This window comes from Agelaius phoeniceus, chromosome 1 (assembly GCF_051311805.1).
Source record: "Agelaius phoeniceus isolate bAgePho1 chromosome 1, bAgePho1.hap1, whole genome shotgun sequence".
Classification (NCBI taxonomy): Eukaryota; Metazoa; Chordata; class Aves; order Passeriformes; family Icteridae; genus Agelaius; species Agelaius phoeniceus.
This window is the reverse complement of record NC_135265.1, coordinates 61,618,322-61,906,679: the sequence shown is the minus strand read 5'-3', so window position 1 is coordinate 61,906,679 and position 288,358 is coordinate 61,618,322. Positions and strand designations below refer to the sequence as shown.

General features: G+C 39.9%; 2 protein-coding genes across 16 annotated transcripts; one reads left to right on the top strand and one right to left on the bottom strand.

Moving 5' to 3' along the window:
- Positions 1-112,586: 112,586 nt before the first annotated feature.
- LOC129129144 (uncharacterized) lies at positions 112,587-246,916 on the bottom strand. Of its 15 annotated transcripts, none has more exons than XR_013182768.1 (9): positions 246,778-246,916; positions 245,924-246,013; positions 167,205-167,268; positions 148,340-148,405; positions 147,747-147,810; positions 140,405-141,020; positions 128,759-137,384; positions 120,739-120,894; positions 112,587-120,325 (listed from the first exon to the last, which is right to left on the bottom strand). XR_013182768.1 is itself a non-coding variant. In XM_077180086.1 (9 exons), exons 5-8 carry the CDS (start codon positions 186,822-186,824, stop codon positions 140,897-140,899), a joined length of 345 nt encoding a protein of 114 aa, XP_077036201.1. In that variant the 5' UTR covers positions 186,825-186,837; positions 221,369-221,472; positions 224,590-224,769; positions 245,924-246,013; positions 246,778-246,916; the 3' UTR covers positions 131,026-137,384; positions 140,405-140,896. The 15 variants fall into 15 exon arrangements, 14 of the variants coding, with proteins under 14 accessions (XP_077036201.1, XP_077036211.1, XP_077036260.1 ...); XM_077180086.1 differs by lacking the exons at positions 112,587-120,325; positions 120,739-120,894; positions 147,747-147,810 and adding exons at positions 186,734-186,837; positions 221,369-221,472; positions 224,590-224,769 and having other exon boundaries at positions 131,026-137,384; XM_077180096.1 differs by lacking the exons at positions 112,587-120,325; positions 120,739-120,894; positions 147,747-147,810 and adding exons at positions 186,734-186,837; positions 199,660-199,737; positions 224,590-224,769 and having other exon boundaries at positions 131,026-137,384.
- Positions 246,917-278,398: 31,482 nt separating this feature from the next.
- Positions 278,399-286,844, top strand: NRSN1 (neurensin 1). Its single transcript, XM_054634845.2, has 3 exons — positions 278,399-278,633; positions 284,029-284,226; positions 285,248-286,844. The coding sequence occupies exons 2-3, from the start codon at positions 284,038-284,040 to the stop codon at positions 285,644-285,646; spliced, it is 588 nt and encodes a 195-aa protein (XP_054490820.1). The 5' UTR covers positions 278,399-278,633; positions 284,029-284,037; the 3' UTR covers positions 285,647-286,844.
- The last annotated feature ends 1,514 nt before the right edge of the window (positions 286,845-288,358 follow it).

The window sequence follows — 288,358 nt, the reverse complement described above, 5'->3', positions numbered from 1 at the left end:
TAAAGGGAGCTGAAACATTTCTCTTTGACATTTAAAGTAAAATGTCTGTGACTTGTTTGCAAATGCCTTGATTTTTAAATTTAAAAGAGTAATTCATTTGAACAGGATCTGTATAAATAAAGCAAAACGTTACCAAAAATTGGAAGAAAACAATTTTCTTTTAATTCAGGTTGAATTTTACTTATTGAAAACTTTTATTTTCATTTTACTCAAAACACTCCAAAAATTCTTGGTTTTTTTTCTGAACTTATCCCAAATATTTTCTTGAAATTTTTCTCCACTATTTACCAAGTTTCATATATAAAGATTTTGATTTATATATTTGAACTGTGTACTATGTTGTACATGACAAAGTTTTTAAGAAGACACATAACATCTTATTATCATATTAACATCTTATTATCAGACTGAGGGAGAAGCTGACATACACCCAGGATTTTTCTCAGACCATGTTTCGGGCAGCAGCTGGATCAGAAAGATCACCTATTTTTCCCCACCACATATGCAATCTGATTCAGTAACAGGGATTTTACTATATAATGAACCCCTTTGTTTCAGGTATTTTCTTATTTTTCTTCTTTTATAACATGATTGTAGGACTACAAAAACTATTTGCAAGCTGAGGCTGAATTAGGTAAATAGTTTTTACCCCCTACATTTACTTCCTTTTCTTTTGTTCATAGCAGTTGTAGATATCAAACACTGATAAATTTTACAAAAAACTATTACTATGCTTTGTTCTATTTCCCTTTGGAAAGGATATTTTTGGTTATTTTTAATTGAATAAAAAGAAAGTCATAATGTTAACAATAACAAAACAATTTTATTTCAAGGTCAACTCTTTGTCTCTGCATGACCTTACAAGTAGTGGTCAATCCTTTGCTGCCATTGACATGAGCTTAGAATTTGGAGGATGAGTGGTAATGTCTCAGCCAGGAAAACTTCTTGTTTTCCATTAAATGGAAATGTATCATTTAAAACCAATTTTTTTCCTAAGAGTATTTTGTATCTATTTCTGTGCTGTACATATATTCCTATGCATTAGCTGTCTCTTCTACTGGGACAAAATAACCACACTGCCAAAACCAGTCAGCAACAGTCATAAAGAAAAAAACAGGAAAAAAAAAGGTTTGCTTTTGCCTTGAAATTAATTGCAAGTGTAAAAAGAAGAGTAATCACACTTAGAGATGCAAACATTCTTCTATGTGGCAGAGTCGATGGGGTGCTTGCAATCAGAAAAGAGAAATCAGAAATCTTTGTGTGTCAGCTGGTTTTTCATAGGCAGAGGGAATCATCTGCAATTGTTCTGCAGCAGTGACAGTCTGTGGGGCCTTGGGGTCCTACACAGCACTGCCAGGGAGGAAGGCAAAGCCTGCTGTCATGTCTTCAGTGTTTCAGAGTAGTACAGGAAACTGAATAATGAACTGGGAACTTCAGGACATTTTTCTCTCTCCTCTCTTGCTGCCATCCCTTGTCCTGGTCATATTTGTTCCTACCCAGATAACTCCAAAAACAAGGGAAAAGAAAAAAAAGGCCCAAACCCCACTTATCCAATCTGTGCTTGCATTCAACATTTTATAAAACTCTGCTGTCCACATGGCTCAATATCTGATTGAGCTTGTGTTTCAGATGGTGCCTCCTATTGTTTCAGATATCTTACTCCAAAAGGGGCTTAATTGCTTCTTCTGTTTATTTGAACAAAAAAGTAGCATCCCATCTGCATACCAGATGCAACAGGACTGAACCCAACTTTTCAACAGTATTTTAAATGAAGTGCTTGTTTGCTGGTAGCTGACAGCCTGTAGCAGCAGACTCAGATTCTGGGAAGATAAATGAAATAATGAAATAACTCAATTGCCCCCTTCCAATTACCCTGCAAAAGGGCACACAAAAGGGAGAACAACTAGCCCAATCCATCCTTAAACTGCATGCAAATTCAAGATCTAATTAAGCTCATCAGTTTCCTGGTGTGGGTGTTTCCTTCATGTTCTTATCTTGATTCTAAGCTAAACAACATTTCTAAATAGTCATTGCAACTGCATTGGTTTGCTTTTGCAGCAGATAGTTTTGGAGTAACTATTCTTAGGAAAGTAGTCTGTCTTTTCCTCTATATTTGTGTGCATAGATTGCATTATTAAAGAGACTGGCCAGTCTTTTGGGAGTGAATCTGAGTAGAAGAAAATATCTCCCTCCTGCAGCTTGATCATAAAGTATGCATTTTCTGTGTCAATTTATAATCAAAATCAAATACATTAGTGAAATGTAACTAGTCACCTTTGCACATGAGGCTTCCCCTGCGAAAAATTCAAAACTAAAACCAGGATTCTAGTGAAGCAACTGATTTTTACCAAGCAGAAAAAATCCAGAGCTTTCCAGATAAAAATTATAACAAACCCGAGGAGGTTATGATGGCGTTTTCATTTATAGACAGTCATTTTCTAGGGAAAATTTCATCTTAAAACTTTCTGTTTGGGGTTTCATGGCTCTTACAGCTCAAACTGCAAGGTTACTTGCTATAAAACTGAACTTATAGTATATACTCAGAAGTGTGTGTGTGGGTGTTCCATGAATGTAGTCACACTGATGGCTACAAATAAATAAGAGCATTAGGAGCTGACCTGTTCTTGCAATACAAGAAAAAACACCACCCTAACTGTCCCAATAGATAGACTTGTGTATCATTTAGATTGCTATTTCAGGACTCAATTACAACAAATAACATTAGTATATGCTTTGTTAAGCAATTTCTGTTTTAATAAGCTAACCAGAGCAGCCTCTCCTAAGAGGCATGAAAGTCAAGGTTTTGAGTAGTCCAGGCTACTAAATGGAAACACATATTGAAACCTTTTTATGCTTTGTCAACTAAAAAGAATTCGAAAGGAAATATAAATAAAGCATCATGTCAAACACTCATGACAACTACAGTAAGCCAAAATCACATTAGTCCTGCCACAAGGATAAAATCTCCCCTAGTCCTACATTAGTGCTGCTAGGTAGACTCTGCAGTGTTTGTACATACCTCCTAAATGCAAGTCCTGCTGCTCAGGTGGCAGGAATGCTGTTAATCAAATTTTACTCTCTACTTACAATGCAGAGAGGAGAACATTTTTGAGGACGAACTCTGCCCCATTCAGGAGCACTTTGCAAATACCTCTACTTTCCATCAAATTTCACCTTTTTTATATTTCCAACATTTCTGGTCACAATCCCCTTGCACACAGGAATTCCTCAAACCAAGAAAGTCTAGAGTTCTATAGACAGAATCTGTAGCACCAACAGAGTGTATTTTGCTCCATTACTTTTGATTTAAAGTGATTTCCTAAAAATGGTCTAACTCCTGTAATGCTGAATCAATCAGCCTTAAGGATTGACAGGATTCCTCTGCTTAGCATGTAATTCTGCTGCTGGAGATGCTGCACCCTTTATGACAGAGGTCCTTCACCATGAAAATATCAGATTATTTTGATTGTGGTTGGAAAGAAAGAAAAGAAGCAGCTATTAACAATAAACTTTCATACAGAAAGAAGGAGAAAGGAAAGCCAGAGGAAGATGTACACTACTCACTTTGGGGGGCAGAAGATGCTCACAAGGCCCCATCTCCCAAGTCCCTTATAATCACATGGAAGAGACCAGTTCTTTAATTGGTTGCTCCAGAAGCCACAACCAAGGTACAGTCACTTTAGCTCCTGTTACATGCCTGCAGTCCAAGGCTCCAAATATCCACAGCACTGTCCCTGGAGTTTCAGCCCAGAATTTTCAGTCCTGTTTTCCAAAGCACTGAACACCCTAAGAATTGTGGTATTTGCTATTCTAACAGCACAGAAGAAAATAAAAGTAGGAATTTCTCATTCTAGCAAGAAGTCAGCTTCATGCCTACATTTTATTACTTTCCAGCTTCAGGTTTTATGCTTTCAAGTAACAAAGACACTCAGGAAAATTATGTTGTCTGAAATACTAGGGACTCTCTGAAGCTTGGTTTTGGGCCTGTATCTTCATTGCTTTTACAAAACATGAGATCTAATTGCAAGAATATGGAGTGGCTTCCTGTTATAGCACACATCAGAGCTTTTGTTGTAATTTTATGGTAGCAAATTGCCTCTACTCTCACCCTGAAGGATACTAAAAGCAGCAGAGAGGTAGGATATTCAGCATAGCAGTGACTCTTACTCAGTGAAGCCAGACACATACTCTTAAAAAAGTGCTCACAGTGATGGGAGAAGGCTGTGTGAGGAGGACTTAATCATTGCTTCTGGACATGATGCTATTTCTCCTCTTCCCACTACAATTAAGTCTTTCCATACAGCAGGTGCTCAGGCCCATTTCTGGTTTTAAAATGTGAATGTTTCCAAGGCCACAGAGGTGCAAAATATTTGGAAAAGGAGGTAAATAGAGATTAGATTTACACCTGTATGTAAATTAAGGAACAGGTTTGCAACATGAATCAACATCTGCTGGGTGAACTATTTATTTTTGCTGTGCAACAGCATTAGATCTGTCTGGACAAGCACATAACCTCTCTCACCACTCTGATCAGGTTGCACTGTGGTTGTACCCAAACTAGGAAAACAATTGTTAATTAAATTAAAGAGATCACGTGGTGTCAGAGTATGTGGTACACTCGTTCATCATGCAAACTCTGGACAAAAGTGCTCCAAAGTGTTATGAAACTTGTTGCAAACCAGTGATTTACTCCCTTGTCAGGACCTTGGGAGAAGTTTTTTGAACACCTGATCTGGAGGAAGCAGCAATCATCTGCTGGCACTTCAAATCCTGTCCCTTGCCTTCCTTGGAAGGCCTATTAAAAATTTATTTCTAAATTAACAATGCTTCATTATTATTTTCTTTTTTTTTTTTTAAACGTAAATCTATATGGAGCAGTGTGGGTTACTGCTTTGTTTTTCTGCAGTGTTCAGCAGGGTTCTTCAAGTTTCATTACATATTTTGAATAGTTATATTTGGCTATCTGATTGCATGTTCTGAATACATAACGGCTGCAAAGTAATTTTTCACTGCAATATTAGATTCATCAAGAACTCAATCACCAGCTGGATAGGATGCCTTATGCACATGGAGAAGACAATGCAGATTTGCAATTTCATTTAAGAAGTGTTAACAGAGAAACTATGAAAAAAATAGTGACCCCTATGTTAGCAGTAATTAGTCAGTGAAAAAATACCAGGGACATGGAAGACATTCCATTTCCATATGACTTTATCACCTTGTAAATCTCATTTTGCAGTGCCAGGACAAAGGGAGCTTGTAGCTTGCCTTTGTACAACAGCTCCAATACTTCCTTGTTAAGGTTCCATCATTTTGAATACAATTATAGAAGAAGAGAAACAGACCTAGCAGCTCCATTTATTCTTCTCCCCCTTCTCTGTGCTCAGAAGTAATTTGCCTTTTATTTGCCTTTCCCCCCCAGTGTTGGCCTCTAAGACAACCCCCATAAACCTTCATTGCAGGGGAAAAAAAAAAAAAGTGCTGTTTTTTTTTTCCTTTAATTGATACACTGTTTCTGATACAAGTGCCCCAAACAGAGCATCTGAATTTGAATAAAATCATATCATGGTAAATGATAGCTAGATACTGCCTGTTACTATTAATAATAAAAATTAGCAAGCTCTTCTGAAGATACTAAATGGAATAAGGAAAAGAAAATACTTCACCCTGTATCTTGAACAAAATCTTACAGGATCTAGCTAAATAATCTCAAAATATATGGTACCTACACAATCACAATATAAAGACAGCAACTGGATATGGTTTTAAAAGTAAAAAATACTACACAATTAAAAAAAAATCAGTATTTGAATTGTGAGACATTGATTAACACAATAACATGGAAAAAAAAAGGTTGGTTTTTTTAACCATCAAGTCAATCCTGAGGAAAAGTCTCATATTTGAGTCTAACAGGACTTTCTAAAATGTATGTAGGTGCCAAAGTTTAAATAAACTTCTCTGTGTGTAAATAATTTAAAATTCCAAGTTATGTTATTACACCTTTTATACAGCCCAGAATAATTGCACTAATTTGCAGAAGAACTTTTAAATCCAACTGGATAAACGTATGTGCAATGCACCATTAAAATACACTCCATCACATAATAGCATAATGCAGTTTCTGAAATGGATCTGTAGAAATAGGATTCATTAAGATAAAGTCCCAGCATTCCACCTGAGGCCAATAAAAATTCTGTGCAAACCTCTTCAAATTAAATTTTCTTCTTGAACATATCCTGTCTAATTATGTTTAGTATTATCCTCCTTTAGGAATTCTGATTCATCAGTGCTATTAAGGGAGGGAAAAGGAAAACCAGATGCTGTGGACCGGATACCCAGCTGGTAAGAAATCACTATAGTTTCACAGAAGCCAAAAGAACTACAGTGATTTATATCAGCTATGGGTTTGTTATATACATAGGAACACACATATGGACAGATGTACAGAGAATTATATTTATATGTAAAGTTACACCAGCAGAGAGTAAGTCTGTGGAGTTGCACCACCAGAGAATTTGACCCAGAAGCTCTAATAAGCTGAAGTTTATAAAAGAGCCACAGCTGTGTTGAGATTTCTTGTCTTTCACTCTCTAGAACTGAAAATAAATGTAAGAAACAGAAGTGCTCTAATTAGACATTTGGCTTTAAAAATCAGGAAGATAGCCAGCTAATGTCTAAGCACTTTTTTGTTCTGGGGAGTTAGGCTAACAAAGATTTCATAATTACAATCATACTACATACAGATGAAGTGCACAGAATATATTGGTAAACCAAGTTGAGGGACTGAATTAGATTCCAGCTAAGTTGTTTCAGTTTCAGTCTTTAATGAATACCATTTTTGTTGTTCTTGTAGTCCATACAGTAAGCACAAATTTAGAGTGAGATTTCCAAGTGCATCTAACCATACTGTGACCTGAAAAAAACAAAATTTCTGGGTAGCACCTGTGTTCTTCTATTCCACGGGCATTTCTACATCTACAGCTCCAGACTTGCCTGCACCACTGACCAAAAAGGTACTGCTCAGGACACTTAGTGCCTGCCTCAGTTTCCATGAGCCACCCAACTCATGTTGTAAGCTCTTGCTCTGCCTTTGGCTTTGCTTACCCTGACATTTGTGCCCCAAACACCCCTGCACCTCCCATTTGTGAGACCTTTCTGACTTAAAGGCCGGAAGAGGAAAGAGAAGAGCCCACTGCTTTGCCTTTACCAAATAACATTATATGTGAAAGTCTAGCATAAAATTTACTCGACACCTATTCTTCCCAGCACCTGCTCAGTGTTTGAAGAGGACTTCATCCTTCCTCAGGCTTTAAATCTGGGACTGCAGTGAGCCTTTGAAAGCTGAATAATCTTCAAAGAGTAATGCCTAGATATCATAGTCTGAAGTCTACTCTGTTATACAGAGGGCACCTTAAAAGAAAACTGAGTTGGAACCAGGTTGTTTCCTCTTTCAGTTTTCCAATATTTTATCCAGCAGCCCAGTGCTAGATAACACAGACATGAGACACAGCAAACCCAGGTTGCATTTCCATTCCTTGGAGGGAAAGCAATTAGCTGTCCCACTGCTGGCCACTGCGTGCTGCCTCTGTGCTGATGGCTGTGGCCCCATTGCACAGAGCACCTCAAGGCTTGCTGGTCAGGAGAGAAACAGCCCCAAGCCACCAAAACCACTGTACCAGGAGGCACATGGCTGCACTTCCATTCCTCTGTCAGGGACTGTTTTCCTTACAGGAATCAATCCTTGAATGAAACAGCTAATTAAGCCTCAGGATAAGGACCTCAGGCTGCTCAAATCTTTCACACTTAGAAGCACATAACAGCAGGAATAGAGAGACTTTCTATTTCACTGACCTTTTTATCCAAATAATTAGGCCATTTATTACAAGATATACAGATTTGACCTCCTGCTGCATAAGTGCCAAATCCCCAGTTCCCACGTTCTAGACATGTGCTCTAAATACTTTTTTCAGACAGGCAGAGAAGGCAGCAATACCAGCTCCTCTACATCAGGGTTTGAAAATGAGATAGACAGATGCCAAGACTCTGACTGAGAGCTCACTACAGTGGAAGCATCCAGAAAACATTCAGTATACTGAACTGGTGTCACAGAACAGCCCATTTTGTGGATTCCTGCAGTACTTAATGCTGAATTATATTTATGCCTACCAAAAGCAGGCAACTTCTGTGGTTACTAAGAAGCAGAATGTAATGTACCTCAAATCTCTGTTGACACAATCTTCTTCCTGATGTAGGGCATTGTAGAGTTAAATGGCAGCTGGGAAAATTTTGAGGTCTCAACTTCAGATGCCTAAGCCCTCCCCTCAGTCCAGCTGTTTTCACATCTTATGCTGCACCTTCACATGTACTATTATTTTCTAGGTGTATCTCATATGTGCAATAGAAATTTGAACCTATAAATGACTTCACATTCAGATCCAAATTCTCCTCAAGAGCTTCTAAATGTTCTGCAGATAGCTTTTAACCTCCAAGGTACTTATAATTATTATTATTATTATAGTAAAAATAATTTGAAAAGAAAGACCCAGAGTAAATAGTGCTCACTTTCCAAGAAACATAATTTTACTTGGAGGTAGGAATTGGAACTATTTGATAAGTGCATTAAAACAATTATAATTCTTCTCCTTGGCTCTGAGATACTCCCATAGTTACTACTAAAGCTTTATTGGAAGGTCACAGTCAGCATCTTTATATATCTCATAGGAGTTATCCTTGAAGGATAATTTATGCTCCCTTTCTGGTGGCAAAAGCATTTCTTTGCATGGTAGGATGTGTCATTTGCTATTTGAGTTGACTACACGAATATTCAAGAAATATATGCCTTCAAATACAAGTGTAATTTGCTGTAGTAATGTCTACAGGGAAAATTCACACCATACCTTGTTCCATACCATACCATAAATTACATTGATTGAGGTACAAAAACATATTAGGTCTCTTTCAGTTGTTCACTTCTCCTTAAAATAAGTCCATCCACGACTATGTCCTGGGATCATGCTGAAAACACAGCACATTTCTGAAAGATAATAGTAGCAGTCTTAATGGACATTAAAGTGGAGATGTTTCTGGGGTATTTTGGAGGGAGATAATATTGCTGTGCCTTCAAAGGGAAAGAATACAGCAGGAGCTCCAGAGTATCAAATGCAAATGTTTAGGACCAGAAGCAATTCTGCCACCTCTGTGTTTTTCTTCGCCCTCACCTGTTTCCTCATTTGTCTGGAAAACTGGCTGGAAAACTGCCTCTAACTGGACCTGTCCTTTTCTCTAACACCCTGGAGTGGTTAACTATAAGCAGTTAGGTTTTTGGATGAGATGGTCTTTTCTCACCCCTGCCCCCATAGCCATGGGATACCTGAAATGGGACACCCATGGCAGGACCCAAGCAATTGATGCCTCACATGCCCCTGGCAGAGAAGATTTAATTTCAGAGTTTTTTCCAGAACAGCTTGTACAACAAATAGCTTTTAGCATATACAATTTGCAAAGTTGCCAGTTTATCATGAATAGAGCTATTTGTAGTCTAGTCATATCATAAAATCTTGTTAAAAGAAACAACACAAAGAGACTGCTCACTTTTCAGTTATGGCGCTTTTGAATTAATTTGAATCCAGATTGCCTCATGAGTATTGTTTGTTCCAATATGAAACAGTTTATGGTGATAAATTGCAGCAGCATCACTTGAGAGCTGCCTGGTACAGTGTACTGCAGCAGAAGTTGAGTCAGCTTTCATACTGAGTACACACTGTAGCTACAGCACACCCAAGTTTTTTGGTTTGGGGGAAACCTAACTGAGAAAGTCAGCAAAGCCAGAGTATTTTGTGGCATGTGCAGGTATTGGGCAAAGTCAGGGGTTGTAGGGGCATAAACAACTAAAGCAAGCAGTGAAAATCTAGTAACCTACCTCCTATCTGAGCCCTCCTGTCCCACTCAGCTAGGTATTTACTCAGCATTCAGAAGTACCATCTATAGAGACTGACATTGGGCTGTTTCAGACATACTTCCAATACTAAGCCATTGAAGGTATAAGAATTTTTCATCTAGCTCTAAATTTACTATTACAACAGATGTTAGAGTCAAATCTCATTAGCTAAGGTTTCAGTAATCTGCAGAGTAATGACAAAAGATTTCTGCATCCTCTCAGTTATAACCTTAATTAAGACTAAGCAGGGTATGTTGTGTAACATAGTGCCTGTGAATGCTCACTCTCATGTAAACCATCATGGGCCTGATTCGGAGAGGGAGCAAGCATTTGTCCTTCCCACCAAAATCATTAAAGATTCAGGAAGTCAGTACTCCTCCATTGGACCAGTTCCTTACTACCTCATGATTCAGTATCTTAAAGATTTTCTGTAGCCACTCAGAGGAAGAGACAGCAGTTCCCTAACTCAGCCAAACATACTGATATCTATAGCCTTATGACAAGTATTTAAGGTCTTGCCCAGTGCTGCTAGATCTTGTCATAAGGCAGAAGAGTCACAGCTGTCACCTCACACTTGAAATATTTTTTCACATTTAATGAAATTAATGAATTTGATCAGGCAGTATGCCAAATTAATCTCTAGTGCCCTTCCATCACACGCAACTGAGTTAAACAGGGATTAATTGAGGCCCATGCAATTACCTCTTAATTAACCTTGAAGGATTGGGATTAACCCTGCTGTTCAGGGTTAGATATGAATGTGTTTGTCACGGGAACTCCTATATCATGGGTATCACAAAGTCAGCAACATTGACCAAAATGTCTGTGCCAAAACACATTTGGGGAATGAAGCAGATTGCTCTTGCTTTCCTGGCCTCAGCATGTTGTAGGATTCTGGGGGCTGCTCTTACTAGAAGGAAAAATCAAGGGTCCAACCAGTTCCTCCAAACTCATCTATTAACATAATGCATGCACAGCAGGAAGGCAGACAGCAGGAAACAGTCCTTTCCCTTCTGCTTCCAAGCATCTTTTCAAACACTGTCCTCCTCAGAATCTTGCTGTAGGATCTTAAAATTTGCAAGAATGTTTTATTCCCGGGCTTGGTTTCCTAGCTGCATTTTCTCTCTGAGTATGCCTACATATTATTTTGAGTATGCCTACATTGCAGTCTGGAGTGGGAAGCAGAAAGTGCTGGAATTAGCAAGGATACTGAACAGAAGCAGTATTCAGCAGAACCTTATCTACATTTCCACCTGCTTGCAGGAGTTACTATTTGCAAAGATCAAAACTGATCAACTGCTGCAACATAATTCAGTGCCATGCAGATCATGGATATCTGCAGGGACTCCAACACATATCCACATTTCTACTACTCTTCCCTCCTCCTACATACATAAAGAAATTGTTCATTCACCCATTTGATGTGTATTCAGGTACTCAAGAAAAAGCCTGCAGCCTAACTAGGCCATTCCTGCATTACACACAGTCAGATTTCCAAGTAATGCCCTTCTCTTTGCCTGCTGATTGTGAAGCTGGAAGATATGTGTGTATCATTTGGTCTGAATGAAAAAAGCTGTTGTAGCAAAGAGTTTCAGTAAAGCAATAGAACCAGCCAGTATCCAGCATAACTCTGCACAAAGATTGCCACAGGATGCTGTGTATGTCATTCCTACATGTTTCATACTGATTATGACTACAACAGTGGCTTACAAACAACATTTAATGAAACAGAAGTTTAAACCAAACTACTGTACTAAACAAGTACACATCATGGCTATCCTGCAATTGGTACTGTAAGGCTCTGCAAATGAAAAAAACATGGATTTTATCCATGTGAAGAAGAAACAGAAGAAAATTGAACCTCTCACCCTCTTTTGTGGAGATCTCATCTTTTGGCCAGCATCTTGAAACAAGTAGAAAAGCAGACTCTGGAGCGCAAATGCATCTTCTTAGAGAACCAAGACTGAGAAGTGAAAAACAAATAAGGGCTCCTACAAGAGCTTATCTAGCAAACAGCTCTTTAACCAAACATCACTCCCTTTCAAACCTTCAACCCACACTAAAATAAACCACAAAATGGTTTATTTTTGTGAAATAATTTAGTGGGACTGCAGGAATTTCTTTAATGTAGAGTCAGAGGAACTGACTCTGTCTCCCTGACAGAGAACTGCCGGTTTGCATTTGTCTTTAAATTATGAAGACACCCAGGAAAATAGAATTTGTGTTAAATTATGTTAAAACAGACCAAGAAAAAATTTTGGTAAGGATTTGACTCAACAGACAAGGGGAAGGAAGCAGGGGACAAATAAGTTCTTCTAGGCTTCCCTGTCTCTATTTCAAGTTTTAAAGTAATAGCAATATCAACTTAACATATTCCTATCTTTTCCCAAGATGAAGATAAGTAGCTACAGCATGCCTCTTATTAAATTACAACACTCAGCACACAGGAACACAGTTTAACTCAAAGGCTTGCTACAGCATCCTGCAACAGTTGGCAAAATTGCTCAATTTAGAGTTGAGGACCCAAATTCAACACTAATTTAAGAGTAACAATTTGAATTCTCGTTGCCAAATATATTAACAACCATAGAAAATGAACACAACTTGACAAAATGCTTTGGTACAGCTGAACTGTTATCAGCATGTAAAAGATATCAAGAATATATTATCATAGTGACTCTGGGTCATGCCAGACTCGTTGCAGACTTCAACAGAAATAGTTTTGCATGATACAAAGGCACTGAAATATGATTAAAATGCACTACACATCTCACTGTCTTAGAGATCAGTGCATACATGAAGTCTGAAATATGCTAAGGAGGTTTTTCCTCAACAATTTTAATCATCCATAGTAACTGCTTATACATGGTAATTCCAAATCATAGTGACAAACATTTAAAAAACTCTCCATTTATAATGAATGTAAAGTATCACAAAGAAAAATAAGTGTATTGTGCATTACCTTGCAGAACAACTTATAAACCATATCCATATGAGCAGTAAATAGTAAATGAATATCCTCTTTTGCCAACACAAATTTTGTACCTTCTACCCACATTTCAGTTGGCAGAATTTTTGCTGTTGAAACCAGTGAAAACTATGTGCTCAACAGCAGGGAGTTGAAAACTTGCAGTGTCTTTTTACTACAGTATTTTACTAGCTCCATTGTCTTATATTGCAAAGTGTTGATAGTAAAGCTGTTATATTTTCTATTTTAGACTACAAAACAACCCCTGAAAATGGCATGGTTGGGGGGACAACAGATATATATACATACACACCACACAGAGAGACAAGCTTCATATCCTTCATTCAGTGTAGAGAACTATAGCTTCTTTTCTGAAATTGTTTCTAGGAAGGAAGAAATTGATTCACTTCACTGAAGGATTTAAAGATGCAGGTGAACACCAACGGTCCCTGTGCTCTTGACATAGTTTATTAGGTTTTCTAAAGCTCTTTAGGTCCTAATATATACTTTTTTTTTTCCAAAGAAAAACTCAAACAGCTTATCCCAGCAAACATGAATAATACAGACCACAAATTAAACACCTTTCTTTGGCAATAAAGTCTCAGCCATTCCTAAGCCCTCAACTTAGCTCTGCACATCTCTGCCAATGCATTCCTTCCTTCTTGCAAAAGATACTGAAGAACTGAGAAATATTTCTAAAAATTGCAAATCAATAATCACTATATGTAATTGCCTGTAGTCACACCTACCCATTTTTCCCCATGAATCCCATTTCTAAGACAGTTCCACAAAGCAACTGGTAAGGAACTCAAGCTTTAGACCCAGAACTTGTCAGCTTCCTTCACTGCTGAATGCAAACACAGGGACTCTCTTACTCAAGAAATAGGGAAAGCTTTAAAATAATGGAGACAACTTACTTCTTAGAGTTACCAAGTTACACTGGAAGGTGAGGAAAGCTTGATCAGTGTCGTGGTTTGACACTGGTCCAACACCAGGTACCTACAAGAGTCGCTTGCTCACCCTCCCCTGCCACAGGTGGGCAAAGGAGGGAAAAGGGAAAAAAAGTTAATGAAGGGTTCACGACTGAGATGAGGACCAGGAGAAATATTTCAAAGGCAAAACTGGCTCAACTTTAGACGCAAAGTGAGTTTATTACTAACAGGATCAGAGGAGGATAATGAGAAGTAAAATAAGTCCTTTAAACATCATTTCCCCCCCCAGGCCCTCCCTCCTTCCCACCAACAGCACAGGGAGACAGGGAATGGGGGTTTTGGTCAGTTCATCACTGAGATTTTTTTTCCACTGCCCCAGAAGAGGAGTCCTTCCCCTGTGAGACTGTGGGGAACTTCCCACAGGAGATAGCTCTCTTCCCCAGGAAAAGAACTTCTTCAGTGAACTTCCCTGGCATGGATCCAGTCTCACAAGCAGCAGCCAAACCCCATCTGCTCCAATGTGAACTCCCTCCACGGGCAGACAGTCCTCCCAAAACTGCTGCCACGTGGGTCTCTCTTTCCATGGGATGCAGTCCTCCAAGGATAGGCTGCTCCAGCCTGGAAGCAGGGACTCCCTCTCTCCATTGGGTCTCCCACTGGATCACAGCCTCTTCCAGGTATCCACCTCTCTGGCATGGGCACCTCCCCTCAGGCTGTGGGTGGATCTCTGCATGCCCTGTGGATCCCCATGGGCTGCAGGGGCACAGCTGCTTCACCATGGTCTCATCACAGCCTGCAGAGGAATCTCAGCTCCAGCACCTGGAGCATCTCCTCCCTCTCCTTCTCCACTGACCTTGCTGTCTCACATGTTCTCACCTCCTCCTCTTCTCTGACTAGAAGCAACACCCATGACTTGGTTTTGATTTTCTTCTACAATATGTTATCACAGAGGCATTACCAGCCTCCCTCAGTAGCCCAGTTTTGGCCAGCAGCATGTCCATCTTCAGAGCCATCAGGAATTGGCTCTGCTGGTCATGGTGGGAAGCTTCCAGCAGCTTGTCAAAGGAGTAATTTTTGTGGCTCCCCTGCTACCAAAAACCAGGCCGGACCAAACCAATGTAATCAGGAACACCCAAGTGCTGTTTACAGTATTGTAATTGAAATAAGAGGGGAAAAAACACCACAAACCTAGAAGAAAAAAACCAAGTAATTAAATAGGAACTGTTAAGCTGTATCAGTCCATCAATCTATCTGGTCAGGTAACCCACCTTTTCCCGGTTGTATTGGTCAATAAGAGTGTTCTATCAGAAAATAACAGTGGCTTACACATTTAAAGAAGTGATATTGATATATAGCCAAATACAAAATAGCTACTTCATGGCTAGTGTTATGTGGTTTTATAAAATGGAAAGAATTAGACCAGAAGAGGTGTATTAGAGTGAAAAAAATCCACTATAAACCAAAATCAGGTTTCAAAATTATTTTCTCTGACTTGAACCAGCCCTTTCTATTGCACGGTTACTGTACTCACCATTCAACAAACACTGTTGATTGAGTAGTAGTGTCTAGAGCAGAAATATGAACACAGAATTTATTACTGAAAAATGAACCATACTGCCTAAGTAGATCTCATGGTCACAGCACCAGTCAAAGGAGCCTTGAGACCAAGCTTACATTGCCCTTCACCAATCCTGGTAGAGACAGAGACAAGAAATGCTTAGGCTACACTATGTACTTCCCAGCACAAGTGTTAGAGAGACAGCTTCAGATGAAAAGCTGACTTTGTTTTGTTCCCCCAAAGCCCCAGGGATGGTGCATTTACAATCACTTTCTCCTAAACTGTTCTTTGCTCAAAACCATCCTTTTAATTTTTAGTTACCTTGCTATCCTGTTCACTCACAATACCCACATAATTACCAGCAGCCATATCACCATCATACTGTAAGATGGACACTCAATAAGAGCTGCATGAAGTACTAACACATAAATGAGGAAGAAATTCAAACTAAATGGGTGGGGGAAGAGGCAGAAGGGAGAAGCTAGCAGCTCTGAGGTAAGAAACAAATTTAGTCCTGTAAATCCCATATTCAGTTATTAAGCTTCTCATTTGAGTCCTGTGGCAAAAGCTTATAGACATCATCATTTAAATTAAAATGCACAAATTATATGACTGTGAAATAATAAAAATAATAAAGCAAGAGGCATAAACTGCCATATCCAGGGGCTTTGGATTACATTTTATTGTAATTTTTACTAAGGACGATCCATTTGCAAAGTGATTGAACAACTCTTGTACCTTCTGCAAACACATAGACCATAAGAGAAGAGAGTAGCTTTTAAAAACCTTACTCTGTACTTTCAGGAAAAAAATTTGGCAACAGAACTTCAAATGTTTTGTATGGTCCTTGCAACCCATCTGTCCAAATTGATGCTCTCAGTCAAGAGAGCATCCATCCATGCTCACCATCCTGAAACTTTCCCACCAGCTTTACCACTACAGGAGTGAACAAGGGGCCTAAAGCTGCACCACTAAAAACTACAGTTTGAGAGGAAGTAGTGGTCCCAAGTACATTTCCAAGCCACTTGGTTCTCTCTTGGCATGTTGGGTAACCTCAGGGAAGACCTACTTGATCGACAAACACATCCAAGAACACACAGAGAAGTCACTTTGCCTTCTCCCCCTTAATGAGTCTCACTGTGAGGACACTGAACTGTGGTGTTAGTGAGGGTCCCTAGGACAAGGTGAGAGTTGAGAATTTGACTCCATGTTCTCAGAAGGCTGATTTATTATTTTATTATATTATATTAAAAGAATGCTATACTAAAATGATACGTAAGAAAGAGAAAGGATACATCAGAAGGCTTAACAAGAATGAATAGTAAAAACCTGTGACTGACTCAGAGACTCTGACACAGCTGGCCGTGATTGGCCATTAAGACAAAACAATTCACATGGAACCAATCAAACATTCACCTGTTGGTAAACAATGTCCAAGTCACATTCCAAAGCTGCAAACACAGGAGCAGCAATCAGATAATTATTGTTTTCATTCCTCTCTGAGGCTTCTCACTTACCACGAGAAAATTCTGGGCAAAGAGGATTTTTCAGAATATATCATGGTGACACTGAACCACTTAGTCCTGGTCTGGACTGAGGTATTCCACTGCACTTGGAGAAGCACAGCTCCATGCTTCAGACATGCCTCTGTAATCACAATGAATTAAGTCAACAGTACCTTCACAAGAGAGCAGTAGCTGACTAGGGGCTGTTAGAAACACCCCTTCAGGATTCAGACAACTCAAGCTAGAAATAATTCTCCAGATGGAAAACAAAAAAATCACATAGAAAAGCACATGTATAATCAAACTACTAAGAAAATCCTCTACTTCTGCATTTGACCAAGGTAACAGCAGATTTCCCTGTACCAGTCCAAGCATACCTGCTATTTCCAGGAGATGGAAAGCAAGTGTGACTCCAGATTAACCAATTAATGAATTACTGCATTTTTGCTCTTTTCATTTGCTTTCTGCTAACAAAGTTGGAACGAGTGTCCCAACTCCACAGTCAGATGCTGTAGAGATGTGTTAAATCACAGCAAAATCTGAAGCTCACAAAAAGTGGGCCATACTAATTGAATCAAAAGAAACAACAACTGAGGAAAACAAAGTCCTGTGTGATAAATGTTGGTCCTTTGATCTTGTAGTTTCTGTAATGGATGAAAATTAGGATGGACTGTTTAGCTAGATTTCAGCTAAACATATTAAAGGATCTGTCAAATCTTTCAATTTCTGAGTAAGAATAGCCTCACAAGCCTACAGGGTCTATCAAATACAAGTGAAAATGATTGGCTGTGAATGCATTTAATGCCTCTCTTGACCTGCTGTGGGCTGGTGGTAACTGTATAGGAAATCACAGAAGAGAAAGCAGGAAGACAGAAAAGGTATCAGACCTGTAGGGCTATGGAAGAACAAGAAGGGAGAAATGACAAAAAATGCATCCCACAGAATGAAAAAAATATTGTTAATGTTGTATATGCATCTCCTCGCGTATTTCAAAACACATGAAAAGTTATACCAATATCAACAAGTTTGTGAAGGAAGCTGAAAGGGAGGCAAACATTATATTCATTTGCAAGCAGTTATCAGGGAACAGAGCAAAAGCCCACACAGACACAGACTGGCCAAGGTACTCTGATTTTTGAAGTGAGAAAGGAGGAGTTTGGATTGTTCATGAGCCTTTCTTTTTTAAATTGAAAAACAGAGATAATGAGGAAAAGGCAGAACAATACAGTAGCGGCTATCTTATTCTTGCTGTTTGACTTTACTGTATTGAATTCAGACTGGGCAAATAAAGTCCATCTAAAAATAATAAGAGACATTCCTTGACACTAAGCCCAGTTAGAACTGTCCCTCCCATAGCCCAGGGAGGAAAACAACCTGTTTACAATTGAGGTACTCCAATAGCCAAGCCCTTTACTGTACTTGTAGCTCATCAACATCATACTACCTTTCTAATGTCCTTCACAATTAAACAGCATAAATCCACCCCTTATTCTGGCATCTGCATGACAAACCAGAGGCTGCAGTGCCTTCTTAGCCAATTCCGTCTTCCATCTGAGGCAGCTCCTGTGCAGTCATTCAATTCCAGCCTTATCTGTTCCCAATTACACATGGATTAAACTCAATGTAGCAGGTTTATCACACGTGCAAATCCACTGCTGTTTAATCTTGCCAGTGCTGTGTTTGGTTTTGATATATTCTGACTGGCTTGCCTCTCAGCAGCAGGCTGAAGAATATTAAATAGTTTGATACACAGTAACTCACACACACTTTCATGTGTGTTATTTAATTGTGCTGTGTGACTTCTATTAAATCAAGCCTTTCCAAATCACGCAGCATGGACAAAAACACAGCAAGAAGGTGCTTCAAGAAGGTGATCAAAAATGCTGCAGAAATATGAGGTGATTCAGGCTTGCAGTGTTGGAAAACATCAGCCCAAGGAGACATCAGACCAGAGGAAAAACAAGCAAGAAAACCTTCAGACTCTCACCTTTCAAGCTGTTTGCTCAAACACTAATACAGCTCTCAGCAATGTTACTCACTAACACCCAAGCACTGATGCAGTACATGTAACAAAGCAGAACAAGGACAGGAGAGATCCAGAGACTCTTTGTAATGCTCTCTTAGGCCATGGGGGTTGCAATCCCACATAGTTAGCTACTGAGGGAAGACCTTACTAACATCCTCTACCCAGAATCAGCTGATGAACTGACTCTTCTTCATGCCTTACACACACAGCAGGGGTGAGGGCCAAAATCTGTGCTCGCATGCTGGACCAGACCTACCTCCCTTCTAGTTCCTGTAGCTTTGGGCAGGTCAATATCAAATTCAAAGGTTCATCGCTCTTCCCTTCTGCCAGAGAAGAGTCTCAAGTACCCTTTGGAAATTTCTGCCAAGTGGAGAATGGGTGTCTCATATCTCCTTCAACCATCTCACCTCTACTGCAAAAGAAAAGTCATCATAGAATTCAACAAACATTATTTCCTTAGGCAAGGTTGTAAAATGCATTACAAAATCTGATGTCAAATTTGATCTTTCACCTTCCTCATTTCCCCGCAAAGGGGTCTTTCTCCTACTGATGTCAGGCTCTGACTCTCCAAACATATATTCTGCACATGCAGAGTGCTGCTGGCATTACCTAGAGGCATGCATTAGAATAAATACAAACAACAACAGGCAGAGACCATTGGGACAACACTAGCAAGATAAAGTGTCTAGTGAAAAGTATATCTTCTTTAAAACAATTAGAACATGCTAGTGGTCTTCTGCCTGTATTTGTTTTTTATAGCTCTTGTGTTAGAACATTGTTTTAAATATTTTTTAATAGTTGAGGGTGGGGGAACAGATGACATTTATGCTTTCAAGACCTATATAGATTCCTATTTCACTGTAAAACTTTCAAAAAGGCTTTGGCAGGCCTCCAGCAGCTGCCTAAGGTGCTGCATGGACTCATTTCTTCACATTTAACAGAGGGATGTACAAAAGTATTTGTATATATAAAATAAAACATATTTATTGTTGGCTTTAATAATTTTGGGGCAGGGACTCAATTTTGCTCTGGACTGGTGCATGGCCAAGCAGAAGATAGCTATAGGGAACACAAAGGATGGATTTTGGTGTCAGGTAAGGATTAATAATGAGATAATTGAGAACATAGCAAACCTGGATGTCTCCTGGGAGAATATGCTTCATTGACTGATGAAACCACAAGAACAACTTCATAATAAAGTTGGTTCCATTTTCTGAAACTACCCATTCTTAGTTTGCTAAGGTTTTCCCCAAAACTATTAGCTTCCCTGTGAGCTGGCTAAGTGTAATTTGCAGATCTACCTAGCCTCTCTGAGATGTCTCATATCTATTAACACCCCACTTTTCTTTCCTCAGTATCACAGCACATATATGTGTCTATGTATATTCTATATATATATAAAACACATGTATAACCCTTCAGAATCCCAAACAGGTAAGAGAACTGGAAAGGACCACCCAGTCACAAAATTCAACTCCTTGCAACTACATCATAAACACTTTTCTCAGGAAAACCCACAAAACACACACTTCATACATGCCCTCATATAAAGCAAGCTGGGCACAGCTCAAGAACTCAAGCACCTCTGTCACCCTCCCAGTTCCAGGACTCTGGCCCAAGGCACCCTGATCACACAGTCATGCAGACCCCTAAGCAAAAGCACTTTCCACCAACAGATCCATGATCTATCAGCACAGTCCACCCCCACACCTAAATATCAGCTTTGCCTGCATTTCCACTTGTCCCTTGCTCACTAGACCTCATTTAGAAAGTTGAAGAATTTTATCTCTCTGGCTTCAGCTTCTGGTACTTTATCCAAGTTCCCATCCCTGTTCAGAGAAGTCAGCTGGTGAATCCCTCAGCTCCTTTCCCCAGCCTCAGCCAGGAGACCAAACACCTCTGTCATTCCCTCAACCCTTCCAGCAGGTTCTCCAGCTTCCTCTTCCTTCATTGCTTTCATATGCTGCCCTGCCCTCTTAATTTGACTCAGCTGGGAAGAGTTGAACTTTCCTCTCCTGGTACTCCCAGAACCACATACACAATTCCACCCACCAACACATCTTCTGCCAGGCTTGTGTGTTTACTTTTCTAGAGTTTCACAGTCAGTGTCAGTACAGCAAGGGAGGGCCTACAGTTCAGATGTCTGTGAGCCAAATCAGACGTACAAATGTTACAAACCTATCTGGAAAAAGCTAATGAAGAAAAAAAGACAATGGTGGAGAATCCCATTATAGCAGCACAAAATTACTTCTTTTTGCTAAATATATTCCAGAGGGTTTTTTTTTTTTACTTTTTTTAAACATTTATTTATTCTATATTACTATTTTTTCATTCATTGATTACCTACTTTTTCCATTCATAAGTCAATGGTCCAGGTTCTCAACTGCCATTACTGCTCCTCAATTTTCTGGAACTGTAACTGTGTGCATAAGCTGACTAACTGGTGATTCATCTCCCAAAGCTGCTTTTAGGATCATAAACAAATGTCCTCACTGGACTGCTCAGAAACATAGTTCTTGTTATAGCAAAGCCTAAACTCTCTCTTCTAAGATGTGAGTTTATTAATAACAAGGGGGAAGCAGGAAAGCAATAGGCTAGCTCAAATATTTCCAGGTTTTACTACTTATAAAATTTATTTCCCCAAGTTTTCTTGATCTAAGTGATTGTCCTTAGACAGTTTCTCCTACCACACTTATAATCATGTGAAGGCTGAGTCCCCTGTATTACTGAATCTATAGAACCTCCACAGATATTAGAATAACTGATATCTGTTTGCAGGATGGAAAGATCTATTATTGTCTTTGAAATAGAGTTTCTGTTTCTCCCAGAAACATTGTTTTATGAATTACTGAAGACAACCTGTTTATCTGAGAATGATCTAGGGAAGTGACTGACTCCTTAATTAAGATGCTGGAAGGAAGAGAAAATGCTTCTCTGACCCACACTGACCTTCTCTTTCCAAGAAAGATGTGAGTGAGACTATTCTAATAAAGTCACTAGGACCAGGTGGCCTAGGTGGGCTACTGCAACCACGCTGCTTTTGCTTTGCTTTGGCATTACCTAATAATCCTTGGCCAAAAACTGCTGCCTTCTGCACAGAAGAATCACCATGCCAGTCATTGGGTACAATAATTGTTAACCTACAGCAGAATTTGAGCCTGGGCTACGATATTCATCATTAGCAGGTTTGTCATATATTCCCTGGGCCAATTTGCTCTGTGTGTGTATAATAATTTTTTTAAAGCCCACACACAATGGAGTTTTGGCTGCTGGAAAGAATTCCATAATTTGGTGGGTTTTTTTCCTGAACTTTATTTTACTCAGTCTTGCATTTCCTATTAAATATATCAAGAGTTCCAGAGTTTGTTTGAACAGTAAAAGAGCTTTGCAAACTAAGCTTCATTTCAGCATTGATCAGGCCAAGGACATAACCTGGCAGAGGTATAAAATCTTGGCCTTAGAGGAATTCAATGGAAGCTTTGAAGTAGATTTTTTCTGTAGTATTTCATTTCACCTTGAATTCCCCTACTACCCTTTTAGAAGTTTGTTACTGAAGAAGCCACTGCATTTCCTTACCCTGCAGGTCTATATTGAGAGGTCTTTGCATGGCATCCACACAAACTGCCAGAGATGGGTCTGTTACAGAAAAAAGAAAAAAAAAACCCAAGAGATTTCTTTCACTTTTAAGAAAGTGAAAGGGAGACGGTTGAATGAAAAAAGCCCACTTAAATCCATGGCACACTAAAAGATGCCTGGAGATTTTAATTATTTTTGTAAAGAACTGCCTTGAAAACATGAAATGTTGAAATAGCATTAACCATTTTTAATTAAAAGGGGCTGATTTTCCTTATTCTAGTCCACCAATTTTAAATATTGAATAGTACTAAAATACCCAAATAGACTAACTGAATATTTTCTGTGCTATGGAAGATCAGATAATACTTTATGGTGTTTCAGTACAGTGGAGTGTTGAAATATTACTGTGGCCTTTCTCTCAGCATGATTTCATTTGGTTTTGTTTGAAATTGATTTTGAATTGAAACAAGAACCTGAAGGTCTGATGTAACTTAAGCTGACCTTTGTTCCATCACACTGTTTTCATCATGTAATTCTGAAACAATTTTTCCCCGCTCTTTAATAACTCATTTGCATATATCTTCACTTCTCCATAGTAATTTTTTTGAAGTATGTATTTCAGGCTAACAGCACTCATAGCATAAATTTCAAGGTGAATTCTCTAGAACAATTTTGTTATAAAGAAGGCATATGAACTTTTTCTTCTCTTCCCAATAAAAATTCTTGTAATATTTGAATAGTTGCCCTCTTTGAACCATGGCTTTCATATTTAAGAAATTTCAACTTAGTTTGCACTAAGACCAGTGCCCACTGCTCTGTACTGGGCCCTTGCCTTTGCACTATGGTGGATTCTTACAGCCCTCACAGAGGGAGGACAGCTTCTCCTAAACTCAAGGATCTACCTTCATGCCACTGTTGACTGGCTAGCCTCTGTAGACAAGCACTACAGAGAAATAGTCTTCTCTGAATAGTACTTCAAAGTAGAATCTTAACCTGAGGGAACAAAACTTTTCAAAGAGCCTTTTCTATTCAGTATCTATTATAACATAAACACAAAACTAAGGTTTATAAATTGTGACTGTACCTGGCACATCGTCTCCACTTCCTGGAAAATATATGAATATATAAAAATACTGCATGGTTTGCAACTGAAATTTGAGTTAATTTTAAACAAGATATAGTTGTGTAAGTTGTATGAAAACTGGATGAGGCTTTAATGATAACTCAGGTAGGTCAGCATCTATGAGGGAAAACAAACAGGTACTAAATCAAAAGCATTAATAGCCAAAAAAAAGTATACTGTTAAAACTACAACACTTGAAACTTTAGGGGCATTTTAATGTCTTTCACCTACACCTAGAGCTGAGGGAATAATATCTTGACAAAAATCAGCCAACTGCTGAGACACCAAAGTAGGAGACACCAAAGTTCTGTGGCCTAAAGAGATCTTGAAGGGAATGGTTATCACTGATCCGGTGGGAAGGTGGCACCTCTGAACTGCCTTCAGAAGATGAAGGGCCTCATTCAAATCCAGTACTTGACTGTGTGGTATCTAATTTTAGCATGTCCTTTAGCAACTTCCTTCAATTTTGCATTAAAGATGGAGAGCAGAATGATCCACCACATAAAATATTATAAAATAATTTCCCAGATTCTTCAAATTCCCCTTTACTCTTAGCTTTTTGGTTTTTTTTTTTTGTTTTGGTTTTGTATTTTTAGTTTTTGGGGTTTGTTGATGGTTGGTTGGTTGATTGGTTGGTTGTTTGGGGTTTTTTTGTTCTTGTACTAATGCCACTTCTGGTGCAGCTGGTGAAAATGTCTCAGCCCCCAAGCAGACTTGGGTGACATAGTATTTGGACCACATATACTTTTTACACCCATCACAGCATCCTGCCTTAAGTCTGGTCTTTGCCTTCTAAAGTGATTTCAGTTGCATCATTGTTAATTGCCAGCATGCTAAGCTGTGTCTGGGATCCTGATAGCCTTCTGATTCATGGCCTAATTTATCTCCTTCTATCGGGGAATATTTCCAATGAAGAGGAAGAACTGAGTCAGGCACTGATTTCTCTGTCCCCCATTTCAAAGAAGCAATCTCTAGTATTTACACAGAACAAGTGTTCAGAGATTTTTAAGAAAAGAGGATCTTTTTCTTAAACGCATGGTGTTAGGGGACTAAAATAAAAAATGAAACAATCTGTTTTGAACAACTTATTGTTTATTAATCTTAACAAAAGAAGTCAAAGAAAAGGGTTTATCAAACCACATACAGCTCCTACATAGGTGAATTCACATCAGGTCTATTACTCTGAGCAAAAACTCTTCCTGGTCTAACATTACAGAGATGATTAATTAAATAATGCATTCTGTCACAGCATCAAAATGTGGCAATATAGTAAATGGACAGTATTCAATCAGTTCCAGTAAACACCAGTTAAAATACTCTGGGAAATGAAGAACTCTTGCCAGAATTCTATTTAACAGAAAATTATTCACAGACAATTTGACTGGCCCCATACAGATGAATTATTTCATGCTCAACTAGGAATTAGAGGGGAAAAAAATACTGGACACTATAAGATTCTCTATTCCTTGGTAATCTAAGTCAGAAATTATATTCTAAATCACATTATATTCTAAATAATTGGGACATGCTATCAGAAGTCAAAAATATTGGAAGATATTTATAATAAAAAATATATATGTGATTGAAAATTGCATACCATTTTGCATATACTCACAGTCTTTTCATCCTAACTATTTGGACACAAATAAGGAATCCTTAAGTGCATTTTAAATTCTACACTACCTTGAAAAATAGAGAATTTTAAAGATATATTTATTATTCTGTAGGAAAGGTAGCAGCAATATGAACCAAATAATTACTTTGTTTGAATAGTGATAAGATTTATTTGTAACAAAATCCTCTTATAAATATAAAGAAGGGGCACTGGACATTATGGAGCTTGACAAGAAAAATAACAGAAAATGTCATCAAGAAAATGTGCATTCATAGGTGAAAGACTTTCAGTACATTACTTTTGAATATATCTCTACTACTAATGTCAAAGTAACATGTCATATGCCATGTTTGTCAGGCAGAAATAAAATGTAGATTGACCAAAAAAAAAAAAAAAAAAGAAGCCAGAAGTGTCTGAACTTCTTGCACTTTGGAGGATTTTCTTGTGAAACAGTTTTTTTTAAGTTGCTGAACCAATGTTTTAATTTAGTAAAGATAAATATAATTTCCTGTGTGTGACCTTGAATTTTAAGTCTTAGCCCAGAGGGAATATTAACAACTTGTAAACAGACTCTGATAATGGAAATTCTGACAAATCTCACTATTATAATGCTAGTTACATTTATCCTCCATTTTTTTCCCTTCTCTCCCCCCTCTCTAAAACATAAATATCCATAGCTGACTAAAATCCTTGTCTTAGGTGTCTATCAGAACATGTCAGACCTTTATAGTATAAAGGTATAAAGCCACTTTGTATTCAGGCCTGTATTCCATTTTGGAGCCTTTCACAAAGTAACTCAGATTGGCAAAATTTAAGCACATGATTATTTTCATTTTCACAAAGACTGTAGCAATAAAAAAGTGCTTTTTTTGTGTGTTCAAACTGGCTTTCCTATCTCCTACTGCCACTGTAAAGCAGGAGGTTTCTCTCCCACTGCCTTTCAGAGTCCATCCATCCCCCACCTGGTGCAACAATACAGGCAATATAGGCACTTTTTGGAGACAAAAAGTGGTGTGTCTAGGTTCTTATGAACACATATTGTGAATCCTCACAAGCAGTGCTGCTCTCAGGTTACACAAAGTCCCTTTATTTTTTTTGTGGGGAGAATGAGGCGGTGAAGGACCTACACAACTACTGCTGCTGACAAATCTCAGTGGTCACTTTTTCATACTGCAGCAGGGTTTTGCTCAGCTCAACAGGGACCATGGAAACACCCTCACCAGCAATGATTTCCAAGAGAGGACTTGCATATACCCTAAAACTTCCATGTGCTATCCAGGTGCTGTCTCTCTGTATTATGAGTGCTCTGTCTCTAGCCTGACAGTCAATGTTTTCTGCTCCAGCCCTTCCCATCATCATGTGGCACACACCAAGTACAAATCCTGATCAGGTCATGCAGACCAGACATGCTTTGACCAACTACCAGCTACCATCAGCTGCTGTGTAACGTAGAGGGGTGGGTTGGAGAAAGAGAGGACACACACCCAAAGTCCATGTAGCAACAGAGAGCTTTATTCTTTGAACCCAGCCTTATATAGTAATAAAGCCTCTGATTTGGCCTTATCATAAAGCAGAGCACTAGGGCTCAGGAGCTCAGTCCCTGAGTAGGGACCGGGTGCCCTAGGCTAGCTCACTCATGCCAAGGCCGCAGGGCTACCATCTAGCAAGCATGGTGATTATCAGCTCTATAGTGATTGCAAGCTCTCAGGATTTCAGCTCTGCTTGCTAGGTAGTGGTGCCCTGGGCTTGAGGCTGCAGCAGACGGAGAGAGAGGAGAAGGAAAAGGCGCAGGCTGTTCCACGGAGATGGCTTTATTTGGGGAGGTCCGTGAAGGGTCTCTGCTCTTCTTCTTTCTCAACTAATGGGGTACAGTATGCTTCTTTTATAGGGTTGGAAAGGATACAAGCTTGACCAATGGGTAAGGGGTTAACATGACATTGCCTTATAGGGTTACAGAGGTAGGTTAAGGGGTGGAGGACAGAAAAACAGGAATTTTCTTTTGCTGTTTCAGCATTCCTATTGTTCATATCCTCCATGGTGCTTTTCCTAAATCTATGGGGTTTACTACAATATAGGGGGTTTGAAACATCCCAGTCTAAAATGGTCATTGGTCTGCTCTTAACACCTCCCATTTCTCTGACCAGTGAGATGTCTGCAGCTTAGGATGGAACGTGAGTGGTTGAGGTTCTTGTGTGTCATCCATGGGTCCGGTTTATAGAACCGGGCTGGGTTTCTTATTGATAACTCAATTAATTGCTCAGTTACAGACTGGCTGTGACACTGTTCCTTATTCCAGTGGTAAACCTGGTTGGAGATTGGGCTTTATACAGCCAGGCTTATAAACTGTCCCTTGCTGATCATCTTAACTCTTGTGCTAAGAACATCATTAGCCTGTGCTTTTTCTTACTTATTGTACAGTTCATTTTCAGCATGGCTGCAACTCGTCTTCAGAAGAAAAGGATGCCCAGATCTTAAGTTCTTCTCAACCACTTCTTCTGGTGGGAAGAAAAATATTTTACTAAGCCAGTACACTTCACACATTGTAGCGTTCTTTGGGTTTTAGGATTCACAGTTATTCATGTCTACTACTGTTATTTCAGTATCTGGGGAATGAGAAAAGAAAATAAAATCTTCTCTAGAATCTGTCTCCTGCAAATATATTCATTAAATGGGAAGTCTGTGAGAGGCCTGATGCCAGCTCTCTTGTTGACTTGGAACTGTACCACTACAGGTTGTAACAAGTGTCTTTGTAGAAGTCCTTTCCTATGTGGCATCACAAGCTGATTATACCTCCTTATACTCTGGAAAAGATGTTCAGATGTTAATTTGGAGAAAGCAGTCAGCAATGTGCTGACTGAAATTCCTGCCTTATTGCATCAGATAGGTCTAAGGAGGGGGCAAACTTTCCAGCAAGTGAAACACCATGTTGTATGCTTTTCAAAACCTAGAGGAAAGATTTGTCCCTTGTTCAAGAAGAAAATGCTAAGTGCTCTCAAAATAAGCCAAAACCTCCAGCACCACAAGCATTTTATCTTTTGATCTTCCATATATTAGCTTATGATAACATGCTTCAGAACTACAATACTGTACATCCGTTTTTTGTTTGTTTGTTTGTTTGTTTTGCTTCCTAAAGCTACAATTCTGCTAGGAATAGTCTGGCTTAAACTGCTATTCAAGCTCCAGAATCATACTGAAAAAGTAAAATTCAGTGCAGCTATTTGTGCAGATATGTTCAGTAAGTGTGATGGAAAAAGAAAATTACCCCAAAGCAGAAACCAGCTGTATCCAAGCATGTATACCAGCATGTATAATTTTCCATAGCCTTGGGCAAGAAATCTACCCATAGAAAAATTTCTAAGGTGTCAGAGTAACCAGAAATGCATTAACAAGTAGATAATTAGGGACTGATTATGAAGACTTACCAGATGGGTATAAAATAAAAGTTTGGGTTTTTTTTTAGTTTTGAGCTTTTATATAATACCCAAGTAACCTTTACTTAACTGCAGTCCACATTTATTCTTCCCATTACCCAGTATAGCCAAGAAGTTATTTAACAGTTGTTACTGGAATTTCACTCACACATTCTTCCTAATTTGATTCAAAATGCTTCATCTGGTACCCAGTTCATGCCTTTTTTCACTAGGCTGTCAAAAGGTTAAAAATAATCAGTAAATAAGCAAAAGTATTTTTCATTTTGAAGCAGTTGTATAAGGAATTGCCTTTTCAATAATATTTACATTACAAGCAGCTAGTTTTCTTTCAAAAAGTACTTTTCTTCAGAAAAAGGGTATCCTATATGCTGTCTAACATCCATAAAAATTACTTAAGTGAGGTACTGTGTTTAGGAGTCTAGGTATATAAAGTTCACTGTCCAAGCTTCCTAGCTAATTTGATCTCATTTACACACGGTAAAAACTTCTTTCATGGCTGTATACAGTAAACAATGCCCATACCTGTGATATCTAAGTTTAAATTGATTAGAGTAGCAAGAGAGAAGGAAAAGCCAAAGTTGCTATCAACAGGTAGACTGAAAGTGTCTAAATTTCATCACAAGATGACAGGTTCATCGTTAATCAACCATAAGTCATACAGGGATAAAGTTTTCTATTAACAAAGCATGTGACTGTGTAACTAAAATACAAGCAGTGCAAGTTTTCCAAAATGTCCTTTTGCTGTGTCACAAACCATTATTGGCAGGGCAGCTCCTGAAAACTGTACTGTCTGTTCATTGCTGCCTCACTGAGATTGCAAGTGTGAGTGTTAATAAATGCTTCAAAAAAAAAAAAAAGCTTCACCACTAAAAAATGAGTTCATTTAACATAATTTTCTAAACAGCTGTAAAATGGTAACAGCCTTTGTTTATTGCTACCAAAGTCAAATCATTGCTCTGGATTCAAAATCTCCAGGTTTGAATTATCAATTCCCCAGCCTCTTCAATCTCTCCAATTGTCCGTTCACAAGTCAGCTTTAAGGGCTCTTGCTTTATGAGAGAGCTGTGACAAATACATGCATTATGCAAAAAATATTTACCACTCAAAGTGATCTATGCATGAGCACACCCTAAACTCACAGCAGTGCTCTGAATATCATCTTGATGATTTCATTAGATTTTAAGTCTCAGGAATGCAGAGATCCCGGATAGCTCTCCTAAGTCCATCCTCACCCTGCATCCCCAAAACAAAGAGAACTTGATGCATGAACAAAGAGAAGGAGACAGAGAGAGAAATTTTTGTGTGCTCTCACTAAATAAGTTGTCTGACAGGGAACAAGGAGAGTTGTACTGCGCATATGTACTATTGTGGGAAAACCTATTTGGGTCTATTACAATAAAGAAACAGATGAAGAAAAGTCCATCTGTGCACAAATATGACCCCTGTGATGCTGCCAACGTCGCAGTGATCTGCCAAATGATACCATCTGCACAAATGGAAATTCTTCCATGGGCAGATTGAGCTCACGTGCAGATTTAGTAAAACTCTTAAAGGAGCACTGTATCCAAGGGGACTGTCCACTTTGGAGGTGGAGGAGCCTTGCTATCTGCTAATGCTTGTCTGCAGCCAGGCACACTGGGGGTCTGAAGGATGTTGTCCTTCCCAGAAGTGGGGAGGAGGGGGTAAAGAGAGTAGGGCAATGAACTTCTCCATCTCCTGTGATCCTTGAGCAGGATAAGTGCATCTTGTTTTCCAGTCAGAAGGAACTAGCTCCTTCCCTTGCACTCCTCTAGAATAATTCCTCCTTGTCACCTCAGTGAGAGCAACGGGAAGATCCTTGTTCAGGGCTGCATTATTACTTCATTACAAGGACCTCATGGCACAATGGTTTGGGATTCCTGATTTTGAGTGGAACACCTCATCTAACAGAGCTCCTAACCTGCAGAAAAGGAACTTAACCCTCTGGCACAGCACCTCAAGTGATTTTCAATTGTGACTCTGTTTCTGTGTGCAATCTGTCATCCCAAAGAGTAGCATAGGTGGTTGAATCCATGTGGGCCTTAAACACTGCCTTGAGAACATACCCTAGAAAGAGGACATCTGTACCCTGGAGCACAAAGAAATTGCCTAATTTCACTGACACTTTCACAGTTCACCTTATCTGAGGTACATTGCCAAAAAAAGCCACCAGAATCACCTGGCAGGGAGAGAAGCTATCTGCTCTGGAAGTAAATTGGGTCCCATGGCTTGAGAAAGTGTGTTGATGACATTATGTAAATATTCATGCATAGGTACAATCATCTTTGAAAGAGACTGTGTAGGAAATTAAGATAGTGAGGCAAGGATCTGCCCATAGATGAAGTTGAAAAAGAATCTGATCTAAAACAGAAAGTTAAAATTAGTTTGGAAGTTTTACCTCTTGCTGAGTCCCCTTGACAATTTCTCTGGGTTCATAATCACATTTTAAAACCCTCATGTGTTCCCTTGTTGCTTTTTGAAAGACCAGTACATAAATGGATAGATCAGGAAACTGACTTTGAAGTGAAAACTAAATCTGACCATGCACAAAGCACTGCAAAGAGACAATTGCCAAATTAGAAAGGACAAAAATATATATTTTCTTTATTCCTCTTTTTGGAAGACATTGTAAGTGCTACTTATAACAAGAAACAATAATAAAATCAGAAATAACATATGTTAATGGTATCCCTGGAGGAATACACAGAACATGAACTTCACTCATGATAGGCCTTATGACACTTTTAGTCAGTACTATTTCTGCTGATAAAAGTTTGGTTATTTTAGCAAAAATGGTGTTATCTTTACATATCTTTCTTTACATATCTTTCTGGATGTCCTTCTAACACAGGGAGATATCTTCATTTTTCTTATCCAGAAGCAAAAAATTTATAACCACTATTTGCTGTTCCTGATCTGAGATACAGGCCTTATATCCACAGGTATTTATTAAATAAAGCCCAGTTCCAAAACTGGCCTTAGTCTGCAATGATGATCACTGAAATAATGAGCTTGAGGCGTTGAAGTTCTGGAAGAGGAATTGTATTGCTGTGGCAGGTACCTGGGGATCTCCCCTGGGCATCCCAGAGGTGGGTGTCCAGTGCAGCAGGACTGCTGTGGGCAGGCACATGTGTGAAACACTGTGCTTTGCCAGGTGTCCCTGCCCCATGCAGTCCAAACTAAAGAAGCCCTGCTCTCTCCAAAGTCTTCCTTCCCCAGAAAAAATCAACTTGCCTTTTTCTTCCCTTCAAGAGCAGAATTACTGTAGGACATGGCCTCACCCTTTTACATAAATAAATCACCTTTCAAAAATGCAGAAGAGCCATTTTAACTGTATTCCTCAGCCTGGAGGGATTCACAGCTACACCTCTCCCAAGAGCATGTTAAAGCTACCAACTGTTCAGGAAAGAAGGTATTCTTCTATCCTGTGGCAAAAATAAGATAGTAAAAGTGCCTTGACAAGTAGGTACCAGCTAGGGAGGTTAACCATCAGTGATTTTTCACATGAAACTGAAACAGCCTGTGGAGCACAGGACTTCTTCATCTCCTTCAAGTACCCTGATTACTAATTTATAACCAAAATCAGTTGTAATTTATTTAAAAAAAAAAAAAGAAAAAAAGTCTGTATTCTGTTTAATGAGAGATGCTACCCCCCAAAATGTCCATGCTGAATTTAGTCTGTTTTTGTCTTTTTTTTTCGGGGAAAGTATTAAGATATTCAAACATGTTTAAAAAAAATAAAAAAGAAACAAAGGAAAAAAGTTTCTATACACTTGTGAGAGACGACTGATTGATACATGCTGTCAATCGACCAGTTTCCAAGCTGATGGTGACAGCTCTTCCAATACCGCTTTAGAACTAGGTTTTGAGGGTGCAGGGAAATATGTATAAATATAGGTATAACAGAATGCCTTCTGTTCAAAATTATTTTTCTTCTTCCAAGAAATGTTTTAAATGTTGACAACCAAGCTGTATCAGAAAACTAATCAGCACATCGACACCTCAGAGTCAAAACGAAATGCAGACTCCACTTAACTTGAATGGCAGTTGCATAGTGACACTTGTCTTCTGTGAAAATTATTATGGAACAGAACCAAGACCTGAAACATTTGGGTTCTTTGTTTTGCCAGTCTTCCTGTGAGATACTAACCACGATACAAGACTTATTTTTGTGTCGGTATTTTGTGGGAGGTTTTTTGTTGGTTTTGGTTTTGGATTTTTGTTTTGTTTTTTTTGGTTGTTGTTGTTGGGGATTTTTTGTTGGGTTTTTTTTTTTTTTTTAGTTATGCATTAGCTTACTCCTCAGTTATGTGAGTAGTTTAGTTCAGAAAGGGATAAAAAATTTTTGGATGATTAGCATCAGCCCGCTGTGTACAATTTGCAGTCATACTAATCACTTAGGGACACATCTGAGGTTAGGCACTAAAGAAAATGGCAATATACCTAGAGGGAAGGTCCAGTGTTTTCTTCTTCAGGAGCAAGAAGTTGTCTGAATAAAAAAATCTTCTTCAGGAGATATCTGTTCACATAATTTCAACATGAATTTTTTTTTGCTTCCAGTTTGCTGCATCATTTTATTATAACAGAATTCAGACAAATATGGACAATCTTGGATCAATTTCCTTAATTTTTCTCTTAAACAACTTAACTTTAAAAAAAAAAACTATATACAGTAATGTAATAATATATTACTGTAAGAATACTAGACATATATAAACCACTCAGTAAATTCCGACTTAATTTTTTTTTCTTGTCAGCATAGGATATCTTGTTTCATCCATCTTCGCTCTGCCTTAAACACTTAGGAAAACAAAAATAAGGATAGATCCTTACAAAAATCTGATGCATTAGAGCAGAGCAATGTATATCAAAGACAAAATCATAAAAATGAGACTAATGTTAATGAATGTTAATTTTAACCTAATTTTAGAATTCCTGCTGATAATAAAGCTCTTGATGTGATTCTTTTTCAAGAAAAAACAAATAGATAAAAGTAGGAGTAATTGTTTGTTTTATGCAAGATGATAATTTAGCTAGGTATTTTCTACTTTTGTTCCAGCTGAGAAGTCTTTCAATTAAGGCTGCATAGGTTGTGTTTTCAGCAAGATACTGCCTTTCTCTCAGTATTTTGCACATTGGGGAATATCCCAAGGACAACTTTTGTTCCTGTCTTGTCAAGATATTCTATAAACTGTCAGTTCACTACTTATTCCACCGAGCTGAAGGTCTGTCTTGAAGGATATGTGATTATGTTCATCTGATCAAGACAGAGATCTTGCATTACCACAAGGATAGTAATTTCTATTGCCAAGTTAAATGTTCAGAGGTATATGCATTTAACAGAGTTCTGTCTCCTATTTCAGAGCCATTGTAGATTAAGTCTCTTCACTGGTAAGACATCGATCTTATTGCAAGTTCAAGACCGCACTGCAATCAACTGCAAGTTCAATCTCATCTGACAGCACTATCTTTTATGCCATATTACAAGATTAATTTACTCTGCTTCATAAACAATAAACTCGGTTCTAAAACTTAGCTATTTCTCTGATTTAAAAATCATTATGAGTAAAAGTATTTAAAACTGTGTGGCCCAAAACGTGAAGAAGAAATGGCCATGAGCTGACTTCACACCTCAAACAGTTATTCTCCTTAGATTTTGAGCAACCATATCCTATATAGTTTAAATAATTTAGTAATTTTTTTTTAATAGAAAAGGAAAAGCTTATGCAGGTATTATCAAAAGCTCTCCACCAAGCATACAAAATTTAAAAGATTAATCGACCACCAGGAAAGAGATGGATGACCATCGATTACCATGCACACATGTCCAAGATAATAGATGAGTGCTGCTGGACCATTGATCTTTGTGAATGAGCCTGCCTTTGGTCAACTTATCACTCGTCTTTGGGAGTCCTTCCATTAGCAACTAACCTTAAGCAAAGAAAAACAAACAAAAACCAGCACATTCTTCTGTGTTCTAAGCCACTACTTTGAACACAGTCTCATCAATACAACCATAGCTCATCAAAATGCTGTTCTGCAAAAAGAGAAGAGATGGTTTAATTTTTCCAAATTTCTGTAAAAAGATCCACAAGATTTTTTGTGGTTTTCTGCCAGGACCTACGTCCAATATCTTGCTCAGGTCATTTTTCCTGTTAAAGTTTACATTTACATTTTGAGAACAGGTTGAAAATGTGATAAACCATTCCGTAAAGAAAGAAATGTTTATCAAAGCTTTCCCCTGGCTCTCATTCTGATTTTGTACTTTTATACTTACACAGTGTCAGATGAGTTTTAAACAAATGTTTCTGCTATTCACCAATAGAAGCAAGATCTGGAGCAGCCTATTGAAAATAGGTATTAATGTCCTGCTGACCTTTGCTGTGCTGTAGAAGGTCTGGCCCAAATAGCCAAGGTTTCCTTTATATCATCTGTTGGAGGATGTCAAGCAATCCAAATTCTACCACAGCAGGAGACAAAGGAGATGAAATAGATAAATTTTTGAATCACATTCCTATTCCCTATTCTTTTTCTGAGATTCCACTCTGAAGATCAGCTGTAATTGCTACATGCAGCACCAAATTCAAAATCTGATCTGTGTATGTAGACACAACATCTTTTGAAATTAAACAGCTATATGAGGAAATTAAACATGCCTATTTTGCCACCAACTGTGCACAGGCTTCTTGGAACACAGCTATTGATCATGTTTAGGCTTGTCATTATTCCCAGCAAGATCCTCAGCTTCAATTATCAGAGTTCATTGACACTCACATGTATACAAACTCACAAGTAACAGATGATTTTTAAGCTTGATGTGAACTTCCAAGAATGACTGTGTCTGTATGCTGTTATTAATGTCAAGGGAACTTAGCCTGGGCACACACTGGCCTCCTGCCCAGTGAAGATTATAGAAACTGCTGGCCAGGTTTCTAAGGATATATATTCCTGACAACCCAGGAAACATTTCAGCATGTGTTCTGCCTGTTTTTCTGCCTGAGATTTTAATGCTGATAATTAAGAGAGAAAAGTCTAATAGGCAGGAAAAAGTCTCATTAAACATGATCATTTCATCCACGATTCCTTCCTTGCCCCCAGAGAAGGTCTGGTCTGACAGCAAAGTAAGAAATCACTCTAGAAAAGGGGTTGAAACCAAGAAAAGTGAAGAATGGATTAATTTCATAATGTGCTCTGGATAAGTATTTAAATGCACTTGCCTTAGCAACAGATAAAGCAGTCTATATGCAAACCTTACTCTTAATGTTACGTAAATCATGATCTGAGGTCTAAAAACTACACATTATTAACAACTGTGCTTCACAGCTCCTAATAAGCAAGATCAAATAGGTTTCTACAAGGGAAAGAAAGCTAAAGTTGTCAATGTTACACAAGGCCATTGCAGTTCAGGATTAAAGAAATTAATTATTTTACCATACTCAAGGTAGAAGTGAGAAAGAAAAAATATTTGGCATATCTCAGGAAGTTGGTGAATTGTTAAAATCCATTCAGTGCCTAAACTGATTACAGAACAGTGTTGGCCAAAATCAGTTTCCACCACATGGATAATTCAAATATTTCAGTGTTTGTTTGCATCCAGAATTTAAATGAAAAATCTATGCTTTCAAATTATTCATGGAAGGGTTCAGTTTCATAGAAATGCCTCAGAAATGTCAAAATGAAATTTGACATTGCCAAGAGAGTCAAAATATTTTGTCATTTGCAAACTTCTCTCATTTCACTTAACAGCACGAGAACTTTTGGGAGGGATGAAGGTATGTTCAGCACATCCATTTTCCCCAGCAGTGCTGCAGAACTCTGCAAATCATAGCCTACACTGCCAGGTCCACACAATCCTTGGTGGATGGGATCCTATCCTGAAAACAGGTGTGAGGATGCTCTGTGCCCAACTGACTTAAAAGGTGCCTCTTGAGTTCAATCAAGTGAGCAAACTTCCTCTGTCATTTTCTGAATCATTTAGGGAAAATTTCCACTTTATGAATACTGTGTCTGTTATATAAAGCAATAAAATACTAAAATTCACAGAGTTTTAAAAGACTTAGCTTAAGTTCTAGTGTTGTTGGAAGAACAGCAGGGTTCAAATTATAAGGTTCTTAAGCACCTTTTCTAATACAATTGTAGAACAAGTTGCTTCAAGATCAACTCAAACCCTGTGATTGATCTCTTGTACTGAAACCAAACTAAAATATTCCATTTCTTTTCTTTCTTCTGTGTAGCTGCTCTCAGTTCAGTCTGCTACCAGATGCCTATTTTCTGTCAGACTGTCATATTCTTTTAGGAAGCATTTTGCTCGCTTTAAAAATGTTTCCACTTAATCATTTCACTTGACCAAGGTGACTTTTTAACATTAGTTCATTCTGACTAAACTTGTGAAGTTCTAATCAATGCAAGTTCTGAGCCTGTTTCTCATTCAAATCCCTTCTGTTTTCACTGATCTCTTGCTGAGAGAGCAATTTAACCTCCTTTGGTTATCCTTCATATATCATATATAACGGCTGTTGTACAAATATTTGTCTGTGCCTTCCACACCACCATCTTTCTAGTTAGCAAGAGAGGGGTGCTGTATTAAATAAAAGCCACTTTATACTTGTGCGGTTTTTTGGTTGGATTTTGTTTGTTTTAGGTTGGTGTTGTTGCTGGTTTTTTGGTTTTTTGCTGTTGTAGAGCTTTTTTAGCAACATCTATGAACCTGTGCCATCCATGTTTATTATCACAAGATAAATCAGTCGGAAGAAGGACACCCAGCCCTCCACTCTGCTCTAAGACTGCACAACATCTCTGTGATCCTGCTTGACTACCCCCATGGGGAATCTGAGCCTCTCTCATTTCAGATTGTTCCTATTTTCCCTTGTGCTCCTGAGCTACCAATAGCATTTGTAAATTTTAGGGAAGCTCTCTTGCTCTTTTTTCTTTAACTTCTGGCCAGGTTGGTGGTCACTTTTCATCTGCACTGCACAAGCTCTGTGTAAAGCATGCTCAGGATACCTGTGTTTGCTCAGGTGTCTCCAGCTGCCACTGTTAGGGTTAGCAAGGGCATCTCATTTTGGGTGCTGGAGGTGTATTATTTAGCCCAGAATTCCATCCCAGAAGGAAGTGACAAAGTCCTGATACATTCCTCTGCAGGAACATCAAGGCCTGAAGCCTTGTGTTAATGCTTAAAAATGCTGATCTTTAGTTATATTATATTTCTCTAATCCATGTAAAATACTAATTTTTAAGAAAATAACCCACTGAATTGAAAGTTCCACTGTTTCTGAAGAAACTGCAAGGAAAGTTATGAAAGTTTCCAACTATAAAAAATAGGAAAGATTTCTCATAGTAAAGAAGTAATATTTGTAGTACCTCTTGGATCATCCTGTAAAATTACATACCTGTCCTCCCACAGTCATTTCACTTCCCTTATTCTTCTCTCAATCAGGCTGGCATAATTCCAGAAGGTTCAATCATCCCAAAGTCATCTGCAGCCAGTGACACTGCTTCTCTTCAAACCATGGTGGAGGTATCTGCTCTTCTGCCTGTCAGAAATGGTCCCAGAAACACTGAAAACGCACCTAATAAACATTCTGAATAGTAAAGTATGAAATTATATGCAACACCATTGTTTTCTTTTCACAATCATTTTCATAATCTCTCATTATCATCCTCCAAACACACTCTAAATCCAGTACAACTTTCCACGTTTTTATCATACCCAGTAAAAGTATTGACACTTGTTCTTAGCCTTGGCTGTAAGTCAGGACTGAATACTCTGAGTGCCTCCTCTCAACCTGTCAGTCTAAGAATCTATGATACATGTGAAAAAATACCCATTTTAAATACATATATGTTTACCAGTTAAAAATTCAGAAGTAATCCTTAATCTTGTTTGAAGAGGAACTCTGCTGCAACTGAGCTTCCACAGCACAGTCCCTGTGTTTCTCCAAACTCCTCTTAGGAATGACATGATCTGTGGTTACTTTGAAACCCATTCGTAACCAGGACAGATAATAATCAAATTCAAGGCATATTATCTCTTTATTTTGCATGCATAATTTCTTTGACCCAATCACATGTTGCACTGTAATTAAACCAGACAGCCATACAGTTACATGTCCTCTTGAGTTAAAAGATGTGAATGGTTCTTAAAGTCTCCTCATTAATCAGAAGAGCAGGTTAAGCACCTTGCACATCTCACAGTATTCCATACCATGGCATATACACCTACTCTTGAGTTGGCAGCATTAGGCACTTAGGTTTGAAGTTAGAGGTGCACTCAGGCCTCTGCTTTGCCTTTAGCTTTACTTGAGTCATGGGACAATTCCTGTGCCCCCCTTTCTGCTAGGAAGTAGATTTTCATTGTCTGAACTTGTTCCACATTTTCAAGATGTTCAATGGTATAATCATTATTTTCTGCACCTGTTTCCTCACCTATGTTGTCCCCCGTGTATCATCACTAAAGTTTTGTGCAAAGAGAATTTTCTGAATTCATCCTAAATTTGTGAATAGTTTTGGTCATATACAGTTTTACTCTTCAGACAATTAGGTTTTTTATGTGGAATATTACCATTCCTCTAATTAAAAGAACAAGACTACCTCCAGTTTTAGAAGACCTAACTTCTGTAATGCTTTGTGCCAAAATATTTCTAGAAGGTAAGTTTAAGGAGTAATTGTCCCAGATGTCAGCATGAAAGCAGTTCTTGGAGCCTTAAGAAGTGCTTTGACAACTCCATATGAAAGATGTAGGTAAGACCTAAGGGAATTCTCTGTATTTCTGGCAATGTATTTAATTTGCTGCACGATTAAACTTCTGCATCTTTTAAGTTTCTTCAGCAAGTGCAAGCATTTCCTTTTATTCTTCTCTGTAAACTCATACGAATGAAAACTCTGGGCACTCCCTTTCTTATGGCCAGTTGTTATGCTCATTCTTCTGAATTTTTAAAGGAAAACACTTGTTGTTTTGCAACTTCATCTCCTTTCTGATTTTTATTTGAAAAATATATTTTTCAAATGGCACATGCTATGGATAGGAGTAATTATGGTTGAAAATAGGGTACATTGACTTTGGACCTTTTTTAACACATGTGGCCCTATTTGGAAAAATTCCCATTAACATTATGTCTGTGAAGAAGAAAAAGAGAAGAGGGATGGGGAATTTTAATCCTTTTTGTTTAATACAGGAATATTTTACAGAATATTTTCCTTTCAACCAAATGGGAAAAAAAGACCAGAAAATGAAAAAATTTCTTTCAGGTCCCCTCAGGGTTTCTCAACCTGGTTAATTGCCCTACCATGAGCTTTTTAGTTTACAAGACTGTGGTCCATCCAGAGCGATACAGCTTTACTAAAGACCCTGTCAAAGAGCAAGAGCATGAAGCATTGAAACAACTGTTCCTTGGCTCTTGGCCACATCTTGGAGTGTGTTTATTATCCAGCCTTGTATAAGATCTCTGAGTACCACTGAAGTCAAAACAGCTTTAAATGAAAATGAACATGTTCAGATTGTAGCAGCCATATACTGTCCTGGAAATTTGATGGAGTTGAAATGGTAAATTATGATTCCTTTGAGATGACCAACACGCTGAGAAGTAGAATTCCAATAGTACTGTGGGCTTGCTGTGTAGAAAAAAATAATTATTATTCTGACATTATTGTGATCATAATCAGAAGGAAAGCTTTCATTTCTCTTGGCCAAGACAGTCAGAGGTGGCTTGATGACCTGTTTGATGTTTGCTGATAATTATTTATTTCACCAGAAATTAATCTGCTAAGGTGTTTCACGTAGGCATGTAGCCATCAAATTTTTTAAAACAAGATGCTGCCTAAAATGTATTTTTGTGTATGTCCCTCTCAGTCAGATCTACTGAAAACAAATACAATTACAAGACAAGCACAATTTTAAATATGTCCCTACACATCCAAAGAAATATCAACCTAATTCTTGTCCCATGTTCTTTAATATGATCCAGAAGTAGTCCACCTTTGAAGGCACTGGCCATGAAGAGGGTATATGTTGATTGGTGCATGCTGATTAAGCATGTGCGTGTCTGAACCTCAAGGCAAGGGGTACATCTGTTAAACATGAAAAAGAAATCTATTTACCAGCCATGCACATTGTTGCAACTTGTTTTCTATGTTGGAGTTGCACAGTCTTCTGCCACAATTGAGGTGGTTTTCCATTCTAAAAATAAAGAAACAAATCTCATCTCTTCCATATAACACAGGTGGGAGCTGTTAGCCTTTTCAACATCTACTGGGTATGGTTTGCAGAGGGCCTGAGCAGAACAGAGCTTCATCACAGCCAAGGCTGCACATGGAGATACAGTGCTATTCTTCACTGGAGAAATTACAGCCCAGCTTGTGTTTTACTAGGGCAAAAGGAAAGCCCTACTGCTTGCCTGCCCTGCTTCATGTTTTCTAAAAAGTAGTGGGTGTTGCTCTGCCAACAATAGCTGCACTGCTGGGTCCCTGGGAGTCATTCAAGCAGAGGAGAGACAGGAGCACCATTCCTCAGCTCCAAGAAGAGCAATTTACAAAAGATGTTGACCAAAACCTCCAGAACTGGGTTACCTCCTTCCTGCTTCAGGAGGTGCTACCCTTGATTATGCCTCTCTTTGCTAACCATTAGTGTTGGTGATGTCTTCTTATCAAACAAACTTTTTGTTAAACTTCCATAAATTCCTCTTTATTTAGCCTGAAAAAAAAATAAAATAAAATAAAATAAAATAAAATAAAAATTAAAAAAAAAAAAAAAAAAACAAACCTACTCTACTCCTGCAAGAAAAACTGCTGTAGCAAAGGGCCTGCTATTCACCAAAAAAAACCTGTGTGGAACATCTTCCAACACCTTCCTGCAAGGCAGGTTCATATGGAAAGGTCATGTGAGCATAAACAGCCCCTTGTACCCTGACAGGGAAGGACTCCCAGAAGTCCAGAGCAGTTGCCTCTCCTCCCTACACACACAGGATCTCAGTGAATCCCTGCTGCTTCCCAGTGCTGGCCATTAGCACAGCTGATGGCTAACAAAGCCTTGCTGCTTGTCCTGGGGTGACTTTACAATGCTTAAATCCCTCTAAACCAGGACACTGCTCCATTCCTCCTGAGTTCTGCTCCTGCCTGGGGAGAAGGGTGGCCTATTGTATTTGGGTTTTCCCTAGATGAAGGAAGGAATGATGAATCGGACTCCATGTTCTCAGAAGGCTAATTCATTATTTCATTATTTTATGATACTATATTATGTTAAAGAATACTATACTAAAACAATACTAAAGAATACAGAAAGGATACTTGCAGAAGGCTAAAAAAATAATGAAAACTCGAGACTCTCTCCAGAGTCTTTACACAGTTTGGGCCTGATTGGCCAAAGAGTGAAAACAACCCAGAGCAGAAACCAATGAAACAACCACCTGTCGGTAAACAATTTCCAAACACATTCCAAAGGAGCAAAACACAGGAGAAGCAAATCAGATAATTATTGTTTTCATTTTTCTCTGAGGCTTCTCAGAGAAAGGGAAGGGATTTTTCCAGAAAATGTGAATGCCACAGTGGCCCACAGTGAGCCTTTCACAACATCACAGAATGCCCATATTGGACATGGAGTTGGAAGAGCAGTGTATTCAGGCCACTGAATGAGGGGAACCTGGGCTGCTTCAAATGTGTTCTGAGGCACCCCAAACACAAGTCTGCCTGAGGAGATCCTGTGCACAGAGTCTGAGTTAAACTCATGCCTGTGTGATTAGGATGGAGAAACTGAAAACTGACTTATGAAAGGAAATGCATTCAAACCTAGCAATAGAAATCCCTTGTCCGAAACTTTCCCCTGTCCTTGCTCTGGTCTTAGTAGCAATGAATCTGTTTCATTCATATACCTTAAACTGCTGCAAGATTTTATAACACCTTATAAGTATGTGTTCTCAAATCTCATAGGGCTGCATAAAAAATGCTTGTTTCATACTATATTTTCAGATATATATTTGGTAAACTGTTGATTAATTAGTTTCCTCATCACATCCAGAACTGTATTTGTTTACATCACCACAGTTCAGTATAAAACAAATTATTATTCTGATTCCCCAAATCTGTTGCAACAGAATCACTCCTTCAGGTTTTGTCTTTTTTCTTCTTTTCTTTTTTTCCCTCTCAGCTCATTCTCCTACCACAAACAAGATGTAGGTATGAAGGATGAGAATTGCAGACAGAAATCTGCAAGCCCTGACTTCTGTAGGGGACTCTCCTGAGAGTACTGGCAGATGAGATTAATTCCACAACCACAGGCTTTAGAAGGACCCCAAATTAGAGTTGTTCTCCATAGAAAGGTGAAAAAACCCCTGAGCAGCCATGAGCTGAAAAACCCTCTCAATGATTATCCATTTCCACAAGATATAAGCCAAGGACTGGCCAACCTTCCTCTCAGAGCATGAGCTTATGCCCTGGATCAGAAGCCAGCCTGGGAGAGCATTATTGACTCCCTTCTACTCCCTCCAAATGCTCTTGATAGCAGACCTGGAGCAAGATGCCCTGCATTTTGTTTTTTCAAGGCAAGAAGAGACAGAAGGCTCCCGTGTGGCTAAGAGCCTCATAAATTCTGAGACCTTTTGGTCCAAAGAATTAAATGTGAATTTTTTTCCTGTGGGTGAACTCTGGAAACAATAATAATACCCAGGACAAACAAAAGAGATTGCAGCACCTTTAATTATGTTTTTCTCACCCTTCTTAATCACCAGGCAAAGCAGAGCTCTTCAAATGCATGATTAATGTGATAATTTAACAAGAGATCTATAGCACAGGCACAGCAAGTAAAGTGGAGGCTTAGTTTGTTGGTAAGCAAACATCCATCAGCCTACCAATAAACAGCACACCCTGATCTACAGGGAGATGGCCTGATATGGACACTGCTCTGACCTGATCTTTTAAAATATTTATATCTGTACTGTACTCCCTTATGGACCTCTGCAACAGTGAGTTGGAGGCACTTAGTCCTTCTGCTGCTCTTTCACTGTGGTAAATATTTAATCACAGAGGGAAGTGTGCCTTTGCAAGGGGAAGCATCAGTCACAGACTTAAAAACAGCACAAAGGGCACTATTACCTAGAATTATTTTATTCTGTAGTCTAGGAGTCAAGAAAGGTCCATCTAATTATTTCTGCAGTGAAATAGCAGTCTATCTCTGTGAATTTGACATTTATCCCCTCTTCTCTGGAAAAAAAAAACCAAACTTGAATACAGAATTATGGTCTTTTCTGTCTAGTTTATGACTAGATTTTGTAGCAGGATGCATGGTGTTTGATTAAGAGGCCAGCAGTATTTAATTTGGTTTCTAAAACGGAGATGTAGGGAGTACAGGCTCTGGGACTACCAAAAAATCATATGCCAGGTCATGCTTATACTGCCATCTAAAGTTACCTCTGTCAGGACAGAGTTTTTAGTAATTCTTTAGAAAGTGTACACGTGTGTTTGACATAATTCAAAATCTGTTTTAACTGACTCAGGTGATAAAGAATTAATGGCAAAAAGACATCTATTTTTATGAGTTTGACAGATTTGTAGTAATCCTTGACAGATTGTTAGTATAGTTAGGATCCATGCAAAAATCAATTGTTATCAGAAAGGGGAATAGATAAATGCAATGTATATACAGCAAATAAAGTGATGATCTGAGCAGGTATAAGGACTCATAACTCACAGAATGAATGAAAAGTAACAGGATAAGAAAAATGGAACAGAATGCAATTATTTTGGACTGAAAAATTTAGGAGGTCATAATATATACTCTTTCTGCTGTGAGTCTGTTCTGCTAGAGATCTGGATTGTTACACAAATGTAACTCTTAATGTTTGGCAGATAAATATTACCTATAATGTAAAAAATAAAATTAAAAATTATTTTGCTTGAGTGTTAGGACTTTGTTTTGGGTTTTTTTCCTAACTGGGATGCATACCTAGAATACAAAGTTAGGTAAGACAATGAAAGGGTACTAGTATTAAATCACTGCTTCTTTTGATACTGGATTATATTGCAGTTCATTAGTCAGAAACTATCCCAAAGTATATTCTCTAGTTTAAATTTTCAGACAGTGGCTTCCATTGGAGTTGATGACATAAGTTTTTCTTAATTATACTGGAATAAATCAAAAGTAATAATGCAGCAATCTGTGGAATTGCTCTGGGTATACAACAACGTAATTAGAAACACAACCTGAATCACTAATTCAATGGGGGTTTTTTTTACTGCTTCTTGTGTGAGTATGTGTTGCACTACATTAATTTTATATTAGGAATATTCTAGAAATACAAACTAACCTATAACTATTACTTTTTATTTTGCCTGACAGACATCTGTATCTGTTGCAATTTAGATCATTTAGGTAAAGGTAATTTCTGGGAAAGTTACACTAGGGATAAAGTAATTTCAGGATGATATTACAATAAAAGTGATGTAAGGTTTCTGATCTACCTAAGGGCATCTTTTTTTAAGAAACATTTTTGATTGTGAAATAAATCTGGATCCTAAGGCCAAGACTGAGGAGTAGGCAGCACATAAGGGTTCTAAAAAGGCATTGACTAAGAGAACAGCAGACATAAAAATGTCAATATGGTATGGTTTTGTCAATAAAACAGGTTTCTAGAAAATGTCCAGGAACTGAAGTTCAGGTAAATCCATGCTTACAAGTTAATATTCCTCAAGTAGTAAAACTACCAATACCACACACAAGGTTTCCTTTTATTAAAATTGGTGTTTTGCAGTTGGTCTGTAATGAAAACCTAATCAAAAAAAGCAGGTCCATAGAGAGGAAATTGATGAATAAGGGATAGACCACACACAGGCACATACAATTTCCATTTTCTGGTAGTGGTGAGATGCAGTTTGTGGTCTTCACTGACAAAAGACTGAAGTTTCACTTAATTTGTTACATGTTTAAAGCATTGGACCAAATGAATTGGGAAGATTGTTATCAGACATCTGGCAAGGAGTCTGCATTGTAATTTGGGCATTTATATTATTTTGATGTTTCAGATTTGTCACTTCCACTACTGGCTATCAAAGTGTATGAAATCTGACAGATGCAGGTCAACAGCTGGGTGTCCACACAAACAGCTTTCTTCCTTAGCTCAAAGATGGAATTCTATTTCTGTTCTCTGTGGCTGTCGTCCAGGAAATGAGAAACTGCAAACAAAAAATTTGCCATGAGAATTTTTTTTTTTTTTTTACAAAATTGTGTGTTTTCCTGGGAAAAAAATCATGTCAGTGGAAAATTTCTGACTCCAGACAGCTCAAGATATTCCTATGAATGCATCTGTCACGATTGCCTGAGAAGCCTTCTCCACCAGTATTTTTCTATGGGTTATCTCCAGCTGCCAATCCTAAGCTTGGCAAGCTGAGACTCTTAGAATTTGTAGCAAGGCACAGACAGCCTGATCAGGCTGATGATGAGGTCTAGGGCCTGGGCCATATTAACAAAGTTTATTCTTATATTCTTACAGTACATTTACTGTATGCCAAGGCAGCAAGGCATTTTGGATGGCTTTTTTTACTAATGTAATAAACAAACACATATAAACCAAGGATTTAAAGTGATTGCAAGGCTCATAGACAAAAATCTGCATTTAAACACCTGACAAAACTGTTTTCAATATACCAGACAAGTCCCATGAACCATAAGCCTATACCTTAGGTTTGAGATCTCATCAGAGTAGGCAGTTAAGGAATCCTGAGATTCTTCAGGGCTGATGCTGTGAGTTCAGAGCCCATGTGGGAGCATGGGACAGACACATAATCCTGACAAATCAGACTACACCAGAAAGAATCTTAGGATGCAATTACCACTTTGCTTGCAAAAAGCTTTATAGTTATGACAAAGGGGGGACAGCCCCACAAGCCTAGATGTGGACATCAGACACCTCACAGACTGTGTGCATTTCCAGATACCCCTCCAGCCAGCCATGGTAAGGTTAATTGTCTCACATAGGCTTCCCTTTAGAAATAACTACATTCTCAGCACTAGATAGTTACATGTAATCTAAAATGTCACCCTGATATGCCTAGGATGAAAAAGATAGGCACAACAGAATCATCTCTCTCAGGCAGGACCAGAGCAGAGATTCCTGGATGTGTGTCTTCACACACAGACACCAAAGTGCTGACTGATATTTAGGAGGAAGATGTCACTTGGGAATTTTCCTCACAATGATCTTTCAGTGGTACACCTGGCCAAGGAAGCCAAACAGAAACATGTAGGGTAGGATTAAGAGCACTGAAACATGTAGGGTAGGATTAAGAGCACTGAGCAGACTTTGAGCTCACACTATCCCTGTGTGGTGGTTGGAGCCACTAAAGGCACATCCCATTAAACCCACACACATTGCATCCCAGATGTGTCAAGCTTATCTGCCAGCATCCAGCAGTTCTCATACATATCACTCCCAAAGGAGTCATCTCATATCTGAAAATCCCCTTGGACCTATCATGCTTAACAATAAAAACCACATTAAAAAGTGAGATTAAAAGCCATAATCAATCTATAATTATAATGTAAAAAGCCAAGAAGTTGTTAGAATGGAAGGTACCCTTTTTTTCTTTTTTTTTTTTTTTAACATGACAGCATAATAGCAATGGACCAGTGCTGTTAGTTTGAAGGGCTGTCCCAGCACAGAATAAGAAAGTAAATTTTTGTGCACATTTTAATATTAATGGAACAATTAAGCAGTTCTCTCTCAAAAGAGAGAATATTTCCTCTCATAATCTCTGTGTGTACTTTAGCCAAACTGTGGCATCTCACATTCACAAATCATTGGCCAAGACATAAAACCAAATTGTTGCGTTTCTGGTACCTGTGATTAAATATGCTTATTCAGTCTAGTTTCAGATATTTCAGAAATGCATATGAGGAATGAGATCCTGAAAAGGAGGCATCTTGCTTGCAGGTGTGTGGAAGTTTTGAAGTCCTCGGCTGAAACCTGAGGAAGGAATTTCTTTTTTTTTTCATTATTTCTCTGAGGAACAAAGGAACACTGACTCATTCATTTTGGTTCAATCATTAAGAAATGACTAGATAATAATAAGGTTTCATCTCTTTGACAGAGATCCATTTTCAGACAGGCTATTAATTGAAAATGTGCTAAGTATTACTTTCTTTATCAATGCATTGTTTTAATATAGTATTACATTAGAATGACTACAAAATGGTAATCCATGAGATACTACAATTCAGTAATATATAGATATAGAATTTATATGTACGTATATAAATAGTTATATAAAATAGAAAAAAATTCAAATTACTCCTTTTTTAGTAAATTACAGTGAAAGGTAACATAGAGACCTTCCCAGGAATTAAAATTAAGGTGGCTTCTGGTGAGACATGAATATTGAGAAAAACTTTGCTTTTGAGGGTTGTTGTGAAACAGTGTTTTACAGCACTGAAAGCAACCTGTGTACTGCTCCTTAAGAATTGTTGTGAACTCCCCAGAGTTCCTACCTATTCTTAGCTGAAATTTTCAGCTACAAGAGTAGAAAAGGAAAGGAGAATGGATATGACAGCTGTTAATAAGTAGTCTGCCATGAAATTAGGAGTCAGATTCGAAGACAGAAGGAGAGGAAATTAGAGACAACTGTGAAAGTAAGAGAAAAGCAGAGAGAAATGCCATCTGAAGACTGTTTGAAGATAATGGATCTTAATTGTGGTCAAAGAAATCAAGAAAAAGAACCAGGGGCTGCTGTCTGCCCATCAGAGGTTGATGTGCCAGGCTGACCAAAGCCTCAGCACAAGGGTGGCTGCTTGTGGTGTGTGTGCAGTATACACAGTCTCTGCAAAGTCACCACCAGGCACCATGTCCCAGCCAGCATCCTGCTAAATTCTTGCAGTGGCAGCTGCCCTTAGCAGCTCTCCTCCATTGAAGAGAAGGGTCACTAAATCCAAGAGGAATTATATTAACTTTAGTCATTATTGGAAGCTAGGAAAAAAATCAGCAAATTAAATTTTTTCCCCAGATCTCTGAATCAATATTTTTCCCTACTTGGCCACCTATCATCAAGTAGATACATTTAAAAAAATTGAGATATTAGAGTGGCATTGTTGAGCCCTTTCCAAAGTCAATGAAGTTTATTGGACAAAGAAGATCTTAGGGAATACAGACAAGGACAGAAACACAGGTTATATTTAGGCAAAAAGCTTTCTTTGGTCATTTTCATTTCTTGACTATATTTGATTCAATACCTTATTTGACAGAATGCTGCCAAGCTTTGAGGATTCAAAATGGGACTTGCCTATTTTTGGTTAATTTTAGGGATAAATAGTTAAATATTCTCAGTTCCTTATTACCACTTGCTTCTGCTGCTACCAGAAAACTCACAGCCAAGTAAATCAAAGTATCCAGATGGATCAGAAAAACAATTCACTCAAGAAATGGATTTCAGCTTCAGTTTTCCCAAGAAGCTTTTATAAACACTAAGGCACAGAATGTTTATGAAAAACATCTCGTCAGTGTCCTTTTAAATGTGCCATACATATGGAGTATATACAAAAATGTTAGAGAGGAGATGAAGTTCCTGTAGATACTCCATGTCATTTGGGCATTTGAAAGCCACACAAGCCCCAGCTTCAGAGTATATTCAGCAATACCTATAAGCCCAGAAATGATCCATTAAAAGAAAGGATTCTATCTGCCATATATGGGAGAGAAGCACATTGAGTGGAATATGTTTGGTTTGGGAAATCTGGTTCTGCCTGTAAAGCAGAGCTCTCCTTACACATTAATAGAAAGATGAACCTAATGTTCATTGCCTCATGTGGTTTTGTGTGTCCCAGGAATACTTCTACTATAGTCTACAACTACAAGGCTCCATCTGGCTGCTCAATTAGAGCCCAATGTGACAACTGATTGTTATGCAAAAGCAATTGATTAGATTTTTATGTCCCTCAACAAGCTGACTCAATTACAATGAGTATATTTTTTTCTTTTATTTCCTATTTTTTATTTTCTTTTTGCTTCATAGCTTATAGTTTATATTTTTGTTTTCCAGTTCTGGCATTGAATACTGTGGACTATCAAATGCCCTTGCCAAGAGGAAGCTATACAACTCTGGGAGCTTGATGCGCTGTGAAGGACTTCTGGGAGGCTCGGCAGAAACTTTGCCAAAGCACAGTTGATAATGCAGCATTCAGACAGAATTTCTGAGTAGTCTTGCTAACTGCCTCTCCAAAACAATTGGGAGATGAATATTAAAAAGGAATTTGAGTTACTGACTGTTCATCTGTTCAGATCTTCAAAGTTGGTGTGCTCTTCCCTTTTTAAAGCTCTGCTTTTGAGACAGGGTGAGCCAAAGCAAGCCTCATGAGTACTGCTCATGCCCATTTTGCACTGACCAGAAACAAGATCCAGGGGAAAGAGGCCAGCAGGAGCTATGAATTTAGCAGACATGTTATACTCTTCTGAAAGAATTGTTTTCCAGCAAAGTTCTTCACATCTCTATTGATACTCTGAGAAGAAAATTTGGGCCTCAGAGTGGATATTTTTCCCAGCATTATACTGATGAGCTGAAGGGCAAATAAAGCTCCTTCTCTCCCACATATCTTGTATCTGGGGATGACATCCTTGCATTTACAGATATTTGAGACTGATGTACTTATTTTCCCAATATCCAGTGTGTGTATATACAAAAGAGTGCACTTTACCTGCTAGGCCATTAAAGCTCATCCTAAATATGGAGGAATCAAAAAGAAACAAAAAAGACTGTATGTACTTGTGACCTGCTAGAGACATTGCATTTTTCTTAAAAGTGGAAATTTGGCTCAGGTCCGAAATTTATCTTATCCTGAGTAATTCAAAGGTGTTTCAATTCAAACCCACTAAAAAAGCAGCAAAGTATAGTATAGTTCTGTTCTTCTTTATGTCCTAATCCAACCCTTACAAATGTAGGTCTTCCATATTTTTAAAGAGTTTATGAAAATAGTTTCATGAGGCAGAAATATGGTGGCACCATTTCTCCCCACATTAGAAAGCAAATACATTCCTTTCTTGTAGCTGAATGATGCTATTTGAGGAATTCCTAGGAAGAACAAAGTTTTGGTAACAGTCTTATTGCATGACTTACACACAATCCAACAGCACAAGGAATACCTCCCAACACCCTGGGCCAGTGACATAACCCTCTGCTGCTTCCTCACTTGCTGCTCTGTGTAAGTCAACGGCTTCATCATCAGCTATTGCCACAGGGAAAAGGTGAGAAGATAGTTGGTCCTCCCCTCTCTGAAGCTCATTTTTATTGCACTAGCTGCTTTTGACTTCCTCCTCTTATGAGGATTTCCTAAATGTGGTTTCACTAATTGTTCTTGTCATTAAAAAAAAAAAAAAACAACAATGCCAGGATGCTCCAAAACATCTGGGAAGAAATTTATATTTTTTCATATTTAATGAAAAAGTATTTTTCTCAGTTAGCTGTTAATATGAAAAATAATTTTAAATAGATTTTTTCATTGGGTTGTAAGTTTATTTTTTTCTCTTCAAGGGAAAATAAAAGCAGAGGACCTAAAGTCAGAGGTAATTTTGCAGGAAACTAGACCCCACTCAAAACTTACCTCTTCACCTGTGAATGAGAATTGTGTAACCAGGACATCATAGAGGGAATCACAGCATCTGGAAGTTTTATACAGACAAACTGACCCTAACCTGAGCTAAAAGCCAGAAAATTCTTAAAAAGTCAGCTCTCTGAAAAGCTTAACTCTCTGAAATTCTTTGAAAGCACATAATTCTTACAACAGATTGGAAAAAGTACCGTTTCATGCCTGCCTTAGGCAGTAGCACAAAGATGCTAAATACCAGTACATTCTGATTCTAATAAAGCATAGTTTCTTCTTGCTCTTGCAGGTGAGGCTGATATATCAAGCCCCAAAGTCTATCCTACCCAGGCAGTGTTATTAGACTTGCTCCACTGGGAGGGAGTCGCAAAGGCGTCAGTGTAACATGAAAGTATTCAAGCTGCACCTCTTTTTTTCTGGGCAAGTAACCTTTAATTCTGACTCACACTACCAGGCCTTATTAGCAACATCAGTCTTGCTGGCCCATAGCCCCTCAACACCTCCCAGCTGAAGGAGCTGTGAGCTGGTTTCACTACTTCTGGGGTCCCCAGAGCTATAAAGCAGATCTAAACAAACTATACAGAAAAGAACCCCAAACAAACAAACAAACAAAAAAAGCAGCAAAGAATTTAATTTGAATATTTCAAACTTGTAGTGTGAAGAAGAGCTCAGACTTGGGAACACCAGCCCAGGTGGAATTTCAATGGAAAATGCCTATGAGGAGGAGATATGTGACTTACCAGCAATGAAATGGGCTCAGGCCTTGCTTACTTAGGAAAGCTGAAACAGGATTATTGTTATTTCTAAGAGCAAATACTCACTATAGTATAAACCACATTAATGTTCCCAGCAGCAATACTCTTCAGCTTCAATGGCACTGTCAAAGCACCAATTTTACTAAAGGTTGTAGGGGTAACAGTACCAGCATCACAACCTTTCAGAAATAGTAACGCCCTTCAAAGCTGAGTGTTTTGCTGCAGAACACAGTTGAAATTTAATTTCTCCACCATATGAAAAATTGAAATACTTAAGTAATAACATTCAGCAACATCATCTGCCATCTGATAGTGCACAGAAACTGGGCAATTATGTTTCGCCTCGGGTGGCTAATAGGCCCATTTCAAATTTCAGGCATTATCAGATAATAACACTGCCTGCATCTGAGTATGTTATTAAAATTATTAACCGCAAAAAGAGGAGGGGGGAGCTACACACAGGGAGCGAGAAGGATTGGTTTTAATTATTTAATTTTGAAGTTACATAAGATAAGTTCATTGTTCCCCGTGAGCTAACAGACAAGAGACTGAGTGCTGGCACCACTGCAGATTTAGCTCATTTCAAACAGACTTGTTTGCAGATTCATAAAACCTTATCATTGCTATTTGGAATAAATAGGTTTCAGAGAAGTGAAACTTGTCTACAAACATTACATGCCAGAGAAAATGGCAATGACAACAGAAATTCTGAATTATCTTCTAGTAAAAGCCAGTTTATTGCTGATATCATGCTAAAAACCTGCAATCAGTGTTTTAGATCCATTACTCTATTTTAATGATTTTGCTTTCAAACTCTTCTTAGGAAGTGGATATTCAGAATGATATCCAAAATCTGATAACAGAATGATGGAAACAGAACCTTGATGAAATATTGTTCATATATTTATGCATGCCAGAATTCAGGACAGAAAATATGGACATGTTTGGAAAGTGGAGAAATGGCCTTTGGGAATAGGGACCCCTAGTCAAAGTGGCACTGAAGGCCAGTGTTTTGCTTTTGTGACCTGGGTAAAAATATATGAAGGCAACAGATAGCTATTTTGACAATTTTCATCCTCCATTTCTGTACCCATAGCAAAAGTTACATAGTATCAAGGTGAAATACAGCTTTAGGCTTTTTAGATTTATAGCTGCTTTAGTTTCTGGGAGGAATATCAAATATAAACCTTCCTACAGATAGGAATAGTAAGTTCATTAGACACAGAAAATTTAAGAAATAGAATTATGTAATTTAGAAATTGTTATTCTTCACATCTCTCAATTTGGTTTGATTCTGTGATATTGGTATTCTTCCAAATTTAAGGCTCCAAGATAACATGCAAAGTGCTTTTAATAATTGCTTTATTTTAAAAGTAATTTTCTAGCATTCTGTAGGAAATACTTCAGAAATAGTGAGGTGAATTTACACTCTTTGGCCGAAACGCAAGACAGCATAAAAAAAGCCAACTAATGATTTTAATCCTTTTCATTATTTCACGTGGGACTGCTCTTTCCAGCTCTCAAAGTTCATTCAGTACACAGCAGGACTATAATGCATAAGAGATGAGTGCTGTGGAAAAGACACATTTTACAGAGTTGCATTGAAAAACAGAGAATAAGAAGTAAAGGCAGTTAAAAACAAGTGTTTGTCTAATCACCTGGAGGCAAAAAGTTCTCCATTTGAAAAGCCACTGTGAGTCACTTCAAGCTACCAGCAGCATGCATGCTCCAATCCCACTGGCTTTCTAGCCACATCGCAAGCCAACTGTGCATCTATCTGTCTGTGGGTGTGCTACAAATAACTCCAGTTTCTGAAAAATTATAAACTTAAGAATTCTGTTTTCATAGGTGTCTGTTTCTCTGTACATATTGAAGTTTTCTCATGAACTATGTTTTAAAACTAGAAAAGCAAGAAAAACCTGCTTCCCTCTGCAGTGTTAGAGGGCTGTGATGGAAGATGCAGTTCAGGAGATTCACAGCACTGGACAGCCAGGCGCTTCTCCTCCAGATCCCTCCAAAACAGAGCTGCTCCACTTCCCTAAAAGGAAACTTTAGCTAAAACACAGCACTTCACGTTTTTCCATTAACTAATCTTAAATACACATGTGGAGTTAGTTTGAAGGGATAAGGCAAATGCAACTGCAAGAAGGTCTCTGCCTCAGCAGCAGTGGATTTGATGAAGAACAGGTCTCCCTTCTGAGCCTTTGTGAGCTTTCACAAAACAGCCTCGCCAGCACTCATGTAGCCAGTGCCAGCATTTGCAGCTACTCTGGCCCAGCACTTCAGGAAACCAGTGGTCGTCTCCAGTGCTTTGCTCTTTAGCTGCCTGCAAACTTTCATGACAGGGCCAGCCCAACCTGTGCAGCCAGATCCTGCATAACACAAAGGAGCTCAGGAAAGAGGAGGATTGATTCTCCCACATGGAAATAGGGAACTAAGCAGAAATGCATACCTTGGTTAAGCTTATAAAAACTGAGGCCACCAGTAACAGACAGATCTAAGCTGAAAACCACACTGGATTGACATCTCCAACATAAGGATGCTGAGATGTAAGTACTGGGAGGCAAGGGCAGCCTGGCTTCCCTGGGCCTGTGTGAGAATGGGTCACACACAGCAGTTGTGACCCTGGCATGGCACCTGAGAATTGAAATGTGAGTGATATGTTTTATGGCTGAGGGCTGACTTTATGACTTCTTTAACTAGAAAGGGAATTATTTGGAAAATTAGTTTTTCAGGGCCTCGCTGTGGAGTTTTTCTGCATGATGTATATAGTTATTTAATGTTTTAGACTTTCAGTGCCACACAAGAGGCAAGTGGACAGGAGAATGAAATTTTCCATTACTGTGGAGCATTCTAGCCCAGCAATTTTTTTTTCAAAATCCATTATTGATAGGCTATTTAACAAATTCTGAATGGCAGATTATTTACTAGTTTGCAAACATGGAATATCTCAAGTATTAAGATATTCAAATTTTATTGCTTTCAAATAGAAGATGATCACATTGCACATTTAAAACAAACAAATAAACGCATCCAAAAGCAGAAATAAAACTGCTTAATCTAGTGAAACAAATATCTTAGCTGTGGAAATCTTCCTCTCTCTCTCTCTCTCCCCCCTTCTCCTCCCCCATGTTTTGAAATAGCAGTGGCCCAATGTAGAGTAATCCAGTTTGTTCAGTGACCAAACACTCTCACACCTGGAGGATCAACTGGAGATGCTGCACAGCAAGAATCAATTTGTGAAGCCAACATACGAGCATCCTCTGAAGGCTGCAGTACCTGGGGTGCCTGAAATGCCATTATTTTCCCTGTAAGTGGCGAATCTCAAGAGGTGGAATCACTTTTTCCCTGGCCTGTTTTCAATGGCAACATGTGAGGTTTTAATTGCCTAAAAGGGTCTTAAATTTAAAATGCTTTTTCCCAGGTTCTTGGATAATTTAAATCCTTGACTAGTTCATTAAAACACCATTTGCAATGAGGCAGGCTGGAGCATCTCTCACTTAGCACACTCAGCTGAGCCAGGAATAGACGCAAATAAACAGCAACTGCACTGCCTGACACTGAGGATGAGTGTTTGAGGTCACCCACAGCAGTGGCAGAGGGGCAGAACAGATATATTGTGGTTAAAGGGCTCCAATCTTCCTTGAACAAATATATAAAGCTTTAGTGAAGTCAGCAGCAAAATTCCTCAAGATTTCAGTGGGACCAGATTTTTCTCTCAATTAGTTTCAGGCTTCCTACAGGATGTAGCCTTTGAAGGTGCAATGTGAATAGACAGCTGATCTATCACAGTACAGTGTAGCTCATTGGAAAACATTAACAAAATAGAGCAACAACAAGCAGTAGATGCATGCTTTGGCTCGACACCTTCCTCAGTGTTTTGCACTTTCATTCTGTGTTCTGGTAGTGTCTGTGTATTACTTCAAAATGATACAGTATTAGATTAGACCCAGTAGTGGAAGCCTGATTTAAAGGAGCATTCAGGACATCAATAAAAGTCAGTTTCCTGATGAATGGAAAAAACTGTATAATAAAAATGCAAAAGATGTATTCTTAAGGCATTTGGAGCTGACATTAGGAGAGAGGTGGGAATAGCCCCTTGTAAAGGTTCTGCTTTCAATGCAAGATTAGTATAAGGGCCTATTATTTCTAAATATGGAAAATACCAATATTTTCCAAAGTTTGCAAAAATGTAGTGAGGAATGTATAATTAAAAAATCTCAGATGATGTTTAATGTATGCACATGTATAGGTGGTTCTTATACACACCGCTGTCACTATCCATATATACGTGAACAACAATTTTTTATATATATAATATATGTGCACACAGAAATAACGAGACTCATAATGCAGCCACCCATATTGTTCTTACACAAATGCATATATACTGTGCACACTCACCTCTCGGATTTTACAGACCCTGACCACAGATATTTCACCAGCCAGGACTGCTTGCAAAATTCCAGTTCTTAATGTCAACCACTTTATTAATAATTTTACTCGGCACTTACATGACCTCTTTAGGGTAAATGATACCTTCTGCATGCTGAGAGATTTTCCCTTACAGAAAAACCATGCGCTTGTGGTATCACAGTTTCTCACCACAAGCTTGGCACTATACAGAGTTGAAAAGTTTTGCTCTGCAGTGCTGCCTAGTCTGCTATACAAACACTAAATGCTGTTGATACCTCTAATGAGTTTTTCAGGTATTTGAATTTTGGCTCTTAAATGAAATGAAATGAAATCTGAGAGCAAGTTGCAGCTTACCAAAAGAGTTCAGTGGGAAAGCACACTTGCTCATTTCCAAATGCCAAGGTATTTTTATTTTCCTAATGTAGCTCTTTCCATTACAATTCAAATTAAGCAGTTTGTGTAACTTCTTTTCACACATTTCCTATTTCCCATTTTTTAAAAAATTGGAAGTGTATCTTTAAACTCTATTATTTTTTAAAATGTATCTGCTTCTTTCCCTCCCCTTTTGAAAATTTTTTCTTCCTTGGAAAGCATGTTCAACAAAAGCAATCTTTTTCTTTTTTCCTTTTTTTTCCTGTGACAGGTTGAATTTTCCCAGTTTTCCTTTCTTGCTTCTCACTGTCACTTCACTGTAAAACAAAACAGTGAGAAAATGATCCATCTCTGTAAAGGTTGCATGCTATTAAACTTAATACCTCTTTGAACTGCTGCTTCTTTTTCTTGAAGGCCTATATTTGTCTTTAATTAAAAAGAAAGGATGTGGATGATACACAGCTAGCTCCCTCTGATCTTTACTATTTGATCCCATCCACTCGAATATAAATGTTCTTTCTTGTTCATTCAGACACTAAATCAATGCAACAAATCCAAAGGTCTACTGCAGTGTTCATTTGTTTGTGGGATTCTTGTTTTCTTTTCTCTAATGAATGTGTTGAAAGAGAGGTATTACAATAGTTGAACCTCAAGAATTCAATATTTAAAACACAGAGCATAGCAGGGCCAGATCTTTAGGCAATTCAGCATATTTTGCAGCATAATGCAAACATCTACCTTAGGAAGGCATCAGACTCAAAGAGTTAAATACCAAGAGTGGGATTACTTGAAGCTGACCCTACCTCCCCCCTAGGGAAGGTGATGCTAATACACCCAGAGGATTAGCAGCCTTAATACAGGCTAAGAGTATCTGTGTCTGACTAGTCCTCTTTCACGCTGTGGTTCAGTCCGTACTCCCAATCAGTTCAATTTACCCTTGCATTCTTTTTACAGACGTGAGCTATACCACTCCTTACTGCCTCCTTTCTCCCCCAGATAATTATAATCCTCCCAGAGACAATGTCTTTTCTGCTTTGGTTTTAAAATTTTCCAGTTAGATTTGTAATACAAGATGAAATTACATTTCCATATCTCCTTCTGCTGGGTCTCTCAGCTTTCCTGCTCTGCAGCTTTACATGCTCAACTCACAGCATTTCTTTTTAAGCTGGGTCTTGCTAATCTCTTCCATTCAGCCCTGTCATGTTTGGCACCTCAGGGTGGATCACACTGGAATAGGGAAGACAAGGGATCTGGTATATCAGGGACAGAAGATATTTTGCTTGTTTACCTACCCACTTTCCCTTTTGAAAAATATTTTCTTCAGATGGCTTAATGTCTTCTTCATACTGTAAGTGTCTTTCATGTCAGGCCATTTATGAAATCCCTGCTGGAGAATTCTATCTTAAAAATTAGGCAGCTGGGGACTGGAATAGTTAGAAAATAATATCATTACAATGCAATAATGTGTTAATAGTGCTGTTATAGCTTTGTAATTCCTACTGTTCTCATATCCCTGGCCTGCTTTATGCTGATTTTTTCTTGCACTAAAGGAATTGCTATAGCAACATACCTTCAAACACTTATGATTAATACTTTATATGCCCATGACTGACTAGATATTTGTTCTAGACATAGCATATTGAAAAACAAGATGGAATACCTGCCATGTATCCATAGAACAGAAACTGATTTATACCAGGAGAAAAATAAATCATAAATTGAATAAGAACAAGAGAAAATACAATTTCATAGATTCAGAATACAGGCAAGTTGATAAAATATACTGCAATGCTTTGATCTCTCTGATATATCTAAATAACACAAAATATCACAAGCTATTGTAGTGTAATATAAAAAAATGTTATTTTTTTCACATAGGAAAACAACTTCATCACTTTTCTTCACCTGCATACAGATTTCTCAGTTCAGCATCCAGACTCTTCCTTAGAGCCCAGAGAAGATAAAGATGTTTCAGTCTAGGAAACCAAAAACTGGTCACATTTTGTAAATTCTACTCACATGTCCCTACAGTGGCCTATAGTGAAGACAATGCAATGTTCGTGCTCCCTGTCCACTGCAGCTCCACCTGGCATCATTCAGGATCTTGCATAACTGACTAAAGCTGTCATTCCTGGTCAGAACAAGGAATTAGCAACATATGCTTTCTTAAAATCTCATTATACAAAATTTGCCATTAACCACATAGGATGATAGTTGCTAGAGCCCAATTAAACTAGTTTTCAGAAGTCACCCAGCTTGCATGATGCATCTAATGGCTGAATTTCTTCTTCCAAAGCAAAAAGCACCAGGGTGTCACCAGTGTAGTTACTAATTTCATCTTTTAAAATACTGAATAAAGAGTAAAGCTGAGTAATGCAGTGAAGAGGGTAGTGGTCAAGTGCAAAACTGCCTTGCTATGAACTAAAGTGGGAATGCCTGGCAGATTCAGGAAGAGGTCCACACACTACTAACACTGATTTTAAGACTTTAAAATTGGGCTTTGTGTGTGTGCCCTTCCCAAGGGTAAGTTCCACAGTATGGATGGACAGTGCAGGTCATGGTGAAAAGCGAGGCTGTGCACCACTCTGGTCTGGGGAGCTCTTGCATCCATTTACTAGCCCAGGTCCTCCAGTCTATTTCTGCCAAACTCCTTCATAATTAACTTTGTGCATATGGAGAATGTGGTTTGCATGGTGCAGGAGTCAGAGAGTTTGTCATGCAAAATGTGGAAGTTACATATGGGAGACAAAGTATGATCAGAGTTCCAGAGGGAATCAGCACAGAACATGAAAATGCCAAATGTCTCAGGAAAAATTATACTGTGAATAATAGGTTACAGCTAAAATCACTGGTATGGGAGAGGTTTTTTAACATTTCCAGAGCTGGGATTAAATTTCTGGTTCCAGTTTCTAGATGGTGCTCACATACTCTATTGACCTGATGGGGATGTGTGCACAGCTCTTCTCAGTCTGTGATAAATACACCTTCAAGCCCCTGGCAAAGAGAAACATCTCAGGCAATCTGTCTTAAATGACACTAACAGTCACTTGTGTCGGCTACTTTCCTAAAAGACCAGGATTTTTTAAGTGTTATTTTCCCAGTGGCAATCACAGAACCTGAGAGTCAAGGTAAGTTTGCATGCCAGACACACAGGCTTTCTCAATTAATAGGGATATGAATATCCAGACATCTCTAGGTGTCTCTGACCAATTAAATAGGTAGGTAGCTGTGTGGGTGAGTTTGAATTCTGACTGCTTATATACAGCTGTTTGTCCTCTCAGCTGAATGCCCACTTCTTCTGCCCAAGCTCTCAGATCATTCAACAAAATCTCAGTTTGCTCTCTTCTAGCACTTTTTGGGCTCACAGCCTTTTTTAGGCTTCCAGTTTTGACACATCATTAAGCAAGGGGGAAAAAATGTCCCTAGCCTCTCTTTTTTAGTCAAATTTTTTAAACTCTGATTGTGGCAACATTAAAAGTTCAGACAGCCTTTTGGTATCATATTGCCACATAATTTGTACCTCAGTTTCTTTCCTGGCAATTCTGACCAACATTTTCCAAATACCTGCCTATGGTCCTGCACAGCCTCTATCTTTCAATACATGATCCTGAGCATTTCCTCAGACAACCCTTCTCCAGTCATTTTTCCAAGACCTATAAATCCTCCAGCTCACTCCAGCTCACACCAATTTTTTTTGAGAAGGGAGTGAAAAAATAAAAAAAGGTGTGAAATTCCCCCTCTATTCTCTTAAATAAGCAAAATTAGGTTGTCTGACAACTGTCATCATACATGAATGAAGTAGAAGCCTTTGTCAGAAAGGATAGAAAGGCCTAAAGGAACGATAAGCAATGATGGGAGGCAAAGAGATGAACTAAATGAACAATTTAGTAAACTTTCATAGAAAGGTCAAAGTCTTCCTCGGCCAATGCAGCTTGCTTCATTAGTAGACACAAAACTTAACCCAAGAATTCCTTCAGCAATGGTCTTTACCTAAGTGTTCACTGCCAGCTGCATCCTTACTTGGGGGAGCAAATGAAAAAATGAAATAACACAGGCAGATGAGAAGCAGAGAAAATGTCACTGTCCCCTCTACAATCTACTCCCTCTTTCCAGCACACATCTTGTGTCTTGAGCCTCTCAGGAGCCCTGGGCCAGTCCCGAGTCAGCAGACACCAGGGGGAGCAGCCCCAACACGGCCGACAGCGGAGAGACACTCTGTGTGTGTGCCCCGAGGGTGCTGAGGGCACCTGGGCTGGTGGGGAGACACTCTCTGTGCCCCGAGGGTACTGAGGGCACCTGGGCTGGCAGGGAGACACTGTCTGTGTGTGCCCCGAGGGTGCTGAGGGCACCTGGGCTGGCAGGGAGACACTGTCTGTGTGTGCCCCGAGGGTATGAGGGCACCTGGGCTGGCAGGGAGACACTCTCTGTGTGTGCCCCGAGGGTACTGAGGGCACCTGGGCTGGCAGGGAGACACTGTCTGTGTGTGCCCCGAGGGTGCTGAGGGCACCTGGGCTGGCAGGGAGACACTCTCTGTGCCCCGAGGGTGCTGAGGGCACCTGGGCTGGGGGCAGACACTCTCTGTGCCCCAAGGGTGCTGAGGGCACCTGGGCTGACAGCAGGGAGACACTCTGTGCCCCGAGGGTGCTGAGGGCACCTGGGCTGGGGGGGAGACACTGTCTGTGTGTGCCCCGAGGGTGCTGAGGGCACCTGGGCTGGGGGGAGACACTCTCTGTGCCCCGAGGGTGCTGAGGGCACCTGGGCTGGCAGGGAGACACTCTCTGTGTGTGCCCCGAGGGTACTGAGGGCACCTGGGCTGGCAGGGAGGCACTCTCTGTGCCCCGAGGGTACTGAGGGTACCTGGGCTGGGCACCTGTGCAGCACAAGAGACACCAGAGACATCGGTAGAAGAGAAAGGGCTGACTCTGAGCAGGAGTTAATCCAAGGTTTTATTAGGATCCCAAAGGAGCTCCTGCACCTCAGGGGGCCTCCTGCCGAGAGCCCCGGGAGATGTGCCAAGGTCACATTTAAAGGGAGGTGGAAACCAAAAGTAGATAACATTTTACCAACCAATGAGTGACCCTAAGGGATGGGTACTGGGGGATAGACATATAGGACAGCGTACGGGGCAAGGCTTGGGGGCTGACCCCTAGCCTCTGGCTGATCACTCGATGACTTGGACCGAAACTTCTGGATGGAGGGATGGGAGGCTGAGTGATTGACAGAGAGCCAGGGTGGGGGTTTGGGGATGATCTCATCCCGGGAGAGGGATAACACAGGTAAAGGGAGGGGGGTACAGTTTGGGATAAACCATTTGGGAAAAATATGGGAATATAAAACAAAACTGCTTCAAAGTATTACAAAATATAAAAACACACTACAACAATCTTGCACCATGCATCCTTGCTGCAGAATCCCAGAGGCAGAAGAAATGACAGATTTATCCTGTCATTTCAAGGTTGCAAATCTTAACCATGCTGATGAAGGGTCTGTTTTTCTTTGACCCCAAAACTGAGAAGGGCTGAGGGAGGCAGAACTATAATAAATTGCTAATCAGAAATACCATTCCTGAAGAATACCAGCCCCTTTCTTCTTTGGTAATATTTTATCATTATGTTATTTTAAAATATTCTATGCCAAGTTCTTATTCCACCTCCATTTGCCTGACTGCTCTATACAACCTGTCTACACATAATGATCAAAGTGATTACAACAATGGTCTGTTGTATTGCTCATGAAGAAGCTGTATTTTTGAATACATGCATTTCCCAGTGTCCTTACACCTGTACAAACACTAAGAAAATCTGTATTGATACAAAGGTTTGAGCGAATTTGGATGTGTTCTTCTAGACCGTTTATGTGTGGACAATCCCCTTAATCTTAATTCTGACTTTTTGTTAATTTCAATAAGCAAATTCAATACCAAAAGACCATGGATGCAATGCAACTTTTCCATTTTTTCCGCACACTGAGACAGCCCAAGTTTCACTTTCCTGGATCAAGAGACAAAAAATTGCAGAAAAGGAAGATAACTGTGTTTCTTACTCAGGGGTGAATATATTCCACTGCAAATGCAAAGGAAAATCATCCTTTCTACACTGAAATGAGACTTCAGATATATGAACACTCGTATGATGGTGGAAGGCCCATAGGCCTGCATCTGCCAGAGAGTAGGGCAAATATGAACATGCCAAATTTGGAAAAACTGGAGGAAAAGTCACATATGCTGCATTGTCACATTTGCTCTTTCTGTCTCAAGAAAATGGAAACAAGCCAGTGAACAGTATATGGAATCAAATTTGATCTCCAAATATTTGAAAACTGTGGGATAGAGCAACTTGGGTAGATTACACAGAAATGTGTAGACATAGAATATGGCACTTACTAAATATGCTCAGATGTTTGGTAACTGTTTCTGAAGCTTTAAAAAACTTTCCATTGTGGGAAATCCATCTGGCAGGTCATCCATAGTTGTTCAATGAGAAATTCTTTGTAAAAGTGAAAGTTAAGGGCTGCCCTGAGCCTGACTGATTAAGAACCAAGAGATATGTCTCCTGTCAGGGCCAAGTCCCAGAACTTTATCAGTTTCAATTTAGACAAAAACTGCCGGGAGAACAGTCAGGCACCCCAGAAAGTTCCTGAAAAACTTCAGAAAGCCAGTGAGCAGTGAGGAAATGCTGTGTCAGGGACAGTCTTCTCAGACTCTAAGCATGGATGACATTTCCACACACCTACTGTGGTTATGCTATAAATTTCAAGAACTGCCTTGGGAACAAGATGAGAAAATGCTTTTGTATAAAATAAAAAGTGCTCAAAACCTTATGTTTGGTTATAAAACAGCAACAGAGAGGGGTGGACTGCATAAGGAATACAAACAAATATTCCAGTAAATTTTGTTTAAAATTTCTTGAGGATATTCAAAACACATTTAATGTTGCAGTTTACAATATTTTCTGTGTACATTAAACTTTTACTTCATTAAGGAACTGCATGTTATTTTTAAAATTGTCTGGAAACTATTAACACCTGTTTTCCTGAGCTGCATCTCCAACGCCTTGAGGTGTGAAGCTTTGAGAACATCCTGAAAAGTCAGGGCTGTAAACAGCACATCAGCTAAGAGTTAAGAGTGAGTGATAGGAAGATGGGAATTTAAGGACTTGTGCAAAACATTGCCTACATCATTATTTTAACATAGCTTAGTTTGCCAAAAGCAAACATATTTAAACAGGAAATACCTCAAATATGCTAGCCTACATCTGAGTTGGTGTCCTCAATTCTTCTTTGGGGATGTGCTGCATCAGCCCAAGTTCAGCATTACTGCAAAAATCTCCTGATTTCTCCTTCCAGCCCTCCTTAGGTCACCTTCCTTTACCACTAAAGAAACCATCATTACCACTGGTCTGTTGTTGCTTCCTCTGTCTGCAGGACATCTCTCATTCAATATTCCTGCTGAAGAAGCTCTGGGCTCTGTCTTGATAAAATTTATTAGTATTTTCTGCTTAAAAGCTCTTAAAGCCTTTCCTTCAGAGCAGAAATTCTCATTCCCCATCTTGAATATTGCAGTGTTCCTTCCCTTGCCCTTAACAAAGCAGTATTTGTTAGAAAAGTGGTTGTCCCTTCTCTTATCTTGTGGGCTTGACTGCATCAAACCTCCTTTTACATTCTTCCAATGGCTTCCTTCTCTCCATAATACTCTTGGTTAAACTTCCAAGATGCTCCACAATTCATCCCCTCCTTGAAATCATCTTTTCTGACACATTTAATCCCTTATGACAGTTTGAGCTTACTCCATGAGCTGCTGAATAAATGTTCTCAAAGACACCTTGGTGTCCTTCTTCACATCTTTTTTCCCATTGTCTTAACTTTACTAGCAGTTCAAGACTCTGTTCTGTACTTGTGGATGCCTTTAGGAGTTTTGCTGCAAGAAGGAATAGGAGCAAGAGAAAACCTCTGTTATGAAATGCTGGGATAGTGTAATAAACCTTAGCTGATGTTGTGGTTGCCGTGTAACCAGTACATTTGCTTGCATATTGTTGCTCTTTCTTCTAATTGAAAAAATAAATGACCAAAAGCTGTTTCGAATGAGAGTGGATTTTGTGTTAAAATATGTGTGATTCACTTTTAAAAAGGATTGGAAGGAGTTTGTTGGAAACTAGTCTGAATCATAGCCATAAAACTGAATACCTCTTGTCCTTGAAATTCAAGGTTGAAGGAAAAGCTCAATCTCTGAATCTCCTTGGGTTTTAATTCTGGGCTTCATTCAAAACCAGAAGGGACTAATGTTCCAAATGAAATTTAATGTGGCCTTGGATAGTAAAATCTCACAGAAACATCTGGGAAGAGTTTTGTTGATAGAAAGAACATGGAAGTATTGTTTCTTGATAATGCACAGCATTATAAAGTTGACATATATTTTTTCTACAATAATTTCCAGTCTGACATTAAAAGTGAGGGCCATTAGTCCAGAAGAATAGCAGAGAAACTTTGAATAATTCTTTGCATCCCAATTATGTGTTGTAATTTTTATTTCTAAGAAAATAGAAGTGCAAGCTGGGTAAAGCTAATTATATCAAACACCACCAAAAGGACAGTGCAATTTAGGGAAAAGTATGTGAGCTTGGCCACATTTTGTGGTCTGTTCTTCTCATACTCCCTAAGCATCCAGAAAGATGCGTTTAAAGACGTTCCAGGATATATTCATGTCTACTTCACTCTGGTCTTAACCGCAGATCTGCTGTCCATTGATTTCTCTAATTCTTTTCCACTGCTTCAAACGGCTAAAGGTTGTGAAAGCTCATGATGCCCTCTGTGAAGACACCCTTTCACCAGTTTAAAACCAATTTTCTATCAACTTCAAATGACCTCAAGTCCAGTCATTGCAGAGTGTGGCAGAGAGAAGTTTTGCATCTGACTTATCTGCTGACTGTCATAGGATTTCATAAACCTTGATCAAATCTCCCCTAACCCAGTTGTCTGTTCAAACTGGACAGTCCCAAACTTATTACTGTGTGGTGGTAAAGTAGCTGCTGCAAATCCTTGAACATTTTGTTGCCCTCCTCCACACCAGCTGCACAATATCCTTCTTGAGTTGTGGAGATCAGAGGTACACACCGCATCAAGACGTGAGCCCGTCTTTTATATAATTCCCTCCTTCCTTCTTCCTGGCAACACCCAGCCTGTTTTTGGCCACTGCTGCCTTCTGAGCTGATGACTTCAGCAGCAACTGAAAATGTTCCTGAGCAGTCACTGCCATCTCTGTGTTTAACCCCATGCAGTAGACCCATCTAGATTATTTTATTTCCAGATGTATTTGGTCATATTTATCTGGATCAGTACTTCTTTGCCCCCCTTTTGCCCCCACAGTTAGTTTTCTGAGGTCCTTGTGAAGTTCCTTGCCATGGCGGTGGCACATGGCTGCCTGAGAGAACTTAGTGTCAACTGCAGCCTTGGAGACTGCACAGTGAACTCCCACCACCACAGCACTGATGAAGGTCTTGAATAAAACTGGGTTTAGCACCAATTCTGAGGGAACAAACTACTGATTCATCCATGAAGGAAAGTCATCTGTTTTCTGTCCTTTTACCAGGTTTCAGTCAATAAATGATCTTTTCCTCCAAAAGCTCCCATAATAACTTCTGGTTATGAACCTTAGGGAATTTTGGAAACTCCATGTTATATCTCCAGGGAAATCCTTTATCCATGTGCTCACTGACTCCAAGAGCTTGATCAGGCTACTGAGACAGGATTTCCCTTTGAAGAAACCATGCATCCTTTCTAAAACACCATGTTCTTAATGCTTTTACTAATATTTTATGGACTGTAAGATCTGAACTGACTTAACAGCCTGTACTTATATCCAAAGACTTTCCAACCAGACTGTTGCATTAAACAATAATGCCTAATCTCCATAGAACTTGTTTTCAGTGTTTTATTCATATCCCGGAGCTGGGTAAATGATGCAAGTTTCCCAAAGCTGTGGCTCTTGATGAAAATTATTTTTATATGCTAAGTAAGACAGACAAAGGGGAAACCAGGTCCAACAAGTGATCACACCCACTTAATTTCATTGCTAAGCAAAGAAAACAAAACCAAAATAAACCCCAGGTGTGTTACAGCCTTACAGTTATAATGCAATTAGTAGCATGATATGAATTCATCATTCAGCCAGGTTTCTCAGCTTGTATATACAGCCCTCTGAATTTCAATAAGAGGTAGCCTTTTTATTAGTCCTAATGAAGTTATGTTTGTTTTTCATTCCCACTCTGTTGTTTTTCCTTCACCCATCAGTTTTTTCTGGCCTTTCAAATCTCTTAACATCTCTAATTTTCCCACTAAAAAGCAGAAAAATTGCTAAATTTTAGCATGCAATAAAATATTTGTTTTTGTTACTAGAATAAATCTATCCTCCACATTCATTTGGAAATTAAAGTGCTGAGAAAAACTAGTCAAATTATTGAGAAAATATTACCCTTTCAATGCCAGTAAGAAAAAATATCTAAGTAATACAGAAAAAGAATTCTTATAATTTAAAGTTCTTACATCTGATTTTTTTTAAAAAATAGATCTAACATTGGACAAACATACATACACACATACTTACATAAGTTGCAGTGAATTTGTAGGAACTGATTCTCTGAGGATTTGCCAAACTACACTGGCTGGCAAAAATAATGATGCAGTATCCAAGCCTGGCTTTCAGGGGTTCACTTCACTTCATGGTATTTATTAGTCTTAACATTTCACCCCCGCCACGCAGTAGAAAGGTTACTAAGAGCACAGCACAAATAGCCTGTATTCCCAAGAGCATATTTTAATCAGAAAGAAAAACAGTAACTGCAGACTCTGATAAGAAAGGGGCTCTGTGTGAGGGAAATATCAGAAATTACATGGAAGAGTTTTGCTCCTGCCTATGGCCAGGCACATCCTGTGGTGCAAAAGGGAATGGACCACTACCTGCCACCAGCTAGCTCCAGCTGGAGCTGCTCTCTGGAGTCATGCACGGAGGTGTGGAGGAGACACATCCCATTCTTGCTTAGCTCTCATCACCCGTCTTTCCCAATGTTTCAAAAAAAACTCAAACAGAAAGGGTTTTTTTTCTTTTCGGCTATGAGGAAGAAAAATCTATGGTACAACTAGAGCCTTATTCCCTAAATTTTTTTGCAAACACTACTGGGAAGGTACCTTCCATTCCTGTTCCTCCTTTGGCATACATTTAAAATTTCCTTCTAGTTTATTTTGTAAGAGTCAGCATCTTTCCATACTCCGTTATTGCTCCCAAGAAAAAGTAAACAGTATGTGACCACCCACTTCTGCTGGCTCCCACCATGCTCAGCTGCTATGGCTGAGCTGGAGTCACATCTCAGTCACTCCTGACTCCTTCAGTGGCACCCCTGCCCAGCAGCTGTCTCTGGCTGCCTGTCCCTTGTCCCTGCTGCCCAGCTTTCAGACACCCACTCAAAGTGGTGGCTGCGGTGAGACAAAAAGCCTGAAGGATGGGCTTTTTCCCCCCTTATTTGACATCTGCTATGGAATTTCCCCGCATAGCTTTCTGGAAAGAACGAGTTCTGTGTGTCTGCAGTTTTGTTACTCTATTGCATTTTTTCCTCTTGTGTGATGTTTGGTTATTTTGCAGCTGGGAAATATTCTTACTTATTGTTGTTGAAAATCTCACATTTCTAAACACATCTCATCAGCAGAGAGGATCTGCCCCAGTACCTCTAAATGCATGGCAGTGTCTCCTCACAATGCAGCCTACATCATCCTGTAAGCAGACATATGCTTCCTGGTGCTACAATTCCCAAGACATCTCTCTGCTGTGGCTTCAGATGCAGTCTCACAGCTCTGGATGCCATGCAATATATACCAGCAGAGCTGACACCCTCAAAAAGATGTATCTTACCAGGTAGCAGCACAAAACCTATAAAAAATGTGCTTATGAAGTAACATTGTCACTCTCACTGCTTGAATGGACATCACAATGAGATTGCTTGGGCCTAAGCCTGATCAGTGTCCAGTAAAAATGAAAAATAATGTTGTAATAAATCAGCCTGAACGCCACTCCCCAGGTATTCAGTGACATTATGATGAATTTCTCCATTCATAGGCAATCTGCTTCTGTCTTTGCCAAAGTTTCTCCACCTTATTTTCAAGTCCAAATTCATGGTCATGAACATTGATGAATTTAATGGGATAGCTAAGATAATGTGGGGATATTACATAGATGCAGAAGCCACACATTAAAAACAAAGCTGTGCTTAGAGTGTCCATTGGTCAATCACTACTCAAGTAGAAGACTCAGTGCAGAGTTAAGTGTTTTTCTACCTTTGCCTGATTAGGTTTAACAACCCTCAACAAGTTCTCTACATAATCCCAAAAAATTACATCATGCATTGTTTACATCTGACTGAGATATAGCAGCATTTCAACTTGAAAAGCAGTTACACTTCTTAGTCTTTCATGGCACCTTATAGCAAAATGTTCTTTATTGAGACATTTTGCCCATGTAGTATATGAAAAATGTATCATGTGAATGTGTAGTATAAATATTTATACCACATTCACTTAACATCAATTCATCATATATATTCAGCTTTAACTGTGGAAGTTTTGGGGGAGAAGTACAGCTTACAGGGTGACCTGTCAATAGCCCATGCCGGTTAAAGGATGGTTTTTCCTTCCTTATTCCTCTGTACGAGGGAAAGAACACAGTGGCCAAGCACAGAATTTATCATTCCAAAACATAACTTATTAATAAAAGACTTATTTGTTGATAATTGCACACTAATCTTTCCTAAGTTACAGACAAATACCGCAAGGCATTATCCAAACTCTGTTGGAAATATTCCCTGGGGTTTTCATCTCTTCAGTAGGTTTTGATGGTATCTTTGGCTACACTCTAGCTGATCTCCTTACATATTGATCACTGCCCTCCAAATTAGATCATTGTTATACTTTTTATTGTTGAGGTTTTTAATTAGTTAAATTAAATTAAAATATCTTTGTTCTTGATGCTTCATTAAACAAATGGATGGAACTAATTTCCAGCCAGCCTTAGAGGATGAGTGTGCAGCCTTTCTTACTAAGGCAGGGATGGATGCTTTTGTACTACTCCTGTATTTCAGACTGTCCGGCCTTTGCCCTGCAACCTCTCTCCCTGACAGTTATCATGCACCATATCTATGGAGACCTAGAGGAATTCATCAGCATTTTTTTTAAATTTAGTTTGTTGAAAAACATTTTTTGTCCAGTCAGTGAAATAGATTAGCAAAGGGATATGCTTTCTATAAATTACACTACATGGATCACACTTAGTTACTTGATATATTAAATTTCATCTAATGCTCTAAGTATTCTTTATATAAAATTCCCACATACACAGTGTTTCTTGCAAACAATTAGAAATTATATCTGAGCCCCACAAAAAAAAACCCACTTTCCAAGGTTTTTGTTAATTTTCACTTTAAAATATCCAGTGTATCACAGAATGTTTATCCTTCAATTTCTTTCCAAAAGCAACATTTCAATGAACAAAAGGGAAGCTGAAAATAAAACAGTTGTTCAATATTGTACCTATGAAAATAAATGTTTAGTTGAGTTCAATATGGGATAGGTGCAAATGCACTCATGACATAAACAATTTTATTTTCCTCCTTTAGAATGACCTTGCAAAACCAGCTTTATTACAAGAAGTAATAACTGACTCATCATGTTGACTAGTTCAAAATTAAAAGTGCCTCTGACTTTCCACACCGCCCAAGCAAGGAAGGTAATAGACTCTACATGGGTAAAAAGCCAGCCAGCTCCTCTCAAGGTCACCCAGTCAGGCACTGCTATTTTTGGTGGGTAAGCAAGGCCAAACCACTACAATTTTCAAAGAAAGGAGACCTAATAAATTTGAAAGGTAAGGACTGGGAAGAAAAGCCAAGTCACCCCATTGTGGGGAAGGAAGGTGAACACAGTGCAGCCAGCTGGGCCATAGAGCAAGCCTGCTTCAGCTGCCCAGTGTCATAAAAACTAAAAAAGAAGGATGGACTATAAAAATGTAATAAAACTGTTTATTTATCCTTATTTCAGTTCTGTTGAATGGCTTTACATCCCAAGAGAAGGCATCAGGCAGAGGATTTTAAAATACTGTAACTGCAGTACACAGCACAAGATTTGATTGTGAAGAGATTTTTCTTGGAGGGTGTGCCATTGCAGGATTGTCATCTGTCACTGAGGGATTGTGTTGTACTCCCTATGGGCTTTCTGAGTGCACCCTACATGTGGTTCCCTGTGGCCAGCCTGCAAGGCAGGGACATTGCCCAGCCTCCCAGGAGCTGGCTGGAGGGCAGCTGCCCTGTGGTCACCTTGCTCAGGTATGGTAGGGATGAGTCCTGCCACCCTGGCTCACTCCCTGCTCCTGCTCTGCTCCTCCTGCTCCTCCTTGTCATTGCCTGACAGGTTGTCCTAATTTATGGCAAATCTGGGAGGAAACCTCCAAATGGGGTCCCTCTAGAAAGCAAATTCAAGCGGCCCCTCCCTGAACTTGAAAAGTCCAGGAAAAGATTTCCTTGGAGAAAAGTGGAAAAAGCTGTTGATTTAACAACCAAAGTATTCACAAGCATAAATAAAAGAATAATATTAAACAATAAAACCTCTTGCTGTTCTGAAGAGATGGCAAGCTCAGAAAGTCCTTGTCGTGGGGTGTAGCTCAGCTCACTCAGTCTCTTATCAGTCCCTCCAGCACTAGGCCCTGGTGGGCCACAGCTGCAAGCTCCCGGTGTTTTTCTGGGTTTTCAGTCCCAGAGCAGGTTTGGACAGTTCCAAGAAAAAGAAAAGCCACAGTCCAGAGAACTTCTCTGCCTCAGCTGGCTAAAACTAACTAAAAGCAAAGGAGAGCTCTGTCCTGCTGTCTGTGTTTCAGACAACACAGTCTGTGAGAAGGAATGAGGAGAGCAAGTACAGTTTCTGATAACAAACTGAGCTTCTTCTCCCTCCCTTTGCTCTCACAACCAGTCTTAAAGGTGCAGAACTTAATATCCAGCATAAACAGAAACAGACAATTGGGGATGCAAGCATCATATAGTCACTCTAATACACAGGTGAATCTTACAGCAGAGATATGCTCAAGAAAATATAGTATTTATTTTACGTACACTCTTTGTGGACCTAGACCATTCAGACTTGGAAGAGAGGAGGTTAAGAGGGCTGTTTTCAGTCCCATCACAAACATCCAATGTGTTACCATAATTCTTCACAACACTGAAGAACAAGAGCAGTAAGAAATGAGCACTGCAGCATGATAGCATGATAGTGAAAAGATAAAACTGTATTCAGGCTAAACAGGGAAACTGCTTTCTAAGCCTGAGGGTGTCAGCTACAAAGCCAATGTTAAGATTATGTTGATCAGATGGTTTTTCTACACAGAAAAAAGAAGAGGACAATCAAGCAAATTAGCAGAGGGAGGAGACAGTGCATGCCTGGAACATGTGCAGTAAACCACAGAATTCATTATGAATTGTATCTGTGTGCACATTTGCTAAGCCAGCTGTGGATAATATTTTAGATGTGCTTTAGGGTTGTTTTGCACTAGTAACGCTTTAAAGAATATTCTGTTTTTACACTGAAAGTCTGTCCCTTCAGTGTACTGAAAGTCACCATCCCTTTGAACTAACCATATTAAATAAATAATCCACCGTTTTGATGTTTTTGGTTTAAGGCAAATGAAGCATTCTGCCAGAGAATGTTGCAAGGAATTCCATTTTCCAGCACTTACAGCAAGCTGTTACTCCTGCAGTCACATCTGCATGCACACCTCCAGTTGGTTATGTTATGTGCATGCAATGGGGATGTACAGCTACCTAGCTACCTATTGTGTCTAGGTGTAGATAGATACTAGTGAAGATAGGGAACCTCTCTTCCTAGTAGATAGATACACAGGTATGTAACTAGCTGGCTCTATACAGAATATCTATATCTATGTATCTATATAGATAAAGTCATCAGAATATAGACTATCTATCTCTCTATCTGTTGTGGTTCAACACTGGCCCAACACCAGGCACCCACAAGAGTCACTCGCTCACCCTCCCCTGCCACAGCTGGGCAAAGGAGGGAAAAAACAATTAACAAAGGGTTCATGAGTTGAGATAAGGAACGGGAGAACACTCTTCAGGGGCAAAACAGGCTCAACTTAAGTTGCAAAGTAACTTTATTACTAACAAAATAAGAGGAGAATAATGAGAAGTGAAATAAGTCCTTAAAACACCATTTTCTCCCCAGCCCCTCCCTCTTTCCCACTAATAGCACAGGGAGACAGGGAATGGGGGGTTTGGTCAGTTTGTCACCCCAGATTTTTGGGGGTGATGCTCACTGCTGCTCCAGGAGAGAGGGGTCCTTCCCCTGTGAAACTGTGGGGTCCCTCCCATGGGAGACAGCTCTCCGTGAACCTCAACCAGAATGGTTGCAATCTCATGAGCAGCAAACCTACTGCACCTGCTGCAATGTGAACTCCCCCTGTGGGCAAACAGTCCTCCCAAAACTGCTGTGGTGTGGATCACTCTTCCAGGGGTGCAGTCCTCCAAGGACAAGCTGCTCCAGCCTGGAAGAAGGGAATCCCTCTCTCCACGGGGTCTCCCACTGGATCACAGCCTCCGCCAGGCATCCACCTGTTCCAGCATGGGCACCTCCCCCACGGGCTGCAAGTGGATCTCTGTATTCCCTGTGGATCCCCATGGGCTGCAGGGGCACAGCTCCTTCACCATGGTCATCACCATGGCCTGCAGAGGAATCTCAGCTCCAGCACCTGGAGCACTTCCTCCTCTCCTTCTTCACTGACCTTGCTGGGCTCTCCCTAGAGAGAAATGTGCTCTCCCTCTTCTCTAGAAGAAAAATTGTGTGCCCTTTGTCTTGATTTTCTTCTTAAATATGTCATTACAGAGACGTTATCAGCCTCTCTAATTGACCCAGGCTTGGCCAGCAACATGTCCATCTTCAGAGCCATCGGGAATTGGCTCTTCTGGGCATGGTGGAAGCTTCCAGCAGCTTCTCACAGAAGCCCCCTCTACAGCCCACCCTGTTCCCAAAAAACAGCTGTGCAAAACCAATGCCTTGGTCAGACCCAATATTCTATCTATCTATCTATCTATCTATCTATCTATCTATCTATCTATCTCTAGATCTATACAATTGCCTATCTAGATCTCAAATATCTGCCTAGACAGACATCAAGACAGACAGATAGATTCAGACAGATAAATATGTCTACCTGTATTGATCTGTGTCTACATTTGTATGAGCCTATCTCTTGCCAACCAGATAAACATAGATCCGGGTGCTGGACCAAGACATACAATTCAAATACTTGCTGGTTGTTCCATTAACTTCAGCCAGCTCAGGAAAGTAATGTTCTCCCCAAGCTACCAGTATGGACAGAAGGAAGCAATATTGCTCACCACCCACCATTTGAGACAGCTGTACAGCTAAAACAACAGGAATCTGACTGGATTTCATCACAACTCTCTCTGATTTTTCATTTTCTGGAAGACATTTAATTTAGGTTACTGTTAAAGTAAATTAAATTAGTATTAACCTAGTCTGTGAAAATGATGCCTCAGAAAGATAGATGTATTTCTTTTGGCATGCATGAAGATGAAATTATAAGTTGTTCAAATCTCAATGCAGATGGATCCTTTCTAATGATTTATCACCAATATGTAAGATGTATTAATTACATCTGTAGGCTGTCAAGTAGGATCAGAGAAATCAGATTATGTTCAGAGATAAAACTATGATACCACTCTGATTCTAAATTATGTCTGGGTAGAAAAGAATGTGGAATGTCCCCATAAAGTGAGATGGACACAGGTCTGAGCAAAACTGAGAAGTTGAGATGTGGTTTATCAGACTGGCTTTTCAGGTACTGGCTAAACTTTGTTACCAACTATATCTAGTATAAACTATAAACTGAACAGAAATAAATCAGACAGAAAAACATTTAATAAAAACTAGTTTAGTGATAGCTATTAGAACTGAGGTTATCTTCCTAGGTCCCTGCTGTTTTTTAGCAAATGAAGGGAAAAAAAATGGCTTGAATTGACATTGTTTGTCTAATTTTGCTGATTATTATCATTTTATAGGGGCTGAAAATTGTGTATTAGTCTCCAGACTATCTCTATTACAGTTGTGGTTAAGATGTACCGTATCTGACTTAATTTTTCATGAGTACTTTCTGAACACCTGGTTTTTGTTGTTCAAAATAATTTAAAATACAGTCTAATTTTGCTTTGCTAATTTTGCGGTGAACTGAGACATCATCTGCCTGCCACATACTTGTTTACTACCTCCTATTCCTACATAGAGCAATATATCTAAGTATCTATGGTAAAATTTCTATCACTGTGGCTCAGTCCTAAAGAAAGACATGAGAAAATCTGTAGTAATGTAAGTTGTGTGATTACCTAAGTGCCCAATGTGTTCTTAGAAGAGGGACATGGCAAGCACATACTCAACTCATCACTAGTTCAACACATGTTTGAATCTTTAAATGGTATGGAACTAAAAGATGAGTCTCACTGGACAGAATGTCAGTTTAACCATTGTGAACCATGACATGGTAGTTAAGGTGACATCTTCCTAAAAGGAATACCAAAGACTGTCTTTACATTCTCAGTCTGCTCCTTTGGGAAAGCTGATGAGCGTTTTGCACAAATTCTGGTGCTCTTCAGATGAGACTGTGTGGCAAATATAGATCAAGAAATGTTTGTCATGCACGAGTTATGATTTCTTTCAACCACAACATATTACAGGCAGATACCACAGTTGAGTAATTCACATGGTATATTTCAAGAGTGTATTGTGGAGTCCTGCATTTTTGCTGGGGTTTCTGATGGGCAAAAGCAAGACAAGAATGTAAAATAAAAATTAGAATCCTATGGGTTTCAATCACTCCTCTCCCACAGAGCTACACAAGCATTATTTTTATCGTGAATAAATACTTTGATCCATGTCTTTGAAGCATGGTGCACTTTCCTTCACAGACTGCGCTGCTTCACCGTTTTCAAAGAATAATACTCACTTTGAGTTCTCCTTGTTTCAGAAAGTCTGCCCCCACTGACACTTTGCTGATGGAGATAATGTCAGTGCCTTGTAGCATATATTTTCCTCATATTCTTACAGGATAAAATGGTATAACATACCAATTGGTTTCATTTGGGTCATAACCATGCATGGTATGGTGGGTCTGAATTTTCTAAAAGTGCAGGAAACTATCTGCCTTGCCAGATATATATCAAAATTTTATGACAACAAAATTGGAAATCATAATTTAATTTCCCCTGAAAAGATCTGTCCCAGCATTTCAAAGTGTAGAAAACCAGAAACTGCCAATATTTGCTTTTTACCAAGAGGAGATAGTTTTCCTTTGCTCTCTTCCCTCCTTTTCTGTCCCACACTGTTTTCTTCGTATGTACAATCTGTCTTTGAACCACATTGGCTCTGATCCTCTCTGACTGCATGCTAGGATAGTGAAAGGGAGTGAAATGGAACAGGCATAAAGAGTCCAATAGTGTAAAATAGGATAAAGGAAAAGGGAAGAACATGGAGTCTGTAGTGCTTCACCCTTCTCAGACACATCACAGTGCAGCAGAGCACATCACAGCCAGGGTTACACTGTGCCATCATATGAGACGTTATAAACTTGTGGAATAACTCCACTGAGGACTGTGCTTGTCCCCTGCAAACAAATATCTGCTCTTAAAAATCAACCAGACACACAACAAAATCTCTAGGCTGACTTAAAGCCAGTGTTTGAAAACTGGATGGAAGAAGAAGGTGTTCTCTGAAAGAGGCCAATACATATTTCTTTTTAAATGGAGGAGGATGACAACAAATATTACCAACAGATCCTGTAGAAGGGACAGATATTCAGTTGAAGCATCTAGTGAAGCAGTCAGGATGAGCACTTGGTGGATATTGACTGAAGTATTTGAACTCTTTAATTTCTGGTTCAGATATTTTCATAAGCTGTTTTGTGATGAGCAATCAAAATGCCAGTTACCTAGAGTACCATTAGGTAAAAAACCCTAATCTTTCCATTCTCCGCAGAACAAAATCCTTTCTGCAAAATCACCCTTAATTTTTAAAATGTGGATTCAGTCTATCCAGAACACATTTTTTCTTTGGCTAGGTCCTAAGAAAATTCTATATATAGGAGGGTAATATTATGTACTTTATGACTACATTATTTTATCCATGTTTTGCTTCATCTTTTTGGGACTCATCCATTCTTTTGTTGCTATTGGACCATGCATCCTTTATTGTTTATTAGAATAATTAGATGAAACAATAATTCAGATTTACTGCATTCAATTGGCTCCCAAAGAGTCTTGGAAATTGAACAAGTTCATATTTGCCTTTTTCTTTCCCACCAAGGCATGTGTGAGTTGTCTGGCAAACTCATGGTGCTGCACTTAACTGCTGCTTGGCACAAAGGAGCTTGATAGCTGACTACAATTTCCCTTTCTTTACACACCAGAGAGAGTGGGAGAGCTTAGACATTCTTCTATTTCTCCAGATCACCAAAAAGCACTGGGTTTCACAGTGCAGAGAGACAAGTCTGTCTGGTTGAAAAAAGCACTGTGTGAAGGGGTATAAAATTAAAGCGAGATGTAGTGAGGGGGCAATAATGGTCTGACCATGCAGAGGACACTCTGGAGAGAAGAAGAAAGGAAAAGACATGGTTTTCCAGCTGGTGATACAAGCTCAGTTCCAGGGTCCTGCACAGAAGTTGGCACAGAGGACTCTGCTGTGCTCTGAGCACTCCACGGGCTCCAGCACCGCTGTCACACGGGGCCTCGGGCCACCACCGTGAGCAACCCACAGTGCTGCGACTTGTGTCACCCTCACCAGGTGGGCACCCACTCCTGGAAGACACACAAGGCATCTGACACTACCTTAGGCTCTTCAGATAAATGTCTGGGTGTCTGTGCCAAGGAACACACCACTGCACTTCTGCTCTCATAATGATTGTGTTTGACTCCCACATGTTCTAAAGCAAACATACTCACCCCAGGTTACTACTACTTGTGGAAAGGTTACAATATGGGAAGAAAACACTGACTTTATTGAAGGGTTAAAAGAAGGCCACACTGCTTCTTTGTTGCTCTCTGAACCATACCAGAGTGGAATCCTCTTGAAGGCCACCTATACCTTTTCTATTTTCCTTTCTTTTTTTTTTTTTTTTTTAGGAAATTTGATATCAGATCTGAAATGTTGAGGCTGAACTGTCAGTTTAAGATTTACATAAAGCAGATCTCTGGCAAGGCTGCACATCTCTTCAGCATGACTTCTCTTGGGAAACAGAGTTTGAAAAAATGTCTTGAAACTTGAGAAATGTAAAATAAAGAAAGATTACTGTCAAATAACAGGCTCATGGAAAACATCAGTTGTATCTGAGATGATCTGTAATGAGCTCTGTACTGATTAAAATAAAACCGAGCTACTCAATGCATATTTTATCATCTACATCTTAATATATCACCAGTTAAATATGCTTGGTGACTCTGAGATGATCAGCTGCATAGGTCCTGTGTCTCGGCTCTCCAAAAAGAAAGCCATGGCACTTCATTTCCAGCACACTGGAAAACAGCCCATTCATCACTGCCACTGGGACTGTAGCTACCCGACCTTTCCCTGCTAGGGAGAGCAGGGGATTTTGCCAAGAGCTATTTGCTTGCTCACTGCTGCCATGGAGCATTGTTTTTCTCCTTTGGTTGGGATTCTCTGCTCAGCACATAATAACCAGTGCACAGGGCACGTGGAAGCAGAAGCTGAAGAGATAGCAAGATGTAAATGAAAATCTGTACCAGCAATAAACAAAAAAATAGCCAGGTGAGCTCAGTCAGATTTAAAAAAAAAAAAAAAAAAAAAAACCAAAAAAACAAAACAAAACAAAAAAAAAAAAACCAAAGAAAATAAAAACAAAAAAAAGAGATTGCAAGAGTCAGAATGAAGCAGCAGATTGTACATTTACAATGGCTTGATGGTCAATACTCATGTTCTGATTTTTTATTTTTTTCACATTTTCCCAGGAAAGAAAATGTCAGGCCATAGAGTCACAATGAAGTAACAACCAGAAAATTACAATGGAGTTGTACTTCTTCAATTTCTTTATTGTTTCTTTGGACTGGCAAAATGTGCTCCGATTCAGACACATTTCTGAAGTGAACCAAAAAACATAATGGGGCAACAGGGTGAGAAATTAGACGTAAAAAGGAAGGAAGATGAAAGAAATATGGGCTAGCAAATGCACTGCAGGATCAGGTAAGTATGCTGTCAGTGTTCCTGACCTGGGTATCTACAGGCCCAGGGAGATTTCTGATGTGCTGTTGCTCTGATAAGCAGAACACCTTGTAGGTTTGTTTTAGGGAAAAGCAAAATCGGACAAAGGAGAGTGTCAGGTCCAACATTTGATAAACTTGGCCTAAAACTGAGCATCAGTTGAGGAATTAAGCTCTTATGGTTTTCATTAGATTAACATATATGTGTGTTGATAAGGAATCACTTACCCAAGTCCTAGAATGGTAATGCAGATCCAACAGTCCCCAGAGGGAGACCCAGTGTTTCCCCTGCTGTCTTATTTTCCATTTCTTCTTCTTATAAAAATACATCAACTGCCTCTTAAAAAGAATAATGAACAACTGGCCTCTGGTATAAAAAGTGACACCAAATCACACACATGCACAGTTTTCTAAGATATATGTGCTTTTCCTATAGGCAAAAAATAGAAAATTAGTGGAAATCCAAAGAGTGCTCTCCCATTATTCTGTATTAATAATGCCTCCATTTAATTTTTGTTACCCATTTCCCAAGAGATTTCACAATTTTAACTAGCATTATGCCAAACCAGATAATACAGAATGAAGTGTTCACACAATATATTTTTCATCCACATTTCACAAAAAAAATTAGGCAAAATCCTGGTGCTGGACATGATCCTGTATCCAGCAACACATAGGTGATACCAGCACCTAGGAGACTTTTATTTTATGAAACAATAACATAAACTTATGCGTAAGATGTGCTCACTTAACTTTAGCTTGCCATGTATACAGAAAACAAGATCTTCACAATTGTCATCCATTTTCCATGTTCTCTCAGAAGAAACTTCACCATGAGGAGCTCCTGAACATGGTCAGAGCCCAGTGTGGCATCAGGGGTGGATCATGTCCACCTCTACACAGAACACAGGGAGAGGGAAAAAACTTCAGGAGAAAACTCTTCTGCTAAGATGTAGCTTAGAAATCCTGGCTTTCAGTACTAAATTGGAAAGACATACCTCTACACTTATCTGCTATGGAATCAAAAATTCCTCAGAATACTTTTTCAAAAAAGTTAGTCCCATGTTGGACCCATGCCCCTAACACCCATTCAAAATAACACCCTGGAGAATTAATGACATCCTCTCCCTCAAGAGACCCATCCACCTCAGGCTCTGAGTGCCAGCCTCAGCAACCACGAGGAGAACAGCAGCCAGGCTACTTCCAGGATGGCAGCAGGAAGGAGTTACAGAGACTTTCACTTTGGCCACAGTTCTGCTTTTCTCATCCAGAATTTCAGATAGAGAATTATCCAGAATCCACATGATTTGGCACCATCGGGAAGGTAACAAAGACCCCAAACAGATGCTGAGCTCAGAATCTTGTGTAACCCATTGCTGCCTTAAACTGAGTAAAAGTTAAGACACTAGCTGGGCTGAAACCTTGCATGAAAACATGTGACTCTCTTTTTAAATCAAAAGATTATTTCTTCAAATGAATTTTCATGAAAACAAAAGATTATTATATCTTTCCACTGTGCCCAGAAAACTGGCTATTTCTAATTTTTTGTACACATAAACCATATCTGTACATGAAAACGTTTGAATATAGAACTGTAGATACCCAATTTGGAAATTTAGATGATTGCTAATGTAAAAATTAATGTAGATTTTCTGGGGGTTTTAGATAATTGAATTGTTTCTCTTGTTTTTGTGAGGACATTGAGTATCATTTGCATGATCTTATATCAGCTAAGTGTTTTCTAAAAGAAAATCCAGTCAAAAGCAAGCTCAGAAGGTAACTTTACTCTAAATATAAAAGGATATAAACAATACTGGGGAAAAAAGCCCAGGCTAAAGGACAGCATTTTTCTGCAGTCTCAGCCTCTTTTTCTAAACTGTGCTTTTTTTTGCACTGATACTTCTTTTGTTTTTTCTTTTTTATGAAAGATTAGATCTTAAATTATGCTTTTCTGATTCATCAGGCCTCTTTGTTGTATTCTAAGAGAAATATTCCCCCTCTGTGACTTATTTTTACCTTCTTTCATATTAATAGAGGTAAGACCAGAAAGGGAAAGCTTTCTTAGCTCCAGTGCTAATATTTAGCACAGAATTCACTTGGTAGCAACATGGCTTTAGCCTGGGCTGCCGAGCAAGCAATAAACCCTTTAAATGGCTCAGGGACCACTGGGGCCAGTGCTGTGCACAATTCATGAAGCCAGGCCTGCAAAGGCTGCTACTTGGATATTGCTTTCCACGCCTGGAGCTTCCTGTATGCATCCAGGTGAGCCTCTTTTGTAATCCTTGATATTGATCAATCCTCAAGAGCACTGCCGTGGGCAAGGAGCTGGAGCTGGAGGTCAGCACCAGAGCCTAAAGAACCTGCCATTCTCTCCATAAAGAACCTGCCATTCCCTCCCTAAAGAACCTGCCATTCCTCTCCCTAAAGACCCTGCCATTCCCTTCAAGGAAGGGTGCCCTCTGCCCATTTGCCTTGGCTCAGGCTCCTGCTGCTGCTGGGTCTGGGAAGCAGGCATGCTGTCCCCACTGCCTGCCTGGGGGAAGGAAGGAAGGAGAGAGGAAACAGACAAGGAGATGACATGAAAACCCAAAACCAACAAGGCTTTGTGGAGCCCTGGTAATAAAAGATGAAGAGCACTCTCTGATATAGTGATGGGTTCTGCCAATATGTTCTGCAGAACCCAATATGTTCTGCACATAACGATAAAGTCTATTTCTTTCCCCACTTCCTACCTCCCTATTTATTTTCTTGCTTACAGGACTTGCCAGGACCCCTCACTGTGCTTTATTTCCATTACTCTTTCCAGTTTAGTTCCTTTAGTATCAAGATTTCTTTACTTTTTTCCCTTTTTTTTCCTTTTCAGTAAAATAGTCTAGGGTATTTTTATTCCTTCACGCTTGATAGTAATTTTCTGCAGTCATCTCTGGCCTCTGTGGCAATTTACAATGATTAGCAGTTTTCAAGAGGTAATGAGTTCCTATCTTTTCCTTCTCCCCCTCTCTCTTTCCCTCTCGGCTGCTTTCTCTGGCACAGTCTTCCAGTTATTTAAAATAAACAGACAACTGCAAAATTATCAACCTTAATGCCAAAAAAGAAAATAGAATTGAGCCTTCTAAAGACTAAGGAAAAAGACGGAGAGCTTGATAAGTATTGCTACATCATCTTTCAAGTCCTGGGGTTGGGATTTCTTTTCTCCCCCATTTAATTTCTGTTTAAGAACAAAATATTTTTGTGTTTGCAAGAAAAAGAGGATGACTGATTTTAGTTTTTCATTCTCTCTTTGCTACAGCCTAGCACTTTATTGAAAATAAAAATTTTAAAAAAAGTTTTCCATCTTACAAATGAAAGCATGTTTAACTAAAAAGACACTTGAGAAAAAAAATCATAAAAAATAATTGCTATTTTTACAAAGCAAGACTGAAATATCCAGAGGTCAGTAGGAAGTGACTAGCACTCATTTAAAGGTGTCTGTTTCATTTTTCTGAAACCTCCATTTTATCTGTGGATAAAAATCTACGTTAAATGATCCATCCTCATTTCACACAAAATTACTTGCCTCTTTAGAAAAATTGCAGGATCCTTTTAAATATATTCTCTTTAAGGAAGACTATTTGTCAAAGTTTGCTGACCACATATGAAGTGGCACTCAAAGTCAGGGTCCAAGACTGTCTTCACCTGCAGCTTGCTGTGGTCCAAGCAGGATGGGGAGCCAGGCAGGAGTGGGGTGAGAGCAGTGCCACCTCTTGTTTGCAAGTGCTGAGTGTCAGGGCACAGCAGACACCTCCACTGGGCTCTGTCCCCTGGGCCAACTGGGCCAAACAAGTGCCTCGGAGGGACCTTCTGTCTGGTCACCTAGCACAGAATGGTGACAAGTAGTGTGGGCAGTCTCACCATTTGCTCTGCTCCTTGCCATGATGAGCCTTGGTAACAGCTCCCAGATGCCATTTCCCTTATGCTCCTGGAGAAATACTTGCATTGTTTTCCATGTATCTGATATTGCAGACTTTCCTTTTTTCTTGTCAAGAAAATAGTATTTTTAAAGATCCTGTGGACCTTTTGGAAAAATACACATAGCTGCTTTACTTTTCACTTTAAGCCCTCCAAGGACAGCAGGTCTTTTGTACTGCTGCTCCTCAAAAAGCCCAAGGGAACCAGAAGATAAGACTGAAATCCTGTAAAAGAGCTGTGCTTGCTGATGGCTCATAGGTTGGCACAAGTCCAAGACCAGTGCCAATGAGCAGCCTGGATCCATCCAGCCTATTTTGAACAAACTTCCAGCTCTCTGGACACAAGTCATACTCATTCTCCAGTCTGAAGCCTGGGGAACAATTCCTAATTTTTTTAATTTATTAGTAAAAATGTAGGCAGGGGAGATCATTATCCTAAGAATATCTAGTCAGCATCAGCATCCTTTATTAATTATTATTATTTTTTTAATCTCTTGTCTTAATAGAAGACTGTCTTTGACAGGATCTTTTACAAAAACAAAGTGGAATTTGACCCAACAGGAACATTAATGTGGGAAATCCTGCACAAGCTGCTTTATTTATGTTTTTTTTTACAGAGCACAGTGCAGCTCCAGTACTTTCTCCACTGTTTATTCCTCCCTCAGCTCAATCTCATCCTCTACATTTTCCAGTTGTCATCCTGAAGCATTTTGGCAGAATTCACATGCCTATCAAGGTTTGGCCTGGCCTGTGTCACTTTACCACACTTACACGCTTGTATACGTTTCAGCCTTACAATAAATGAAACTTAACATGTGCAAGCCTATTATCATTAGCCTTAACTTTGTAGAGGGTGAATATGCTCTGACTTATACAACATGATTTTTCCATTCTCCTGCTGATTTCTCTCAATATTTTATTTTAAGCTTTTTGTAGCTGAATATAGGCCAAACTTGGGATACTTCATCTGCTCACACAGAAACAATCCACTCGATTCCAACTGTGAGCCCAAGTCAGTCAGATTGCACAAGAAATTGAAAAAGAAATTGGTTGTATATTTTTTCAGTAAGACCTTCAGGTTCAAAGGAGCCAAATTTTCCAGTGGCATGCTTCTGCCCTGGGGACACAGTATATTCTGCAGGGAGGGACCCTGCTTGGTTCTGGCTGACCTCATGAAGAGAACTCCAGCCTTACCAGGACATGGTGCCTGGACCAGTTAACACCAAAAGGCAGATTCAAGGCCATGTGGATGGCCTTTGGGCGAAAGCCGGAATTAGTCAGCGTCACTAAGTCACTTCTGCAAATGGCACAGTCCTGTGCTTTTGGGGTTTTTTTTATAGTGTCACACCTTCACTTTTTTTATATCATCCTATACTATAATCTACTAGGCCTCTATTTCTCAAGAATCTTCTTCCCATTTTGGCATATTGGAGTATGATAAAATAAATTGTTGTAGCTTCTTCTTATTTTCTTGTGAAAAGTTAACAGAATAAATTTACTTAGGTATACCATGGGGAAACAGGTTGCCTGTTTTCCTGCCCCCTTTTTTTTTCCACTGGATGACTATGGAACAGTCATATATATACAGTTATCTGACTATATAACAGTATATATATAAACTCCCCAACTTAGGTCTCACTAGAGTGAGTCAAAGGAAAAATTACTTTCTTTTCATTCTTTTCATTTCTTGGTATCCAGTACATTGGTTTCTAAGGATTGAATTGGCTCTTGTAGCTCCAACATCATATATGGATATCCTGTACAATTGGGTCTTTTTCTGACCATTCTCAGAGACATTGTTTTTGGAGATAATAACTAATTTCAAATCTGGTAATTTAAAAACACTAGCAATGATCAGATGTATTTATTTTCTGGAGTGAACTGAAGCAGCCATCAACTAAGATTGTCATGGCGAATGGTTATGTCTTACCATCTTGTGAAAAAATAATGTTAAAAGGGGTCCATTTTGCAAAGTGCTAAGTGCTACAGTATATTTTCACATGAATATCTGGAGAAGGAGAAAAAATAATATTGTCATTTTAATAACTTCCAGTTACGAGTTTAGCACCTCAGAAAAAAAATGAAAGACATTTTCTTTTGAAGTCTTTCCTGCCAAGCATGAGTAAAACAACAGGTCTATGTTCAGACTCTGGCTCATGGGTATTCATTTAAACAAATAAACAAAGAAATGGTAAAGAAAGCATTATACAGCTTAAAGCCTGGTCTAGTATCAGATGAATAATAAATACCTTAGTGTTGGTTGAGCAATGGCAAAATTCATTTCTACATATCAGGAGATAATGAGCTCACTCAAGGAGCCTTGCATATGAAAAGAGATTTCAGAAGAAACACATCACAATATAATTGAGAATTTGTTATTGCTAATCCTAAGACTTTGAATTTACATCCCCCACTTTTCTTTTTCCTTTGATTTGTCTCAGCATACCCTGTGTTGCAGTAAATACATGTATGTAAGCCAAATATGAGCAAAAGAGGGACATACAGAAAACACAGTGCCTGGAAAGAGGTGCTAGAGTCTACTAGAACAATCACCCAGTTGCTCTCATACAATACAATTTGTTCAGGAGTGGCAAGATATTTTAGTTACAATTATTCTTTTTTAAGGCTTTTTTTTTTTTAATGCTAAACTCTGGCCAACATGGATGCCAAGTGACAAAATGTCTTCAGCCTTTTAGCACACACTCTTAGTAATCATAACAACATTTTTATATTATTATAGGCAGTACCGGCAATGTGTTCAATTGTGCATGGAATAAATAGCTCACATTAGCAGTGTGCCTTAAAATTCATGTGATGGTAGCAGCCAGCTTAATTTAGCGCATCTTTCTGGGAAATCGGTAATAACTGTAATGAATGAACCTGCTGCTGACCTGCAGCAATGAGAACTCCTTCAGAACATTTCTGAGTTTGAAACTCGGTGTCACCCAAATCTGCCAACTCTGTAAGGCTGTGATTGGGAAAGACAGACAATATCAATGTTATTCATATTAGTTTGGTAATTGTACCTTTCTTCCTTCCTGGCCTTGGTCAATTTATATTTCCCATTATCTGCTATTGCTTTCCAGTGATGGGATTTTCAATATAGTGGTTCAACCAGATGTGGGGTTGCTGTCTGATTAAGTACCTGAATTCTTCCACAGAAAACATATTTAAGAATAGTTTAGATTTTTTGGCCAGTTAACCAGAAGCAAGAAGCAGCCATTTGGTTTCAGAAAACTAAATGTATCTATTCAGATCATACCAACCTAAAACATGTGTGAGGGGAGGAGAAGCAAATACCTTCTGCAGGAGAATTATCTCTTGTTTCAGACAAAAAATCATTTTCAATAAAAAGCAAAACAAAGAACCCTTTCACTGGAAAATTCCCAACTAACTCTAACATTGACAGATTGTGACTTCTGAGAAAAAGCCAAAAACAAACAGAAAGTCATAGAGCCTGGAAAACTTGCCTTGCAAGGAAAAAAATTGAAAAAGCTGAGGGCAAACATTTGACAAAGATGGAAAGACAAATAGATGTTTAAACATATTTGAACTGCATAAACATCAAGCATAGAGAGAATTTCTGTAGCTAGGCACATGCTCTCATAGAACAGATTATGGAGACTTGTAGTCACAGGGCAGCCTAACAAGATAGGAAGTCGAGACACAGAGTACGTTTTTATGGGTGATATCAATTTTATTAATAGCAGTAGAAAAAATTGGAATGGTCTAAACTACACTGCATTAATGTTTGGTACCTAGAAGGTAAGCAGAAAACAATTTAAACAAATGGAAATAGTAAAGAATACAGTTGATAGGAAATAAAGGAAAGGTACAGAATATCCTATATCCATATTGGTAAGGAAATGCAAACAGCCTAACAGAGGATTTTCTGATTTTTATTTATCCATCCAGAGACCAGAATATAAAGAACCTGATAACATGCATGCGACAACATAGACACAGAGGAGACATTGTTGACAGGCTGTCATTACTGTGACAATTATTTAAATAAAAACTATAAAGTTCTGGGAAAAGACAGCTAAAACCAGTAACAGTAAGTGAGAAAAGGGATGTGGGAGAAACCATGAACAGTCTCCTTCAGCAGTTTGAGCTCTGCCAAACAGCTCAGTCAGGAACAAAATATACAGTTAGTTAGTTGAAAAGAGACATTAAGGGAAACCTTTCCTTTTCTTTTTTCTTTCTCTTCATTACTTAGTAGCAGTGATATCACCTAAACCAAGCAAAGGACCAATGAAGAGATTAGAAAGAGTACCTTGCACTCAAAGTCTCTGAAATGATGACCAGTTATATAACATTCCTATTTCTAAGGGAAAACTAATTTTATATTTAACAATATTAAGAATATAACTAAGAATCACAACCATCAGAATTAAGATTTTTTTTTTTATTCATCACAGTGTTAAAAGTTCAACAAAGCTGGTTATGCAAAGCTTATATGAAGAAATTCTAGAAATCACAAATAATAATGAGCCATAAACTGCAGGACTGACACCAGTATGCACTTTTGCCCCAGATGGCCATCAGCCAAATTTTGATGGAATTAAAGTCACTGGGTAAAGAAAAGCCTTTAAAATGTACATAAAACCATAAAGTATCTCAAGGAATCAAGCCCTCAAAATCAGGAGCAAAAAGTTAGAATATTTTCAGTAGTCCAGAGAGAACATTTCTAGGACTTTCTTCAAAGTGTTTGGAGATTATACCCCAGTAAGCAAGCAAGGAGTTCAACAATAGGTAAGGGAGGAGACAGAAGAAAAGATACTGAGGTTCAGTTGATTCCTCTGCAGAGTTGCTGAGGTGCATTAGGTGCTTTGCTGCTGATCTGACATGGTAGCAAAGCTTCCCCATAACTGTGTTGTGGAGATAAAACACAAGAATAAATATTTCCATGCACTTATCATGTGTAGGTTTGCTTCAGATTAAGTCTTTGAGTGTTACTGTTACAGGGCCAGACCACAAAACTCACACAATCTATACATAATCTGGCTGGGCAGGATTCAGAAAAAATCCAGATCTGGATTTCATTTCTTTCGGTCTTGAGAGAACTTGAGAAATTTGAAAAGCAAAATAAAACCAACTAAGCCCTTTTCACCTCCATATCCACCCCAAGGAGCTGTGGAAAGCAGAGGATTCTTGGGGAATTACACTGATAATCTGCCCTGCTCGTTTTCAGGGATCCTTATCCAAGCTCCTGGGGCCAGCAGCACAAACATTGCCTTGTTCTAAGCAGCAGTGGCTGAATTCTGCTGCCATGTGGTGACACTGGTGCAGGGGAAAAGAGAAAGGGAGGGGGAAGGGGAGAAGCCCTGCCGTTTCCATCAGTCAGACAGACAGAGAATTGAGGAAGGAGCAGAAGTTGTTTAGGACTGTCTAGCAAGTGACAACTGCTTGATTGGCAGAGAGCCACGATGAGCATGCTGTGCCTTTAAAATAGGTGTCTATCTTCAGCCTGGAATATATTCAAATCAGGTTGCATAAAAAGCTGTTCCAGCTACTTACAAGCTACTTACAGTAATTAAAAACAGAGAGCTGCCTTTGTCTCCTAGAACCTGCGCAGAATAAAAAGCAAGCAGAGCAAAACAAAACAAAAAAAGCAATTCCCAAGGTCAATTCTAAGGTATTATCATTTTTTTCTGCATATGAAATTTATCTTTACATACATAGGGTGCACAGAGTCACTTCTTAGCAGCTTCTGATGACATTCACTATGGGAGGTGAGGGTCCTACCAAAAATAGGAGGACTTAGTCTATGTAATTTGGATTGTAAAATACAGGCAAGGTCAGATTAGTCAAGCTCCTAGTAGGCATAGTTAAGGGTGGGAAAATAAAAATAGGGAAACTAAACTAAAAATAGGGAAACTATTATGCTTCAGCCTCCTACTCACTTGCTTTTTTCCTCAGGTTTGTCTACATTGGCAAAAAATCTCATACCCAGAGATCTAGTTTCTGAGTGCTCCTGGGGCACTTTAGCAGTGTTAGGCCCAAAAATAAGAGGAACCAACTGCCAAAACTTGATTCCACTGGACATACACAATCCTACTACAGTTTTCACTGGAAATGTCTGAATGTACTCAGGGTATGGAGATTGCTCAGTCTTCCCCCGTTCTCTGCAAAGGTGTGCACCTGTGGGACAGCATAAATTGATTTAGTGGTGGGGATTTTGTCCCAGTGTGGTCTGCTTGCAAACCTGCACCTCATTTGTATGTCAGGAGGGCAAAAGAGCATCATTCCTTCCACAGAGGAAGCCCCCACAATCAGATCTCTAAAACAGTGGAGTTCTCAGCCAGGTACCATTGTTGTGCTTTAATTCCAGACCACACAAAAAGGAATGGGAAAGACTCTAAATCTATTGCTGGGTAATGGGATATTAACTTTGTCACAATTTAGAAACATGGAAAGATTGACAGTACAATATTCAAACAAAATATTCATATACACCATATACAACATATGTATACTATATATACATATGTTGAGCAATACTAGTATGATTATGAGCTTCTTCAGCTAAGTTAACACACTAGGACTTTTCATTGTCAGTGAACACTTACACAGAAAGTGCTACGGAAAGTGAACCTTGCATGTTTGACATAGAGCATTGTATGATATGTATTTAGAGATTCCTTCAGGGTACTCAGTGTACAGGGAATACCAAGCCCAGGAGACCAATTAAGGCAAGGCTGCCACAGCTACATGACCCCAGGTCCACCCAGGAGCCAGGCTGAGCACATCTTCCCCACAGGTGCCCAGGCAAATACCTGTATATGATGCAGAAACACAGAGCTGGCCAGACAAGCTGTCACCACAGGCCTCTAGCTGGGTAATAATTAGCATTGATTCCATGACTCTTAGAAGGCTGATCAATTACTTTATTGTACTGTACTTATTAAGAAACTTATTGCTCTTACAGACAGACACAATACAGGTGGATCCAATTGGTCCTTTAATCTAAACACCATCACCATTGGTCAATCAAAAAACTACCCTTTGGTAAACAACTCTCCATAACACATTCCACATGTTCACAACAAGTGCAGCAAGTGAAGATAAGAATTGTCATTCTTTTCTCTGATCTTCTCAGCCTTCCTCAGGACAATGCCTGGGGAAGTTGTGTGCTGCTCTCTGTGGCCAGAGAGCTGCTGCCACAATAAACCATCACAGACATTCTCAACACTCACACAAACACACACAGCCCTTTCTCTGCTCCCCTCCAGACAACCAGGCTATTCCCATATCCCTCCTTGTCAGTCCCTTCCTTTCCCCACCTTTGGTAACTCCCCTAAAAATCCCATAATCACTTTCATATAATCCCAAAGGGCTCTTCCCTGCTTTCCAGTGAGTCTTGTCCACATACGCATCTCTGCCATGGGGCTGAAGGCTCCCTGAGGACAGCTCTAGAGGCAGCTGGGACAGATTTCCCTGCCTGCCCCTGTGTGTCTGTGCTCACAAACTCCCACTCCAACTGAAACATCCTTTTTCATCAGTCTGCACAAAACAATTACTGTGAACTAAATCCACCTCTGATTTCTTCCTGGAAAAGCTAATAAATACCTTTAATAAATACAATTAAATCAAGAAAGGCAAATTACTTATCATTTTTCAATTCCATTTATTAATAAATAGCAGATAGTTAACCTAATATTCAGGAAAGATAGCTATCCATTATTTGCAGCATCACTTAAAATTTTTCCTAGTAAAAGAGTCTGGACTGGAAAATGGGTTCAATCAAAATAGAAACCTTTTGTAATTAAGAGGTAAAAGTTCTCTCTCTCTCCCTCTTCTCTCCCCTGTTTGTCTGAGGAGAACTTCAATTTATTGACTTTTTACCCTTCTTCCAGTGTATTAGAAAAATTACTCCTCTACTTCAATATTTTATTTCTAAGAGTAATTTATTCTATAAAATTTCAGTTAATTTCATAAAATAACACTATCTTATTCCAGTGGAGTAAAATACAGAAGTTTTCTCTACTGAAAACTTTATGGGAAGCTTGGAGATATTTTATTAAATATTAGTCCCCTGTCATATAATTTTAAAATGTTCATATTTTACTGAAGTGTTTGCAAACACATTGATAATTTCCAAGTGGTTCTATTTTTTTGTAACATATTCAAGTATGATCAAAGCAATATACAAATTTCAAGGTAATTTTTTTCAAAATAATTTTTAGACGACAATGAAACTTTCATAATACGTCTCAATTTTTAATTTGATTAGAAAAAATACCCTCTCAAATGCACAGCATTTTACAAACATTCTACTACGTTTTTCTTTGTTTATCCACAAATGGCTTAATTTATTTTGAATGTCTTTTTAAATACTTATAACTCATCAGTCATCAGCAAAATTATTTTTATTCAATGATAAAGGCTACTCATTTCATTAAATATGTTTTTCAGAGCATGTCTGAGCCATTTATAGAAAAGGACAATTTTTATAATGTATTATACTCTCTATCTTTGCAGTAATCTGTGGTGCTTGATAATATAATTGTCATGTCCCCTAAATGTATTGTAAATGTATTGTAAGACATTTAAGTCACTGTGCAATACTGGCAGCATGGTTTTAAACATGTCATTGACTTCCCCCAACTTTTATACAAAAATCTGTGAGGTTTGTCACCACCAAGGAAATAGGAGCTAAACATTTACAACGTCTCAAGCTAGATATGAGAAGGAAACAAAGACTAGGTAAAGCAGGCAGGATAAACAGCAAATTTAATAATCCAAAATACTCAGATGATCATGATTGCTGAAAAATAAAATTTTATCTTCTATGTTTATTCAGGTTATAAGTCTCACAAGGATGATGCTGCAAGGTGTACACAGCATGAGTTTCTACAAACCTCCTTTCACTCACACAATGAGGAGCTGTGCATGCATCACTGCAAGGATAACAAGAAATAATTCAGAGCTTGTGGAGAAATTAAAAAACATACCCTGGAAAATGATCAGTCAGTTTTATAGAAGAGAAACAATCCAAAATATAAAATCACAGAGCAGAAGTGTGGAAAAGAGCATGAATTTACAATAGCCCAAACTCAGAGGAGGGGCCAGCATGATTTAGATCTCCAGATACAGGACATCACATCACGATCTTGATGAAGATCAATCTGCTGCAATATGCTGAGTGTGAAGCCATTCTCTAAAGAAATGTATCAACAGACATATTGGAAAGAATTCTGATAAAGGCAAGAAAAATATGCAAGTAATTTTATCCACCAATCCAAACTCATCTGCTCTCTCTAGCCTGATGACCTATAGACATCTCTCTCTGCTCCAGACTTGTCTCCTTCTTTACAGGATAAAATCTGTGTCTGTCTCCCTGACATCTCCTCACGGGTGTTTAGCTGTCAGCTGAAGTTCAGGGTGGTTAAAACAGAATTGTGATTCCCCCTCCCCAGCTTGGTTTCTCAATCTGTGTAGACAATGCCATTATTCTGCCTGTCACTCAGGCTCACAGCATGGACATCATCTTTGGAGAGCAGTCTGAACTGGCAGCTTCCATCATTTCAAACCAGCCTAAGCATGAGCAGCCACAAAAAGCATAACTCAATTTTCCTGGGTGAAGTTTGAGCTGGATCAGCCCCCTAATCCTGCTGCCAGCATGGCTTCATAGAAACTAATGAAATTGGGAGAAACAAGCAGTAGGGTCCCCCTTTTGAAAACAACCTGTTCTGCCTCACTGTGATTAATGTAATCTGAATCCTAGTGCTAACATCTGCATTTTTTTTCTCACATGTAGCTGCAGTGGTGAAGCTCCTCTCACACCACATCCAGCCCCTGCACGCTCCTTGAGAAATGGGACCTCGAACACAGGCACAACTGAGCTCTCTCCAGAAGGCTACTGGAGACACTGTACCTTGAACCTGCTTTGGTCACTTCTGTCCATCCTTTGCTTAACAAGCTTCCTTCCCCTGTCATACCCAATCCACAAACATGGATTGCTTATTTTCAATGTCAGGTGGTCCTAACTTCACAACCATCCTGCCAATCATGTCAGTCCCTGCTCAAACATCTACTCTTTAGCTGGCTTAAACTTAACTGTCAGCATAATAATCAAAACAAGGTGTTCCAGCTTCTTTTAATGGAGTTTAGTCACCATTCTCTGAATTATCCCATTATTCTTCACCTGAAAGCATTGATGGAAAATGTACCCAAGAGTGCCTTCTGCTCTCTATTTTGTTCCTCTGAAGCTTCAGCAGATAATATTATTGCAGCCTCAGCCCTTGTCCATTGCAAGGAGTCCAACTTGCAGAAATTCCTCTCCTATTCACCCGAGACCAACACACACACATATAGACTGTGGCTAAAACTATGTGCCACTCATTCCCATTCCAACTGAAACTGTTCCTTAGGGAGGCGCAGACTTGTCTTTTCTAGAATTGTGGTGTTTTGAAGTTCTCTGTGTGTATTTATCTACAGCCAGTCTTTTCAGCATGTAAAGGCACACCCCCCAGACTTGTCAGTAGCTTACAGCTGAGAGAAAGCATCTTATGGTTAGCACAATAGTACTACCAGCTATCACACCTTTAATGAGCACTTAGATAAAAGTTTTGGACCCACACTTTTGGTGCTAAGCATCAGAGCTCAGACTCAGTGAAAGCCATAGCTAGTTTTCCTTGCATTCCCATTGTCAGTTGTACCAGAGGTCTCTTGCCTTGAAGAATGGAAGGAAACAAGGTCTTTATTTTCAGGATCCCTGAGAGTTATAAGAATTGCAAGAGCAAGCAGGGTGGGTGGGTAAGACATCAACTTTTCAAAACTAAATATAAGAGATAAAATATAATTAGTGAATAGAACACACTTTATCAGGTGCATGGAAATTAGCTGTCCCACCACAAGCATAGGAAATATATGTCCTCTGCATTAGTATAGGAATTCCACTCTCAACGTGATCTCTTTCCTGCTACAGCATATATGTATGATTAAATGTCCAAGAATAATCACAAAGAGAGGAAAAGATTGGTAGAACAACAGCAAAAAAAAAAAAATAAAGAAAGGAAGTAAAACTCATGCAGAATTAATATGCATTAAAAATACAATATATCAGCTTGCAAAATAGTCTCTAGAGGGTATAGATGGAAATATCATCATTCAAGGTATTTGCACATAGACAGGACAAAGCACACTAGAACATATATCCAGTACAGCAAGTGTAAACTGCCTTGACATAGGAATAAATCACATGTTCTTATTATAGGCTGACAAGTGACACAACATTAAAACTTGGAGTAAAAAACCAAGCTCCATTTTCTAGACTTAGTTTAGACCTAAAAGGTCGTCCCCTTTCTAAATTCTGTGATTTTCACCTCTTTTTAATTTGTGGGTGTAGCAAGAGTATTTGAAACACAGTGAAACAAAGATGACGGAAGATGGATCTAAAAGACCAGAAACAAAAGAATGATTCAGGTTCAAATGACAATGTGCCCTATAAGGAATTCAGGCTGAGTTCTCCCATGGAACACATGAGTGTTTCATGTTCAGTTAATACACCCAGCAGTGCCACAGAGGGTTAATCTCACTCCCTGTTCCAGGTGCTCTGTGCTTCACCAGTAGTTTAAAGCAGCCAGCTCAACTGGAGAACACCTCACCTTGCACATGAGTGACTTACAGCAGCACAAAATTTTTCTTTTAGTCCTTACTGCAAGAGACATTACCAAATGGAAAAAGAGTAGCCAGAGTTCACACCTTGGTTATACTACATCCCTCTCCAAGACATCAACCTCCTGGGAATCATAAGTAACAGTATAAATAAATACCAACATAAATGAGAGCTCAGAGATTACTGTAAAGTGGCCAGGGACCAACAAGATTCCCAGTTGGTCCTGGGATTAGAAAGGCATAAAATCATTTTAAAGCTGGCTTTTCTTCTCCACAGATATATGAAGCTGAACATAGCTCCAAAGGGTTTGGAAAGTAAGCCTTATGCTTCTAGCTTTGATATGTTAATTCAAATTTCAGGTTTTGTAAACAATTTAGTCGACAATGTGGATTTATTTCATATATTTTATTTATTTATTTAATATATGATTATTGTGTAAGAAATACTTGGTTAAGAAAAAGTAATTATACACACCAAACTGTATAAAATCAATTAAAGCAAAGCAAACTGCAAATTAATCTGTATGTTTTTCTTATAGTGCTTAGTAGAAATACTTGGCAAGCTCATGGTGGGCAGGTAAAGAAGGAAGAGAGCATCACCTTGCAAACAGTGAAAGGACTTCAATACTTCTACTCACATAAAGTCTCTAAATGGTCCTGACTGATCACTAGGTTTTCCAAATTAAATTGAAAAATTCATACAAATGTCAAAGCAAAATCAAAAGCAAGTATTAAACTAAACAAGGTTATTTTAAACACTTGTCAAAGAATATGTTCCTGTTTGGTGTTGTAAATAAGCTGCTCAAAAGGTTCACCTTTCTCTTTCAATAACTTTTCAAGTGTCAGAATTTTAGGATGGAAATCACCTGTGAAAGCAACAGGAAGAGAAATATTTCCATGGGTTGGTTCCATCAGTTTTGCAGACCCTTGATTTCCATGTAGTACAGGAAAGAAACACTGCAGGAACAACCCTTGATGTCAGATAGTCTCCTGGCACAGGTGTGTGAGTAAAACCAAGGTTTTCCTCCAAGGCCACATGTAGAGTCCTTTTTGGGGTAATGCAGCTGTTACTCATCATTACCTCTCACCTGCCACTCTAAAATGCATTTTGTGACCACTGGCTTGGACATTTATACGTTAGCACATGAGGACCTGAAATTAATTCCTGCTCACCAACAGCTGGATCCTCACAGACACACCAGAGGAGCTCTGGGGGAGCCAGCCCTGTTCCTGCATGCCCAGAACCAAAATCCTTGGCTGCACCCAGCCTGTCTCATCACAGAGACACTCAAGTGGCCCTGCACTAAATCCCCAAGGAATCCCAGTGGCAGCAAGTGCTCAGTGCTTCCCCACTCAGATCCCCACTGCCCCATTAAAGCAGTAGACATGCATGTGGCCACTAGCCATTGAATTGATGGAAATATTGGATCAAACCCCACATTTTACCAGTTACAAATATTGATCTGATTTGCAGCAATGAAAAGTCACTGACTAATGAGTAACACAGCACACATCAGTGCCTGCAGACTATATAGACAAGTCATTTTTGGCAGTTAGAGCCACATTGTTCATCATAGAGTATCAGTTTTTGGTTTTTGTTGTTTGTTTTTTTTTTTTAACTAATACAAGGAAATTATTCAATATAATTTTTTTAATGGTTCTGTCTCAAACTTTTACAAAACAAGTATACAAAGTTCGGTTGGTGGAGTTTTCTTTCCGCTTTTTTCTTTCTTTTTTCTGCTGCCCTAACTTATTTTTCCAAAAGGTTTTTCCATATAAACAGAAATCTTCCTGAAAATTGGACTAAAAGTCTTCAAATCCCAACTCCTTTCAAGGATAAATAGCCTATTTCATCTTAGCTTAAATTAATTATTGTACATAGATAATGTGAACCAAATTGCTTTGGAAAAGGATGGAGAGGAAGTCTGCACTGGATTATGCCAGATTAATTTCAGTGCAACTCCTTCAATTTCAATAAGAATAATTTACACCACCATCTCTAGGAAAAAAATATGCCACAATGGCTGGCAGTTAATGGAAACTCAGTAATTCTGCCAGATGCAGTGCCCAGTTTTCAGCTTTCTCTCTATAATCTTGTAGTTTTTTCCAAGTGATTAAAGCAAGTACAGAGAGAATCCATCAATTTTCACCTCACTCTGATTGCTCTTAGGGATTATTTCTTACTTTGAATGAAGTCCTTCCAAAGTCTCTTAAAGAAATATGGGGATTATAAGAGGTAATTTATTTTCAAGATTTTTTCTTTCTTCAATTAGATGTTGAGAGCTAGTTTGCAGTCTGGTCACTCAGAAAAAAAGTTAATACTATCTATATACACAAGTTACTTCTTGAAAAAAAGTCACCTGCTGCTCATTTTTTCAATGAAGATCATTATATACGTTAATAAAAGCTGATGGATTGTTCTGGAATGGAAGGTGTATTATCCAATATGAAATGAACATATAAATATGGTTAGTTTAATGCCACTGAAAATGTAACCGTAAGATAAAAACACAGAGAAAAAAACGAACAAAAAAAGGAATTTAATAAAATGCTTATCAAGCCTTCCATCAACAGTTTGCTAAGTGGTTTAAACTGTAAACCAATGAAGCAGACAACCAATAGGAAGCAATACTTGAAGGAATAGGAGCAGGTCAGGGGAAAATTAAAAGTCTCCAGGCAAGAAGACTGAGGAAAACTTTTACAGGAGTTCAGGAGTACTTGTCAGGCAAAAGCAGTTTTGGAGAGAATCTCACAGCTCACCTTGAGATGTGACTTAGATTGCTAAATGAGAATGTGATTTGACTAAAGAGTATAAAATTGCTTTTCCTTCCAGCTTCCCCTTCCTCCCAATTATCTTTAATAGAACTAAGGAAAAATCAAACCACATATAAAACTAAAAAACTAAAAGCCCCCAAAAAAATTCCATTAAACCAAAACAAAACTTCACAATTCGTAAAAATCATGAAGAACAGATTATAAAGCAACTAGAAACCTTTAAAACAGACAGAGAAATCTTACGCAGAGAGTCACAAAGACTGTTTATGTTTTCCTCAGTCACAGCATACATTTTATTACTGTTGTTCCCAGCACACTGAAAGCATTCAGCTTTGGGAGTTCAATATATTAGAAAATGCAAATGCCTGGCAGAGAACAGGCAGAGAGTAAAAACAGGGTCTGAGAAACATAAAACAAAACAAAAAATACAGCCCCACCTAGAATTTTTATATTAGCTGCATTTACTTAGCTGATTTACAGGAAGATGCAGGGAGGAGGGAGAGCAGTTACACCAAGCCTGGGACTGACCACAATTAATGAGTTGTGACCAAGACAGACATGAGCAGTTTCACAGCAAACAGATTTCCATTGTTCATTAGAAGTTAGAAAACTCTGCTGCTTAGAAAAATACCAGCTGTATCCAAGAAACTGACAGCTGCAGTTATCAATATTGCTTCTCAAGTCTTGACCTATTGCCCAGAAGTCCATTGGGTGACCTTGATCTCAATGGCTTGAGGTGGTAAAACAATAGCTATAAATAATGCATTAAAAGTGTCCTTCCATGTTAGCAGGCTCACATTTGTCAGGCATTTCCATACTATTCTGGGCCACCTTTTATGGTGTTCTCTTAGCATGCTATGCATTTTTCTTCAACTGCTTTAACATGGATTTATCCCTTCCTTAAATACAAATATATTAATATTGACTTGTCTCTTCATCAAATGTGGCCTGAAAAAACAACAGTTGGTGAGTACAGTGGGGGAAGAAAAAACAGTTTAGGGATATCACATAAAATGTTGGCATCTTTACTACTTTTTTAAATGGTGTTTATTGTGAAGAAGCAACTTGCATGCTAATGGTGTTTTTCATGTAATTTGATCATTCCAAGTGTTTTAGAAAGCAGATAGCTGCATTCATGGGAATACAGAATATCATTATAGGCAATTAGGCATAAGCAGGGATATGACTTACTTTATACACTTAGTAACTTCTTTATCTGATCTCTTTATCATCAGATCATCAAGAAGAGGCACAGAAAGTACCACAAGCAGACAACCTCTGCTCCAGTACAGTATTACCAGCCCCTTAACCCACCTTTCTCATTCATTCAAACCTCCCAGCAATGGACACTCCACAATCCTCCTTGACACTCCACCTCTACCTCACTGTTAGAGAGTTTTCCCAAAAAAACCAGAAATTATACTCCTCAACTTACTGAAGTCCTCTTACTTGGAACTGATTTTCTTTCCTAGTGGCCATTCTTTCTCTAACCATTCTTTCCTAGTGGCTGCTTTTCTCCTTCACCTTGTCTGCAAGACTTCCTAGTCAAAATCAAATTTGGTAGAGTTCCCCATTAATTTCTTTGTTCTCTTTCCATAAAAAAATAATGTATCCCAACACAGTCTGACAAAATTTTGAACAATCCCTATCGTTCAACTATGGTCAATCCTGTCAGGTAAAGAGTCCTCTTAAAAGTGGATTTAAACCCACTTTTAAATCCTCTATATTAAATCTGCATCTATCTGATCCTTCTGATGTGATACAAATTCCCTTGTTTTAATATAGATTTATGGTACACAACTACTCAGCAAAACCTGTCTTTTCTCTTTTTTTTTTTTTAATGACCTTGAGGCTATCAAGAGGAATATTTTTCCTCACCTCTTCAACTGTTTTTCTATAGGCAACTTTTTATTCACATCTCATTTCCCTCTTTACTGCCATTCTGTCTTTACTAAACAAACTCTGGCTTTCTATTTTAACGCTTGGTTTTGTTTGTCTTTACTTATCTAGGATTGGGTATTAGAACTTTCAGGCCCTGCTTTTCCTCAAATTTCCTTTGGCTTCCAATGAGCCTGTGATGCCACCTTCACCTCTCAGCCCCACTTCCATGCCCTCCTCCTGAGATTAGTTCTCAGACAACATCCTCCATGGGGCTGAGGGACACAGAGATGCTTTCTGCATCTCCAGAAAGCTGTCAAAACTGAGCAACATGATTCTAGGGGAATTTGGCTTTTAGTTTTGAAATTTGTTTCATATTTGTTAAAGCACATTTGAAGCAGAGGTATCTCCAGGAAGAGGCAGCCCTGGAGACCAGCAGTGCAGTGTGTCTCTTGAACTCCCACAGCTGAGAGAGGTCCTGAAGCAGCGCTTGAAGTCAGCAAGAGCAGGAGATTCCTGAGGTACTTGCTGAGTCTTCATCTTCCTGCTATGAAGAGTGTTCACTCATAGATGAGTTTCCAAACTTATAATCAGGAACTTGCTTCTTTGATGCCCTTGCTGAACATTTTTTTTGTTAAAAAAAAAAAATCCCAACCAAAAAATTAAAAAAAAAAAAACAGCCAAACAAAACTATTTCTGGTTTTGAGCAAGATTTCAAGTAATGCTACGAGCACAAGGCACCTTTCTTTCCCAGAAGTGCCAAAGAAAAAGTCTTAATATAATGCACAGTTACAGAAGAATCCTTTTGGTGCCTAGAAACCAAGACAAATTTGGAGAGTCTTAGCAGCTGGGATGTGTTTCCCACCAACCTGCTAAAGTTTTTTGAAGCATAAAATCATCAAGGGCCAAGACATGGAAAGAGTCATTCCAGTGAGACACTAACCAGGGCCTTCTGGCACAGGACAAGTGACAGAGACACAGCCCAGGACTGTAGGAATCCCCATGTTGTCATAATCTATAAACAAGAAGTTTTGGGAAAGTTTCCAGGATTCCTTGCCATTTTCATATCAGCAGCACAAGTTGCCAGGAGAGACTTCTCTGCTTTTTCCAGTGCCTATCAACACACAGCATGTGTCCCAGCTTCTTCACTGGGAAATTCAAAGTGAAATTGTGAGAGAAACCACACAGTCTTATACACGATAGAGAGCTTTGTGTAGGCATGAGAAGAAACACTGTCTCAGCTACTAAAATGCCATTTGGATTAATTAAGGGGCAGTACATAACACTTAAACTTCTATAAGTTTAGGACCATGCTGGATAACCAAGAGCTAATTCTAGGTAGGGAAGTTGATGGCCCTAAGATTAAGTGATCTGTACTTTTTTTCAGATTTGTGCACATTTTAGCAAGTGTTTAACCATTCTCTATAAACAGGATCTCTTGATAAGTGCAAATTTATTAATTCACTTTTCTAGGCTCTGCTTCCTGTAAGAGAACAAAGGTCTTCATTGTATGGTACAAGTGCATCTGTTGGTAGCAACAGGTAGACTTCAGGTAGACATTGAATCATGAAGTGATGATAAAATGTGACATAGTTATCAGCACGGTTCTTAAGCTAATTGCTATCTTGGATAGGGACATTCTACCTTGCATCATGAACAGCAATCCCAATCTGCTGTTGGGACACCCTATAAGGAACAGGAATTTTTCCCAAGCTAGAATCAGAAAGAATATTTAAGGTATGCTATATTCAATTATCAAAATAAATGCTTGCATATCCAAAGAATCACACAAAATCAATCTGATTGTCAGAGAAGCTGAAAATATCTCAGATACTGTAGACATTTTAGTCAAAGATAAATTTTAAGTCATAACCAATAGAACACTACTTTTAAACCATAAGTTAACACTTGATATTGAAAAAAAACTTACAAAACATGCTAGTTTGGAATTGATCTTAAAACAGTTATAATCAATGTTTCCAGCAACTTGACCTTCCTCACCTCAGCTGGAATGTCATGCCATACAAATGCAAGCACAGTTTTAGCTACAGTACCACTGATCTTTTACTGCTGATTATGCTTTCAGTAGACACAGAGCCCATGGACAGTGTATGTATATAAAGTATATTTAATTTCCTAACACATGGTGAACAAGCATGAATGCAGTTCTTTAGTCCTGACCTTTAAATAAGCCAGTTTAAACACCAGTGAGTGTCATGCACCTTGTCTTCTGAAGACAGAAGTTATGTTCAGCTGAACAGTGTAACAGAGGCCTTGGAGATGAGTGGTGTGTGCCAGACAATACCTTTACATTATGAAATTGTAATACACAATACATTTACATTATAAAAAAGGCTTTATGCTTCTCTATGCCAGTAGCCAGCCAAATAAAAGTGCACTGTCACTACTACAGCTACCAAATTAAATTAATTAATCCCAGCCAAACGTAAAAACAGTGGATTTGAGCCCTGAGGAGCACCAGGGAAACACAATTCCCTGATGCAGCTGCTGGGTGCTGCTGCCAAGTGCCCAATCAGTGTGGGCAGTGGCACTGAAAGCAGTGAGGGAACCTGGCCCCTCAGCACAGCATCCTCAGCTTCACCCAGACCAGGGATCCCCCTGAGCCCGAGTGTTCTGATGGATCTTTATTCTAAAAGAGGCCAGCTGCACTACAAACCTCCACAATTTCTTCATTTGTGTGGTGGTACTCTCCAGCCTATTGCCCTTTTCTTGTTTCTTTCAGGCTTCACACAAGCAGGATTGGCAGGTCTTGGATGGCTTAGTGCTAAGTAAAAGATAGGAAAAAACCCTGATTCACTGGCCCAGCACTGTACCTCCTTAGCTTTAAATAGCCTTTGCAACACATAGGTAACTATTGTGGTCACCAAAAGTCTCTGTTTTCTAACTTCAAGTGTAGATTTTTCCAGAACATGATAGCTCTCACTCAAACTTATTAGACTTAGAAGCACACGTGAGTAGAGGGTTACATGCAACTTCAAGAGCTGAAGCTGTCCAAATTTTTATCTGTCCATTTTTATCTATATTGAACTAGAGATACCAATAAACTTGTTTAGAGGAATTATTTTGCTGTCTTTCCTTCCTGCCAAGCTTAACCTCCAGCCCTTGCACTGCCCCTGCTAAGCACACACACAAGAACATTTTTCTTTCAAGCCTCTGTGTCTGCCCTGACACTTCCACTCCTGTGCTTGTGTGCTGCAGAAGGTTCAGGGCACACTCACCATATGCAAGTGCCCACAGAGAGATGAGGACATGGACAGCAGCTGGCAGGAAAAGTGACATTCTCTTACACTGATGTGACGTTTAATCCTGGGCTCAAGTAAATGTATGGCACGATATTTATTAACTAGCTGAGCCACCGTACAACAGCAGAAGTTGGCTGCAGCTGTGACAGCCTGTGAACCCGTCCAGGAAACTGGCTGGGGGTTTCTGAGGAAGAAAATCACTGCCAAATTTCAGCATCTTCCAAATAAGTTGTTTTCCTTTACCAGGTGTTGCTACTTCATGGTGTCATCAGCAGAGCAGGCAGTGAGCCCCATTCCTGGCTGACTGCTTCCTTCAGATTTGCGGGGGAGGAGAGAGTCAGCTCTGCAGTGCAGCAGTTTGTGACAAAGGACACTGGGGGACACCACTGGGGGGACAGCCCTCACAAGGTGGCCCATCTCAGCTCTGACTCCCCTCTCCTGTGGCTCTAGGGAAGTCAGTCCTGACTATAAGGTTTCTTATTATAAGAAAAGCGTAGATATAAACATACACACATGCACACACACACATATATATTTACATTTACACACTGATACCTACATATGTGTGTATATATATAGGCATGACAGAGAGATATGATGAAGCTGCACAGAATTCAGCATATCACAGCTTTTCCATTTGAGCCGTGTACAGTAGAAGGATTTTATTGGATTATTCTTTCTTTTTTTTCTTTTTTTTCTTTTTTTTTTTTTTTTTTTTTTTTTTTTGGTTACCTTGCTGCTGTAGTCAGGAGCGATTTGGGGGAGGGGAAGGATGCCCAGAGGCTACTTCTTAAAGCCGGGGCGCTGCTGCCATCTAGTGAGGTGCTTCTGCCCAGGGACATACACATACACACAGGGCAAGGTGTGGGGGCACCTTTCTGTCTGCGTTTTCCAGGTAACTCCAGGAGCATCGTGCCACTCTGAAATTAAAGGGGCAGTCTGGAAGCTGAGCCGTAGGATAACGTGGCATACAGCAAAAGTGTTTGTTTCCCATAGAGAAGCCTGCACTACAGCCAGGTTACAGCTTCTGTGGAAGCAGTTTGTTAGGATGGTTCAGTGAGGCTGTATCAGATTCTGCTAATGCCTGAACATTATCACTTCAAAGCAAATATATGGAGCCATCAGTCCAGATTTTACTCAGGATCAAATTATGAACATGACAGTGATTGGAGCCTTGTGTATGAATTGTCACAGGAGACCACAACCCTTGTGAACACAGTTTGCTGCCTGACAAAGGTAGCACTGAAACACAGCTTCCCTTCACAAACCACTTCCACAGGAATAAAGGACTCTCTCTACACACAAAACAGCTCTTTTCTGACCTACAGCAGGTTCCTACAGTTTTAGATCACTCTGCAACAGTCAGGAATAAAAAGCAGACCAAGAGCCAACAAAATGCAAAGTGCACTAGCTACCAGCTTCACTTGCAAAAAGCTTTGTGATTTGTATGTCTTATCCCAGCACTGGTGGAACAGAATATCCCAGGAGAGAGGCACCAGTCTTGGTGGTCTCCGTGTCATATCACACAAGGACACTGTAATCTTGCAAAGCCATCCCATCCACACCACCTCCTTGTGGCCTCTCTCCTGGACTCAGTGGCCCACTGCAGAGGTAGATGGGAAAGTCCAGAAAGAAGCCCAAATATACCTGTGTGGGAAAGGGAATGAATGGATGGCATTTCAATGTGTGAAGTCAGGAAGGAGGTTAGTTTTGAAGCTATTGAATTAAAGCTACAGAAGAAAGTAACAAATCTGAGCATTTGAAGTGCTTGTTTGAGAGTTCTACTTCAACCCATGGCACTTCAAATCTGTTCCTCCACAGGGAGTCCTAGACACATGGTTATCTTATGATGCAGACATTTGGCATATTTTCCTAAATATGCTGAAAGACCTAAAGATGATACTGTAAAATGTATTTTTCTAAATTGTCTGAGAACTGATGGAAAAAGAAAGCACTCAAAGTGGTTTCTTAATTACTATCCATGGCTCATTGTGTTGGTTTTGACTGTGAGAATGATAATTTTCTCCATAACAGCTTGTATGAGACTGGGTTTTGGATCTTCATTGGAAACAGTGTTGATAACACAGAGAAGCTTTCGTTATTGCTGAGCAGCACTTACACAGCATCAACACCTTCCCTGCTTCTCCTACTGCTCCTCCAGGAGGCCAGGGATGTGCAAGGAGCTAGGAAGGGACACAGGCAGGACAGCTGAGCCCAACTGACCAGAGGGATATCCCATACCATATGGCATCATTCCAGTAAATAAAGCTGAGAGAAGAAGGAGGAAGTGAGGATGTTCAGAGGAATGATGTTTGTCTTCACAAGTCACAGTTCCACATGATGGAGACCTGCTTCCCTGGGGTTGACTGAACATCTGCCCATCCATGGGAAGCAGTGAATTATATCTTGTTTAGCTTGCTTGTGTTCATGGCTTTTGCTTTACCTATTAAAGTGTCTTTATCTCAACCCAGGAATTTCCTTACTTCTACTCTTCCATTTCTCTCCTCCCTCCCACCATGAGGTGGGTAAGTGAGCAGCTGAGTGACTCTAGTCGCTGACTGGGGTTAAACCAGAACACTCACCAACTTTTGAGACTTGAAGTCTTCCAGGAGTTCTTCCAGTCTTTCAAAACTTTCTGTAACCTGGATCAAAGTGAAGCCATCCAGCAGCCTTCTGCTCTTGCGTTATGGACTCCGCACTGAGTGACCCGATTACTCACAGGTCTGAACCATGCAGACACTGATGTTTTAGAGAGGTGTATCTTTTGGTTTGCACTTGGAAAATGGGTCTTCTAAGAAAATATTCTTTTTCTGTTTCAATCCTCTTTTCTCAAGCTCATTAAGATGGTGGGGATAAGAGTACTCCTATATTACCCAAAAATTTACTTTTATATATATATATATATATATGTAGAATCAGTCTTGCGCTCTGATCCTGGAAGAGCTTATGAAGATTTAGCCTCATGCCTTTAGCCTAGCACCTATTAATTTTATGACAAGATTATGCAGTTATGTAGATCTTTGCAGGACTTGTCACTGCATTTTGTTAAGTAAAGCAGCTAAGGCAGTGTTGCTATGATATTATAGAAAAATATCTGTGAGTACCAACTACCTTCTGGCCAAAGAAAATGTCGAAAAATCATGACATTTTTCACTGACAGCTATCAGATTTTTCCCCTGGAAAGATTTAATAAAAATCCACAGTCTAATACTCAAGCTTCCCCTAAATCAACCAGGCAAGCAATAGTTTCTATTCTATCCAACATGAGTGAGAAATCACATTCCTATCTGAATAAGACACTATAGATGATAACATATGAAGCAAACTATTTCCAAACCTTTATCAGACTGAAACAATATGCTGAAAACAGATGGCACTCACCCAGAATAAAACCACTCTAAAACCTGGACAGAGCTGTAATGTTTTTAAAAAACAAAAAATGAGGACTGCTTTCAGAGCAAAAATTTTAAGGCAGGTCTTCTGCCAGACCCCTGGAGTAGGTGATTCCAAATTAGAGATTCAATACAAACAAGACTATGCCCTCAAAGTGCATATGATAGTTGCATTACTCTCTACTATGAAGGGACTTTTACCAGGCAGAGTAAAAGAGTACCAGCACTCATGGAGTGCTGGAGTGAGTGAAAGGGAGTGAAGAAGGAAAATGATTGGTAGAATCATCAGACTGTCAGACAGAAATGGCCTTTTGCCATCTGAGCTGTGAGGAATCAGGTCCAGAAAAGCAAAGAATGTGGTTTAGCCTCAGTGCAAAGCCTAGATTTCCATTTGACTTTCTAGAGACCTTCACAGCTCCTTCACTGATTTTCTTCCCTTTTCTCTCTATCCCACCAAGCCACACTCATGCTGTACCATGAGCTATTCTGTGCACAGTTTAGCACCTACAAAAGAGCCACGACCAGCACACACATCACACAGGAGAGGCAGGGGATGTAACTCACCACTAGGAATAATTTATACTTAAAGCCTAAGTGCAAAGAGATTAACTCTGAGGCCTGTCAAGATACTGCTGCTGTTTGTTGCCCCACACCAAGCAGCAGCACTGTTGTTAATCTTTGCCACAGGAGGCATGTATTATACTTTATAACATTATGAGCAATCCTCACATGCTTTCCAAAAGGAGGAGAGCTAAAAAAAAAAAAGCAGAGAAAAATAGAAAGGTAGGAGAGTAAAAAGAAACACAATGAAACAAACATGCAGCTAAGAGCCATCTTATCCTGCTGTATCTGTCCTCCCCTCTAGACACCCCTATGGAGCTATTTTAGTAAGTTTCGCTATTTATTATATTGTAAGCCCTGCTGCTTGATTTATTGGGCCTTGGTTGCCTCAAGGAGTGAGAAAATCTCTCTCCCTTCTCAGCTTAGAACAGAAGAAAGTTTTATTACCATCTCTGTGGTGCCCCCTGGTCCTTTCTTAGTGATGCTATTTCTGGCACAGACTGATTGAAAAGTGCTTCTGTCCCCCACATGGCTGCCAGTTTGACACTTTTTGACATTTCTAAAAACTCATGCTCTTCCTGCCAACTCCCTGTTGCTTTCTAAACCTTTTTAATGCAGAAGAATGCAAACTAATCTACCAAGAGAAAGAAGCTGGTCCATGGAAGCAGAGCTAGAAATGTCAGAGTGGTAGAAATGATAAATTTACCTGCTAGGAAAGAGAGCCAACATAGGAGAGGGGCTGTTAAGAAACATCACTGACACTGTGGCCAGTTAACACTATCTACTGTAAAAACACATGGAGTATATTATTAAGCAGAACTGTATAATATCTTCTTTAAAAAAAAGAATGCTTTGGAGGCAAGCACAAAGCATGGTTAATCAAGTGGAATAAAGCAGTGGTCCCTGAGGGAGACTTAAACTACTTAGATCTAAGTATAGCTAATAAAAGTTAGTAATTCAAGAGAGTTTCCAAAAGGCTTCATTAGTATTATTGTTGTGTCACGCCTGATCTTTTGAATGCAAAGGTCAAAGAGCCTATCGTGTGCTAAGCTGATAGATTTATTTTCCAAGAGTACTCTATATATGCAGAGAACATTAGCAGCCCTGAAGACCCCCTCTTCCCTCATCTCACTTTCCACCCTGTACAATTACTTTTCAGAAGGCCTCCTCATTCCAGAAAGAGACAAAATTTCTATTCTAATTATAACACTATAAAACAATAGACTCCAGGTTTTAGCAGAGTCTCTTTTCATATTTCTTTACCTTGTTCCATTCACAATGATGCATTTAAAACAAATGTCCTCTGTTGTTTCTTTGTACTCATGGCTCTTTACAGACACAAGGCTACCTTCAGCCAGGTAACCAGGCATCTAAAGACAACATTTTCCATCTAGGCTGCAGGCAGCAAAATGCAACAATGGTTTACACTAAAGTATGTAGCACTACTAGCAGGGAGCCCATTTTAAAGAAAAATGAGCTGCAATACACATTGGCAGTAAGGGTTCTGAGCACTTCAAAGCCATACTTCCCAAGTGCCTGCTTTTCTTAATTCATTACTCTAACATGCTGGAAGAAGACACGTTCTCTTGAAACTCATATTTCCTGTTGACCATGCCTGGCTGGAGCTGGCTGCTCAGCACCCTTCCAGCCCAAGCACACCTACCCCACCCAGCATGGTTCCTCCTTGGCAGCATTCAGAAAACCTTACATTCATTGGAATGTAACGGGGGTAATGATAAGATTCCCTAAATACCACCTGGCTTTCATTGCTGTTTCAAGATGCCAGAGGTACTTGACTGGTAAAAGCCCAGAAAGTGCAAGGATTCAGGGGAAATTGGGCTGTTAAGTTCTGACTATAAGCAGAATATTTGGTGATCAGACAGTCTGACACTATTTTTTTTATTCTGCCTGCATAGTAGAAAAATGGATTAGACATTGACATTTCAACATAATAGTTGTCAAAAATAACTTAGAAAATGCATCATTAAGAAAATAAGTTTCTTTTTAGTGAAAGATTCACCACTTCTCTGGCTTTATGAACAATACACCAGCAAAGAGCAGAACTCAGCCTTTGACTAGCTTTTTTGTTACTACCAAAGGGCAAGACTGAGAAAAAATGCAAAGACACCAACAATGGCAATCCATACAGTGAATAGTTTAGATGACATGCTGGGATAGCTTTAAAATGGGATTTTTATGTATTTTCTTTGACATTTGACAGCATATATTCCAGTACAACACGGAGGTTCCCTTCTATGAAGTATTAGTTTATGAAAAAATCTTCTAGGAGAAAGTGAATTAAAATAAACCAAACATTAAGGAACAGGAAACTAATTCTTAGCTTGGTTCCATCTGTGTCCATCCAAATCTTGACTTTTTCTTACACTCTGTGACAGGTCACTTCTGATGCAAAATCTAGAACACTGCCATTGAAAACTCCTGTACAAATTGAAATAAAGTCTAAAGACCTAATTTCAGCATTCTTCCATTTTACATACCCCAAAAAGAGCTATCTATCTGACTGCTCTGTATGGTGTAGAAGTCTATGCACCATTGCTATCTGGCCTGGAAGGGAGTTTGACACTGGAGCTGCAGCAGCAATGAAAAGTGCTAGCAGTGCTGCTTACAGTGGTTAATATTAGTAATTCAGCTCCATTAAGCTGAAAAGTATTGGATTCATTAGAAACATGAAAGGTATAGTAAAATTCTGAGCACTGCATTCCCTGCCTGTCAGATTAATAAATTCCATGAAGTTGCATGAGACATCTCAGGTTAACTAAGGAAGAACAGCACAGAAGAGGAAACAACTCGGGGGGGAAAAACAATTCAAGAACAAGAATGCATCCAAAGAACATAGCATTACCCACAGGATTTGCAAAACTCCCCCTTTTGCAAAGCATCCAACATACATTTGGCCTATTTTTACATTCAAACACTGGGATTTTGATGGTCTCTCTGTCCCAGGATGCCTTTCAGCACTGCAGGGAATTTTACCCATGTACCAAAAACCACAGGACCTGCTGAAAACTAGCTTAAACTTGCAAGAGCTAAAAGCAGCGTGGAGTTTCATTGCAGGCACGGCAGTGAACTCAGGAACTAAACCTGGAAGTTTACAGCACAAGGTTCAGTTGTCACCTCCATCACTGGCATGTAATGCCACCCCAGGGACATTCTCCCTTCTTGTCCATCCTTCCTGAGTTAGGAGCTTGAGAGAAAGATGATGTCCTCGCATGTCTAGCACAGTACAGCTCTGACACCAAGGGATTGGTGTAATACAAATAAAACTGGAGATATGTACCATCACTCTTAAAGGCCATCTCCAAATCTTTTGAGATTAGGATGGTTTCTCCTCCCTCAGACAGGCAGGATACTCTTAATATGTATCCTATTGCTGTGAAGCACACATTTCCTTTAGGAAAAAGAAGATACACCTTCAGCAAATCTAGAAATATCAGGCTGTCACTGGGAGGAAACAGGTGTGTTGCAGAATGTCATGAAACAGCTTTCTCTGGCGGAGCTTACCAGAGGCATCCCTAAGTGAGGGACAGGGGAAAGAAAGCTCTCCCATAGGTAACCTTTTAAAAGGGCATCCTGGCAGTCAGCAGGCATTTGACTTTTGGAGGTCCCTGGGTCCCACAGCCAAAATCCCTCTTATTCTTCTCAGAAGAGAGCTCAGAAATGTGAAAGAGTGCTTTAATTATAAACAGTAAGGATAAAAGCCTGGTTTTAATAAGTCAGTGGTGAAACTCTCCTCAGCTTCTCAAAGGCATTTCTAAGTTGCAGTATTGGTTTTAGTTTTCAAGTTTCTGATTTTTTTTTTTAACTTTTCCTTCTGAAATGTAGGTTTGGAAGTATCTGTGAAGCTGGCTACAATTACCTGTGACCTATATAATACATACAGTAGCTTCTTATCATATTCTAGTATGTCATTCTCACTATTTTCCCCTCTCCTAAAGGGTACAGGGGATGCAGTTTGGAGACAAAACTTCCATTTCAATTTTCATGTTATTGCCACACAGGTCTCCCAGGCTCATTTTGTCTTTGAATTTAGAAAATTGAAATTCTTATCTCTCTGGCCATACATCCTGTACGATTTGAGTCAGATTCCAGACTCCCTGATACTTTTATATGTTGCATATGTAGCGGAATTGCAGAACTGAGTTTCTCAGCTCATATATCCTCTTTTGTCCAGACTAATACACTAAAGTCACAACTACCACAGCCCCTTTCCTGACTTTACATAGTGGCAGATTAGGGGGCCCAGAAAATCCATTTCACTCCACACCACTGTGACATGAAAATTTTAGACTCATAGTCTGCTGCACTCTGTAGTAAGATTTACACCTCACAATGGTTAGGACATTGAATATCCTTTACCTGTGAATTCTTTTGATTTAACCTTTACTCACTGAGCTTTACAATTTCTTCCTTTCCTACTAGTTGTCATGAATTATCCTTGAAGCAAATTTTCCCTTAATTTCACCTTTATTTCCATTGTAATCACCCCTCATACAAGAGCAGCCTCTTATTTTTTCATGCTTGATACACTTATATTGGAAAATGGGTTTATCTACAGAGTTACACAGACTATCACAATTTATAACAGTGTGTTTAATTCTTTGGAACCAAACTAAGAACTAACTGCCTTGAGCTGTTTGGTGGGAAATTAGATTTGTGCTAAACTGCTTAATGCTCTGGGGAATGCAGAATAAACTAGATGTGGCAATTTTATGAGTTTCAGAACTTCAAAATGACTATATTTTTATCCCTATCACTGAGCTTGGATGTCATTATCTAAGACTTTTTTTCTATATATCATTGTCCCAAAATGGATTTAAATTTTAAAAAACTTGAGGAGGAAAGTGGGGAGGGGGGGTGGTTTATGCAAAACATTTCTAATTTACAACACTCTACACTTAGAATATGGAATGAAAGAAAGAAACACAATTTGGGAGCAGTTTGATTTTAATTTACCTTTTAGATAAGACTACATCAGAAAATGTGATGTGATTTCAGATTGACAATCTGGAAGCAAAACTTAAACTGAAAATATAGAAAAACACTTCTGTCTTACTCCTTTTCCAAACTGCAGCAGGAGGACAGATCTCAAATCCATTCTTTCATGACACTACCCAGGTCACTTCAGAGGAGGGGGAGAGAAACAAAGAAAAGATGATAAAATTATTTATGCTCAACCATTTAAATAGGCATTCCAGCTGACACCACACTAATTCTGAATAACAGCCACTGCTGTACGGACAAGAGTTCTTTATTTAAATTCCCAAGTGCTGTTAATGTAATATGATAATGCAACACAATTAGCTATTTCAGCAAACCTGATATTACCAAACCTTTTATTGCATGATGAAGTGCCATCTCCATTATGAAATTTCATAAAATACAATTCTCACATCAAAAAAAAATATATTTGCAATAGAAGGACAATAGAAATTGTTAACAAGATGATGAAGCTTCTGGAGCAGTAGTTATGTGGCTAAAAGGCAGTGATTGTCCCACAGTGCTTCTAAGGCAGGTTTCTGCAAGCAAGATCTGTATTGCAATGTTTTGTGCTAAATTCACTGCCAGTTCTGCCACTGCCAAGGACAAGAAAACTGATCATTTTCTTATCCTTAGCAATGCTGTGTAAAGATAAAATACACAATGGACAAGTCTGGATTTGCAAAGAAACTTCACAAATCTGCTGAGTTGTGAAAATATAGGAACCCATTCTTGTGCTGAAAGGAGAAAGGTTTGACTATTTCTGTATTGTTTTAGTGTGATGAACAGGCCAGTCAAGCTTGACCCATCTGTCCAGTTGCTGTTGCCAGATATTGGCCCTCATAGAGCTCAAAAAAAAATTATTTCCAAAAATTTATCACTCTTTTGGTTGAAATATCCAAAAAGCTCTTCTATTAGATATCTTTTTTTAATGATAGACCAATGAGAAAAAATCTCTGCAAGGACTTCATAGAGTTCTGATAGGACTCTCTATATTTTTAAGTCTTTGCCAATGAACATGTTTTCAAATAACTGGATAAACTGTAATAGGGATCTGCATCACAAAGCGTACTGTGACAGGAAACAAGGAAGAACTGGGACAGAAAAACAAAAGTAAGAGTAGGCTAGGGTATCTAATATATCATAGCTAAATTATCAGGAGATCCATACAAACCTAAAAAAAATCTAAAAACCAACAAGGAAAAAACTTGTCCTACTATGATTTCAAAAAAGTGTATGTACAGCATAAAAAACAGTAGAAACCTGGACTTCTACCTCAGTGCCTTTCTTGGAAAGAGATTTGAAGAGCCAGATGCTGTCCTCAAACAGAGAGGCTAATTATGGAGACTGATATATTAAAGCTTTAATAAGGGCTATTGGCAAGTAATTACCTCCATCAGTACTTCTAGACTTACATCATTGGAAATTATTGTTAAATGATGCCCTTTCCTGTCAGATGCATATCTATCAGGACAATGGTTTTCATAAAGCCGATTTGAAATTTTGGGCAAGGTAGACAGAGTCTATTGAAAAGAAAAAACATTTAATGAAACCAAGAACAGTACCTGTACTGTGTATGTAGATTGAAATCTTCAACCCATCCAAGTTGCTGAGCAGTCAGGAGTTAAAAGATATTTAATGGATTTCATCCTTCAGTGTATAATGGAAGTAATTTCTTCCCTGCAACCAGTAAGTCTGCAAAAGTTTTCATTAACTTCTCTTTACTACTGATAAGATCTAGAAGAGAAGAACTCGTCCAGCTGCTGAGAAAAACTGTTTAGCAGTCTTTCTGGTGGTTTTTTATTGTTACTTTTATTTCTCTTTTTTGTTGTACTAGCTAGTATTTTAAGCATATGATTACTGTTAGCATGTTTATTAGTACACAATATTATTTCATTAGTTAATATTATGCATCACAATACTTGAATAAAATGAAATAATCATGTTACTAAAGCATGGTCACGTACAGGTAAAATCCCTAAAAACAAAATTATCATTAAAGTCCACGTTTTATCAATATAGCTTGAACTTCAGTGTTTGGAAGTGCAAGTAGGCAGAACAGACATATGTACAGCTACAGGTACCACCAACCAATACGAATAATTCCTGCTCAAATTCTTATACTTTTTGTATGATTTTTAGCATTTTGGTGAATCTCTCTCTGACATCTGTAAATCTGGTCATAAAAGCAGCATACAATATATTTGAAGAGATCAGAGAAGATCAATTTCCACTAACAGAGAAAAAAAAACAAACCAACACAACTGCATCATTGTTAGTTTTCATTTGGGCTATTTTAATGGCATTATACAAGTCTGCACAGTTAGGCAACAGGAAAAATTTATAATTTTCAATGACGGAAACAATTTTTCATTTTGGAGATTTAATTATTTTAAATATATATGCATACTTAATTTTAAGTATCTTTCAAACTAATAAAAGCATGTCATGATTTTAAAAATAACTTCAAAATATATGTCACTGTTTCTATGGTACTTCATTAAATCCACTTTTCTAGATAAAGTTTTGAATATGAGGCTTTTGCCATGAGACTCTTCAAGGTGAAGGTGAATATGAACATTTTTTTGTCCTATTTTTCTTTGACCCTGAGCCAGTGTGATGAAACATGGCAGTTCCCTCCAAAAAGAGCTGGAAAAAGCTACAGAGGCTGCCTCTCACAAGAGTCTGATTCATGAATTTCCAGGATAGGCCCAATGTAACAAAATAATTGGTGTCTGATATTTTAATAGAAGCATAGTTGTTATAAGTGAGATTCAGTTTGTATTGAGTTAAGGTTGAGTTGATTATTATAACCAAGGGAAGGGGAGTTATTGTTTTAAGGGGGTTAGTCAATGTTCTTTACAAGTTCTAAAGAGTCCAGGATATAGTGGGGGGATGGTCCAAAGGGGCAGAATAACATCCGGAAACAGAGTCAGCGCAATGAAACCAGCACCGCGTAAGGAGATTGGACGAAAGACCTAACCAATCAGGCAACGCCCCAAGGAAATGATTGGTCAGGAATGAACAACAATAAAGACCAATAGGAACACCAGAAACAAGACAATCACGGCGTGGATCCAAAACCCACCAATTCTGGATCCGAAGGGGGGTTATAAAAACGAGAGTCAGGTAACTTTTGGGCTTTTTTGAGGAACTTGCTTTCTGGAGGCTTGGGTGTGTATGTGGGGTAGACGCACTGTTATTTTTTTTTTTTTGACTTGTTGCATGGGGGTCTGAGCCTATCTCAGGCCTTCTATCTCCTGTAGCTCTTTTTAAATAAACAAGAGCCTTTTTCTCTGAAGAAAGTCTGGCCTCATTTGTCCACAACATCTCCATGTTTTTTAGCCTCTCAGAAGGAATTCTCCACTCCACGTAACTTTGTCTCAATACCATGGGAACCAGCTGGATCTCTGTGTTTTCATACCATCTGTATGTGATCATTGACACAGGCACAGAAGTCCCACAGTCCAAGTGCTCTGCACTTCTGGAGCACTTCCCCAAGAATGAACCAAAGAGTTTGAGCTAAAGAAATGGCTGAGACTGAAGATTACTTCAGATGGTACAGTCCTGAAAGCAGCAAAAATACAACTGCAAGAATTTGAGGTATAAATAAATGAGAGTTGTTTATAAAAAAAAAAAAAATCAGATATTGAGTATATTTTCTTAATGGTATTTACAGGCACCCAGCAGGATTTGACGTACTGCTACATGCCACTGGATTTCAGTGGAAAGCAGAATCCAAGGCAGTGTTTTTTTAGATAGTATCTTGTATCTTTGATACAAGCCACACATCCCCATAGGAACAGATTTACAGTCCAAAATCTCTGATGCTGAAAACCTGACACACCCACTGCATGAATTTTAGGGAAAGTTTAGGTCAATTTAACACCATTCTGGCCACTGAGTATAGGAAGCTCAACTTCTGGGTGAAGCCTGTGGGAAGGTTCAGTCTCTGGGGCTGCTCCCCAGTGCAAACCCAGCACAGCAAGGTGGGCACCTGGGAGATTGACTTCAAAAGCAGAGTCAGGGCAAAGCCAGCAGCTCCTAAAGTGGACACATCTCACTTGCTCTGGCACTGCTAAGCTGCTCCTACTTACTCACTCCTCTGTGGCCATAGGAAGACAAAATGGCATTGTGAGTTCTTCCCTAAAATCCAGTCTAGTCTTAAATTTAAAGAAAATTGAAATTTTAGGTAACTCCTCTTATTGCATCCTAGGTAGTGCCAGAGTGTGCACAGAATCATTAAGTCATGGGATGAGCCATGAAGAAAACAAGAATTTCATTAACTATCCTGTAATCATTCCTGAAAGAATCTGTATTCACACTTGTTTTAAATCATTTATGTACCGCCACCACCAAAAATATCTCACAAAATATTTTTTAACTAAAATTGCTATTTTCCCTATCAGTTATGCTCAATGGCTAATTTTGACTGTTCTATATGTCACAATCTCAAGCAAACAAAAACAATAGTCAAGGGGGCAGCATGCAGAATACTTCATCTGGGGAAAAGATGGGGTAATACTCAGAAAGAACTTTTTTCCCTTGCTTCTCCTCAACTATCATTTTTTCCAGAAAGAAGTAATTTTTAAGGCACTCAGAAGAAATCTGTCTGAGCAGTCAGGCTATACTTAAAAACATATGTAAATGCCTATGGATAGACATGAGTGCCTGGAGTAAGTCATTTAACCCCAGTGCATGAGAGGAGCTCAGCTCAGGAGGGATTCTGGGGGCTCTCCCAGAATCTTAAATGCTTAAGTTATTGTTTACTTGGATCATGAGTATTGCAGTCAGCCTGTTCTGGAGGAAGGAATCTCTGAAGAAAAAACACAGTTTTGATGAATTTTTCTGTTAATCACAGCACTTCAGAGCACACTGAGCCCATCACAAACAGCCACACAAGGCAAGGCCCTCCTCTGAGGCCCACCACCTCCTCAGCATCCCTTCAGCCTCCATTCTCTGTCCTTAAGGGATGCTGGGTTCCCACTGGATTGCTTTCACAGAAAGCAGTGCTATTTCTAAGAGCCTTCAGGTTGGGTCTAGGAACTGAATGAATTTGTCCACATACTTTCAGTGGAAGAAGGAACTGGGACTTAACAGTTTTTCTTTTTTTGCTCTTCTTCATTTATAATTTACAGTCTTTGGCTCCTAATGAATATAGGTCTATATATAATTGCATTAAAATTATGAGATGTGTTTCAGCATTAATCATTTCATATATGTCAAAACATATTTTGGAAGCTGGCCAAAACAATATATAAATTTCAGTAATTTTAAAGGGTAACAGCAGCAAAGTATTAAATACAGTGCTGCAGCAATAAGCTTCTCATATAGTTCTTCCTCAAGATCCTGATTTAAATTCTGGTTTATCAATTAAAAAAACCACTACCAGCTTTGAAATTTTAATTTCCTTTTGAAATAAAGGTCTCATCTAGATAAAGCTGGTGTTGCTTGCCTCTCAATGCTCCCTACTTTCATTATACAGATTTTTTTTCATACAGCTGCTAAATCCTATTTTCACAAGAGAAAAAAAATTTGCACCTCCAATCATCAAAGCAGCATAATTTAGGCCTTTATTATGTCAGTCATGAATTGTCTTTCTTGTGAGCTCACAATGTCATAATATTCTTTCTGATTAATGAGGATCCTACAATTACAGGGTAGGAGCCGTCATGCTGTACTGCAGAGCCTGTCTAGAGGCAAAAATTACTGTTAATGCTAATGTGTTACTAGAGAGTTAGGGGTGGAATTATTACTGTCAGCAAATCCAAAGGGTCTGCACCCACAAGATGGATGGCTTTTGTCATTCCTGGAACACAGTTCTGGGAGGCCAATGAACTTTCACATGGGACCTCACCAATTCCCACTTCCACTTTTTGCATGCTTACTGCCCCTGCTCACATTAGCTGAAGCACCTCTGCCCTCCTAGGAGGCTGCCAGATGGGGGTGAAACAAAAGGGACCTAGAAAAGCCAGCCTGGCTAAATGGAAATCTATCACATCAAAACAAAGAAAACAAAGTCTTCAAAGAATAATCAGCTTCTCTCATGCAGGTGAAAGGCAATATCAGATCAATAACTATTTCAAATCAATCCTTTAATTGTTATAGGCAATTTGTTTCCTTTTTAGTTGCTTACAATGCATTTTCCCACCTGTAATCACAAAAAAATCAAAGTGATTTCACAAACCTATATACTTTATGGTACAGCCAGGGTGCTTATTTTACACCCATGTGTGATCCTCGTGATAGAAAACCCAGGATATTCTCTATAATTGTCTCTGTGACTCAGATAACTTAGTCCTATGACAAAATGGGAAAGGGACGTGACATTTTATGTGCTGCTCAACATTTCTAGAGAGTGCTTCAAGCTTTTTACTGTTTATTATTTTTCCACATCACTCAGTAGTACAAGCATATACTAAAGATCAAAAACATAGGACTTGAAATCTGAAAAACAATTTTTCCCTTTAGAAAATAAATACTCAGGATGGAAATGATTAAATAACGAGCAGCACAAGTGATGTCAAAAACCAAAGTGTCTTTGATGCTGCACTTTTAGAACACAATATCATCTTCCTTGAATCCTCCTCTTTTGTCACATCTCCTTATTTAATTTCATTCTAGTAGGATGTATCATGTTTGAACAACTCAAGTGGGGAGGCTCATTCCAGCTTCCAATATGTCAATGCCATTAACCGAACACATGTTTTGTAGTGGAAGAGACTGGTTGATGTAGCAGTACCGTCATTATTCAGCAGACAGACATCCAGCTGAAAGCCATTAACCCAGAGAAAACAAATGACTGCTCTCAGGATTTGCCCCTCCAAGTTTATGCTGCTGTAAAGAAAAACATTTAGTCCCGCACTGCAGTTCTCCAAGAGCTTTCTTAACAAAAAAAGCATCCCCTTCAAATGAACAAATCAGTTTAAATATATTTCTTTGCTTGGAAAGGCAATATATATTTAGGAAATTGTTCTAGAAAGTAGCTGAAAGCAGAAGCAAATAATGGTTTAAGGGTGTGAACAAATATTATACTGTTTCCTGTCACCTAAGGAGCTTCAAGCAGTCAGGAAGGGGAGAAGGAACAAAAACATTCTGACCTACAACAAGCTTTTTGAAGTTCTAGTTAAAAGTAATAGTCCGTGATATGCAGGAGTTCAAGAGAGTAGTTGATTCAGTAGCATTTCACTATTGTTAAAAATATCATAGAAATGGTACTAACCACAATATTTTAAGTATACTTAGTGATCTAATGATAGTCAACAATCAAGATTGTTAGGTAAATAAAGGACTCAGATTTGCAATATGCTGATGTTGCTAAAATCAGTGAGAGTTTATTACCTAATTGAACTAGCCATAACTAAGATTATGGTGGACTGCTTCATTTTATATGGCAAAATTACAAGAAAAGTTCACATCATAAACTCTTAGTAACTCAATATATTCCATGGAACAAATGAATTGTATAAACAAAACAAAAAAAATATTAATAGATTTTTCCAGTGGATTTCTTTTCTTGGGAAGTTTCCTGCAAAAGCTCCTGAGGAAGATGAATAATCCTCTATATTCCTTTGTAGCTCTTGGTAATACAAACCATGGTTTTGAAAATGTAAATTGATACACTGACTTTTCAAGAAAACTCTTCAAATTTATTTCTTTTGGAACAAAACAACTCAGAGGGAAAAATCTGTTTGAAGAGCAGGAGCGAACATAGGGGCTTCATAGTGAGTGGGACTTTTAGACTACCAATTTCAGAGCCCCAGTTCTGGTAAGTGGCACTAGTGAGTCTTTAGAGACAGTACAGTACCTGGCTAGTGAGCATACTCATGCCTTGCCTGTCCTCTAACATTTCCTAATCAGCAGCTTAAGTGTTCCTGAGCCAACAGTTGTATTCAGGGCAATGAACAGCAGCTGTCAGTGGATTGAGTTGCCATGAACTTGCCTGCCCTCTTTTGAAATCCATTTTGAGGGAGGAATCATGCAGTAAAACCAATAAGCAACGAGTACATTTTGAGGCAGAATAGCAAATGCCAACCATTGCAACTTCCCTCAACTGAGTACAGCCCCTCAGTGTACCAGACCTCATTTTGGGAAATATAGCCTTCCTCTGTGGAAGGAGAGACTAAAGAGACTCCTGTTAACTCTGTTAATCTTTCAATTTCCATTTTCATCTAGCAGTTCCAGTATAAGCATTAGAAAGGGCTCTCAAAATTGGCTTTAAATTTAGGCACTCTTAGAAGCCACTTCTTGGTTTATGTGTTCTTGTGTCACTGATGTCAGTGGAAATTCCTTGCAACTGCAGCAAAGCAGGCCTGGGATGGGCAGCTGCTCACCTCTGCATAGTGGGGAGAAGTGATCCATGTCCATCCTGCTCCTGGCCTCCACATTCATCATCTGCACTCCATAACACAGATGTTTATCCTTATAGAACAGCATCTCATTCCTTCCAATTGCACAAAGGGATGAACACCACAGCACAAACTTTTGTATTTCTGCCCCCACCCCCATCGTTGCAAATGATTATCCTGAACAATTTAATGCAGAAGATTGTCAAGCTTCATCTTCAAAAAAATTCAACCATTCCATTCCAATATTCTTCTGAAGGCTGTTCCACAACCTTCTGCAGGCTGCCTTCTCTTCCAGATGGCTAAAAACTGTCTTCTAATTATCAGCCTGAATTTATTCATGGGATCCATTTGTTCTTCTGCCAGTATTGTCTTGCAGCAACAAATTGTAGCCACAACTGAGTTGGGTTTGGATCAGCAAGTTGTAACCTAAAGATAAAAGGATCATTGTATTGCATTTGTTTATAGATTAATTTCCCGTATAGTTATTTTAATAAAAAATATGCAGTGAAGTGTTTGGAAATATAAATTAATTACATTGACAATTAAAATAATAACTTAAAAAGTTGTATGACAATAAGCAGTCTTCCCAAATTATAGTTATATTTAAATTATTACTATCTATCTATATATGTATATCTCTATGAGCTTATTATCTGTAACTTGTTGGACACGTGTTCTACAAAATCTTCAGTCATTAGTAATAGATTAATAAAAAATTTATCAATAATGTGCTTTGAGGTTATTATATAGAAAGTAAACTTATCTCACATATTAATCTGATGAACTGATTTTGCTTGTTAGAAGAACCCTTTGTATTCTGTTGATGTCTTTTGTAGTACCTGAGCCTTCAGCCGAGCTTGACCTTGCTCATCTCTGGGAGCTTTATTTCCTGGCTCCTGCTCCTGCTCCTCCATGGCAAGCAGTCATCCCTTACCCTGCTGCCCTCTTTCTCCTCTCAGGCAGTCACCATTTGCCTTCTTCACCTTCTTGTGCTGCTGATGGATGGATTCAGAGAAAACAGCTGGACTCTATTATAGCTTTGTGGCTAGAACCATTCTCATGGAAGACAAATAAACTCCACTGTCACTGATAAAAGGTTTTTGCTTCCCAAAAAAAATGCTTAAAAAAAAATTCCACCAGTTTTCCTAGATACCCTCCCACACCTGTTGGAAACTATGATTTTGCTTTGCCTTAAATTAAAAGAAAATGCCCAAATATGACAATATAGAAAAAAAATGGGTTATAAACAAATAATGTTTCCCGTAGGTCTGAGTTGCATTAATAGTGTGCCAGCATTTTCTTTCTTTCAAACATTAACTCTTGAAACAGGGTAATATTCCAAAAGGTATATTTTTATATACATAGTTATCTATAATTTAATCCCACAAAATCAATACATGATATGAAGATAAATAGTAGCAGGTCACTGGATTGACAGTTTGGTAATTTTTTAGAAATTTTTACAGATTATTTTGTAATACTTTTTGCCAAGGATATAACACTTAATTCCAACTTTGAGTCCAACATTTGGGTAAGTTTTGCACAGTCTCTCACTAAAAACATACCACCTCTTTAAGTTTTAAATTTGCTGTTGCTGAAGATGACAAGGACAAAGCAGAGACTTCCACATGACCATGCAAAGAAAGGCTGACCCTGGGCTTTTACATTTCCAATGGAATATAAGTGGCCTCAGTGGAATAGAATTCTAGAAAATAGGTGAAGCTCCCCTTCCCTCTCCTTCCCCCCATCAATAAAAGGATTCTGTGTGTGGTTTATTTTGCTCCTTAAAAAAAAAAGAAAATCTGCTCCCCATGACAGCCTGGGTTGTAAAAGCAGTATTTCAATTGGAAGATTTGTTAATTCCCATGAAAGCTAACTAGAGAGTCTCATCATTCACAGATGACTTGGACAATAAAATCTGTTTTCTGTCATTAATCTGGCACCAACTGGCTGACTGGTCACCTACAGTGAGCTGTGAGAGATGGGAAGTAGGGAACAGTCATGTTTATTCACCAGATAGTACTATGTAAAACAAACAGAAAATTATCTTGAGAAAACTGTGGAACACAGAGAAGTTCTTGTCCATTCAATGCAGGGAGCAAGGTTATTAATGTGATTCCTCAGAGCTTTTCCCTTACCCACAGTTCTGGGAAGGAAGACATTTTCCTCTCATAGGAGGAAAGAATGGAAAAAAAATATACAGAAGTTTGATAAAAGTACAAAGAATAAGCACTGACAAGTCTTTGAGGAACTACTTATTCATTAATAATATTTACTTAGCAATAGCAGATGTTCGAATGTCAGCTTTTCAGTGGTTTAATACAGAATCTACTTTAATGTCACTACAGCAAGCCCTCAGTATGGCTGTAGACTAGATGTCTGGGTTTAGAACCATGCCTCTGCAGGAACCCACTTTACTCCATGTGGACAACTTGAGAAGGCACCAAGCAGTTGGAGAAAGGACTTCAAAAGTGGTTTGAATTTAAGCTTTGCTGCTCAAGAATAAGCAGTTTGTTCAGTTTGAAATTTCCAGTCCCAAATGCCCTAAGGTTCAGGAAATGTGTTTGTTGGGCAGCACAGGGTTGCAGTACAGTACCATAGGCAATTCTCAGAAGGCAGAGTTTGGGCAAATTTATTAAAGCTGGCTGAAAGTGAGTAGAACTAAAACTGACATTTTGGCATGGCAAACTAGTACCAGACCACCACAGCTCGTTCACCTGAGGTCCACTTGACACCAAGAGGTTTTCTGGCAGTAAACCAGAAACTTGTGTTGGTTGCTGGATTTACAGATTTTTGACTTTGAAGATGGACAAAAGCTACAAAACCAGAAAAAATAAAGAACTCTGTACCTGTGGAGCTTGATTCCTCAGCCACCTCCAAGATAATATAGCTGTGAATACTTAGACTCAGCTAAACCTTTCAACAGGACTCCTCTAAATCCATATCAAAAGCAACCGGCTGGTCACACATCCAGAAAAAACCAAAATATGCGACAAGAAGTGCAATTTTCCATCCTACATTTCAGAACATTCTGCTGTACTGTGAAGTCCTCAGCGACATTACTCTATGCTAAAAAAAGGTGGAGATGGGCACCAAGCCCAGCAGTAGCCAAGATATTGTGTATTTTTCCTGAAGTACAGGATGCCCTGGGCATTTGTGCTGTGCAGGAGCTAAGAGCCTAAGGGGAAATCTTCCCTGTGTGTGTGAGGCTCTCTGCACTTTTCTTTTTTACTTAATTGAGCAATTTTTGCCAAAAGTGAGGGAGAAGAGCTGCTCATAGTGAGTGGAGGTGTTGGCCAGATGAGTGTTGAATACAAAAGAGGCTGTGAGTCCAGGACATTCTCCCCTCTCAAACACAAAATAGACTCAGGTGGCTAACAGGAGCTATTTTTCTTCCCTAGCAGTCTTCGACTCCAGGGTTATTCCTCACAGAAGCAAGGACTCCCACCTGATCTTCTTTCGTGTATTTTTTGGGGCTGGCTTCCCCCACAGACATTCCATGACTAGTGACTAGTTTTCAAGTTATGACTCAAGACCTTTGCATGAAAAAAAAGACTCTAAGAGGTTCCTGCATACTTACTTTAAATAAGTATTAAACTGCAGCAATTGTAGCTGATTTTGTTCACTGCACTGATGAAGCCTAGCAATAAAGCTTTTTTTTTTTTTCTGTTCATTATTAGCATGCACTTGGTGAGCTAATTTTTCAGTTCAGCAGGATTAATTGCAGCACTCTAAAGGAAACATCCTACACAATAGCAACTCAGTGTGTATGGCAGTGTGTGTTCAGTCCATTTCTTCTAAAACATACATAAGCACAGTAATGTCCTTTTTTTTCTTTTATTAAAACAAATCCATTCAAGAAATGGGAGTGTTCCATTCCAAGCAAGACAAAGCTCAAAAGAGAATACAGTGAGTATATCACAAAGGTACTGATTCTTCCAGGAAGTATATTGGTTCTCTTGGAGACTGAATTTTCACTGAAACAAAATACATAAGTAAGAAAACAGCTTTGTGCTGTGGTTCTTCTGGCACTTACAGAATATTATATAGTAAAAAAAAGAATTAAGGATTTTGAGCTGAAGACAATTATAACCTCAGTCAAAAAGCAGGAAAAAATTAAAGGAAAAGAACAGTAGATGATGGAGTTTAAGTCACTCCCTTTTGCCAAGTCACTGGCTTGGCAAAAGAATGTATTAAAGGTAGGAAAAGCTCCATTTTTTGTGAACTAAAATTAAGTATCAAAAACCAAAATAATACTTGGCTTCATAGAAAAAGTTATTACAATAGTAATGCTACACTCTTCTACAGTGGTTTTTTATCTTTAGGTGTCAAGGCTTCTTATAGTATATGCATATAAGTATTATTCAATAGTTTAAAAATGCACAAAGCTTGCTAATAAAAAACCTTATTTTAAGAGTGCTCCTCATCCTTTTAAACAGACCTAGATAAAAATGTGACCCACAAGGCCTAAATTGCCTCTTGCTTGCATAGGCATACAGAAGATTTGCTCAAATTAATCCCACAGAGACCTCAAGTGAACCAAAACAATTGAATGGCCTAATCACATTTACAGAAAACATTAAAAGGATAAGGAATCAAAAAGCTGGCCCAAGTATATGGAAATTAATAGAAAGCTCTCCTTTTTATTCCCATCCTAGATAAGAAGGTGAAATACCTACCAAAACAATTGGTGTTTGGAACACACAATATCCATGAACAGAAAGACCTCTACTATTGCACATGTTTAGAAGTTAGGAAGACAGATATGGAAAAGCAGTCAAATCCCTAGAATTAGTAAGGATTCCATACAGAAAAAAGATCTTTTGATTGTGGGACTTGCAGTCAGCACCAAGAGATACTGAACAGTTTAAAGACAAAAATAAGATGAGAAAGATGAGCACATCTGTGCCAATACAGAGTCAAAGCTGCAACTGCTTTAACCAGAAGAAAACACTTTAAAGAGGAATCACAGCCATCTAAATACTGAGAAATAAAAGTTCTACTACAAACCTCACGTACCTTTGAGGGTGAGTCTATAGCAAGAAGGAGTTCCAGGCCACACATTAAGATTCTACAAGTTCCTTCAAGACATGTGTTGTACCATGCAAAGGAAAGGAAAGACTGCAACTAATCCTATTTTCTGCCTTCTTCAGCTGCCACCTTCAGACAAGGGCATATGCACAGTGACTTGTGCTCTAGTCTTCCAAGTGTCTAGCTATGGCAGCATGCTCTGCCCAGTAACACATTCCAGAAGACCCAGGTAGACTTTAATAACTTAGCTGAGACTAAATTTAGCTAACACTTCTCATTGGGTCATTCCCAATTCAGGGATTAACTCTCCAGGGAAAGAAAGACTTTATAATATCTAACAGGACATCCAAGCACAAGAGCAGTTGCTATTTTTCAGACAGTTCCTTATAGCATATTTGTGGGCAGATTAGAAATTCTTCTTAAATTTTATTAAGCAGAAATTGCATAGAGGCATAAAAAATATTAATTACTGTCTTCTAAACCAAATAGCCTGATGGCAACAGGAATCCCACATCCTCCTCTAACTGGTCAAGCCAAAGGTGTCTCCTGTTACTGGTTTCCTGATCCATTTGCTCCAAGTTTTGATGATAAGTGGACAATAGGCCCACCAAAAGTTTGCATTTAGATTACAGGCTTACAACATTTACACAAAAGTTGTCGAGGTTCAAAAGCTTGGCTCATAAGCCAAGCAAGTTCTTGGAATTTAATTCTACTGGAAAGCTTTTAGTAAGGAAGACTGGAAGACTGGTCATCTTTTTGAAGAGGATGGGTAAACCCTACAAAACAAATGGATTTAATGTGAAGTATGTTTCCTTCATGAATAACTATGCAAACAAATCTATCATTGACTTAATAGGAGAAGGGCGAGCCTGTAAACTAGAAAACCAATTAAATGTTTCTTGTTAATTGGATCTTCCTTCTCTGGGAACAATATCTCTGATTTTTTTTATTCCTTTTTACAAATGAAGCTGGGGCCTGCAACTTTGCAAATTCTTTAATCATGCAACTAACCACACTATCCATTATGTACAGCACAGTGCATATTTGATCAATAGCGCTGGTTTTGTTAATGCTACATGAACTAAATAAGTGGGAAGAAAATCCTTCAAATTTTGTGGGTATTTTCAGTTGCTGAGTCAGAAAACAAAATAAGGTCTAACATCTGCTTTTATTTCTTGTTCAGTAAAGCTTGCATCTCCCTTCAGGACTAAGAGCAAGCAAACTGCTGCTAACCATGATAATTACACAGTACTCAGCATGGTGAGTAGAATAACGTTGTAATTGTCCAAGGGTTTGAACAATTTGGACTGATTTTGTATAGTGTATAATTTACAGTAAAGATTCAGAATGTGTTTTCTTTGCTTCAAGAACACTTTCATCCTTTAGCTTTGGATTATTATGCATGAAGAAAAGCATCCACAATCAAATTCAATCCAGATGAATAACATCTGCAAAAATAGAACCATTTATTTTATTGACATTTACATTTACATAATTTTATCAGTGTCTGATTTTGCTTGTGACAGTCAAGGTAATATAAAATAACCAAGACCCCACGGAGTCATTCAGACAAAATAAAAGTATGCAAACACTTGAAATTTTACTGTAAGCAAAGCAAATTAGTGACAGTGACTGAAGCCAGGTGAAAGGACTCAAGAAAATATTAACAAGCTCCATGCTTGCATATGGTTTATTTTCCTTCATGAGGTCAGGGCCAGACTCAGTCCTGTGCGGCCACATATTTAGACCCTTATTCTGCAAAAATCCAAGTGTTTATTTTTACACACTGAAGAGTCACTATGAAGCAACTGGGACTAATAACAATTGAGAGCAGTTATAAATCAGGGCCCACATAAATTCTGAGTATTAGATGTGGTGGTGCATAGCAGAGGGAACAATGAGTACCACAGCCATCATCATTGCCACTGCATGTAAAGCAGCAGCAGCATGACCTAAAAGTGTTCTAGCTCTTCTCAGAAAGAAATGAACAGTTCATCACTGGGAATGTACAGTATCATCCTGTATGAGACACAGACAAAAATCTTTACAAAAAATAATCAGAAGTCTTAACAGTGGTTTGTTTTCTATGGATTTTAGACCTTTTTTTTTTTTTTCTGGAATTGTTTCGATCAGGGAAGGCAAGGGGGAAATGGTACTAATGGGAGATGGGGGGAGAAAATGTTTTTCCATCAAAAACTATCTTGAACATTTTCCTTCTTGACTTGAAACAGAGATTTTTCCTCTCAGAGATTCCACTCCACTCTTATTTTGGTGAAAAACGGAGACACAAAACCTAGTAGGATTTCTTTTTTCTTCTGTTAATGTTTCATGGCTGCTGTCTATAAAATGAGAATAAGAAATACCTACCCCAAAGGCCTCCAATGGAAATTATATAAGTACAATTTATGGGCCGCTTTCATGAAAGAATTTAAGATAAATATTCCAAATAGTTACAAAGTTATATCATAGCATGGAGTAAGTCTAGCAAAGAATTGAGTACTGTTTCTAAATCACAGGATTGTTGCCAAAATGACCTTTCTAATGCTACTGAATTCGTTCCTGTTAGAGAACTTAAAGAGGTGATCATACCAGTTGCCAGGTTTATATACCCCCTCAAAACAGCATTAGGTTAAACACTAGATCCAATGTCTGCTTTGCTAAAAACTAGTCAGTAGAGATACACAACAGACAGTTCAAAAATTTCTACATTAAATGCCTTCCAATGTTTCTTCAGTCCTTAAGGCAATATTTTATTTCTACTATGTAAAACTGAAAAAAACCACCCACTTTTTAAATTAGCATTAAGTCCAACAGCTAGGGTAACTGTAAATGAATTTGACTTTACACTTGTATTTTATATATCTGACCTTCAAGTGTGTCACACAAAGTCATTCAAAAGTAAGATTCACAATATAATTTTGACAAGTGTCCTATCAAAATGGATATCATAGCAGTTTCTGGATATAATGTATCAGTGTTTGTTTATGCTTAGACAGCTTTATCCAGTACAATGGAAAGGGAAGAAGAAAGGGAATTTGTATATAAGCTGGTATCCTGCTTCTCATTGTTAACAAACACCACTCAGATCTGGAAAGCAAAGCTGTGAGTCCTTGGGACTAGGTGACCTTAACATTCAGAAACGGATTTTTCAATTAATTCAATATTCATCCTTACAATGCATTTACACTGCAATATTGCAAGTCAAAATTTCAGACAAATCTCAGTTGCCAACAGTTAGTCTGACAAACTTTAAAGCAGATGCTGCCAAATTTAACAATAAAAAGTAAGAAAAAGGAAGAAAATAAGGATTCTTGGCTTAAGGAAGTTTTCTCCTCATTATAGTTCTGGGGAAATTATTTCCTTCTTGCACTACTTTTATCATTACCCACAGCTCAAAAACAAGGTGATGAACCTCTAGGAACAGAAGACAACAATTTGAGTTGCTTTCCAAACTATATTCAGCTTCCAGGACATGGATTGCACTGTTCTCTTCTTGAGGGAAAACTCAAAGCACAGATGCAAAATCAAATGGTCCCAAACTGACTGCTGTGCTCAGCAGCAGTGTTTATCCAACACACATCAGACAGAGGACTTCCTGAATTACATCAGACCCACAGCATTTACTCCAGAGGAGGCTAAAAGCTCCTTCCTGACAAAAGAGAGCAAGACCAAATGAAAGACAGCACTCAGATCTAGGCACAGAACATTTTGGGAGATACAGTTCCAATGAGAGATGAACATGACATCTTTTCTTGTCATGAGCACTAACAACAAGAATGTCACCGTAGGCCACACTCTCCTTTGGTGTTGCTAAGCGATTAGATTTACCTATATATACAGTAGAGTTGCATATTCATTGATGGTCCTGTGTCAGGTCCTGGCCTCTGGTGTATTTTTTGCACACTTCTGCAGCAGACTCTGCTGGTGAAGGAAGCAGACTCTGCTCTAAACCACCAAAGCACATCATCACAAGAAAGAATAAGTCCACAAACAAGTTACCAAACTAAACTGCTCACACACATCCTTTCTTCCCTAAAAGGATAAATTTTATTTTACAGAATACACTCTATCCTGGTGCACCCAGGGCACAGGTCACCCTCTCTATCCCAGGGAACTGATGTATAGCTCCCAAAATGAGGGAATGTACTATATGTGTGGAGGACAGATTGTGGGAGGGAACATCTCTCCTTCCCACTAAATAGAAGCACTTAATCAAGGTGTTTCTGGACACAACAGGAAACCAAATTTTAAGTTGGCCAAGGCTTACCTTAATACAAATAAAATAACTAACATAAAACATTTGCTTCCTTGGCTGCAGAGGCAATTGAGTAGAACTTAGGGAATATGCTTTTCAGACACCCGAAATCCTATGTTCAATCTTAAATTTGTTTAATTTGTATCAATCTCAAATCCATTCCAGGGAAGAGAACAAGAATCAGAAAAACTCGAAAGTTAAATTTCCCAAAGCTCCTCATGTTCTGTCCACCTCTGACAGATTTTCTGTCAGGAGGATTTGACTTTTTATTTGCCTGGTATTTGCATTCCATTTCTTTAGCAAGACTGAAGTTCCTTTTGCTTGAGAAAATTGTAATCACAAATTTAGGACATTCCACAGTGTTAAAAAAAAATTAAAAACAAAAAAAACCATACTGAAGTTCAGGAGGGTTGGGATCTAGTCCAGAAAACTTGATTGCAAAGCAGGGTTTTATTTATGTCAGCTTTGCAGAAAGCAACATTTCAAATTCTGATAGAAGACCATTATATCTAGGTTCTACATTAAGCAGTCTGTTGTCTGGAAAATTATGTCAGTGAAAAGAAAACTGTTTTCTTAATTATCTCAACCCATTCTAACCTCCATGGTATTTTTATTTTCTTTTTTTAATGAGGCTCAACCTGCGCAGTTCAATGTGGGTTTATTTTCTCAGAAAGGGAACAAAGAAAGACTGGGGTACTTTTATTATGTGATTAAATAATGGAGTTGTGAAGGGTGGTTTTTTTTTGGAAGACCTTAAGAATACATGCAACAAAGTATGTCCCAAAAGGCAGAATACAATTGCTCACAGAGAGATTTCTCCTGATAATTTTTTTTCTGAGGATGTGATTTTTCTGGTAGAGTTAAATAATCCTTTAATGTGGACATTCAGTAATGGAAAGTTTAACACTTGGCTAGGCCACTGCTACATTGAAAGACTACATCATGTCAGGTACACAGCTTCTCTAAATCAGCATAACTTTCCTGAAAACACTCCAACAGGACTTCACTGCTTTACAGTAGCTAGAGGCCTAGATACAAATCTTCCAGGTACAAAACACCCAACTAAAATAACCCTCCTCTCCATTCCTAGAAAAGCCTTGATTCATAGGTACTTGGAATACACAGGAGGAGGTCAATACCTTTTTGCCTTCCTCAGTCATGAAAACCCTTTATTTTACTCAGTTTATTTTCAGAGAACATGCTTGAGGCAATTAAATTTGAAACCCATTTGGTGAAAAACCTTATCCTCCATCACCTTTCTCCTGCAGTTAGCTTTTTCCTGTTTCATGCAACATCGGTAGGAGGCACACCATGCCAATCCCACCTATCCACCTCTCTAAACACAAAACTTCTGAGGTTCAGTTATGTATTTCACAAGGGAATTTGAAAGAAACAGGACATTAGTTTCTGTAATGCCAGGAAAAAAGGCATGAAACAAGAGAAACCAGTTCTGATTTTTTTTTTTTTTCAGGAAGCTACAAATGGTCTGTTAAACAAGTGACTGGCTGAAGTCACAGAGTGCTAATCATTGATCCCTAACAGAAAAAAAGCTCCCCAGCTATGTTAAAACCCAATTTTTATGTCTCTCCAGACACCACAAATGAGCTATTAGAAATAGTACATCTCTCCATAGCAAGAACAAAGAACAGGTAGCTCCTAAGCACCTGATTTGATCCTCTTGGAAGCATTTGATGCAGATCTGAAAGCTCCTATCTCAGTTTGGGATGTTCTTTGTTTCAAGAATCTGTTGTATGTTGTGTTATTCACTGGTGTGTTTTGTAATGCCAGGCACAATGCAATGAGGGTATTTCAAATTCACATGAAAGAAACAGAAGCTGACTTTGACTTTAAAGCCATTGTTTTATTACTGGAAAGCTGTGTTTTGGAGTGATTACGCAAACATGAATCAAAGATTGGATCTAACAAAATCTGCAAGGTGGTACAGCAAAATAAGGATTCTGATTTACATATATTGCTTGTTGCTACTTGCACTTCTGACTCCAGATTCAAGTGCCTAGTATGCCTTATAGCCATGATTCTTAAAGTTAAAATAAATGTTAAATAAATAAATAAATACATACATACATCATCTTTGTTACTTTTGAACCATGCAAGACTGGTTGTACACAGTGCAGGCAGAGAAGCTCCATGCAAGGCTCTGCAGAACAGTCTTAAGGGCAAACAGCAGACTGAACCAGACAAATCAATTTTTTGACAGAAGTAACACATATGAAAAGAGCAACCAAGAACCTCAGCCACAGGCCACCAAAAGCATTAAAGCCTTTTTTGCTTTATAAATTAACATGGATTATGAAGAATATAAGGCTTTCATCAATCCACAAATAAACCTGGAAGAAGTTTGTGCTAAGTTTTAGGTAATATAAAATTATTAATTTACCTATTCATTCTCATTGTGAAGTATTAGAGCCCCTCATGGCAACATTTTCAGTGTTGAACATTTTTATATATTTCAATGACTTTTAAGAAGTCTTTCCATTACAGTTGTCCCCCCTCCTTAAGGTATGTATATATGTATTTGGCTTACTGAAAGGGAGACGTGTGGAGAAGTTTGTATACATTCCAGCATTTTCATAATTTGCTGGAGATATAGCTCAGCTCAAATGCATTTCCAGTGAGACTGATGTAGTTGAAAGCAGTGAGATTTTTTGAGCCTATCTGCTATAACACAGCACAATTGTCCCCATCTGTTTAAATCTACAGTTTCACTCAGTGAGGAGCAAAGACGCTGGAGCGTGCACACACAGTGGTCACAATATGTGCAGTAAGGAACTTTATATGGGAGGCTCTTGTCACAAAGTGTATGAGATACTTTTTGTATCACATAATCTCAGTAAAATATGTGGGGAGACAGCAGGGAACACCCTCAGTGGAAAGAGAAGAAAAAGAGACAGTGTAGCACATAAGTGTGAAAATATTTGATTTGCCTATAATAGTAGCCTTGACTTTTCATTTCAATTTCATTTATGAAATTTCTTTGTGCAACTGTTCTTAGAACCATACAAGAGTCTAAGTACCTAAAGTTAAAACTTTATGTATAAAAACTACTGCTTCTACTTTTAATGCTTTGAACATGTTAAATACCTTTGACACTTATCCTCCAGTGTATCAGTTTCCTACCAGAAAAATCTGTCAATCTATAATTAAAGAGTAATGTGGGAGATCCTATGGCAATTGGCTTGTACTATTTCCAGCATTAAATTATTTTCTTTAACCTGACTTCAGTTTTTTTTATGATCAAAAATACCCATCATAGCAGGAAAAATCTCTTTTCAGAGCTTAAGTACTACTAATATTATCCAGGCAAATACCAAAGTTTCAGAATAGTAGACAGGTCATCTTCCATAGGCTCAGTTCTGTACTTAATTATGCAGAGATCAATGGTGTCCTTGGTATACATCAGAAATGTGGATAAATGCCACTGACAGTACTAATGCCTCTAGATTTATTCATGCAGCCCAAAATACAAATAGACAGAATTTTTTTTTCTGAGGTTGTTCAACTTTAATTTATCAAAACAGATATTTTCACTCCTTCTAATCATCCATTCTCACTGATGTTTCTCAGGCAGGTAATTTATGCTATTATTCACATGCTTAAAACTTCCAGCAACTCAGTAAGCATCCATTCCTTCAGTGACAAATTGTGTTAAGAAAAAAAGCACAGTAACATCAAAACCAATTCCCAATACAGTGATGTTCCATCAGAAAGAAATTGCTTCATTTTTTCCTTACAAAATAATCAAGAGAAAACAAAGAAAGTGAATGAAAAATGTAAAGTTGACACAGGCCTAACATACATTGTTTAAAAAATTATGATGAAAATCTAAACTGGAAGAGACATCTTCATTGAAAGAAATTCACAAATAAACACTGATTGCTCCCTAAAGACTTTAGACAGGTAGAACACAAAGGTAGAATGTTTAAACACATTTAAAGAAGGATACATATGATGAAGAGGGAAAGAGAAATAAACTATATGGCAAATGAAGAAGATCCTCTTTGTTCCACATTTAAAGCATCACATCCTGAGAAATTTCAGCTAATAGCCATGAATTATAGAAAATTAGTTCCATATATAGGGTGGAAAAAGCATTTGCTGACCTTTACAGAAATTCAAATCACAGAATGATCACATATACATATTAAAAGGGAACTTAATCTATGAAACAGAGTTGCAACAAACAGCCTTTGGGAGGAAAATTATAGTTGCACTCATGAATTCTCCCAGGCCAGTCTTCAGCACTCTAAATCATTATAGCAGAAAAGAAACACATGCTGGGGATCCTACTATCCTCCACCAGGACACAGCCTCCCACCTTATGTGTGCGTTTCAGGGAGAATACTCTTACTTACTGCTGTACACACGTGGAATCCCCAGAAGGACTAAGGTGAATTTTATAGATAGCAGCTGAGCTGAAATAGTTTAGAGGTGGCAAAAAGCATTTCCTATTTAGTTAAGACAAATATAAGAAACCTAAATAACAGGACCACACCAGACACAGACATCAAATATATTCTTGGTTGTTTCTGTGCCCTGGGCATCCAAGGACCCCAAAGGCTTCTGAGTAGTGGACAAGAAGTTCAGAACCTGTGGAACAGAACAAACTGGAGAGAAACTTCTGTACCTCCATTTCTGGATGGCTTCAAATTGCCAGTAATGAATATGCCTTCAAAATTACCATGTCATTAAATTTCCTGGAGAACGGGAAATGCTAAAATATGCTACACCAGAAGCAGAAAATACAAATTATTTTTTCAATTTTTATTTGAAGGACCACATCCCACCTTAAGCAGTAATGTTGCTTCTGATTCTTTAAGCAAAATTAGTTCCTGTTTTGAATATTCAATGATTACTGTCTCTATTTTTAACTTGAGCTTATACATTTCCTGGAAGATTTTTTCTTGACATGATAATCAAGTTATATAATGCTTTATGGACCACAGCATACAAAAAATGCTGTTTTAAACAAAGAGGGGCTGTAAAGTTTCTGACAAATTTTGTGTGCGATTTCTAAGGATGAAAACACTCAGCTTTTTTTTCTTACTAACAGGTTTTAAAAACATCTATATGGTTGGAACAAGTTTGGATTTATGTAAGCAGTGATAACAAGACTAAAGCACACCTCGGACAGAGGAAATGCATTTTTTTCATTTTCAGAAAAACAAGGAGAGTCAATACACTGTATCTATAAGACACTTATCCTGTCATTATTTTCAATAGAACTGTATAGCTATGCATGTTCATCTTCTGCCTCCTCAGTCCTTAAGACTTTGAGGTTGCTACTGCTGCTGTCACTTGAAATGATATCAGAGATTTAGGATCGCAGTCACTCATTGGAGCAAGAGTTTTGGAAGTTTCCAACCCACTTACCTGGCAGGGACACTCTTAATCAAACGGGGCTGAAGATAACAAGTGGGTGGGGAACTGCAAACTCTATCCACCCCCAGAGAACTTTACATTCCCCGCCTGTCTTTCCTATGTAGCAATTCTCCATGCTAGTGTTGAACCAAATTCAAGGAAGAGGAATGATGCTATTTTTACATAGAGCTATGCATCCTTCTAAGTTTCAGCTTCACATTTCTCTGAAGAAAGAATAGCTCATGTGACTTAATTCTACAGGCAGCTGAGAGAAAAATCTTTTCTGTCATGCTTCATTGTGAATGACAATGCTTATAATATGTCTGTAAGATGTAATTTTTTCATGTCAATAGAAATTCGATATTCATAATCTAAGCAATAATTATCCTTTGTAAATGCCCTTGTTTTTGGCTTCCACTCTTATTATGGCTGTTTAAATTCACCATCTCCAGCCTGTAGAGAAAAGAAATGCAGCTATTTATTCCAATGAAGAGATGAGAAAAGAGATTTTTGTTTTATGGAAAAATGTAAAAGTTGGAGGGGTTAATACAATTAGCCTGATGCTTGAGGCCCTTCCTACCTTCAAGTTTATTTCTAGTGTTATGAAAAAAACCAAAAATGTATTTGCTTTAATGAGGGGGAGGTTCTATTTCTTTCATATATAATTTCATTTATTGTTTACACTTTTATCTGCTTAATTTTGTAGGGTGGACTGTATGACTTCCTCTTTGAATAGATTCTTCACTGAAAATAGGTTACCAGGTTGGAGAAAGGCAATTGACTTTGATTTATACCCTCTAACTAAAAGGCATGGCATCACATTGTGTATATGTGTATAAGTGATTGGTACAGAATATGAGGTAGGGTGTTAGAGGGGATTTCCATTCAGCTGCTATTGAACAGCTGACCTAAAGCCTGAGGACTCTAACTTGATATTTCTAGCATTATACATGTGTGTAGCTTTGTCTTATCTTCTTACATTGTTACACTTAAGGCTGAAGGGAAAACATACTCTGAGAATTCTTTATCTACCTCCTTTATCTACCTCCTTTTCTATTTTATTCATTACCAAGAGTTATGGGAAAGCAGACTTTTGCTCTCACTCAGCATACCTGTGTGTTCCAGATTGCAAGGCAAGTTGTTTTCCATTACCATCTGTATGGCAGATTACCTTTGTCAAGTGGGCAGTTTGCTTTATCTCTCTCTTTGAGTGACCACAATCACACCTCCCTCAGGAGGGGACATTGCTGATAACAGACTATTGTATGTCACTGCATGGCTGATAAGAATGACAACATCCCATTGTGAGATGCTCCACCCAGAGGGAGGAGCCAAGCATTGCTACCCAGATATAATCCAGAGGTTTTTGAGACGCCAGCAGGCCTTTCTCCACTGGATTCCCCAGAGGTACAGCAGCTGTCTCTTCTTCCACTGGATCTTCAGGGGAAGAATACATCCTTCTCTACAGATTCCCCTTGCTCCAACAGAACCACACCTGACACTTCAGCAGGACTGCAGCCACATTTCCAATTGGACTGCTACCAACACCTCACAGGGTGTCAGGTTGGGTTCTGACTTTGTCAGTGTTGTTCTAGTGTACTGCACTGTTTATTTTATCCTTTCTTTTTTTCTTCCCTATTAAAGAACTGTTATTTCCTGCTCCCATATTTTTGCCTGAGAGCCCCTTAATTTAAAATTTATAGCAATTCGGAGGGGTGGGGAGGGTTTACATTCTCCATTTCTGGGGAGGCTCCTTCCTTAGCAGACACCTGTCTTTCCAAACCAAGACACTGTGCAAATTAAAAGCCATTTCAGTCCAGCACACATGATAGGCAAGTGGGCAAGCAATGGCTTTCAGCTGACCTGCAGCAGGAGATCCCACAGTCAGACAGGTTGTCCTTGCCCCTGTCTCTCCCCAGCAGGGAGCTTCCTGGATGCTGTCACAACAGGTTTGGCAAACCTTCTGGCCCTCTGTTGTTTTTCCTTTGTTAGAAAAGCAAAAGCTCTAAAAGAAGCACAAAATTTATACAGTTTACACAGAAAGGGAAAAAAAAATCTGGTCTTTCATCCATCATAGAGATTGCTGTGCTGAGGTTCACTGGGAATTAAAAAGGTGTACAAGGCAAGATATCCCAATCATTCACCCCTCTGAGATTAACTACATGTCCAGCTGCTTCTCTGACAGAAATCCTTCCTCTTTTCCTCTTAGTGTATCCCACTTGGCAGATGAGATGAAAACTTACCAGAAATATGACAAAAAGTAAACAGGGTGACTCTCATAATTCTCTCATAGGCCACACTGGCAGGTCCTCACAAAATGGTAGCTACCTCTTCTAGGAGTAACCTACCTTTGCTTAAATGGCTCCCTTTCCATAGCAGAGTTAACCATCTATAAATATGAAACAAGTGCAATAATTAGTAAAACTGTGCTGTCAAAATGCTTTGCACACAATACACAAATAGGATGTTTACATTTAGTACTTTTAGCTGAAAGTACAAGAACTTTGTTACTAAAACATGGTGCTTCTAAAGGCTTCTCCACACTCTAGCTTGGCAGGATAAATGGGAAGTGGAGATGTCAAACTGCTTTCTTCCTCCTGGAAGTGACAACGTCATATGCAGACTTGGGATCAGCCTTCAAATTTTACTTTTCCTGTGCAAAGTGATTTCCCTTGATCAAAATGAAGATTCCAGAATCTGTTCCCAAAACTTTGCTTTCTCAGCTCTTCATCTCAGGTGAGACACCTTCCAGCAAGCAGCTTTATATGCTTTATCTCTCTCTTTGAGAGAGATAATCAGTCCCTCTGGTGAGCTTGAAAGCTGCAAGAAAGGCCATTATGTGAGTGATTCCCCCACCACAACAGTTCCTCTGCCTTTCCTGATTCTGACTTCCTCCCAATGCTCCTACTGCTTTTGGTCTTTTTTCTGTATGTAGTCACTTGTTGTTCATTGCTATAACTATACATTTCGGTCTCCTGAGAGAATATATCTGGACAGTGTGCTGCTGTGTGTCATGTCTCACCCACACGGCACCACTCAGGAAAATTCATCTGAATTATCCTTTCAAGTGCATTAGTTGAAGCACATTAAAAGCCTAGCATAAATGCAACCTAAATTTGTTTTAGTTTAATATGTTGCAGAAACAAATTAAGCAAAATTAAATTAGTCCATGTTTTTGTTGGGTTTTTTTAAAATATGTGATTTCACAGGGCTGTAGTATGGTTTACCTAAGGTACCTTCAATTTACATCTTTGTTAGTCTGCACAGGCAAACCCTTATGATCCAGGGATTAATATCCAAGACAATTTTTCTATACATGCAAGTTCAGGATCAGGGCAGTTTAGCTGATGAAAAAAATCAAATCACACAAAGTACTGCTTACAATTTTCCATTCAAATATGGCTTCCTGGACCCTCAGTACAGGGAGGGTCATATCACCGTATGGGGACTGAATTCCCAAGTTCTTCGTGCCTGTCTCTGACCTCCACTAAGACAATCTTCTTGTGGAAAAAGATGCATATTAAAAAAAAAATAATCTTCAGAAAGGTGGCATAAACTAAAGGAATGGAATGTAGCCAGAAAGCAAACATGGTAAAAGAAATACACTGTCATTTCAGTGGGAAGCAAAACCAGGAGGATCCTCCCTGTGTTACTTCAGTTAGACTGAACTAACCAGAGGGAACACTGTGGTGAAGGAAGAGAGAGAATAAAGGAGAAAGGTTAGTTATCTTCATACTTTACTTTTAACAAATGTACTCATCTATGGAATTCATGGGGTGGCCTGTGGAGGAGAGCTCCAAGAAATAGCAGGCAGGAAGCCAGTCTTGAGACATTCTCACCAAAATGGAAAAAAAAAAAAAAAAAAAAAAAAAAAAGAAAAAAAAAGGCCAGGAAAACAAAATATCTCAATGTCAATCTGGAAATTTATTACAGACAAGAACAAGTCCTTACTGGTGGAAAGGACTCAGGTGCAAAACCTTCATCTTTTCCAGTGACAAAGTCATCAAAAGCCAGAAGCATCCATTCTTGTGATCCCTGTGGTTTTTGGAGGGAAGGTGCTGCAGGGGGAGCTGTGCACCCATCATTTCCATGCAGCAGCTGGTGAAGGTAATCTGCTCCTCCAAACGACAGTGACATCTCAAGAGGAATGCTCCTCTAGCAGCAGCAATGCACAGGCACCATAGGGCTCAGTGGAACCACATTGTTGGTTACATTTCTGGCTGCATTTATTCTGTTGGTTTTCCAGCAGCTCCCTGAGTGCTACATTGAAAGTGTGTTCCCAGATACCACAGTTTTGTCTCATCTGCACATTGTGTTTAATTTGAACTGATGCAGTACTTCCATTGTCATTTAGCACAGAAAACCTATCCTGCTTCCAAGGTGAAAAGCCAAGCACTGAAAAAACACACATGGTTTAAAACACACATGGTTTAACTGATGACTACACTTTCTTCCAAATTGCAACAAAAGGCCTCTACCAGCACAAAGAATGCTCAAATGAGTAACTGTTTAATTTATCATCACTATCAAGGAAACAAAATGTCTAAAAAATGTTTTATGGTCAGTCACATCAAAAGAAATTTAAATGTATAGTATTCATATGGCCAATATACAACTGATAAAAAATATTACAACAGGAATGCACCAATAACACTTGTATATGGAAACTGAAAAAGTTTTACAGTGACCTATGAGTCTGTAGAACATGCAGTGTTTCTGCTAGGTTTGTCAATCTAAATTCATGCTTCATTTAAACAAAAAAAGGAGCAGAGAAGCCAGCTCTAAAAATGCATACTGCATTCCATTTAATAGATTACTATGCAGACTGGATGTATTTGATTCAGTACATTCTGATACAGATATACTTTTCCTGCAGTATGCAAGGAATGTAAGGTAGAACCTAAGCTATAGAAGAAATAGGAATGAACAGGAGATGGAAACAATTGTTATGGTCATTGCAATCTAAGCTCACAGTGATTTATGACTTGGATATAGTCACCTAAAGAAAAGACTGAGTTGTTAACAGTGGAGGGTACTTCAAGTGATCAGTTCTACAGACACAAACTTAACACAAAAATGTTTGGATATGGCACTGATGAAAACTAATATAAAAACCTGGCTCCAGCAACATCCATCAGAATAAGGCGTCTTGACAAGACCTCTGAAATCCCCTGCTTCAGCAGAGAAAAAAAATCTTGCTCTTTTCTGGGCTGTGCTAAAGAATAAAACCAGGAGTTTGACCACATATTTTCAGCCAAATTTTGCTAGACAAGAAAGCTAATAATTTTGGCATTTTGTGACAATCTGCTTTGAGTCAGGCCTAATAGAAGGCTGAAAAGAATCTTGTGATTATACCAGGAAAAACACATGAGTAAATACTCTAGAAACATTATTAATGGAGTAGAAGAGGCATTACAGCTGGACAGTCTTTGAAAGCTTATTTGTCAAGGTTTCTGTCTTGCCCAGTTGTTTTTTAATGTCACTTGGCAAAACTCTGTTTTGACCAGAGATCACAGAAGACTAATTTACTGACCATTTTTTCCTCCTTTTTTTTCTCAAAAGCAATTTTCCATATTAGTTTAGTCCCAGTACTGTTAAAATCATTCATTCAGAGAATCAACAATGGGGAACATGTAAAGAAACTATTTATTAAACATATATATATAAATCTACATGAGCAGATCAAGCAGCTTTAAGAAGGAATTAGCAGTGCAAACATGACATTCACATTTAAATGAGAACATGGAGGCAACTTCTTAATATGCTTTACATGTGTGTGGTAAAGGGAATGTATAGGGACAAAGAAACAAAAATATTCCCTCACATCCATCAAACAGTACCTTCTAGAAGCTAATGATTAAAAATCTCTGAGGGCCTCTCAGTCTCAAATTTGGTTGCTTTGTGAAACTGTCATCTCCTTTGCTTGTACACATTTGGGCACATCAGTCCTTGTGGTATGGACCTGCAAAAACCAAAGCTTGCTTCTACTTCAAAGCCTGATGGAGAAACTACTTTGGTTTCTTAACTATTAGCTTTGAAACACCATCTTTATCATGCCTGGGGTTTGGGGAAGAGGGATATACACCACAGCCAAAAAGCAAGATTCAGATTTTGCATGTTCTTATTAACTGGGAGCAACAAGAACACAAGTTGGTGCTATATGTTGTTTCTTTGAGAGAAAGATAATTCTTTTGTATAAGATTTCCAATAGTTTGCAGCAATAGAGCATTAAAGTAGCATGTGTAGCATATATGCAGTAGGAATTGAACAATGCTGCTCTGATGAGCAGCAAAGGGTCCTTACATGGCTCCATCATTACATGACTTACATCCTTACATGACTCCACCAGAAACTGCCTGGAAAATCAGCAGAACAAGAAAGTATTGGCTTATCATAAGACTGCTTCCTACTTCGTTCCTACTTTCCAGGTATTTCAAGAGGCACATATAAATATATCTGTAAAAGAACAAAAAGGTTTTAGTTAGCCTAAATCTTGACACTTTTTTTGGTTTTACAAGTACAGCATGCATTTCTACCAAGAATCCTAAACATTTTAAGGACAAGCTTGTGGTGCAACAGTTGAGAAGAAATACATGGGAAAGTATTTTAAGGTTGTCCTATTTAAAGTTCAGAGAAAAGCAATGTACAAGTTTCCCTATCATCTTCAAATGTCTCCTGTCTACACCCACACATGCTTATCACCAGGGTTCTTTGGGCAGGATGACCCCTTTTTACGTGTTGATTACACATTAAGGTAGCCAGCCAAGGAGAACAAATTTGCCCAATCAGAGTCAACAAAGATGAAGAAGGGTCTGGGCACAAATTGTATGAGGGAGCTGGGGGTGTTTAGCCTGGAGAAAAGGAGGCTCAGGGGAGACTTTATCACTCTCTACAAGTCACAGCTGCCTGAAAGGAGCACAGAGCCATGTGGGGGTTGGTCTCTTCTCCCAGGCAAGCAATGTCAGGACAAGCAGAAATGTCCTTAAGTTGTGCCAGGGGAGGTTTAGATTAATTGTTAGGAAAAAATTCTTCACTAAAAGGGTAGTCAGGCACTGGAATGGTCTCTCTGAGAAGTTATGGATATACCATCCCTGGAAGTGCTCAAAAGGTATGGGGATGTAGCACCTGGGGACCTGATTAAGTGGTAAAGAGGTAGTGCTGGGTTAAGGGCTGGAATCAATGATCTAAGAGGTATTTTCCAGCCTTGATTATTCTATGATTCTATGATTAATCCTGCTCTTCCACTGAAAATTTGGACAGTGGTTGTAGTAGAGAAGGGGTACAGATAACAATTAAGTTAAACAAAGAGAATTTCTTCAGTTTCTTATCCATTTTTATACACTGCTCCACTGTTAGTAGATACATGTTGTCCAAGCAGCCACCCATTACTTCTCTGAGCCTAGCTCTTACTACACCAACCATAGACTTAAAAGCTGAACATACTCCTGTTCTCCCTCAGGCCACAACAATTCATCCATCTCTAGTAGGAACTGACTTCAGTTGTCTCAAAAAACCCACACGCTGCTAATGAAAGCTTCCACTCTTCTGCCAGACCTCCTCACACCTGAAGTTGTGGCATCCAATCTTACTTGTCATTATAAGGCTTTCCAAAGCTGGAGACATCTTTTGGAAGTGACAAAAGCCCAACCAACCAAGCACACAAGCAAACAACCACGCCATGCTGCTGACCAGTCCCTCCTTGTTGAAAGTCAACTACTGCTGCTGTATGAGGGGAAATCAAAGAAGGTAACAGATACATCCTCTCTTGTTCCTCTTGTGAGTGACAAATCAGAAAATGAGGCTCAGAGCCTCATGGCTAATTTACCACTGCCAAAGTGTCTTACAGAGACACTCTGCTGTCTTAGAGGTATCCCATTCCTTGCCACACTGCCATTTACTGTGTCTGGGCAGGTGCTCGGCAGGTGCTGTTGCTTGACATCAAGAAGCAAATATCCTCCTCCCTTCTGTGCCCCAGATGAAGAAAATGTATCCTATGAGACACAATAGGAGATTCTGCATGATCACTGAGGAAACTAGGAATGCTATAATGGCGCACCAATTAATACATGGGGAGGGAGAAAGAGCAATAGAGAACTGAAAAACAACAGCAAAAAAGAGTCCATACATCTGATACGTGTCTGATAAATTATTCCTTTCTCACAAGACATGTGGGAACAACGCCTAAACTGAGTGAGTAATGGCCCTTCCCTGAGACAGGGCCCATCTGTCTGACAGTGAGCCCAGAAATGCAGGAGCATTCTCCTTGGGCTGTGGAGCAATAAAGTTTCTGTGCTACAGTTACTGCCACTATTAAGAAGAGGTGCAGGGCATTAATTATATTCACAGGAGAAACAGAAGTAAGGCTGTGGCATAGCAGTATAATAGTATTGAGACTGTCATTTCCCAGTCCAAACTCCTCTAATTAAGTCCCAGCTGAGGTCTCCTGTCCAGGTCTATGGTCTTGATTTCAAAGGGACAGAGGCAAATAAATAAATAAATAAATACTAACAGTTTTGTTTCTTTCCAAGTAAGGATGGCCAGATATTTGGAGGCATTTATGGGTATTTTTATTTGCAGAGGTTGGTAGGTTGTTTTTACCTTTTAATTGTCTGCTGTCCTATTTTGAAATTAATTGACTGCATTCACTCCATAGAACCTAACTCACCTTGAAGTCCACCAGGACTTGATAGATGTTAGGCTTACTTTTTGTATTATAACCCAAGATCTGCCAAAACGTGAGAGCATTGGAAAAATCCAACCATTACTTTTCTCTACAACTCCATGTACTAAGGATATCTAATATTCAACACAGGGCTATTATAATCCACTCTTGGCACCACAACTTAGCATCAAGGTAGCTTGTATGACTATTTTCTTTCCAATTCCCAGAGTGGTATATGTAAATTTGGTGACTAATTCTGCACATCTTGTGCTGTTTTCCTTTCCTTCTTTCTTTTTTTTTTTTTTTTTTAACAGTGAAATTGATCTACACATTCCTGCTACTTGGTACTTTTAATGTAACTTAATTGTCTATTAAAAAAAAGAAAAAAATAAGCTCCAATGGCAAATTTGTGATTTTTTTTTTTTTTTAATCTACATTCTCAATGACATATTAGCTTTAAACCTGCTTCTGTTTACAAGGACAATGTTACAAATCCAATTTTCCTTATTCTTCCCTTTGCCAATAGACTAATTGGAAATAAAAAGAAAAGAAACAAAATTACAAAGGTGAGCGTAAGTGAAAAGAAAGAAATCACAAATTTTTGAGAGAAAACACTCTCTTTTTTTTCTAATATTTCCATTTTACTTCTAATTTCTTGAATAGAGTCCATTCATGAGTTTACCTTGCAGTTTGCTTCCTTTTTAAATTTAAGCTAGTTTTCGTATAGGTTTTTACATTTAATTCTCTTGGGGTTGCTGAAGAAATCATTAGTCAATGGTTTATACAACTGTAATTCCATTTTCCCAGGTTATTAAAAACTAATAGCATGCCATTTAATTAGACTAGATGATGAGAATCCACTTAAAAGTTAGAAATAGACTTACAAACTGCCTATCTTCTTCCTCACTGCCAAGCAAGACTTTATAATAAATCATTATTCCTTTTAAATGAATTTAGTAATTACAAAGGACTTCATTCTTCATTATATTCACCATGGCTATACATATTTCCATAAGTTATCTCATTTATTTGTACCAAGAGTACTATTAAATATAGAATTAATTTATCAGAGCAGGGTACAGGAAGAAGCCCTTGGAGGATATTGTTGGTAATGGTCTGAAACAAAGCTTTCTGCTTATCCAAAGAATGAGCTTCTGCAGGAACCTTCAATATTAACTCTCACACCACAGCATGGCAATGCTGTAGAGCACTGGGGAAGGGGACAAGGCACAAGGCACAAGAGTGACTCCTTGGCCACATCCTTTCCAAGTGCGGTTCCTGTGCTGAGCCTTGAACTGAGATGACAATTACTCTAGCCTGGAGCATAGACCTCTTTCCCTAAGGAAATGAACCAAGACCTCCAATTTATTTCACATAGCCTGTTTAAGAATCATTGGATAATAATGGCCTTCAGTCACTGCCAGACCATGGTGAATTTAAAATAGTGACTTGGAGGAAAAATGCTCTATGTCATAACTCCCTAGGCACATGATCCCCTCTATCATGCCATTTATTAGGCAGCTTGGCCCTGGCACCACATTTATTTATAACATAATATTTCATGCTATATAGTCTGAGGTTAATAAAGTCTCATTAACAGCTCCTTTATGGACTACCCCTTTATGGGCAGTTCCCATAAAGCTCTCCAAGATTTGATTTTACAATAATGGCAAAGAACCTCACCATTTATTTTCCCCCATCCAATTTTAAAGACCCTACAGCAACACAGAAGTGGGGGAAAGAAAGGGAAAAAAAAAATTACAGGAAAATAGTTATCTGTGGTGTAGTGAGAAGAAGGCAAAGAAAAATGTGGTTATCTAATAGAAAAATATGTTTTCCCTATGTGCTAGACTATATAGTCTGTTGGTAAGTACAACAACAGAAAAAAAAACCTCATTAAGAAAAAACTTGGATAAGGATGACAATGATTTTTAATTGCCTCTTTGTTGCAAATTCTCATTGGCTTGGCTTGAATAGACACTTGATAGAAGGAATGTAGGAATTGGCTGGAATTTCACCTCATACCCTGTGCAAGGCTGCTGTCTAGATTCCAGAGTCCTTTCAACTTCTGAAAGCTGAACAGCCTTTCTCTTGAAGTCTTCTTAGATACAGTCACAAGAGCCTCTGTGTCTTGGTCGTTTCTTATTTGAATTCTGAATATCACTAAAAATTGTTGATGGTTACTAAAAGAATAGTATTTCCAAGGCATTGGGGATTGGGTGCTTTTCTTTTGTAGAATATATGAGTTGCTTATAATTCTTCAGTATTTGGATTTAGTAGATGCTCATAACTTCTCTCTTAACCTGTTCAGTGTCAGAACAGCTCTGGTACATCCAGAAAAGAAAATAAATTAATAATAAATTTATTTAAACTAATAATAACTAAAAGCTCACGTACTGGCTGAAGAGACTTCTTAAAATGTGTCTTAAAAAGAATCACATTGGACCTTTTAAAGGTAATAAGACAGTCACAGCTGAAGGAATGTGCCAGAAGGTCGTGACAGGAATAAGATGCATTTACCTTTCATGTAGAGGAAGGAGAAGAACAGCACATTCAGCAGTCCCCTGTGAGAGAGGACAAACTTTGTCTTGGTGCATATGTCATTCTGAAATAAATACACAATTTCTTCACCAAAGAAATCACAGTCCAAATAAAGGAAGCACAAAGAAGTGGAAGACGAAAGAAGCACTAAGAAAGAAAATTATTTGTCCAAGATCAGTGTGAAATCTTCTGGCTTCTATTCTACACCAAACCTAGAGGACAAGGGGTCAGGATATTTTTCCATATGGCCATTCCTTCCTGCTTCTACCCTACCCCAAAAATTAGTGTTTAGGTGAACATGGAATTTAAGGGTTTGGGGACACAACAGGTAGATATTACACTGTTTGAAGAAAAGCAACATATATCAGTCAGTGCTTTCTGTAATTCTAAAGTGGGATTAAAGAATTATAAAATGTTTATTCCCCCTCAATTTTATGCTCATGTGTGTCAAAACACAATTAATGCTTTATTTCGTAAAAAATTGAAAGTTTTCACTGAAAAGTGAGTTTTGAGTGGAAAAAATATATATCACTTGAGAGAGAAGGGAGATGGACTTGACGAAGAAAACAGTCACACATGGGGAAAGATGGATGGATGTTAGAGCCTGTGAACACTATATATTCTGATGTAAAGCCTGTATTTGAGATTTCTGCCATATTCAGTTATTTACAAAGTCAGAACTTGTAAACAGTGACAGAGTTCAAAGATTATAAATGCTAAAAGAGAAAAATAAAAATAATTGCTTTTCAAACAATATCAGTTATTCAATGAATATTTAACATATGCATAATTTTGCTATGGGAGATCAATGACATCACACAGTGAAATTTAAACATTTGCTTAAATGCTCAATAAAAAGAGATGGGATTATTTATAAATGAAACTGTAAATTCATAATTACTGTAGTCTCTCATCCTGATTAAGTTTGTAAATTTTATATGAATAAAAAAGACCACTGTAAATTGATGCTGATCTCTATTATAAGAATTATAGGAACAGAAATCAAGATGAGACCATTCTCCCTGCCAGCATAGCATCTGCATGCCAGTTTACTACACTCCAGCCTACATTCCTTCTATCAAGTGTCTAATTTGCCAAATCCCAGTGATAGAACAGTTTATGCTGACTGAGAGCTTCAGTCTCCATATCTTCTGTGGTTGAGGTTTTTTGTCTTTTTTTTCTTTTTTGGAGGGATTTTTTAAACCTGTATTTAAAATCATATAGATGGGAAGTGCCTTTAATTTTTGTCCTGGGTATGAACCAGGCACATGGAACTATTTCACTTTTAGAAAGAATACTTGCAAAAGTTTTACTAAAGATACTCAGTGACTTTCTAGATGCTTCCTTTTTTGGATGCTCTTCCCCCTTTCTTCATGGCTTCAAGTGTTCTAATAACTGTTTTGAAACAGATGTTACATGGGAACTGTCCATCTCCTTGTGCAATAGGATGTTGTATAACTCAACTGCAGTCAGACAAATTTCAGTTCTAGATGACTGAAGGCAGAGGCTCAAATTATGAGGCATGAGGTTGATATAGGAGTGTTGTTCAGGCCTGGGAAAGACAGATATTTAAAACAGATATGCTTAGCAACATTGCTTTAAAGAGTACAGAAGGTAGGTCAATATATTAGAACTGCATTTCCATAATGCAATGTCTATGTTATAGCACTCAGGAGCCTATACTTAATTTGGTATTCAGCTCTGCCTGTAACTGCATCTAAGTATTGATCTATCAATCTGTAGTAGTTAACATTGCACACAAACAAAATTTCATTTATCTTCACACACCTGTCATTCATTATTCAGAACCAGCATGTCCAAAAATCAAATGTTCATCATGTTTTTAAAGACCATTTTGTAGTAACAACTCATTTTCATCTTGTTTTTTTATTCATGAGAGGGCTTAGACCTCCTGAGCAGCTCAACCATAAACTGTTAACACACAGACTAACACAGCATGAGAGAGAAAATAACCTCACCCACAAACAAACTCAGCACACAAACAGGCAGCCCTCGTTTGCCAAGTCTATTGCATTTAAATGTCTGCAAAAAAACAGAAATAGGAAAACAAGAGTGGTGGCTTTTGCATGCTCTAATTCCAATCACTGAGAAGGACTGGGGTAGGTAGAGGTAAAATAGAAAGGAAGGGGTAAAACAAAAAGAATTCCAAAACAGAGCACCAAACAGGACCACTAGAAACTCATAGGTGAGAGAAACCAAGAAACCTTCAAGAAAAAGGAAAAAAAAATACATGCAAAAGATTATAAGAATGGCCAAAACTAACCCCCCAAATTAGTAGTACTTTGCACTCATCTTAGGATCACCAGAATCACTTTTAGCAGCCTAAAGAGAGGAAAAGCAGAGACAAAGCACATCTACCAAGAAGCTGAAAGTGTTGACATTTATTTCATCAAGAGAAAAGTTTTTAAAAGCAGAATTTTGAATTTATAATCATTTAGAGTCAATAAAAATTACACATAAATAAAGAAGCAACAATAGCTCTGACATGTCTGTAGGTAGTGAGAGTAACCAAGTATTATAACTGGAGAATTAAATATATGAAAATACATACACAGGTGAAAAAACTCCCAAAAAATTCTCAGCATCCATTTTCCAACTGTTCCAACTGGAATTCAATCTATAAGACAGGTAAAAAAATTAAAGTTACATTTGAAACCTGTTCTCCATTTAAATTTATGCACCACAATCAATGTTGCATGTATTTTCCACACTTCATTCTTGTTTATTCATGATACACTGGTAAGAGAATTTTCAAGGGCAGTATGGCAGGAAATCACTTATAAGAGAAAAGCTTCAAGATTTTCATCAGATTATTATTAATCAATTGTATTCATCATTTTCTCCCTTCTAAGGTAGTTCCAGGCAGCTCCACTTGTAAACAATTAATTGGAGATATGCAAGGCAAAACAGAAAAAATGAAAAAAAAACCCCATCCATTAGATACAGCAGCTTTAAAAAAGGAAAGAAACAGCATGGAATTTGCACTGAAGCCTAGAGAGAGCCACAGCAGAAGAGGCAGAAAAGGCTACACACATAACTGCATTTCTCAGATAATGCTGACACCTAAAGAATCTGCAAATATTTCTCATGATGAGGCACCAGTAGGAAATCACAAGAAACAAGGGTATGGACTGCCCATAATGTCCAGGTTATTGTCATTCTTCCAGCACCTGAGCTACACAGAATAAAAAATGTGAGGGATGGGAAGGAAAAAGAGAGTGAATACATATTTCAATGTTTGGACTCCAAAGAGCAATAAAAAAAGAATACTCACTTGAATTTCAAATTTGATTTTTTTTTTCAGACTCAAAAGTGGGGAAGACACTCAGTACTAGTTCTTAGTACTAGTATATCAAATTCTCCTTTCCATCTCCCTCCATTCTGCCTTAAGAGCACACATCCTTCCCACATTCCCAGCCTGAACAAATAAGAAAATGGGTATCCCATCCTCACTGCTGAACAGTAAAGCAATACAGGAAGAAGGAGGAAGAATTAAAAGCTATGCATTTGCATTTGAGTGAAAACATACTCTGGCAATGCCTTGAAATGATTAGGAGCAAGGCAGCACAAATCCAGAAACACTAGCTCAGGTTCAGAGGCATGCTCCTGTGTGCTGCCTCTCACCACATTCACGTTTGTCTTGCACTGCTTATTCTTGCTCCAGGTCTTTGGAAAGGGATTATCCAAGGTAGTTACTTGCAATAGCAGGGGTTTAAACTCAGTGACCCAGAACGTCCTCTAGTCTGAAGTCTCTCTGAGTTGTCCAATTCCCACCCCAGCCATCACCCAAAAGCTGCAGCCTTCCAAGTAATAGCGTGATTGACCTTTGCCTTATGTACAACATCTTTTAATGAAAGCAAAAATATTTTTCTGTATCCTAGCACTAAGTTGTACCACAGTAACTGAGCAAAATAGAATTCTGTTTGCACACTAGCAAAAAGAGGTAACACTGGCATCCAAATAAAGAGTTTTATCTATAAAATCTTTTATTCTAGACTATTAGGCCTGGGTTTAAGTTGCATTCTAACCATAAACATGGGAGAAGCTGTCCCAGATGGTGAATGTAAAACGTGCTGTAAATTTTAATGAAGCAAATAAGTCACTAATAACAATAATGCCAACACTGCTGCGTTTTTGGTAGATGTTAATAAAGCAAAATTAAAAAAGAGCATGCAGCATTCAAATAAGTGCTTAAGAAGCCCAATATAATTTGCTAATTCAGCTATTCACACTTTGATTGCACAGCCCCTGGTCATCTGCTCAAGTACAGCTGCTTGATGTAAAAACAAATAAAAAAAAATTTTATTGTCCACCAGATGTCCCAGCTTGTAATGCTTGCTGCTATAATTCAGGTCACCCAAGGTTCAAGCACATTTAGAAATCGATTGTTCTTGGATGGTCAACCTTGTGACAGTGGTCAAGGCACTTCAGGGTTTATCCTGCCAAGAGGGGAGGGAGTACTCCTGTATTGAAAGAATATTCATGCTATGAATACCACAGGCACCTCAAACAGAAAATTACTACCACAGCTTAGGGAAAGAACTGGAGAGGACAGGAGTGAAAAGAATTCAAGAAACATATGCCCTGTTTTATAAGGCCATTGGAAACCCATTAACAGGGTCCTAACAGATTTATTTTCTTTACTGAAAATGAATTTATTATTATTATTAAGGAAAGGTATAAAAGCACAAGGCACAACAACCACCACTGCTGTGCACCAGCATTCTCACTGCTCTTGATGGGAACTAGACGATACATGTAGTGCAGCCAGTACTTCTCCCCAAATCAAATGTAAAATTCAATGAAGCAGAATTATCAGCTGGAGCTAAAACATCTTGCACCAAGGGTGTCTGCTGCTGTGCTGCATAAAGCAGGTTTGAAATCAGCAGGCTGTGTTTTGTTTATGGATTGCACAGAGCTGAAAACTAAGGAAAGGCAGAACTGGAGGAAAGAGAGCTTCTTTCTGGAAATACCTCCTCTTCCAGAGCAGGAAAGGGCATCAGTGAATGGAAAGAATCTGAGCAGAGCCAGGGACTCCTGCCAGAGCCATGCTGAAGGCACAGCAGTAGCATACAGATGCTGACACCAGATCCCCACCAGGGTGAGAAGGGCGATGATTTTGTACAAGAGTGCACCACACCCAAAACTCTATGCCTTTACTGCACAAGATGCAAAAACCTGAAACCCCAAACGGGTCAAGATGTTTCAGAGTAATTTTTCCTTAAGCAGGACCTGTGCAGCCTGTCTTAGCAACACAAGCAGTCATTTGTCACCTTGGCTGATGATTTACAAGAAGCAATATCTTGACAGGAATATTTTCTGAGAAATAATGTTGTTCTACTATACCTAATTTACACAGTGCTGCAGAATACACAAAAAGCTACGTTTCCATCAGGCGTCTACCTCTCACTGTACAGTTCCTCTCAGCCACTGAATTTTTGCAACTCTATGCAGTCATCACCAGCCCCTGGCACTTAAATGTGCATTGCAATTAATAGAACAATTACTTGATTGAAAACTTTCCCTCTTGACCTTTACCACTGTTAGCCTTAAAATAGAGAAAACAGAGGATTACTCAGCTACTTAATGATTTCACATGAAAATGAAAGTCCCTTCTGTCCTAGTAGAGTGAATTTTGGAAGAGCTGCTAACGTCTGTGAAAGGGCTTTACCACTCAGTTTGAACAGATTTAAACCATCAGTATATTTGTTCTTCAAAGCCTACCTTTCTCACTTTGTTCTCAGAGTTCATGAGTGTCTCCTTGCCCATTTTTCCCCCTCAGCACATATTTGCTTCTCTTCTCCCCACAGCTGACCTGCCATGATGCCCATGCAAGCCATTAAATCAGAGTTCCCTTGCTCCCCATTTTATCACCATGTCCCAAAGAAAAACCACAATCCAATGATTTGAGTGCTCTTCAAAACCTCATTTCTCCTTACAGTTTGTCAGCCACCACTGACAAAGAAACACCACTATGTCTTTTATTTCCCTCCATTTCTGTTTTGATAATTTACTCCCATCTACATCAGTGGCCAGCTGCTGTCTCTGTACCCTTGGTGAGGCACTAAATAACCAACAACAGCCTGGAGGAGATGGAGCAATGGCTGGCTCAGTGACTTGGCTGGACTGAAGACAAGGATGAAGTGCTGCTGGTACAGGAGCTACACAAGGAGCCTCGTGTTTGCAGGGCCCTCTGCTATCCTGTACAAGGGGAACAGAGAAGGGCAAAACAGCTGGAGAAAAACCGGCTCCCTGTGACTTTGGGTCACTCACTTCATCATCTTTAACAGCTGCTTTCTGAGACATCAAAGCAGCAGAAATATGTTTCAGAAATGCAGTGTGCTTACATCTACCCAAAAGAGTGTAGTATAGACTCAGAGAGAACAAAATGCAGTGGCTTTAAACAGTTAAAGGGATTAGGCTTGAAGATATTGGATCAAATTTTAATCATGTCAGGAGAAATCCACCTACATGCCCAGAGAGCAAAATATCTCTCCCAGGACTTGCAAAGAGATTGTCATTGCAAATGCACATCCTTGCCTTTTCCACACAGTTCAGGCAGGATTTGGTCAGTGCATGCACCGAGGCTTTGCAGCTGCCTGCCCAGCACTCATGCAGTGGCTACCAGTTAATTACCCATTCCCTGCTCTCCACCTGGGTTAGCTGCAGTTGGAAAGCTGTCTTTTCATTCCCATCTATCACAAGTCCCCAAAAGCTGGGACAAATGTTGGAAGGATTAAATCAAATTTAACAAAAGAAAAAAAAAAGGGGGGGAAGATGTGGGAGGGAGCAGAGGGACGAGAGAAGATATGTTGTAAATCAAAGGCAACTCTGGGTTGGTGAGAGAATAATGCATCTGACTCCATTGATATTAGAAGGCTAATTAATTACTTTATTGTACTATACTATGTACATTGTATCTAAACTGAATCTGCCATGCACTCACTGTTGCTCACAACTGCTCACACTGCCCTCATCTCTGATTCTCCTGTGACTGTCCTGTGACAGTCCGACACACACACACTTCTTGGCCCTCATACGCCAAAGGAACAAAACACCATCACTTTCGGTAAACAATCTCCATATTGCATTCTACTTTAGCACAACACAGGCACAGCAAACGAGATAAGAATTGTGTTTTCCTTTTCTCTGAGGTTCAGAGAATGTGAATCTCAGAAATCCTTGGGAAGAATTGTGCCTTGTTTTTCTCTGTGAAGAGAAATGTGGCAACAGAGATACCCGTCCTCAGTGGAGCTGGGATGCAAAAGGAGTGAGCAGGTGCCTCCCAACCATTTACTCTGTTACCACATTCTGTGCAGGGCCCAGTACCAGGCTTTTCATCCTGGAGTGATGCTGGCAGCGTGCAGCCCTGGTGGAGACAAAGGGAAGCCTGATCTGCTAGGTGCCCAGGCGGCAACCCCGCACTCGGGGTGCCCTGGAAACCCGCCTCAGCTGCAGCCACTCTGCCTTCATTGGCAGGCACCAAGTGCCACTCCTGGCCATTGTACAGCCTCGCACAGACTAATCCTCTCAGAGGTTATCCTAATGAATTCTGGATTAGATGGGCTGCAAGCAGGCTGCAGCTGAAAGCTGACTGAAATTTCTCCTTATACGTCTGTTTCTAAGCATCAGATTCAGTCTCCATCTATCAAACAATTTTCCCCTTTTTAACCATCAGCTCTGTTGCAGACCCATTAACTTGAGCAACAGTTTTGTTTGACAAACTACAAAATTTGATTTGATCTTTTAAAGACTCGGTGTCACTTTTAGGCTATTGTTAGCTCTCAGAGTTTCATTGCCAGGCAGACAATAACAGGTATTTTTCAAGCTGCAAAGACTAGAGTCCGGGGATTATATAACTGGGAAAACAAAATGTGACCCGCATCTAATGGCTCAGAAAGTAAATGTAAGAAAACAGTGATTACTTGTTGAGTCTCATTTTTAAGCCTATTTCAGGATCTTCTAAACATTGAGGGTTGAACAATTTGTATCACTGCCAATTCCTCAAAACAAAATTTGTCCTCTCTGCTGTTTCAATTATGCAAACTGCACTGTATCTACAGTCTTTAAACTTTCAATAAAAGATCTTAATATCTAAGCAGACATGCAAGCAACTTATCTCCCTGTGCTTTCTTTGAGCATTTATCACAAAAGGTTATTATTTCCATGGGACTGTGCAATTAGACTTCACCCTTTATTGACCTCTGTCATACTTTGAATTAGCCATTATCTATGTTGTTACTAAGTAGCTGCTTTTGAGTCTCATTTAATCTGCAGCTTCAGAGGACAGCTAATTCATCTAATTCAATGAAGCTAGGTCTTGCTTGCACCAGCAGAAAAGAACTAGGACTTCTGTTTTCCAGCCTCTCCAGCAGGTGCAGACAGGTCTGATCTTCTCTAAAGTCCATGGAAGTCAGTCACCCACAGAGACCTTCAGACAGGTAATGTGAGCCAGCTTCTCAGCTGTCTGACATCTGGTGAAATCAAAACTGATCACTGAAGTTAGGCAACATCAGAGGATCTCACCCATATGGGTAAGAGAAAGACATGGAACAGCAGGAATCTGAGAAAGCCTTTGGAAGCCAAGAGAATATGTGGCATTATGCACTGAACACATGAATATTGCTGATGGCTTTTTTTCTTCCTGTTCCCCTTTTGTTCCAAAATGATACTTCTACCGAGTTTTTCCTCTAGATTTCACAGTTCTCAGTCTTCTGTGTAACTGGAGCTAATACTTTTTCTTCAACTAACAATAATCCCCTAGCCACAATATTGGTTTAAGGACAGAAACAGGGCTTGCAATTCAAATGACTATGAATGTGTTCGCTTGTTTTTTTAAACTCTAGGGAGTGTTATTCTGGGAATGTGCTGCAATCTGATGCCAAATTTGGATTTAAATTCTGGGGACAACATTACTGCTGGTGATCTGACTTAGATGGTCCCAGATTGGGTGTATTTTAGAGATACAGGCCTATATATTACATGCAAATACTTATGTGAAAAGGAGATAATAGATCAAATATTCCAGCATTTTAAAAAAATCCCAAATCCTAAAGAAAAACTCACCTAGAGGAGAAGCAGACAAATAGCTATAGAAGAGGGCTACTGACAGACAAGTTCAAAGCAAAGTTTCAGATTTTCACTTGAAAAATTTTACACAAGGAATTCTTTCTGATGATAGCTAAGCACATTTACCTCTGTACAGCAAGGCACACTTGGTAAAGCAGTGCAATGCTTCTCTTCCTTCCTCTGAACCTCACATTTTCCACATTCTTAGCAAGATGAATGTTAGAGCACAAAAGCTTCAAATAAAGTCACGGCATAGAGTCTGGGGAAGAGCACAGAGTGAAACAAGTCCCTCCACAGGCAACAGTTTGGAAACCAGTGCAGTACAGGTGAAATCTGCTTTTGCAGCTACTGCAGAGACTTCTGTTTATGTGCAAAAAAACCCAAAAAAACCTCACAAAAACTGATCTGAAATACCATGCATGAAATTCATTGAGATACAGGTAGTTTAAATGAAAGTTTGACTGAAGATCCACATTTATTTCCCTTGATCCACTTTCATCCCCTGCACAGTAATTTGATTTTTATATTTTAACAGCAATAAGACATACTTCCCTTTAAATTAAAATACTATCTATTTCCCCCTCAAGAATATTTCACCTTCTAAGGCTACAGTGATTCTGAAAACTTCACATTAAGTGTGAATCTGTTGCAGAAAACTCAAAATTACCTACTAGGAGAACCAAGCTTGTGAGTACCATATATAACTTCAGTCTACCCATAGCTAGTGTGTTTAGAGGTTGGCTAATAAAACCCATTTAAGTAAGATGGTCTCCTTTTGCATTATATCTCTGCTTACTATTCATGGCCTGCTTGGGCAATACTCTGTTAAAATCCTGTTTTAAAGCCCCTGCTTTGTGAGATGACATTTTAATGCAGTCAGTGCTCATCTCCAGAGTTTTTCTATTAAAAAAAACTGTGTCTGCTCTGAAGAGATAAAGCAAGAACACAGACAGTCTCCAAACCCCTCGTAAGGGGGCAGAGATTCAATGCTAATGTTTCTGTTCTCTTTGCTTCTTCATTAAGTATTTTCTTAATTCAAAGCCGTTTTTGTTTTGTTATTGTTTGACAGAAGCAAAGCATTTGATCTGCTACGCCCTTTATACCTGGTCAGATATGAATCCTTCTCATCCTCCATCACCACAGGAGTGCCTGCAATCCTCCTCAATCACTGGCTCTGCCTCGGAATCCATAAGGATTTTGCACAGCATGAATTTCTATTAGTCCACACAGTGCATTTCCTCCCCCCACTCTCTGCCCACACTTTGTCAGAAGATGTCTGTTGGCTTGCATTGACGAGGATATTAACAGCCCTGGGGAAACTTTTTTCCTGAGCTTGTCTGTGCAAGGTGACACTTGACATGCTCAGTGCCACAGCCTAAGCACAGCTGGGTAACTGCTGCCCAAACATGAATACTCATGATAGATGAGTTTATTTAAAAGCTGTATCTGATACTGATGACTGGCTTAAAACACCTGCCTCACCAGCATCACAAGAGAGCTCCCAGGCCAGTGGAACACCAACCATCACTCATCAGCAAGATTTGAAACTTGGCTAATAGGTAACTTTTCTATTACTCTGTTTATGTGCCAAAGTATGAAAGATGAGGGGGGCACATTGAAATCACCTGATGGCAGACATATGCCAAGTTTTACTTGCACTTCTTGATGTTGTTGTCATTCCACTTGAACACAAACAGTTACATGGAGAATAAAAGAAAACCAGAGCTCACTTGCATGCTGACTTTGCTGTGCACTTCTGCAGACGCAGTCTTCTTTACAAGAGTCCTCCTACAAAACTTCATTCATTCAGCAGCTAAACATCAGTGCTGATTGTACATCAGGCACCAGGCTGGCATGTTGAAAGCTGATTCATTCCTTTTAGCATGGCACTAGAAGTGCCTGTCTCTTTCCATGCTTAATATAGAAGCACCTGGGTCAGCAAACTTGTGAATGGTTAAAGATAGCAAAGCTGAACCCCTCCCTCAGCTCTGTGGTTTAGAACAGCCAGGGATACAAACCAGCTGTGTAAAAAAACAGTGCTGCTCTCCAAGAAATTGGTGAGACCTTGGCTCTCACAGCCAGACCCATTTTGCTCACCCACTTTACTAAGTGAAAGAAAGAAGGACAATTAAAGGAGCATCAGTACCTGGCAGGAGAATGAGCACAGCAGCCAAAACATGAGCAACTCCAAGAGGAAGCACCCAGAGAGCTTGGGGACAGCAGGACCTTTGGAAGCTGCATGGGCAGCACACCACCACCAGAGCAACCTGCATGGCAAACACTCCTCTTTTCCTGCACCTGTGTGTTGCAGGGATGATGGATGCCTACTACCCATGGCAGCAGGATTCAACTCCACCCTCCAAGGCTGTGTCCCTTGCAAATGCAGAAAATTAATTAGAACTAGGTCATGTTGCAAGATATCAGACCCTACTTGGCAAAATTTTCTTGAAACTTCTTCAATCTCTAAAATTATTGCCTCACACTCTTAAGGAATAAACACTCCAAGTGACAGAAGTAATAAAAAAAATGCTGTTGAATTTTTCCTCCCAAAACAGAGGAAAATCTGTATAAAAAGCAGGTAGTAATATGTTGTGGTTTGTTCTATGTTTGTTCAGTTCTCCCCCCAGTTATTGTGTTAATGGTTCTGCCCGAAAGTTCCAGTACATGTCAGTCTCTGTACCCCTCCCACGTTGTCATGGTTTCTCCAATGTATCTTGTTTACTCCCCTCCCCTGGCCGCCTGCCTGTCACCCAGCACCCCTGCCTCTTTTTCCAGAAGCTTCTGGCTGGGGTGTTGGATGATTGGTTCAGGGGCCAGGGCCCCACCCACAACTGTCTCCCGTTGGCTCCTTACCACTGTCATTCTCCAATGTATCTTCTGTACCCCTCTCCTTATTTGTTGTTCCAAACCCCTCCCTTTCCCTTTATAACCCGGGGCTTTTCCCTGCCTCGGGGCTCCGACTTCAGCTCCCCGACCCGTCACCTTCCCCTTCCAATAAAGTTCCCCTTCCCAAGAAGCCGTGAGTCGCCCTTTCTTCAGCGCCCTGCAGCTTTGGAGTTTCTCTACCTGCGGCCACTTGCCCTCAAGCACGACACCGCTTGGGCACAGGGCCTGGATCTCGCGTCTAGGCAGTGCCTGACTGGCTGGAGGCTGGCTGGACATTGTCTCTCTAGCCTGGGCATTCTCTATCACCCGGCCACTGCTCCAGTTCTGGCGCCCAACGTAGGGCCCCTTTCCAGACAGCTCCTGACCGGCGTTGCGGTCAGTAGAGCTCAGAAGACCATCGGCGCACGGACCCCACGGGCAGGATTTTAAAATCCCTTGGACGCAGGACTACCCCGTGGTCGAGCAGACCTCGTTTACGAGGCAGCACTCCCCGGGGACCCTGGACGGCAGCTCCAGCACCCAGAGTCGTCCCTGCTGCAGGACCTTCTCTGCCCCGGTTTTTCGTTTGTCACCCCCCAGACCCGGTGAGTGCTTTGTCGCTCTCCCCATCGCCTTTCTTTTCCCCCCGGTGTTTCGCCACCATCCCTATAGTATCTAGACGGGGGCCGGTGGGTGCCACCCTTAGCCCTTTTTTCGTTTTCCTTTACTGGTGCGAAGAAGGCTTAGCTGCGGCTGCTGATTTTTAACATCTTCGTGAGCTATGGGTGCAAAGCTCTCAGCAGCCCAGAAAGGGCTTTACTTCCAAGTTGCGGGTGTCCTTGTTGGGGGGGGTTGTTCTTTTAGTAAGAAAGAAGTTAAGAAGTTAGTTAAATGGATCTCCTCTGAGTTCCCAGAGGTCTCCCCTGCTTTAATCAAGGATCCTGCCTTTTGGCGGAGGGTCACTAAAAGACTCTCGGAGTTGGTTAGGTCAGGGGACGCCTCGCTCTCCCAATTAGCATTTTTGGCATCTCAAGTTAAAAGCATTTTGAGAGCGAAAGGGGGCTCAGAGAGACCAACAGTTACTTTTAGTTGTCACCCCGGTTCGTGTTCCGCTCCCTCTACCCCTAACCCTCCTTCCCGTCACCACAGAAGTAAATCAGGGATTCTGAAGGGTGCAACCCACCCTCCCAACCAGGCGCAGGGTACCCAGCCCTCCCCTGGCCCCCTTCGGAATCCCCAGTCCGCTCGCCCTAAGAGTCCTGGCCAGACTCCTAGGGACTCCTCACCATCCCCTGCCTCCCCTGTTCCCGTCCCGAAATCCCCGGTTTCTAAACCCTCTTGTTCAAAATCCCCAGTTGCTAAGTCCCCATGTTCTGACTCCCCAGTTACAAAGTCCCCTGTTTGTCCCCGGTTGCCTCCAGTTACTCAAAATGGCTCCCAGGGAGCCCAAGATGGGGGCGACCGCATGGCCGAGTTGGCGGGAAAACCCCCTCCTTCTTCCCAGAATCCTTTCCTTCCAAACCCCAACCCTTTCCTGCCACTCGGCCACTCCCCATGTCCCGCCCTTTCATCCTGCCCCTTTTCCAGTCCCTCCTCCTTCTCAGACCCCTCCCTTTCCTCAGTACCTCCCACTCCTCCTCCCATCTACCCACCCATTTCCCCTCCTCTGTTTCCCACCGTAGCTCCTCCCTTGGTCCCTCCCAGACCACCTCCCATTGCTCCACCCCCTGCCGATCATCGTGCTCTGCCCCTTGGCTCCGCCTCCTGGGAGGGTCCCTCAACATCGGACCTCCCTGCCCAAGCTCCCAGTCACGCCCCTGCCTCCCTCTCTTCCGGTTCCGTGGGGGGGGTCGAGAACCGGGGACCGGGGCCTGCTGCCATACCATCTGCAGCCCCGGTCGTTTACCACCCTGAGGGGGATGGCGGGATGCGTTGACAGTGGGTCCCCCTCAACCACTCCCAGATTAAAGAGCTGGTCAAGGCACAAAAAGAATACGGTCGGGACAGTGAGTATTTCCAGGGAGTGTTGCAGGCAACACTCTCTCAGGCCGATGTCACCCCCTATGACATCTGACGCCTCTTCAAGTGCCTGCTCAATCCCAGCAAGCGGGCCTTGTGGGAGGCGGCCTGGAAGAGGGGAGTGACAGAGGCTCTCCCAGGCCTATGGGGTCAGCCCCATACTGGGGTGGACCTCATGGGAAATGTCCTGGCCATCGACCAGCTCTTGGGGACCGAGAACTGGGCAGATGGGTACTCACAGGCGAGTACCATACCCCGGGAGGCACTCCAGGAGTCAGCCCGAGCGGCAGAGAAGGCCTTCCTGGCGCTGCCGGGGGCGGCCCCTCTTCTCACTTTTGCCAGGATCTTCCAGGGCGCAGAGGAACCATTCCTTGATTTTGTGGAAAAATTGAGGAAAGCGGTCGAGCAGCAGGTGGAGGACGAAGTGGCCCAGGAGCACATCATCAAGGAAGTGGTGGCATCCAACTGTAACACCGCATGCAGGGATGCCATTCTCAGCCTCCCGGTGCACCCGTCCCCCTCGCTGCACGACCTGATCGAGGTCTGCGTCCGGAAGGTCCGGGCCATACCATCAAGAGAGGGAGAGAGGAAAAGACCACCACCGCCCCGAGTCAGCGCCGCCGAAGAACCGACGGAGGTCGCCTTCGCCAGAGCCGCCGGACGCTCGTCTACTCCTGGATTTTCTGCCGCAAACGCCCCATGCCATCTTTGCGGCAAGCTCAGGCACTGGATGCCCGACTGCCCGCTGAGGCAGGAGTTTCATGAGTTTAAGAGGGGGCAGGGACAAAAGGGGGCAGTCCCGCCAAAAAACTAACATCGCAGCGCAGTTACCCCCTGCACCGGGACAAAAATAAGGCGGGACAAATAACATCACGCAGGGAGGGGAGAAATCAGGGACCGCCGCCGCCCACCGATTGTGACAAGTTTAAACCAGATTTGACTTCTACATATGTTCCCAGACCAACACCGACACTAACCACCTTTTCTGCCTTTAGACCCTTCAGGTTGCAGCTGACGGAGCCGCTCCACCTAAAAGACTCCGATTTCCGTCTCGTGTCAGTAGACCCGGAATGCCCAGGTAACTGGGGGCGGATAAGGTGTAAGTACATCGTTGTCGGGGACACGAAACACACACCACACGAGGTGAACATAATCCCGGGTCTCCTACCATCGGACCCGGGACAGTTCGCCGTGGGGCTGCACTGTGTCCAACCCCCCATCTTCCTGCCCAAAGGACAGGTGATCGCGCAAGCGATCCCTGTCCCCGAGATGACATGGGACATTGGGTATCCACCAGCTGAAATCCAAAATCCAACCGTCGCGTGGGCCCAAGTCCTGGGGCGGGAAAGACCCCATCTCAATTGCTACATCTCAAAGGGGGGAGAGGGCAAGCCCCTTCAGGGCTTGTTGGACACCGGGGCAGATGTGACGATCATTCCCTCCCGGGAATGGCCATCACATTGGGAATTGCAAAACGCGTCAGGGCACGTTCGTGGTGTAGGGGGCTTGCAATTGGCCAGACAATCGAAGAGCGTTGTACAAATTACGGGGCCGGATGGGCAATTGGCTTCAGTGCGCCCATTCATTTTGGACTATGCAGAACCCCTGTGGGGGAGAGACCTCCTGGCCCAATGAGGAGCCCGAATTGACCTTCCAGTGGCTCCCCAGGTTTTTCGGGCAGCGGTCACTGATGAGCGCCCTACCTGGAAACTGAATTGGAGATCAGATAAACCAGTACAGGTAGTGCAGTGGCCGCTCAACAAACAGAAATTAGCGGCGCTCAACGAGCTCGTTAAGGAGCAGCTACTCAAGGGCAACCTGGTGGAGACCACGTCTCCGTGGAACTCCCCAGTGTTTGTGATCAAAAAGCCCAACAAAGACAAGTGGCGGCTCCTTCACGACCTCCGCCAAATTAATAATATCATCGAAGATATGGGGCCTCTCCAACCAGGGATGCCGTCCCCTACAATGCTCCCCCAAAATTGGAATTTGGCTGTAATTGATATAAAGGATTTCTTTTTCCAAATTCCTCTGCACCCGGACGATGCTCCGCGTTTCGCCTTCACGGTTCCCTCTATCAACCGTGAAGCCCCAAGTAAGCGCTACCATTGGCGGGTCCTTCCACAGGGCATGAAGAACAGCCCAGTGATCTGTCAATGGTATGTCGCTTCCTTGCTGTCCCCAATACGTGCAGCCACCAAAGACACAATCATATATCACTATATGGATGACATATTGGTGTGTGCCCCGACCAGCGACCTACTTACCCACGCGCTTGACTTGACAACCGATGCGTTGATTGGTGCAGGGTTTGAGCTTCAGCACGAAAAGATTCAACGGATGCCACCCTGGAAGTACCTGGGTCTTGAAATAACAAAGTGGACCGTTGTTCCGCAGAAATTGGCTATTAAAACCAACATCAAAAACCTGGCGGATGTCCACCAGCTGTGTGGGTCTTTGAACTGGGTAAGGCCTTGGCTAGGCATTCCAACTGAAGACCTAGCCCCCCTTTTCAATTTATTGAAAGGGGGAGAGGAGCTTAGTTCTCCAAGGTCCCTTACTCTAGAGGCCCAGGCAGCGCTGGAGAAAATCCAAAATTCTATCTCGGCCAGGCAGGCCCATAGATGCCATCCAGGTTTGCCATTTAAATTCGTTATTTTGGGTAAACTGCCACACCTCCATGGGGTGATTTTCCAATGGGACACGACCATCAAAGGCAAAGACCGGGGCTCGGGGGATCCCGTCTTAATCATAGAGTGGGTGTTCCTCAGCCATCATAGGTCCAAGAGGATGACACAGCCCACTGAGCTGGTGGCAGAATTGATCCGAAAAGCCAGATCGCGGATCAGAGAGCTGGCAGGTGTGGACTTTGAATGCATTCACATTCCGTTAAAATTCGATTCGGGCCACCTAAAAAGAAAAATGCTTGATCACCTCCTTGAAACCAATGAAATGCTTCAATTCGCTTTGGATAGCTACACCGGCCAAATTGCAGTGGATCGGCCAGCCCATAAATTGTTTAATCAAGAATTCACTTTATCTATCAAATCGGTTCAAAGTAGAACCCCTTTGAAGGCTTTGACAGTTTTTACAGACGCGTCTGGAGCATCCCACAAGTCAGTCATGACTTGGAAGGATCCTCGGACTCAGCGGTGGGAGGCCGATATCACTGAGGTGGAAGGATCGCCTCAGATTGCTGAGTTGGACGCAGTTGTCAGAGCCTTTGAGAGGTTCTCTGAGCTGTTCAATCTTGTCACAGATTCGGCTTATGTAGCAGGTGTAGTGTCCAGAGCTGAGAACGCCATCCTACAGGAGGTATCAAACATTCCTTTATTCAATTTGCTCTCTAAACTCGTGCAGTTAGTCTCCCAGCGAGAGCAACCATATTATGTGATGCATGTCAGGTCACATACCGATTTGCCGGGGTTCATTGCGGAGGGCAACAGGCGCGCTGACGCCCTTGCCGCTCCAGTTCAAGCTGCCCCTCTCCCTGATCTGTTCGGTCAGGCAAAGATCAGCCACCAGCGATTCCATCAAAACGCCCCTGGCCTTGTTCGACAGTTCCACCTAACTCGCGAACAGGCCAAGGCGATCAGGGAATAGGGAATAGGGGTGGCTACATGTCCCCATTGCCAGTCCCACCAGCTCCCGTCTATACCTTTGGGAGCTAACCCCCGAGGTCTATCTAGTTGTGAGGTGTGGCAGATGGATGTCACCCACGTTCCATCTTTTGGCCGTCTTCAGTTTGTCCATGTTTCCGCGGATACTTTCTCTGGCGCAGTCTATGCCTCTGCCCACACAGGGGAAAGGGCAGCGGATTGCGAGAAACATCTGCTTCAAGCGTTCGCTGTCCTGGGCATCCCCAAAGTTCTAAAAACAGATAATGGCCCAGCGTACAAGTCCAGGGAGCTGCGAAGCTTCCTGCAGCAATGGGGAATAGAACATAAGACGGGCATCCCCTATTCCCTGACAGGCCAAGCCGTGGTGGAAAGGACCCACCAGAGCCTAAAAAGAGTCTTAGATCAACAACGAGTGGCCGTGAAGGTGGAGTCCCCCCATATCCGTCTCGCGAGGGCGCTTTATACCATGAACTTCTTAAATTGCTCTTTTGAGAATCTGAACCCGCCTATAGTGCGACATTTCGGGCGACATGAGCAGCTGCAGCTCAGGGCCAGGCCTCCTGTCCTCATTAAGGATCCGGAGACCTGGAAAACGGAAGGGCCTTTCGACCTCGTGACTTGGGGTAGGGGATACGCTTGCGTGTCCACCCCCTCAGGTCCGAGGTGGATCCCGGCCAAGTGGGTCAAGCCCTTCCGCCCTGGGAAGACTCCAGGGGCAGAAAACGTGGGACAGGTCACCGAGGCATGCTGGCGGCAGCGGCGGAAACACTAGGGGATGGAGCCACCCTCAATCTGAATCCCTCCCTGCCCTGGGCAGAACCATGTTTGAGCTCTTTTCTCATGTTTCTCCCTCTTGTTTGTTTTAGTTGCTTCTTTACCGATATGGACCTGACCCACCTCTACATCGTCCTGACAGCCATCCTCATTGGGTCGAACATTCCACCAGCAGACCCTTGGATCATCCCCCAGCCGAAGGCCAACATATGGCAAACCCTCGCGAGCGCCCTCGGCCAAGAACATATATGCCTCAACCTGGCGTCAGCAGAGGACCCAATGTCGACCTGCCTCGTGGGGATCCCTCTCCCTCCCATTCAGATTCCCTACCCTGTTGGCCTCACCGCCCTAACCACCAAACCCATTCCTTCTTCAGTTGATCCCAGGTTCGTTTGGAGGGATGCAAATAAGAACTTAGCTCCCCTAGACTCGGAACCTTCACAACTTGAGTTGCTCGGCTCCACCAACGCCTCTTTTTGTTTTCAGTTCGTTTATTCCCCTATCCCCGGAGATAAGCGGTTCGAGTTTATGAGGCAATTTAAAAACGAATACACTGCCGGCCTATGGTGTGACTCAGTTTTCCATATCTACAGCCCGTCCACCTACGCCGGACAGCCGCTGTCTCTGCCCCGGGGAATCTTTTTCATTTGCGGAGACCAAGCGTGGGCAGGCATCCCCTCTTGCCTGGTCGGAGGTCCTTGTACCATAGGGCGGCTGATGCTGCTCACACCCAACAACATGCAAATTCAGGATTGGAAAGTAAAGAGAGCACAATCTAATTCGACCCACACTAAAAGAGATCTCAAAGATCTCGACCCAGATTGTGACTCTGAAATTATTCATTGGTCCAAACCAAAAAGTGTGGCTGTCACCCTGTTTTTGCCCTGGGTATCGATAGCCAAATCTCTAGGTGAATTGGCCCACCTGGAGTGTTGGGTTGCGAAGCAAGCGAATTTGACATCAGCTATGCTATCGGACCTCCTAGCAGACGAGGAAACCACGAGGAAGGCGACCCTCCAAAACAGGGCAGCAATTGATTTTTTGCTGCTCCTGCATAACCATCATTGTGAGGAGTTTGAGGGCCTCTGCTGCATGAATTTAACATCACAGGCCGAGGACGCGAGGGTGGCCATCGATAAGATGAGAGGCCTCGTGCACAACATCAAGCACCAAACATTGGACTGGCTGGGGGACCTTTTCCAAAGATGGGGACTGTCAGGCTGGGCAGGTTCCATTTTGAAGACTGTTTTTACTACCCTTTTAGTTTTGTTTGTAGTTTTAGTTGCCTGCTCTATCATCTGGGGGCTGGTAAAGAGACTTATAGCCAGAACCATCGGCGCGCCAGATATCAGCCGCGTGGAAGTCCAGGGACAGATAAGCGAGGACTGGGATTCCGCCTCCTCGGAGCATTCAAACTCTGAGGATTTCTGCCCAGACCCCTGTGACGTAGAGCAGGCCCAGACCTCAGTTTAGTTTATGTTGTGTCTTTGCCGTTCCTTTTTTCTTTTTTAAACAAAAAAGGGGGAGATGTTGTGGTTTGTTCTATGTTTGTTCAGTTCTCCCCCCAGTTATTGTGTTAATGGTTCTGCCCGAAAGTTCCAGTACATGTCAGTCTCTGTACCCCTCCCACGTTGTCATGGTTTCTCCAATGTATCTTGTTTACTCCCCTCCCCTGGCCGCCTGCCTGTCACCCAGCACCCCTGCCTCTTTTTCCAGAAGCTTCTGGCTGGGGTGTTGGATGATTGGTTCAGGGGCCAGGGCCCCACCCACAACTGTCTCCCGTTGGCTCCTTACCACTGTCATTCTCCAATGTATCTTCTGTACCCCTCTCCTTATTTGTTGTTCCAAACCCCTCCCTTTCCCTTTATAACCCGGGGCTTTTCCCTGCCTCGGGGCTCCGACTTCAGCTCCCCGACCCGTCACCTTCCCCTTCCAATAAAGCTCCCTTCCCAAGAAGCCGTGAGTCGCCCTTTCTTCAGCGCCCTGCAGCTTTGGAGTTTCTCTACCTGCGGCCACTTGCCCTCAAGCACGACACCGCTTGGGCACAGGGCCTGGATCTCGCGTCTAGGCAGTGCCCGACTGGCTGGAGGCTGGCTGGACATTGTCTCTCTAGCCTGGGCATTCTCTATCACCTGGCCACTGCTCCAGTAATAGTCATTTAATAAAATGAGTCCATGAAAAAAAAAAAAAGCACACAGCTTCTTTAGCATGCAGTGTACACTGTAGGTAACTTTACAATGTTCATCTTGTTTTTTAACTCCGGGAAATATGAAAGAAATTGCAATGCTGTACAAGAAAGGCCTAACTATGGGGTTTTCCTTTAGATATATCTCTAAAATAAGCACAAAAATAAAACCTTGAAAATGGCTGTATTTTTAATTTATCAGCTGAAAGGAAGACTTAGCAGCAGGTAATGGTAGTTAAATTAAATTAATAGAAAATTCTATCAAACTGAAAAATTTATGACCTAACATTCCTAAGCCACCATCTTTCCATATGTCATACACTTACTTTTCCTAAAAAAAAGAACAAAAAAACCAAAAAACCCCACAACCAAAACAGCTAATAAGGAAATCCAATCAAACCTTCTCTATTTTTAATGTGTTTATTGAATTTTGTCTGTTTTATCAAATAATCCCATTAAACTGATAAAAGTTTCAAAGAATCTATCAGCAGATTAAAACTGCTTCATGATTTAGCTAAATAAACATCTGTGAATTTTCTTTTATTAGTCACTGCTTGTTCCCCTTTCTCTCCTATGTTAGTTCAATACTAATAATTTAATCAGGAAGACAACCTATTTATAGGAAATGGAAGAGATATGTATTTCCACAGTGTCTAATTAAATAAAACTAAACACTCAAGTTTTTGGAAATTTTCTGCCACATTTGCAATGAAATGTGTTCTTTTGCTCAACATTTCTTTTTCATAAATCTGTTGCAGATATTTTCTCACATTTGATTCATCTGAGACATGGAATGACAAATCATTAATACTATCACCACTACTAGTGTTACTTTCATTGTCTTGATGGATGTGACTGAACATCAAATCAATTTCAGAACCTACCTTAAATCTCCAAATCTTGAGTTTGTGAAAGCAGCTGCTGTGGAGAACTTGGATTCTTTGAATCCTAAAAGAATAGAAGGAGCACAGAATTAAATAAAAGCAAAAGACTAACAAATGTTAAAGTTTCTAAAATAGCTGGGAAGAAGGTAAAAGGCAGTAAGACATAAAGACAAAGCAGTTTATAGTTTGTCCAGACTGTTCTACTCATCATTACCGGTGCCCCCTTAAAAACACTTAAATAAAGAGTTTCTGATATCTCCTTTCTTTGTACACCACCAGAATTATAGGAGAACTGCTAATAACAAATATGAGACCTCAGCATTAACCTAGTCAGACTGGAAAATATCTTAGTTCACTATTAAAATCTTAAATGACAAAGAGGAGATTTACTGAAATTGTGCTCAATAGAAAAGCAAAAGTATATCATAAACAACAGGAAACTTTAAAACTCATTTTCATTTCAAATACAATTGTGGATTTTTTTGTTAGTATGTTTAGCCAAACAGAATAGTCCTAATACTGAAATAAAAATAAATATAGTTGACCATATTTCCCTGTTATACCAAGAGTCTATGAGTGTGATTATAAAACAGATTCTTACTAATAATAAATTCCAAGAAATAATAAAGTCCAAAATCAATACTGGAATGTACATCTTTTTCAGAATTACTATTGCAAAGAGACTCCAAGTCTTTAATAGAAAAAGAACCAAGACATTGGTATTTTCACGTCTGAAAAGTCATGGTCTGATTTGGGATTTTAATTTCTTCAGCTTTACTGCCAATTAAAAACTTCTAGAGCTTTCAAAAATTATTTAGAGGTGAGATGAAGAGGCAGCATGACCAGCATATAATTTACTTTTAGCTCCAAGGCCATCCACAATTTTCAAAATCATCTTAGAAGGAAGGAACATGGATAATATATGGAATGGAGTGGTCACAGCAGTAGGTGCTAACAGTGCCAACTCAAACATTAGTTTGTTCCCATGGGCTGAGCAGCCAACTCAAAATGAAAATAACCCCCAAACACAGGTTAAGAGATGATTCATCCAGGGGAGAGTTAGAAGGGATTTAGATATACGCAGGAAGGGCCAGCAGCAGTCAAGTCATTGACCCAGACATGCCTTCATGTTTGCTACCTGCGGAAGAAGTAGTTTCAGTTCAAGAGCAGAGCCTAACAAAGACAAGAGACAGATAAGTTAGGAGCAGAAACCAAGTGCAATGGGACTTTTCCTCTAACCACTGCAGGCAAGTGAATGTCAGCAGAGTGCACAGCAGTCGCCTGAAGCTCTTGTGTTCAACCCTATTGTGCTGAAATGTCAAACAGGATCTTTGCCACTGGCATAAACATTTTAGAAAAGCTTCAGGGAATATACTACAGTGCTTACATCTCTGCTGGTTCTCATCTTGCAACACAGGAAAGATCCCTCAGAAACAAACACAGACTGTGACTTGTAGCAAAGAGTAGGACTGCAGCTGTGAACAGATGAGGTTTCAGAAGGAGGGGAAGAGAGTAAAGGTTTGAGAAATTACAGAAAGGTCAGTCAGATGCTTACCTTACACATGCAGTTCTTTCAAAACAAACTAATGCCACATGGCACTCTTAAATATATAAATAACAGCTTTCCCTCCGCATTTATAGTCTCATATCCAAAGTTCCCAAGGAGTTACAGAAGTCAGATGTACGGAGAAGGGAGTGACACCAAGGCCCAGCTCAGTGTTAAAAAAGAACTACTTCTCTTTGGCTCTCTTTGTGCTTATCTGGATGATGATCACATTAAATAGCAGAAGACAGCAAAAGGGCACTCCAGGCAAATCCTGTTTCATAGCTTCTTGGCCTACGGGAGATACTGCTCCCCAAGAAAGCATTCTTTAGAGAATCAGTGCTCCCCCTCATAATCAAACCCAGTAAACTTTGAGGCACTGTACAATGCCTCATGAAACCTTTGCAGAAGATACAGGTTCCCACAAATGTGAACAATTAGAAATGATCAGAGTAATGAATGCAATACTCATAAGAGGATAGCAAAGGGAAAATACTGCTAATGATCTGCATTTTTCCCACAAGGTGAGGTAGTCTTTGATTTAAAAATACTGTGTTGTGCAGCTGCATATAGAGACTCCGTTCCCATTCCAGCACTTTTCTTAGACAAGCTTTACCAAGAGGACAACAGATTACAAATATGCAAGCACATGTTTAGAAGGCAATGTGATGTCCTGAAAAGATAGCCAGCTTTGTTACTTTTTCATCCCTTGTAAAGAATGTACATAACTGTGGTAGGATTGCTGAGAGCTGTGAATTAAATGGAGCTATATATAAAGCTAATACAAGTTGTGCTCTCACAATTTGAATTAAGTAGAGTGGAGTGCACAATGTGACTAATTGCATTTATTCTTCCCATTATACTCACATATAATTTCATTTCATTTTAAGAGCTGTGTTGGAAAAATGTAAAGACTATGCTAGTTTGTATTTTGTTGGCATTTATTTTATGAACTGCATTCTCAGACTACATTTTACTGCTGTCAAGAACCACAAAACCTTAGAGAGAAGCCGCACAGATTTTTTTTTCCTTATTTTATGCTATTGTGGCACTGTAACAAAAAGTATTAAAATGGACAAACATTGCTTCTCCATTTAAGGTTTTGTACAATTGTTGCACAGTGAATGACACCCAAATAAATTCCTTTCCCCCTCCTTTAATTCTGGCAGATATAACAGATTGAGACACTGCTAGACAACTACTAGACTGAAGTAATTAAACAGTGTAATGTGCAAACAGCATTTTAGAGTCAGCAATTAGACCACTCAAATTAGATGTTTTATTTGCCCAAACATGTCTGTAAATCTCATCGAACAAAAGGCTTCATTTACAAACAATACAGCAGCAGACTCTCAAAGCCCAGTGCTAGAGCACTGCAGACCACTGCCTGCAGTCAGTGCCCCAAGAGATCCATCACACTGAGGCATGGGCAAGGCTGATAAACACTCCAGAGCCCACCCAGCTCCCTGCATCTACAGAGGGCACTCAAATTGTTTATGCAGGCTGTACCTCTGACTGGATGACTACAGAGTTCTGAGGGAGAAAAAGAGAACCTTCAGGAGCACAGGATGATCTGATCAAATATGTTTATTCATCTTTTGAAATATCATTGAATTTTAAATTAGTCTAGTGTTTCTGTAACATTCCTGTTCATGGCCTTGAAAGCTGAAGACTTTGAGCCTAGTCAGAGGGAACACAGAGAAAAAGCAAAGTCTACAATGTGTTTTCTCAATTTTGTGGTTGTTGCGATATATTTGAGTCCTCTCTGTAGTTCATGTTCACTTATTATCTAAAAAATAGTGTAAGTCAATCCACTGAGTAACACACAAACCTTAAGAAAACTGCCACATGACAGATCATAGCATCCATTATTTAACACTGAAAAATCCACACGATTAAATTGTCTGTACAGCAGCACAGGAGACATGTTTTTTATATTCCACCTGTCTTCAAAGACCAATGACTTTTGTTTCTCTTTCTCTCTCCTCAGGTTAAATCTTAAGAGATATATTTTTGTCATTATGCTCTCTGTGGAGGAAAGGCCACTTTCCAGAGAAAGCCAAAAAATTATCTGAGAGATCATAGAAAAACTTTCAATCTACTCCTTAACAATGCAATACACACACCCTGTGTCTTAGATAAAAAAAAAACCTCCCCTAATTAAATAGTGTTAAAATCCATACAGATATATTGTAAATAGCTTATCCTAATGCTGACATTAACTGCTCAACACATTGTCCATGTAAAACAGACTGAGCCTGTGTACTGGTTTAAACACAAGTACCCAGCAAAACAAAAGAGCACAATGCAGTCAGAGACATAATATTGCACCACCACAAAACAGGAGGAAAAATTAAATTTTGTGTTGGCCATGAAAATTTTTTATGAAACATTGTCAGGGCATTGTTGAGTCAGTAATAATATCCTGCTATTTACAATGTAACTCCATTCTCTCCTAAAGCCCCCAAACTGAAAATGTTCCACCTCTCCATAGCTTTAGATAGCTGATAAAGTCACAGCCTGGGTACATAAATCATGTCCATTATCAGCTAGGTCTGGATTTAAGATACAAAAGTCCCATCCAAATCACAAACAGTTTTTACACAGATTTCAGTGGGTTTGGAACTAGATGTTAAAACACTTCTCTTTAAATTTAAATTTATTTTGAATGACACAAGCTTCTAGGAACTGCAGCAATAAAAACAGCAGGAATAAATAACAGGATCATTTATAAATAAGAGTGTTGGAATTGCCTGTGGAAAGAAGTCTGCCTTTATTCCTTCTTTCCTGGGACAGGTAATAGCACTTGCCAAAGCCAAGCTTCAAAGAAAATCCTGTAGCAGAGAGGCAGGGGTTTTTTTTGTGAAAATACTAAATCTAGAAGCACAATTCCTAAACCCTTACACACACACACAAATAAGATCAAGGGCTGTAACATCCTTGCCTATAACTAGCACAGTCCCAGGTTGTGGAAACCCAGAGCACTGGGAATATTTCTTTTGTTCTGGTGCCCTGACCCATGGAGAAAGTTTCCTAGACTTCAAGAGAGACTAGAATCCACTAAAGTGTGAAATAGATTATAGAGAGTAGTGTAGGTGTATCACTTGGTGAGAAATTTAGGTCTTGGGATTTTTAGTATGTTGGGGATGGAAGCAAAATGGAGGGCACAGGGTGTCCTCCTGAGTTTCTTCTTCTTTTTCCTTCTTCTCCATGGGTTTGGGTGGCATTTGTAATTGGGCAGAAAAGTCCGCATCGCAGGCTCTTTGGGATCAGTTATTGGATTAAAAGGGAAAATAATCTAGGTGTCAGTTCTTAATTGGATAGTTTAGTCTTAAAAGAGCTTGTAATAAGAGACTGTTAGCCATTTGTGCCTTCTAATGAAAAGCTGATGAACTCACAGATGTGGGACTGTTTTACTAATAGGAAATAATAAACACCTGAGACACCAGATTATTGTGATAAGGCTTTATTGTTTCCTATCAAATGACTCATATCTCCTGGTGGCTGGAAAATGGGAGGTACCTTCCCTTTTCTCAAGGGAAAGAAACCCATTCACTGAATTCACCAGAGAATTCACAAAAGACAAACAGCAAGGAGAAGCTAAACTGAAGGAGAACCAAAACCAAAGGAGAAGCAAAACCAAAGGAGAAATCAAGGACTCATCCAGGTCCCAGGAGTGGCCCAGATCTCTGTGGACCTTCTGAGGTGCTCATTGATAAAGGGAGCTGCTGCTCTTTGTGTGGCACAGCTTTGCCAGTTACTCTGGCACAAAATACAGCCCACCTTCTCTGGGGTTCCTTCTGCTGGAGCACGTTTGCTCAGGAGAGGTGTTGTATTGTGTGTTGTTGAGCTACTAGGTTGGTTTGTTCCATTTCCCCCTATGTCTGAAAATGGTTCTGCCCCAGTTCACCTTTCCCGCCTTTGGAGCTGTCTGTCTCCCTGGCTCCACCCCAGTTGTCATTGTATCCCTTAAATCTCCTCCCCGGTTTCCCTAGAAACCAATGTATCCTTTCCTCAACCCCTCCCTGGTGCCCTGCCAGTCACTCTCCATTCCCACCTTTATTTCTAGAAGTTTCCAGAAGGAGAGTTGGATGATTGGTCCAGGGACGGGGGCCCCTCCTCAGAATTGTCCCCATTGGTGTTTTCCCCATGTCAGTCCTTTGGATCCCACTCCCCACTGTATCATCATTGGTTCAGGGACTGGTACCTCCCTTACATCCTCCCCCATTTAAAAACTGCTGTAGTCCCTCCCTCCTGGTCTCCTCCTGCTGGTCCCCGTGGGATTCATTAAAGCCTGGATTAAGTGACAGTTGGAGTCCGCCATCTTCTTTCCGCTGGTGCAGCCTTTACTAGACTTTGTCCTGCACAAGGCGTGCCTATAGTCACAAGCTGGGCATTGCCTTAGGCGCTATCCCGAAGCCAGCTCTCGGGAGAAGAGCCCCCTCGTGCTGCTGGCAGTGCTGGAGCTAGCCGGACGCTGACAATTCAGCTGCGCTGCTGCAGAGAGGCACTGCAAGTGGCCTGGTGGTGACTGCATCTGGCCTCTCCAGAACGAGAACCTAGAAAAGAAAGCTCTGAAATATGTGACACGTGCTCCCAGTTACCACCTTTTCAGGCTGGTGCAGAAATGTCAATTTAACCTCAGCTATATGGTCAGTTAGACCACAGATTGCAAGCACTTTACTGCAGCCCTTGATCCATTGATTTTCCATCTCATGCCATGGGCCCGTACACAGAGACCAGCATCAGTTTAGCATTTCAGCAATATAAAAGTTCAGCAAAATATAGAACTTTGTATTTCAGCAAAATAAAGAACTTTCTCCCTTTTTTGTATACATGTGTTCTTGTTTACTTTTGCCATCATGTGAATGTCATTAGAGTGAGGGGGGAGGTGAGAAAAAAGGAGATTGAAGGCATCATTGCATATTATTATCACTTACTATATTACTTTGCCACTGATGCTTCCATTTCAGATTTAAGTAAAGAAAATCAAAACTATTAGAAGCAGCTGATAAAAACAAGCTAAAGCCACTGGAGTGTGATGAAAGCAAAGGAAGATTATTAATCTGTTGCAGGTACAGGAGAGAAATGCAATTATAAGATTCAAGGGAAATAAGGCAGACAAAAACATCTGCAGTGGAAGTCTAATCCTTTGAAATGAATTCATTTACTAAATACTCCTATCTTTTGAAGTTTAAGATTCACAGCAAATATCACTGCTTGTCAGAAAAGCTTTGACAGAAAAAAACACACACACTTTGAAATACTCATCAACCAACTCCAAGGATGTAGTAGGGATTAGAAAGAATGTGTTTTCTTTTTACTTTTTTTAAGGTATCTATATGAGCATTGAGAGCATTATTATGCTTTTAAGGGCACATTTCAAGGAAATAAAAAAGAGTTGTGAGGTTATTTTCTTTCTTTCTTTTTTTCTCTCTGTTTACAAAAGAGTTCTATGATCTTGAGCACTAAAGTGCACTGAGCTGTTCACACTGTATAAAACATGTACACTGAGTCTGCTTCTAAATCAGACACAGATCAAATAGCCCTGCAAGTGAATCAGAAAAATCAACAATATTTGCAAAAAATACTGACATGCAAAAACTAACATGTATGCCAAAAGATGGGAAGCTAAAGTAGCAAGGAGGGCAGATGATCCAGGGCCTGACTATAGACTCCTGTCTGATGTATGGAATCCCCATCACCAGGGAGCTTTATGAACTGGTTAGTGAGGGATGGGCTAGATGTGTGTCTGAAACACATCCAGTCCGGCTGGTCTGTGATTAATATCTCTTGTTTGCATTACAGCAGGACTGAGCCAGGAATGAGGACCCCCTCCCCTAGCCACTGCACACACAAACCTTTATTCCAGTAAGTTTAGAAAGACTGGAGACCACTCACAGCATTCATGCAAATTATTTTAAGTGCCAAGGTTCCATGAACCTCTGCAGTAAGCCTTGATCAAGAAGTTCAGCTTGCTTCTAGGTCTTTCCTTCTCCATGTCTGATTAAGCAGGACCTACCCAATTTAGACTAAATGCCATGAAAGTGGAGGGCAGCAAGCAGGAGGCACCTGAGACGTACCCAACATGAGATGTTCACAGGAGGATCAGTGAGCCCCAGCTGCCAAGAGATGTGGAGACAAAAGCCCCTCAGCCCCACCTAAAGCCTAGCAAGCTTCTGTGAGGTGCTACCACTTCCTGACCATGAATTCAAGAGCTGTTTTACAGGAACAGCACATCCCCACACAGCATGCCTCAGCTGAGCTAGTCCCTGCACAAGAAAAAGATTCACCTATGTTCAGTCCTCTGAATCAAGTGTCATGCCTCAAACTTCATTCAGCTTTAATCTGCTTCATAGCAGGAAGTTTTAATTTATGCCCTTGCCTCTCCAAAGCAGACCCCACTGCTCTGACCCTCTCTCAGACAGGAAGACATTTGGGATAATATTTCTCTTTAAACCACAGAGAGCTAAAGAGGGTAAAAGGATATTTCCACAAAGCAAGCCTCAGAAACTACACTAAATAAATACTGCAACATTGATATTTGGAAGTGATCCTATCTAGATGACAAAACCAATGCATCACCAAACCTCTGTGCAAGCTGCTGTTTAAGGTGCAAAAGCACTGCACACACGTACTCCCATAATGCTCTGTAGGGTTCTCTAAAATCCAGCTCACAGGCATGCACACCCACCTCCCAGATATCCTACTGCCTTAAAACAGGCTGGATCAAATCAAAGGAGCCTGTCATCAAGGAAGCAAGGAGCTGCAAAGGCTTCCTGTCAGACGGTAAGCAGGACAAGATGGTGACAAGTGTACCATCTGGCAATTTACTTCTCTTCCCAGGCTTCAGCACACAGCCCAGATTGAAAAGCGTGCAGGAAATCCTTTCTACACCCACTACCTCTCAGCTTCTGTGTTACTCTCCTCCTCATCACAAAGAGGGCAACGTGTTGCTTTCTCTCAAGGTACAGAGACCACAGAACGACCCACAGTTGTTGGTATCACTGCAGCACACCCAGAACTGCCTGTCCCATTCAGTTTAATTGTGTCCTGTGGTGGCATCCCAGGCTCCAGAGCCTGAGGCAGGCAGGTGGTGCTCTTGGAGGCTGCACAAAAAGCAAATCACCAATAGTCTCATCCAACTGGATTGCAGAAAGAAAAATCTGTTTTGTTCTGCATGCAGTCACTTTTGAAATCAGGGAGGTGTTGCACACACCTCAATATAAGTAAAAGGAGAGAGAACAAGAACCAGGCTCCATTCATGGACTGGAGACAAGGACTACAAACTACACCTCTGCTTCAAGGTGAAGCCACAATCTGTAAACAGTTTAAATCAACACTTGAAGATTCAGCTTGGCAGAATCCACACCTAGAGTCCCAGTGATTTCAAGTGTCTAAGCTACATCTACTTAAAATCTCCACTTGTATTAGAAAGCCAAGGGAATTGTTTCTGTTTGTGAAAGAAATAGATATATAAAGTAACATACAAAAATATATATTACAAGTCAAGTTAAAGGAAAAGCTTCTTGTACAGGACATGATAGTTTTATTTAAGAAATGGTTTAAAAGATGAGAAGAAGCAAAGAACCCAGAAATTAAAACCAAACCAGTTAATTAATAGTATACAATAACTCTCAGAAGACCTTTATTCTGCAAACTTTTCTAAGCAGTTTACATTTTTAAAAAAGTTTCAGTGGCCAATATATAAGAGTTGATACTAACTGCATTATTCACTCAGGAACGTTATGCAGAGAGAGAGATCATGATTTCAGCAGAACCCAAACATGCAAAAAATCATTTGCAGTGAAGCTTCCCCATTCCCCTGTCTTCATCACAAATAATTAACTGTCCTTTTAATTAAGACATCATTGCTCAGATATCAACTTCTCTATTAAAATACTGTGAAAGAAAGGAGGAGTACCAACATTCTGATGAATCTTGATGTATTACACAATGGTGTGACTTGTAATATAGGGCTTGGATGATGCACACATCACAATATCAAGCCCAGTGCTATTCTGCTAGTTGCATCAGATTAAATACAGAGACTTGTTAGATTTCAGTGGAGCTTCTGCTGCTGTAAACATTAAAAAAAAACTAGAAGAGAGATAGTCCTGGAATAAGAATATACATTAAATCCAACATGATTTCAAATAAAAGTGGTTGGTGATAGCACTCAGAAAACCCAGCTGATTGCTTAACAAACAATTATATTTACAGGACAATAAATGCATTCAACCAGCTATCACATAATGGCAGTTTTTTATGGGCTTTAAGCTGTGTCTTTATAAAAAACTTCATTAGGCTACTGAGATCCTTTCACATTATCTTCAACTGGAAGAGCAGCAATAAATCAGCTCATTGTTCATGATCTTCCTCTGATCCCTTACAACTGAAATTCTCATAAATATTTAATTTAAAAAAAAAGTAAGTACTGAATCACATACAAGCTTTTTCAGCTGTGGAAGTACCTCAGAGAATTAAGAAGGTTTGGAATAAGGCCATTTTTTTTAGCAAATTAGTAAAGAACATAGAATAAATTCAAACTACAGGTCAGTCTGAACTCACCTCCCTGTATAGAAAACACATTGCTCTATCTACATCCCAATTCAAATTAATCAGTATAAGGGAGAAATTTACTTCAGTTTTATGATATAATAAGCTAATCTCTTTACAGTAGATTTTTGACAGATTTCAATAGGTTTTGTTAAAATAGACACAAACTTCCTGCACAACTTCCATAGAGCTTCCCTTGTAATTTGCTCTCAGAATTATCTTAGATAAATACAGGTACATTTATCCATACAGTCTTTTGTAGATTGTACATGCAGAGAAAGTGTACTCTGTGCCAGGTCCATATTGCCTGCACTACAGAAGCCCTGGTGTTAGATCTATGTTTGTGCAGCACTATTCTCCAGATATGTCCCTCTGGTTCTTAGCACAGTGTTAACAACATTTAGGTTAGTTTTCTTTGATTAATTCTTTCATTTCCACTCTCTGCAGCTTCATGTGCCTTTGCCAGGGTCACTGAAATGGAAAGGCATTCTTCTGCCTTTTAATTTCTCCACCAAACCACATAGAGAAGAGTAAACCTATGGGCTTTCTCTCATGTTCATCAATTTACACAGACCATGTTCTTTTGTTCTTCACCATGTTTTTATTTTGTTTTGTTTTTTTAGAACCCCCAAACCATCCTCAGTAACATTAAGAGGTGGTATTCTCCCTCAAACTATAATTATGTTTGATTTTTGAGCAGTCAGATGAATTATCTTCCCCACAATGGTACTTGTAGACCTTACTGTTAATAGAGTTTATCTTATTTTATTTATTCATTGAAGTATTTTCCCTGTTCATCTCTCTAGTGCTCACTGTACACTGCCTTAGATGTAGAAAGGAGATTTTTGTTACCCTCATTTAAAAGAACCAATGAGTAGTATATTTTTTCTTTGTTTGTTCAGTCTACTTCTCTGCATGTAGTAACTAGATTTCGTTGTTTTGCTTCATTGTTCTTTACAATTCCCTGACTCCTCTTTTCAGCTTGCTGTCATATACTATTTGAATTTCAATCTTTAGATACTCCTTTTCTGTGATACCATTCCCCATCCCAGATGGCCAAAAAAAAATGTTCATTTGCAATAACTTTGTTGCTTTATTTTTCTTTTTCTTATCTTCACAAACTTTCTAGCACCATTCTCTTTTTTCAGAGTGAAACATGACCAGCAACACTATTCTAACCTAACTTCCAAGGTCTTCTTTAGATTTCCCTCCACAAATAAGATCATAAATCTTCTTAGTCAACCAAAACACAGTCATTTAACTTTTCTGGGGTTTTGTTTAAAGAGTGTGCCATGATCAGATTTTCCCTTCTTCCTCCTCCTCTACAGAGGTTTCATTTCTGCCTCTCCTCTTTGTCATTCATAAGTCAAATATTAGTGTAAGATATGGCTTGAGAGGGTGTGCAGGAACCACGAGGAGCTGCTCACAGTATGCAAGAGGGATTCTGGAGGACATTTGGGAAGGTGACTGCATCATAGCTTTTGCTTTAACACAGGCAGCTAACCAGCAATTCTAAGTGTTAAAAGGGGTCATGGCAGACATGAGTAATGGACATCTGATCTCCAATCACAGGGCATCCCAAATGTAAACAGGGGATTTTGGCATGGTAAAGGGGAATAAATCTAAACAGAGGAAGCATATATTCATTTACTGGATGGAATCCCACAAAATCTCAGTAAATAATTGCAGCCCATGTTAACATGAAAATTTAAACCAGATAAAATTTTAAAAGCAGAAGCCTGAAAGTAAGGCCTGGATAAGAAAAGCTAAATGCTTCCATAATAAATGTGCATAAACCCAAGGGAGGCACATATAAACTAGCCTAAAAGGGGCCTCCAAGATGTGGTCCTGTGGGAGATGAATGAACTCTACTATATTAAGAGGCAGCACCTTACCTTGCTCACTTCAGGTCTTGCCACAAAGCACTGTGTAAACACCAGACAGAGTCAGTTGTAGCTTCTCTTATTCCTTAGCTAAGTGATAATTCTGTTGCTCTTGCTCTACTTTGGGAGAACAGTTACCAGCAAAAACAGTTTATTAAGCACATTGCCCCTTGGCACTACCTGCAGCCTGAACCTTAGCCAGCCTGCAGTGTCCCAGGCAGTTCCCAGCAGGATAGTGTATGACAGAGACTGTATGAATGGACAGCAAGATGAGCTAGCCCTGGCTGCTTGCAGAAGAGTTCCCCTGCACAGATAAAAGATTATTTACTATGCCACTTTCAGGAGAAAAGGGCAAAATCTAAACTACCTTATCCATTAACATAGAGAAGCTTGCAATAACCTGCCATGACAAAGAAGCCATTACCTCCTCATCTTTTTCTAAAATCATCACTGATTTTGGTCCTCCTAGTTGCCCTACAATGGTAGGAGATTAGGAAAACTATGAGTATTGGCTGGAAACAATTGCCTGACATTTCCTCCATTTGGATGAGCTATTCTTTCCTTCTGCTATCTGGTTAAATCAGAAAGCCTTAGACCAAAAACACTCTTGCACATGGTGTGGGCCATTTTGAAACCCTGTGCAATAGAAAAGATGAAGGGAACAGGACAAATAATGGAAAACAAACATTTCCATGAATCCAGCCTCTCATTTTGATTCTGGTTTTTTGTTCCCTTTTCCACACCCCTTCACATGTATGAGTTTGCATTTGCATAAATGCTGAGAATAAGGGTCCATACAAATACTCATTCATATGCAAACAAGGGTATTCACTCTTGTTCCAGAAGTGTTTGCCCTCTGTTTACAAGGCTTCAGTAGCAAAATCACACAGCAGAAAAATATCATGAATTCCAGCTGGTCAGTGATATGGCACCAATGATGCTCACTAGCCCAGAGACAATAAAATCAAGCAAACAAAAACATGATGTTCACAGTGCCTTGATACAACTATGTAGCGAGAATAAATATACACAAATCAGACTCTGCACACACCACACTTATAAAAATACTGTATTTCCTGATAAGCTGGCTGCTTCATAAAGACAGTCACATCTACCACAGTGGAGAATGCCTCAACAGCTAGCTCTGCTTTCTGCTGCCACACAGGCAGGCAGATTTGGGCTTCAGGGTTTTGTCATCTGTTTCATTCCGATGCTCAAGAGCCCAGAAAGAAATGGGAAACCCCCTAAGTGATGGTTGGGATGCTCGCTTGGGAATGGAAACAACAGCATTGAAGTCACTGGTATCAATGTCAATAAAACAAGTATTCAAACTCATTTTTATATGTTCCTGATAAATCAGCTCACTGATCTCTTCTGTGGCTGATAGCTCTGTCACACTCAGCTACTGAAACTGTTGAACTTCTTCCCTCCCACTCTCCCTTTGGCCAGAAGTGAATTGAGTGCACTTACCCACAGTGTTTAGGATCAACTCCTCTTCCAAACCAGTCTCCTGGCTTTCTGAGGGGTGTTGGGCATTGCTCTTTATTTCTGAAGTGAGTACTTACACGGGGTTATATGATACACAGGGGCCTCATCTCTCCTTCCTCTGGTGCTCAGAGCACCCACTCTGGGAGGTATTGGTTTTGGGATGTATCAGCACTTTCTGACAGTAGTTTTGGTCAAAAAGAAAACCCATTTTGTCTTGCCATCCACATTCTTCAAGAGCAAAAGACCAAATCTGAAGTATGAGCTATTCAACCCCCCACAATAAAATGAGAAGCTTTAAGTACAAACTGTTAGTTGTTATGGATATTAATCATAAACTGTGAAGGCAAAGCATTGTTCTAGGACTTTTTCCTAGCTAATTCCTTGCTTGTAATAATTCTACAAGTGATTTCAGATGTGCCCTTCCTGCTTTCACTTTCATCCTTGAAAGTGAAAGTGAACATTGAGGAATGTTCAGAGAAAAGTAATTTTATTAGATAACAGGTAATTTTTGAACCATCTTAAATAAACTTACTTACAAAGAAACAAAGAAATGCTGGATCATATCTTGGCATCATTTATGACAGTGAAAACATATTGACACAGATTTTACTATCAGAATTTATATTTTGCATCTGTTGCCTACAAAAAAAAGGGGGGGAAAGAAAACAAAAGAAAGTCACAATATGATCAAAATTAAAATTAAGTTTTTAAAAATCCTTTTACAGGAAAGGCTCCATTTAGGAATCAGGAGTACACACCTGGAGTGGTGAGTACACACCTGCAGGCTGCACCTGCACCTTCCAGGAGCTCTGGCAGCCATGAGCCTGCTCTTTCACTGGTGTCAGAATGCCAGGAAAAGTTCCCAACACATCTGAAAATTGCCCAGGGAATGACTGCAATTTATAACAAAAATGATAGGAGACACATTTTCACAGGGATAAACCAATGGTTCATCTAACCAAGAAGGGGAAATTAAAGTGGTGAACATTGAGAACATGGTTGCAAAGGAAAACCATTTTTGTAAAGCATCTCAAAATATACTGAGATGGAACTCGCTCAACTTTCTTCACAAAGTTGAGTGAGCTCCTTTGATCAAATCAGTAGCTTTAGAGTTTTAACAATTAACAATTTTTTACTTTCCCCACAAGACTTTCTGTTTACTGGAAACATATTTGTTAAAAGTACACCATTTACTCCCAGTTTTTTTTTTTCCTTATTTTCAACAGATTTGCAAGAGGCTACAGCAAGGAGCAGGAAACACACAAGTCTTCTGTTCTGGTGTGTATTTTGAGAGAGACTTGTTTTTCAGTCCCTTAATTTACAGATTGTATTTGTATAGAGTATAAGCTGTGTGAGGAAAGCAATTGATTTACAAAACAGACTACATGCAGCACATACAAACTGACTCCTCTTATCAAATAGGAAAGACTTTCTCAATGCAACAGCTTGGTGCAGAAGAGCATGCTGAGCTGAAAAGCAAATACAGCTATCTGATTAATTGATTCTGACCTTATAAATATTATACTTTGGGGGCTCTAATGGAACTTCCTGAGGGTAAATTGCATGGTTCACCTCATTCATTTATATCTCTGGCTGACAGATGTACATTATGAAATGTCACTGAATATGCTGGCAATAAATGAGGTATAACATTAGCATCTTGGTTCTGTTTTCCTGAAGGAACACTTTTGTTAAATGAATCCCACACCAGTAAAAATATTATTCTCCACTATGTACACTTCTTTCTATTTTAATCAGGCTTGCAGAAATATATACAGGCCTTCCAAAAACACAGGGCTCCAGTAAATTAACAAAACAAGCTGCTCTTTTGTTGTGCATGTTTCCATTGTGAAGCCATATTGTTGGAGAATATTAGGCTGTGACAAGCATTTGATAGTGTAGTAGTTGCACTAATGTTATGGTTATTATCTTTACTACCGTGCAGTGAAACACAGTTAATTAAAATAGAGTGAAGAAATTGCTCCCTTCCCCTTCCCACCCATAAATGAGATGATAAATTTGTTGTTGTAGTCAGCATATAGGGTCCCTTGACCTCTCTGCATGTATTAGGCATTATTCTATTTTATTTCATTTTTTATTTCCTTGCCATTTGAGACTGATAAAACTGCACATAAAGGGCTTGGGAATAATGGCAAATAACCATGACATGTGCAGCTTAATGAAATTATATACTGTGGTGCATTGCAATAAAATTCATAGGAATATGTGCCCCACTACTGTAAGGCTTGCAAACTCCAATAAACCATTAATCCTTGCCATGAGCAGGCCATGACTGCAAAGGTAACTTTGCCAAGGAGTGAGGAGAGGGGAAAGAGAAAGGAGGAGGGAGGGAGGCCGAGGGAAGGAGAACAGAGCTACTGGCAAGTGTGGTAGTCAGAGGAAATGAACCATCCCTTTGGGATTAGACCTACTTCCAACTATCCCCTTTCCTCCCACTGTTAAGGCATAATTGTTATAAAGGACAGCACTGGAAAAACATGTAATTTGTCTCTCACTAGTCGCCGACAGCTATTGCAGGCTTAGGAGCCCAAGTGAGGCTGACAGATATTTCATCTTGTAGTGTTACCTCCAGGACAGCTTCTGAAGAGCTGCACAGTGGCTGCACCTCTGCACAGAGAGCAGCACAAGGGGCAGCCCCCACTTGTACTTTCTTCCCAGCCACTGGCCACAGACATTTTCCACTCTAACAAATCTTTCTCAGCAAGCTCCAAACCCCTCTCTTCAGTTTTTCAGAAAGGGAGTGAAGGAGGGAGGCCAGTGGGGTTGGGAAAATTGACTATTACAGGAATTTTCTGCAAACAGAAATTGAAAATGAGTGACAGAATTTGTGCCTGCTCTGCTACTACAGCTGTGCATTTATTGATTTACTCTCTGGCACAGACTGCAGCTGGACTGTAAAGGGGCCACACAAGACACCTCTGCCTTTGCATAAAACCACAGAGGTCACTTCAGTACTTTTTTTGACTGAGTTTAAAGAAAAAGGTTATGAAATGAAGAAAAATGTGTTAGGTGCAAAGAGCATCATCTAGCACTGAGAGCAGGAACACCAGGCATTTTGTAACATCACTTCTGCTGCACACTGTGAAGGGTTCTGGGAGCTGCCAGGCTCTGCAATTTGGCTCAAGGTGGTTGCAAGGGGAGAGCAGTGTCCTTGGCAGACAAGGATGCCTGGGCCCCAGGAACAGGGAAAATGCTATGAGAAACCCTCCTCCTTGCTCCAGTGTAGTTTACTTTGCTTTGTCAAAGTCATGAGTCAGGCCTCATCAGAATCATCAGGATTTTTTGGTTTGGGTTTTTTATTTTCTTTTGCTTGGGGTTTTTTGTTTTGTTTGTAATTTAAAATGAAGCAGCAAGGATGAGGGGAAGCAAGTTGTAAATTCTGTAACAGTAGCTTCCCTGCTCAGACTTTATATTTCTCATCTCTATTCTGCTAATGACTTTGTAAATCCTAGTTGCAATGTTTGCATGTTAGGATGTTTGCTAGCGTACCTGTGTATTAAAACAGGAGTGGAGAGATGTTAAAGATCAGTAAATAGGATTTCTACTCCAGAAAACCTTTAGAAGGTGGATATGCTTAGATGCAGACAATTAAATACTTATACATAAAAACAAGAAAGACAAATAGGAAGTAAAATTATGGTTATATTGGATTTTTTTAATATATGGATTTCTTTCCTGTTTACATTTTTTTACTATTTCAGAATACTCGTCTCTTCTGCTTCTATCTTGCACACAACTGAGAAAAACAAAACACATAGAAAACAAAAATAAAGCAAATACAAGTGCTTTACCAGTTTCTGCCTACATACTAGTACACAAACACACCTTGACTGATAAATAATCTGGAAAACACAGGAGAACTACCCCACACTGCCTCATAACAAGAGACATTATCCCATACATGATTTCCTGGCTGATAAACCAGGGTGCAAATGACACAGTATCCAGTGCCATAAACCTAAACTTGCCAAGGCATTACACTGGTCAGCTCTCAGGCTGCTCAGCGTCCCTGCTCACAGACAGGGTTTTGCCCTGCTCCAAAGTGTTGTACATCACCAGGTTATGAATATGACACCAAACTGGACAACTATAATCCAGTCCAGCAGGGAGCACTCAGGTGAACTCAGTACATGCCACTAACCCTGGCTTAACCATGGCATGGAAAGCAGATCACTAACAGTAGAGGAGTCTGCTTCAAAAATATTAACCATATCACACTTGTACTTAGTGTACAGTGTCTAGACAGTATTGACTGCATGCATCCTCCCAGGGACAGCTCTCTGAGACCTGAAGCTGTGCTGCTATAATTAAAGCCTACAGTATTTTGAAGTCGCTTGCTTTTACACTTAGATTTTTCCTGAGCAACCTTGCAAGCAAGGCACCAACATGCACTTCCCTAACATAACAGGTGGAAGATGAAGAGAGGGGGAGCCATCTTTGAAAAACTGTGAGCAAATTCACCTGTTTTATAAGACATCATGGAGGACAGAAATAATGTTCTATTCATTTACACAGAGCATAATTTATTTTTCTCTTAAAATGTCCAGTATACTGGTTTATAATTTTGATCCCTAAACATCAACCACAACCTTTAACACATGTATGTATCAGTACTTTTTATTTTCACCTCACAGACCAGGTTTGCACTATACAGACAAACAGAGATTTTTTTAACTCTACAGCTTTACAATTCTCATTAATTTGATATTTTATTTTCACCACAAACCACACTTCTATAAATGGCCCAGCCAAAACATCATTTATTTTGGCTCTAGCAGCCCACCCTGCTCTCGGGGTGTAACAGCCAGGGACCCATTAAGCTGTCTTAATGCCCAGGACTTGTCAGCCTCTCATTGTTTCCCTCAGAAATCAGCTGGTTGGTGTTTCAGAAAGCAAGTCAAGCCGTGCAATAGTCAGGGCATATTGTGGCACAGGAATAGCCTTGTAAGTATTATTTGCTTGTGCTTTAGAAGCTGAAGGTCACCAACAGTGTCATCCAGCTCTCAGTATTGTTGTTGGGCAGCACAGCAGACACATCATTCAAAGGCTTCCCTATTCTCAAGGGACATCTCTATTAAAAATAAAAAAAAAAAATAAAAAAAATTATAAATGCCCAGGCTGTTCTTTGTATTTAGAAGACCTGAAATGCATTGCAGTGTTCTTCCTTTTAGAGCTGGTACTCATATTCTTATGTTACCCATTCCTCCTTTCATGCTAAGGATCAAGAGTCACTCTGTCAAGGGCATTTGCAGCATGATCTCTCTCTGCTATTTGTGATTCTAGAGCTGCCCAGATAAGGTCAGAGCAGAATAACATGTGGCCAGCTCAATGTGAATGTTTGGAGGGAAGGTCAAGGACAGCAGAAATTAAATGAGACCAAATATATGCCAGAGGATGAGAAGGAGAAAACAAAAGGAGCTCAAGAATCTAAGCTGGCAGTCTTAAATGCTCAGCAGTAATGTTAATTGCTAATGGTGGTACCCCCACAAGAGACAAAGTAGCATAAACTGGAAACCAGTAATATGTGCAGAGCTTTGTTTAAAATAGGGTAGCTATCCATGATGAAGAAACAGCCTTTCTGAGGAGGTAAAGGGGTGAGCATTTGGCAGACACCAGTCAGTAGTGTACACTTGCAGTATCAGAGACTGGCTATGCAAAGTTAACTTACAGGAAAACAGTAAAATTAATAAAAATCAAATCAAAATTTTTGCATGGAAGGACAATTTATTTCCCCTCTCTGACCTTTCAATACCCCTTGAAGAACGAAACAGTGGCATTCCTTTAAACCACTAACCTTTCCCAAATGAAACCACATTATCTAGCATCAAATTTTTTTTAAGCATAGCCCATGGTGAGGGATGGGGGGAGCTACAGCAAAAGCAAAACAACAAGCCCTGAAACAGTGTAAGAGCCCTTTCTCTAATACTGACCATGAGCTCTAGCTCTCCAAAGAGAAGTGAATTGTGCTCCAAGGATCTGTGAGTAAGTTAGCTTGGGTTTAAGCTAGAGAAGATCATATATACTGAAATACTTACCCATAATTAGGGACACCCATTTCCACTTCATGTCGTGGCCAGCAGAACTGATCTGACTGTTGCCGTTTTTCCCCTCTGGTCTAGTGCACATGGCATCTTCCTAACTACAAGAAGATACAGAAAGGAAAAAAAATATATGTATATAAAACCTCTAAAGAATGAAACTTTGCTAATTCCTCATGAGGCTACTTATTTTCCCATTGCCTGGTTGGCAGTGGATATGTGATCCATTGTTTTTGAGTTATACAGACACACAGCTAGGTAGATAGATAGATAGATAGATAGATAGATAGATAGATAGATAGATAGATAGATGTGTGTATAAATACATACATATATATATATATATATATAAAACAGACACAACGGAAGGTTACATATATCTCTCTGCATAAGTCTTCAGTGGAATATAATACAGAGCTTATGACAAGCTGTTTTCCTGATCCGTTGTTAAGCTTACTAGCTTGAGCTCTGTCCTAGTTTGTATGCTGCCTTCCAACTCATAACCTGATGGGGAGCTTACAGAAAAGCTAAACACAGCTGGGCAGAAGCTGGGTCAGCTTTGGAAGGCAAACCACGAATCAGCCGCAAAGGACCTGCTGCCATGGACCCAAAGTCAGGAGTTTGGGTCATTTTTGGTAACAGCTTGTGATATATCCAAGGGGATGCTGGAAGCAGGACATAGTGAAGATATTTTTCCCAAAACACAGAGAAAGAAAGAAGAGGACCATCATGCTCTCCATATGTGCCAAGAGTGGGAGAGAAGGTATCACATCATTCACAAGGTAAGTCCAAGCTCTGATGGAAATGAACTCAGTTGCTTGTTTGGAGGTTGTGCATATAGGTGCCTGAGCAAACCACAACACAAGAAAGTCCACTTGCTTTCTGAAGCATAATACTAAATAGCCAAAAAAAGTATTGCCTGTAATAGTTAAGAAAGAGAATGGAGAAAACTCACAAACACTGCTCATCTTCTCAGAAACATGAGCCACCTTCCCACTTTAGAATAGATCTCTGTAAGCAGAAAAGTACCAAAAGAGGAAAAAGAAAAAAAAAACTCAGATCCTTCCTTTGAAATCCTCATTTCAATTTATGTATCCTATCTGCCAGGGAATTAAAAGAAGAGAGGCAAATACTGGAGATTTGCATAAGTTACACTGAAGCAGAGATGCATGCTGGTCTTCAAAGTAGCAACCTTCAACTTGGCTTCGTCTTCCTTCCCCACTCACTTTATTTTTTTTTTCCTTTAATAGTTTTTTTCCTTTTAATGATCCTTTCCCCGCCTGCCTCTCTGCAGAGTTGCACGGAAAAATGCTGCCATCCAGCGGAATTCCCAGAAAAAATTCCAGAGACTGAGAGTTCTGAGGGTTTGGAGAGCAAGACCCACCCCCCCAGTTTATCTTCCCAGAGCAGAGGAGCAGCAAGGGGGGTTCAGGAGATGCAATTTTAAGACTTGCAGGCACTCTGAATTTCACTGCCAGACATAATTATCTCAAATCAAAGATACGATGATTCTAAGGATCCTGCCAAGCACATTGATAATTCATTACTGAATTCAGCTCACTTACAGGCAAACAGATTTTCTCTAGCTGATGCATTTGAAAAACCCTGATTTTATTTCCCTAGAATGATCTAAACAGAACTGTACAAAAAATTTACTAAAAATTCAAATATCTAATTTTATAAATGTAATTAGAAAGGGAAAAATCTCCAAATTTTAACGAAAAATACTTCCTTTTCTATCATTTAGAATTATTTTTCCAGCACCCAAAAATTCTCAGACTGAAAGACCTGCAGTCTGCTCACATAGAAGACTGATTTTTTTTTTCCCTAGGAATATTTAATATTATTCAATAACTTACTCGAGGACAAAAGTCCACAGTCTATGAGTTTGAGTTATATAGGTTTTCACAATTTGAGTTATATAGGTTTTCACAATCCATAAAGGCTTTGGAGACCTTTCCATCACTTTCTTAAAAGCTTGAAAATATCTGTTCCATGTCAAGAAAGTGTGTACAAACATGTAGTTACACAGCCAATGTTGCTGTCTCCGGAATGGAAAGAGCAAAACCAATCTTTTAAACAAGCACATATACTTGCAGAGAAGGTCAGCAATATTAAAATTTTAGTAAAAAAGGTGGTTGTTTATTTATCTTAGGGTAAAGTGATTTTGCATAACACTGCCACTCAAAAACACATACACGCAAGATGAATGCACTGAGCTGTTTATGAAAATTTAGCACGTGTGTGACCCTTTGTTTTGGCTGTGCCTTTAGCAGTACATGCTCATATATCAGATCCAGGTTGTGTCTGCAGCTTGAGTTTTTGCTGCCTTCTTGCTCCATGAATCTCCTCCACTAGAAAAATTCCAAGCTTGGCATGAACTTCTCTCTGGCATTCAAGACAGGGTTTTAAACCTAAACATCTGCTCCCAGAGACAGGCGCAGCTCTCTCTCCCTGCTCTCTGCCCCCAAGGAGTGAATTTGGAACTTTCCATGGCACTGCCAGAGGTCAGCACTCCCCAGTGTTCAGCACCAAAGGTTCAGAGAATGTGAATCTCAGAAATCCTTGTGCCTTGCTTTTCTCTGTGAAGAGAAGTGTGGCAACATGGGTGGGAACAAACAATTGCTGGAGCATCTTCTGAGCTATCTGGGTAAAAGATCAAAATAACAGAGGGAGAGACACCTCAATCCTAGGTGTTTTCCTGGGGTTGTTGGGCTCTCAGGCTGTGTGGGGCAGCTCTCTGGGTGCTGTGGCTGGAGCAGACCCATCCCACCCTCCTCTCTGCTTTTGTAGTTGGTGGAGAGACCACCCCAGTACCAGTACAGGGCACCAAGCCCCGAGCTCTACCAGCAGGTGCAATCTATCAGGTCAGTGCCATATCAGCCATGGCCTTGTGGCTGTCCCTTGTGTCCTGCTCCTGGGTTGTCTCGCATGGAACAGGTAAGCTTCCCTTTTCTCCCTCCTTTGGGGCACAGCAATCTGTTAGGAATAAAACCAGGGGGTTTTTATTTTGGTTACAATCAATTATTTATATTCATTTTCCCCATTTCGCAAAGTGTTCTCATATGTTCAACTGTTCAGTCTCTTTACAGCCTGAGCTCCTAACTGCCCACTGAGCCCCAGTCCTACACTAATGAACAGCCCCACCGAAGGAAGCAAGAGGCTGACTGGATCATCCACACAATTCTCCAATGTGAGGGGATGGAGTCAGGCTGGGGGGCTGGCTGGGTTTCTGTTAGACTGTCAGTATGGGCTAAAGCACCAAGACTAGATTTCCAGGCCATTTCCAGATTCCACCTTTCATACCATACTGAAGTCCAAATGCTCCACTGAACCATGGAAAGGACTTTTACCTCCACATGTACCCATGAAAGAAAGCTAAGATACGAAACTGCTTGCCTCAGTGTAAATATGCATCTTGGTTTCTGCTTCATTTACTTCATTCCCAGTCTAAACCATTTTCAGTAATCCCACTAAATTAAATGGCAGGCCTGCATGCAAATTCAAGAAATTTTTTATTACTGAAGCCTAAATTTTCCATTCATGCAAAGCCTATATAAATACTTCCATTTTAAATCAACAAAATCATCAACCAAAAGGCTCAGCCTTAAAAACAAGGTCAATATATCTACATACTGGACCTACAGGGACATGCTCACAACATGCGGTAAAGGAATGTGTATTCCATACATGACAGATAATGGAAGGAAATGGGGTTAAATCTACTGCTGACCACTCCCTATGCCTGTTTGTTCAAATAGTCTCTCTATTATTTTCCCCTCAAAAATATTTTCCATCCTTGTCAACAGTTGGCTCCCCTCTGGCTGGATATTTTGCAAAATTCTTTATCACTCCTGTTTACTGTGTTTCTGTTCTTTGATTAGACATGACTTTACACTTCCCAGAGGTGATGCTGTGGTATGTTTTAAAAGGATGAGGAATTACCAAAATATGAGAAGACTGTCCTTCGGGCCAATCCAAAGCCATTAAAACCCAGCACAGTTCAAGAAAAGAGAGATTCATATTTCACAAGAGACTTTATGCCTCCTATTTTTTACACATCCCTTTACTCATGTATGTTGCATGAGGCAGTTTCTCCTAATTTTGCAAGAGCTGAGAGACTCAGATTGTTAAAACATTCTGTTTACTGGCCTGCAAAAGGTCATCTCTTTCAATGGCTATCATTAAGCCCATTACTGCACAATTTAATCATAGATGCTTAGAGAAAACACTCAAAGCAAAATATCACAATCAGCATGCCTAAGTGTATTACATAATAGATTAATAGAATGGAAGCTTCCAATTTCCCATCAATACGACCGAGTGAATTATTTTCTTGAGTAGACTAATTACTATGAAATATCTCAACCAAAACCTTTCCTAAACTCCATTTATCAGTCATTTACTACATGCATCCTTGTCAGAAGAAATATGCACTTATCTGCTCCATTTAGAATAATGAGACTAATGAGTTTATAATTGCTATTTACCAAAATCCTTTATAAAAAGTAATGAAGTAAATGTAACTGTCACATCAAGGAACTAGAAAAAGACACTCCCACGGGATAGCCTTTCTGTGGGAATTGCACTGCCGTGGAAATCTCACATTTTGGACACAGGTACAGCCAGTAGAAGCAGCATTTTACAGTCTTTCTAACTGATAGAGTAAGAAAGGTGGGGACTCCTCCCTTCCCAGGATGCTTTTGCTGAACTGTGCAGAAACATGCAAAGGCAAATCAGCATGAGACTCAGAGCAATTCTGGCACCACTAAGTTACACCACACACATAGGCACTCCTGTCACATGTGGCAGAGCATTTGCACACCACCAATAGTGCCCTTGCTTGCCTCTCACTTTCAGCTCAGAGCACTCCATCCTTCCAAGCATTTTGCAAACACTAATGATTTTTAAATGAACAACTAAATAGAACTGGCATAATAGAATGAAGACCAAGTCTGGGGGAATGCTTTGCCCAGGGCTGCAAGCAATAAATCAATCTACTGCAAGATAATCATATCAAACTGAAGGCTAAAAAACACCTTAAACGCATGACAGTATCACAGAGTAAACAGTGAATCCACCAACAGACAGTCTTATATTTAAGAATGCTTCTATCTTATATTCTTAATTAAAAATACTCGTTAATAACCAACCCAAAAAAAAAAATCCACTTCAACTGAAAGAAAAATATTAAAAAAATCTTGAACCCGAAGTCCTACTGGATTATTCCAAGCAGTATTATTGGGCTGGGAATGCATTCCTTATCAAGATATCAGATACTACATGTCAGAGCAGAGATAGTAGAGCATGTAACAAATAGCAATAAATCTGGATCTGGAGCTAAAGTGAGACTGGTAGAATATACCAATGAATTGTTATCATATACTGGTCCAGTTTATAGAGTCTTTCCAAAGCATACAGCATTAATTTCTATTGAAAACAGATCCTTTGGTCTGAGCAATGCAACTGTTTTCCTATTCTGAAATCCTTTTCCCTCATATTTATAAGCTCTTTTCAGATGACTAAAAAATGAGAGATATAAGATTCCACAATATAGGAATAAAAATATTTTAGAAGAGGCAAAACTACATGTAGGAACTATGATATTTCTTTTTCTTTGTCCTTGTGTTTTATACAGAGTTAGACAATTTCACTGTGTGTTGATAAGGTTATACTACAGAATAAGAATCTCTAAGGAATAACTAAAAAGAGATTGTACTTAATAAAAATTCCTTTATTTGAAAAGTTACAACTAATACATCCCATGTGAGACATCAGCTCCACAAAACTGATCATTTTGGCTCACCCTGAGTCAATGCCTGACTAGTCTGAGCATTAAATGATGCAGCTTACACTACCAGTAAATTGTTAGCAGGACTGGCTGAAAGGAAGGAAACCCCTTCCAAAGGTAGCACTTGCAGTAGGTTTCTCATGATCGAGCCTCATGATGAAAGAATTCCAAGAAAAGATGTTGATATGTTTCTGCTTTCTTTGGTAAGATGCCATCTTTACCAGATAAGAAAAGACTTCTCGTCTCAGGTAGTTACCAACACGGAAGCAGCCATAGCACTTGTAAAAATATTTTATTAATATGAATACTTTCCTATAAAAAAAAAAATTATTTGGTTGAAAACTGCATGGGCTTTTTATAACAACATGCCTACCCAACAAATTCAGGAATGAAACGTGTTCATTTCTTGTATTTAAACCACTGTGGAGATGTTTTGGTTTAGATTAGCAATTTGTACTATTTCAAAAGTTAGATATTCCCATTATGGAGCAAAACCTACTTTATGGAATTATGCAAATAGCGATTAATTTTAAATCATAGCAGAGACTGGTATGGTTAAAAAATACCAAAAAAAGGTGAAAAAATTCTAGTGCACATTTTCTTGATGATGGCTGTGCAGGAATGCTGGGAGTCTGTCTACAAACAATTCACATAGAAAAACATTCTAAAAATACCTTAATCTCTTTGCAATTTATTTCAAATGCTTTTGTTAGAAGGACTTTGGTAAACAGAATAGGATAAGTGTACAATTTGGAGGCAAGTGTTATTATCAGAACATTACTGAAAGTGTCTCAACAATTGACTATAAGAACAGTAAGAAAAGACACAGAAACAGCATTTACAGTTTCCAGACCAGTTCTGCCCTTACCTCCTACCCCTACACAAAGTCCCTGACTACTCTAGCCAAAGACACTGTACCCCATTTGAACTGTACCCCATTTTCACAGCTTATAGCTTTGAAATTTAAAGCAAAACCTAAGCCTTTTCTGAGTCTCTCCTCCTGTCCTTGTGAATTCACCTGAGGTTAGCAAAAGCCAAAAACATAAAGGTCCCCTTTTTTTGCTGCAAGAACAGCAAATCCCAGGGGAAAATTAGCAGCATGGGATTGTATATTCTCCAGGGTTTCTCCATCTAAAACCCAGGTTACTAACTTTCCACATTGCTGCTTCAAAAACTTTGCCAATCACCATTGTAATGACTAATTCTGTCATGTTTAGAGTCATTAGAAATAATTAATGTTCAGGATCTATAATTTTACAATGGGACAAATGGAAATGATGTTTAAACCAAAAAAAGAGCATACCCTAAATTGGCTTGAATGGTAGGGCTTTAGTTAAAATGATGCAGAGTTTGCTAAACTCTGAGAATATAAGGAAGATATAGAAGATCTTAAAAGTGGACAGAGATGTATTTAGAACATTTAAAAACTAATATTGCAAAAAATTAAATAAGGACAAAAATTCACAAAAACTGTGAAACACATACCTTAGAGTCTAGATACTAAATTCATTGTAGATATGAAAATTCCTCTTTTATCTCTAGGCACTCATGTTTATCTCTGCAACAGTGAGCACAACAATCATGCTTATGAAGTGGATTCATATTCTTCATGCTTTTTATGAAGCCACCTGTATATCTGGATACTTAAACAAGCATTTCTATAAACAAACAGTGACTATCTTCTTATTATATCTTCTCTCTTCTCTGAGATATTTCTACAATGTTGCTCCTTAAATTACTCACTACCTGAAGCTTTAAACAATTCAATGCTACTTTGAAGCTGATGAAAAACAGGTTAAAATTCTCTAGAAGAACTGAGGATGAAATAATAACCCCAAATTTGTCAACTGTGAATTTGATGCAAATTTAAGAAATTTAAGGACACTGAAAAAAGAAAAAAACTGTTACTCATATTCCCATAGACTGTTTCATTAGGGGAAAAAACAGATTGCTACTGATACAGGATAACTCACACCTGGGGATTTGAATTTGTCAAAGGTGCTGGTCAGTTGCTTTGGACAGCAATGGGAGTCCCAGTGATTGGAGCCTGTTGCAAGTGACATCTCCACCTGGGTCAGATGAGGCTCTCCAGACTGTGGCTCTGCAGATTCCTTCTATCCAGCTGCTCCATGGCCTGGACAACCACTCCAGTACATGAATGATCCCTTGCTATTGTCTCAAATTTCATAGAAAACACCCCCTACCCATCTGACCTACCTAAATAATACTGCACTTCATAGCCATTTCTGCATCTGCAGAAACAGATTCTACTGATTCACAAGCACCTTACAAATGCATCTTACCTTGGTCTGTCTTGCAGCAGGAACCACCTGGGTGTCACTGGGACACCCAGATTCTTCATTCAGCATGTTAATAATTGTATTTAAGCAAAGAAACTGGTCAAAATACAGGAACAGCTACCTAGGGAAAATCTTTGGGAAAGTCTAAAATGTCCACTTGGAAAGCCCCAAATATTTGGTCAAATATTACTCCAAGTCAAAGACTTAGCTGTGAAGGCATCTAGTAGTTCAGTCAATGAGTAAGTTTCAAATCATTTTAGTATCCCAGACCCATGCATTACCTCCCTTGCACAGGTGACTAACCAAGGAATTCCAGTACTCCCCAGGCTGTTAAAAGACTGAAGTGCAGGCGTGCACTCTGGTTGAAACCCTGCTACCTGGCTACAACTATAAGAGAGCAAACTTAACTTTTTTTATTTATCCTGTAGCCCTCGCAACAAAAGAATCACCAACAACACCAGACAGCTACAGTTAAAACCATTGCATGGATGTCCTGAGAAATCCATGCTTACCAGAGAATTCATCCCTTCCACTAGAGACCACCACAGGGCTTGACCACAAAGTCAGCATCTCATTTGCAACACCATTTTACAGAGGAAGAAGCAGGACCCTTACAAAGTAGAAAATTTGTTCTCACAGCTTGATGGTAAAATTGCTGCATGAGGTTCCTCAGAGCTCAACTCTCCTAAACATAAATTTGCAATAAACAGAGCACAGGGCTCTGAAGAAAAAAGTCAGCATCCTGCCCTAGGAAGTGAATGGCAATGTGTTCACATTGCAAAATTTTGCTTAAAATAAAGACAACATTTCTCAGAAGTGCCATAGATATGAATATCATCTCAGCCAGCACTGGATTGTGTGAACTGAGAAAAATATGCCTTACATTTATGAATGATTGCTATTTAAAGGAAAGGCAACATATGGCAAATCTTATTTCAGGATTAGAGTGTTAAGACAGGCTACAGTAGCACCTACAGTGGCTGACTGCTAACATGACTAAGGACAACCATATGACAAAGCACGAGAACTGTGTCAGTCCTCATTGCTTTTTCCAGTGCTTCATATAAATGTACTGGAAAGGTCAAAAAGAGGCTATATTTGGATCTCACTTATCCTGCTATTCCACTTTCAGCTCCATGAACCAGACTGAAGGAAACTTGTGAAACATTAGACATTTAAAACATGGGATAAACATGGTAAGGCACTCAGCCACTTAGATAATGTAAAAGTAGTTCTACCAGAGTCAATAGCTCCCTGAATCAGCTCCTGAGAGGCAAGGACATGCATCTCAGCTGCACCTGCATAAAATGAAGTGATTGCTGCTCCACTGATGGTTAACTGTACACACACTGGAGTGATCCCAAAACCTTGAGAATCCTTTAAGCCTTTGGAAATCAGGTGGTTTTTTTATCCACTGCTGCCAAGATATCACTCTTCTAGTGCAAAAGAAGCTTAAATTCTTAATGTTTGCTCCAGGCAATGCTTTGCAACACCAAGGGTCAAGCAAAAGAAGGGTCAAGAAAAGAGACTGCACCAAAAGGAATACATAACCTGAGATTTGCTGGCATCAGATTGGAAAAAAATTAATCTGTTTTTCCATAAATTAGGAGAAAAATTATTTACTATATTATTCGCACACAAATCATAATTTCCATTTTTCTTCAGCTCTAACTACTGCATGAAATAGAAAATAAACATCCCCAAGCTGTTAGCATAAAAATTGAGTTGTTCTGTCTAGAGACCAAAGCATCTGGTTACTGTACCAGAGGGAACCTGAAAAACCTTTCCTTCATCTGGCAGCAGCAGATTTATAACCTGTGTAAGGCACTGGGTCTAGATTATTTCAGATTCCTTTCCTTCTCTACAAGCAACAATACACAACAAGAGGACTTTCCAGACAGTGATTTATTTGCCAAACACTTGAACTTTATTAACAACTTTCAGTAACAACTCAGCAATCTGCAGCCCACCATCAATCTGGCACCATTTTCCTGAAGTCTCATGATTCTTAGTCTGCCATCTTTGATCCTCACCTTGGATTTGTCCTGCTGGCCATTAGCAGAGCTGCTGGTATTCCCAACAAAAAACATTATTTAATCTGACTGCACACAGCAACTGAAGTTCCTGCTCAAAGCAGAGATTTGGGTATTTAAAAGAGGTCGTAAACAAGAGAGACTTTTACAGAGCAATGAAACTAAATTATCTTCTGGCTCCCCTGCCAGGGACTTGCAAAAAGACCTGCTCCCAACTTTGCTGTGCTGTAGGATTTGGATCTTTTTGTACTGAAATGAATCTGAGGGACTGATCATTAAAAGCACTACAATTGGCCACAATTCACTCAGTCTAGTTGGTATCATGTCCGGGCAGAAATGCATTTCAGGCTGAAAAATGATTCAGCTTCCCTTACGATGACAGTTGTTGCTTTTTCTAGTCCATTCATTTCTTTCCAGCACTCACTTTTGCAGTAACAATCCCCAAGATTTTCCTTCCACCATATCCCACACTGTGGTGAAGAGTGGGCCATGATCTTTTAGGCATATAATGAAACAGTAAAAGACTTTTCGGCAGTTTGTTTTTGTGAGTCCATTTGCTTCTGATTACAAAGCTGTGGAAGTCATCACTTTAATCCAAATAATTTTCCAGATACTTATGCCTAAATGATGCTCTCTAAAATAAATTGCCATATTTTATGTAAACAGTACAAGCTTTATGTGCTGCTCTAAAAGTTCATCTGTTTAATCTGGCCCTGTCAGGGCACAGGCATTTTGAATCAAGGTATGAACTATATTCTCTTGCTGTTTTCAACATTGTGAACAAAAGGCACCTTGTGTTTTCCTGAAAAAGTACTGCCTTATTGCCAACACTGTAAGAAACCCTTGTATTTTTTAACATAGACAGAGGCTAAAATTACTAACTAAGCATTCACTCACATTTTCCTCCCCATAAAAAGACTGACTGTAAAAGCAGCATGCCCTTCTTGCAGTTTCTAGTACTTACACCAGCAGGACTGTCATGAATTGTAATGGATGGCTAATCATACCTTGTGCATGTTGTACAGCACTCTTTTTGATAATTCCAGGCATATTTATCTCAGCTTGCAATTTACTCATGTCAGACTGTATCCCAGCAGCCTCTTCAAAATGTTATTTTGCTTCCAGAGAACTGGCAATTTTCCTCCTTCAGTTTTTATTCAAACTGCACTGAGTTACCTGAAGCCTCTGCACAGAGTTATCATTATGTCCTTTTTTGCGCCATTCCTGCCTGTAACCCCTCTCCCACCCCTTCTTCTGCCACCATGGGCAGTACAGCACTCCCAGGTGTCCTACTTCATGCCCCAGGGATCTGCACAATACTGAACGTGCAGACCATCTGATACCTGGGGATAATCTTTCAAAGGCAACCTTGCCAAAAGCACCTTAGATGCAACTCATTATCAACATTTATCTGCCAGGAAGGTGTGAGGCACTCACCTTTCAAAACTAATAGGCAAGTAGCTTTTTTTTAATATTACTTTGTCTTCTTGAGAAACCAGATAATGTCCTTTCTCTTTTTACGTTTTTGTTTGGGTTTTTTTTTTAATGGACGAGTTTAAGCCCACAATCTGCCTCTTTTTCACCATCTGGCGAATAAGTCAGATAGCCCAATTAGTTGGATACAGAGAAAGACTAGAAACAGAGACTAATCCAAATTTCATCTAAATTTTGTTGGAAAGGGGAAAAAATTGTTACACAGACCCTGGTTTTTTACTTAACTTTGTGAGGAAAATGTCACTAATTATGTTTTGTCTGGCAGAAGTGTATCCCAAACAAAACAGCAGTTCAGATGGAGAAGTCTGATCTAAAGACTCTGCTTGATTATTCAGGTTTTGTGGTTTGAATTCATTTCATGTGTCTTGTCTATAAGACTTTCTACACAGCTCTTTCTGCCTTCAGCCAAATTGTATGGAAGGTAAAAGCCACAGCTGTCAAGTGAGTATAATTTAACCACTTCAAGCTAGCAAAGAAGATGGCAAAGAAAGACTCAGTGAAATGGAAAAGCTTTCAAGCATGACCCAAGCCACCACCTGCTCTGAGGGAGCATCCAGCACACAGAAAATATTTGTCTGACCTGATCCTTAATTTTTTTTGGCATCCACCAAACACTCCCCATGTCGCCCAAGTGTTTCATCAGGCTAGCAGGTAGAAAGTTTTCTTTCCTGCTATCAGAACTAAATGGAAGCTTATTAGTTTCCACTGTATAAACACAGGTTAATTTCTCCCTCTCATAAGCAGTAAGAAAGATTGAGTATTGCATCTTGTTATATGGTCTATATAAATGGCTAGAAATAGCAAAGGAGCTATTAGGTAACAAACCCCATTCTCATCTTTCCTATGAGGCACAGTTTCTTAATGCCTTACTATTTTTCCTAGTTTCTTCTCAGCTCCCACATTAGAACAAAACATTTTTAAATTATTTCATGAAGATTTTTATCTGCCTCAAGTTATCATTAGTCCTTGCAGTAAAGCCCTGGAAAATGTTTACAGTAAGAGGAGCCTGGGTTCAGGCCTCAGAAGTCCCTCTTTAAAGGGCATCTTGCCCAAGGCATCCATAATAAGTGATGTTTCCCTACTCAATTGCCTCCATCATGAGTGATGTTTTCCAGTGAGAAGCATGTTAATTCATGGATTCCCAACAGAAGCATATTTTGAATCCTCAACAATAACTGCCACACCCAAAACACAACAGTTGTGCCATTTGTCCTCCCTTTATCTTCTTCCCTTGTGGATGCAACTGTCCCAGAACAGAGGTCCTTTTAAGCTCATCCCTTTCCCTCCCCCATCCCCACAGCTTACCTTAGCTGCTAATGGTCAGTAGAACCCAGAGCAATGTCCATGAAGGATCCTTTCCCATATGGAATAAAAGCAGGAGAGCTGGAGGGAAAAGGAGACATCAGGAAGTTTCCGGGATACTAAGGTAGTGCGCACCATCATCATCTTCTCTTTATCACAACCCAGAATTACAGCACTCTATGCTGTAAGATTTGTTACCTTGCCCAGCTTGTGGTGCTTCCAGTGAGGTTAAGGCATAGGAAAGAGAGCAAATGAAGAAAGGGAGAGTTGCTTTAAAACCACACAGTTTGCAAATTCAGGAGTCCTACATAGGAGCCACTGAGTTGCCTTCCAGCCCATTTACTCCCTTTGCTCCCACTGATTTCAGCTTGTTAAATTATTCTTCACTAGGAAAATGATGGGAGAGGTCAGTGACTGATCAGAAACAAACCTGAGCCAAAAAAGCACATTGCCAGGCAGCAAACTCTCCTGCACTGTCTGTCAGATGGACAGTGAGGGGCTCTATCAGGCTGCACCCATTTCCTGTGATCACAATCTTTCTCTTTCTCACGTTAAAAACTAACACCACTGACATGCCAGAACACCAAAGAGGTATCAGCCAAATGATTTTCATTTTGCATCCAGACACTCTCTACACAAAATGGAAATAAAATATCTATATTTCAAGGCAGTTAAAATGCCATCATGGCAGTCTGTATGTCTATCTATTCAGGTCCATCAGTCCTTACATGTTACTGTTGACCCAGGCAGGTACCTGACAGGTCACAGTCAGCCAGGCAGAGGAAGTTAGTCTTTCCTGAGGCAGAGAAGACATGCAGAACGTGTTTATATTTTATATTCTTGAGAGCATCATATCTTAATAGTGCAAGTGTGAAAGAGAGTTACTAATGTCCTCTCCTTCTCCTTTTATCCACACCTTATGGAAAAGCCCTGCAGGTTTAACAAAGAGGTAACTAATCACCTTGCACAGAAATGAAAGGTTTCTGAGGGTGTTATCCCTATCACAACATAAATACAAATAACTCCACTGAAGACAATGAAGTTCCACTGGGATAAAAGCATTAACCAAGGGTTAAGAATTTTATGCAGAATTCATTCCTTTTAAAAAAATCTTTGGAACCCTCCCATGGAAGAGATAAAATCCTCTGCTCAGTCAAAAGAGTGGTTACAAAATAACCTTTCAGAAAGGTTTCCCGTTGAATTTTGAGAACTTTCCATTAGTACAGAATAATATTGTCTCTGGAAAGTGCTTTGTTCCTGCAATGGTACAGCATCTATACAATGCCTCTTCATCTGAGCTATTAGAGCACACAAAGGTAGCTGGAGTGTGAATCCATTTTATAGAGGCTATGTACCACTTAGAGGAATGAAGGTAATAAATTCTGTAACTGACAGCATTTCTTCCCAATGCTACAACATTCTTATTTAACTTCACAATTTAACCTTAAAATCTGACCAAAAAGGACAAATGCTCATGCTGCTAATACAGAATTGTCTTTGGAATTGAGGCTGTCATGGCAAAAGCCAGGTAGGGAAATTCCTCAACTTTCAGGGCACAATTGCTTTAAAGCTTTTGTTTAAAACCCTGTGGGAGAAGGAGGATTCATTATGACAATGGATTTTAAGAGAAACATCACTTCAGCAGTGGTGTGTTTGACCTCAAGTATGATTTTTGCATTGCACAGTACAAAAGTAATACACTATTTCTAGAAATGAAGTAGCTCCAACTGGTGAAACAAAAGACATTGTAGACGAGAAGTATCTGAGGAACTGACTGTCTTTCATAACAAATGAAATGAAAATTCCACTCCATTTACTGTGCTCCCATGGGAGTAATGCACACAGCTAAGTTTCAACCAAATGGAAAATGCAATAGCAGCACTTAACTTCATTTTCTTGTATCTGTTCTCAATTTTGCATGGGATATACTTTAAACATCTGTAATAATTATACTGAAATTGTTTCTAAATTAAATGTCACAGAATATAGTTAAGAAAAAACAGCTTTCAGTACATGTATTACATATTGTTTTAAAACAATACATATCAATGATTAACTATCTGCAGGTACATTTAAAGAAAGGATAGTGAAGGAAACACAGTGGGATGATCCTTTTTTCCTCCTTTTCTAAGAGTGTTGCACAAGTGTTGCACAAGATTGTCCCAGTAGAATCCCAGTAAAAATTCCCCCTGTTCCCAACCCCAGCATCTGAAATCACAAATCCTTTGAAGAAATTCTGTACTACTGGTAACATTGACGTATCAGAAGACTTCCATGATTTTCTACTTGACACTCTGAACACAGGGAAGTATAATTCACCTGTTTGAAATTATGCTGTAAAAATGGTTTATTTTTTAATTAAATTGAAGTACATTTTATATGTACTTCAATTTAATTAAAAATATATGTACCAAGTGTGACTCTGTGTGAATATGTATAAATGTGCACATGCAGGCTTACTTGTGCAATACGAGCACCCTTTAGGGACAGGACAGTTACAAACCCACCAATTCCTCCTCCTTTTCTTTATTGAGCAGACATTCTGGGAGATTACTTTCTTCTCCTCCTCTGTCTTCCAGAGCAATGTGAAGAGATATAGTCAAAGCTACAGCTGAGACTTCATTTTATCCAAATGGATGTGTCAAGTGAAATTAAGACCACTTAGACTTACCAAACTTCCACCACATTCCACATCTTTTTTTTTTCTTTTTACATAACTTATGCTAACCTGACTATTTTTGCTTCTAAGGTAGGCTCTGTGAAAGTCATACAGCTGTTCATATTTAAGATGGCTCTTGTAACAGAGCACAGCGCTCTGAAGATGTAATTAATGGCCATATGGAATGGGATGACTCACCATCTCTTAATAAGATACAAGTGCTACAGGCATGAGCAAAATAGGCAAATCACACAAAGAGGTTATCAATATGTCCTTCTCACAACCCATGTAGGAATGTGTTTTGTGTCTTACAAACTATAGAAAATCTTTTTCCTATAGTTTATGGATACTTTGGTGAGTGTTAATGACATTATTTTGTGCCCCCTTCTAGCTCTGAAGTGCATTTGCTACAGGTACATCCATGGCACTCACAGCTCAGGAATGGTTAACCTGGGCAGTCTAACTGAGAATCAGGACATCCATAAATAAAGGGAGTGTAAGCCAAGAAAATTAATGGTTTGTTTGAGGTTTTTTTAAGCAGAACTAAAACCAAAGCAGTATAAATAAGCTGAATTGTTACATTACACAAATATGACCGTTGTCGTTCCATTCACCGGTAAAAGACTGCTGTACCAAATTATTTCAGGAGCAAACCCCAAATTCCCTGGCTGCCAAACACTGGCCTGCAAACCTAACACTAGTGACCACTGTCTTGTATTTGCAGGGTTCCTAGAGGAAGGAAGGAATGAAGGAATCTGACTCTATGTTCTTAGAAGGCTAATTTATTATTTTATGATACTATATTATATTAAAGAATACCATGCTAAACTATACTGAAGAATACAGAAAGGATACTTACAGAAGGCTAGAAAAATAATGAAAACTTGTGATTCTTTCCAGACTCCTGACACAGCTTGACTGTCGTTGGTCATTAGGTCAAAACAATTCACATGAAACCAATGAAACAACCACCTGTTGGATAAACAATCTCCAAACACATTCCAAAGCAGCAAAACACAGAAGCAAATGAGATGATATTATTTTCCTTTTTCTCCGAGGCTTCTCAGTTTCCCAGGAGAAAATTCCTGGGCAAAGAGATTTTTCAGAAAATATGACAGTGACAACCACTGTCCTAGTGAGAGGATTTCCCTCTGGCATTGTTAAAACCCTTGAGTTCTTTCAGTAGTCATCTTTTTCTATCTTTCTCACTTTGATCCTTTCAATATATCCTAACATAGCATTGTTTAACAGCCCTCATACAGGTCAAAAAAACCCCTAAGAATACTTTTTTTTCTTGTTTATTGTCTTTTTTTTTTACACAGTCATCACAGAATAAATTAATCCTCCATGAACACTTGCTATGAAGCACCACTATATCACGTTCACTTGGACTTCACCTTTTTCCTTCACAGAAGCAAATGAACAGAGAATACATTTATACACTTGAATAGAAAAAACTAAACAGTTCAAGTATTCTGTTCAATCATCCCTATAAAAAAAGAAAAGCAGTCAAAAAATAAAGTTCTTCACATCAGGCATCTCACTTTTTGTTTTTAGAAGTACTCAAGAGAAAAATCAGAATCAAAAAATTCATGTCAGATCAAAAGTGGTGATGGACCTGAAACAAATTGCAATGCACTTGAAATGTTCATTTCTGGAATGTTTTTTTCTCTTTTTCAGAACTGCCAACAAACTGAACAACAATCTGTTCCTCACAATCTATTGTGCTCTTAAATTCTGCTACAGTAGCACATTAAATTGCAAGTGTCTTAATCAATCAAAAGTGACTTCTCAAGGAGTTTTATTCCTTGATAATAAGCTTACCTCTACTGAGAGGTGGCTAAAGTAATGTTACATCTTTTATATTTGATTTGTTTCTCTTTGACTCTGTAGTTTAGTTTATTTAACATAGGGCTAACTCCAGCTTATTCTTTTTACATAAAATGACATCAGGAGGAATAACATATTTAATCAGGAGAAAATACTGAATATTTACCACAAAACCAAACAAATTTTCCTGCAGTAGGATGATTCTCTTTTTTATTCATCCTACATCACCACCATGTTTGAATGAATCAGCTTTTTCTGGTATCTCCTAGTCACAGGTCTGCAGCTGAGTAGCCTAAAAGACCTTTGTCTTTCCACTCTCAACAAAAATCTAAAATAAAAAAGTCTTCCCAGAAACTGTTTAAAAATATTAAGCCTACAAAAAAAGACATTTTTTCTGAGAACTTGTCATAGATCCCCGTTCCTTGAACTGATATGACCCATATACTTGTTAGGTTTTATGAAAACTTCTGACCCTTGAGGATAAATGCCATCCTCTGCACATGTAGATGAGCTCAGTACTGTTGGAAGGTTTTTCAATGGCAGACCACTGAAAACTCTCGTATCAAAGTGTCCTTTTCTAATGAAGTGATTTCTTTGTGGCTGCTTGTAACTCTGTTTTGCTCTCTGCTCTCTCTGCATGCAGGAGGAGTTCCCTCAAGGTTACCTTCCCACATCCAGTGCCCACGGGAACAGCCACGAGCAGCACCACAGAACTTGCACAATTGCAAGCATCAGGAGGGAAGATGGGAATCAGCATTTCCCTTTATCCACTAGTGTCCTAGGGTGACGTTATGATGCTTGTATCCCCAGTCATTGTTCTGTTTATGCTGGATATTATGTTCTGTGCCTTCAAGACTGGCTCTGAAGAGTTAGGGTGTTTGTTTGGGTTTTGCTATCAGCCACTCCTCCATGGCTGGCAGGACACAGAGACAGGGCAGTACATGGTGCTGCTTTTGCTTTTTGCTTTGCTTTTCACTTTGCTCTTGCTTCTGCTTTGCTCCTGCTTTGCTCTTGCTTTTGCTCCTGCTCATTAGTTAGTTTAGCTAAGCAGTCCGAATTTTTCCCTGGACGGTTTCTCCTTTCCCTTTTTTGGAACCACTCGAGCCTGCTCTGGACTGGGACCAGGGAAACACCGAGAGTTTGCACCTTGTGGCCTACAGCAACTACCCCAGCACTGGAGGGACTGATAACAGAGCGACCACTCCCAGGAGAGACTTTCTGAATTTGTCATCTTTTTCAGAGTGGTGAAAGAGTGTTGTCATCTGGTATTGTTCATTTTGTGTGCTGGGGGGTGCTGTGCCCGTTAAATAAACAGGTTCTTCCAAGGAATCCTTCCCGAACTGGTTGAGGGGAGGGAAGGTGTGGCTTTGCTTTCTGGAGGGGCCCCCTTTGGAGGTTTTCTCCCAGATTTGCCCTAAACCAGGACAACTAGGTAAGTGCATAAAGGGAAATGTGCACATGGCTGAAGAGTGCACATGGCTGAAGAGCAGACCTGCTAAGCCAAACTTAGGATCTCCTTCCCTGAATCCTTGCTAACCACATAACCTACTTTCATTCACAGGTCACTTGCTCCCTGCAATCCACTAAAGCAAAGCTGGTCAAGGTAGCTTGGAGCAAGGGAAAGGAGGAGCAGTTCTTGCCGTTGTCCCCACATCTTGGCATCTATCATGTTCAGAAAGCACGGAGCAATGCTGAAGCAGACCCCAGTACTCAGGCATAGATCCATAGGGACTCTCATAATGACTTTTCTTTTTTTCTTTTTTTTTCTTTTTTAATTTCCTCTGGGTATAACTGGTTACAATTAAGCCAAAAGGTATTTTACTTTCACTGATCCTCTCAGTAGAAGGTAGGTTTATATCAAGAGATCACTTTGTATTCTTAAAATTAACAATCTGTCTAATCATGCTCTAGGGCTTTACAAATCCTTCAGGCATACAATTTGTCATTAGCCATTAATTTCACTACCATTGGCACACTAAAGCTCTGAAGAATTATACCAGGAATAGATAAGAAACAATATCACTGCAACAGGAGGAATTCCCCAGACTCACCAGCCTGGAGCAGCTCTGGAGGCAGGGCTTCAGGTTCCTCATTTTACCATCACACAGCTACACAGAGAACAATTACCTTGGTAAAACCAATGCCAAAAAAAACCATGACATTTCATCCCACCAGAGCAACAGAGGTCGTATTTTTCTCAGGGCTAATTTTACACTTTCCTAAGTCGAAAAACTTCTATCACTAGAACAAATCTAAAATAAATGAAATATTCTGTATGTATTACCCCTTTTCAGACTGCTTTGCATTTAAGCTGGAGGGCTCAGAAATATTTCCTCTGTCTTTTCATTGGATGAAGACTAGAAAAGTTCTCCTGATCTTTCAAAGGATATTGTAGTCTCAAATTAGTGGAAAAAAAGCAAAGGCTGTGTTGTGCAATGGTATGCTTAGAATAGAGACAGTGAAAAAAAATAGTGTTCTTACAAAGCTATTACATTTTAATTTTAATTTTAAAAAGAACTTGACCAAGTGCTTTTGAGTGCTGTCCTTAGACTCCAAAACCTGAATCCTTCATGTGATTATCACTGGGATTTTTGATATGCAAATCTAGAACAATCCCAGAACTATTGAATTATTTGAAGGTTTGATTTAATTCCACATTATACTTATGAGGCCTACAGTGCTGTGTCAAGTCCAGACCGTCTTGCACAAGGGGAAAGTTGTGCTTGTACAGTACAAAGGGTATGGAAGTTGTCATTTTCCATCTCTCTGCTCCAGATCCACACATATAGTTTGTTTCTTCTCTATGGGCTACTAATCAGAGATAAATTCCTGTGAAAGATGATTTTAGAAAGACATCAATTAATGCAAAGCCTAAAATCCCAATCCAAAATGATTGGTAGCAATTAAAAGGGTTCCAGAATGGCTGGAGACTATGCCACCACAAACTTTATTGCATCTGACAATGTAACATAAATGTGTGCACCAGCTATAACAACAGGACAGAATTTGCCACATTCAAATATTTAATAAAATACTACTCAAATCAATGTCCTAGCATCCTACACATAGGAAGTCTTCCCTCATTTCTGTGGTGATGAACTTATACCTTGAAATTGGAAACCTAATTACACTTGCTTGTCACAGTGACCACAGGATATAATTATAACTATCACCAGCCAAAATAATTGGACAGCTGTTCTTAAAAAAAGTTTTCCTACCTGAGTGGAGATGCTTGGATAGGAAGGAATTCAGAAATTTAACCATTAGCTTAATCAGAGAAGAAAAAGGAAAAGAGAAACAGCATTTGCAATATTGGGGAACATGGCAGAAGCATGCATTGAAGAGGAAGTGAAAAACAGAGAATTTAATTTTTTAATCTAACATCAGCATTGATATTAGCATTTAGATATTAATTCAGAGGGAAAGCAGAATATATTATAAAGAATCTTTTCTCGGTTGCATTACTCCGTCTGGATGGATAAATCTTAAGAGAACATGAATTTGGCTAGGGCCTGTGTGAGACAGTCTAGTGACAACAAAAGCAAAAAGAGGAAACATATGGGGGAAGAGAAATACAAAATAACCCAAAAAACCAAAAAAAGAACAGAAACAAAAGAAGGCTACTACCCTTCTTGCCTTTTAGTCAGCTCCAAAATACTGTCAGCTCTCCACCCCCAAATATGTGTTAGACTGTTTCCTAGCAAAGCACAAGGCCCTGCTGTATAAGCAGCAGGAACAAGATGACAGCAGAGGGGCAGAAACAGAAGCAGGACAAGAGCCCCCAAGGCAGCAGCAGTGCTTTTAGCACCTGCTGCATCTTCTCTCCTCACCAAACACAAAGCAATAGGGAAAAGAAAAAAAAACCCTGACATTTTTTTTCTTCTTGGCAGATGAATCCTTTAATTCAGCACCTGCTGCCCAATTCCAGTAGTTGTATGCAACATCCATGGACACTTGTAGGAGGCCAGTGAGAAAACGATGGAGTCTCTGGCACCAGGAGCTTCTGCTTAGCAAAAGGAAGTAATAAACCCCCAGTGGTCCCCCATGGTTTGGTAACAGCCACTGACAATCTTCTACACAGCATCCCTGACTCAACTAAAACATCAGATTGTGGCATTGCTGCTGATCCAGGCACAGCAACAGCATTTTGCTGGGAGGCTGGGGACAGAAAAGCAAAGATGTGATCATGGGAGATCAAGGCCTGACCTGTTCCTCCTCCTGTTGCTTTGGATATAGGAAGACCAGGGCCAGAACTTGTCTGGTGGGGAGTGAAGAATAACAGCAGCAAGTCAGAGAGTTAGGAAGAGAGAGAGAGAACTTGTCTCTTACCTGTCTTCTCAATTCAGGCAACTTTTATACCTAAATTTTAAAGGTGTGCTCTGGTAGAGTCACTCTAAGCTTCAGTGTAACACATGGCTTGAAACAGCTCCCATGCAGGAAGCATTCACAGAAAATGGAAATGACCAGGCCTTCAGGGCAGATGTGAAGTAATCTCTCTGGCTGATTCTATCACTGCCAGCAAAAGGGTTCACAAGAGCAGTGGGGAAGGGACCAAAACAGACATATGGCATTGTGCCATGATTCCTGAAGGCAGACACCTAAAAGGCAAACCATGAAAATAAGAAGAGAATAGGAGAAGAATCAAGCCTGAATACACCACAACATCAAACGTGTTCATTCCTTTTGGAAAACTGTATAAGAACTAGAAAAAGCAGAGACACTGAATAAACCTTATTCAAGAATTTTGAAATACTTACACATATCACTTTCATATAAAAATGATCTTATGGAAAATAGGAAATACAAAACATCTGTAAAAGGCCTTTATCATTCAAATGTCAAGTTTGCTTTTGATCATTTCTAACACATTATTTATTTATTAACACAATTATACACTAGCAAATTATATGCAAGTAAGGAGAATTGGTAATATTTTCTGTTCACACACTGCCCTGAATCTACCTTTAGTCTGCAAAAACATACCCAGCATTTATTGTTGGCTTAGAGTTGAGATTTCCCCAAAAGAGCTGTTTGTGATCTACTGGAAGAAAATTAATTGTTACATTTAAGCAGCAGCTCTCTTTTTTCCATGAAAGATATAAAATAACACAATGAGCATCCAGTATAAACAGGCCTTTAGCCACTTCTAGTTGGTAAACAATGTGATAAAGGTTAGCCCAATTTTCCAGCAAACTCAGGTACAAACAAACTCAGATTTGGGAGGGACAGGGTGTGTTTTAAGTGACAGCTTTCCTGTCAGGATACAGCTGCTACAGTAGGAAGAGTAGTTCAGCAGGACCATGGTTCTCTTTCACCCAGCCTGCTCTATGCACTGAATGAGACAGCAGGCCTCAGAATATAAGGTACATGACCACAGAACTTTATCACTGCAAACACACAAGTGAGAAAAATTTTGAAATTAGGCTGAACTACTTTAAATACCATAACTCCTGGAAAACTGGTCTCATAACCTAAAAAAAAAAATTGTATGCCATTATGTGCATATGCTTTCTCACTGTTCTTCACTTCTTTGGAAATGAAACTCTCTGCAGAGGATGCAAGATATGGTGATAGGGCATTAATCATCATCCCCTCTCTTCCCACTAAGCAATTGGTTTAATTACAACTGAGCTGTGAGGAAGAGGAAAGAGAGGTATTTTTCCTGCCCTTTCAGTGAGTCAAATTAGGTCAGCAAAGGATCCAGGGAGCACAAGGGCTGCTGCAGGAAGGATGAGGGTAAATTGCACATCCAGACGTAGATAGACAACTGATGATGTCATAAACCATCAAAAAGCTCCACAGTGCACCCAGACTTACTTCTGGGGCCTTCTGCCAGAGGACTGTGCATGAGCCACAGTGCTGCAAGAGTGTTAAACACACACACCCCTCCCAGGGGAGGCACCTGGGCATTCCCACCTGAACCTGAACCTGTATTAACCTATTGATTTCTGTGTTTCATGGGCCTCCCTCACCCAAGACAGAGCAAGAGTGCAAACATCGGTTGACCAACAGACTTAAAAATGACCCATTGGCTCATCACTCAATCCAACAGGAGGCGGTGGTGTCTTTCCTCTCTGCTAGCTACTCTTTTCCTTCCTTTCTCTTTCTTTCCTATATATTTATACCTATATATATATACACACATACAAACACTGGTAATTCAGTGTTATTTCATTCTATTCTGCCCCTCAAGGGATCTATTAACAACAACCTCAGTAACCCTCGCCTTCAGGAGGGGGTGATATCTTCCTCCCCCCACTCCCTTATTTTCAAAGCTGGGAAAAGCTCCTGTTCCAGGCCAAGCATGCCATGCCACCAGACTTTGAGAGGCAGACTCTGAGGCATATTCCTGCTGCAGAGTCTAGGAATAGCCAGGGAAACAGCTTGATTAGAGTAATTGAGCAGTAAAATGCTTCATGAGAGTCGAAGGTCTCTGAAAGCATACAGGACAACAGAAACAGATTGAGAGCAGTGCTGTGTCCTTAAGCAGGAAGAAAAACAAAACAAGATAATTAATTTCTGATAGTAGCTGGGGCACAAAGCTTGCTCTGTCTTGTTTATCTTAATAGCTTTTCAAGTCAGGCAAGAGGTAAAAAACTATGCAGCAGAATTACAGGAATTTGAGGAGTACCCCATACTATGAGAAAACTAATCATTTTGGAGGAGACACAAAGCAGATAAGAGCAAAACAGACACAAAATGTTATATAGCTTAGAAGCCTATCTCACAAGTGCAAAAGGGAGTGAGGAAAAGGGATGAGCAGGCTCAGGAGAAGCCCCCATCATGGCAGACCTGGCAGGTGGATGACTATGAAACTCCAACTTTAACACATGACCACACAACTGGAATTCGAGTAACAGAAGTCACAGAGCCTGTACTGAAGCTGGAGGAGGACTCTAAAGTGGCATCCAATTAGACCTGAGCATGACAAGGCAAGTCAAACAAGCATATCATATCTGGTACAATAAAGAGAATGAAGCCTGAGTTATTCCACTAGCTCCATCAGCACACATGGTGTGCTTAAAGAATATGCCAGATTAAAGATACTTTACACTGCTGTAATGGAAGTGGCTTGTGGCAAAGCCTTTAAGTAAAATGAAAGGTTTTAGTTAATCACAAATGTGTGGACAAGTATCACCAGCAGTAGCAGTGACACTGAAAGGGAAGACAGGGGTGAGCAAGAAAATCTGGGGGGCAAGTGTGATGCTCTGGTAAGTCCTCCCATATGACACTGGGGGGAAAGTGTGATGCTCTGGTAAGTCCTTCCATATGACTCTGTCAGAGACAGATCTCTGCAGACATCTGTCATTTAATATATGCTCAAATATACCCAAACAATATGCAGCCTCTTTCTAATATTGAAGGGTAAGATAAATGGTCCGAGTAAGAAAGGCATGAGGCCACAAAAAAGAACATAACAGAGAATTGCAGAATACAAGAAGTAAAATATGAGAAGAAGTGAGATTACAAAAAAAAAGGAAAAGGTCACCAAGAAGTACACTGAGGCATGAGAACAAAACTAGTTCTCTCTGATTTATGCAGCAATTCAAGTTGCTGTTTTTTTCAGGCTTGGTCTCTGGAGAAGATCAGCCCCCAGAGCAATAACACATAGTTTTCAAAATCTGAGAAACAAAAGTGATTAAACTTTAGTTCCACCCTCACTACACAAGGGAAGCAACTTTTTGGGACAAAGATGGGGTAGGCAGCCACAAACATGCAGATCCATCCCAAGCAGCAACACCTGAAGAACAAGCACATTCTTTATGAACAAAGGAAAGGCTGGGTTTCTCTGCCATGGTAGCTTTACATTCTTTCCATCTCCTAAACAAAAGTTATACAGCACACAGGGGAATTACTGTTACAGGAGTAGATGCTTAAAAAAAAAATCATGTTCTGGATGCCTCCAGGACAAACAAATGCCTTATGTCACTTACAAACAGACACCCAATAAAAGACTATATGCCCTGGTAGAAAAACATTTTTTGGGTATAAAAGTATACTTTGAACAGTTTTCTGTACTACTTCAAACAACAGAAAGCTGCATTTGGATTGCTCAAGGACAAAGCCCTCAATGAAACTCACAGACTCCAATACTTCTAAACTCCAATGTCCTCTATGGGAGGGTGAGCCAAAGGAGCTTCTCCCTGAATGCCTGCAGCCTTCTTGCCACCTCTCCTTCTCTGTGCTTTTAGTAGGGAAAAAGACGAATTAAAGAACTAAGAAGTCAGAGCTAAAGGCTCCCTTGAAATTGAATTCTGACTACTTTTTCAGCATGTGCAGTACATGTCAGGAACAAAGAGACCTTCAGCAAACTATGTACAGCCACTAAGCCATTCCTGGCCCAGAGCTGCCATGGATTTTGGTTAATATTAAGCTTCTCCTGTCAAAATAGCAACAGCAGCCACCATTTTCTATCATGCCTCCCCAGCCATCTTGCAAATGTTTGCCAGGCAGAAGATTTTCTTCAAATTCCTTTGTGAGTCAAGTTGAGTGCAATATACCAGAACAAGGAACATAATTTCATTTGGAAAGGTTATTGGCTCTCTAATTTCTATTCTGAAAGCAGATCATGTTTCCATCTACCTTTAACCAGACATTTGGGATGTTTTTTCTCCCTCTCCTTTCTTTTTTTTTTTTTAGTAATGACTTAGTGTTGACATGGTTAACAATCAGTCATTTTTCCTCCAGTACTTTAGAATATATATCAGGAATATTGTGCATGAAATGCTATTATTATGAGGAATAGGTATCTGTGGATGCCACAGTAAAGATAGAAATGCATTCAGTCACAACTTACCCATTCTAGTGTACAAAGTTTCTAAGGTTAATATTTTTTTAACACACACAGAATTAACACAACTTCTATTGTACAATTTGTATATGTGCTCACATAGAAATTGTTACTATTTATGCAGAGGTTTAATTGTTTCTGCCCTCTTATGAGTATAGAAGTCAAAGTTATTAGTGTAAACAGATTAATGTGAATTCTAAGAAAGGGAGTAAGACCTGTGAAGTGCATTCCTATTTGACTTGTCCACATTTGCAGGTCTTACTCCCTAAGAAAAGGGTAAATTGGCTGATTCTGACATCTGCACTAAGAGCAGCTGCCTTCCAGGAACAGAGCACTTTAATCTTGTCAAGCACTGTGTTCAGCACCCATATGAATCCAATAACCAGTTATACACACTTGGTCCTTGCTTCGATGTTGTCAGCATGGAGATAACACTCCTGTCTCTCCCCTCCAACTCAGCAGGATCAGTTGGGCAAATCAGTCACCACTGAGCTCAGATTTGCCTTGACGAATTCCCAGCAACAAGCAGGAGGCCAAGCTCTCTGCCACGTCTGCCATGTCTGCCATCATTCAAGTTAACACCAGCGAATATTTGTGAGCTTGGGGAGTGAAAGGAGGCAGCTGCCAGGCTGCACCTTCCCCAGCCAGCAGCACATACCCCATGCATCCAGCTACCACCCCTCACAGCCGGGGCGCTGACGGAGCGCTGACAGCTGACAGCAAACCAAAGATTATCTTCTCAGCTCAGATGCTCATGATGAGCGCTTTTGTTTTGGAAAGCAGTCAAGCATATGAATAATGTTTAAGTGCTTTTTTAACCCTGAGCCCCATCACAAGAGTTACTCAGTGAATAATTGCTGAGGGGAGTGTTGAGACCAGGATATGAGAGGTTTTGCCCTTCACAGAACATTTTGAGTTGGGAGAAGTTAAAAGAGCTTCTGTACAGAATGCAATGCCAAAAGAACAAACAAAAGATACAGAAGGATTTGATAACAACACTAACTAGCTAATATCATGCAGAATACTAATGCCTTTTAGATTAATCTTCAAATTTATTCCAACACTTGGAGTACAGTGCTGTTGAAAAGGGACTGTAGTGGATTCAGTTTCTTATGTCCTATCAGGTACTCAGGAATTTCAGGCTAGCACTAGATGTGTAGGCCAAAGGTAAGGCACTTGAAGTTTCCAAGTTTTAGCCAATAACATCACCAACTTCCCTGCAATCAAACTCACTAGGTATTCTAAAGCTGTTTAAAAACTGATTTTTCACTGCTAACATTAACATAATTATCCCACTTTTATGCCAGCCAAATATTTTATCTTAAACATCCAGAAAATGAAGAAAGAAGAAAATCACAGAGAAAAATGTCTGCAGCAAGAGAAATTATCCCCATTTAAAACCCCACACTTATAAAAGACAGAACATTATGGAAAATTGAGTACATGTTTTGTCCATCAGTTAAATGATGAACAGTATGATGCTGGATGTAGAAATGAAATAAAATACTATGTCACCTAAACTATTTACTAAGTTTACTCCATTAGAGGAGGATATTACCTAACACTCTTTTACCTTGTTGGGATTATTTCTTTTTTTTTGGTTGATGATGGGAAGAAAAAGAAAACTCAAACAAGTCTTTCATTTTAGAGTAGGAAACACTGTGATACTGAAAGGGTCAGAAGCGCATGGCAAGAAAAAAATTCTCATGGTCTCCCTGTGAAGAGGTGGTTACAGTCTCAAAGAGCTCACCCTGAGCTGGGCTACCTTGCCACCATCCTGATTTAGACAGGGCAGCAAATACCAAGGAAGCCAAGAAACCTTGTCAGACCCACCTGCCAAAGACTTGTGTCACTCTGTGCCAGTGAGGCTCCCCCACCCTACATGGGCAGAAGCATCAGGCACAATTTGGACAGATGTGATACAGATCTAGAGAAAAAAACCTTCCCTAGATGACCTGGGAGACAGCCTCTAAATCACTTCATTTATATAACAAATATGTTGTTTACAAGAAGTCCGAGATTTGTTTTTCCACTTCTACATAATAGATACTTCTATATTACGCATAAATAGCTTCACCCAAGCACAAAATAGTAGGATGCAAGGATCAAAAGCACTCAGAGTCTCAGCACTGCAATTCAGTGAGAATGATGAGACCATGTAGGGAGGCAAAAATTGAGAAAAAGGCAAACCAGGGATATCTTTTACTGGCTATCAGTACAAATAGCTAAATAGATTAAAGGCTTCTGGATTGCATTATAAGATGGAAACCATAATGCATCACTGGACAAGTTAGCTAGACATTTAGCATAGGCTTGACTTTATTAAGAATCAAAATACTGAAAACTCAAGTCAGACTGAGCATGGGCAACTTCTAAGAACTCAGCCTATAAACAGAATTTCTCTTTTCTGAGAAAGCAGAAAAAAATGCAGACATAGGAAAGGCTTTACAATAATTTGAAGATACTTCACACAACAGAACAGAGCACAAACTGACTTATCTGAGCAAATACTAGGAAATTAAGAAACCCGGTGATGAAAGGTTGATGGCAGCAAGTATTTAATTAATGAATAAGGGAAAACATTGTGTAGTGCTAGAAAAAGTTTCATTAAATATAATGAAGTCCTCTTAGAAGGATCTCTCTAGGAAAGGCTCACAATTGACCCAGAGATTGTGTGTGCACCGGTCCTGACAGGGGGTCAAGGTCCTGCCAGCACTAGACAATACATGTGTGGGTTTTACACACACACATATAATTTTTTATAAGAGTGAGGGGAAATTCTGGTGCTCCAGGCAACAAGAAGGACTAAGTAGCCTGTAGCATCGCTGTGTCTGCAGTCTTTGTAGCTCAAGCAGGTACATTGAAAATCAAAAGGCAGGAAAAATGCTGGAAGACAAAGCCAATACGTGACTATGGAGCAGAGTGCCAAATGGAGCAGAGTGACAAGCGCAGCACAGAGCAGAGCTGCCCAGAGAAGCCTGGTGGTACCAAGGTTGTTCTGGTACAGTTTTCATACAGCATGATAAACACTCTTTAGAGGATGCAGTTGCATTCATACAACAGACTGGCAGACCTCCCACTCTGAGCTGGAAACAGAGAAGGAACAGTTCTTCTTAAAGTAACTATCCTACAAGTTCATCCTGAGTATCTGTTAAACTACAGAGAAGAAGGAAAGCATAAAAACAAGTTTCAAATCAGAACCATCTGCAGTGAATTGAGATTGAGTTGTGAGTGGCATCAATATGCAAAGTTTTCTCTTTTTTCAGGAGCACCTATGTCTGTCCCAGACTCCCCGTCATTTTTCAAGATCTCAATCTTGCCAGCTGCTAGGAGAAGCTGACCTCATTCTTTGTCCTCAAGCAGAAAAGAAGATGTTCCCCTAGCCTGTCCCATCACTAAGCATCTCTCTCACTTCTCCAGGTATGGCCTTGAACTTACCTAGACATGCTTATCACACATTCACCTTCCCAGACTAGAAATCATTTCCTGAAAACATTCCCCCCCTTTCCCCTCCAGAAAATAAATCCTGTTTATTTCAGCCAGCTTTACAGAGTGATAATACACTGGTGTCTCCATTTCTGTAGTAATACATGTTCCCATTTCACTTGCCAACCCTCCCTCTCCTTTGGCTTCAGTACAAGCTTTTCTCATCTTTCCCTTGCCAGGGAAAGGGACATAAAAACCCGACTGCCACTCTTGCAGGTGTGCTTGATACATGTTGACTGGTAACATCTGTAGGTTTTGGCTCCCTTCAAACCCAGGGGAGCTGTTCCTCTTCTTACTCAGTTGTCACAGTCATAATTCCACTTTCTTGAGTAAGTCTGATATTTAAAGATTCTGGAAGCTACCAACTCCTCTCCTCCCACTAGCAGTGAATTAATGTAAGTCTAGATAATTGCTGTGTCTGTGTACCTGCATTTGGTGCTAAATTCCCTAATGAAAGTTTTTTTTAAAGAGCCATAAATTCCAAACTCTATTGTCCAGAAAGTTGGAAAAAAATTCCAAGAGAAAACCAAGACCTCTTTTGCATTTCACTGGTACCACTGTCCCTGACTTTATACTATATACTAATACTGGGTATTTTCTGTGATTAGACAGTGTTAAAAATTGAAGTAGTTATGCTGCCTATCCAAATTACTGCACAGAAACACCTTATAATACATTTGACAGTCTTGACACAAAAATGCCCTTTCCCAAATACGTTGTTGTCTACCTAAGTGACTATGAAGTATGATTGGAAAATGCATTGAGCTGTAAGGAGGAAGAGGAGGAAGGGTGAATTGAAGAACACCATGAGGAGTTATCACTGCAGACTCATAAGACAAGAGTTGCAGAAAAATGTACGCTAGAATTATATAGAATAGATTAATCCTATGCGATAGTATTGTTCAGAGTATAGTATTGTTCAGATAGTATTGTTCATATATAATCTCTGAAGAAACTATTTGAGACTATTTAAACAAAAATAAAATCATATGTATAATTTAAAAACAAAATCAAATTTCCAAGCAGAAATCTCTAGTTTGAGGGTTAAAAAAAAAAGAAAAACAACCAACCTAAATCAAACCAGCCAAACAAAACCACCAAAACAAAGAAGCCCAAAAGAAAAAGCAACTCACCATGCCCAAGGTCTTACCCAAAATTTTTTTTTTGCTATCATCTTTCTAGTTCAGTGCCAGTCTAAAGCTTAGTCTAAGTATTTGAGGTTGAGGTGACAAGAAAATAAAGTTCTAATGAAAAAAGAACATTTGGTAATCACCCCAAAATGATGTCTTAAATCATTCAAATCATACCCAAGTGTTGTTTGGATATGAAATTCAAAATACCAGATTAGTTAAAGGAGGAGGAAGGCATGTGGAAGAAAAGAAAGGAAGTAAGGAAAAAAGTCAAAAGACTTCAGCAAACATTGCTTTGTTTCTAGCTGATCCATAGAGCAGAAACAGCACAATATTTTTTGGACACTGTCTGTCTGTTCATCTCCTGCTGTCCACTGACTGCTTCATGTCCTGCTGTCCACTGGCTTCTGTCTTCACTAAGATATAATTTCAGCTGAGTTTGACTTTCTGCTTGAATTTCTGTGCATCCAGCCTTGCTTCTTGATATGACCCCACTACTTGTATTACAAAAGAAGTTCCACAGTGATCCCAAAAGCTACAGTTGCTATGCCATGTTTTTCCACTTTTGATACCTTTATTTGAACTATATCCAAAAGCTCAGACAAACAAGGGCAGCCACAGGAAGAAGAGATAATCTGTCTTCTTCTCTAATTTGTACCATAAATAAATCATGTCTTGTTTTCACTACTTCTCTCCCTTGAAACCACTTGCATCAGCTGTCTTACAAGGGTTTGGGAATGTTTGCAGCCATCAAATTGAAGACAACACAGCAGAAGTCAAAGTGGTGCAACACTTGATCATTTAAAATCTGTCAGATGGAGGGTGGTAGTTGAGGTCAGAGCAATAAAGAAAATTTTTTGAGATGCTGGGAGGAGAGTGCTGATCCTCTTTCAATAACAATTTGCTGTAATTTAAAAAAGAAAAGGAATGATACATTGACCCCCTTGTAAAAAGTCCAGCTTTTGCCCTGATTGACAATTAATAAAATGCCAAAAAGCACCTTGTCTGCCCTCATAGCAGAAATCTCTTATATACAAGAGGCAGCAACATTTGAGCAGCAGCATTCAAGACCACATGCAGCAAGAAACCCAAGTGGAGAGGTGGTTAGTCTGCTACCAAGCTAAATGGAAGGTTCTTGCATGAAAACAAAATTGCAAAGTAAGCTGACAAAGTCCCAAAGTCTCTCCATTATGTGAAACAACACCCCCATTAAATGTGAAAGGCCATCCAGAATACAGCTGTACGGGCAGCCTCTCCTCCTCCATCAGGAAACATTATTTGCAGTTATTTCTCTCCTGTTCAATCACTTGTATCACAGCAGAATACTAATAATGCAGTCTCACATATTAAAATTGACATTATTATGACCCTCACAGAGACCAAAGGATTTCTTGGCAGTATTTACTCCTCAAAAGGAAACATTTGGATTAGCTCAGTTGGTTAAAGCACATTGCTAACAAAGCCAAGGTTGTGGGCTCAGTCCCTCTACAGGCCAGTCACTTCAGAGTCACATTTGATGATCCTTGTGAATCCCTTCCAACCCAGAGAATTCTGTGAACGCTTCCCTTGTTGGATGGCTTTCAACTACTCCATTCCTGACTCCAGAATCCTGAACACTTTGAAAGTTCTTTCCCGTAACATCATATTTCACCCTTCTGTTCCTGCCTCAACAGTTCTCCTCCTTTGTCCTAAAGCAGCAGTTACCTTTACACTGTCAAGCCACCATTGCTCACTGTACATCAGCAGAAGGCTTGGTTAAAAACTCACAGTACATCAAGGGTGGGTCATTGTGGTGAGGGGAAGTTCATTATGATCATAGAAAATGAATTGTGGAAATTAAGATCAGAAGAGACATCAGGAGGTCTCCAGTCAGTTTTCATCCTTTTTTATTGTTCTTCTGTGACTCACTACAGAAGATCCGTGACCATCCTCTTAATAAGTTCTTCAGATGTATTGACAGCCTGCTATGAGGTCCTCGTGAAGTCCTCTCTTTATCAGGCCACACAGGAAAAGTGCTCCAGGCATCTTGAGGGCCACCTGCTAAACTTGCTCCAGTTCATCAGTATCTTTCTTATATTTGAGGTGCAGCAGGAATATAGGGCTCCAGGTTTTGCCTAACAAATACTGATAGAGAGGGGTAATCACTTCCGTCAATCTACTGGCAATGCTTGCCTCTCTGCCTGGCTCAGTCACAGGTGACTTCAGTACGTACTGAGATGTGACTTTCTGTCCCCCATTAGCTAGTAGGACATGGGAACTACCCTGCAGTGTCTACTACTTGCATACCTGTAGCTGGAGAACCAGCCACCCTCCTGCTGCAAAAGAAAGGACTAAGCTTCCCATCTTCTCCATCAAACCAAATGGTTTCTGGCTGCCTCTCCTCTGTGCAGTTGGGAGTTCAGGCTCTCCTCTCTGCAGGGTCTCTGAAGATCCCCTCAATTGCTTTTTACTTCTTCCCTGATGGTGCACATTAGTTGACCTCCTCCAGACTGACCTCAGTGTAGTGACACAAGTCCACTATCAGTGCACACCTTGTGCAGGCAGGGACAGCATCTCCCCCTGCCCCGACTTCATCAAGAGGCCCTGGGCAGCTCTCCATCCCAAACCCTGTAGGTCTATGTCCTTCTTTTGGAGCTCCCTCGGGCTTCGTGCTGCAGCTGCAGGGCAGTGCTCCAACAAACACTGGAGACTTTACCCTGTGGCACTACTCCTCTGTAGGAGTGCTTGACACCATGCTGAGTCCCATTGTGTCAAGCAGACTCAAACCACCAGGTTTGGTTAAGCAAGTGCAAACTGGAACCAACAGTAAACATCAGGCAGATCAGGTAGATTTTTTTTTTCTAGCATCCTTGTTCTTACTCTTTTTTTAAATATTTCTGTACTAATTTCATCATATTTGGTCAATTTATATAATCTGTAGGTATACTCGGTTGCCCTGTTCTTCTAAAGTTCTTCTAAGCCTTCTGATGTTCACATTTTTCTAATGGAGTTTCTAATGCACTTTTCATGTAAATAATAATTGTTTTGCATTCCTTTCTGGAAGAAAAGAAAATTGATAGACTGTTAGTTTGACCAGTGTGGTTGGAGAGGTAGCAATTTCATCCTCCAATCCATGGTCACCTTTGAAATTCTATGAATATCAAAGCCAAAAAATAAACACGTGGAGCGGTGTGGCCGGTGGAAAACACGCCCAGGCTAGAATGACCAGCCTGTCTCCAGCCAAAGGGGGCGCTTCCCCAACACGAAGCTGGGTATTGCACCTAAGGCACTAAACTGCCTTCTGGACGTTGGCCGCTGTAAAACTCCGAGCCGCAGGATGAAGAGGCGTCTCTCAGTCTCTTTGGTTTAATCGGGTTTATTAGGTCCCAAAGGACCAAGCGCTCCCAATGGGGCTAGGGGATGAGGGTCGGGAGCAGAGAGCTGAGAGCCCCGAGGTGTGGAAAACCTCGGGTTCTAAAGGAGATGGGAGGGGTAAGGGGTAACAAATCAGGAGAGGGAAGGGAAAGATACATTGGGGATTGACATAACAACAGAACCAATCTCGTACAACTAAGGGAGGGGCCCCGGCCCCTGAGCCAATCACCCGACACCCTGGCCAGAAGCTTCTGGAAAAGGAGGCGGGGTGCCGAGTGACAGGCAGGCAACCTGGGGTGGAGAACAAAAAGGATACATATGATAACCATAGCAACTGGGGAGGGGTTTGGGGATTGGCAGTTAACTGGGATTGGGGCAGGACCTTTTAACATGAACAATGGGGGTGAACAGAACAAACGAAAAATGAACCACAACAAACACACTCTTTTTTGCCTTGAGTACCTCAGCATGTGAGTATCGTTAATTTCGTGTCGTATTGCGACAATGCTCTACCAGAAGTCCACATGAAGAACTGTCTGTTCCTTCCACCCTGAATACCTGTCACTCTAGGGAAAAAGGAGATAAGTACTAAGAAGAAGAGATCATAACTGAAGATATACTGAGAAACATTATCTTTAGTCTATATCAACTAGACACTTAGGCACATAAACTCTCCATATGTAATATTGGTAACAACATTAAATGGGTGCAAATACAAGAAGGATTATGAGAAAGTTATTGAGCATACACAAAATTCCAAATTCTAGTATTCAAGGACAATGAATGCACTTCTTAGGCATTATTTCCATTAAATAAATATTTCAGATAAAGTATACACTGCTTTTCAAGTAGTAGATGCACTGAAATGTCTCTGAAAGAAAGCACAGCTTCCCACTATTGTTACTGGACTTGAAGTGTATCTGTTCTCGTATAATTAATAATTATTGACATCACATTTAATTGCTAATCTTATTTTGCCAATGGTCTACTGAAGATTTATCATATTAATTAGTAGCAATGAGACAGCTCTAACCACCTACTGTCATTAATTTCTTAAATATGTACAATAAGATGCGCACTAATTGTGACAGGTAATTGGTACCTGCCCACATTCTGCCTCTTTTGAAATTGCTCTGAAGTAGATCTAAGAGTTAATCATCATAAAACCATACTTTTTTAACAGATTAAAAACCAGCCCTTTCAAACAACATATTTCCGAATTTAAGCTGAAACTTGTTCTTTTATGAGAATGCAGAATTTGTCCATAGACTTACAGATCTAGTTATCCATTCAGAAAGGCTGGAGGATTCTATCCAGCTACACATTTTGCTGAAACCCACTGAAGGCTTCAGCCAAAAATAAAAGTCTCCTGTGTTCTGGATTTAAAGTAGTTTTGGGCCAAAATATCATATCAGGTATGAGAGGCAGTCCTACACTAGTAACACAGAGGAGAAACACCAATAAGCATTGTGAAATTCAAACCCCTTGGCCCTCAAGATAAAGACAACAGGATTAAACTTCAGCATTTCAACCACAGAAAACTTTTCTCTACATCTGCCCAGAGTCAGGCAGAAAGTGTCTTTCATTCTTGTCTGTTGGAGCTTCTCCCCTTGTTGTTATTTGGCTATGCACAGATAAAAGGAAGAATAAATCCAGGATGGGACATACGTATAGTACTGGGGGGGTTGAAACTCTTGCTCTCATTCTTTCTTTATATAAATATTGATTTATTCATACATTTCACTAATACTGCAAATATTTAAAAATAGCAAAAGCTCTCCATGCCACTTTGACTGTCATTGAAGCTCTACATTGATAAGCAGTGGGGGTGAGTCAGTGCAGCAGGGATGGCAGTGTTACAGATGCTCACTCTGACCTGATGGTTCCTCAGGGAACCGTGAAGGAAATTCATCTGACAGACACAGGCTGCATCCCATGCTACCACAGCAAACATAGCCTAATAAAAGCAGAATGCAGTGACTGAGAGATGCACAAGGGAAAGGGCATCCTCTGCATTCATCCATGGTCAGTAAGAGGACACATAATATTAGAACGACTGTAAATCCTGCGGTGGGAAGGGGTTGGAGGGAGGAAAGGAATAAATAAAGGAAAGTACCTTATACATAATTAGCCTTTACCAGTAATCAAGTACAGTTTTCTGTATATCGTCAGTCCATTTCATTTCACAAGCAACTCATTTTTGATGTAAAGAGTTCTGCACTTTATTTATTTTTAGGCAGTTGCAGATGGGAACAAGGTGATTGTTGTCACATTTCTCTTCACAGAGAAAAGCAAGGCACAACTTCCCAAGAAATTTCTGCGATTCATATTTTCTGAACTTCAGAGAAAGGAAAAACAATTCTTATCTCATTTGCTGCATCTGTGTTTGTTCACCAGTGGAATGCATTGTGGAAGATTGTTTACCTGAAGAGAATTGGTAATTGGATTCTGGTGTGAGTGTTTTGATTCACTGACCAATTGAATCCATGTGTGTGTGTTGGGACTGTCAGCACACAATCACAAGATCCTGTGCAGGGGAGTGTAGTTGAGTGCTTGGCAGATTCAGTTTAGATGTAGTGTAATATAGTATAGAATAATATAGTATAATAAAGTAATTAATTAGCCTTCTGATAAGATGGAGTCCTCCTCATAATTTCTCCCTGCCACGGGGGTCATCTTGATCCAATAGGTGATCCACAGCAAAAGGAAGCCCTGTGTAAAAGGCACGGTCTTCATTTGTGCAGGAGGAAAATTGGTTTTTATATGTAAGATGAGTGTCAGAGAATGGTCATTCCAGTAGGCAGCATCCTACTCACCTATGGTTTGAAATTACATCCTACCTCCCAGTTTGCTGGGTTAAAATACGGATCTTGAGTCTACAACTGTATGATTGCATAGCCAAGCACCTTCGTCTCCTCCCAAAGAACTTTTGGAAGCATGAGGGATATAGCCCATTCAAGTGAAATATTCACGCAAGGCTTTCAACATCTAAGTCCCTACTTCATATAAGGGCCATGGAAAATAAGTTACAAACTGCTGGGAAAACTCTGAGTAAAGAATTTCCCCCCTTGTTAGATCTGCCAGCTAAGAAAAGTTCATAGTTGCAGCATGTTCATAGTTCAAAAGTTCATAGTCTTGCTCCTGACTGTCATTTTCAGCAGCTCCATTCACACGTACAACACACAAGTAAAGTTCAAGCCTGTCTGAATGAAGATGTCATCAAGCACTAAACTAGAAATAAACAAATGCATAAAACTTTTCTAGATGATCTTTAAGGACCCTTCCAACCCAAACTATCCTCTGATTCAATGTCTGAGTTTTCAAGTCTTAGGCCTGTATAAAAAAAGGCAGCTCTAAGAAAATGCTTTGAAAATACAACTCATCTGACCCAAAAGATGTTGGGGTCTAATGAGTCACTCCTTTGCACTCATACTTATGGTAGTCACAAGTATTTGTCAGCCTGACAAAGACACTTTAAAAAGTTAACCATGCTGAGGAGGCTGCCTTTTAAAAAAATTGTTTGTTTGTTTGTTCTCCATTAGTAGGGTTCAAACAGTCTGGATTAAAGCAAGTTGAAGATTTTGCCCACTCCTTTTCCAAAAGACACGAGGAAGTGTTGCTCATGAACATTTTCACACACCATCTTGGAGATTTGTTATTTGTATAAGCAGGTAGTTACTTACCCTCAAGAACACCATGGTCCAGATGCAAAGGCTAAGAAAGAGAGCAGCTCTGGACTTCAGTAGCATTTCCACTGACCCCTGTCCAAAAACTTGCAGGTGAATCTCACAGCTGAATCAATAATGTCATAGGTACTTGGTGCTATCCGTTGCCTTCAACTCTGGTCATCAGCCAAGAAATTCCTATATTTTTTGAAGGGAACAGATGCAGATGCACAAAAGCCCCAAATTCAGACAGCCCAGCCTCTGCCTAATGACTTGCATTTAAATAATCTTGTGAATTTGGAGTCTCCACGGTTTAAAAGCTCAGGGTGTGGGAGTATGAAGGAGGTCTCAGGCATACCAGTAAGGCTATACATGCATTTTTGTTCCCTTTGTTAACCTTATTTAGCTATAGCTGACTTAATCTTAAGGACCATGCATCCGCACAGGCTTGCCTCCACAATAATTCCTCTACCCTGGAAGCAGATTACTCTTCTCCCTGGGCCATTGTCTGAAGAACAAGCCCTGGAACTGTTTTTGCCCATGAAGACTGGCATGGAGAGCTGAAGCCAGCTTTTGCTGGCTCTGGTGGCTTTTGCCACCACTGGGAGATAGTTGGTATGATTAATGGTGCTTCAGGGGCGGCTGCCTCTGTAGGAACAACAGCCTTTCTCCCACTTTTACATCTTCTTTGCCTCTGTGAAGATGAACTGAGGTACATTTGAAAAACAAATGCTGTGTATAGCTAACACAACAGTTAATAACTCCCAAAATTCAACCCCTGATGGTTCTATCTCTCTTCAATCGAAAAAAGCCAGAAGGACAAACAAATTAAGATCCGACTAAGCTGAGATATGGAGTGTGCAATAGAAAGTTCTACTGTAATGCCTTAACCAGCACACTTGAATACATTCTTTAAGGCATGCTTTTTGATTAAATCCAGTAAGCCCTGTTTATGGAAGATGACATATTTCTGAAGAGAACTTTTGTAACTAAGAAATGTAGTCTGTTACTCTTGGATAAGTGGCATTCTCATTCATTTGTTAAAATTTATTAAAAACACTATACAAAACTAATAGAAACATCTTTTGAATTGTAGCATAAAATGATTTTAAAAGTCAAGAAACCTAGTGCAGTCATAGCATTATCCCAGGCTACAGTCAACCTAGATTTGGAAATGAACATTTCTAATTTTGAACTCAGCACATAAGGGAGACTCTTCTTCAGTCAACACCTTTTCCAGGCTCCATTTTGGTTCCATATTGCTGAACCAACACATAACTACTCATACTCAAACCATTCTATGTATGGTTTTCAAAATTTCTCTTCTGGCACAGACCCTACGGATACGTGGCCATGAATTTCCACAGATGCACAGGGATTGTGAGTACTTGGAGACCAAGACTCTTCAGCTTGAGTGACTTGAAGAAGCAGTTTACAAAAAGCATTGAGCATCCACACTTGACAGCTGAGGCCAGGCTTTCTTGTGAGAAACTCTGCACCTTCTCTAGGAGTCCATGTGTGTCCATACACGCACAGAGTCATGTATGGACTTGCACAACACACTCCTATAAACTCACAAGTATTCTTTTAGGAAGAAATTGCTATTCTCAAAATTTTAATGGAGAGAGATGTCACTTCTTGCTAGATATTGTTAAGTTTCACACTAAAGAGCAGATACCTCTTATCAGCATTTTATCACATACATTCATATCTGTGTGTGTGTGTATATATATATATATATATATATCTTCCACATATATATTTTATTTTCCTGGAGCTGTCAAAATCAGTTATTTTCCCTGAAGACAATAAGAAGAGATTAACAAAGCAGTTGGAATAAACCCCAGTCTCTTATTTGTCCAGCAAAGCCTGCAGGGTTTCAGTTATCCTGTGAGGACAAGCTGGTTTGGCTTTTTGCACACAGTTTCAACCTCAGACCCTGTCGTGAATGGCGGAAGAAATGCCTCACACAATATGCGTGAATGGCAAATACCAAAGTTTATTGAAACCTCACACATATTTATATTGGTGTTAATGAAGCTTATACATATTGCAAAAGCTGAGCTCATTATTGGTTAAAGCACACTTAGATCAACCACACCTACTTCTATGCTCTAATGATTATTTTGTTTCTATGTTTGCATTCTTCTAGCTTCTCTACCTAGGATATCTACATTTTCTGGCAAGCAATTTTCTCCCCCGTTTTCCCATTTCAGTGAAGGTCACTATGACCTTTGTCAGTGATTGGACACCGGTTACATAATCCCCAGCTTGTTTCCCCTATCCTTATCCATCGGTATCACATCGAAATGGCCTTTCTCAGCTAGCTAATTATCCAAAAAGCTCTCTACAAGACCCAAAACAGGTAAAATTAGTCCCAAGATTACTTCTCTTAGCACCTTTGAAGGGGACATTCTGGGTTTCAAGAGTGTGAGAACTGACCACCAGAGCTGTTTGTTGAGCATTGTGACAAAGGGTGTGGCATGAAACTCCACCTCCAGAAATGAAGGAAGAAGTTACTGTTTTCCCTCTCACTATGTAATGTTCTTTATTTCCTGCTAGACTGGTAATTCACCAGGTACCTTTTTCTCTTCTCCCCTGGCCTTTATGCAGGAAAACGCAGGAAAAGACAGGAAGAACAACACTGAGGAATCACAGGTTCAATTACTGGGCATCCTGAAGTGCCATAAGCCAAGCCATCACTGCAACGTGATGACAGAACACTATTTTCTGCAACAAGTACTTAAGGGGGAAAAAATATATAAGACAGCATTTTAGTATAGAGGATGGGAAACTGGAGATGTTGTTTGCCTCCTGTTTTAAAATTATTTCAAATCATTCCTGGACCACATTCTGGAAAGAACTTTTCTTCAAAATCTGGTTTTTCTTCGAAACCCTAAAATGACTTTAGCAAAGAGCTAGTGAGAAAAACATATCTATGTGCTATTGACTAAAAGGACAGTACATTAATAACTGATGAGTGAAGGAAGGAGTCTGAAAGGGCTTGGAGAGTTGTCTCCTATGGCAAAAACACACTACAAATGTGTAGCAAGTCCATTCTTTAAACCTTGTGCCTGACAGCAAAAGGCTGAAATTCAAGGTGATGACCACTGATTCCAAAACTGTATTTCTGCTTCAGCCCAAATTACCTTGAAGCCAGTTTATTCAGTTCTAACAAATTATGAGCTGCAGTAGTTCAGTAGTTCAGATAATCATTCAAGCATTAAAATGAAATCACAGCCTAAGTGTCATTCTCAGCACTGCTTTTACCAGAAGTGGACAATAAACCCCATGCAAAGATCCAAGGCACCCTCTTGAGGAGTTTCTCCTGATTATCAAATTCAATCCTTGGCCAAACCCCTCCTGTACCCCTCCAGCTGCAGGAGGGAAGGCTCCATAGTAACTTTTAGTCACCAGATGGCACTAGTACAGAAACCAGACAACCACATTACCCTCCAGTGGCATGACATAAAACCATACCACAATTTATCTGTAAATATTTACTTGAAAACCATAAATTGAGTTAATTAATGCTCCGAAATACTTGTTAGAGGAAGTTGTAATTTCTGATATTTAACTAAATATGGATAAGAAACTTGACAGGCAGCCACCATGAAATTGGCTGTTTTCTTTTAACTATGCAAACCAGGATATACAGTCTGTCACTGTACCTGAAAGCATTCCACCCAAAGACAGTAGCTTTGGACTGTTACAGTTCAAAAAAAAAAATCCACATGGCATTTAATTCTGGCATGCTACTTTATTATGAAGCAAAGGTCATCCCTACAGTAAAGGTAACTGCAAATCTAAGGAGAACACCAGAACTGAGGGATGCATCCGTCCCTCTCACCACCTCCTGTTTTTTTAGCTGCATGTTGACACAATCTCTGTCATGGATAGTCTGTTCAACAATTCTACCCTTGAGATATTATGAGCTCTGAAAACAGCCAATGTAGCTCAACTAAACTCTCATGGTACCTTCATCTTCAGGTTTTTAGAGCAGTTTGAAGGTAGGCTTATATTTTTCCATATAGCATTGCTCCCAGCTGGAGAGTGGACTCCCTGAGTCAGTTTGCAGACTCAAATACATTAATTCAGCATTATTTGCTGGGATTCAATCCCAGAGGTGTAGATTTTGGACCCACTTTTTCTGGTGTACTAATTTTTTTTTTGGAGTTTAAAAGTCAAATCATCCTTCCACAGAACCCAGATAACACAGACTTTTTTGTTAACCAAAATACCTGCTTTAAAACTCTCCTCCCACAGGGCTGAATATAAATACACATTAAAGATTTTTTGTGTTATTTGGATATAGACAGATTGAGACATTGCCAGGACACACATTAAGCTACTGACTGAAGGCGAATGCAACATCTTGTGCCTAGCCTTGCAATTGGCTAGAAACACATTTTCTACACAAATTCTCTTCAGAGTAGAGAGTTCCACACAAAAAAAAAACACATGCTCCACAAACAAATAAAGGAGAAAAAATATGGCTTTCTAAATGTTGATAGAAAACAGACATGATACAGTACCAAAAAATGGCATTACAGGATTCAAGCAAGCTTGAAGAATAAGCTTGCTGAAATACAACAATCATGTATCTCTGATTTTCTCAAGGTGAAAAGTTGTGCAATTTATCTATAAAAATGGTAATATATCAAAATATATCAATGAAGTCAAGAATTAGAAGATTTCAGTTAAGTTATATAACTATTTAATCCTAATAAGAATACATAAAACTGCATTCAGTAGCGGGGAAAAATGTAGAAATGCCCATATTATTCAGGGCATGAGTGAACTTCCGAAAAAAATCCAGAAAAAATTCAGACCACTCTGTCTCATAATTGGCTACATTTAATTCCACTAAAGCATCAAGCTTTTTCAGAAATAACATAATCTGAGCTTAAACGCAATTTCTATGGTCACATATCCCTGCCTCTCTCTAGCAGAGGTCTCAAAGCAAAAGAAGAATTATACATGGCCATGCAGAATGAGAGCAGCAAGGGTCAGCATTTATATTGGCAATAAATGCTTAGAAGGCAATGACTGCTCAGAGACAAAAATCATCAGCTTGCCAATTGGCCAGCATGTGCAAGCTGACATCACATGGCTCCACAGCTTATAAGTACCTTAAAATAGTTCGTTGCAGATTTCTTTCTTTTTAATCTACATAATATTAGGTATTTCAAAGAACAAAAATGGAAGGCTCACTCAGACTATAAGAAGCTACTGACTGAAGCAGCACCAAAAAGACAAATAGGTTAAACCAAAAAAACCCAACAGAAATGAAGGGGAAAAGACTGAGCAAGACAAAAATAAATGAAAGCCACTGTGGTGACTTTCAGATTGCAGGAGGCATCTTCTGCTATATTATTACTACTGCAGGTAGAAGGGTACTGCCCACCACCCAAGAGAAATGGACAGACACCCAGCCATCCCTAAACAAAAAAATCACTAAAAACATTGGCCCCATAAACAAGACTTGGACACATAGATCCAGAAATATTTGAGTCTACTCACACATTACAAGAGGAGTAAGAGCACTTCTGTGTCTGACCAAGTTTGAAAAGAAGTCATCCCAGAGTAAAATAAAAGAGTATAATGTCACAGAGAAAGGTAGGCTCATTTTTTCCCATTTCTCTATGGATTTGGCCTACTGAGAGGGGGGAAAAGTGTACCTCACCACTTCAAAAAAATAAGCAGGAAATTATAATGGAGGATGGAACAGGAAAGAGAAAATGAAAGGTAACAGTTTATTTTCTACTGGAACAGGTGAGGGTGGTTAATGTACTTTTTAACATTACATGGAAAAAAATACTTGGCACAATTGAATTCCCTTTGAGCTTGTAAACCTCAGGAAAGCACCCAATTCCCAAACTGATTATAATGGAAAACCAGATTTTACATGAAAGCCTAATACATATTTCAATTGAAAAGATGTAATTCTTGTTAATAATTTTTTCTTTGTGCACTACTAAGAGGTGTTTACATACACTGTGCTATTAAAGGCAATGTAAGGCAATACAGTAATACCCTGGATCTAAAAAAAAACAAAAAGGTTTTTCAGCTACCTTCAGCTCTTGAATTAATCAAAGCATATTACCAAGATTTGTCTGAATATCACCCCCCCCCTTACAGCTCATTAAGCCTGGCCTTTTGAAATGCTGCAGCAGCTGAAGCAAGAGGCAACACAGAGAAGATAAAATGCAGCTGCTCTCCAGCAGGCTCCAGGCTGCCCAGTCAGCTCCTCTGCCAGCATCTGCCTCAGGCAGCAGGGTCAAGCACTGGTGATCAGAGAGGGTACAGGTACAGGGAGGTTTGGACACTGAAAACAAAGCCATTTTACTCAGGCATTTATGCACACAGCCTGGATTTCAGAAAGATTTGAGGGATGTGTATGGTTTCTTTGAACACACAGGTGTTGCTTTACATTCGTAAGGGTGTCAGATTTAGAAAGGTACAAGGTACCTCCTTCTGTATCACTTGTTTGTTGATTGTCTGAGGCAAGAAAACTTGCAGAGGAACAACTGTGATGCAGAATTTCCCCCAAAGCAGTTGCCACACTTGGATTAGCTAGAAATACCACCATTGGTACTCTTATTTGCTCTCACTATGAAGCAGCTGTCAAAGATGATGAAAATGAAAAATGTCACTCTGCTGCTTTCCACTCTCATGGTTTCCACTCTCCCTTCACAGCCCTGTTTCTTTGCCACACTACAGCACTTATGGAAAACTGCATTCTTTAAATACACATCACTACAAAAAGCTTGACAATATTGGAGATCATGGCACATGTGCCACTCACTGTACAGAGTGGAGGAGCAGTTTAAGCACAAAAGGACAAAGAGAACAAGACAAGAAATTCCAGCGGCAAAGCCACATGAAAATCAATTTTGCACATGCTGGACCAACAAACCATCATCATAGTTTGTCCCCTCTATATTTTTCCTTGATGTTCCTAATCCTGTAAATGTAACCTTCTGGCTAGGTTACATTTAGGGTTGAGGTTTTGTTTTTCTAATCAGAGAAAAGCAAAAATGAACTGCGCAATAGGGTAAGTCTTATTTATAATCAAGTAAAATGTGACTTAAATGGAGAGACCTTGAAATCACATACATGGTACATTCTGCTGAAATTAATTTGATTTTAAATATGAGAGTTGGACCATTATGGCAAGTAATGACATGGAGTTTTCTGAAAGTCACTGAAGAAATATTTTGCTTTGCTAATAAGTGAACCTTTTGTGAATTATTAGCAACAACCTATGCATCTGGGCCATGACGTGAAACATCATCAATCTTGCATCAGTGTAAAAGTATTAATACTCAACTTCTCCCTACAAATCAGTTTAAGATCGGTTCTGGGATCTTTCTCTACCTTCCTGGAGGGTCAGTGATGCAGAGGTAAAGAATGAGTTATGACAACACCACCTTCTTCATGTTAGACAGTAATGCCTTGGAAGATGTAAGTGAGGGGAAGCAGAAGTCACACAAGGAGGGATCCCATTTTCTGCAGCTCCACATCATGTTTCTGTCCTGCCTCATTCCTACCCATGGAAATCAATAGGCATAGCACTTTCAGCAAGTGGCCCAAGAATAATTTTTTACTATGACGTTTCATGGCATTTGATGATTCATTGGAAGTGCTTGATTATGCACATTTTGATGAGCTTTTTTCACCGTGGAGGCTTGGGAAAAAAGCAAACACACAGAAAGTAAATATCTCTTCTCTAACATTGTTGTTCTAACCTTCACAGGTCCCTCCATTCATTTTAGGATCATCATTTCTTTATCACTGTCTTTCAGCTTGTGCCAAATATGAATTGCTTTTAGGTTCAGTAGTGTAAGTTAAGCAGGGAGGGAAAGGGGAAGGTGAACAGTGAGATTTATTCTCTGTGAAAAAGCCTTACAATTTATCCAAGATTAAATTTGGAGAGTCAAACTCCCAATGTCAAAACTCAAAGGTAAGGTTGAAATCCCTTATAACATTCACCAACCCTGGACAATACTAAGATGCATCCCTGGAAAAGCCTGACTAAAGCTATAAAGTTGCTGGAGAACACAAAGCCTTCTCCTTTTAGGAGCAAGCTAAGAGTACATGAGAAACCACTCATTAGCATTACCAGTTTACAGCTCAGATACCTTCACATTTCAAATCCATCAGTCACATACCCCTATTTAGACATCTCTCAATCTCAGGGTACTATAAAATCCTCTAGACAGCTTCTTTTTTACAAACATCCACAAGCAGCATATGCAAAGTATCATTTTAATGCTACATAATGGGAACTGAATTTGGCCCTGAATTCAATGTCCAAATTAATAAAATACGTCCTGATGGCTGAGTTATCTACTACTCATCTTGGATATAGTCAAAAATAAGCCAGATCCCCAATTTAGGATTTTTTAAATGAATTTTCCTTTTGTTCCACATGGTGATATTACTGAAGCATAGCTTTAGATTCTGTACCATCCTGAAACCATGAGCATAATTTTTGAGTAGTGTTGTATTTTTTCCTGCTACAATATGAATGTTATAGACAAACTAAAATCTTTGGTAGGAGTGCAAGAACTAATGTTAAAACAGTTCTGTGAAGGACTGCAGGCAATGTTTCTGAAGACCTAGCTGTAATGCCAAGATCTGGCACAGACTGGGTATCACTAAGTAGATTGCTTCCCATTTAATTAAAGTAAAATCAAATTTCTACCTGCATTTATGCATGAGATACTCTGTTAAAAGCAAAAGTACACAAAAAAAGAGCTGCAGGTAAGAACACAAGGACAGGTGTTACATATACTTTCTGCATATACGGATTTCCTTTTAGAGGATCTAGGCTTGAATGAATTTTCTCAGCGAAAGAAAACTCTGCAGCTACTAACATCTACATTGTGGATTTTGTGGATGCTGTAGAAGGACTCACTGCACCCAGAAAACAGAGTACTGGCTTCTGCAACTGCATCAGTTAGCTAAATAAAAGTGTAATATTTTTACAAACCCCTACTCAAACACATCACAGCTGCAACTGCAAAATCTCTACCAAAATAGGGAAAAAAAATCATCTCTTAAAAACTGCAAATCACAACACTGCCTGGACCAGAGGACAGAAGAGAGAATGCCCCATTTTATCCCAATTAAGTTCTAATAGCAGAATGACATGTGAACAGATATCCAGTGAGTCATATCTGAGCAACATGATTTTGTGCAACAGCAGGGAAGAATTATAAAGGAAACCAAGCCACCGTAATACTCAGCACAAAAATTTACATGTGGATGAATTTAGGTCTTTTCAACTGCGACAGCAAGCACTGCTCTTTGGCTAGGTAAGCAGAGAGAAAGAACACAGAATACTAAATTAGGAATAGTCCCTTAAATGCTCAGATTGCAATTGCTCTAGATGAGCATCCTTGTTTACAGCCTTTACTTGAAAATTTTAGTGATGTTGCAAGAGAACAGGGCACTACTTCTCTCCAGTAATTTTTTATCCAGACATTAATGATCTCCACAGACCAGCAATGCACGAAAATTAGAAATAAATAATTGATGATTTTACACAGTCTGAGCTGGCTGAGTCATCTCCAACAGGCTATTAAAACAGCATCATGAGCTCAGCTGGTATAAAATGCCTAGAAATCCCCAGTTCTTCCTGAAGCTGGAGCCTTTTTTCCATTCTGACTGAAGACAATCAGAAAAACAAACAATTTAAGGAAAATCAGAGAAGTTGGCAAGGGGGGTTGAGCTTTTTACCCCCCTCTTCAGACATCTGCCCCTTTTTTTTCTCTAGTTTTCACAGTTCTAGTCACAACTTTCTCTGCACACCTATAGCTCTCATGAAGGTGAGGGAAACAAGCAGCTATTCCAAAAAGAAAGGCCAGCTCCCAGATAGGACCATAAAGTCAATAGCATTGCTCCTGGGATACTCTCAGGGATACAGAACAGTTACAGATATTGGCACTGTAGCAAACAGAGTTCCCTTCTCTGATTGTGAGCATAAATTCCATAGCTCTGTATTCACATTTGTTTGGGGACTTTACCCCCATATCGCACACACCAAGAGGTTTTTACTGGTTGAACCATAAAAGAAACTAAGCCAGTTTTTCCATCTCCCTAAAGCGAGAGGGTGGTCATTGCTGAGCTGTGGGAATCACTGCTCAGCAATCCCACTACAGAGCATTTCTGAGAAAGCTTTCTAAGCTATCACCACCAGGGAATAGTGGAAATCAGATTTTTTAAGACATTAAGGCTCTTGTTAAGAGCAATGAGAAGCCCAGATTTTTCTGACTCCAAGTTGTGTTGGAGAATGATAGAATCACATAATGGTTTGGGCTGCAAAGGAGAAAGCCAACCCTGATATCAGCACAGTAGGGCTAATAGCACCAGGATCACAGGTTTGATCTCCATATGGGCCACTCATGTAAGAATTGGACTTGTTGATCCTTACGGGTCCCTTCCAACTCAGAATATTCTATGATTCTGGAAAAAGAAGTCTACCAGCCAACCTTTTCTAGTGTAACCCTGGTGACACTAGATATGGCAATTTCAGACAACCTAGTAGATTAGGCAAGTTTATGTACCTATTTGCAGAAAAATAATATCCTGTCCTGGTTCCAGCCAGGACCATTAGGTTTTTCAGTAGCCAGGAGGGTGCGTGGCTAAGAACCAGTGGTTTTCAACACCACCTCACATCATTTTCTGGGAACACAGGTGAGGGTACATAGAAGCAGTCAGGAATTGTCAGGTTCTGCATGGCATTGTGGTGAGCATTTGCATTTTGTACACTTTGGTCACTAATATTGTCGCTGTCCCTGTTTGTTTTCTTATCTCAGTGCTGCTTCCAGTAAATTGTTCTTACAGCAACTCATGATTTTTACCTTTTGTGCCTCCAATCCTCCTTTCCAGAGAGAGGAGGGAGAGGAAGTGGGGTATGAGCAGTTGGTAATTTGTGTAATTTGGAATGGTTTCAGTGGGAACACTAAATTAAGCAATACCATTCCTAAACCACGACCTATCCACATGTGTATTGTAACTCTCCCTGACAAAGTTTGCTACCAGGAAGACAACTATCATGTAGTCCCACAGCCTGTACTTTATCATACTGTTCTGATACACACACCCCTAAATCATGCAAGAATCGTATGAGGATAAAATTGGCATTGCCAAAATAATAAAAATAATAATAAAAAAACCCAAACAACAAAGCCCTGCTCAAAGGCCAGTTCCTGAATTTGTGACCTTCTTGGAGCACAATGTGTCAGAGCTGCTAAGAGACAGAGGATGGAGAAAGCACCAAGATAAGAAGATAAGCTGCATTTTTTTTTTTTACCTCTACCTGACAGTCTAGTAGGATTAAGCCATGAAAAGGGGCCTTGCTCTCCCATCCTCCCCCTTGGCCACAGATTCTCATTATCTCCTTTCTACAGGCTGGAAGCTAAATGGCAGATACTGCTCATGCATACAAATCTAAGTTTTGTCTGGTTTAGCAGGCTTACTGCAGCCTGTTTGGTATTTAAAAAAAAAAAAAAAAACCCAAAAAAAAACCCCACAAGAACAACAGAACCACAAGAAACCATGTTTTGGGTTTGTTGTTTGGTTTGGTTTTTGGTTTGTTTTTTTTTTTTAATTGCATTTAGATGCTGGATTAATTTTGCTGCACCACAAAGCCCTGTCTTTGGGGGTACTCTGGGAGCAAGTTGTTCTATAGGACCCAGCAGAGCAAGGGGCAGAATTTCTAGCTCAGGTCACAAGAGCAGACCAGTGGATGCTCAGCACTAAGCTGTGCATGTCTCTAACTCTGAAGCACAGAGGTGTCCTATCAGCAGTACCAATTTTACTTTCATGACAGATCAGAGACATCCTGATGCTGATAACTGAACAGATTGTTCCCAGTGCAATAAAAATAAGGTACCAAGGATGATCTTGCACTATCATTACTTCACAATGATCTCAAACCCTGGCTTCTCGTTTTTTCCCAGTTTCTTACTTTAACTCCAAAAAGTTAGAGCTATGGAAATCTGGGTTAGTAAATAAAATATTCTATCTGAATTTCTTCAGTGAAATTCTGGTTTTGAATAATTAACTGTTTCCATGCCAGAAGCCTAAAAATACTTATTAAGAGTAGCACCCCAGCCCACAATATTTTTACCCTCTGTGCTGGAATAGGCAGAATCTTTGAAGAATTATGTGCCACGGAAAAAATTCTCCTAAGGAAAAAAAAAAGGGAAAACAACCACACACCAAAAAGAAAAAAAAACCAACAACAAACCAAAACAAAAACAACAACAAAAAAACCCCAGAAAACAATACACACCAAAAAAGAAAACCACTAACATTTCACACCTGAATAAAAAGGATTAACGAATGCTATCCAATAAGACATCCAAAATCCAGAAAGTACACCAAGAGTCTGGTCATTGTGAACTAAACATGTAGACACCTGATTTAAGCCAAGATATACCTCTTCAGATGTATCCTCTACCCATTCAGGGTCTCCCATACACCACAGTTATCACTATGTTTATGCTGCTGCTACTACATTTATGTTACTATCTTTGTGCTGCCATTTACTAAATGGCCATGAGAATATTTTATCCCTTATCCCAAAGAGATAGAAACCAAAATTAATTATGCTTTTGTTAGTATAATGTTGGTCATAGATTAGGATGGAGCCAAATGTTTGGGACAACTGGGTATACTCAATAGAAGTCAGGTCTGGCTATAATGTTTGAAAAGATACCACCCAAAGAAAATATAAATAAGAAAATCCTAAAGTCTGTTTATGGCAACTAATCCTCATCAAATTACCGCTAATTAATGCTTCAAAATGAGTTAGAACATCCAGATCCCATTCTAATGGGCAACATTACAAGATTGTCTCTTTTTCCCTGATTCATCTGAAGAGAGAGCTTAATGAAATTCCTCCCCCTTCTCCAGCCTCTCAAAAAACTCAAAAAAAACCCTAAAAACCAAGCAAAAAACCAAAACCACAAAAAAAAAAAAAAAAAAACAAAAAAACAAAACCCAACCAAACAAAAAACTCCCACAAAGTAAAAAATCTAGCATGCAAGCCCTCTGAAACAGGGAGAGTAGTTGGGATCTTACAAAAAAATTAAGCACTTTTGGAAACCTAAATAGCAAAACTACAATAAAAACAGTGACTTGTTTATGACTGAGAACTTTGTCTAAAACTACACTTGCAAAAAACATCAAAGTAGAGAAAGAACAGGGAAATCAAATGGTTAAGGAAAAAATCTGGATCCTGGAGATACCATTACATGTGCCTTGGGGAAAAATATTACATTTTTTAAAATTAGGTACCATTTTCAAAACAATTCTTTTCTCTATCCTGACAGTTTCTCAGTGCAAGATGTGCACTGCCAGAACTATCCTATTTTCCAGAGCTTCTGATGGGAAAAGATATTATGCTATAATGAAACTAACAATCTTATATCCTCTATATATAATGGACCCAGAATCCTCCAAAAATAATTGGTGTCGTTTCTTAACTTCAAGTCTTCTACTATTACCAGTGCTTAGCAGCAAAGAGAATTGAACACTTTACTAAGTAATAACAAGAAAACTCAAAGAAAAACTTTCCAACATACTGTCAAATTTTATCAGGCATTGAGTGATTAAAGTTTGGTTCAGACTGTGGTTAGATGAGGCAGAGGTAGGGGGGGTTACCCATTATATATTAAAATACTACATTGAAATAGAGGCTGGTGGAATGCAGAAAGACTGAACAGAGCTAAACAAATGTCATTAAGGATATCAGAATTTACATATCCTCCAAATATCACTTGTAGATCAAATCTTTCCTTGGAAATTGGTGAAGACAATAATACTTGATACAGAAAAACAGAGCAGCAATGCTACCCCAAACCCTAACATTGCAATAAGACCTAAGTCAGTATTTGTGCATCTTTAACCTACAAAAGAAAAACAAGTCATCCATCTACTTTAACATTAATTAACCTCTAATAAGCCCTGATACATATCCATGGTAGATTTCCATTTTGCTCCCTTCCCATAAGCAGGGTCACCCTCTTCTCCCAGGTTCTGGTCTTCCTTTGAAAAAGAATCTTTTGAATAGGGTCTTCATACCCCAGACCCTATCTGAGCAATTAAAAAATCTACTTGAATGTTTTCATTTGCAAGAAAACTTAATTTAAGTTTAATGTATTTAAATGTTACATGGAAGCAACACTTTCAGGTCCATTTGTGTTGGTTTCTTAAGCATCCATGGGCATTTCAGGTTTGCATTTGCTCAGAGCTCCTGCATAAGCAACCTGAAATGGCTGTGATTTTGTGTCACACTTGCATTGTTTGCTGTAGCTTTATAAAAGCACTGATGAAAGTCTTATTACAAGCATGTTTAATCTGATTTCTTTTTGTCCCTAACAGCTCTAGTAGAAAAAAATTCTTAACTCTCAGCTACTCTAACTACAGTTCTCTGTAGCTATTTTTACTAAAACACTGTTCACCTGTAAATTATTTCATCAGATACAATTCACAGGCATAACAATATGAGTGCTTAATTATAACTTAATTTCCAACATCTGTAAAGAAATAAGGGCTTAGGTCAGTCAAGATTTCTGATGGAAACATGAGGACTCCTCTTTCATATTATTTGTTTATGACAACCTAGTATTTAAAATTCCTATTTCTGTGCATTGAAATATCATTTACTCCAATTCTTGTATGCTTTAAAAAATGAAATAAACAAACTGAAAAGCCCTCAGCTACAGACAGGAAACACAAAAATAAATAAAAACAAAATCCCCACAAATATATAGGAGATCAAGATTCTGTTTATTCTGACACAAAGTAAAAATTTCCTAAACAATATTTAGAGGCATTTTTTACACCATGAAAAAAGACTGAAACCCAACCCCAACCAAACAATTAAAAAGGGTTTTTTCTGCTTTTTTTTCAGCCTCAGGAGATGCAATTTGCTGTTCCTTTCTGAAATAAAGTACAAATCCACTGACTGCAACATGAAAATTTCCAAGAACTCATTTGTTCAAGAACACATTTTAGTTGTTTACTAGGTGCTTGGATAATGGAAAAAAAGTTTGGAACAGTGACATCCAATTTTGCAACTAATCTATCATATCTATTCCTTGAAAGATGCTTATGCCTCAGCAGAACTGATATACTTAGGCAAGTAAGGCAACAGAAACACTTCTAATGTGAGGCACAATTTCACTCCTAAGTTTTATAGCAGCCTATGTGTTATCCTATTTCTTTCATTAGTAGATATTAATTAGCACTTCACAAAAGAGATCAGTCCTCTTAACCTGAAATTCCAGGTGGGGAAAGAGATTCACTTTGAAATACAATATTGTCCAACAGGATATGGTTTGGCCCTCCCATACACTGAGGCACTTCCTATACAACCTACCAGGTCGTATTTTGTCTTGTTTTGATTTCCTGGCTACAAACCTGCTGTCAAATGCACAGACAGATGTAATACATGCAGCAACTATATGGAAGCCAACTATAACTCAAATTCATGGTGCAGTGGAAACAGAGCCTTTAGGAACTGAGTTTGCTAGGTTTTACATAAATAATATAAAGCTCTATATCAAGAATATACTAAAAGTTAACAGAAGTGTACACACCATCTCCCACATCTCTGACCAAAAAAAAGACAATCTGACTTTATTTTATTAGAAGTGTCTTCATTCTTCAGGCTCTAGTGTTGTGTGTAATGCCATGAGGAAATGCACAGTGAGGGTATCATATTTGTGCATGCCTGTGACAGTGCATTGTCAGATAGCCCTCAGGAGACACCTTTGCCTCTTGGGTGCCACAGATGTACAGGCAACAAAACAAAGGGCAACAGATGTTGTTTTTCCAAGGGTGCACTTATGCAACTGCTTGAAATGTAAGATTTAATACTCTTGAAAAATGCTCTGATATTGACTTGAGGTTAGATAATTAATTAAACCCTAAAAAAGGCAATTGCTGAGAGGTGGCTAGCAGTTCTTTCTTCTGAAAGTGCATATTACCTTCAGAGAAAGTTTCCATGTAGACACATCTTAGATTCTGCTGTGGAGAAAGCTAAAGAAGAATGGTCAATAAAAAAATGTTTCTTCTGTTCGCCAAAACCATCTATGCACATCAGCCAGTTCAATTGCCACTCTTTACAGCCACAACAAATACAAGCTTCTTTAGAAAGGTGGGGAGATTAAACAATGTTTGTGAAACTTGTTAAGTATTTCTTGACAAAATACTTCAGTGTGATGATAATTAGTGGTAGAAAAAAAAGGCAAACCCCATCACTGCATTAGCTAAAACACACTGTATCTCACCATCTGCAGCTCTGAGAGCCATCAGCCACTCCATTTATTTCAGAAAGGACTGTTAGGAAGCTCTGTGGGAAAAAGCCTCATTTCATTCAAGTTACTCTGCAAACCAAGTCCCTGATGTTCACAAGCATGAATGAACCCTGATATAGCCCAAGAAAGAACATTTCATTCTCAGGCTGTTTCTGAATATAAGTACCTGTCTTCTTTGAAATCCCATTCTAAGAAGGGAGCAGGAAATTCCTATGGAAAGGTTAGCACTCTGATAAACTCATAAAACACTGATGGCTTCTGTGGCTTGCTGAGACCACAGGCACTTCCACATCACCACATCATGACTGTGCTATGGTTATTAGCAATCTAAAATTAAAATACTTACTCTGAAAAGGGATCATTTTGCTGTTTCATGCTGTCAAATTAACCTGTAGGTGGGCAATATTTCACTGGGGGCTGAAGGTGAATGAAAATGGAATTAAGCTGAATGCTAAATTCAGCAGTATCATAGGAAACCAGGGTCTCTGGAACCAAAACAGATGATTCTTGCAATGACTAAGTATTGGATTAGCAGCCTCAACGCTTCGCCAATTTCATCTTTTTTACCAATATTATATAAGTAAAGACTCCCTGCTCACTTCCTGCCAGTCAAATAGCCAGTCAAATGAGTAATCAACTCCAGACCAGGCTGGTGGTGTATAGATAGCAATGAAATCATCCTATTAATATGGTATGCAGATTTCAAGGAACAAAACACTAATTTAAAGTATTCTCTTTCTCTTTAGCAGAAGGCTACCTAGCTTGCAGTATACAGGGCATCATCCAGTTTTAACTTTTCTGTTGCAGTGATAGGAGGGCAATCTATGCTGCCACTTCTACTCCATGTCCAAATCAGAAATGAATTAACCACAGAGCTGCAAGGATAGAGTTAGCAGAACCTTCACTAGTCATTTCAGTGAGATTAATTGACAGGGTATTTTAAAACTCATTTTGACAGCAAGTTGAAACAAGGGACTGTCCTGGCTCTGTTTTCTCTGTGCTTGTAAAAGTGCCAGATACTATGTTCCACAGGGAGGAGGGAGGCAGTGGAGAAGAAAAGTTGATCCTTCCCCAAGCACATCAGGGTGGTATATGGAAATCTTTACTCAGACTCAGGATGAATAGAATGGAAGCCATGAAAGCTATAAGCAGACACATCCCAGCAAATTACTGTCTCACTGCCAGACAGCCACTCCTGGAGAGCACAGGTACAAGATATGTCTGCTGGTACCTGGGCACAGCTCATTCACCTGGCAGCAGAATATGTTTCAGGCTCTTAACAGTAGGAATGCAATGACTCCCATTTTTGGAGTCAAAGGGGGATTGTTTCTTGTTATTTTTAAATTCACTGCACTTTTTAAACTTTTTTAGTAAAAATGTTTTCTAGATGAACATGGGAGATGCCTTACAAGAAAAGAGCTGTTTGCAGGATCATTGCTCTGCTGTTCCCCACCAGAGCTGTTTGCAGAGAAGAGTGGCTGTGAACACTTTTACATCAGCAAGCTGTATATTTCTATCACGCTTTGCCAGACTAGAACTCAATCTGAGTACACTGTCAAAGGAGGGCTGATGGCAGGCAAGTAATTCATTCCCTATTCCAGGCTGTTAGCTTCCAACAAGCCCATTTCACGGGATAGTTAACAGATCCTCTCGTGATAAGGATGACTGCTGAAAGCACTTAGGCTGATGTTGCTTTAATACCAAATCTATATTGAGGTGTTTGACACAAGTAGTGTCATACAAAGTAGCTTACAAAGGCTGGTGGAGTGGAACAAGACATGAAGCCTAATAACAAAATTCCTCTGTTTCTGAAATGCCAATGAAATCTCTTGATGCAGTATTTCTAAATAGGATGCTTTCATGCAGCATTTTAGTTACAGCAAATGTAACTGTGCTTGCAGATTAATTTGATGGGTAAAGATTTCACTTTGAAAGTATACTTTCAATTCTTGAAGCCCTTGCACACCTATCATATTCTTAGTAACATTTATCTGTTATAATATTATTTCATTTTATTTTCTTGAAAAACCACCTGAAAAATGGTTTATTGCTTATGTCCTGATTTTATGTGGTATGTAGTTGTTTATATAATAAATATTTATAATGTAGGGCAACAAAATATTGTACAAAGCTTCTACAGAGAAGATATTTTCAAGCATTAATGATGAAAGTCAAAGAGTTCAAACAATTCTCCAACAGAAATTTTTTCTCCCATTTTCCGAAAGTGCTTTTGACTTGGGACCATCACATTTGAAATCATCCTGGCTGTTTTCACAAGCATTTCTGGAAAATCTCCTCTTTCTCCTGCCCTGAAGGTCCTTTAAACTTCATTTCTGCTTGGATCCTTTGAATTCTTTTCCAGGTCAGTAGCTATCTAAACACAGCAGAACTCCCATGTTATGTGGTTGTCCTAATTATCAGAAGTCTTGAGTATTGCAATAGTTGATTCATGAACTACTTCTTGAAAAGAATGAAGAAAAAAAATTAGTTCAATTAATTTGGTTGTAAGTTCTTTCTGTTACCTTTATTTTCACAAATATATACACACACAGTCCCATGTCACTTGGTCAATAGAGAATGACTTGTTTGCTGCTGTGCTGCTCACACTTTCACCCTCTATTTGCATTAGCAATTAAAAAGTATTAACTGAGCATATAGATTGCACTGAAGGTCAAGACCTGTTTTAAGTTATACCTAACAATTTGTTAGGAGCAACCACTGAACAGCACCATCATTACGGTATCTGTATGTCCAGTGAAAACATATTGACTGCTTTCATCAATATTATCTTGTTGCATCAACTGTCTATAATCTGCACTTGCCTGTCATCATGGAAGAGGGACAGTGCAGAAACCCAAAGTGTCAATGGTGGCTACCATGCTTTGGTTAAAGCTCATGGAGATAAGTACATCTCATCTCAAAATACGTATTAGGTTTTGGCAGTTTCCCTGAATTTTGAGAGATTGTTCACAAAGTGGCTCAGCTAAATATTATTTGGGGTCTTTCAAGTACCTGGCAGTTTGTCCATGACCAAATTTTCAAATGTTCGCACATATCTGTGTTCATACCCCAGTTAGTGTTGAAATTGCACTCTCTCCACACCCCCCACCAAACACTGTGAATCGAGTAAAGTATAACAGTTTTAAGTATCCGATCTGCAAATGAATAATGAGATTTTGCAAAAGCCAAAAATCTAATTCTGGGAATGATAATTAGTAGGAGGATACCTGTATTTGTCAGCCAAGAATCCACACTATTAACCTGTTTGCACTTAATGTAGAATATGGTAGAGATAATTCATGCTATGTATGTGTATAAAATATTGTAGAATCTAAGGTATATCTGTGATCACCCTGGCTGGGAGCAGAGTCTCATTTTTATTCAATTAGTTCCCAGAAAACATTGAGATAATATCAAGTCTGTTAACGTATGAAATAAACCTTCCTGGGCCATGATTGCTAGTTTCCTTGGAATGTCTAAATCACTCACTGGGGACCTGCACCTGGGAAGATTACATCTACCATACTCAAGAACCACCGGTGTCACTCTGCTACATATGAATACAGGCTCTGCCGAGGTGCTCAGACATCCCTCTGGACACCTGGACCTACCTTTGTCTACTCCTGCACATGTATGGACCCAGTTCTACATGTGAAGAGACACAAAGAAACGTTCGGTCATCCCTGCCTCAGGCAGAATAAACTATATATAAGCTAACTGCTTGAAGCATACGGGGTAAACCACTGGGGAAACGCTGGCACTTTGTCGGTGGGATCTTGGTTCACCCAGCACCTGCACCCGGGGCTGACGCTGTCCTGGCTGTGGTGGTCTTTCGAAATTCTATTTTTTTGTTATCGATCTAATAAATCTTTGTTAAATTTTTTTTTATAAATTTAGCTGCTGATTTGATAATTTATAACATTTAACATGTTCATTGAACATACAAACATCAAATCCATAACATGCAATTCCCTGAGCAACTGACTGCTGCTCATCCCAGTGCTGACCAGTAGGAGGGAGTGAACTCAGATCTGTTGTGCTGAGTTCTGCCAACAATATCAAGGTGGTTTAAAAAAAAAAAAAAAAAAAGGGGGAGAGGAAGAAAAAAAGGTGTGTGTGGGAAAAATGCTTACACAGTCACAAAAGGGACATATGGTCATGACAGCTAGATGCAAATTGGTCTGGTTATATGCAGGGAGGGGGAAAACAAATCTGCATGCACACTGAATACTTCTACCTTACACCATGGCCAAACCAAAACTGATGACAAATGTCAGCACTCACATGAGATATCGAGCAACAACTCTAAAATGCCCAAGAGGCCATGACTTTTTCCTCCTCTACCTCGGATCAAATGAGCTTACATCCTCACTGGAATCCTTACAGACAAGTGCCACACTGAAGTTCCACTAGAACAAAGGGAATGGTGCTGGAAGACTGCTGAGCAGCTTCCAAGCCCTACATTAGTGAAACTATAAAGATATTCTTACATTCTAAAAAAGTTCATGGCCTCAATTAAGTTGGAATACGGTTCTCTGTGGCCATCAGTCTGAACTTGTCACAGCTCTTTCATGGCAACTATAGGAACTGAATCACAAAGTGTCTGGGGGGAAGCAGAATCCCAAAAAAGCCAGTGAGTCATCCTACTGTGTCCCATTACTTCAGGGGGTGAGCACTATTCCCAGTACTCATGACAGTGAGCAAGCCTGACTCGTCCACCTGATTTTTTCCAACAGTAAACTTGGAAACCTGCATGGAATCTTACTCATGACAGTGGGTTTAGGGATTGGTAGAACTGGTACAGAAACTGTTGGAGTTTAGGAGAAGCAGTCATCAGAATTAAGCAAGGCATGCAGAGAATTTATTGTTTAATAAATTTTTATGTTCCATGGTTAGCTTGGGAAGTCCCCACAGGAACCAAAGGGACCTTCTGCACCTACTTCAAGAGGCTTGATATTAACTTTGTTTTTAATAATTAAGTATCTAAATAAACAAAAGTAACAAAACAGCACCTTTGTCTGTGTTTCAGGAGTAGCAGTTGACACAGTAATGTTTTCATTTAACATGCTGTATTTCTTCAGAATACATCCAGCTGTCTGACTCTGAAGAAATGAAGAAAAATTAAAGAAGGAGAAAAAAATTTACTTTTTCTGTAAATAGTATAGAGTTTTTCCAATAACTCACAATCATAGCACTATTTCCCTCCCTACTGATATTTGGTACTGACAATGCAGTGCAAATTATGAGAAGAAAGCCTTTCTGCAGACAGAATCATACAGAATTGGACTGAAGCTTCAGCAGGATGTTAAAGAAGCTACTCTAGAAAATAAAAAATATATATAATATATATTTTTAAAGGAGAACCTCTCCCAGCCATATCATCCTTCACAAGTGGAGTCTGCAGAACAATTTATGCCTTTTGCTTTCTGAATTTCTTCTTCAGAGTGGATCTAAATGACAGAAAACACAAACAGCATGTGACCCCTGTGTACTGGAAAGGAATGAAGAAAACAGCAGCAGCAACCAGGCCCCTTTCCTCTACCCACTGAAACAAGACCCAGCATGGCCTTAATGTTGCAATTTTCTAATTGATACTCAAAAAAAAGTTATATATTCACACCCAATCCAAAATATGAAAATGAAGAAGGTTTTCAGGCTGTGAAGGTAAAATATCAAGATTCTTGCAGCTGAGCTGAATGGATTTGAGAATCCCTTAGGGTCAGCATCAGCTATCACTGATGCACAAGCAAAGCACAGTTTGAAGAGATTTGTGCTTAATTTGTGATTAAAGGCTTGCAATTCATAAAATAGAAAGAAGCAGAGAAAGAAATAAAGCTTGTCTGTAGACAAATAGATTCCAGCCTACCTGCATTTTGTACTTCTGTCCATAACTCTTGTAGCTGGTGCTTTTCTGTGCAGATAAAACTATCATTGAATTGATTGTCTCAGTTGCTAAGGAAACCAAAGGGATGATGCTAATGGATACTATTTATGACACTGGGAACCTTCAGAAACATTTGCCATGAAAAGATGGTGTCACAAGTTAGTTAAAATCTACGTCGAGCCTTGGCACAGAAAAGAGAACTACATAGGGTTTTTTTTTCTTTCTATCTTCCCTCTGACATTTTATTTTTTATCAGATACTTATAGCTTTATGCTTGGTTTGGCTGTCAGCACCACTTTATAGTCATTTTTCTAGCTTTATTTCAAAACACAGGAGTTAGCTCAAACACATTCATTCTAATTCTAAGCAGTGGAGTCCAGGATGTTTTTAAAGCATCACACATGATTTGACTTTGGGAATGCTCTCCAGAGGACAAAATTTTTGAATCAAAATCATTTGATTTGATATGCTTCTACCTTTGCTCTTATGAACTGTAAGTTATGGAAGATTTTCATAACAGACATAGCAGATCTCATAAACCAAACTGCTATTTTACAAATTGTCATATTTTCAGGAACCTATGTTTATATTTTTTAAAAAATAATCTCCATTAAAAAGAGACAGACTTTCTAAAAGCATCAAAAAAGCACCAGGGAACTGTAAGTAATTTTTTCTCTTTCCACAAGCTATATGTTCACAGCATGAGTCATCTATCAAAAGCAACCACACAAGTCTGAACTTATACCAGTGAAGGATCAAGCTCCAGGCACTTATTTATTTACAGAAGGCTCGAGGAGTTATTTCTGCGCTGGAGTCTCAGATGACCCATTGTCAGACACCTTGTTGCCATGGAAATCTCCCAACACCTTTTTCTGCCTTGCTCCCATCCAAGATCCTCCTTTGCATCCCTGGTGATCCCTGCTTGTCACAGCTTCCCTGGGTCCCTCATTTTGGGCAGGCAGCAGCTGCTAGCAGCACTGGAGCACATTTAACTCTGTCTGGCACTTCCAAGCTATAGGAAGGTCAAGAAAAGTTATTTTTTAGGATTATGATTCTTGACTGAACATCTTCCGCCACTTTACATTTTCATGTACTCAGACCTCCAAAGTTGTGTTTCATTGCTTAATAACAAAGAAGTAAACAGAGAAACTAGCATCCTCCCATGCTAGTGAGAGAGTAGGAATTAACAATAATTAACCAATTAACAATAATTTGTTCTTGGAGAAAGGAAAGAGAAATAATATCCAGTGACTACTCATTCTCATGGGAGAGCAAATCACTGAGACAATTCAGTGACAGCTCATACAGTGTATCCAGAACAAAGCAATATAAAATCCCCAAAAGACTCTTAAAACACCAACCCCCCAAAAATGTTGAGAGGCACAGGTAAGCATACATTCCACCTGAGCACTCAATCACAGAATCTCCTGAGTTTGAAGGGACCCATAGAGATCAGAGTCAAACTCCCTGGTCTTTGCAGGCCTACCTAAAACTAAATCACGTGCTTTAGATGCTTTTTGCAAAATCTCTGCAGATGAAAATCTCTGCATAATGGGCAACAATTTTTTTATCTCTGTTGCACCTATGCTTCTACTTTAGACTCTCTACTTCAGGATCATACATCTATTCACACATGAAAAATATTGTTCTTTCCTAATAGAGCAGATAGGAACAAGTGCCTAAAGTAAGTTAGATAACATAAGAATCTGAAATTCATTGGAAGAAGTAAGAGACAAGCGTACATTATACCATCCCAACAAACACAGGCCATTAAAGTCGTATAGACTGCTTTCCTTGGCATGACCTGGTGATATTGCAGACATTGACCCTAGGTGATATCTGAAAACATTAAAAGAAAAATAATACTAATGATTATTCTTCATACAAGTCAACAATTCAATTTTCAGAAAGATATCTCAGTTTTGCCCAGCCTGTAGCATTAGAACTTCAACCTACCGGGAAACACTTATTTGAAGCAATTCCAGTATGAGACCATGAGCATCACCATGTAAGTGAAAGGGGGAAAAAAAGTTGTGACATTTCCAAGTCAGCTCTAGGGAAACCATTTGAAGAAAACCCCTTTCTCACGACTGCCCAGTGCTGCTGTTCACCTTTTAGTCTCCTCTGTGGCCTCACGAGAGAAAGCTAAAACTGGTGTTCCTGACACTTTTACAGCTTGTGAAATTTAAATAGCTCTCTCTCTGTTCAAGATTAAAGGGTTTTTCAGTAGTAGTAGTAGTCCCAGCACTGAAAATTAGCCCATTCCAATTAAGGCTTCAACTAGAAGTAATGTCTCCCTTCAGGGAATACATGACATTTTAAATTAAGAAACATTCCAGCTAACAAGCCTATAAATCTTCCCAATTAACTGTATTCTCTCCTATTTTATGATTCTTCTGTTCAATTTGACAATCCTAATCTCTCAGAGAGTGCAGAAAAAGATGAGACCTCTGTGGTAGCTGCTTTCCACTTGATGTACTGGAAGGGGATACAGACACTCTCTGACTGTACTTTTATTTGACAGATCTGAGTCAAATGGCACATCAAAGCCCAGTACTCTTCACTGCCATCAGGTGAAAAGGTTTCCAGTCTGCCAAAAGCCTCTGTGACGCATTTCTCACTCTCCACAAGAAAGCTCTGTAGCAGCACCACTAGAAACACAGCACCAAAGGATTCTCTCACAGGAGCACTTTGCACACTTCTCCACAAATTATTCTTTAACTAATCAAAGCTTTCAGGGAACACAGTCAGGGTTTGTCCTAGGAAGCAGTGTCACACAGTGGTGACTGAGGGTGCCAGGTGAGGTAGGGTGGAGGAAAAAGCAAGTACACCTGTCAGGGACATTAAATGTAACTTTCCTCTCTGTTATATAGATGGTTTTATTCCCTTTTAATATATTAGGAGGGTAGATGAAAAGAACTGCTAAATAGGAGATATAAAAGAGACATCTGTAAAAGTCACAAACAGGGAGAAACATAAGCCAAGTGCATGGGAAAACAAAGAACAGTAGCTGAAGAGATCGCTGTGTTTTTTGAAAGACAAATGTCAAACGCCATCATCCTAAATTGGATGAGGCAAGCTGGGGTATTGACAGACACACTGTAAAAACAGAGCCTGCTGAAAGACCATGTTGGCTAACAAGTGTGATCATGGAAACACAGAATGGTTGAGGTTGGAAGGGACCTCTGGAGAGCATCTAGTCCAACCCCTGAGCTAAAGCAGTTTCACATCCAGATGACTTTTTAGTATCTCCAGAGGAGACTACCACTTCTCTGGGCAGCCTGCTCCAGATTCTGTCACTCTCACAGGAAAGTGGGTTTCAGTTTATGCCCATTGCCCCTTGTCCTGTCACTGGGCACCACTGAAAAGACCCGCATCCCCTCTTCTTGAAACCCACCCTTAGGGTATTTATAAGCATTGATAAGATCCCCTTTTGTATTGTGGCAGGCCATCCCCAATGTGGGAATAAAGAGCCTTGAGTCCATGATTGCAGAAGGCTGAACAAATGATTTATTAAGCTATACTGTATTATACTACATACTACACTAATACTAATATACTTCTATACTAAAGAAAAACCCGTGACCCTTACAGACAGTCATGACAGAACTTTGATCTAATTGGTCAATCAGTCCAAAACACCATCACCAGTGTCCAATTAAGAAATCCCTTTTGGTGAACAATCTCCATAACACATTCCACATGTGCCAAACAAAAGATGCAGCAAGTGAAGATAAGAATTGTTGTTCTTCTTTGTCTGAGCTTTTTCACAGACTTTCCCTAGGAAAATGCTAGGGAAAATCTGTGTCTCTCTCTGTTCAAAGAATATGTGAATACCACACTTTTGGTCATCTCTTCTCCAGGCAAACTGGCCCAATTCCTTCAGCTTTTCCTCATAAGAGAGATGCTCCAGTCCCCCATCCATCTTTACAGCCCTTTGCTGTGTCTGCTCCAGTAGTTTATTCTCTTCCCTGAACTGGGAAGCCCAGAACTGGACACAGAACTCAGATCTGGCCTCTCCAGGGCTAAGTAGAGGGTCAGGATCACCTCCCTCATCCTGCTGGCAATGCTCTTCCTAATGTACCCCAGGATCCGATTGGACTTCTTGGCCACCAGGGCACTGCTGGTGCATGGACAGCTTGTTGTTCATTGGGACCCCCAGGTCCATCTCCAAGAGCTATTTTCCAACAGGTCAGTCCCCAGCCTGTCATGGCACCTGGGGTTGTTCCTTCCTCAGATGCAGGACCCTGCACTTGCCTTTGTTCAATTTCATTTGGTTTCTCTCCACCAAATCTCCAGCCTGTCCAGGTCCCACTGAATGAGAATGCAGCACTCCAGTGTGTCAGACACTACTCCCAGTTTTGCATCCTCTGCTCACAACCCTCTGAGCTCTGCCATTCAGCCAGTTCTCACTCCTCCTCACTGTCCACTAACCCATCCCATGCTTCCTGAGCTTACCTATGAGAATGTTACAGGAGACAGTGTGGAAAGCCTTGTTGAAGTCAGGGTAGACAACACCCACTGCTCTCCCCCATCTACCCAGCCAGTCATTTCATCCTAGAAGGCTTTCAGAGAAATCAAGCATGACTTTTCCTGGTGAATCCATGCTGACTGCTCTTGATAATCTTTTCCTCTACATGTCTAGAGATGACATCCATAATTAGTTGCTCCATCACCTTTCCTGACCATGATGAAGGTGAGGCTGACTGACCTGTACTTTCCTGAGTCCTCCTTCTTGCTTTTTGAAAACTGGAGTGACACTTGCTTTTCTCCAGCCCTCAGACACCTCTTCAGTTCTCCATGACCTTTCAAAGATGATAAAGAATGGCTTAGCAATAACATCTGTTCAGCACTCATGAGTGTATCCCTTTGGGGCCTGTGGATTTGTGGGTATGTCCCATTTGGGCCCATAGATTCATGGTTGTCAGGTCTGCCTAAATGACCTCTAACCTGATTCTCCTCAAACAAGGGAAAGTCTTCCTTTCTCCAGACTTTCTCCCTTCCCTCCAGGGTCTGGGATTCACAAGGGCCAGCCTCAGCAGTAAAGACTGAGACAAAGAAGGCATTGAGTAACTCTGTCTTCCCTATCTCCTGTGTCGCCAGGGTGCCCACCTCATTAAGCAGGAGGTTCTCATTTTACCTACTCTTCATTTTGCTAACAATGTACTTAAAGGAGATCCTCTTCTTGTCCTTGTCACATCCCTGCACACCCTGACAACATCCCTGTATTTCTCCTAAGTGGTTTGCCTCTTTTTCCACATTTTGTAAACTTCCTTTGCCATGATCTTGTTGCCAAGCCACACAGGTTTTCTACCCCCTTTGTGCAGGCCTATGAGTAAAGAATCAAGTAATCTTGACCTAGGAGGAAGTGATGCTCAAGTATTAACCAACTCTCTTGGACCTGCCATAATTCAGAGGTGTACGATGTGGTGCAACTTCAGGCCATTTCCATGGGACAGTGTGCTTTGGAATTAGAAGCTGTTAGCGCCTATGCTGGCTCACAACACAGAGAGCAACAGTGCACTGTTGCTCTCTGCATACAACCATAAAAGCACAAACAAAATATTTCACAGATATATTTAAAAAGAAAATTTTGCTACTGTAAAAGGAAAACAATGTCATTTTCCCAAGGCTATTGTCCCAGGCTGAACTACTGGAAGTGTTGGGGAAAGAAAGAAAAAAACCCAACAAAATACATCACATCCTCTGAAAATGTACCATGTGTATGTACATCTCCCTTCCATAAGGGTAGCATGAAGCAGTTTCTGCAGTGCGGCCTTTGCAAGCCAAACAATATTAGTCCACCACAATCGAGAACATCCCTATACTGCCAGCTCCAGGGCCACTGTAGCTGATCTCCATTTATGAAAGTAAGACAAAAGCCTCCCTTCCCAAGAAGCTTCAAAAAAAGGCAGGTAGTAAAGGAAAGGAATATTCTGCAGTCCTTTTAACCTGCATCCTGAATCCACAAATTTTAAGATGGCCTGTATATCAGGGCTGCCCTTCAGAGCAATCTATATTTAGTAGATCCTGGACAGAAAGTAAAAAAGACAAACATATTAAGATTCCTCATACAAAACAACAAACAAAACAACCAAAAAAACCCAAACCAGCAACAAAAAAAGCAAAAAAAAACCAAACCCAAAACCCAACAACACAGCACATTCCAGTAACAGCAGAAGTGCACCACCAGGTAAATGAGTTTGTGTTTACAAAACCTATAATGCTCAATTAGGTCTGTTAAGCACTGTGTATTACTTGCTGATCTTAATGCAGCTTCTTCTATGCTATTGCTGCCATGTAAAAATCTAAAATGTGGAGTGATAGAAAAAAAATGTACAGTGATAGAAACCTTTCCACATAACAACCTAAATGAGGGTGTTTGCCCCATTAGTCAGGAAACAGTCATCCTCTAATTAATTTGTAGGAGGCAGAAAATGGATAACATATGGCTCTACTCTTACAGAATCAAGGGGAAAAAAAGAAAACATATTTATTTGTATTTCCAATACTAAGAGAAGATCTCTACACATTTTCCAAGTGTTTAGCACCTCTTTCAGAGGCACATACAGCATCTTTTGTAGGTACCATTCACTCTGCTGTTGAACACAATGAATTCGCAGACCCAGAGGCTGACCACATGAATGACTCATTAAAACAATTATGGTCCTTATAAATCCAAACAGAAAAATAATAATTTAGAATAAAGATATCTAGTTAATCCCTACCATGATTACAATACCAAGAATTATTTTATTAGCCAAAACCAATGGAAATATTAACTCATATTTCAGCACGCAACAAAGCAAGAAAAACAAGAGATTTGACATTTCTAGCAACAAAGGTCTGGAAACTGCTTTGGGTCAGTGAGTCCTAAGTCTTGTTAAAGTTTAAGCCCCACTTAAATAAGTGAATAAATGAGGGGGAAAAAAACCAAAGCAGCCATGGTCTGTGTGAAGTTTTGGGAGTGCAGTTTTCAAAATAGGGAAATCATGGATAGGTAAATCATGAATCTTGCCTGAATATGGAAATTATGAATTAGAAAGTCATTACAGTCTCAGGACAGTTGTTTTGGAGGACATTGCCCAACATCCAGGCTCCAACATAAGATCCTATTATTCCCCCACCTGACAAGGAAGTAGCCACAACACATTGAGGAAATGATGCGGACCTGCCTAAGGGGAAAGGGACACCAGGGGCATGGTACGCCTCCTTGTCAATGGTCAAACCAATTGCCAGATAAGTTAGCTTAAAACCATCTCCTTTAAGAAGGTTCTTCTGTTTCCCTCTTGTCAGAGGCCTTTATTACTTCCTAAAAGATGTTTCTATAAGCTGCATATGAAGCATTTTGCTTGTAACAAAATTTTTCCCACTCCCAAAGTCTTCCTAGTAAGTTCTTCCATCCATTGTGAGTTGCAGATTCTCACCTGAGCAGAGGGAGGGGGAAGTTCCCTTGTGGGAACTGGAACAAGGATAGAGTGGCCTCCACCCCAGCAGCCTACTCATTTTGAAAACATATAAAATTCTGAACATATTACATGTTTGCAGTTATTGCTTCCCACTGTAAGTTGCAAATCGCCAGGACTAATCTCCAACCTTAATGTGGGGTGAAGTGCTAAAAGTGATGGGGCAGAACAGAAACTTCACAGAGGGTTCCCAGTGTTCCATGGCCTAGGACTCAAGAGGCTGGAATTGCTCCCCACATCACAGATCATCCAGTAACTGGTGTATTTGCCTACACAGAGTACTGGAATTCATTGATTGGTTTTCCAACGTAGAGGGAAATATTTAGTGCCTCAGCTCTTACTGGTCTGCAGATATAAGTGTCTTGGTCTGAAAAGAAATCATAAGAATGTCACTTTCTCACTTCTTGCACATGCACTCAGACACACATCTGGGTTCTTTTCTCCTTCTACATATTTTTGTGACTTGAGAACTGCAGCTTGATCTCAAAACTCAGTTTTATACAGGGGACAATGAGCATATATGACCGGAGAAACAAGAGGCAATAAAGCAAGAAAAAGTGAAGTAAAATCAACAAGAAAAACACTTAACATGAGAAGTCTGTAGTTCTCCTGAAAACAACCTTGAGAATAACTACCCCATTTTACAGCTCTGAGACTTGCTACAGTGGCACTTCACACCTCTCAAGGCAAAATTATTCACTTTCTCCAGTTTCCTTTAGACTGAAATGTAGCAAAAAATGCATTCATTGCCCCAATGTGCTGACAGAATGATACTTGTTGAACAGAAGAGTTCTAAATCATTCTATTTCTTGAGAAAACTCAGACAAGAAAAGTAAACACAAATGTTATTTTGATTTCCTTTGGCCCATTAAGATGCCACAATAAAGTTTCCAACTAGAAGAACAATCTTTTCTCCCCTTTCTTTTTCTCAACATAAATTAAAGAAAAAGCAGTGACTTGATTTCATCAGGAAAACATTGCACTTGTCCATACTGACTAGCTCCTGCTACTGGAAACTTCAATAAGAGGCGCAGCATGTCAAAAATACTTCTTATCAAGACAAAAAAGAAATAAACAAAAAGATGCTACACCAAAGGGTGCAAAAGTTGTTGAGATTTCATATTAAAACCTTAAACTTTCAAATTAAAGCAATATTTATTAAAGCAGACACTATTCTTTTTGTAGGGAAGATGTGCTGAAAAGCTGGGGAAATAATTTTGGCATATCCAGAAAGATCTTGGAAAACTTCAACTTTTAGTGCCTCAATGTTACTTTTCAGACCATTGCAAATCATTTAATTAATTCCCCCCCACCCAAGCCTTTCATCAGGCCTTTGGCAGTAGGTCAGCCACCACTGGTGAAAAGGCAGGAGACAGAGTCAAGTGCCCAAGAACTCCCAACAAACAAGGCCCACTTGGTTCACACAACAAGGTTTTTTTATAAGGTGTTCAGAAGGAAAATAGGAGTCAGGACACCACTCAGGTTTCTTCATTGTGAACAAAAGGAAGGTGGTTGAAGAGTGAAAATGCATGAGGGTGAAGGATGGCCATCTGCCACCTCTTCCCCACAGAACACAATTTTCAAACTCCTCCCAACATATAGCCTCTGGATCTCATCCCAGCTTTTCCTCATGTACACCACCCACGCTGGCAGGTGCTTCCAGCCTTCTTCACTGGATATCTCATGTTCTTCACAGCAAGGTGCTGTGAAGGTGCTCAAGAAGGAAGAATTAAAAGTAGCTTTCATTCCTGACACCTCAAAAAACAGCAAACTGATTTTGAGTCAGGAAACAAGGATGAGAGCAGTGGAAAAGCTGAAGGCACAAGAGATGCTGGCTATGAAAGATAGGGACAGTTTGGAACCAAAACTTGCTGATGTGAATTTTTTCCCTTGAAAATGAGCACATCAGAAACCCTATTCAGTGGCCTTAATCCTCTCAATAACACCCAATCCCAGGAGAATCACTGGTGCCCAAGAGAATTGCCAAGGTCCAGTGCCATAAGGATCTGATGCCTTATATCCCAAATACTGGGAGAACACTCTGATTTAAATTATATTGGGAAATCAAAAACACACAGCAGGATCAGGATCAAAGGAACGTGCAAGAATATGGATTTTGTGTGTGTGTGTGTGGCGTTGGGTTTTGTTGGGTTGGTTTGGTTTGGGGGGGAAGAGCTGCAGGGAGAGGGAGTGGTTTTGGGTTTTTTTTAATCTTATTTCTGAAATGTGCTGTCCATATCTCAGTCAAGACAGCTGCTCACATCAATGAAGCTGCCTGGGTGTTGTAACGCCTCCAAGATTACATGCTCCATGCCTCACTTAAATGTGATAATCTATATGGGCAGCATATTCCTAAAGGAGAGAATTAGGGACACACACTCACTCTGTACTGTCTACAGAGAACAAAAGTTTTTGCTTTTTTTTAATTCTAGCACTATGAGCTTAAGAGTCGCAGCTTCTAGGTGATTAGGACAACAGCCATAATCTTGCTCTTGGGCTGGAAGCATTATTTCCTCATACATCCCACAGCCAAAGCATACATACATTGAATATTTCTGTACTATGATGCCAACACAGTTTCACAGCTCTTCCACAGTTACAAGACCTTCCTGACCTCTAACACAATTATAACTGTCACTCCTTTTCTGCCTCCTGCCTTTTTTCCATGATTCTCTTTCATTCAATATGAATTTCCTTCCATCAGTGCCCATGGTAACATCCATAGAATTAGCTCCAGGCTAGACAGTGGCCGTGAACAGCTCCCTAACCATGGAAACCTGCCAGCATTTATCACAAATATAAGATGTTCCACAGAAGTAAAAAGCACAACAGCACTTCTTTAACTCTTTTGCAGATCCTTGGCACATTGTGGTAGCCAGAGCAATTTGTAAACATGGCAAATTGCCTGTCTTGCCTTTTTATATTTATAAGCATATGAATGGCCTTTAATGGCATGCTCAAAGATTCTAAGACTATAAATTAAACAAAATAGTTACCTATTTTGTAGCCATCAAATAAAACATGGGTCACGTTGCTGTCAAAGGTGCTACTGTGATAAATATGTACAACAAAACAGTCTGCCTTGTGATGAAGAATACACATAAACTGTTTCACACTAGAAAATTTTGAAGATGCATGCTGGATATTTAAAACTTGCAACTGTTACAAATATGAATTCTGGGTGTAGGGGGATTACTTGTAATTTTTTAAGTAACTTTAGGTATGAAATTGGGAAGAAAGATGACACAATCATATTCCATAGAAATAATGTTGATAGCTTGAAATTCTGCAGCGATTTCTTTTAAAACAATCACCAATTGTCTCCCAGAGTGTCTGTTTACTGAGAACATCAAATAATTAAGTTTACAGTGGTGAATCAGAATGAGTAGCAGAGCCAGACTTATTTGGGAAGCAATGAAACTATAATTGGACTAGAAAACATTGAATGCAATAAAACACAGATATGCATGCTGTTAGGAGGTTCCACACAGGGACAGAGAAACATTAGGCATGCAGTAGAGAAATAGCCTGCCTTGATCTGCATGGGAATCAAGTCCAGATCTACATGCACTTTAGAGAAATACTCAATAAAGTCCATGTCTGGCTGCTACAGGATGTTCAACTACACAGTTTCTCCTCTCCTTCAATTAGTTTAAGATAGCTTTTCCTCAAAACATAGACATTCACATCCCTAAGTTAACCTCAGGTGCCATTGAAAAGCCTTTGCCTTTAGGTTACTTATTTTCATCTGAATGCTTTCTACTATTACCCGGAATGCTTGATCACCTGTAAAAATACTTCTCCTCCCTAAATCCCTAAATTATAACCTAATTTATAGGTTATAAGCCTGTGGATGCATCAAGCTTTGTACAGAAGCTTTTATCATAGAGACTTGCAAATGGCTGTGTTTTAACATTACTGCATTCAAGACTGCTCACCAGAACAAGATGATTACCATAGCTGACAGTGTCACTGATAATTAGGAGGCTTTATTTTCAGGTCCCCAAAATGTGCAAGATAAACGTGCTTTGTATAATCCAAGGCATGAATTTAAACTGGTATATCACAGCAGTGTAAAACTTGCACACATACCTAAAACAACATTTTCCTATTAATTTTTCACATAAGGTTGGGTGGAGCTATCTTATCTATCTACATCTATGTAATTACTCATTTACTCCTATAGTAGAATGGTTTTGGTTGGAAAGGACCACAGGACCTTAACATTCATCTAGTTCTAACCTCCCTGCCATAGGCAGGGATACCTTTCACTAGACCAGGTTGCCCCATCCAGCCTGGCTTTAAACAATTCTAGGGATGGGGCATCCATACCTTCTAAGGGGAATCTGGTCCACAGCAAAGGATTTCTTCCCAAAATCTAATCTAAATGCACTCTCTTTCAGTTTGAAGCCATTTCCCCCTTCCATATCCTATCACTTCACATCCTTGTAAAAAGTTCCTCTCCAGCTCTCTTGTAGGTCCCTCTTAGGTACTGGAAGGATGCAATAAGGTCTCCTCATAACTGAGTAATCCCAGAGTCTTCATAGGAAAGATGCTTAAGCCCTCTGATCATTTACATGGCCCTCCTCTGGACCATATGCTTATGTTAGGGACCTGAGAGCTGAATGCAGTACTCCAGGTAGAATCCATAAAAGGGGAGTTTTGGGAGTCCCAGCTAGTTTTCTGGGCTGTGAGTGTGCATTGCTGTCTCATGTTGAGGTTTGTATCTCCCAAAACACCCAAGTCCTGTTCCTCAGGGCTGCTCTCAATCCATTCTTGGCCCAACTTGTATTTGTGCATGAGATTGCCCTGACCCAAGTGGAAGACCTTGCACTTGGTCTTGTTGGAACTCCATGAGGTTTGCATGGGCCCACCTTTCAGGCCTGTCAAGGTCCCTCTGGATGGTATCCCTTCCCTCCAGCATGTCATCAACAAACTTGCTGCCAGGTGAATTCATTCCTACTGTCCATACTGCCAGCAAAGATGTTACACAGCACTGGTCTCCACACAAACCCCTGAGGAATGCCACTTGGCACCAGCCTGGAGCCATTTACCACAACCCTTTGAGCACAGCCACCCAGCCAATTCCTTATACACTGCGTGGTCCATCCATCTGGTTGCTTTTGCACAGCCTGGTTTTTAGTGGCGGGGGGCCACAGAGGTGGCTTCTGTGAGAAGCTGCTAGAAGCTTCCACCATGTCTGGCAGAGCCAATCTCTGATGGGTCTGAAGATGGACATACCTCTGGCCAAGCCTGAGCCAAATGGAGGCGATGGTAAACACCTCTGTAATAATCAAGGAGAAAATCAAAACAAAGGGGGTGCAGTTTTAATTCCAGCTAGAGAAGAGGAGGAGGTGAGAACATGTGAGGGAAACAATATGGAAACACAAAGGTCAGTGAGGAACTAGGGGAGGAGGTGCTCAAGGTGCCAGAGCCAAGATACCTCTGCAGGCTGTGGTGATTGACGACCATGGTGAAGCAGCTGTGCCCCTGCAGCCCATGGGGATCAACAGGGAATGCAGAGATCCACCTGCAGCCTGTGGGGGAGGTGCTCATGCTGGAGTGGGTGGATGCTTGGAGGAAGCTGCGATCCAGTGGGAGACCCAGTGGAGAGAGGGGGTCCCTGCTTCCAGGCTGGAGCAGCCTGTCCTCGGAGGACTGCACCCCTGGAAGAGTGATCTATACCACAGCAGTTTTGGGAGGACTGTTTGCCTGTGGAAGCACTAATATTGCAGCAGTTTTGGGATGACTGCTGCTCTTGGGATTGGAACCACACTGGAGAGGTTCACAGAGAGCTGTGTCCCATAGGAGGGGCCCCACAGTCTCACAGGGGAAGGACTCCTCTCTCTGAGCAGTGGAAGAAAACCTCAGATGACAAACTGACCAAAACCCCCATGCGCTGTCTCCCTGAGCTGTCGGCGAGAAAGGGGGAGGGGTTGGGGGGAAGAAAAGGTGTTTTATAAGGGCTTATTTTACTTCTCATTATCCTCCTCTGATTTTCTTAGTAATAAACTCACTTTGTACCTCTTGAATCTGTTTTGCCCTTGGAGTGTTTTCTCCCAGTCCTTATCTCAACTCATGAACCCTTCATTAATTTTTTTTCTCTCCTCTGCCCAGTTGCAGCAGGGGAGGAAGAGTGGCTATCATGGGTGCCTGGCATTTGGCCAGTGTCAAACTATGACAGCATCAAATCCCTGCTACTCCAGTTTGCAGACAATGACATGAGGTTCAGTGTCAAATGCTTTGTACAAGCCCAGGTAGGTGATGTCAGTTTTTCTTACATTATACACTAACGCTGTCACCTCATCAATGAAGGCCACCAAACTTGTCAGTCATAACTTGTCCTTAGTGAAACCATGTTGGCTGCCACCAACTGCACTGGTACACTCCCCCTTGCTCCTCTCCAGGCTGCAGTGTGATCTGAGAAATGTTTGTAAGGCCTTGGGCTTGAAAACAACACCCAAACTCAGCTCCTTCCAAGCTTGTCAGAAACACTGTCTGCTCCCAGAACAAGCTGCTGTTTTCCTATGACCAGCCTCAGAAAATATTCCTCTTGCCTGAATGGCATGTTCCTGTTCTCATACCTTCAAAGTGCTCACCCAAACTGTGGCCAGGATGAGACATTATTATGACCAAAGCCCACTCTCTTGCAATGCTATAAACAGCGATCCAAAATTTCCCTTTGAGCTCTCCTGGACTGCAGTGGGCTGCATCCAGCAACCTCCTTCTGAGGAGGACACCTCTCAGAGCCAGCAAACCCTCAGGTTTGCTATACCTGGAGGATTGCCAAAAGACAAAGTATCCTAGGCTGATACCTCACTCCTCGAGGCCTGATCCTTCCCCTGTTGGGAGACGTAAAAGCATCCAAAATGGTCCTCTTGTTCCTCTCTTCCCTACAGGGTTTTATCCCATGGTACTCCACCAAACAGATCCCTCAGGAGGCCAAAGTCTCCTCTCCTGAATTCCAGTGTAGTGAGCTTGCTATGTGCCCTCTTCGCTGCCCTAAGGATCTCAAACTCCACTATTTCATGGTCCCTACAGACAAGGCTCCCCTTGAGTTTCACATTCTCCACCAGTCCCTCCTTGTGAGAAGCATCAAGTCATTGCTCAATGGAAATTAGGAGATTTTCCATCACAAAATGTGAGGTGCTGGCATTTATCCAATCCACAGTATCTTGTCACACTTCAAAAAAGAAAAACTGACTATTTCATTGCATGTTTTCCAGGACATATAACTTCTGACTAGGATGTAAAAAGCTCCAACACAGCATCACAGAAAGGTGGTGTGCTCCCTTCCAAGCCAATATACAGAGTTTATCCTGAAAGTGAAATGAGAGAGGGCTTCGGTAGCAGAGCAGTGGTTTCACTTGTCAGTCCTGTGACAGTCAGTCATTCTTTATAGCTCTGTAAAGTCACAGGACTATTACGAGTTTGTGCTTGGTCAGCAATTCAATATTCTCAGCTATTTTCCTTCAAGCCATTCTTAACAGCCTCTGACTCACCAAGGAGAACTAAATATAACTTCTACTTCATTCACTGCTGCTACAGCTACAGAGGAAAACAAGTAAAAGCAGAGTACAGGGGTCCTAACCACACCACTGTCTCAACTTACAAGCTTCACAAAAACCACACTAGTTTCCTCCAAATGCTCAGTGAGATGGGCACCAACATCTTAGAGTTGTAGAATCTGTAGTGTCAAGGGAGCTGTAAAAAAGTAGTAACTAGCACTTCCCTAATTACTGTCTAGGTAATGAAGCGGAACCTTTTTACACAGCTTAATGTTTCTGCAGCATTTTCCTTGAAGTGCATAAAGACTCTAAGAACATGAAATCTCTTTAGCAGTTTTGGAGGGGGGGGGTAATATCCAAGTAAAATTTAAAAGATATAATTAAATATCAATTTCATGCTTTTCCAAGAATCTAGCCTCTTATGATTTTACAGAACAAAACCTAGCAGTCAGATGAGAGAGATTTTCACTAAGTAACAGAATCAGAATATCACAAAAAAACTTAATTTTATACTCTACAAGTTCTAAGAAGAGAAAGCAGCAATAAAGGGCAACAGAGTTGCCCTATTGCACTTGAAAGAGAAGGCCTTATGATTACATTTTTCAAAGTTAGCAATGAAACTGAAAATTATCCTAGGGAATTAAATATCTTAAAAAATATAGAAGCGGCACTGGTTTCTGTAAAACCAACATCCTTGGAATAAGATGCAGTACTTACAGAAAATTGCTCCTGGGTATTCTTTCTCAAAAGCAGTTGGGAATTCAGTATAACTCCTAAAATCATTTTTATATATTTATATATAATGTGTATATCTATATAAAAGCAAACACAAACTCAGTAGCACTTTTAACCATCTGGACTTGGATTTTAAGCATTACTTTATGTAAACCAAGTCAATTACAAGTTCTTGGTATACTGTGCAGTCTGCAACCTACCCTTTCATCAGCACTAGGCTGCATGCGTTTGTTTCACATTTAGAAAGTGGTCAACTTAACCTTGAACTTAAGGAACAGCTATCATGTGGATAATTGATTTTGGTTACTTTCTTAATTGTTTTTCCTGCGAGTACAGCAGAAGCATGTGTCCCTTTAACACATGCTTTTCTTTCAAAACAGAAAATTGCAAGTTAACACCTTTCCTGCTTCTGCCCTTTCCTGTTAACACCTTTTCCATTGAAAGCCTCTTCAATAGAAAGTGTCAGGGATTGAGGTGCACGTAAGTGATTAATCACCAAGAACACAGAGGCTACCAGCCAGATGACTTTGATGGAGGATGTGCACACTCCTTACTGTGCACTTGAGGTATGCTGCAAACTACTGGGATGGAGACAGCATGGTTTATGCTACAGAGAGTACTGCTATATGAGAAATCTTAAACCCAGCCTCAAGCAGTTCAAGACTAAGCTGTGCCTACCTTCACTGCAACATCCATCACACCATTTTTGGCATCTTTTATCCCAAAGGCATCCTAGCTGTAAACACCTGAATGCCCACAAAAGCCTTACATTTCCTTTGCTGAGGAAAACTGCATTCTCCTTTCACTTTTAAAGCTTGTCTCAAAATTCTCTTCACAGTGATCAAGGTCAGGCACTGCCAGATTCCAGTGCTTAAATTTTCAAAAGGCCACAGATCTGTAGCCACTTGCAGTTACTAAAATTCACATTTTTCTTCCATCACCTGAGAAGTGTGAAGCCAGTTGCTTAAAGCATGGAAAGCAGGAAAGGAAGCATGCCTTTTGAGGGGACTGCTACCACTGATACCTCATATCCATATAGCCTTCTGTCAACGGATTTGTTCAAGGCCTGTTTCCATATTTCACTTACATTGTTACAAGTGTCTCACAGAAAAGTAACAGAGAGAAGTACAACTCCCTGTTCCGCAGGGGCTCAGTGTGCAAGAGGTCATGGAGTGCTGGCAGAAGATCATCCATCCTTCACCAGGTCCAGTGAGCCCTAAAACCATCACAGTAAAGCTGTGTGCAACTTCATTTCTTACACTAGAGGTTTCTGAGCTCAAAATCAAAAGCCTACAGATTTGTAGGTCTCATTCCTGTATCACAGAGCCATTCACTCTGTGGTGGAAATTAATCTTCTGATACAGAGCAGCTGGGAGGGTTGGGAAGTTTTACATAGAAGGGCTGAGCAAGTTGTATGTAAGTACTGAAATGCAGCAGGTCTGTGGTATTAAAAGGGTTTTGGTGATGTGCATAATAGCCCTTATTGGGAATAAGGAAAAAAAGAAAAGAACCAAAAGCCACAATTCATTGAATATCAATTCGAGAAAATCTTTGCTGTTAGCAGAAAAAAATATCTTACCACAGGACACATTTCTAGAAGCTGACTAACCAAAAGAACAGGATAATAATCTTATAACAAACCAGTATTTTCAAAACTAGTCCAGTCTGAGCAGGAACTGGAAAGTCCTTGACTGTTCTGCTAAAATCCACTGTGAGAAGGAATAAGAAAATATTTTCAGAAGGCACCCATGAGGTATAACAATCAACAAATCTTAGATTTTATACTTTTCATAGTTACATCAATTTATTCTAGCACATGGGACTGAGAACCTCGAATCAGATATTTAGGCACCTGTGCCTCAGGAAGGACAGTGTCTGAGAAGATAGAGGTCGATCTCAAGGGGCTAGAATAGCCTGTTGAGATATTTAGTATTTTATGAATTCCATTTTCAGAAAACAAAGGAGCAATTTATGCTCAAATTCAGGGCTCTTCAGTCATTGTTCTAAAACCTTGGAAGGCCTCATACTCAGATTTCTCAGGGGTATCTTAAGCATTTAAATCCCATTATCATGTATGAGCTTTCACAGATCAGCAGCTCAGCATGCAATTCAGGGGATTTTCAAGCATGCCTTCCTCCCAATAGCTCCTCTGTGAGTTAGTCATGAAAAATAAATGTAGGACAGGACTAATTATAGAATAAAACCTGACAAAGAGGGTCTATGTAAAAGCTTTTCTTCAGAATAATAATTTTTCTTCAGAATTTTTCTTCAGAATAATAATTTTAAGAACAACTATATTTAACCATATAGCTGAATTCAGTTAAAAAAATAGTCCCTATTACTCAAGACAAACTCTTGCTGTGCAGTTATGTCCGGTTCTCTGCAGTCTTAGCAGGCAGCTGATTTTCCCCATTTTTGTAAGTCTTGAAATCTTATGTCCCAACTTCAGTCACTGCTTTAAACAGAGAACAATTCCTCCACACTTCTCTTGAAGGACATAGGACATATTTAGGCTTTAGTTTTCCTACTTCTGAATTTCCAGCATACTCACTCTGGATATTTCTAGGATAATCATAAGAATTCAGCAGTGCCCCAATATTGCCAAGAGGAATATTATCTTGTACATAACTGTACTGTGCAGATGCTTTGGAATGGCATCTTCCCAGTGAAAGAGCATCATACTGATTAGTTATGGCTCTGTCTGTGGTAGCTCTTTTGCAGGTCCTCTATTTTCATTTCCTGTTCAGTTTTATTCAACTGTTTAAAAATCAGGCCTCAGATGTATGCTCTACCTGTTCTCTGAAATGACATCCATCCTCTTATAATATTTATGAGGTAGCTGCTAATGGTACCAGACCTGCTTTGACTCACTCTTTGCCCACTCAAATATGAAAATATTGCAGTTTGAAGTAACTTGATTTGGCCTTTTGAAAAGCACCCATCCTTGAAAAAACACTGCCTAGAACAGAGTTATTCCCTGGTGGATGTTCCATTACAATCCCAAGGTGTGATTGCAGTTACACTCAAGCCAGACACAACCCTGGTTATCCATCTCAGTTTCCCAGATTTTGACAAGCCACCATGTTCTTATCAAGGCTCACTGTCATCAGCTTCATGTCTTGGAAACGAGATCCTAAGTGATCATGGCTACACACTCTTCCTGATGTACAAACTCCACAATACTTAGCTCCCAGATTTTCCCACATATCTCCTGAACCACTGGAAATGGGAACTTCCACATTAGCCCAGGTGAGGTCTGTAGTCATGACTGAACAACACAAAACATAAGATGGGCACTAAGCCACAGGGTGAATATTTTTCTCTCACATCTAGAGGAGAAAAAAGTTAACACAACCCAGTATAGGTATTTTCAAAAGAAAACTACATTTCTTGCATATTATTTAAGATTAGTAAATGGGTATGCCTGTACATGTATTAGCCCACATCAGAAATTCAAGTGCACAGAATCTAAGAGCAGACAGCAAAGACTGAGGAAAGCAATGAGAAATGCCCTGTTGTGACCTCACCACCTGAGGAAGGTGTTAATGCCTAACAAAAGACATCTCTGTGGTAAACTACTGAGCTCTTAAAATGCAATTATAACTTCACAGTGGCCTGGACCAGATAATTTACAACTTCAATACTTTTAGGACTCAGGCAGAATCTTGGTGTAATTAGGCAATTTATTTCTCAATTAGCAATGAATTTAACAAGCACAAGAGACAGAAGAAAATTCAAAAGTGTGGGTTTCTAAAAAGTGAGAAAATTGAGAAGTACAAAACACAGTAAGTTGTGTTCAGGTCTATTGAGTCAGACCAGGATTCATTTGCAAGCATGTTAAGGAGGCAAAGGTCACCCCCTCTGTTTAACTGGTAAAGAAATAAAATATGCAAAGAGACAAACCATCCTCCTGCTTCATTTGACCAACATTTCATCAAACAAACAGTGTTGGAGCCCTTCAAGACTCCTTCCGATACACTCTGACCACAAGGGCTATCTTCTCCAGCCACAGCTGATGATAAGTTCCTCTAGGCTCAGGGCTCAGAGAAAATCAAGTTCCTTCTGATTCAGACAGAAGATGTGGACGTGAATATGGAAAACAGCAGAAGGGGGATGTCACTGAACAAAGTGCTCTGGAGCATGAACCTGGAACTTCATTGCCATCCCCCCACAGCTATGTCTATAACAGTGATCCAGCAAGGATATGAACACCTTCTCATGACACTGCTTGTCACACTGACCCCATTTTGAATCATGTCATCCAGACAATGTAAGGGCATAGCCATGCTTCTCACATGCAGCATGAATAGTGGGGAAAAATGGGGATAGACATGCATGTGGACCTATAGACAAAGGCCAGGCCAAGTTGCCCTCAAGACCACACAGTAAAGGACCTGGACCATTTTATTTACTGATAAACACATATCTGTGAATGAACAGGGTTGGAATGGATATTATACTACCTTATAGAAGTGCTAGGAACTGCAGAGACAATTGCTTCTGTTACTAAGAGATGACAAGTTCTATAAAAATTATAATAGTCTCCTTGGTCTAATAAAAGCCTAACGTCCTTTTATTTTTGACATGGATGAGTCAGCAGATAGGAAAAGCAATTCCCAAATATAGTCCCTTGCACCAGAGGACACAGCAAGAAGAAAATTTGATCAAGGCTTCCTCCTTCACAGAGATGACATTGCTTGCGATGAGCCACATCAGTCAAACAGTATTCCCCATCCCCAGCCCTTCCTTATGAGGTCCCTGGAGTGTTCCAACAGTGAGGGAAGCAGTATTTTGTTTGGTATGAGATGAGATGACTTCCACAAACTTTCTGATGTGGTTAAGGCTGCTTGGGGTACAGCTGGAACAAGAACAAAGGGACCAAACAGGTAGCTGTCTGTATTGTCACACTCTACCCGTTTTTAGGGAAGTCTCTTACTAAAAGCATATTCTCTCAATCATTTCAAGCTTTCCCTAGCAAAGGCTTCCTGGGTAGGCATTCCAAACAGGATACTTAATGCTACACAGACCACTCAACATCGATGTCGTGTTCTGAAAATTTTGTTTAACTACAGGTCTTTTCTAACTTTTGGCTGTATTTTAGTTCTGTGAGATGTAACAATCCCATAGTAGTCCAAGACAATCCCTGGCTGGCCATGTTTTTCTGAAGCAATACTCAAAGTCCAATCACCTTGAATCATAAGCCTCTCTGCAAGATGAAGGGTATTGCTATGCAATTCAAATTTCAGAGAACTTCTGGCTTTACGACCACAGGTCCCAGAAGATGAGATTCATCACAGTTCTACTAACTTCAAGTATACCCATCAATTTACTCAAAAGAGGGATATGATACAAGTGAGTACTTCTGGACTCCTACCTGATGAAACAGCCATGAAAAAAAATATGTTTTTAAGAGTTAGCTACAAAGATTCTAGTATTAGGACATCACTGTATAGTTAACTTGTTTGGTATCCTTATACATTTCTCCTTAAAAGCACCAAGCTGAAAATACCGTCACTAACATTTGAGAGCAATTTTTGTGTAATGAGTTATAGAATGTAGGCAGTTTCCTTTTTTGCAAGGCATCTACAAACCCAGAAAAAGGAATGCTCTTATGAATATAAAAATGTGAACACCAGACCCTGAAACCTGTCATGCAGAACTGTTTTTGGACATAGAAGTGAAACAAGTACATTCCAAATACTTTGAAGACTGCTGTGTCTCACTAGAATGCAGCAATAGGTTTGAAAGGAAGTGTGGATTACCAAAACTGACTGTAACATTAAATGACAGTGTTAAGTAGACTAGAATCATATTTTAGGAACAGAATTTATTAAGCCTGTGTAACGCTGAACATAAATCATGCCACTTATAATAATTGTCACCTCAGATGACCTTGATAAACCTACCAGTCATTTTTCACTCCTTCAGTCATTGCCTGGACTGAGAATATAAAAATCTTGAGTTATTTCCATGGATTTCAAAACATTTTAAAACTTCAGCTTTGGACATTTTTTCTCATATCTGCAGAATAATATACACACATTTCTATAAAGCTGTACAGTTACTAACATGTAATGATAAATCACTACAGCATGCAATCAGGTACTTTAACAAAGGATAGATCAATTCAGGTCTCCAAATCCATGGGTATCCAACCACTTAGTCTTATTTCTATCACTGTCTCTATTAATTTCTAGCTCCATCTCAATCAAAATGTACCAGATGCTGAGTATATTTGTATGCCAAATGATTTTACTACAAAAGGATGGAATGTATTTTTGAAGGACATGTGCTAAGGTACCCAAAATGTTAAAAAATAAGATCTCATAGCTGCATCTTTTCCCAATTTGTAATCCCAAGTCAGTGAGTACCCTACCTATGGCTATTTAGTGAGTGAAATGTCTACTATGATGTATGAACACATAGTTAGGAAAAAATCTTCTTTCTTGAGAAGTACATTAATTCCCTCAGTTAATTCCACAGTTCTCAGATGCAAGAACAGTGGTATGAGAACCCCTTCCCTCAAAGATGTGCCTCTAATAAACAAAGCAATCAAAACCGTCAGGCATCAATGTCAAGCATCTCAGATTCTTTTTGCCCCCCACCGCTTTAGAGCACAGCACCCAGTATCTCTTTCAAAACACCTTTAAGGCTTGTTAAGTAAGCATACAATCTAACAGGTAACATGTTCTGGGGACAGAAGACACCAGAAGTATAGAAATATCTGCTCCAATTAAACAAAAACTGATAGCAAACTCCAACTTGCCATAGCATTAATGGAACTCATAAAGGCGTTTCCTCATTTACCTCATAGTTATCAAAGTCAGGATCACAGAGAAACATGGAAAAATTATAACAGAAGAATTCCCCCACTTACTAAAGCAGATACAAGTAAAAAAGAGCAAGTTCTTTGCTGACCTTCATATATCAATTTTTTCCTCATCAATTAGAGAACAGCATGAATATAATTAACATACAAGGGGAATAAGAGTCAAAACAAACAGGATCTCAAGAGAGGAAATCATAGCAGCAGCAGATGGAGGCAGCAGTAAACATTAAAGATGCTGGCAAGGCCCTGTTCTCCCCTCTGGCATTTTTGAAAACTTTTTTTTTTTTTTTGAGTTGAGCATATGAACATAATGGTCAACTTGCAATGAAATAAAATTCTCTTGAGGGGGGACCATTGTCAAGTGAACAGAGTGCAGCAGTACTTTTTAGCCAATTCACACAACCAGCAGATGAGCTTCCTTCCTTCCAGCATCCTCAGGGACTAAGCTTGCTTTTGTACGTAACTTTACTTTTGTTTAGCAACATGCAATTTAAGCCAAGGCTTGAGAAGTTAATACACACCAAAGAACAGAAAGAGCTGCTACCAACAATCTCACACTCACTAGTTTGTGATCTACAGCCCTCCCTTTGACTTTGCCAAAAAAGAAGTTGAGTTTCTCTTCCCTTTATAGGCCAGGCAACACATGTGAGTGATCATCATTATGGAGCACTCCTGAAGCTGGGTTTAAATAGGGTAATAGATTAAATACCTACTAACTAGAAGTCAAAGGGCACAAGAGTATTAATCGTGCTTTCAGGAGCTCCTTGAGCCATGGTAGTAGTATGTTTTAATTGGGTTTTCTGTTGAGACAATTCCTCTTTTGTGATTTATCAAGAAACAAACTAGTCTTATTTTGAAATGCTACTTTATTATGTAGCCTAAGATTATTTAAACAAACAAGCGAACAAAAAAACCAACAAAACCCCAAAAATGAATCAAAAATACCTCCCCAACCACCAAAACCCTGCTGTGGTTAAGGGAAGGGTCTGAAGAAACTAACATCTCTGCCAAGGGAAGTATGGAATGCCTCCTCACTTCACTTAATCTCTGTGTAGCAATTCTAAATGCATTACAGTAAGCTCCCTCAGTACAACAGGTAGGAGGCATTTGAAAATGTCCCTGGTCTTAGGCTTGAAGGAGTCTGAGACTGAGGAGCACTGCAATGCTATTCTTCCTCATAACTGAACTGGAATTGCATTTAGATGCCATTACTACAACACTCAGGAAGGAAGTCCAATTTCTTGGCAAAACACTTTTATCATCTTCACCTACACAATTAAGGTTCAAAGAAAGGTTTTATTCCACACAGCCACCTAAGCTAAGGAAGCACTTTAGGTTGAGTCAGTGGTGAAGTGTGAATTCTATTGACATTGTGGGGAATTTTGCCATTGACTCCAATGGAACTATACTGTTGCCCAAGAGGTAATAAGAGTTGTTACTGTTTCTTACGATAACACTTAAAAGCGTAAAAGTGTCTTCTTGTCTTCTGCATGATTCAGAAAATACAATAATAATACCATTTCAGACAGCTTCTGAATGAAGCCTGTTATTTCTTGTGGACTCGGGCGTCTTCCAAAAAGACTGCCAATCTTGATTATGAAATTGGACAGAGAAGAATCTAGCAAACTCCTAGGCAAATTTCTAAAACAATTAGTTACAGTTAGAACCATGTTCCTCATTTCTAGCCTGCATTAGCACTGCATTAATTTTGAGCACCTTTTTCACAATACATTATTTTCTCTAAAATTACAGTTATTAACTACCAGAAATTGCCTCTACTACAACAGCCACAGTGTTGATTACAGCAATGAAAATGCTATAAATCAGCTGAAAAGTCTCCCCTATAAAAACCATAGTCTATTCAATGTAATTAAACATGTTATGATCAAGATGCACCCTAACAACAGCAAAACCATTTAATCACTGGAATGAGTAACCAGGAAAGTCATTAACCCCACTATAGCTGGAGAAAAAAGGGGTTTGGGGTTCCATTACAAAACAAAAACATTTATTTTGAAACAAAATTAGATGTTTTGTTTCATTTGAGACTAATAAATTTCTTTGTATTACCGTTTCTCTCTCTCTCTTGGTCCATTTATTAAACAAAACCAAACCAAACTCTTTTTAATGGAAGAATCAAAGGATTAAGGTTCAAACTAGAAATACTTTGATATTTCAATTGTTATTTGAAATATTTGATTTTGAAAAGTGCTTTAACAAAATGCTTTTTTCAAAATCTTTTTGCTCTCCTTCCATGTTTTCCTTTCTCCACTGAACCAAACAAAAAGACATTTTCTTTCTCCAATCTTCCTGAAACATTTTTTCAGCGAATTTACAATCTGCCAAAATAAAATTACATCCTCATTTATAGAATAGGTAAAAATAATTCCTGAGTTGGAGAACAGAATTAGTGCCCTTGGTATGAGAGATGTTGAATAGCCCAGTATAATGGTAACTTTCAGCCTTGAAATAAATAACCAAGGCAAAAAGAATTAGAGAACTTTCTTTGTATGCTGGGTATATTGATCTTGAATGGAAGATCCTACTTTTTCCACTTCTAGCTGTAGAGCATACAAATTGCACTCAAAACCCCTAATAAGAAGGCATAGTTGGTGACCCAGTGAAACTTCCAGCCTTTGTCAGTACCCGCTGAACCATGTCAGTGACATCATGATCATCTTACCATCAAGTGAAAAAAATCACTGGGGATAATTCTCTTTAAAGTATGGATTGGTAAAAAAAACCCCAACTAACAAAAATAAACAAACAATACCCCAAACAAACAAACCCAATAAAAACTACATTCATTTCCTCTGATTAGATAAAAGGCATTCAAATGTATTATTTAGATAACTACATCTCATTGATTTAAAAGGGATTAGCTTTTTTAAATGAGATACCACTGCCTGAATAATTAGATCCCAATGCAGTTTTGAAGATTTGTCCCTTAATCTTCAATATTTTCAGCACAAAACACCCAGAACGATCAGATGTCCTTAGCTATTAAACAAGGGAATAGAATGAAAAAGTGGCCTAATTCCCAGTTAAAAATTCACTCTTCAGAGAACCTAGTATCATGTAACACCAAGCAAGCAAACAGAAGAAGAGACAGTGAAATGTATTTTGTTAGGTGTTATGTGCTATTTCCTCATGAAGTCTGCACACAACTGTTATGAGGTCAAAGATCCTGGACAGAAAATGAGCTCTGCTGAATTACCTCCACCAACTGCAGAGCACCACACTCACAGTGAAACATGGTCATAGAAATCAAAAGGGTTTTAAAACTCTGTAGGCACAAGCAGAAGATTTGCATCCACCAATCTGTCCTTGGTACATATTCACAAATGCAGCAATAAAAACATTGTCCCACTCAGAAGTCTGAGGATGATGTCAAAAGGACGATATTGACACTGGAACCTTGCTGGCTTATACATCAAAGAGATTACACTTCTCACTCTCAGGTGTGCATGAGAGTGGAACTTGTCTGCCTATGACTGTTTGTTTACTTTTGAACATCATCAGTGAATTAAGGTGGACAGTGTCACCACAGAACTTTGACTGTTTTTTAGTTCAGTAATAATAGTGTTCTCTTGAATGGTCTCTTGATGCCTGCAACCCCACCAATTCCATGCTCTCTAAAAGTGCATTGGGATTGAAGGTGAAATGAAATTTCTGTTGGACTGGCTACAAAGAAGACAACATTTTCTTGTGTATCTAGATATTCAAACACCTTGGATAGATCTGAGATGCTTATTTTCTCATAACATCTATAAATCATAGGAACAATCAGTGTATGCTCCCCTCCATAAGTACATAGTTGGTTACAAAAGCTGAGATGGCACTTATCCTTCTCACTGCTCTCTGGGAAGTAATTGTTTGGAGAGATTTTTATTGCTTAAATCTAGCAGTGTTTTATGAAGAAGAAATATGGACTAAGAGACAGTCAGTGACAGCCTGGCAATTGATGCTTGGTATAATGGCTAATTACATTACAAAAACATTGTGGCTGCACTGTTTCAGTGAACAAAAACAAAGAACTCCCTGAACCAGAAGATGCCTTTGCACAGCAGTCTTCACAGCATCCTCCTGACAGCAGCCACTCTCAGACACGGCCAGTATACATGGGCAACAGTACCAGCTCAGTGTTGTCCTTCCCATCTTTGCTCTTAGAATCAAAATATGTCTTTTAAAACTGTGTTTATGTTGATTACACAGTATTTGTGTACTATCCTCATTCTGCCCTGTTATTAAGATTTGTATTACACATAATGGTGCAAAAGAGACCAAGCCCAGAGTAGTTGCATTATAAACATCAATGGCTCCTTTTTAAAAGCCAACCAGTTTATTAAAAGATGATAGGAAAAAATATAATGGCTTCTGGAACAGAAATCAGACAGATAAAATATTAAGACTCCAGGGCATTTTGAGAGCAGTTTTTAATGTCATCCTCACGACTCTCAGCATTCACAGCAGAGGTCAAGTTTTCAGTTCCTCCCATTTCCATGTGGGCACCAAAACACAGAAGAACTTGGTGCATATGAAGCAACTTCAGCAACCTCACCTTTGGGAGCAGAATGCACAGGCATGTGAGAGTTACCAAAAGACTTTTTGGTTCAAACATTTTTCCTCACAGGCCCAAAAGAATACAGAAGAGAGAGAAAAATCATCTGATGTGTCCTAACCCATTCAAACACAGTAACCCACACAGGCAGCAGCCACAGCTCAACCTGCTGAGAAACTCAGCCCCTGGCTGGCTGTGCCACCGGGAGCAGAGCACTCTGGAAAGTCTTCCCTTGGCAGGCGTGCTCTGTACTTGAATGTTACACCACACCTCCTCAGGAAGAAACTGAGTTTCATAGAATGACTGAACAGTTTCCCCTCCCCTGCCCATGACTTTGAATTCCTCTTCCCTTAAGAAACCAAATTTGAAAAATTAACCCAAGCTCTCAGGCACTGATCTTCATAAGCAGTGCATCTTAAAACAACGTGGCTGTCTAGCGGTAGTAGTAGCTGCTGCTGCAAAGAAAATACTCTCTGCTGCACACATTTGCTGTCCAACACTTGACACTTCCAGAAAATGGTGGGTTTGATATTTTGCTGTTTCATTTAGGTCAAAAGTAAGGCTTTTTGCCTCTAAACCATGTTGACACACTGCAATTGCAAAGCTTATCTGGAAAAAGCTAGGCCTAAGAGCATGAACATTCCTTACCGAACACTGGAAACACAAACATGATGAATGGAAGCAGTCTCTGAGTGAAGATGGGACACTGAAATACTTCTAATTCCTACTGCCTATTCCTCTTCACTCAGCATCCCTTCACAGGCAAATGTGCACTGACTCATGTGAGGTCCCTGTCACATCTTCAATTATTTGTGTATGTCCATTTTGGATTACAAAGCTCCTAAATATTTCCAGGGATTATGATATTCAAATTCACCAATGCCAACAGGAATGAAAAAGAGAACAAACAATTCCCAGCCCATATATTTTCAGTGTAAGACAGAAAAAAAAAGACACCTAGATTTATGATTTTGATTGTCAAGAAAGCATCTTCTGTATTTCTGGCTCAGGGGACAAGAACAAATCTATATCCAAAGATGGTGATGGCAGAATGTGACAAATTATGACAATTAATCCTTTTTTCTAGCTAGAACACTTTGAACAAAGCACTGAGAAAGCAATGTCTGACAAACAAATAGCCAGGCACTGATTTCTGGACAATAGCAGTAAACCACCTCATATAAATCAGGAATGCAGCAGCTGGCAGCATGTCTTGAGTCTGAAAAAGCCACTTCTTTGATTCATAAACCATGCTCTGCATCACAAGCTTTGAAAAATAAAATACTCTTTATAATACATCCTCCCAGATCTAGAACAGCACTACAGACTTGAATTGACCTTCACCGTTTTGCCCCATTCCTCCCCAGTATTTCTGGCCACTCAAGATCACCCCCTTAATGGCAGGACAGCTCCTTGAGGAGACTCCAAGCCAGAAGGGCAGACAGCTATTAGTCATTAGTCCTGCTCCTTGTGGATCCGTGTCAACTGCAGGTTTTCCAGAAGTGGAAGCTTTATGGGCCTTGCTCTCCAGATGAAGGTGAGCCAGTCATCAGGAAAGTAAGGACAGGCAACTGTGTCAATAATGTCATTACAGCAGAACTATTCAGGCCACAACACATGAAGCAGAAGAACACCCTCTGGAATCTTGCCATCACCATTAAGCAAATAGGAACAGACATCTGCAATTCAGTGAACTTGAGTCTCATACCAATTGCTGCATTTTGCTACAGGAGAAATGTATTTTATAGGTGCTGTAATTTCTCCAATTCAGCACAGGCTCTCAGAAGCTACCTAAACCATGAGCATCAAATCAGCTGATAAAATCACTTCAACTCTCAGTAAAAGAGAAGCCTGTAAACTCTATGGCAACCAACACCACCACCTACAGAAGTTCTTGACAGGATTTTTTCCTTGGCATGCTCACTACTGTCCATTATAAACCTTTAGAACAGCAGATGGAAGATAAAGAAAGCACTAGACTTGGGTTTCCTTTCCATAGGGGGAAATAAACTATATATACAGCTTGAGGTAGAATATTGCACTTCCTCTCCATGCCCCTACCAGCTGAAGCCCTCAGGATAAACATAGTCTAAGTTTTTTGAAAGCTGGTAACTGAGGAAAGACCTACATTTGGATATTCCTTCATATACCAGCACCTCAAACCCTGAGTCCCACCATGACCTATAGGTCCTGCTATTTTAAAACATCTTTACATTGATGTTACCTATTTCAAGGCTAAATAGGGCATTTACACCCTTCTGTTCAATGTTTCTCATAACCAAGCTCAGCTACACTTCAAGAACACCTCTGATTTCAGGCTGAGTTGAAAGTTTTCCTAATGTGCTAAAAGTGCACTAAAATCAACCTATGATACCACCAATGCTGATCCCTTGGTAACCCCTTTAGGGTTACTAACTTGGAGTTCACAGATCAACATTACTGCAAATGTTTCCATTGCCAAAACATTAATTTATCTTGGTTAGCTCAGCATGTAACTTCTATGTTAAAACTGGGACAACACAGGTATTTAATGTTCTTTTTATTTGTTAATAGGTAAGTAAGCAAAAGAAGCTTTGTAAACAGAGGGAGGACTCATCATGTAGATTAATTGCTTTTTCTATAGAAGACATCTTCCTGATCTGAGATAAAGCACCATTCAGTTGTAACTGTGATACTACATGTAAATCTGGTGTTAGTTTAACAGGAAAATTAATCACAGAATCTCTTTTAAGACTGATAGCCCATCTGGCTTCTCATCTATCACCTCACTGTATCTTCCTGTTTTTGTCACAAATAGTTGTCAGTTTATTACGTGCTAGCTGCTGTGGGCTGGGGTATGCTTATTATACTCACTGAACAGCACACTGCTGTGAAGTAGTTCTGCTAGGTCAGGGGAACACTTTTGGCATTACTCATTGCCTGAAACAAGAGAGGCGTAACAGTTTTGGAAGGGCAAGATGAAATGCGCTGAAACCAACATTTCTTCCTCCAAATCTAACCCCTTACTTGCTCTTTTTTTAATAGCTATTTTTATGATTCCTAGTTTGCAACTACGCAAACTCACTGTCGTCATGAAATGCAGGGCTTTTTCCAAAGAAGCTTCCAAAGAGGGCAATTAATGAAACCATTACTCTCACCTTCTTCTTTATATACTACAGTGATTAAGGCACCTTGGAAATACCTTGTTTTTCCTTTGGCTAATACTACCCCATGTTGCTTTAATGCACTTCTTCTGCATGTAACAACACTCTATTTCTGTGCATATTTTAGTGCACCATACGGATATGAGTGTTTAGAACTCTTGACCTTTGCATTCTCATTATTTTTTCAGAGGAATTACATACTGCACTTTTGTGGGATTCACTTTAGCATCTCCAGCTCTTGGTGCCTTGTCATGCTCTTTCCTCAGTAGCTTCCTTAGCCCCCAAACTTGCTTTCTTGCAATCTTTTCCCACTGAACAACCAACCTGTTGCTATCAGGGCAGACACCAACGCTTAGCCCTCAGCCTCACTCTGTCTCCCTGAGGAGCCCCCCAGGGTCTCATGCTGAGCGATTCATTCCCCAGTGTTGGAACCCAGGAAATTCCTCTGGCTGCCTTGGAGGGCTCGAGCCCCTGCCTGGGGGGGGCTCAGAGACCTTGGCACAGAGCCCAGGACCCCTGTGCCTTTGATTTAGCCCTTGGAAAAAACAATTATCAACCTTATATGAAAAATTACAAGTCGAGAAAGTTTAAGTAGAATAATAGTTAGTTTGTCATGGGGTGAAAAATAGATTTTTGAGGTTTTTAGAAGGGGGGCTTGAAGTCCCAAGATGGAAGAATTTGGGCGTGCCTTGTCTTTTTTCCATCTTCTTCCTAGCCTCCATCTTCTGGGTGATGTTAGCATTTTTAGATTAGTTTAAAGTAGAAACTCACTGTCTAACATGAGTGATAGGTATTAGGAAGTTATTGTAAATAGTGTACATGTAGCTTTTAGTATAAAAAGATAACACCACCCCAAAGACAGGCAGTGTGCCTCAACCCGACCTGCCAGACAAACCTCAGTGAGTCAGAAAAAGAATTTTATAGATAAGAAACAATAAACCTTGAGAACAAGAATAGAAGAGTTCTGACTCCTTCTTCGACTGCTGAGCTGGGTAAAGAGACTTTCTAATGCATCTCAAAGTCACTCTGACCAGCAGAAATTCCAAGACCCCAACCCCCAGATCTCAGCGCCCTGTCCTTCGCAGGACACTTTCTGCCACGTCTATCCACTCGGCTGGACAGACAGCACAGCACCGGGTTTTCCATGCGGACTGCCAGGGCGAGGAGGTGTGCGGGGCGCGATCAGAGGCCTCAGCGCCGACACCCACGGAGGGCACCGCCGTGACCTTGGCGTGCACCCGCGGGCCTGCCCGGCGCGGCCGGCGGGACCCCGAGCGCCGGGAGCTGGGGAGGGCCGGCAGCCGGGCAGCTCCGGCTCCCCGCCGGCGGGCGGCCGCCTTTTGAGGGGGCGGTGTGGCGAGGCGGGGGCGGCCTGGCGAGCCTGGCCCGGCGCCGCTCCGCGCCCGGCGGCGGCGGCGGCTCAGTGCGCAGGCACGGCGCGGGAGCGAGCGAGCGAGCGGCGCTCCGGGCCGTACATAATACGTGGTGTCTGGGGCCGGCGCGGCGCAGAGCGGAGATGGGGCCGGGCCGGGACAGCCGCAGCTAGCGCCGCCAGCGCGGGGGCTCGCCGGCCGAGGGCAGCGCCGGGAGGGACAGGTAACCGCGGGGCCGCCGCTCCGGCCCCTCGGAAAACTTGGGCTCGGCACTTCGGCGGGGGCTTCCGTGGCCGCCGGCGGGGGGACGGCGCGGGGACGGCGCGGGGACGGCGCGGAGCGTCCCGCGGAAGGCACCGGCCGCCCCGGGCTTCACCTCCCGGCTCGGGGGAACGCGGCTCTCCCCGGGCAGGCGGGTGCCGCGCTGCCCCGCCAGTGCGGGGGTCGGGGAGGGCTTGGCCGGACCGGGATTTCTGCTGCCACCGGGGCACCGCCGGGCCGGGAGGGTCGTGGGGGCCGAGATCTCGTCCGCGTCCGGGCGCTGCGGAGTTCTTCCGCTCCGGCCGGGAAACGGGAGATGGAGAGCATCCCGCTCCGGCCGGGAAACGGGAAATGGAGAGAGAGCATCCCGCTCCGGCGCCTGGCGGCGGCCGAGCGGGCGGGGCCGCCCCCCCAGGAACACGGGAGAAGATGCTGCTCGCATCCCCCGTGCAGGGCCGGGGAGCAGAACGGGCTGCCGGAGGCAGCTGGGCATGCCGGCTATCCCCAGGGAAGCGGCTGCAGGTGCCCCTGGCAGCGCCGCAGCCCCGAGCCAGGGCAGGGCGCCGGGACGGGCGGAGCGCGGCTCGGCCCCGCCGCCGGCCCGGGAAGCGCCGGGAGCTCAGGAGGGCACCCCGGAGACTGCTGTCAAAGGCAGGCTGTAGTGCCAGTGTTCCCCCTTGACAAGGAACGCTCTCTGTAGGTAAGGACTGGAAACACGGCTCTTCAAACAGAAGGGTCAAAGTATGTAAATCTGAAGGATGGGGAGGGCGACTTCACCTCTGCCAACCATCATCATTCGGTGGCAGTGTGGTGTCACAGAGCAATGACACATCTATATTTCCTTTTGTGCTGCTTTTTAAATGACAATTTCTTACATTTAATTTTTTTAAATGTGTTCGACTATGGCACAATAAAGCAAAGTCCTTGGAAAATTTTTTGGGTAATTTTTCGTGGAGCTTGCTCATGTTTTAGTCTGTCTGTTCACCAATCCAATCACATCTCCCCAGATCAGCAGAGGATAGTAAAGCTCAAAGTAAACAGGACAGCTTTTGCCATGGAAACAAAAGTTGCTAGGGGATGGATTGCTACTACGCAGTGGTGTTCTCTGAAGCTGTGATCCTACAGCCCACATTTTCCTGGGCACCTTGGGTTTAGGCACTGAAAAACTTGATGATTAAGCTGCTTCTTTCAGCCTGGATGTATGTTTTCAGATTGTGGATAACACAGATTTGGGTAACAGCACCTCTCTTTTTTAGCAAAAGTTTCTCAACATTTCAGTGTTTAGTTTCTCAGCCCTGAAGGCAAGATATGCAAATATACATCAGCACTCAAGAGATCATAGCTACTGCAGTATTTATTCATCCAATGTAAATTGGTGCTGTGACACACGTTTCCCTCTTACTTGTGGAGAGCTGTTTTCTCTCTGACTGTTCAGTTCCTGTGCCCTATCTGTAGGTAGCAAGAACATCACAACTACATTGCAGCTGAGAAAAGAGACCATCTTAGCCCACATTACCAGGCTGCTTCTTATAGGGCTGGGGAGCTGCCTTCTCTCTTAAGGAGCAAGATATTTTTCAGAAGATAGATTATTTGTAAGTGAAAGAGTCTGACCATGAAGAAAATGCTCAGTAGAATTAAAATTATGCAATGCTTGAAAAGAATTAATGATTCCTACAGTTCTTTTTCTTTTTTTTCCCTTCCACTTTAAAAGGTCATACTATTTGATGGTATCACAACTCTTTCAAGCATAAGATCATTTTTTTTTGTTTTCTGTTTCACCTTCCAGCTCTTATTTATCATTTTGCTCATATACCTGACCATAACCACCTATTAGCCTTTTACATTGCTAAAGAAAAAGAATCTAAGTGTCATGTGAGCTGTGTGGTCCTTACAGGCAGTTCTTCGTCAAGCTGTTAGAAACACTGCATCCTCCTTTTTCTCTTTTGACTAAACCTATAGACAGTGCAATGAATGCGAGATCATGTTTATACAGGTCTCTGTCATGTCACATTCAGTTTTCTTAAATTTATCACAATAACTAAAGTTGGTGGTTCAGACACAGCAAAGTGCTTCACCTCCTTTTTGAATGCTGCTGGTGGCAGCTGGAGTAATACAAGCAAGCTTTGGCAGGCCACATTATCCAGTCATGTTAATTCTGGTTCTTCCCTGAGTTGACCTTATGGAGGCACTTACACCTGGGGAAAATACTTACCATTCTGCTCATTACATGGAGCTAAATTTGCTTACCTTGATGATTTAAGTTAGCCAGGAGTTATGCATAATTTATTAAGAAGGTAGGGTTGATGTGAGAATAAAGATCTAAGTAAGGACCCAAGAGAATGAGTTTCTGCAGAACTTTAGTTGACTTCTTTATTCTATTTCTGATGTGTGAGATGGAATCTTTGCTTGACCAAAAGATGGGTTGAGAGGTTGGATTTAAAGTGTTCTTAACATTTAGGTATAGGCTGTGTGACCCTGCATGAGAGAGCTGGAGCAGCTGTGGTAAACTGCACAATTTTTTCCTCTTCTCCTTTCCCCTTGAGGTATGTTTATGAGGTGGGCAGAACTCTGGTTTTATGAGAACTTCTCAGTGCTTGTGCTGTTAAACATGGCAGCCCGCTGTTGAAGAAATGGTGGCAGTGAGTAAAGAGGACTTCTTGTTCCCTTTCTTTGGAGTTTTCCTGAGGGAAACAAAAGAGTCTCCAAAAGTAAAATAACTTGCAGCTTTTCCCCACAATAGTCCAGATTATATACTTATACATATCAAAATTTTGGTTTTTTTTTTTTGTACCCCAGAAAATGATAGTGTTCAAAACTTCATAGCATGATAAAAAAGCACAACAAACTGGCCTGGTTTCAACTGGGATAGAGTTCACTTTTTTCTCAGTAGCCGTGTTACAGTGCTGTGTTTGGGATTCAGTATGAGAACAGTGCTGATAACACGCTGATGTTTTGGTTGTTGCTTCATGCTTGCCCTAAATGAAGGACATTCTCAGTGTCTCATGCTCTGCCAGTGAGGAGCAGCACAAAAAAGTGGGAGGAAGAACAGCCAGGACAGCTGATGTGAGCTAGCCAAAGGGGTATTCCACACCATAGACCATCATGCCCAGTAGAGAAACTGTGGGAGTTTCCAGGAAGGGGATGATGGCAGTTTGGGGACAAGGTTTGGCATTGGTTGAGATGGTGAGCAACTGTATTGTGCATGACTTCTTTTTCTTGGGCTTTATCTCTTTTTTTTATTTAGTATTAATAATATTACATTTTATTTTTATATATATATTATATTAATTTATATATTTATTTTGTTTCAATCATTAAACTGTTCTTATCTCAGCCTACAAGCTTTGCTTTTGATTCTTCCTATTCTACCATGGTGGAAGGGTAGAGGGTGGATATGAGCAAGTGGCTGCAAGTTGCTTATCTGGGCTTAAACCATGACCAAACAAATGTTTTTCATTATATTGACTGTAGTTTGAAACATCAGTGTTAGCTATGTACAACAGGACACAGGGTGGCCCCAGGGCCAGGCTCTCCCAGTTCACCTGGTGAGCAGCTGGTGCTGCCCAGTAGTTTCCTGCTGTCTCAAGGTCTCTCTCCACCATGCCTGTTTTTCCACCATTCCTTGGAAGGCCAGCACCTTCAGCACACTTTGATGGACACTGCTGCTGTACTATCAGCAGAGAGCAAGCCCATCCACAGACTTGGAGAGCACTTCTTTAATTTTCTAAAACTTGCAGGGAGTACAGAGGCAGTTAGGAGTTCATAAAAGGGGCTCCTGACAGTAGCTTGGTGCTGCCCCTGTTGCTCTGCAAAGTTCTGTCACCAGCAGTGTTGCCTCTGGCCCTTGGCAGGTCTCCCAGCAGCACATGGGCTGCCTCCTCCACTGGGTCATGGCTTCTGTGAGAGCCTTGAAACCTCATCACTGGGTTGTGTGAGAAATATTTGCAACTCTAAGATGTTGAGATTATCAAATGCCAAACTAAATGCATATTAGATACACAAAATAAATAAAACCCCAAGATAATGGTTCCTGTAAAGAAGAAAAAGCAAATCTCCCTCTATTCCTGAGCCAAGAACACACACAGATTCCCAGAGGCTGGAAGTTCAGTGTTTATGCCAGCACTGATTTCTATATACCCATCAATATTTGCTGGATTCCCCTTAATTTGAATGTTTGTATTCTCAGATATTTCATACTTGGCAGGATCACTCATTCCCAAAGGCAAAGGTCTGTAGGGCTGCAAAACTGGGCAGTCCCAGCTGCCATGAGCACATCAAACCTCCCTCCCTCTAAGTGAAATTGCTGCAGAAATCTGACATACTGCTTGAAGCTGATATAAATTGAGCCATGACTTTCAGGTGCAAGTTCTGATTAACAGTTCCCTTTGGACTAAGGCTTTTTGAACTTCTTTAAAGAGAAGCCAATGAGCCTAAATGACATTGAGCTATTGCTCAAGTTATTTTTAGGGGCTAGTATTATTTCAGTGAATTCAGTAGCATCATGCTTGCACAAGCAAGTTCAGGCCTTGGACTTGCATAGTTCAATATGGATTTTGTGTGTCAGGAGAACTTACATGAAATAGAGTAAGAAACTTGGTTGATAGTTTTCATAGCAGGCAAATTTCTGATTTTATTAAAGTCAGCAGGAGCTTGGGCATTGAGTTCTTCAAGAGAGCAGTACTTGGCTGCAAGCTTAGTATTTCAATTTCGGTCTCACTGAGCAGATTGATGCTTTTAAGGCATTCCATTTTTAATTTTTTAAAACTATTCCTATTTAAATACAATTAATATACTCTTTTAATCTGTCTAGGACTTATTTTGCCTCTGTTTCCCATGGCTGTGAATGGTATATCAGTGCTTAGTCCTGCACTTCAAAAGCTCATAAAAAACATTTTAAAATGTTTTTAAAAAAGCCCCTCTTATGCAGCAGTTTGGAAAGTTCATAGGGTGGCAAACTCTAGAGACTGACAGAGACAGTGTGGAAGAGAGGCAACCATGAGCCCTTGAGGGATGCTGGATTTTGTTACCTGGCACATCCTGCTTTTTTCAGTCTCCATGGAAACACAGTAGCACATTAGTGTGAAAGATGGGGAGTGAGCACCCTGTGTATAGGAGTGAGTGTTCCCTGCAGCACCTTTGGGCTATGCTGTGCCAAGTCACTGAGTTCCTTGGGTTCAGTCAGGCTGAGTCACTGCATGCAGCTGTGCCCGGCTCATTTCTCGGTTTGGAAAAAAAAATGAAGGAAAGCTCTCTCCTGGGCTCTTTTTTTTTCCATCACATCTGGAGAGTTTGAAGCCATCTTTGGTCTTCCCACTACACCAATAATGATCAGCTTTGCATGGAACCTCTCGTTGCAGGTAGGAAGGATGAGCTCCTATGCTGACATCTGCGGGTCCAAGCAGGCGCAGGGCAGCACCGAGGGAGGGTACCAACGCTACGGAGTTCGGTCCTACCTCCACCAGTTTTATGAGGACTGCACAGCTTCAATTTGGGAGTATGAGGATGATTTTCAGATCCAGAGATCGCCGAGCAGGTGGAGCTCTGTATTCTGGAAGGTACTGCCTGTTGCTTTTTCCTGGAGAGAGACGCTCCCATTTCAAGACTCTCCCTGTGTAATTACTCGTATTAAATATTCATCCAGAATGGCCTTTTTTGTTGCTCAGTTTTGCCTGAGGTGGCCAAATAACTATGTCTGAAAGCAGAACATTCTTACCAAATATGTCAGCTCCCTGGGGTCTTTGGATCATCTAGTTTCTCTGTGCCAGTGTCACTGAAACAGCAAAGTCTTGTCTGAGAAACCCATGTACATCTTTAAAGTGTAGTTTACCTCTGCTTTGCACCTATAGAAGTCCTCCCAGATTGTTGGGAACAGGACTGGTAGGTTAAGAGCAGAGTGTGATGTAGGGATCAAGAAAACCAGAAGATCTCCATTAAGGTCAGGGAATTTGAGAGACTTGGAGAAGAGCAGAGGTTGCATGGGGCCTGTGAGGCCATGCAGTCCCTACCCCGCAATGATTCCTACCCCCAGGAACATTCTGGGTGAACCAAATTTTGTACTTACACTTGAAATGTGCTGTAAACACTCTGTGATCTGTTCATATGGCAATAGCAACTTCCTTCTAATCCCTGCAAAGGAATGACATTTCATGAAGTTAAAGCAAGTGGTGGATATGACAGACTACCAGCAGCTGGTGCTAACCACCAGCTAAAGCTAAAGAAATAATCAGTTACACAGCACTGGGGTTAAACTCTGATCCTCTCCCTGATGGGGCCTTTCAACATGAAATGCTGTTTAAAGATAATAATGCCTATTCCATTGTTTCCAGAAATGTCAGTTCTCAATTAAATAAATATGAGTTGTAAAAAGAACATTTTTCCACATATTCTACTTCTACTAGGGCCTCGTATATCCTAAAAGAAAAATACCCACTTTCTTCTAAGAGAGAGAACTGTATCTGCAAGACACAGTGAAAGATAAATTCCTCCTAGGAGCACTTCCCAAGTGAAAACTGGAAAGGGAAATGGAAAAACTGGAAATTAATTGGGGTTTTGTTTGTTTCTTTGTTTGTTTTCCAGGTCGGACTCATCTCTGGGACGGCTTTTATGCTGATAGGTGTAGCTGTTCTTGTAGTGGGTTTTCTTGTGCCACCAAAAATAGAAGCCCTTGGGAAGGATGATTTTGTTGTTGTGGATACCCGTGCTGTTCAGTTCAATGGGTCCCTCGATATATGCAAGCTGGCAGGAGCAATCTTGTTCTGTGTTGGAGGGTCCACTGTGGCAGCGTGCCTGCTGATGTCTGCTTTTGCTAAAAGTTACTCCAAAGAAGAGAAGTACCTCCAGCAAAGATTTAAAGAGAGAATAGCTGATATAAAAGCCCATGCAAACCCAGTCACAAAAGCGCCAGCACCAGGAGAATCAAAGATACCTGTCACTTTGTCCAGAGTTCAAAATGTTCAGCCTTTATCTGAAACCTGACCCTTCCCCTGGGTTTTGTTTCTCTTGTATATCACTTTAAGTGGAAAATATCAGCCCTTGTTGGCCTCTGTGCTAGTCAAGTAAAATATCGAGTGCTCTGCTATATAAACATGCAGCTAATGGGGGAGCTGCTCTGGTAAAAATTTAGGATTGGGAAAAAGGAAATTATGTGATTAGACCTGTGACTAATATATTCAGTACATTTGAACCTTTTAATCTCTGTGGGTACAGTAAGTTCTTGCAACAATTATTAGGTGTTTAGCTTATCAGAATGCATCCCTGGGAAACCTAAGGTGCACTTACTAAAAGCTGTACCAGGAGCACTCTACATCCCATTATTTAAAGTTTAGATGAATTTGCTATTTTTTCAATTTCATTAATTTGTTTAATTTTTATTGGTTTTTGCCTTTAAAATACTGTTCAGTCTTACATTTTCCACCTGGTTCTGCTGTCTGGGAAGCCAAGATTCTGCCCTTGTAATTTGCACTTGTCATCCTGTCATATGCTACAGTCTGTATCAAAGTAATACTGCACAGGTAAAACATATGTGTTAAGGAGAGCCCTTAATTTGATCCTGGGCCTTCCCAGCAATGTAACTTCCTGGGAAAGGCAAGTTATATTTGATCCTGAGTTACAACTAACCTGTGCTAAAGTGCCACTTCTGTCTTAGTCATTGCCGTGCTAGCAAAAACTACAAACGAAATAAAGTTAAGGAATTCCTGTGGGAGGAGGAACATCCTACTTGTGTGTCTTTGCTTTGATATTGTTTCTTTCATTAGACTATTATGTTGAGGCTAATACAAAATGCTTTTGTTTCATCTGGGTGAGAATGAATAAATGTGGTTTGACATGCCCAGGCCCTGTATTCTGTCAGTACATCAGTGCCATGTTAGATGATCTCAACATACGTATCTAAAGACATTTTGAAATGCTGTTTATATTTTTATAGAGAATAGAAAAAGTTATGCTTAACCAGATGCATCTGTGTAAATGCTTACCTAAAGACTTGTCCTTTCATGGAAGACCCCTAATTATTTTCTCACCCAGGGCAATTATTTTACTGTCTTAATCTATGGATTTAAATTAAAGTGTATAAAGAAAGATGTGACATTTGTACTCTCTGACAATATGTGCCACCTTATAGTTCTGTCTATTTTTTGAATGGATTGAATAAAATTCTAGGCGTGAGCCACCCATAGATTTTGTGAAAATCTTCTTTCTAGTAAAAAAAATTTAAGAGCACTGCTTAGAGGAGAAATCAGCAGTTGAAACTCACTTGTCTCTTAATGCAGTCAGTTTTCATCTTAGAGTGGCAAGGAAGCCACTTTGGTGCTGAATCAAAGAGATTCTGCCGCAATAATGGCAGGTATGTGGTAAGAGCTGTGCTCTTTCCCTTGCTCATAAAACATTCTGTGGTCTGTGACACTGAGTTCAGGCTTACAACATCAATAAGCCAGATCATATGTGTTTGGAAATTTCGGCTGAATCCACAGTAATTATCATGGCTGACACTACCATGGGAAGTAAAATTTTCTTCTGCAAAGAAAGTTCTCACCTTGGCAACACAATTGCAGAGTCCAAGCATTAGCACTGAAAAGATGGACAGTTGAGAGCTCTTCACATGCACACATGGTCACAGAGGATGGAAGAAAGAAGGTGTAAAGGCATCTGGCAATTCACTGACACCCATATATTAGAAATGCAAAGGCACGTTGCACCCAGTACTTCAAAATAAGACTCTAATCTTAGGGGAGAAGTAGATGATGCAGAGCTAAATAGGAAAATATTATAAGACTGGCAAGGTGAGCTGTGTATTTATAAAGAAAGCCATCAAGCACAGGGGTGAGGGGTACTGATTACGCACAAGGCACATGGAGAGGCTGTCACTGCTGCTGTTTGTATGTTAATTCCAGGTAGAGAGGGTCCCCAGCGTTTCCTGTCCAAGTTGCAAGGACTGTTGTTTACTGCCTCTGACACTGCTGTCAGGCTATCAGTGTGTGGGCAGCAGAGTCAAGCTGTTCTGGCCTTTTCAAGTGAGACTTTTTAATTGTGCATGGAGGAAATGTGACATTTTAGGTTTTACAGTTAAGTTCACAGAAGGAGATGAGAGTGAGGGCTCCTGTAGCTGAGTCCCTTCTCTCCACGTGCATTTTGTTAACAGTGTACTGGAAGTTTGACTGAAAATCCAACTGGAAAAGAAAGCAGAGGTTGGGGTAGTTCACCCAAACTATGTATATGGGTGCACAGTTCTCTTTAAAACACATTCCACCACACATGCAAGTGTCACAAAATTTTCATCCAGAGGACAAATGACCCAACAGGTAATTGATAGAGCGGATCCAAACATCAGGTTCTCAGTCACATTGCAGAGAACTGAACATGCTTTGACAGTACAAAAGCAGATGAGTCATGGCATGGCATTACCCAGGTGCTAGGAGAAAAGAAATGCCCTTGAGGATTTTACTGAAGCTTGCTGGGATAGGAAATGCACTTGGGATTTAACAGCAGCAGCAAAGCTGATAATGCTGTCATGGCTAACGTTGCCACACATTTCATCTCATTAAACCCTTGTTTCGGTTGCTTGGAGCTTTTCTGGAACTGAGACCTCCAGAGGCTGCAATCCTTCACAGCAGAGAATCAGTGCCACACACAGCTTTTGTAGAAATGTTGAGCAGAAAATTGCTCTGTTACTTTTAAGAAACCACATACTGG

What these genes read in the sequence shown, in the direction of transcription:
- NRSN1 (XM_054634845.2), top strand. Translation starts at nt 284,038, where the DNA reads ATGAGCTCCTATGCTGACATCTGCGGGTCCAAGCAGGCGCAGGGCAGC. An exon ending in GGAGCTCTGTATTCTGGAAG is followed by an intron (nt 284,227 to 285,247) that starts GTACTGCCTGTT and finishes TTTGTTTTCCAG; the next exon opens with GTCGGACTCATCTCTGGGAC.
- LOC129129144 (XM_077180086.1), bottom strand. Translation starts at nt 186,824, where the DNA reads ATGTGCACTAGACCAGAGGGGAAAAACGGCAACAGTCAGATCAGTTCT. An exon ending in ATGGGTGTCCCTAATTATGG is followed by an intron (nt 167,269 to 186,733) that starts GTAAGTATTTCA and finishes CTATTCTTTTAG; the next exon opens with GATTCAAAGAATCCAAGTTC. An exon ending in TCAAGATTTGGAGATTTAAG is followed by an intron (nt 148,406 to 167,204) that starts GTAGGTTCTGAA and finishes CCTGTCTTATAG; the next exon opens with ATTGAATTCCAGTTGGAACA.